Source organism: Gorilla gorilla, chromosome 12 (assembly GCF_029281585.2).
Source record: "Gorilla gorilla gorilla isolate KB3781 chromosome 12, NHGRI_mGorGor1-v2.1_pri, whole genome shotgun sequence".
In the NCBI taxonomy this organism is placed as follows: domain Eukaryota; kingdom Metazoa; phylum Chordata; class Mammalia; order Primates; family Hominidae; genus Gorilla; species Gorilla gorilla.
In genome coordinates, this window is record NC_073236.2 from 612,255 (window position 1) to 900,612 (window position 288,358).

At 43.3% G+C, this 288,358-nt stretch overlaps 3 protein-coding genes, 1 long non-coding RNA gene and 2 pseudogenes across 4 annotated transcripts; 3 read left to right on the top strand and 3 right to left on the bottom strand.

The window, feature by feature from the left end:
* Positions 1-24,314: 24,314 nt before the first annotated feature.
* LOC134756699 (uncharacterized) lies at positions 24,315-38,467 on the bottom strand. Its single transcript, XR_010129787.1, has 3 exons — positions 38,361-38,467; positions 35,628-35,684; positions 24,315-24,370 (listed from the first exon to the last, which is right to left on the bottom strand). It is a non-coding gene; the product is annotated as an uncharacterized lncRNA (long non-coding RNA).
* A 2,915-nt stretch (positions 38,468-41,382) lies between these two features.
* LOC129530544 (histone-lysine N-methyltransferase 2C-like) lies at positions 41,383-85,017 on the bottom strand. The gene is made up of 13 exons (XM_063696137.1): positions 84,971-85,017; positions 82,880-82,925; positions 81,985-82,104; positions 79,099-79,215; positions 73,245-73,346; positions 72,948-73,052; positions 67,588-67,682; positions 65,647-65,756; positions 65,077-65,142; positions 63,590-63,802; positions 50,223-50,351; positions 48,027-48,151; positions 41,383-41,943 (listed from the first exon to the last, which is right to left on the bottom strand). The coding sequence occupies exons 1-13, from the start codon at positions 85,015-85,017 to the stop codon at positions 41,383-41,385; spliced, it is 1,836 nt and encodes a 611-aa protein (XP_063552207.1).
* An 18,938-nt stretch (positions 85,018-103,955) lies between these two features.
* Positions 103,956-143,275, top strand: LOC129530543 (immunoglobulin superfamily member 3-like). The gene is given in 11 exon segments (XM_063696138.1): positions 103,956-104,361; positions 106,252-106,662; positions 112,084-112,473; positions 116,867-116,926; positions 119,390-119,791; positions 123,065-123,469; positions 134,190-134,600; positions 139,973-140,042; positions 141,982-142,053; positions 142,378-142,551; positions 143,187-143,275. Coding segments are annotated over 10 exon segments (2,700 nt in total). The 3' UTR covers positions 142,451-142,551; positions 143,187-143,275.
* Positions 114,994-116,253, bottom strand: LOC134756700 (N-lysine methyltransferase KMT5A-like). Its single transcript, XM_063695445.1, has one exon. It carries the CDS (start codon positions 116,236-116,238, stop codon positions 115,198-115,200), a length of 1,041 nt encoding a protein of 346 aa, XP_063551515.1. The 5' UTR covers positions 116,239-116,253; the 3' UTR covers positions 114,994-115,197.
* LOC134756749 (glutathione hydrolase 1 proenzyme-like) lies at positions 142,748-160,645 on the top strand (annotated as a pseudogene).
* A 36,072-nt stretch (positions 160,646-196,717) lies between these two features.
* On the top strand, positions 196,718-201,640 carry LOC134756830 (eukaryotic translation initiation factor 3 subunit F-like; annotated as a pseudogene).
* Positions 201,641-288,358: the final 86,718 nt, after the last annotated feature.

Consider the following 288,358-nt stretch of genomic DNA (forward strand, 5'->3'; position numbering starts at 1 on the left):
AGGATATTTTCACTGGATACACTGTTCTAGGGTAAATGTTTTTTTCCTTCAGCACTTTCAATATGTCATGCCACTCTCTCCTGGCCTGAAACATTTCTACTAAAGAGTCTGCTGCCAGATATATTGTAGCGCCATTGTATATTATTGGTTTCTTTTCTCTTGCTGCTTTTAAGATCCTCTTTTTATCCTTGATCTTTGGGACTGTGATTATTAAATGCCTTGAGGTAGTCTTCTTTGAGTTACATCTGCTTCGTGTTTTATAACTTTCTTGTACTTGGATATTGATATCTTTCTGTAGGTTTGGGACGTTCTGTTACCATCCCTTTGAATAAACTTTCTACACTCCCCACCTCCTCTTTAAGGCCAATACCACTTATATTTGTCCTTTTGAGGCTATTTTCTAGATCCTGTAGGCAGGCGTCATTGTTTTTTATTCTTTCCTTTGTCTCCTCTATGTATTTTGAAATAGCCTGTCTTCAAGCTCATTAATTCTTTCTTCTGGTTTATCAATTCTGCTATTAAAAGACTAATGCATTCTTCGGCATGCCAATTACATTTTTTGGCTCCAGAATTTCTGCTTGATTCTTTTAAATTATTTCAATCTCTTTGTTAAACTTATCTAATAGAATTATGAATTCCTTCTCTGTGTTATCTTGAATTTCTTTGAGTTTCCTTCCTCAACACAGCTATTTTGATTTCTTTGTCTGAAAGGTCACATATCTCTGTTTCTACAGGATTGGCCCCTGGTGTCTTATTTAGTTCATTTGGTGAGGTCATGTTTTCCTGGATAGTGTTGATGCTAGCAGATATTCTTTGGTGTCTGGGCATTGAAGAGTTAGGTATTGATTGTAGTTTTCACTGTATTTATTGTAGTTTTCACTGTCAGGGCTTGTTTGTACCCATCTTTCTTGGGAAGGCTTTCCAGATATTTGAAAGAACTTGGATACTGTGATCTAATCTCTATCTGCTTTAGGGGGCACCCCAAGCCTCCTAAACTCTGGTTCTTGCAGACTCATAGTGGTACTGCCTTAATGGTCTTGGACAAGATCCAGGATAATTCTCTGCATTACCAAAAAGAGACTCTTGTTTTCTTCCCTTACTTTCTCCCAAACAAACAGAGTCTCTCTCTCTGTTCTGAGGCACCTAAAGCTTGGGGTTGAGTGACATAAGCACATCTGTGGCCACCACTACTGTGACTGCATTGGGTCAGACCTGAGGCCAGCACAGCACGGAGTCTTGCCCAAGACCTGCTGTAACCACTCCTTAGCTATTGCAGGAGTTTACTGAAGGCCCTGGCGCTCTACAGTCATCACATGGTAAAAACAGCCAGGCCTGTGTCCTTGCCTTCAGGATGGCAAGTTCTCCTAGCCTCCAGGTGGATCCACAGGTGCTGTCTGGGAATCAGGGCCTAGATCAAAAACTGTAAAAGTCTACCTAGTGTTTTATTGTGCTATGGCTGAGCTGTCACTCAAACCACAAGATGCAGTCCCTCCCACTCTTTCCACCCCTGTCCAAAGGCAGAGGAACATCAATCCATGGCCACCTCAAACACAGGACATGGGGGGGTACTGCCAGACTACCACCAATGTTCTCATAAGGCCCAAAGGCTCTTAAGTCAGTTTGTAGTGAATGCTCCTGTTAATTATTTTAAAATGCTTTTTTTTTTTTTTGAGATGGAGTCTCACCCTGTCACCTAGGCTAGAGTGCAATGGCATGATCTCAACTCAGTGCAACTTCTGCCTCCCAGGTTCAAACGATTCTCCTGCCTCAGCCTCCCAAGCAGCTGGGATTACAGGCAACCACCACCACATCCAGCTAACTTTTGTACTTTTAGTAGAGACGGGGTTTCACCATGTTGGCCAGGATTGTCTCGAACTCCTGACCTTGGGATCCTCCCACCTCAGCCTCCGAAAGTGCTTCTTATAAAACTACAAAGTAGCTTAATGCATTATAAAAATAATCAAACTTACCCTTCTACAAATACTCGAAGAAGAACATCCATGAGAAAAAATAAGGCAATAGCTAGAGAAATAGAACGATACTCCAAAGGAATATAAAGTTTGCTGTCAGTGAAAATTAGGTCAGCAAGGACAAGAGTGACATCCAGTAAGACCAGGAAAACTCCAAATAGTCTAAAATAAACAAATAAATAAATAAATAAATGCAAAGATAAAGGGGCATTTGTCCCTGTAGCTATACTATATTTAAGCCACTGATCAGGTACCAAAATGTTATTATTTAGTATTAAGCTGCCCAGTGGCAGGAAAAACTGTAATGCCTTAGAATCTCAGAAAAATCACTGTTTTCACCCAATAGAAGCAGTTCTTAATAAACAAAATTCTCACCAAACCACTTCACAAGATATTATTGTGGCCTTTTACAGTAAACACACCAGGCCAACACCTCAAGAGAGAAAAGTAAAACTGAATTAAAATCACCTGTCTGTTTACAAACTCTTCTTAAAATTTGCGAATTTCATAAGAAGTTTATACCAATTTCTCATAAAAAATAAACCCTCATTAATCTGGATAATTCTAAAGAATTTATTAATAAAAACCAAATGAAAGCATGAGTAACATAAGCTCTTAAAAGACCAAGATTTTTCATCAGTGACATTTTCAACAAGCACATGATTTCATATTTATGGGTGCTTCTAGCAGAGTGATGGGCACATGAGTCTTGAACTCTAAAGTACCTCCTGCCACTTGCTGTTACATATTCTAAATACATTCTCCATAAATTGATTAGACTATTTGCCTAGTCTATGAAGGTGAATTCGTCTTTGAAGTACTTTTTTAAAAACTTGCAGCTCAAATTCAAATATTATTAATTCAAAAGGAAACAATTATATTGCATAAATCTATATCATAGTATGAAATCTTACTCTTATGTAGAGAAGAGTCTAAGTAAATTGTTTCCAAAATTAAAGAGTAATTCCTGATGTATACGGTACTAATAAAACACTTTATTAATAATTATAGAATTTTAACATTTGATTTTCATTAATGTTACTTTTGCAGATGGAAGAAAAACAATATTAATATATTACTATTAATATTAGGCAAAAGCCATTTATTTGCAATTCTTAATGTCCAGCTTAAACCAAAATTCCATGATAAATTAGATTACATTAGATGGGGCACATGGCTACTTAGCAACTGATGAACAGTGGAAATGCTTTTTTGTTATTTCAGTGTTTCTCATTGAAGTATTAAGTCTCATATATATATATATGTATGTATAGATATATATGAGACTCATATATTTTCTCTTCTTTTCTTTTTTTTTTTTTTACATGGAGTCTTGCTGTGTCGCCAAGGCTGCGGTGCAATGGTGCAATTTCAGCTCATTGCAACCTATGCCTCCTTGGTTCAAGCGATTCTTCTGCCTCAGCCTCCTGAGTAGCTGGGATTATAGGCACCCACCATTATGCTTAGCTAACTTTTGTATTTTTAGTAGAGATGGGGTTTCACCATGTTAGCCAGGCTGGTCTTGAACTCCTGACTTCATGTGATCCGCCCGCCTCGGCCTCCCAGAGTGCTGGGATTACAGGCGTGAGCCACCGTGCCCAGCCAAGTCTCAGATATATTTAATACATGGTATTTTCTATGTCTCACATACCCAAATGCAAAGGATGATACAATTGAATGCACAATTTTCTTAATCTTGTTGCTGCAAAAAGAAGTAAAAATAAAATTAATCAGATTTCTTCTAACATATATTGTAAATTTAACCAAAAAACAAAGGGCCTTATAGATATAATTTCAAAAGAAAATTATTCAGAAGTTGTATAACAAAATGCTTTTTACTAACAGCTAAAATTTTATTCTTCCTGCTCCATGAGTATTTTACTTGTTTACTATGCTATCCAGAATATATGCAAATAAGACAGTAAACTTTGGATGTTTAGTAACATTTCCATTGCATGCAAAGCTCCAACCCCAACTTTATGGCAATACTAAACTTAAACTTGTGGTCATCATCTCAAGGAGTATAGCATGAAGACAGAAAAGGGTGGTAGAAGAGAACTGTATTTTAATGCCAGCCTGGGCAAATCATCAAACTTTGGCCAGATCTCAGTTTCCACTGCAATAAAATAAGGTGTTTCAGGAATGAGCATAGGGAGTAAATGGTGCTCTTGTCATCTCCTCAAACTAGACACCTAGTGAACAGATACACATTAGCAAGAGTCGCATATGAGGTTGCAAACGAACTTCAGAGGTAAGACATTTTAGTAAGATATACTTCAAAGGAGAAACACCCGAAAGACTGGGCTCCTTCCATTAATCAAAGGAAGGAGAACCTGTTTGATGGAGCCTCCAATAATGCCTCATTTTACCTTATGGCTGGAGACAAGGTAGCTCATGAGGAACAATTTTTTTTGTCCTACTGAAGCCTCCTGTGTTGGAGGCTCTTCAGGAGGAGAAGCCTCCAACACAGGAAGCTTCAGTAGGAGAAGACTTCAGGAAGTTTCTGTCATACTGAAGCCTCCAACACAGGACTCAAATTCCACCCCAAGAGCCATGAATCCTAAGACAATGCTCACAGCCTGTGCCTAAGACGGGAGAACAAAGAGGGCAGATACTGAGCAGAACTGGGGCACTGACAATTGGCCTTTGACATGAACAGACATTTCTCAAAAGAAGACATGCATGTGGCCAACAAACATATGAAGAAAAGCTCAATATCACAGATTAGAGAAATGCAAATCAAAACCACAATGAGATACCATTTCACACCAGTCAGAATGGCTATTACTAAAAAGTCAAAAAATAACAGATGCGGGCAAGGTTGCAGAGAAAAAGGAACACATATACATTGTTGGTGGGAGTGTAAATTAGTTCAATCACTGTAAAAAGCACTATGGCAATACCTTGAAGAGCTAAAAGCAGAACTATTTGACTGAGCAATCCCAATACTGAGTAGATACCCAGAGGAATATAAATCATTCTACTATAAAGATACATGCATATGAATGTTCACTGCAGCACTATTTACAATAGCAAAGACATGGAATCAACCTAGGTACCCATCAATGACAGATTGGATAAAGAAAATGTGGTACATATATACCATGGAATACTATGCAGCCATAAAAAAGAATGAGATCACGCATTTTGTGGGAACATCAATGGAGCTGGAGGCTCTTATCCTTAGCAAACTAGTGCAGAAACAGAAAACCAAATACTGAATGTTCTCACCTATCAGTGGTAGCTAAATCATAAGGACTTATGAACACAAAGAAGGAAATAGACACTGGGGTCTACTTAAGTGGGGAGGGCAGGAGGAGAGAGAGGAGCAGAAAAGATAACTATTTGGGTACTGAGCTTAATACCTGGATGATGAAATAATATGTAAAAAATAAAAAAAAACCTCCCTGACACAAGTTTACCTATGTAGCAAACCTCACGTGTACCTCCAAACCTAAAATAAAAGTTAAAAAAAAAAAAACATTGACCTTTGATGAATGATGTTAGGTTAACCTGAGAAAAAGGAAATCCCCAATCCTTCTAATCTTCCCCTCTCCACCTGGACCCACCACCTCCACCCAGGCTTGGAGAGTTAAGGCTGATGTAGATGGAGGATCAATTGGCCAAAAGAGGTGAATTATCTCCTCAAGTTGCCATTCCCTTACTACAAGAACCTCTGATCCCACACAGTCTACTAGATCTCTGGGTATCAAGGAAATGTCATAAATCTGAACTCACTTGACAATGTCACCATACAGAACCAAGTCTGACAGATTACAAAGGCATGAAGAAGTGGCTTGGGTGGCTTTAGCCCCTTAATCTGTTTCAGTGTACCCTGAAACTATACCAAGTAAATACACAATTGAGACTTTTTTGCTTAAAAAAAGAGTACTATGTAAATGAAGCTTCAAGCAGTTATGTGCAGAGTTTGCAGGGAAATAACTATGACTCAGTAAATCCATATCCAGGAAAAGTACTGTTCACACTCGGGAGCAACAGACAGACACTCCAACATGAAGCAACACGAAGCATAGCCTCCATGTACCTTTCCTAAAAGCAATCACTCAAAGTGCTTGAGTCAGCTGAGCAATGAATCAAAATGAAGAACAAAAATGTAGCAGGTGACCAAAAGCAATGGCAACAAAAGCCAAAATTGACAAACAGGATCTAATTAAACTAAAGAGCTTCTGCACAGCAAAAGAAACTACCATCAGAGTGAACAGGCAACCTACGGAATGGGAGAAAATTTTTGGAATCTACTCATCTGACAAAGGGCTAATATCCAGAATCTACAAAGAACTCAAACAAATTTACAAGAAAAAAATCAAACAACCCCATCAAAAAGTGGGCAAAGGATATGAACAGACACTTCTCAAAAGAAGACATTTATGCAGCCAACAGACACATGAAAAAATGCTCATCATCACTGGCCATCAGAGAAATGCAAATCAAAACCACAATGACATACCATCTCACACCAGTTAGAATGGTGATTATTAAAAAGTCAAGAAACAACAGGTGCTGGAGAGGATGTGGAGAAACTGAACACTTTTACACTGTTGGTGGGACTGTAAACTAGTTCAACCATTGTGGAAGACAGTGTGGCGATTCCTCAAGAATCTAAAACTAGAAATACCATTTGACCCAGCCATCCCATTACTGGGTATATACCCAAAGGATTATAAATCATGCTGCTATAAAGACACATGCACACGTATGTTTATTGCGACACTATTCACAATAGCAAAGACTTGGAACCAACCCAAATGTCCAACAATGATAGACTGGATTAAGAAAATGTGGCACATATACACCATGGAATACTAAGCAGCCATAAAAAAGGATGAGTTCATGTCCTTTGTAGGGACATGGATGAAGCTGGAAACCATCATTCTCAGCAAACTATCGCAAGGTCAGAAAACCAAACACTGCATGTTCTCACTCATAGGTGGGAATTGAACAATGAGAACCCTTGGACACAGGAAGGGGAACATCACACACCAGGGCCTGTCATGGGGTGGGGGGATGGGGGAGGGATAGCATTAGGAGATACACCTAATGTAAATGATGAATTAATGGGTACAGCACACCAACATGGCACATGCATGAATATGTAACAAACCTGCACATCGTGCACATGTACCCTAGAACTTACAGTATAATAATAAAAAAAAAGTAGCAGGTGAAAATGTAAATAAATGATTCTAAAAGTAAAGATAAATGATATAAAATCATGAATAATAGTATTGATTTGAATTTTTAGGCATTCTTACACTAGGATTCAAGGTGTGGAAGAAGATAGAAGTAAAGGCAGGTTGCATTTCTTATCTTTCACAGGTACAAGTCCAGTTTTATTCTCGATATTGATGGAAAAAATGGTATAATTATGTTTTCTAAACATTTAAATATAAACATTGATAGACTAGAAATGGGCTTCTGACTTGCATATCAACAAAAAATGCAAGGGATAAAAACAAATCAATTAATAGCAAAACATAGACAAATTTACAAAGAAAATATCAAAGTATTTTTAATAAAGAAAAAGATGATAAGTAAAACCAAACGTACCAGAAATCATAAATACAAACATATTACTCTCATATTGCATATTGAGAAATACTCTCAGATAACTTTGAAATTAAAGGCATTACATGCTATACACGAGAGACAAAAACTAAATTTAAATGACAATTCAAAAATAAAGAGATAGAGGCCAGGCGCGGTGGCTCACGCCTGTAATCCCAGCACTTTGGGTGGCCAAGGTGGGTGGATCATGAGGTCAAGAGATCGAGACCATCCTGGCCAACATGGTGAAACTCCATCTCTACTAAAAATACAAAAAATTAGCTGGGCGTGGTGGTGCTTGCCTGTAGTCCCAGCTACTCGGGAGGCTGAGGCAGGAGAATCGCTTGAACCTGGGAAGCGGAGGTTGCAGTGAGCTGAGTGGAGCCACTGCACTCCAGCCTGGTGACAGAGCAAGACTCTGGCTCAAAAAAAAAAAAAGAGAGAAAAAAAGATATGAGATACTAAACCTTAATACACTGAAAGTTCCAATAATATCAAAGTTGAATTAAAAGCACAAATATTAACTATGAACATGACTCATTTTTTATCAATAGAAGGTGGAAGCTACATGACACTAACAAGACCGTGTTTAATGAAATGGGATTTGTATTGAAGGCAGGTGCTATCTCCCCCACTGGACACATTTTTCTCTTGTGCAGACTCTGGGTGTAGGGAGGTGGCCATGATGCAAAGCACGAAAAACACTGTAGTGACTCTGGTCTTCCTGCTCACTCTAGATCACTAAAACAGGGTAGGGACAATACAGAGGGATGACATGTTCATGCTGAAAAAACTATGAGTCACTTAGGAGAAAAGTAAATTTCTACACTTTATACCTTAAGACAAAGTAAATTCAGGGCAGATATTTTATTTAAATGAAGAAAATAAATTCAAAACAGAAATTTTGGTGGATATATTTAAAATCTTGGGGTGAGAAGGACTTTCTGAGAATAACATTAAAGGCAAAATCACAAAGAAAAGTACAGATACATTTGATTACATGAGGATTAAATGCTTTTATGTAGTGAAAAGCAAGACAACCTGGGAGAAATTGCTTATATTACATAAAATAGAAAAAGGATCAATAGATTTAACTTTTCAGTCCAAAGACAGAAAAGGATAAATGAAGGTGTGTCAAATAACGTGCATTAGAACAAATATATTTACTAATATCAGAGAAATCAATGATGGCTAGTGTTAAGTGTGGGAGGGGAGAAATGTACACTTTGCATCTTGATGTTAAAGCACATATCAATATCAATAGCGTCACAATTATTCCCTTTGACACAGAATTTCCACTTCTGAGAATTTATAAAAAGCAAATAACCAACAATATATGGAGATTTAGCCTCAAATATATTCATTTTTGTAAGTTAAAAACTTGTAAAAAACTGAATTGTTCAGCAATATCTGACTATTAAATGAATTATAGCACATCTACACCATGAAATATCACACAACTGTTACAAATAATGTTGTAAGTGCACATGAATATATATTAACAAAAAAATATAGCCATGATGTCATTAATAAGGTTATTTGCAAAAGAATAAGTATGGTCTCATATCTGTAAACAAAAAAAGTGTATGCTTAAAGAACTTAGAAGTGCATGCATCAAAGTTTAAGAATGACTAAATGTGGGTAGATTTGTTGATTGTATTTTCAGATTTTCCTTAATGAACTCTTACGTTATTTTTATCTTTTAGAATAAAACCTATTTACAGAACTACAGAGTTTTCAAAGTATTTTTGCATGTTATTTTCATTTTATTACTAATTTTTTAAATACAATATCCAGTACATGGATTGCATAATAGCCAGTTTACATTTGAATAATCTGAAAGTTAAAGAGGGTTAGTGACTTGCTGAGTATCAGGTGAATGAATATATGATGCCAAAGCCAAGCACTGATTCCAGCTTTTACTATAAATCCAATATCATTCCCCTGTTATGAAACACCAGCATTTCTCACACGGACTACTGCAAATTCCTCCTATATCTATGTAATGAGACTTTGTAATTTAAAAATAAAATAAAATGAAAACCCGCTTTATTTTGTTTGGAGTGGGGAAAGAAGGAAATGCTTGCCTTGCTTAATCGGTCTAATTTTGTTTCAGCCCTGGGCAGCTCCATTACAGAAAACGTATAGCTAATCTGCAGACACACAGTTTAATTCAGTGGCAAATTCAGGGTAATTTGAAGAACTATTTTTATTTGCCCTCTTTGTTTCCAATCTTTGTTTAGCCACCAACAGCTTACAACCATGGTGAGTTAACTTCCTCTATGGCAGTACTTCCTCTCCAGCATTGACACAAGCTGGTGAATGGTTATACAACTGGGCAAGAAAGAAGCAGAAGAAAAATCTCCTGAATATGTCTGCAGTTCAGACACAAGCCAGTCTAAGAATGTATTGTTTCATTACAGTGAGTACATGATAAAATGCCTTCAGGTCAGTGCAACAGGAAGTACTCTAGTGAGATTAGAAACAAATAAGAATAAAATCCCAACGAGCATAAAGAGGTCTTTAGTCAGCAAAATATGTTTGCTTTTGCTATCAATACTATTTGCTCATAGGCAAAATGTACAAAATTGGGAATCACACCATATCCAGTAAAAATGAGAAACGTTCACTATTGATGAGTTAAGTAGCATTCTGCATTCCTGTTTTTTTTAAAAAAAACTTTTAATGGAATTAATTTCCTCTAAGAATACTTTTTACATTTTCAAGCTAGAAGAACATTTATTTCTGAATGGATGGATTTTTTTTTTCAAAATAATACTTGTCTAAGAATTCAACTGGAGTAAATACGGTGTACCCTCCCACCCATACATTTTGATATCTTTCCATAGTTTCCCTTTTTCCTTCTTGCCTCAGCGGAAGCCCTGTTTAACTAAAGGTAAGAGATCCATCAATGGCTCCCTCCTTTCAAACTTCAAACTGACTTACTCATATGAAGCAACATTTTCAGCATCTTCAACTTCAAACTTGGAAAGTCGTGCTAACACACTTTAGCCACCAAAAAAAAAGCAAAAATATATCATTAGATATTTGCTACACAAAATAGTGATGAAAAATATATTTGAATAACAAGAATCCCATGAATCTAAAGGATATAGTAAACATGACTTAGCTCACTGGAAGACCTAATATTTAAGAAAGAAAATTACAATCATTAACCAGAAACTCTTTCCTCATGGATACTCCCAACACTGAATTTTGCATATTTTTATCTTCTTTTCTGTCTCTGTCTCTTTCTATATATATGTATATAAAGATATATAAAAGAATATGTATATGGATATATAATATATAAATAATATGTGTATAGACATATCTCAAAGACATTGTGGGTTTCATTCCAGACCACTGCAATAAAGCAAAAACTGCATTAAGCAACTCACACAAATGTTTTGGGTTCCCTGTGCATATAAAAGTTATGTTTACCCTACACTGTAGCCTGTTAAGTTTGCAATGGCATTATGTTCAAAAAACTTATGTGTATACCTTAATTAAAAACTACTTTATTGGTTAAAAAATGCTAATGATCACCTTTTGCTGGTGGAGGGCGTTGCCTCCATGTTCATGGCTGCTGACTGATCAGAGTGGTGGTTGCCAGTGGTCGGAGTGGCTGAGACAATTTCTTAAAATAGGACAACAATGAAGTTTGCTGTAGCAAATGGCTCTTCCTTTCACAAGTGAGGATTAAGTGGTGAAGCCATCAGGTCCTGGACTTTGTTGAAAGCCTTTTTATTACTGATTTAATCTCATTACTTGTTTTTGGTCTGTTCAGGTTTTCTATTTCTTCTTGGTTTAGTCTTGGTAGGTCGTATGGGTCAAGGATTTTGTCCACCTCCTCTAGGTTTTCAAATTTATTGTAGAGTTGCTCATAATAGTCTCTAATAATTATTTTTATTTCTGTCATTATCTGTTATGCGGTCTCTTTTTTTGTTTCTGATTTTACTTATTTGGGTCTTCCCTTTTTCTTAATTAGTCTAGCTAATGGTTTGTTGATATTTTTTAAACCTTTTTGTTGTTAACCTTTTGTAATTTTTGCCTCAAATTTGTTTATTTCTGTTTGGTCTTCATTATTTATTTCCTTTTAATAATTTGGGGTTTGCTTTGTTCTTACTATTCTAGTTTCTTGAGGTAGAATTGTTCAGTGGTTTATTTGAAAGTTTTCTAGTTTTTTTGATCCAGGCATTTATTGCTAAAAATATACTTTTTTTTTTATACTTTAAGTTCTAGGGTACATGTGCACAATGTGCAGGTTTGTTAGACATGTATACATGTGCCATGTTGGTGTGCTGCGCCCATTAACTCGTCATTTACATTAGGTATATCTCCTAATGCTATCCCTCCCCCCTCCCCCTACCCAACAACAGGCCCCAGTGTGTGATGTCCCCCTTCCTGTGTCCGAGTGTTCTCGTTCAATTCCCACCTATGAGTGAGAACATGTGATGTTTGGTGTTTTGTCCTTGCGACAGTTTGCTGAAAAAATGATGAGTTCATGTCCTTTGTAGGGACACGGATGAAGCTAAAAACATATTTCTTAATAACTGCTTTTGCTGCGTCCCCTGTTTTGGTATACTGTGTTTCTAGTTACATTTGTTTCAAGGAATTCTTAAATTTCATTCTTAATTTCTTTCTTCACTCACTGTAACTCAAGGGCATGTTGTTTAATTTCCATATGTCTGTACAGTTTTGAATGTTCCTCTTGTTATGAATGTCTAGTTTTATTCCATTGTGGTAAGATAAGATACCTGATAGAATTTCAATTTTTAAAAATTTGTTGAGACTTGTTTTGTAGCCTAACATACGGTCTATCTTGGATATTGTTTCCTGTGCTGATGAAAAGAATGTGTATTCTGGAGCTGTTAGGTGAGATGTTCTGTATATGTTTGTTATTTATGTCCATTTGGTCTATGGTGGAGTTTAAGTCTGATGTTTCTTTGTTGATTTTCTGTCTAGATGATTTGTCCAATGCTGAGAGTGGGATACGGAAGTGCCCAACTCTTATTGTAATGGGGTCTATCTCCCTCTTTAGATCTAGTAATATTCGCTTTATATATCTAGGTGCTCTGGTGTTTGAGTGCATACATATTTACAATTATACACATATTACAATTATATTTCTTGCTGAATTGAACCCTTTATTATTACATAATACTCTTGTTTGTCAATTTTTATGGTTTTTAACTTGAACTCTGTTTTGTCTGATACAAGTATAGCTATCCCTGCTCACTTTGGGCTTCCATTTGCATAGGATATCTTTTTCCATCCCTTTATTATCAGTCTATGTGTTTCTATACCGGTAAAGTGAGTTTCTTTTAGATAAAATATAGTTGGGTCTTATTTTTTAATCCACTCAGTAAGTCTATATCCTTCATGGGGTATTTAATCTATTAACATTCAAAGTTATTATTGGTAGGTGAGGAGTTACTTCCAATGTTTTATTGTTTTCTGGTTGTTTTGTATATGTTTTATTCCTTTCTTCCTGTTTGCTTTTGAAATTGGGTAGTTTTCTGTAGTGATAAGGTTTCATTCCTTTCTCTTTCTCCTTTATGTATTGACTCTAACAGTGACTTTTAAAGTTTTGCATGTTTTCATGATGGTGGTTATCATCTTTTTACTTCCAGATGTAAGACTCCCTTGGGCATTTCTTGTAATGTTGGTCTAGTGGTGATGAATTATCTTGGTTTTTGTTTATCTATGACAGAGTTTATGTCTTCTTCATTTGTAAAGGATAGCTGTGCTGGCTATAATATTATTGGCTGAAAGATTTTTTTCTTTCAGAACTTTGAGTGTATCATCCCATTCTCTTCTAGCCTAAGGTTTTCCACTGGGAAATCAGCTGTTAGTCTAATGGGGATTCCATTATAAGTGTGTTACTTTTCTTTTGCTATTTTAAAAAATCTTTGTCTTTTGATTTTTCACAATTTGCCTATAATGTCTGGGTTGAATGTATTTGGGGTTCTTTGATCTTCCTGGAAATAGATGTCTAGCTCTCTCTCAAGAGTTAGGAAGTTTTATGCTATTTTATTAAATATGTTTTCCTCATATTTTCTCTACACTTTTCCTTCTGGAATGCCCATAATATGAATATTTGATCAAATTAATGGTGTCCCATAAATCCTGTAGGCTTTTTTCATTCTTTTTTATCCTTTTTTGCCTGCCTGTGTTATTTCAAAAGACTTGTCTTCAAGTTCAGAAATTATTTCTTCTGCTTGTTCTTGTCTGTAAAGCCATTGATTGTATTTTTTCATTTCATCCATTGAACTGTTTAGCTTTTAGGGCTTCTGTTTGGTTATTTTTATGATATCTGTATCTTTACTGAATTTCTCTTTCACCTGATTTCATTGACTTGTCTATCTGTATTACCTTACATCTCACTGAGTTTCCTTAAGATTATTCTTTTTTCTGTCACATCATATGTTTATGATTGGGTTCTATTACTGGATAATTATTATTTCCCTTTGTAGGTGACATGTTTTCTTGCATTTTCATGGTTGCTGTGTTTCTAAATTGATTTCTATGCATCTGGTGAAAAAGTCACCTTTTCCAATTTTATGGAGTAGGTTTACTTGTATGAATTAATTTGTATGAATGGGTCTTGGATGTCAGTTCATTGGGGTATACCGGCCTTGGTTCTACATGGATGCAGTAAGTGTAGTCTCCATGTAGTTTATTCAGCTGTGATCCACACTAGTAACATTTGCAAGTTACTCAGTGGCCTAGGTTAAGGAAGTTTGTAGTGATGGTGGTGCAGCCTTGCCAGGGGTGGGCTCACTGGGCTGTTTCTCAGGGTAAGGGTGTGTGCAGGCATACAGTGGGTCAGAAAACTTGGAGTATGGCTTTATGCCGCTGGCCATGGTGCCATCACTCTAGCCAGGAGCATGGGGATGCAGTTGCTCAACCAGGGCATGACTTCCAGATGTGCTTTGCAGGACAGTTTCTCAGGCCCAGGATGCAGGCACACAGCTGTTTGCCTGGCCTGGAAGCATGCACTCCAGGAGTGGCCTGAAGGGCTGTTTCCCATAACTGGTATGTGGGTACACAGCTGCTCATCTGGCCTGGGGGCAGTCTGCTGGGGGAAACTCATGGGCCAAATATATAGGTGCATAGCTGCTAAGCTGGACTGAAGGTATCTTTGCCAGGGCTGGCCAAGAGGGGTGTTTCTCAGGCCTGGGATGCAGTCAAATGACTTCTCAGCTGTCCTAGATGTGTGTCTGCTGGGGGTAGTCCATAGAGCTATTCTAGCTCAGGATGTGGGCACACTGCTGCTCAGCTGGCCTGGGTGGTGCCTGCCAGGGGAAGCCCTGGGGACTGCTTCTATGAGCCAGGATGTGGACAGGAGGCTGCTCAGCTGGCGTAAGGGCATGTCTTCTGGGAGTAGCCCATGGAGCTCTTTCTTAGGTCCAGGACATGGGCATTCATGGCTGATTGGCTGGTCTGGAGGTGCATCTGCTGGGAATGGATACAGGAGTATTTCTCAGGCTCATCCAAGGTTGCACAGCTGCTTAGTTGGCCTGGGAGTGTTTCTGTGGGGGGTGGCCTAAAGGGCTCTTCCTCAAGCTGGGACATAGGTATGTGGCTGCTTAGTTGGCCTGAGTAAGCTCCCAGGGTTGCTTCTCAGCCCTGAGACTTGGGCATACACAGTTGCTTGTCTCTCAGGTCTGAGACACAGGTGCAAGGCCCACTTGGTGGTGTGCCTGCTGGGGGCAGCCTGTGGGACTCTTTCTCAGGCCCTTATTAAAAGCAGAGGGCTACTGGGCACGCCAGGAGCATGTCTGTGGTTGATGGGGCCCGCAAGGCTGTTTCTCAGGTCCTGAGCATGGGCTCATAGTCACTCTGTTGACCTGCGGGTGTATCAGCTGCTCAGAGGCTTAGGGGCCTCTCCCACTTGGGAGAGGGCATGTAGTGGTTTGGCTGTCTTAAGAGTGAATTTACCCTGGATGGGACTGCAGATTATTCCTCTGTCTGGAAGTGTGGTGGTGGAGGTTGATTTCCCTACTCTGCATTACTTGAGTTACAGCCAGTCCTGGGACCAACCTCCACACAGCTGGGATTGTGGCTTTAACCCACCCATGTGGGCTTGGTGTACTGAAGATAAAGCTCCAGTGCTGGAGAGGCGCAGTGGCTACTGGCCCCCAGAGGAGGGCACACTCAAGAGATGACTCTGTTCTCAAGATGGTGCTGTGTTGCTGCAGCTTAAGTCTCTGGGGGTGGGAAGTCTTCACCTTGTACTCCTAGTCCAGGACATGCAGCTGTGTCAATTCTTGGCAATACTCCAAAGTGGCCTGAGGGCTTGCAAAGACTGTGAGATTCTCTTGTTGTAAAGACTTTGTGTTTGTGATGGCAGTGGGGCTGGTGGGGATCTTCTGCCTACCTTCACGCTGCAATGAGAAGTCCCTCCTGTCTCTGGGCCAATTCAATCCAGATGGGGCAGAAGCGGCTGCACAGGCTGAGTGCTTCCTTACTATGGCAACTTTCAGTCACCACAGATGTGTCTCCACTCCTTTGCTCCAGGACTATCCCTTTGATACTCTAATCAAATCTTAGATGTGTATTTCTTGCCTCGGTTCTTTCTTGTAGGGGAGATGAGCACCAGACATCTCTAGTCACCCATCTTGCTTGATTTAGCATAATTCGTAAGGGCCCCAGGATTTTCAGAATAGTCAATGATTGTTGGCTTCAACTTAAAGTCACCAGCTTCATTAGCCCCTAACAAGAGAATTGGCCTGTGCTTTGAAGATTTGAAACCATGCATTGACTTCTCCTCTCTAAATATAAAAGTCCTAGGTGGCATCTTCTTCCAATAAAAGGCTATCTTGTCTACATTGAAAACGTGTTGTTTAGTTTGGCCACATTCATCAGTTATCTCACCTAGATCTTCTGGATAACTTGCTGCTGCTTCTGCATCGGCACTGGCTGTTTACCTTGCACTTCTATGTGATGGAGATGGCTTCTTTCCTTAAACCTCATGAACAAACCTTTTAGTGTCAAGCTTTTCTTCTGCAGCTTCCTTACCTCTCCCAGGCTTCACTGAATCAAAGAGAGTGAGGGCCTTGTCCTGGATTACGCTTTGGCTTAAGGGAATGCTGTGGCTGGTTTGATCCTTTATCCAGACCACTACAACATTCTCCATATTAGCAATCAGACTGTTTTGCTTTCTCAACATTTGTATGTTCACTGGAGTAGCAGTCTTAATTTTCTTCAAGAAGTTTTTTGGCTTTTCTGTTTTGTTTTGTTTTTGTTTTTGTTTTACATTCACAACTTGGCTGAAGTGGTGCAAGAAGTCTAGCCTTCCTCACAATCATTTCTAGCTTTTGGTTTAAAGTGAGAGACATGTGACTCTTCCCTTCACTAGGACACTCAGAGACCATCATAGGCTTATTAAATGGCCTACTTTCAATATTGTTGTGTCTCAGGGAATAGGGAGGCCCAAGGAGAAGGAGAGAGATGGGGGAATGGCTAGTCAGTGGAGCAGTCACAACAAACATGTCATTGATTAGGCTTGTCATCTTAATATGGACATGGTTCGTGTTGCCCCAAAACAATTACAATAGTAACATCAAAGATCACTGATCACAGATCACCATAACAGATATGATAATAAAAAGTTTGGAATATTGCAAGAATTATTAAAATGTGACAAGAGACACAAAGTGAGAACACGCTGTTGGAAAAATAAAACCAGGAGACTTGCTCAATGTAGGGTTGCTACAAACCTTCAGCTTACAAAAATGTAATATCTGAGGGGCAATAAAATAAAGCACAATAAAACAAGATATACCTGCATATACACACACATATATGTATATATAAACTATATATGTGTATATATACATATATATGCTAAAGGATATATACATATATGTTTACATATATATACACACACATGCTCATATATATATTAATGGATATATATATGACTACTGATGTTATTAATTTGGGTCAGTGCTAAAGAATATATCTATATATAGATATGTATATATAGATATATATACACACATTTAAATATGCACATATGTAGACATGTATATAGATATGTGTATCTATATACATATGTAGACATATGTATATAGATATATGTATATCTATATACACACATACATATTTATATATCTATATATATTACATATATAACTAAAAGATATATCTGTATATATACACACACACACACATATACATGTGTGTTATGTGTGTGTGTGTGTGTGTAGATAGATCCTTTAGCACTGACCCAAATTAATAATGTCAGTAGTTTTCAATGACACCACCATTGAAAGGTGAGTTATATCAAATATATATCAAATTAGTGAAAGACTACTGATGTCATTTTATCCGGGCCAGTGCTAACGATTAAAAATGTACACTTCAGGTCAAGTGACTTCAGAGACATACTTTTCTGGTTGAAATTATGTACAATTGCTCTACATTTATAAACTGGCTGAACTCTGAAAATGTATATGTCAGTGATTTGGAATCTACTATTAATATATCATTTTTTCCTAGAAGAAAACCTTATATTATGTAAAGGTGCTCTTGGGCCTTAAAAAACAAACTAATGAATCACAATTTAAGTGCAGTTCTTTATTACTTCATTTGTGAGTGAATTTTACCAATCTTAATATATGCCTCTCTTCTTTCTCTCCGTATTTTGAAATCTCACCCATCATTGATGACTCTACCACACATTACTCTTTTTAATTCAATGAGGTAATAGCTAAAGGATTAAAAATGAACATAGCAAGACTCCACATGTTATCCTAGACTTAATTTTCTGATACAAATTAGTAATAATTATTCTCCAATTTATAATCTAGTTCCCCTGAAAAATGGACATTAATCAGTTATTTATTTGAAACATGGTATTTAATTTTTCTCTGGAAATGAGGTTTTAGATGTTTGTAATGAAATTTTTTGGCCTGTGAAAAAAACTTAATGAATCAAGTTTATATACATTTCTTTACTCCTAAACCTAATCCCCAAGTTACTGTTTCTGGCAAAATTTACATAAAATCAACTTTAGTTTGTAAACACCCACCTTGCTCGCCCTTGTAATTTTCTGCCTTCTCACGTTCAAATACCACCAGTAACTCTTCACCAATCATGGATGTCTTTCCTGCCCCTCAGATAGGGTTAAGTAACTACAGACCCAAAGCAGGTCCTCCATACAATCTGATGGCTCATGACTGTAAACCCAGCAGTTTGGGAGGCTGAGGCGGGTGGATCACGAGGGCAGGAGTTCAAGACCAGCCTGGCCAATATAGTGAAAACCTGCCCCTACCAAAAATACAAAAAATTTGTCTGGCATGGTAGCACATGACTGCAGTTCCAGCTACTCAGGAGGCTGAGGCAGGAAAATCGCTTGAACCCAGGAGATGGAGGTTACAGTGAGCCGAGATCACGCCACTGCATGCCAGCTTGGGCAACAGCAAGACTTCATCTCAAAAAATAATAATAATAATAGAAATACGTTTTAATTTGCCCATGCCTCCAACGTCCTATAAAATAAATTCTTTTAAAAATTTATTTATTGGCTTAAAAATCAATACTACATACAAAACTCACATGCTATTGCTTAATGAGCAGCTAAGAATTCTCACCTAGATGTTTCCTTAATCAGCCACTGATTAAACACAATCCTTTTATTCCTTCTGTAAAATCTCATTCATTTTGCAAGGTTTCTTGAGCATTACACTATAATTAACTTGAATCAGGTTTTCCATATTACTTACACCTTTATGATTTATTTCCAGGAGAGGTTTTCACATGATTGGGAAAACCCTCCACCACCTCCTTCCTTTCACTGATCATGCTAGTCTCTCCTGCCCATGAGACACAGTGAAGTACCCGCACACCTGAGGAAAGCGGCATCCAATGAGGTGGTGGGTTTGGGTTGGGTCTAGGCACCAACCTCACATGTGGACAGAGCTCTCGAGTGTGTGGGACAAGTCCACGTTCCATTAGCTCCGTTCTTTTTTTCCCAGGGCTTCACTACTCCTTATTGGCTGCTATCTCCTCCATGTTGCAAATAGGATTCTCTCCTTTCTTGGAACACTGTGGTAGGGTCTCAAACTCAGGAAACCTGAATCCCTTAAAAAATTGCCTACCATAAATTGAGGGTGACAAATACACTAACAGGAAGAAGCAGCTCTCCTACTAACTGACCTCCTTATACAACTGCATCAAAAAAAGGTGCAAAGTTATCTACAAATGCTACAATGAGAAGAATTGGAAACCCTGTTAAAAAACACTCTGTATGGCCATGCAGGCTCCTGAGAGTAAATTCCACAAATGTCCATCTGTCTCCGTGTTTTGTGTTTCCATTTTGTGCATGGGTTTGTTTGTGTAAATGTCTTGACAAAAGTGTGTATGGATGAAGATGGATGGATATATTTGTGTATGTGCTTGGTGTGTGTATAGCTCTATGCACTCTTATGCATACGTGTGTCTTCATGTATTTATAACTCACCTTTCACTGATAGGTGACACGAGGGCTGCTCCTTTAAATTCACTTGTGTGTGGGCTAGAGGATGATAAAATAATACAGTCAGATAGGAGACGCAATTCTAAATTTACTTTTTTGGAAAGTTAGCTTTTATTACTCTAGACAGAAACCAATGAATTCCTGTCAGAAATCTGAGTCCCATAAAAAAACTGCTTAGTAGGAACTAAGGGTGGCAAATACACTACAGGAAGAAGCAAATCTCCTATGACCTGCTCCTTTTTATAGAACTCCACCAAAGAAGGATGCAAAGTTACTAACAAATGCTACAATGAGACGAATTGGAAACTCTGTTAAAAAAAAAAAAAAAATCTCTATGGCCATGCAGGCTCCTGAAAGTAAATTCCACAAATGTCCACCAGTCTCCTTTCTCTTTGGTCTATGTTTCCATCATGTGCATGGATTAGTTTGTGTAAGTGTGTTGAAGAGACGTGTGGATGGATGGATGAATGGATGGATGGATGGATGGATGGATGGGGTATACTTGCTCATGTGCCTGTGTGTGTATAGTTCTATGCACACTTATGCTGACGGGTGACTTTAACTATTTATTACTCACCTTTCTTTCGCAGGTGCCTCCTCGGTTGCTCCTTTAAATTCACTTGTCTGTGGACTAGTGGATGATAAGAGAAAACAGTCAGAGAGGAGACATAATTCTGAATTTATATTTTGGAAAAATTACCTTTCATTACTCTAGACAGAAACCAATTAATTTCTGACTATTCATGTGTATAGCACTACTGGAACCTGGAATGTCTTTTCCTCTTTATTAGAAATGAGGATTTATATGGCGACAACCAAAATCTTAGGCGGGGGAAAATAGTAATGCTTCCCGATTTAAGTAAACCTCTTTATTATGACCTCAGTCCCAATGTGTGACAGCTTTGTGGTGGCAGTTATTTCAAACTCAACTCCAATTTGTAGGTAGTCAGCCCTCTTATTCCATTCAATGTCCTGCTTAAAAGGCCCTCCATTAGCTCCTTATGTTCACCCAGCATGGTGGTTTCTCATGTCCCACAAAAAGGGTCAGGTAACTAGAGGTCTGACACAGGGGCACAATCCAATAGGATGGTGATTTGAGGTTTGGAGCACCAGCCTCTGTGGTGGCAGGGTTCTGGAGGGTGGAGAACACCTCTAAGGCTCATACCTCTGTTGCTTTCTGCTGAAGGCTTCACAGTTCCCCAAGTACTCCTACCTCCTCCTCACTCCAAACAGGATTCTCTCTTCCCTGCGCCTACTCTGGTATGTCTGGTACACAAAAAATCTGCTTTTCCAAAGCATTTGCCTGCTACTTACTAAGGGTGACAAGACAGTAACAGATGGAAGCCTCTCTCTATAGTCAGTTTCTTTTTTTCTAAACAATGTAAAAATGTGGAAGTTATCTATACATGATACAGTGAGATGATAACCTGTGTGAAAGAAACACTGTATTATCATGAACACATCTGAGAGTTAATCCCACTAATCTCGGTCTCTTTCTCTGTCACTGTTTTGTGTGTGTGTGTACAACTTTTTTTTTTCTTTTTTTCTTTTTTTGCAACAGTTTCGCTCCTGCTGCCCAGGGTGGAATGCAGCGGCATGTTCTCAGCTCACTGCAAACTCCACTTCCCCAGGTTCAATCGATTCTCCTGCCTCAGCCTCCTGAGTAGCTGGGATTAGAGGCACCTGCCACCACACCTGGCTAGTTCTTGTAGTTTTAGTAGAGACGGGGTTTCACGATGTTTGCCAGCCTGGTCTCAAACACCCGACCTCAGGGTATCTGCCTGCTTCAGCCTCCCAAAGTGCTCAGATTACAGGTGTGAACCATTGCACTTGGTCATGTGTACATCTTTTATAACTCACCTGTCATTGGGGCCGAGCCAATGATGACTCCCGCCAGGTCAGTCGGATCGGGACTAAAGGACAAATATGGTCAGAGTCAGACACAATGTGTAATTCTAATGTTTTGCAACAAATAGCTACAGTTAGTCTATGTGTCATTCCCCAGTTACACTTTTATTATTCACATGTATGTATATCACTAAATTGACCTGGGATGGCATTTGTCTTTTTATTAGAAATGAGGTTTCATATGCCAACAGTGAGCATTTTAGGCTGTGACCATAGCGATGCATGCAGATTAAGTAAGGGTATCTACACCTCAAGGTGTAACAGCATTTTTGGAGAGCATTTAATTCTAGTTCAAATTTAGTTCCTGAGTCTCCCTTCTTATAATCCCATTTGAGTTCCTCATTCTCTATCACCTCCAATCACCTCCTCACTTTTCACCCATCCTAGTTTTCTTTGCTGCCCAAGAGTTGCGGCCAAGTAGCTGGAGGCCTCAAGCAAGGGCTCCATCCCATGTGAGAGTGGGTATGGGCAAAGGCAGTCAGCCTCACATAACGGTAGAGCTCTGGAGGGGGTGAAATAATTCCAGGGTTATTAGCTCTGTTCTTTGTTTTGGCTGGGATTTCTCTGATCTTTGTCCACTCCTATCTCCTTCTCCCTGCAAGCAGGATTCGCTTCTCCCTTGGTTCATGCTACTAGGAAAGTCTCATTCTCACAGAAAGGTAATGTGACAAACACTAACATAAAAAGTCTCCCTCTATGAGTTCCTCCCCATTTTCCTACCTCCATCCAAAAAACAAAACAATATTGCATACAAAGCTCATTCTGAGAGGACTCTAGAAATAGTTTCAAGGGAACTCCTTGTTCCCATGGATGCTTGTCACACTCAATAGCCCTACTCAGTCTCTCTTGTGTGTATGAATGCATGTATGTATGTGTTTGTATATGCATAGATACATGTATAACTGTATTCCTTGATATCACATGGTGCATTGGCCAGCCTACTAGAAGTTACTCTCAATTCACACACAGGGCCATGCCAAAGAAGTTAACATGTACATACTAAGACAACATGTAACTTCCTAGACTTAAGGTTTTCAGTTCAAAATAATTCCAACTGCTTTTGTTTTGGTTTTTTGTTTTTGTTTGTTGTTGTTGTTTTTGGTTTTTTTGAGACAGAGTCTCACTCAGTCACCCAAGCTGGAGTGCAGTGGCATGATCTCGGCTCACTGCAACATCTGCCTCCCGGGTTCAAGCAATTCTCCTGCCTCAGCCTCCCGAGTAGCAGGGACTACAGGTGCCCGCCACCACACCCGGCTAATTTTGTATTTTTAGTAGAGATGGGGTTTCACCATGTTGGCCAGGCTGGCCTTGAACTACTGATCTCGTTATCCACCCGCCCTGGCCTCCCAAAGTGCTAGGACTACAGGCCTGAGCCACCGCACCAGACCTTCCAACTACTTTTCAACCTGTAAATTGCCTTACCCTTACAGAAGTCATGTGTGTATTTGGTTCTTTGGAATCTACCATGCCATTTACCCTACACATCATACTTTATATGATTGCAGCACATCTATCTAAGACTCACTGACTCAAGAGTTCACCAAAACTCTGTACCACTGGAGCTGGCCAATGCACGACAGACAGCCTTTTGTGGGTGAATTTCTTTTAAATTCAACTCCACTGTGTAGGCATTCCTCCTCCTAATCCCATCTATGGCCCACTTCCTGGATCTCTCCATCACGTCTTTCCTTTCACCCATCATGCTAGTCTTTCCTGTCCATGGGACACAGGCAAGTAGCTGTGGGCCTAAGGAAGGGCTGCATCCAATGAGGTGGTGTGCTTGTGTTTATGTTTTAGCACCAACCTCATATGTTGACAGAGCTCTGGAGTGTGAGGGACAAGTCCATGTTCCATTAGCTCTGTTCTTTTCTGCCCAGGGCTTCACTGCTCCTTGTCAGCTGCTATCTCCTCCATGTTGCAAACAGGATTTTCTCCTCCTTTCTGTCAATCTGGTAGGCTCTCAAACTCAGAAAATCTGAGTCCTTTAAGAAGCTGCTTACTAGGAACTAACAGTGACAAATACACTAACATAGGAAGCAGCAGCTCTCCTATGACCTGCTCCTTTTTATATCACTCCGTTAGAAAAGGAAGCAATGTTACCTACAAAGGCTACGAGGAGAAGAATTGGAAATCCTGTTAAAAACCACTCTCTATGGCCACGCAGGCTTCCCAGAATAAACTCCACAAATGTCCGGCCGTCTGTCTCCTTGTTGTATGTTTCCACTGTATGCATGGATTTGTTAGTGGATGTGTTTGAGAGAAGTGTGTACGGATGGATGCATGGATGGATGGATGGATATATTTGTTTATGTGCCTGTGTGTGTGAATACTTCTATGCTCAGTTATAATTCGATAAATAAAGACACACATATGCATAAATCACCTTTCATTCATACGTGCCTCTGGGTTCACTCCTGATAATTCATTTGTGGGTGGACTAGAGGATGACAAAAGAATACAGTCAGACAGGAGACACAATTCAAAATTTACTTTTCTGGTAAAACTAGCTTTCATTACTCTGCACATAAACCAGTTAATTTCTGACTATTCATGTGTATGGCACTATTTGGTTCTAAAATGTCATTTTTTTATTAAAAAGGAGGATTTATATGATGGCAACCAACATCTTAGGCTGGGGAAAATAGTAATGCTTTCAGATTTAAATAAACCTCTTTATTATGACCTCAGTCTCAATGCGTGACAGCCTTTGTGGTGGCAGTTATTTCAAACTAAACTTTTGCGTGGAGGTAGTCAGCCCTCTTATTCCACTAAATGTGCTGCCTCGAAAGCCCTCCATTACTTCTTCACTTGATTGTCTCTCTTGGTCCACAAGTACGGTAAAGTAACTGCAGGTCTGAGTCAAGGACACAATCCAATATGATGGTATTTGGGGTTTTGAGTACCACTCTGTATTGTGGCAGAGTTCTGCAGGGTCGAAAACATTTCTAGGGTTGTTAGCTTTTTTCTCTTCTCCTGAGGTCTTCACTACTCTCCGTCCCTGCTGTGCTTTCCTGTTTCCAAAGAGGATTCTCTGCTGTCCTCAGCCATTATAGTAAGGTCTCACATACAGGCAGTCTGAAAATTATTTTTTATTTTTACTCAAGAGTATCAAACAGACTAGTAAGAAAAATCATTCTTCTTTTTATGTGGCCATCTTTTATCTAAATTCATTCAAGACATAAAGTCACCTTCATATCCTATAGTGAGATCACGCAGACACATGTGTCAAAAGTTTTTTGTTTTTCCATTAATGCCCTTGAATGGGAACTTCCCTAATCTCAACCTTTATATTTCTCTGCAGTACCTGAGGGTGCATGCCTTGATTTAATATGAATGCATATAGGTATATATAAATGGTATATAATCGTTTCCTCCCTTGTTCATACATCCTTATATCTATATTGATTTATTTCTTTTTCTTTTTCTTTTTTTTCTTTTTTTGAGGGGGAGTCTCCCTCTGTTGCCCAGGCTGGAGTGCAGTGGCAGGATCTCGGCTCACTGCAAGCTCCGCCTCCCGGGTTCATGCCATTCTCCTGCCTCAGCCTCCTGAGTAGCTGGGACTACAGGCACCCGCCACCACACCCAGCTAATTTTTTGTATTTTTAGTAGAGATGGGGTTTCACTGTGTTAGCCAGGATGGTCTCGATCTCCTGACCTCGTGATCCACCCACCTCGGCCTCCCAAAGTGCTGGGATTACAGGCGTGAGCCACCGCGCCCAGCCTCTATATTATTTCTGTGTCACAGTTCACTGACAGCTCCACTCCAGGGTACTGATTTGAATTTAGACTTGGCAGTGCTACAGAATTTAAATATATATATGTATCGTCCAACACCAATATGACATCCTGGACTTCACTTTCTGATTTGAATTACTCACAAGCGATGTTTAGTTCTTTACAATTGAATACAGCACAAACTAAGAATTTGGTGGTTTACTTTATTTCAAATTCAGCTGCAATTTCTATATACAAATCCCCTTGACCCCATCTCATTTCCTGACACTAAAATCCCTTCATGAGTGCCTTGTTTTTGCCATTATAGGTGTCTTCTCGCTCTCACACAGGGTCAAGAAACTGCCCCATACAATGTGATGATGGGTGTGGGCTTGCAGTGTTAGCCTCACATGGTGGTAGAGCTCTGGGTGTGAGGAACCCTGCCAGGGCCATTAGCTCTGTTTTTTTTCCCTAAGGGCTCCACTGCTCCCTGTCCACTGTTACTCGCTTGTTGCTCTGCATAGGATTTTCTTCCGTTGGTCCACTCTAGTATGTCTCATACACAGAAAATCTGACTTTCCTAAGTATGTGCCTGCTACTAAGGGTGACAAGACAATAACAAGAAGTTTCCCTTTTTTACCCTGTTCCTTTTTTATCCAATTTAATCAAAATGTTGGATAAGGGGCCTGCAGGGCCTATAGTGGGGAGGTTTATAAACAGTGTAAAAGACATTCTGTATGGCCATAGATGATCCTGAGTGTAAGCACATAATCTTCATCTTTCTCTCTGTCGATTCTCTCTCTCTTTTCTCTTTCTCTCCCTTTCTCTCTCTCCCTGTGTGTCTAGATAGACAGAAGTATGTATATCTACATATACATTTCTTTAAATATTTGTGTATATATATTTTATAATTCACATTTCATTGGTGGTTCTATCATAGGTCATTGATGTCAATTCTGTATGCAGGCTAAAGGAATATAAAAGTAGATAGTTGGACACACATGTAATTCTAAACTTACTTTTTGAATCAAACAGCTACAGTTACTCTACGATGTACTATCTGGTTGACATTTAAATATTCATGTGTATATCACTAATTCGAACTAGGTGTATCCTTTTTTTTAGGTGGAGTCTCACTCTCACTGAGGCTGGAGTGCAGTGGTGCCATCTTGGCTCACTGCAACCTCCACCTCCCAGGTTCAAGCAATTCTCCTTCCTCAGCCTCCTGAGTAGATGGGATTACAGGCATGCACCACAACACCTGGCTAATTTTTGTATTTTTAGTAGAGACAGGGTTTTGCCATGTTGGTCAGGCTTGTCTCAAATTCCTGGCCTCCAGTGATCTAGCTGTCTTGACCTCCCAAAGTGCTGGGATTACAGATATGAGCCACCATGCTTGGCCAGTGGCATTTATTTCTAATGTAACTGCAGTCTGTAAGGAAACATGCCTCTTACCCCATCTAAATTCTTGATTCCTAAGTCCTTCTGTCACTTCTTTACTTTCACCCATCATGGCTGTCTTTCCTGCCCAGAAGATATGACCATGTAGCTGTAGGCCTGAGTCAGGAACTCCCTACAAAATGATTGTGGGTTTGGGTTTGGAGCACCAGCCTCACATGGTGGTAGAACTCTAGAAGGTGAGGAACCCATTACGGTTTCATGAACTCTGTTCTTTTTGCTGAGTGCTTCACTCCTCCCTGCCACCTGTTACCTCCCCATTGCTCCATATAGGATTCTCTCTCCCTTTGGCCCACTCTAGTAGTAGGAGAGTCTCATAAATGGAAAACCTCAGAGGTTCCTAAGGGATTGGATACTACTAACTGAGAGTGACAAATATACTAAGAGGAAGAAGCATCCCTTTCATGACTTCATCCTCTTTTATCCAGTTTGGTCTGAAAAAAAAATAGAAGGTTATCTATAGATCCTACAGTGAGAAGATTTAGACATAGTGTCAAAGATACTCTGTATTTCCAAGGATACGCCTGACAGTGAATTTTACAAATATCAACTTCTCTTTCTCTTTCATTGTTTTATGTTTCTGTGTGTGTATGTGTATGCATGCGTGTATGTTATGTGTATATATGTATATATACACTTACTTGTATATAAATCTTTGTTTCTCATTCACATTTCATGGGTGGCTCTATCATAGGTTACTACCATCAACTCAATTGGCTGTGGGCTGGGGAATTATAAAAGCATATTACTCAGATACAAACACAATTTGGACTTACACTTTTGGTCAAATAGCTGCAGTTACCCTAGACAAGAGTCTACCTGCCAAGGAATGCCAAAGATTGCCAGCAACCAGAAAAAGCTAGCAAAGAGGTATCAAACAGATTCTTCCTTATAGCCTTCATAAAAAGCCAACCCTACTGACCACCTCAATTTCAGATTTCTAGTCCCTAGGACTATGAGATCATTAATGTTTGTTTAAGCCACTTGGTTTGTGATACTTTGTTAAAGCAGCCCTAGAAACTAATATAGCCTAACCTGGTAGAATCTCATACACAGGCAATCCAACAGTTTTCTAAAAGTTTTAGCTACTAGTCAATTCAGCTAGGAAGAAGAAGTAGACTTCTTGTGATCTACTTATCTTGTATCCAACTAGACCCAAAAAGAAAAGGATGTTACATACAGAAGCTGAAACTACCAGTGCTTTAGAAACAGTGTCCAAGAAACTCTATAGTTAACATTTGTGTGTATCTTTATGAACATACACACACATAACACCTTTCACTGATGGCTCCATTATAGGCTAGTGATATCGTTTCACTTTCACTGAGGACTCCATCATGGGTTAGTGATATCACTTCATTTGGGTCAGAGCTAAAGAATTAAACTAAATTGTACATAATCAAATACCATGTGAATTTGTAGGCTTAATTTTTATTCAAATTAGCTACAATAACCCTACAACTAATAAACTAGCTGTTCTGAAAAAACAAAACAAAACAAAACACATGCAATTTAGCCATTTGGAAACAATAGTGACCATCCCTGCCTGTCTCCATAGACAACAACAGCAACTACCCAGGAGTAGTTACAGTAAAATTAGGAGAACATTAGGCTGGCTGATGAAAACAGGGAAGGGCTGAAGAGCCATCCTTGGGCCTTCACTCCTCCACCTGCCTCCATCTCCAAAGCCCAGGTTACAAACCAGAGAGATTGTCTCCTCCAATGCTGCTTTGTTCAGGAGCTTCAAGGTGATATAGTTGTTTAATTAAACAAAATTTTCCCTGTGGTTGCCTCTGTACTTGAGTCCTTATGCAACAAACTGCAAGCTAACCTAGTGTGTAAACTAACAGCATAATTATGAATAGAATATACACTTGTAACAGATAGCTGTGTCTCAGTCAATTGCAGCAGCTGAGCTTCAGTCAATTGCGGGTGGCTGACTGATTCAAATAAGACAAAACATCCAGCTGTAACCAGTTGTAAACAACAAAGCTGTTTCTGGACCTCACTTCCATTTTCTGTCCATAATGCTGTCTGGCCACGTTGCCAGCTTGCAGTTCTCAGAACTTGTTCTCGTTCTAAAAGCTTCCCAACTCACGAATCATTCTTGCACTATTAAACTCTTAAATTTACCTTGTCTAAAGTTTTTCCTTTTCACAACCCAGAGGAGTTGCCTGGTCACTGTTTCATGGTTTCTGAGACTCTCTACCCTGGGGCACATCACTTCTCTTCATTTTAAACTTACTGACAATGACACAGCTTACGCCCTAGATTTCAGTGAGACTGACTATATAATTCCTTCCCAAACCAGGACACTTTTGAAAGGAAAAAGTGGGTGCTATTAATAATTATGTTGCAAGAACAGCAGCAGACTGAGATTGTCCTTCAGTCCTTCCCCAATACAAATGACCAGAGTAGCCAACAGCCACAAAAAATCTGAGTTCACAAACCAACATGATTAGATATCTGAGGAATACAACTACTGAAAAAGAAATACAACAAGCTGAACAACAGCATACCGACTGTAGCAAAACTACTGGAACACACTGACCAAGATTTTAAAGTAAGCATGACAAATATTCTTAAGGATAAGAGGACACAAAGGAAGATGTTGAAACATGAAATGAGAATGGGAGTCATAAGAAAAAATAAAAGAGAAAGCCTTAACTGTAAAAGTATGACTGTCAAAAAAATATAACTTGTTGAGGGATAAATAGTAGTTTGGATACATGTGAAAAGCTAATTAATTTAGAGTTAGAAGATTAGATTGAGAAACTTACCCAGAAAATAGTAGAAAAGAATAAAGAGAACATACTAAAGAAGAATGTTATGGAGGATAAAAACAGCTATCTAACATCTAGAATATGAAAATCTAAGAAGAAATGAAAACTAAAAATGCAAAATAAAATGTGAAAATTTATGATGATAAATTTCCCAAAATTCAAGAAAGAAGAAATATATCAGCTTTAAGTATCTAATGGAGACAAAGAGAAAATTCTAACACCTTCTAGAAACAGCAAAAGACCTATGAGGGCACAAGGACAGACCAACATCATAGCTCTCTGTACCATAAAGAAAGCTTCCACAGGATAAAGTCCACAGGATCAATATCATATTGCTATTCTCTGAATATATTGTAATATGATTAGCTTTTTTAAAAAAACCCACATTTGAAACTAAATTACACATTACTGAATGCCTCTTATGTTAAAAGGGAAATCATGAAATATTTTAAATACTAAGAACTGATTGATAATAACATGACAAAGTTTGTAGGATACAATGAAACAATATTTAGAAGAAAATTTACCAATATATAAGCATTAATAAGAAGTCAAGATGGTTAAAAGCAAAGAGTACACATTTAAGTAGAGATGTTGGAAAAGGAGCACAAGGCAAAGTCTATGGAGTAATAAGGAAGCAAAACATAAGGAGGTAAGCATAAGTCACTGAACTGGAGAAGAAAAAACCGTGGAGAAGATTAACAAAACAAAAGTGTGTCTCTTTGAAAAGATTACTACAATAGACGTGTGGCAAGAATAATCAAGAACAAACAGAGTGAATATCCAAATAAAATGTACAAGAAGGGAGCATAACTGGAACACAACTAAAATTTTTTAAAATAAGATTATTCAATTATATGCTAATAAATGTGAAAACTTAGATGGAATGGAAAAATTCCTAGACAAATATAAAACACTAACATTAGTGCAAGAAAATATATTTATATAGAAATAGAATACTCAAGTAACAAAGAAATCAACCTAGTATTTAAAGCCCTTCCCTCTCCCAAACACCACAGGGCCCACATAGGTATTTTTCAAAATTTTTTAGAATATTGACATACTTACTACAAAATCTATGTCAACATATAAAGGCTCCATTAATAACTAATCATGTTAATAAAAAAGGTGTAGGGATGCCATAAGTATCAATGGAGCAAAATATTGAGCTCAGAGATAAACCTATGTAGATATATGTCACTGACGATGATTACATAAACAAGGAAAAAGGATGAATTGTTTCATAGATGGTATTTGGAAAATCAGCCTACCATTGGGAGAAAAATGAAACCAAATCCCTACCTAACACCATACTGAAGGGTAGACACTAAGTAGATTAAAGCATTAAATGTGTAAATTAAAACTATGAGGATTAGAAATTACCTTTGTAGACTGAAAGTGGGAAAATTTCAAACTTCAAAAGTAAAATAATAAGGCAAAAAGTTCTGTCATGAAGAGAATGAAGAACAACAATGCCAAAGCTAACAGGCAGATGACGGATTAGAGAACATAACTTCAACGTCTCAAACTGACATGAAGGATGATTTGAATACATAAAGCGATAGTCCAAACTTTTGAATGGGATTCCATGCATCTGAGTCTGTTTAATAAGGGATACCTGAGGCTGGGTAATTTATAAAGAAAAGAGATTTATTTGGCTCACAGTTGTGTGCTGCACAAGAAGCCTGATGCCAACATCTGCTTCTGAGGCTGCTCCCATTTATGGTGGAAGATGAAGGGGAACTGACACGTGCAGAGATCAAATGGCAAGATGGGAATCAAGGTGCGGGAAGCCGCTGGTCTCTTTTTAAACCACCAGCTCTTGCAAGAACTAATAGAGTGAGTACTCACTCACCCTCACTCCAAGGGAGGGAATTAATCTATTCATCTTCCAAACACCTTCCATTAGGCCCCACCTCCGACATTGGGGATCAAATTTCAACATGCAGTTTGGGGGTACAAACCTCCAAACAATAGCATCATGTTTTTAATGTTACTAAAAAGAGTGAATCATTGTTATATTGTTTACAAACGTAACATAATCACTTTGAAAATTAAACATAATTTTAAAAGAAATTTGATTAACTTATTCTAAAATATAAAATATTCAAAAACAGCACACGTAAATTAACAAGACAAAGATAGGAACACTAGTGGAAAAACGGGCTAAGTTCATGAATGAACCATTACAGAAGAAATCCCAAATGCTATAAGAACATAAAATGATGCTCAAATTCATAAGTTATCACATAAATTCAAAGTAAAACATAATGCAATATGTTATGACCTATTAGATTGATTATATAAATTAGAAAGTTTGATAATGTCAAGTGTTGTTGTGAATGTGTATGTGTAGGAACCATCATGCACTGTTCATGAGATGCAGACTGGTATAACCATTGTGAGAGCAATAGGCAGTATTCAGTAAAATTCAAAATATGCAATCCCATGGCCCATCAAGTCCTGTTTCATATTCCTACAGAAATACTCAAACAGGTCTATAGGGGTCTGGCATAAGTATAATCATTTAGTGGCACTCTTTGTGAAGGCAAATGGTAGGAAGCAATATATTGTTCCTCACTAGGGGATGCATGCATGCTGTGCAATTTTTCATACCAGTTAAAAGCAACAACAAAAGGTATGCACAAGAAGAATAATCTTATGTTACTAAGCAAAAAACTAACAAAATGAGATACAACTTAATACCATTTAAGTAAATTTAAAAGCATATAGGCAAAACAATAATACGTAGTTTACAGAACACATATAAATGTATATACTGTGTATTAAACACATTAAAATTGTTGCATATGTGCATGTATCTGTATATGTCAATATGTATAACTGTACTCTCATCTATATATTAAAAAGGCCTACAAGTAGCAATGAGCCAATGGCAATCAGCATACCAAATGCAAAATATTGATTGGTTTCTAAAAGACATGAGGTTCTTTGGGTAAATGGCTGATTCCAGGGCTGGGGAAATGCTCAAAAAGTGATGGGAACATGTCAAGTCAAAAGGACACAGGGGCTAGCTTTTAGGGAGTCCCACTGGCCAAATATGGGACCATTTAAAGATCAAAATAAATAATGACAGAAAGGATTGTAATTCATTGAAATAATGTAAGAATTTATAAGTTCATAGTAATAGTGAACAAATAGGGGTAGGAATAGCTCTCCTTATAATAGAATGATACTTATTAAACACAGAAAAACTACTTTTTTTAAAAAAAATCACCATTTTGTAATGATCACAGTTACAACTGATTCACATAAAAGTCAATGAATGCTAAAACTAGGGCATGAAAGTTTTATGTGGAACAGGATACTGAACATTGAAGATAGTTTTAACATAGACAGAAAGTATCTCCCCCCAACGTGCATATTAATTATAAACTGAATAACATTTACTTGTCAGCGAATAAATCTGGCAATACCTCTCAACCACAATAGAGATATGAACCATAAAACAGTGTAATATTCAATAGAGGAGTTACTTAATCTGAAAGTGGTATTCAAATCCCTCATCTATCCTTTAAAAGGCCATGAAATTATTTCCTGTCATCTCATATAACAGATGTTGTAATATTCTAAGAGCTTGCATTTAGGTTGTCTCTGAAAAGAGTCTGATGAATAACTTGACAATAAGAAAGTGAATGCTGAGATTTTAGAGTGAACAGACATTTTAATCTCACAGTCTACTTTGTGTTAACTCACCCCTCTCACATTTCAAAAATATCTAAAAGTAGCTGTTAGACATTCTATTAAGTCCTCCTGGTGAAAATGGAAATGTTTGGATATTCGATCTTTGCATCATCTTCCTATATCCCACTTTTAAACATTTTTGGCATTGAAACTTATTCTTCAAATGAACTTTTAGATATCACACATGCTTAGTAAACTTCAAATCTGCAAGTGGTGAATAGATAATCTGCACAGGAAACACTTTTTTTTTTTTTTTTGAGACAGAGTTTTGCTCTGTCATCGAGGCTGCAGTTCAGCGGTGCTGTCTCAGCTCACTGCAACCTCTGCTTCCCGGATTCAAGTGATCCTTCTGCCTCAGCCTCCCGAGTAGCTGGGACTACAGGCATGCACCACCATGCCCAGCTAATTTTTGTATTTTTAGTAGAGACGCGGTTCTACCATATTGGCCAGGCTGGTCTTGAACTCCTGACCTTGTGGTCCACCTGCCTCAGCCTCCCAAAGTGCTGGGATTACAGGCTTGAGCCACCATGCCCAGCCAGAAAACACTTTTGACAAACACACCAGCATTTCCTTTTGTAGAATCCTTGGGCCATATTAAGGGTATTGTTAAGCTGCCATCTCATAAAGTGTACAGAATAAAACACTAATTTGGGGAGACGTTAAAAGGGAATAGTAACAACAGCAGCAGCGCTTGTTTTATTTAAATGTGGGAAATTAATTCAAAATATAAAAAATATTTTGGTGACTATATTGGTAATCTTACAATAAGAAATAACTTTCTGAGTATAACAAACAGCATCGGTTATAAAAGTACCAATTATATTTGAACACATGAAGCTTATTATAAAGCTCTATGTAAGGTTGCTGCATTTTACTTCAAACATCAAATGCAAAAATATATTAGAGATTTGCCACATGGAGCGGTGATATGACCAATTTATTTGAACAACAAAATTCCTTGAATCTAAAAGATATGATAAATATGACTTAGCTTACTTAAGACCCAACTTTTTAGAAAGATTTTTAGAATCAGTGTCCAGAAAACTATTTTCCCATGAATAATTCTGAGACTGAATTTCACAAACCTGAATTCCTCCCATCTCCAATATATATTATGACATCACCTTTCATTGTTGACTCCAGCACAGATTTCTGATGTCAATTCATTGGAGTCAGTGCAAAGGATTGAAAGGTAAATAGTAAGAAACAACATAAATGCATACACGACTGTTTTTTTTTTTTTGGTTCAAATTGGCTATGATTGCGCTACAAATTACAATGTGTTGTCCCTAAAAATTCTCATGTAAATCTGTTATTTGGCACCTGGTACTTGATTTTTCTCTAGAAACAAGTCTCTATGTGTTGGTAATAAAAATTGTTTAGGACTCTCAAAAAAGTTTAATGAATCAAGATTTAAATACAATTCTTTATTACTGAACCTGATCATCATGTGTGGCAGCAAATTTAACTTAAATTTCCTTCAAATTCATGTCCCATTTGTAGTCACACATTATTCTTGCCCATTTTGATTTCCTAATTATCAAGTCCCTCCACCACCTTCATGCTCTTCATGAGTCACAGATATCTTTGCTTCTCCTCAAATAGGATCAAGTGACTAAACCTGAGGCAGGGGCTCCATCCAATGTGATGATGGCTTTGAGTTTGGGGCACTAGCTCTGAAGGGTGAGGGACAGATACAGGGTCTCTTAGCTCCTTTCTTTATGCTGAGGGCTCCTCTGCTGCCTGTCCAATGCTACCACCTTCTTTCTCCAAGTAGGATTCTCTACTCTCTTGGATCACTCTTGAGAGAGTCTCATACACAGGCATTCTGATAGTTTCCTAAGGTTTTGTTTGCTAATTACTTAGAGTCACAAACAATCTTTGAGTACCAAGCATCCCTCTTCTGACCTGATCTTATTTTTTCCACTCTGGTTCAAAAACAATGTTACCAAAGATGCTTAAAGTCTCTGATAGAAAGCTGTTATTGCCATTGATGCTCCCAGTGTTTTTCACCACTTAGATCAGTCAACTCACCCATTGTGGTCATAGTTGTCAGAGCATACAGTAGAATCTGGTAGTGAATCCATAACTCTACCAAAGAGTAAAAAGCACATACAAAAAATAAAGTCAGATATTTTGGAAGGCAATGAGGATGTTAATGTCAACAGTATTTCAGGACACAAAAAATAAAATCGGAGGAATTTTGACAAGAACTAAAGAAACAATTTCAGGATACAGCACTAGTACTTCTGAGACTGTGTGTGTGTGTGTGTGTGTGTGTGTCTGTGTGTGTGTGTGTGTGAGAGAGAGAGAGAGGACACAGAAAAAAGAAAGAAAATGTAAGAATAATGAATGTTTCTATATCAATGGCTAGTTCCCGGTCATCCTTGGTAGGAAATAAACAAGTAGATAAGTCAAGCATAGCCTTAATTATATTTAAAACATTTTGTGAACTTAAAGTGGATTATGTGTTTACAATGATTTTGTTTTCTTTTGGTCTGGATTCATTTTCTTAAAGTTATATGGCTATGTTTTACAATATCAAGACTTCCTAGCACCGAAACCCCTGGCTTGGCTAATTTAATCTCTCTGCTACTTCATTTCCTCATCTGTAAGTTAAGACACAGGCAAAATACACTCCACATCTGTCAACTTCATAAAACCATGCTGAATATTCAGCATTTTGCCAATATTGGTTTTTAGACAACCTGCTCTCTACACCATATATTATGCCATAAAAATCAGTATGTGGCAATATAAACTGATACAAATTTTTAGTTTCAAATACACAAACATTCTCATCAAGGTAATACACTCCCAAGACTCAAGAATTAATGCTCTTTGCCACAATTTTCTAACTTTTCAAACATTTAAATAAGTTTAAGAAACTGATCACATACATTTTTTTGCTGCTGATAACAACTGGGATTCTCTAAGAGTGTGCTGAGGTTTCTTAACCTATTTGACCACAGAACCTCTTTCTCACAGTGGAAATGTGTGAGAAACACATTTTGGAAACAATATATTAAATGGTATCTTTTTACGTCTTTAAGAAAAGTTCCCCTACACAAACTAATTTTGGACTCTGATCAATAGCTCCAACCTTTAAGCACAGACAGACACTAATATTGTGTTAGTCTTTCAGCCTGTGAGGAAAGGAGTGCCAGAGTTCAAATTATCGCATCTCATTAGCCTGGTCTGAGATCCATGAGGGGAACCTTTCAAGTTCTAAGTGGGTGTTCTCATGTCCTTGAATGGCTCCTGGAAATTCATCCAGGTCTCAGGAAAAACAATACCTTTTACAAAAAGAAAGGCATCTATAGGCATCCGCTACTTTTCAGCAGGATGAATAATTGGATTGTCTATGCAGAATACACTAATAAATCATAACAGGGGAAAATGTTCAAAACACCAAAAAGGTAAGAATTTGAGTTTCTGACATAAGCAGCCTTATTAAATGATTACTGGATTTTTCAGACATCCTCTACTGAGGAAGAGAACTGGAAGACACTCAAATTACTCCAGATTCAGGTGACAAGCCAGGATTGCTAAGCAAGTTCCTTGGGAAACTAATCTCCAAAAAGGGCACGAGACATCCATAGATGTTACCTGAACTCCTTTCAGGGAGAGTACTGCATGAAGTCTGAAATAATACTTTGATAAGCTGCTTTGGAGCACAGAATGACTTTCCTCATGGGACATGAATAAGTAACTAGCTAAATTGCCCTCTAAGGAAGGTGAGAATTGCAAACTGTCCTAAACTGAAGTGGTCATGCAGAATTCTTAAATGCTTTTTGGTAGATAGGAGCAACCACAGAAGTTTGAGTTAGCTGAAGGTTAGCTACACCTTTATAATCATGCTACCAGGTTATAATGAAAAGTAGGTCTCCGACCAAATCTGCCACACATACAGATATTCATTTAACAAAACAATCAGTAGCAAGCAGACACAGTACACAAGCTTCTGTAAGCTTTCCGCACTTTAGGTGCTCCAAGCATGAAAACTTCATTCTCAACAGATTCCTAATGTTTCAGAGGCCAAAATCTTCCTAAACCTTCCTGGAGATAGGACCATATGAGGATCAAGCCTTGGGTGTTGTCTCTAAATATACACTACAGGCCACCCTCATACACCTTTATCCTGTTTATGCAAGGGTGGGCTGTCTCCAAAACACGTTAGTTGATTAACAGATCTTAAAATGTCATATAATTGTAACATCCATCATGCTGCTTTGTAAGCCATCAATTTCACTAATAAAAACCCATTTGTGACCTTTACTGTAATTATTAACAGTGTTTCAGGTGTCATTTGAGATGGGACCACTGAAGCCCTTTTGGTGGCCATCTCTGTGGAGTGGCTTCCTGAGCTGAACACTAGCTCACCATCCTTGAACAGAGCATCCAACATTAGGGCAACCAGCTGCCCCTGTAGGAAAGATTAAAGTGACCAGTATATGCATATTATCACACTGCCTAAAATGTCATAGAATGAGGCTTGGCTTGTTTTTTAAATTTTTTCTATTTCTATTATTTTTCTATCGAATTATTTTTCTATTTTTATTTGCTGGGTCACAGACAACAGCAAATTCCATACCTTTGGAGTTATACCAGCTCATCTGCCGTAGGAGTAGAAATATCAAAGCTCTCAGTCTACCACCTTGTGCTCCAGAGATGTGGCCCAAGCACATCTTTGGACGTGAACCAGGGCAACCCAAGGCAGAGCTGGATTTCTGGGAGTTTCTCCCTGTAAGCCCCGGACATGCTTACCTATAGACCAGACTGCTTCCAGAGCCACTGCCGGTCGGAAGAGCCTGAGGTGTGTTCAGCTGCTAGAATAACACAAGTCTGAGGTCTTGTGTCGTCGGTCCAACATTCTGTAAGAGGGAGAAATTTAATCAAGATCCTGTTAGCAGTTTTCTCTCTTGTTGCCTTTCAAGATTATGGCTTTTCCTTTTTTCATTTTTTAGTTCCCAAAACCAAGCTTGTTAAATCAAATCTTGACCCAATTCCTGGCAAGTAACAAGGTTATTGCTATTTGGCCTTACACCCACGGGTTGTCCCCCAGTACCGTGAGGGTAAGGGGACTCTGTAAGGTCCCTGGGAGGGGAAAGGAATGTCAATTAGTGGTCCCCCCAGCTGGGTATAAGCAAACTTTCCTGTCTATGGGCCGCAGAGACCACCATCTAGTTCCCCCGCCAAAACTTTACATGATTTTAATTCTCCTGATGAAGATGAGAGGACAACAGCCAACAGAGAGGGCAGAGGATGGGATGGGACTCCCTTGCTCAGAGACCTCACCTCTAGGTCTTTACCTCCTATTAAGAATAAGTCAGTTCTGTAATAAGAACTCTGTGTCCACAGCAACCCCAAACAGAATCCTAGCGCTCTTGTGATTCTTGTAGAGTGGGGAATAGAACGAGCTTGGCCCAAGACTGCAGACACTTAAAAACATACTGTTCTTTGAGAATGGCAATCATTAAAAAGTCAGGAAACAACAGGTGCTGGAGAGGATGTGGAGAAATAGGAACACTTTTACACTGTTGGTGGGACTGTAAACTAGTTCAACCACGGTGGAAGTCAGTGTGGCGATTCCTCAGAGATCTAGAACTAGAAATACCATTTGACCCAGCCATCCCATTACTGGGTATATACCCAAAGGACTATAATTCATGCTGCTATACAGACACATGCACACATATGTTTACTGCGGCACTATTCACAATAGCAAAGACTTGGAACCAACCCAAATGTCCAACAATGATAGACTGGATTAAGAAAATGTGGCACATATACACCATGGAATACTATGCAGCCATAAAAAATGATGAGTTCATGTCCTTTGTACGGACATGGATGAAATTGGAAATCATTCTTAGTAAACTATCGCAAGAACAAAAAACCAAACACTGCATATTCTCACTCATAGGTGGGAACTGAACAATGAGAACACATGGACCCAGGAAGGGGAACATCACACTCTGGGGACTGTTGTGGGGTGGGGGGAGGGGGGAGGGATAGCATTGGGAGATATACCTAATGCTAGATGACGAGTTAGTGGGTGCAGCGCACCAGCATGTCACATGTATACATATGTAACTAACCTGCACATTGTGCACATGTACCCTAAAACTTAAAGTATAATAAAAAAAAATACTGTTCTGCCATACATACAGATACTCATTAAAGATGAGGGAGAAGGGCATGGGGTGGGGGAGAATGTACCAAAACCAAAGACCACAGGATAATAACCTCAGAGCAGAGACTATCTCTCCAGTTATTTTTTCTTTTGTATGTAATGGAGAGGATTCTTATTATTTACTCTGATGAAGAAGTTTACATCAAGTGTTCAGCTTCCTTTGTGGGTTACAGAGAATAACCAGAGGGCTCAGTTATGCTCTCTGAATAACTATGTTTGCTTAGTGTTTTCTAGACAATATTAAATTTCACTAAAATAGACAAGGTTGATAGGACTTGGGGGGATAACTCATTGACTCAAGCTATCATTTTATAGGATTGTGCGAAAACAAATAGATGTACATTTAAAATACACTCATATTCTCGCTAGAAGAGAGGATTTTGAATATTCTTACATCAAAGACATGGTAAATGTTTAAGGCAATGGATATGCTAATTACCATGATTTGATCATTATGCAATGTAAAATGTACTGAAACATCACATTGTACCTCATAAATATGTACAATTTATTATGTGTGAATTAAAATTTTGAGTATAAGAAAAAATAAACTTCAATTATAAGAAAACAACCCAACTTTTAAAAAATGGGCAAAATATGTGAACAGATACTTCACTAATAGAGATTTGCAACTGGCAAATAAGCAAATGAAAAACTGGTCATCATCACTAGCTATTAGAGAAATGCAGATTAAAACTACAATAAGAAGCAATGCTGCCCGTCCAGACGCATTGTTTTGACCATTTCCAACTTGCCCCGGCCCTTCCCGGGGTATCGCTGGGGACCCTACGCCGACGGCCCCCCTCCGCCCGCGCCCCAAGGGCCGACTGGGCAAATTGGGAGACCCGCCCCGCGGGGCGACCCAACTTTTCGGAACAGACCCCCACCGCCCACCCCCGCAGACCCCCGGACCCCCGCTCCCGGCGGAGATTCAGGGAACCCCGCACCCCAAGCCCTTCTAAATCGTGCAGTGTGAGTGTGACGGCCAAGAGCGGATGCAGCCCGGGATCGCCCGCACCTTCCCGTGGGTGGAAGCGCAGGAGCCGGCTGGGGAGGCGGCGCCCTAGAGGAGCGGCTAGAAAGCTGACACGGGGAAATGAGGTCAGCCTGGGGAGGGGACAAGACAACGAGAGCCGGGCGCCTCGGGGGCGGCGCGGGAGCCCCCGCAGGACCGGGCGGGTGCCCCGGCTGGCGCGGGCGGGGGACGCGCCCCCTTTACCTGCGGCTCCGGCTCCTCGGCCATTTCCTCATGCGGCGGCGGCCAGGACTGAGCTGACACCACTCAGGCGGGCCGGGTTTGAATGAGGAGGAGCGGGCGCGGAGAGGAGGGGGCGGGGAGGGCGGGGAGGGCCGAGGGAGGGAGGGAGGCGTCGCGGAGTTTTTCTCGGCCTTTTGTGCGGACACCTCCCGGATTCCGCGCCCGCACCCGGCCCCCCAAAAGACACGGGGAGCCGAGGGCGAGGGGTGCAGCCATCCGCCGAGGCGCCTAGTGCCTTCGCGCCTCCAAGACCCCCGCCCCAACAAAAAAGGAGCGTCCCTCACCCCTACCCCTGCCCGGAGGATTTAGGGCCTGGGCTCACCTCGGGCGCGGAGCTAAGTGTAGGCGCCAGGGGTCCCTAGAGCCGCCGGGGCACAGCGAGTCCGGCGCTGGGTGACCGTTGGGTCAGAAAGTGTTGAGGTAGCAGCTGTTGCGCCCTCCCTTGGCCCCGCCGCTCGGAGACGCCCCGCCCCCTGCCTTGAACGGCCGCGCCGGCCCCGCCCCCTGCCTTGAACGGCCGCACCGGCCCCGCCCCGGCCCCGCCCCAGCGCCCACGTGACTAGCATACGCGCGCCCCTGCTCCTCCCGCTGCCGCAGACTCCGCCTCCGGGACGCGAGCGAGCGGCGAGCGCGCGCACTACCAGTTCTTGCTCGGCGACTCCTGCGCACGCGCGCGCCGTGCCACCCTCCCCGCACCCCGTGTCCCGCACCCCTCCTCCCGCCATCTGGCTTAACCTGGCGGGCGCGCGCCGCGGCAGTAGCCGTGACAGGTACCCGGCGGGGGGGTGGGGTTGGCCCGCGAGGGTGTGCGCAGGCACAGACCCGGGTCCTGTCCCCGCCGCCCCCTCCTCTGCAAGGTGTGCCTGGGCGAGGGGAGGGGCCCGCGGCCCGAACCCCTGGGTCACCCCCGAATTACAAACAAAAACCTTAAAGCCATTGCTCGCGGGTTAGAAGGCAGCTGTGCATGCTCAGGAAAAGAAGCCACGCACAAGAGACCGCACGCATCGTGGATACAGTGACACGAAACACCCAAAATCTCTTTTGAAAGGGAAACCAGGCACAGTGGCTCATGCTTATTATCCCGGCACTTTCGGGGGCCAAGGCGCTCACCTAAACCCGAGAGTTCAAGACCAGCCTGGGCAATATGGCGAAACCCTGTCTCTAAGAAAAATATAAAAATTAGCTAGGCATAGGGCTGGGCACGGTGGCTCACGCCTGTAATCCCAGCACTTTGGAGGCCGAGGCGGGCGGATCACGAGGTCAGGAGTTCCAGACCATCCTGGCTAACACAGTGAAACCTTGTCTCTACTAAAAATACAAAAAAAAATTAGCCGGGCGTGGTGGCAGGTGCCTGTAGTCCTAGCTACTTGGGAGGTTGAGGCAGGAGAATGGCATGAATCAGGGAGCGGAGGCTGCAGTGAGCCGAGATTGCGCCACTGCATTCCAGCCTGGGGGACAGAGTGAGACTCCGTCTCAAAAAAAAAAAAAAAATAAATTAGCTGGGCATGGTGGCTGGCACCCATGGTCCCAGCTACTCAGGAGGCTGAGGTGGAAGGATCTCTTGATCCCGAGGAGGTCAAGGCTGCAGTGAGCCCAGATGGCATCACCGCACTCCAGCCTGGGCCACAGACCTTGTCTCAAAAAAAAAAGAGAAAGTGGGGAAGAAAATGTAATACAAATTAATATACCAACAGCAATTAGTGAGTACTTTTTCCATGGAGCTGGGAGAGAGAATAAATGTTTGTAAAATTAAAATGTTCTATGCTAGAAATCAACTTTCCTTCTATGCTTTCTTTACTTCACCCCTTATAGCTACTTAGTAAATCTCACAAATCCTATCCTTCTAATGTCTCTGAAATGTATGTACCCTTTCCTTTCTATTCTCACCACCCATGTTTCTTTGTTTCCTTCTGGCCTGTGTAATAATCTCATAATCGCACCTCCTGTACCTGCCTTCTTTCTAGTCCAGAATACGTTTTCCTAAATTCCACCAATAACCATCCTGCTACTGCTTTGTGTGAAATTCTCCAAAAAAATATTTTACTTTTCCAAAATAAGTCAGGCTCCCTCTCTTAGGATACAAAACCACACCATGGTCCCAGCCAATCTTTCAGCCTGATTCACTCAGTATATATTTATTGACCTCTCCTTTCTCCCAAGCACTTGGCTAGATAGTAATTAAAGAGTGCGGTGCAAAACAAATTGGATTCCTCCCCTCATGGAGCTTGTATTTTAACAGGAAGCACAGACATTAAATAAATTAAAACACACAAAAAAAGACAAACATATAATTACAGTATGTATCCTAGAGAAATATCACTCATGCAGAAAGCATACACAAGGATGCAGCACCGTTTCCAATAGCGAAAAGCTAGAAACAACCTACATGTTCTCCAAAAGAAAATTGCCACATAAACTATACCATATCCAAATTATCCAAATTTTAGAATATAGACAACAGGTTGGGCGCGGTGGCTCACACCTGTAATCCCAGCACTTTGGGAAGCCGAGGCAGGTGGATCACGAGGTCAGGAGTTCAAGACCAGCCTGGCCAACATGGTGAAACCCCGTCTCCTCTAAAAATACAACAAAATCAGCTGGGCGCTGTGGCAGGCGCCTGTAATCCCAGCTACTGAGGAGACTGAGGCAGGAGAATCGCTTGAACCCTGGAGGCAGAGGTTGCAGTGAGCCAAGATGGTGCCACTGCACTCTAGCCTGGGTGACAGAGCAAGATTCCATCTCAGAAAAAAAAAAAAATAGAATATAGACAACAGGCCAGGTGCAGTGGCTCATGCCTGTAATCTCAGTACTTTGGGAGGCAGAGGTGGTCTGATCACCTGAGGTCAGGCGTTTGAGACCAGCCTGGCCAACATGGCAAAACCCCGTCTCTACTAAAAATACAAAAATTAGCTGTGCGTAGTGGCGTGCACCTGTAATCCCAGGTACTTGGGAGGCTGAGGCAGGAGAATCACTTGAACCCAGCAGGCAGAGGTTGCAGTGAGCCGAGATCATGCCACTGGGCAACAGAGCGAGACTCCCTCTCAAAAAAAATACACACTGTGAATAAAATGTTTACTAGTTCCATATCCTGCTTTTGGATAAACATTTGATACACCATTCTATACTTACTCCTCTCTTTGCTCTATTCTGAATGTCTGCACCCCTCCCCGCCACCCAATCCCCCAACGTATATGCCATATATATAAGCATCAACCTGTAACCACCCTAATCGGCCCCAAGGTCACTCAAAATGCCACCTCCTTCAGTTACTCTCTCCTTTGTTCAATGCCTCCTTTATAACACTGTCTGCATTATGCCTAGCCCTGGGTACGTTATTTCTTTTACCACCTGAATAGTGGGGAGGTTCTTCCAAGGGAAGACCAGTTTCCTCCATGCTGTGGAACGGTCAACACACAGTAGGTGCTCCAATATTTAGCTGTTCCAATATGTAGCTGTTCTGTGCTCCTTGGGTTTTTGTTTGTTTGTTTGTTTGTTTATTTGAGACAATGTCTCACTCTGTCGCCCAGGCTGGAGTGCAGTGGCGTGATCTCAGCTCACTGCAACCTCTGGGGTTCAAGTGATTCTCCTGCCTGAGCCTCCTGAGTAGCTGGGATTACAGGCGTGCACCAGCACACCTGGCTGATATTTGAATTTTTAGTAGAGATGGGGTTTCACCATTTTGGTCTCCAACTCCTGACCTCAAGTGATCTGCCCGCCTCCCAAAGTGCTGAGATTGATTACAGGTGTGAGCCACTGCTCCTGGCCTCCCTGGATTCTTTTTTTTTTTTTTTTTTGAGACAGTGTTTCACTCTTGTTGCCCAGGCTGGAGTGCAATGGCGCAATCTTGGCTCACTGCGATGTCTGCCTCCCCGGTTCAAGCGATTCTCTTGCCTCAGCCTCCCTAGTAGCTAGGATTACAGGCACCTGCCACCACACCCAGCTGAATTTTTGTATTTTTAGTAGAGATGGGGTTTCACTATGTTGGCCAGGCTGGGCTCGAACTCAGGTGATGCACCCGCCTCAGCCTCCCAAAGTGCTAGGATTACTGGCATGACACACCTCACCCGGCTCCTGGATTCTTTAATACACTCGTTTTTTTTCCTCTTTCATGTGACATGTACCTAATAAGCACCCACTATGTACACCAGGCATTGTTCTATGTGCTGGAGATGCCGCAGGGAACCAAATAGATCAAAATGCCTATCCTCATGGAGTTAACATTTGATATTATAGTGTGTTAGATATTATAATAAGTACTATGGAGAGAAATACAAGGGGCAAAGGGGCTACAGAGTGGAGGGGTGGTGAGGGAAATGTTAAATAGATTGGCCCTGAAAGGCTTCATCATAGACACATCTAAATAAAGATCTGAAGGGGGTGACAGTGGCAGCCACAAGGAGTTCTAGGGGAAGAGCATTCCAGGTTCAGGGACAGGAAAGTGAAGTCCTTGAAGCAAAGTGCACCCAGTGTTTCAAAGAACAGCAAGGAGGCCAGCATGGCATTGTGGCTGGCGTGGAGACAAGCCAGGAAATTAGGATAGGGATGGTGCATCTCGATTGCACGGATCTTTCTGGCCATGGTAAAGATTTTGAATTTCATTCTGAATGGTCCTGAGAGCTCTGAATAATCTGAGCAAAATGGCCGGGCTCGGTTAGTAAGTGGTGTATTCAATGGGTTCACACAATCAAGAGCACTCCTAAAATAGTAACACAGGGTCTCTCTCCTTTGCTGAAATCACTCAGATATTTAAATGTATCTCTATTTCAGGTTACTTCTACAACCATAACAGTAATAATAATAATAGTAAGAAGAGGGCTGAGCACAGTGGCTGGCTCATGCTTGTAATCCAAGCACCTTGGGAGGCCAAGGCCAGCAGATTGCTTGAGTCCAAGAGTTCGAGACCAGCCTGGACAACATGGCGAAACCCTGTCTCTACAAAATACAAAAATTATTACAAAATTAGCCAGGAGTGGTGGCAGGCACCTGTAATCCCAGCTACTCAAGAGTCTGAGGCAGGAGATCACTTGAACCCAGGAGGCGGAGGTTACAGTGAGCCAAGATCATGCCATTGCACTCCAGCCTGGGCAAAATGAGTGAAACTGTCTTAAATAAAATAAAATAAAATGAAATGAAATGAAATGAAATGAAATGAAATGAAATAAAATAAAATAAAAATTTGGCGGGCTTGGTGGCACGCGCCTTTAATCCCAGCTACTCAGGAGGCTGAGATGGGAAGATAATTTGAGCCCAAGGGGTCGAGGCTGCAGTGAGCAGTGTTCGTGCCACTGCACTCCAGCCTGGCTGACAGTCTCAAAAAATAAAATAAATAAAATAAGAAGAACAGGGAGGAGAAGAGGAGGGATAAGAAGGGGAAAAACAGGCCAGGCTCGGTGGGAAGCCAGCACTTTGGGAGGCAGAGGCAGGAGGATCACATGAGGTCAGGAATTCCAGACTAGCCTGGCCAACATGGTGAAACCCTGTCTCTACTAAAAGTACAAAAATTAGCCGGGCATGGTGGTACGTGTCTGTAATCCCAGCTACTTGGGAGACTGAGGCAGGAGAATCGCTTGAACCCCGGAGGCAGAAGTTGCAGTAAGCAGAGATGGAGCCACTGCACTCCAGCCTGGGCAACAGAGACTCTGCCTCAAAATAATAATAATAATAAAAGGGGAAAAACAAAATGATTTACTGCACCCCCACTATGTACCACTCTCAGCTCCAAAGCTGATTTATATTATGGTGTTACTTAGTTCTCCTGATAACCTTCATGCTTAAATCCATTTGCAGATGAGGAAACTGGGGCCTGATGTTAACTTTCTGACTTAATTCTCTTACTTGAAGATCTACAACTAGAAGAAAGTGGGATTCTAGCCCAGATCCAATGCCAAAAGCCATGCTGACTCATACCATTCTTTTCTGTCTTAAGTGGTTGACCTTGGCCTTAGGAAAACAGAATAATAACAATCACTGATTGGGCATTGACTCTGGGGCAAGCACGCCATCCTCCATTTTGAGATCCCCCCGCAGAGTTGGAATCCAAGTCTCCCAGAATACAAAGTGACACCTAGGAGCGGTGACCCCCACAGCAGGTCAGGGCTGAGCTCTTGAAAATGGCTCTCTGGGTTCAAATCAAAACTCGATTCCCCAGCTGTGCCACCTTGGGGCTTCCTTTGAACTCTCTTTGACTCCATTTTCCCCTTTTTACAGATGGGGATAACAGAACTCCCTAACGGCCGGGCGCAGTGGCTCCCATTTGTAATCCCAGCACTTTGGGAGGCTGAGGCAGGAGGATCGCTTGAGCACGGGAGTTCTAGGCCAGCCTGGGCAACAAAGTGAGACCCTGTCTTTGCAAAAAGCCTAAAAATTAGCTAGGCATGGTGGTTGTGTGCCTGTGGTCTCCAGCTATGTCAGAGGCTGAGGACAGAATTGCCTGAGCTCAGGAGTGCAAGGCTGCAGTGCAGGCCAACCTGGGTGACATAGTGAGACCCTAAGATAGACAGATAGATAGATAGATACATACATACATACATACATACATAGATAAAAATTGAGATGCACTGTCACTTGAGAATTTCATATTATGTGATAAGTATCTAAGGCAGTCAAAGAAAGGCTTTGGAGATGACCAGAAAGTACCTTATGTAACTAAGTTATTAAGTCCCTAAACCATTTATATTTAAATATAGAAAATATATTTAATAACGATACAGGAAAAAAGAGCTTGTCAAAAAATCTCAAAAGAATAAAGTCTATTGGATTTAAACCATTTCCTTATAGAACCTGATTGCTGTATTACAGATATGAACTCTATATGCACTCAAATCCTTTCATCAATAAAAGGCAATAAGACTCTTATTGAGTAACAATAAGAGGCAATAAGGTTCTTATTGACTGTAACATTATTTAGGATAGTTCTTTCCAATAGAAATATCAGGATCAAGGGGTTACATAAAAAAAAAAATTTTTTTTAAGTCAGTACTATACCATCATCTCTGCAAGGTAACTGCTCAGAAACAGAGCCTGAGGAATCTTTTCTGATCACAGATCTTTTGGTTTTCCCTTGCCCAGTTCGACTTCTTTGCCGCACCATAAATCCACCAATACCTATCCAAAAAAGAAATTGGGTAAACTGATAAATAATTTCTCCCTACGTTTCCACAGTACACAGGATAAAAATGCTTTATCTTGAATAGTAAGTCATTTTCCAAAATTAAATCTGTGCTAGTCTAAATAAATAACCTGAGTTTTAGGTAAAATAGAAGTTAAAAGCAACTAAAAAAAAAAAAAAGGCAAAGCCACTGTTATCACTTATCAAACAGAATACAAAAAGACCTGTGTGCACTTCCTCTTCTAAACAGTATCAGTGTAAATATCAAACACTAAATTACGCTGGCTTATCTATTTGACAAATATTAGTGTCTCATACATCACATAACAGTCATGCACTGCATAATGATGTTGGTAAACAAAGGGCTGCATGTTGAGGCAGTGGTCCCATAAGATTATAATGGAGCTGAAAAATTCCCACCACATACAGACATCACCATAGTTATAACACCGTAGCACAATTACTTTATTTTTTAAAATGAATTTAGCGTACCATACAGCCTAAGTGTGTAGTAAGCTATACCACCTAGGTTAGTGGAAGTGCACTCTATGATGTTCACACAAGGATGAAAATGCCTAATGATGTATTTCTCTGAACTTAAGTGATGGATGACTGTGTCTGTATATTAACTGGCTAACTGGTACATTAGCTGGAGGACAGAAGACATGAACTACCTAGATGACACAAATATTCTTTGACTGATATGATTTCAGGGGGATGGTGTCTGGTACTCCAACGTATGAGGGCATTTATACATGGGACACATAGAGCCCTGTGGTTAAGAGCATGGAATCTGGAGTCAGATTATGTAATTCTGCTTACTCACTAAATACTTCTCAATGCCTCAATTCTTTCACTGGTTAAAAATGGGGGTAAGGCAAAGCAGCTTCTCATACATATGTTAAAAGGACAAATAACATAAGTGAAGTGCTTAGAATAGAGGTCTGGTACACAGTCAACACTATAAGCTTTTGTGAAATGATATCGCTGTCTAGCAATATACTCTGTGACCTAATGGGTCCCTCAATTAGAGGGTTGACTTCCATGTGAGGCAGAGGAAAAGAAAACAGTAAATACAAGTTCCTGGAAGAAATCTGCAATGTCTAAAAAAGTACACTTATAAGCCTCATGATTACGAAGAAATGAAATCATTTTCATAAAACGATTTAGAAGCAACTCATCTTAGGTCCTTATTATAGATATGACCTATTTAAAAGACAGGTTATCTTTTAAGGTCTCATGGAATACGAACGAAGTAAGAAAGTTCTTCCTTACATATCTAAAGGGATTTAGATCACTCTTACCAATAAAATATAAGCAATAAGAAGCATAAAGATTGTATGAATCTAATTTAAAACCTCATTGGTAAACAAGATATTAATAAACTGGCTAAGGAAAGCCTACTCAACACGTGTGAAAAGCGGAAAATAATTTTTCTTAAATAAATACATAAAAGCCTACAACTTCTGTATTGTGACAATTTTAATAATTTTTTCCAATAAGGCAAATAAAACTGACAAGCAAGACCGCTTTTCTCTCCACTCCTGAGGCAGATAAGAAATGAGTGTTTAATCAGTCATGGTTTTTAACTAGACTATAAATTCTAGGAGCCATAATAACTCTGTCTTATTCCCCTTCACACTGTATACTTACTGGCACTCCTGCATAAACACTGAAGTAAGTTTTTTCAAAAAAAGATATTAGAAAGTGAATACTGAAAATTAAAAGCGTTACAGAAGTACACATCCAGAGGAACTATATAAATGGCCTTCAAAGTCCAAGTATGAACAAAAGCCAATCTAGTAAAGCATTTAATAAAATGGTTAACATTTGGGATAAGGCATTCAATAATGGTTCATTGTGAAGTATTCACATATTCAAAATAAAGAACTCTGGAGCTAAAAAGTTGTATTCAAATAGTTTAGTTCTTTAATTTATGTGCACATATTTTTGTTTAGACAGTTCTTAATCCTGAATATTTAATTTTAATTGAAGTCTTCAGTATTGCATTTTTCTTTAATTAACCAAGTGTTGATGATATTGAAATGTCTACCTCAGGCACTATACCTGGTCTGTATGGTTTCCTTTTTCTCTTTTTGACACCATCTGTTCCTTCCACTCCCTTAGTTTCATCATCCACAGCTTCCCGCTCAGGACTAGATTCTGATTTTCCATCACAATCCATAAGTTCTCCTTCTGGAAAAAAGTAAATATATACACAAAACTGGAAAAACCTATCAAATATCTAATCCCTACATAATGGGGAATAAAAAGTAGGGTTGTTGCTGAGCCATTTTAATTGTACATCCCTGTTGGTAGGGAAAGTATGAAAGGAGATAGAAGCAGCCCCAAATGGTTGTAGAAATTGTGCTGCTTAGTGCAGTGTTCCCATGAAATAAAACATAATCAGAGAAGGGGAACACAGAACTCAGAGTTCTGTTAAGTGCAATCCATTTGCACTTAACAAATTCACTTGCTTTTAATTATGTCTTCAGGTCCAGGTCTCTAGACTAGAACTCTCTTCTGAGCTTCAACCACAGCTATAATTGAATATTACCTAGTTACTGAAAACTGTATATCCAAAATGAACTATTAATTTAAAATAAACTTTCTCCTTTTTCCCATGTTACCTATCATCATTAAAAGGCATGGAAATGTAACCTGGAGAAGACAGAGGCCTGGAAGACCACCTTAATCATTCCTAATCTCTTTCCTCCTACAACCAAGACTCCTCAATACCTCTGAAATGCATTTTATCACTCTCTACTACCATCTTAGTCCAACCTCAGATGACTCACTATTAATACAATATGCTCCTATCTAGTTCCCCACCTCAAAGCTTACCTCTCTCCAATCAATTCTTTAAATTACTGCATAAATGATCTTTCTATAAATATGTATAAATTTTCTGCTTAAAATCCTTTCATGTCTTCCCAAATGCCCTCAAAATAAACTTCAAATTGCAAGGCCCATTACAACAGTCTCTTGTAAACTTTCCAGCTTCATCTCACTCCCTCCAGTGAACTATACTCAGTTCTTTGAATGTATCAACCTCTTTCTTCCACTATCTTCCCCAATTTCTGCCTTCTACCTAACTTATCTTTCAGGATTTATTCTAAACTTCACTGTATTAAAGAATTCCTGATATTTAGATAAGATTATGTCAAACAGTTTCATGCTTGCATGTATGAACGTCATGCTTCATTTTTATTGGTTCTTTAAAATCTGTGTCCCTGCTAGATTATATTCTCCATGAGAACAGGTACACAGATTTTCTTAGTAACAGATGTATTGTTAGTAGGATACCTAATACATGTTCAATAAATACTTCACTGAATGAGGTAAATGGAATGCTTAGAGAATGCTATTTTAGAGAATGCTATTTTAACACTGTGGTAATCAAACTTTTCCAAGTTATATATGCTTTACATTGTATTACAGGAAAAAGACATGTTTATCAAATACATTTTAAAATCAAGTTGTTAACTCCTTCAATATTCTCAGTATTAGAGATAACGTATTTCTGTAATGGCATGAACAGGGTATTTGTCTTTTCTTTTTTATTATATTTGGTCTATATTTGAGGCCAATTCCATAACAATCTGATAATGGCTATGGACTTATGACTAAACCATGAAAAGAAAAGTTTATAGACCAGGCACGGTGGCTCATGCCCATAATCCCAGCACTTTGGGAGGTCAAAGCAGGTGGATCACTTGAGGTCAGAAGTTCCGTACCAGCTTGACCAACATAGTGAGTCTCTACTAAAAATACAAAATTATCTGGGCGTGGTGGTACACGCCTAAAATCCCAGCTATTCAGGAGGCTGAGGCAGGAGAATTGCTTGAACCCGGGAGGCGGAGGTTTCAGTGAACCGAGATCGTGCCATTGCACTCCAGCCTGAGCAACAAGAGTGAAATTTCATCTCTCAAAAAAAAAAAAAAAAAAAAGCCGGGCGCGGTGGCTCAAGCCTGTAATCCCAGCACTTTGGGAGGCCAAGGTGGGCGGATCACGAGGTCAGATCGAGACCATCCTGGCTAACGCGGTGAAACCCCGTCTCTACTAAAAATACAAAAAATTAGCCAGGTGAGGTGGCTGGTGCCTGTAGTCCCAGCCACGTGGGAGGCTGAGGCAGGAGCATGGCGTGAACCCGGGAGGCAGAGCTTACAGTGAGCCGAGTTGGCACCATTGCACTCCAGCCTGGGTGACAGCGAGACTCTGTCTCAAAAAAAAAAAAAAAAAAAAAAAAGAAAGAAAGAAAAGAAAAGAAAAGAAAAAAGAAAATTACTGAAAAAAACAAACACCAAAGATGAGAATACCAATTGTTTACCTTCAAATAAACCCACCTAAAAGTTAATGACAGGGAATTTTGGGTTAAGGTGGCAGACTAAATTCATACATTAAAATTACATTCTCCTGAAACCCTACTAAAAACACACTGAAATAATCTATTTTTAAAAGATAAAATCAAGCTGTGGCATGGTGGCATGCATGTAATCCCAGCTATTTGGGAGGCTGAGGTGGGAGAAGAGAATTGCTTGAGCCCAGAAGGTTGAGGCTACAGTGAGTTATGATCACACTACTGCATTCCAGCCTGGACAACAGAGAAAGACCCAATCTCCTTAAAAAAAAAAAAAAAAGACAATAGGAAAGGAGAAAAACAACTTAACAAAGGCAAATTCTCAGTTGAGAGCAGAAAGAACTGAAAAAAAGAATCCAGTTTATAACAATCCTCAGAAGGCTGAGAAACTAGGAAAACTGGCCACCTTTGGAAATAAGTGGGAGAAAACTGAAGCAACAAGAGATTTAATTATCTGCAGAAGTTATACTCCCTACACCTGCTTCCTAGGTTTACACACTGAGAAGCTGCTACTCTCATTTGTGGGATGCAGGATTCCTGGGTGACCTTAAACGGAACAACGGGATGAAGATCGAAAATAGGACCAAGAAAATATGGGCATACTAAGTGTGGACAACCCCATTCTGCTCCCGCTGCTGGACCCCACATTTCCCCACTGAATTCTCAGAAAGCTAGCAGCCAGATCTCTAGCCTCCAAGTATGAGGTTTGAAAAGACTGTTGTGGGGAACCTGATCAGTTCAAGAAGAACATCTAAAGATACTGAAACCAGAGGGTTCACCAAATGGTCAGCACAAATCACCCCACTAAACTTACAAATCGACAAGCACCACCACATACTCAAAGCTTTCTAATCAACTACTTAATTCCTTTTTTAAAAATAAAAACACTATCTATCCAGTCTCCATCTTTAGTTCTTCACTTTTAATCATGCATGTACCATAAAGATTATCTGACAATGGTCTATAACAAGCTTGTCCAACCTGCAGCCAAGATGCTTTAAATGCAGCCCAACACAAATTCATAAACTTTCATAAAACATTATGAGACTTTTTATGAGGTTTTTTTTTTTTAAAAAAAGCTCATCAGCTATCATTAGTGTATTTTACGTGTGGCCCAAGACAACGCTTCTTCCAATGTGGGCCATGGAAGCCAGAAGATCTGCAACACCCTTGATCTGTAACATAAAAGACAGAGACCTGAGAACATAAAAGACAATTTGGAATTAACAGACTAAGTAGGAAGTAAAGAAAATCTTCAAAAAGATTAAAATCCTCTGAGGGATAATATAAGATACCCTTGAGGCAAGAATAGGATGCTACAAAAGAAACATTCAAAGGGAGGAAAGAAAGCTCTTGAAATAACTGAAATAAAAACAAAACTCAGTAGAGGAAGATAAAATAAGGACATGATTGGAAAGAAGCAGAGAAAAACTGAGTATGTTTCACATCTGAAAAGCAGAATTCTGGAAAAAGAGAGGGAATTGTTATCAATAATATAGTTCAAGAACATCTCCTACCACTGAAGGATATAAGACAGCAGACTGAAAGAGACCACTCAGTGCCTAACAAAACAGATTTTAAATGTCAAAAATAGACAAAAACAGACGTTATCCTCATGAAATTTTAGAACACTGAGGACAAAGAATTTCCTAAAATCTTAAGAGCTTCCAAGAAAACACAGGTCACATAGAAAAAACCGAGTTCTTCATATACTAGAAACTAAAAGACGGTGGATCAATTGACTAAAAATGATAAATGAAAATGTATTTCCAACCTGGAAAAGATGAGTCAGGTAGGAAGGTAAAATAAAGACATTTTCAGAAGTATATAATGCTCAAAACTTACCTTCCACACATTCTCTGTCAGGGAGCTACGGAAGATATGTTCCACCCAAATTGAGGGAAGAAATAAAGGGAAATTCATGAAATTGCAGAAAACACATGTAACACAGGAGAAAACAGAAGATGATCTCCAGGATGATAAAGAGGAAATCCCCAAATTAATAATATGCAATGGTTTGTGGCCAAGGATAGCACTGGATCTAGTACAAAGACCACCTTTCACCTGAAACAATGCACACAAGGACAGTAAAAACCAAGAGAGCACTTTTATTGATGAGGTTCATAGTGACACCAGTAAGCATACATGTTGAGACAAATGGCATAAAGTAGCACATACAGTGCCCTAACACAAGTGGTATCACTGTAGCTAAAGTCTCTTCTAACCAACATCTTCACAAGGGCCTTCTGATTCCCACAGGCTGAAATAAAGAAAAAGACCGTTATCGGCCAGGCACGGAGGCTCATGCCTGTAATCCCAGCACTTTGGGAGGCTGAGGTGGGTGGATCACGAGGTCAGGAGATAGAGACCATCCTGGCTAACACGGTGAAAACCTGTCTCTACTAAAAATACAAAAAATTAGCCAGGCGTGGTGGCGGGTGCCTATAGTCCCAGCTACTCCAGAGGCTGAGGCAAGAGAATGGCATGAACTTGGGAGGCAGAGCTTGCAGTGAGCCGAGATTGCACCACTGCACTCCAGCCTGGGCGACAAAGCAAGACTCCGTCAAAAGAAACGAAGAAAAGAGAAGAGAAGAGACGAGAAGAGGACAGAAAGAAAGACAGAAAGAAAAGAAAAGAAAAGAGAAAAAGACCGTTATCACCCAAATATGAGAAATTCTCCCATATATACATACTTGTATCTAGATGACTAATCTCTGGAAAGTTATAAGAAAACACTGGTTCTTTCCAAGGAAGGGATGGCCAAAAGGTAGGCTAACTTAACATTGTTCACTCTTTTTAAGACTTTTGTATTTCTTGTATCATGCACAGGTATTGCCTATTCAAAAACAAACCTACCACAGGGAAAGACTGAAAGCTTTTCTTCAATATCTGCTACAAGGCAAGGATGCCTACTCTTAACACTTATATTCAACATAGTCCTAGCCAGAGCAATCACATAAGAAAAGGAAATAAAAGGCATCAGCAGAAAAAAGGGGGTAAAATTATCCCTGTGTGCAGATGACATGATCTTGTATGTAGAAACCCCTAAAAATTCCACAGTTACTAGAATAAATGAATTCAGTCAAGTAGCAGGATACAAAATCAATATACAAAAATCAGATGTATTTCTTTATACAAATAATGATCTGAAAAAAAGTCAAGAAAACATTTCCACTTAAAATAACATCAAAAAAATAAAACACTGAGGAACAAATTTAATGAAGGAAGTGAAAGCTTTATATACTAAACACTATAAAATACAGACAAAGTAAACTGAAGACACACAGGCGGGCATGGTGGCTCACGCCTGTAATCCCAGCACTTTGGGAGACCAAGGCGGGTAGATCACCTGAAGTCAGGAGTCCAAGACCAGCCTGGCCAACATGGCGAAACCCTGTCTCTACTAAAAATACAAAAATTGGCCAGGCGGACTTGGTGGCAGGCACCTGTAATCCCAGCTACTTGGGGGGCTGAGGCAGCAGAATTGCTTGAACCCAGGAGGAGGCAGAGGTTGCAGTGAGCTGAGATCACACCACTGCACTTCTGCCTGGGCAACAGAGTGTGACTCTGTCTCAAAAAAACAGAAAAAAACTAAAGACACAAATAAATATAACGATATCCCCAAGTTTGTGGATTGGAAGAATATTGTTAAAATGTCCATACTATCCAAAGTGATCTACAGATTCAATGCAATCCCTATCAAATTTCCAAAGGCATTTTTCATAAAAATAGAAAACACAATTCTAAAATTTGTATTAAATCATAAAAGACGCTGAATAGCCAAAAGAATCTTGAGAAAGAAAAACAAAGTAGGAGGTATCACACTACCTGATTTCAACTTATATTACAAAGTGATAGTTATCAAAACAGTATGGTACTGGCATAAAAACAGACACATGGATCAATGGAACTGAATACAGAGCCCAAAAATAAATCCAAGCATATATTATGAGCTAATTTTTGACAAGTCCAACAAGATACAATAGGGAAAAGATGGTGTCTTCAATAAGTAGTGGTAAGACAACTAGATATCTATATGCAAAAGAATGAAACTGGACCTGATGCCTATCTTACACATCATACATAAAAAGCAACTCAAAATAGATTAAATACCTAACACCTGAAACCATAAACCTCCTTGAAGGAAATTTAGGAGAAAAATTTCTTCATATCCTCCTTGACAATGATTTTTTGGATATCCCATCAAAAGCTCAGGTAGCAAAAGCAAAAATAAGCAAGTGGGACTACATCAAGCAAATAAGCTTCTGCATAGCAGTAAAAAAAAAAAAACAAAACAGGGGTATAAAGGTAGCACAGGGATTAGGGGAAAATATTGGCAAACCACACATCTGATAAGGGGTTAAAATCCAAAACATATAAAGAACTCACACAACTCAGTAGCAAAAAAAAAAAAAAAAAAAAAAAAACCCAAATAACTGGATTTTAAAATAGGCAAGGACCTGAATAGCCATTTTTCCAAAGTCACACTAATGGTCAAATGGTATATGAAAAGATGCTCAACATCATAATCATGAGGAAAATGAAAATTAAAACCACAATAGATATCATCTCATGTCTCTTAGAATGACTATTATCAAAAAGGCAAAGACATAAGTGTTGGTGAGGATGTGTAGAAAACGAAACCTTTGTACATGGTTGATAGGAATGTAAATTAGTATAGCCATTATTGAAAACAGTATAGAGTTTCCTTAAAAAAAATACAACTACCATAAGATCCAACAATGCCTCTGTTGGGCATATATTCAAAGGTAATAAAATCAGCATCTGAGAGAGACATCTGCACTCCCACGTTCATGGCGGCATTACTTCCAATAGCCAAGATATGGAAACAAACTAAGTGTCCTGATGGACAATTTACTTACCCATTCAAGGACAGATGAATGGATAAAGAAATTGTGACGTTTGTATATACATATATTAAGTCCTCCCTTAATGTCATCAATAGGTTCTTGGGAACTGAGACGTTAAGCTAAATGAACATACAGCAGGTCCTCAAGTAACACTGTTTCCTTCAATCTAATTTTGGAATAATGCAAAATGAAAAAAAAATCAGTTTTGTCATACTTTTTTTCCCCTCTTAACCACAGTTTCTAAGAACTTACTGATGACAATGAGGACTTTATACAATGGAATAGTTAGCTTTAAGAAAGGAGATACTGCCATTTGTGACAACATGGATGAACCGGGAGGAAAGTATACTAAATAAAGTAAGCCAGACACAGAAAAATACTGTATGGTCTCACTTAATAAGCAGAATGGGAGGCAGCGGGGTGAGAAGCTGAACGTATAGAGAGTAGAATGGTGGTTTTTAAGGGTCTGGAGGTAGGGGATGGGTGGGATGGGCAGAAGTAGGTCGGAGGGTACAAATCTGCAGTTAGGTAAGATGAATAATTCTAGAGATCAAATTAATACACAGCATGAGAACCATAGTTAATAATATTGTGTACAGAAAATTTGCTGAAAGAGATTTTAGGTGTACACACACAGAAACTATGGAAGGTGAAGGATACAGACATTTGTTTGACCATAGTAATCATTTCACTATGTATACAAAGCATGTTATATGCCTCAGATATGTATAATAAAAAAATGAAAAAAAAAACAAAAAACTGTATCCTACCTTCCAAAAACAGTTTCAAATGCATTATGTCTTTGGATTTAGCAAGGAATTCACCTTTGCAGGCCCACTTACATACAACATTATAAATATACCAGGTGATACATTGTACTATTCACAGCAAAAGACTGAAAGAAAGCCGGGCACGGTGGCTCACGCCTGTAATCCCAGCACTTTGGGAGGCCGAAGCAGGCAGATCACGAGGTCAGGAGATCGAGACCATCCTGACTAACACGGTGAAACCCCGTCTCTACTAAAAATACAAAAAAATTAGGCGGGCATGGTGGCGGGCGCCTGTAGTCCCAGCTACTCAGGAGGCTGAGGCAGGAGAATGGCGTGAACCCAGGAGGCGGAGCTTGCAGTGAGCGAAGATCGTGCCACTGCACTCCAGCCTGGGTGACAGAGCAAGACTCTGTCTCAAAAAAAAAAAAAAAAAAAAAAGATTGAAAGACACCCAAAGGTCTATCAACAGGGAAAAGAACAGGTAAATTAAATTGCTTATATTTCCATACAAAGGAACATTTGCAGCCATAAAAAAATGAAGGACAGTAAAAAGTAGTAAGACAAAAGGAATAAAATATATATATACACACACACACAAATATATATATATATATATATACACACACATTTCCTTGTACATGCATAAAACACATCTGGAAGGTTACACGAGAAACCTCTGAGGTTTCTGGAGATGTAAACTGGGGGCATGAAGGCATGGGAAAGGGAGAGACTTCACTGTTTACCTTTTTATTATTTTCCAATTTTAAATCATTTGAATGTATAACTTGTCTAAAAATCAAATTTTAAAAGTTGAGGGAATTAACATTACAGAAAGTAACAAACCTCAAGGAAGCAGCCACCTTCACCAGATGGACAGTATACCTCACTCTTCCCACGCTCCAGTAGTTACTGAATGCCACTCCCCTCCCTCCATTCAGTCTGCCCCACCTGCTGGCCTTCTAGAGCCTCAGTGCAGTCCTATTCCCACACCTCCAAACACATCCATACACTGTGATGGTCGATCTGGGACCACCAGTTGAGAGGAAATGTGTTGTGTTTCCACTCTTGAGACAAACAGAGTGTTATTTTATTGAGGTTTGGGATTTTTTTCTTGCATTAACAGGGTTTCTAGATCCCAGTAGGTGAATGAGAAAGAAGTATGCTTTTATTGCATAAGGAATTTGTTTCTGATACACCAAAGTGATGATGTATGACTTTTCTTAAAGAAGTGGTTATTAGAAGAGTTAAAAATCAATAGAGACAAAAAGTCATAGGTATTGTTCCAATACTCCAGGAACATCACAATTTGGATTCTGTAGATGTGTGTAATATAATGTGTAATATTACATTCTGACAACCTCAAGTTGAAAACTGCACAGCTGAAGATCACTTATAGTCAGTAACACTTTTCAAACTTTAATTTTAAATTCATCAAGTCTCTCCCTAATATATCATACTTTTTAATAAAGGAAACTGTCAGATACGCTATAATACAGAGGAAAACGTTTATAATACAGAGGAAAATGAAGAGTATACTCTTTCATTATAATTTTTCCACAACTTCCAAAATGAAGAAAAAGACATGGAAACATTAAGTTCAGAGAATAATTGTGGCAGACAATTCCCTCCTCCTGAAAGTTCAATTACCCCAACACAGGCATAATTTCTTACTAACTCAAAAGGAACTGAATTCACATATAAAGACAAACGTGGGATTCTGTTGAGTTCTGTTGGACAGAGAACACAATTGCTCAAGCACTGGTTGGGCACTTGTATTCTAATAGCTCATGGTTACTGAGCACTCCATGTCTGGGAAGAGCCAGTGCTGGGTGCCTGGCATGCATCCTTGCACCTCATCAGCACAACTATCCTATTGGCTCATCCTGGTTAACCTATTTTATAAATGAGAACACTAGCATCAGAGAAGTTAAAAAATTTGCCTAAAAACATCCAGAGTAGGTTTCATCGTTGCCCACTACTTTATAATGCTTTCCCAAGGGTACTGAGACGTTATCAAAACATGTTAGTGAAACAGTCTAAAACATCACAAATTTTAGGTTAATAAAAAATACCCAGAAAAGGGCAGCGTTATTAGAAATCTCAGCATAACGTAATAATAAGAACTTATGATGATTGTATTCTTTTCGTATTTTTTCTCCCATACAGGCATATGAAATACCATAAAACTTACTTTAGGGGTGTGTGTGTACATGTAGTTTCAGGATAATATAGTAATCTAAAACATTTTTAATATGGCAAAGCGTGGCAATACTAAATTTTTAAAAAGGATTTTTATTTAGCAAACAGAAAGCAAAAATGTTGTCCAAGTAACATGCATTTATTTTATCCCTAGGAATGTACCTTTCCTTCTGCAAAGGATGTGAGATCCTGGCATGTAAATGAACATGAGGGACTAGTCATGAAAATACTGTATATTCAATTCCTTAAATTCTAAAATTGTCGTAGCATTTAACATCCAACACACTAACAATCTTTTTTCATATTCAATAAAAATAAGGACAAATTCAGTAAACTCAGATGGGCTATTTTATCACGTAAATTTTAAAAAAGCAAGGGCAATTTTTCAACTGATTTTCTTTTACCCTGATACGAGTCAATGAGAAAATATGAAATTGAAACATATCACCATTTCTCAGTGTTTACAAGTGGTAAGTCACAAGGAAAACCTTCCAAGGTCTTCTGTGTTGTTTTAAAAAGGTATTATAATCACATAATTTGGGAAACAATGTGTACTATTATCAAGAAACCTTTCATATTTTGTGAAATGGAGCACTTCCCAAATTTAAGAGACTATGGAAACCTTTTTCAGACATTTTTTAACATCCTCAGAAATGGAAATTCTTGTTAATGCTGATCTGATCAATTCCTCCAAGTATATGGACTACTTCTTTGCAAACTCCAAGCCCCCAAATCAAATTACCTGTTCAACTGTATCTGAAAATCAGTTACATACAAGCATCAGAAAGTGTTTCTCCCAGCAACATAGACCCAAAACACACTAAAAAACAAAAATTATCAAGAACATACAAAAGACATATCTTTTCATGTATTTATTTATTTTTTGAGATGGAGTCTCACTCTGTCACCAGGCTGGAGTGCAGTGGCTCGATCTTGGCTCACTGCAACCTCTGCCTCCTGGGTTCAAGCAATCCTCTGCCTCTGCCTCCCAAATAGCTGGGATTACAGGTGCCTGCCACCACGCCCAGCTAATTTTTGTATTTTTAGTAAAGACAAGGTTTCACCATGTTGGCCAGGATGGTCTTGATCTCCTGACCTCAGGTGATCCACCCACCTTGGCCTCCCAAAGTGCTGGGATTACAGGCATGAGCCACTGAGCCCGGCCACAAAAGACATACCTTTTCAAAGCCACAATTACCTCTCACCTGGACCATTGTTTCTCACTGATCTACCTGTCATAACTCTTGCACCTAATCATCTACTTATATCATAGGAGAGTGTTCCTCTTAAAATATAAATAAGATCATGGTGTTCTTCTTTTCAGGAACATTCAATGGCCTCCTATTCCATTGCTATTAAGCACAAACTACTGACACATCACCTTATGGTTGTGTGAGATATACTGAGCCGTCCTTCTTGTCCTTACATCTCTAATCTTCTCACCTTCTGACTGTCCCCTCTGCTCACTCTGTTGGTCTCCACAACACTCTTCAAACATGCTCAGCACACTCTCACCCAGAGCCTTTACACTGGCTTCCTCACTGTCTGGGATGCTCTTCTCTCAGGTAATCAAGTGGCTCACTCACTCACCTCTTTAAAATCTGTGCTCAAATACTGCTTTCTGTTCATATGGACCCTAAATACCTGTCTGTACTTCCAATTCCTTTTTTTTTTTTTTTTTTTTTTTTTTTTTTTTGGAGACGGAGTCTTGCTCTGTTACCCACGCTGGAGTGCAGTGGTGCAATCTCGGCTCACTGTAACCTCCGCCTCCCAGGTTCAAGCAATTCTCCTGCCTTGGCCTCCCAAGTAGCTGTGATTACAGGTGCATGCCACTGAGCCTGGCTAATTTTTGTATTTTTAGCAGAGAACGGGTTTCACCATGTTGGCCAGTCTGGTCTCGAACTCCTGACCTCAAGTGATCTACCTACCTTGGCCTCCCAAAGTGCTGAGATTACAGGCATAAGCCACTGTGCCTGGCCAGGCAATTCCTCTTTATCAAACTTAATTTTTACCATGGGACTTGCCAAACACATTACAATTAACTGATTTTTTTTAAGAGTTGAGTTACCTAACATTAAAATATAAACTCTATGCAGAGAATTCTACCTGTTTTGTACACTGATATGATTTCCAACATCTGACATACAGTAGGTATTCAATAAATTCTATTGTCTCAAAGCCGGCTGCAGTGGCACATGCCTATAGTACCTGCTACTTGAGAGGCTGAGGCAGGAGGATCACTTGAGCCCAGGAGTTGGAAACCAGCCTGGGCAATGTAACAAGACACTGCCCCTTAAAAAAAAAAAAAAAAAACTATGAAATAAAATGTAATGGAACAGAAATAATTATCGCTTCAATTCTGAATCAGTTGAAAATAAATAACCACCCCAAAAATGAGGAAACCTACAGTAATCCTCTTTAATTCATATTGGATTTTAGATTACTATTAAAATATTTTGCTATCTCAAGAATTCAGCAGGCTGAGCAGAGCAGATGGCTTGAGCCCAGGAGTTCAAGACCAGTCTTGGCAAAATGGCAAAACCCCATCTCTACAAAAAAATACAAAAATTAGCCAGGCGTGGTGGCCCGCATCCATGCTCCCAGCTACTCAGGAGGCTGAGGTAGGAGGGTCGCATGCACCCAGTAGGCAGAGGTTGTAGTAAGCCAAGATCATGCCACTGCACTCTAACCTGGGCAACAGAGCAAGACCCTGTCTCCCAACCAAAAAAAAAAAAAAAAGAATTCAGCTAGAAAAACCTTATATTTACTTTGATTAAGAAAATGTTTATAAACCAATACTTTATGATGCACACTGGTGAATATTAAGTTATACCTGAAGTAATATTAAATGACAGCTTTTCCATTTCTAGAATGTATGCATCAACTACCTTCACTTAAACATGGTATTATCCAAGCTCACAGTATCTGAGAAGGTTTGTGTCATTATCTAGCAAACTAAAGTCAAGCCCTCTGTATTTCCCCACCTGTGATCTTCAAAGATATGGTGCTCCTTGAGATTTCTGTAAGGTAGGTCTGTTCTAAAACGTGTGAAAGGAAGAGAACCTGAAAAGGCAAGGTCTAAGAAGATCACTCATTTGGAGATGGCAAGGGTCACATCCGGGTTATCTAAGTCAGTGTGATTTACCCTTTGGTAAATCATACACATATTTCAAAAGTTACTTTATATGCTGTAATTCTTGCACACATATTTCATGGAAAATAAATTAGTATTACCTCGACTATCATCCGTATCACCATCCCTTGAATGTTCTGATTGGATGTCTGGAGGGGTCTGAAGGATGGCCACGCTATTCTGATTTATAATCTTTAATTTCAGTTTTGGTTTTGACAGTTTTCTTCTTGGAACTGCAACTGTGAGGCTCTGTAACTGAGTCATCCCTGATTCAGTCAAACACACACCATCCTGGGTATAAGTCTTGGGTGGGTCTAAAATTACAAAATCCCAAGAATACAAATTTAAACTTTCATTTTAAATTTGACTGATTACTGATTACCGATTACTGATACCCATGTCAAGGGAATGTGACTGTAGTTCTAGAAAGCAATTACGTATCTATGAAATGCATGAATAATTAACTTCATGAAACCCAATAAAAACTAGGAAAAATAGGTCAAACTTCCTTGGATTATAGGCAGAAATGTTACATGTTTTTAAAAAAATGGTCTTCCTGGGCTGGGTGCGGGGGCTCATGCCTGTAATCCCAGCACTCTGGGAGGCCGAGGCGGCAGGCAGATCACGAGGTCAGGAGATCGAGACCATCCTGGCTAACACAGTGAAACCCTGTCTCTTCTAAAAATACAAAAAATTAGCCGGGCGTGGTGGTGGGCACCTGTAATCCCAGCTATGCGGGAGGCTGAGGCAGGAGAATCGCTTGAACCCGGGAGGCGGAGGTTGCAGTGAGCCGAGATCGTGCCACTGCACTCCAGCCTGCGTGACAGGGTGAGACTCCATCTCAAAAAAGTCTTCCTGGCATTTCTATTTTCATGTCCCAATAAAAAGAGTTAGAAGCACTGCAAAGAAATGCAATGCTCAGCTAATCCACTATGAGCTTTTTCCTGGAAAAGATCAAAAGGCAGGGATCTATTTACACAAGAAAAGAGAGAATACTCCAGAAGCTCATCTGGAAAAATCAGAGTATCAACATAATTACTAATAGGGAGAAGTAATAAATAAGTACAAATCCTGCAGATTTAATTTTAAATGTACAAAACTGTTGTTCCTTAGAACAATTCCTGTACTATCCAAATGTTTTTGTATCAGGTGCTATTAAATACAAGTATTCAAAAGAATGACTGTTTAGTAAGAATATCATATTAATCACCATACTAGGCTTATTAATTATTTTAAAAAATTAAGAGATTGAATTAATTCTAAAAGAAATCTGCTTGCTAACTAGGCCGTATTTTCTGCTAACTGATAATTAAGCACAGTAATATATCAATGAAACCAAAGTAAGTATGGCACTAATGGTTATTCTAAGAGCTGTTATTTTTGTTGCCAACTTGCTGAAATTTATAGGAATACTGCCCCAGTAAAGCTGGATGACATTTTGTATATCATTGTGGAAATGATTACCAACATTATGGAATTTGGATAGAACACCCATATGATTGAAGCAGATTTTACAAGTGGTAAGCCAATTATGTAAAAATTAAGCAAAGTAAATTAATTAAATTAAGTAAAGCATTTCAAATTTTACCTAGCTCTTTTACTTTTGTGACAATTTGTGCTACAAGTGAAGATCCACAGCAGTCTGAGGAAGGCACTGAAATGAAAAAAAAAAATCCAGGTAATTCTTTTCAGAAAAGGTAAAGTGTATTTACATACTTATATATGATTAAATTTTCTGTTTCTATACTCATTTTATTAAAATAAATGTTTGAGCACTAAAGTTAAAAGCACTTTTTAAAGCAACAACAAAACAAGAAGTGATGAAGGAAATACTCAAGTCATGGAGGAAAACCTGGCTAAGAAAGAATCAACACATTGGATTTTGACATATTGTCAATAACTACAAGATCATGTTCCTTGGAAGCAAAATTATAGTTTACATCTAAAGTATGTGCTTTTTATTTTTTCATGTAAATTGTTTTATAACAAGTTGTGATAAGTCATGTATAACCAACAATAATATTTTTCATAAAATACTTGTCAAAGTAAGTTTCACAAAGATAAAATAGAGTAGAGCTAAGCTAATTCATTGGTTATGGACAGTAAGGTGCAAATGAGTGGTACAAGAGTGCAGACTCAGTTTAAATTATTCTCTTACCATTAGACGCAGGCATATAGGGTCTGCACATGTTACAATCAAAACCAATGTCTGCTACATTTTCCACTTCTTCCTCAGTATTTAAGTTCTGACGAACTGCATGCATCCATCTGAAAAGACCATATTTGTACATTTTTTTTAAAAAATGGAATATACTGAGAACTGCTACCTTTTAAACCTGTAACACTGAGTCTTCAAACTTAAAAGCCCTAAGCCTCACATGCTCCTCCTACCTTGCCCTTTTCTCCTAACTATCCCTATTAACAGAAAAACTTTCATAGAGCTAAGGAGGAAATAAAAAGGAATGAGAACAACTATTAGAGAGGAAGCAAAGCACATTACACAAGGAAGCTAATTATTTTATAATCATATATTAAATATTTCAAAGACAGCAAGGAAGCTAGTTAGGGCAAACACAAAGGTATTCAGAAAACTGCAAATGGCAGTGCTAGCATATATGGGCTCCAGGCAATGCATCTAACTTGAAGTAGACATATCTCATGGAAAGCGATGTTGAATGGTAATTGGGAAATAAAGTAAAAAGTTGTCTTGCAATGGAACAGATAATTAGTAGCCAGAGTCCCAAGAATACTGTACTACTGATAAAATAATACTATCAATATATGTTCACTGCTTAACTTCTGAAGAGTACAACAATATACCAATGAAAGCAAGGAAACATTCTTGATTTTGAAATTCCACATAATTATGTAGGGAGGGCAGAAGGTGCTATCTAATACCTAGATATCTAGTATCTAGAGCTTTAAGAGAAAGTGGTTTAAGGAGAACAGAAAGTGTTAGATATTTTTTATAATCTATTAAAAGATTCAGAAACCCTTCATAAGAAACGGCATAGATGAAGGCAATAATTCTCCATCTAATTTCAAGGGATTCCTAAACCCTCAAAAAGGCCTAAATTAAAAATCTTTAGTCTTGGGTGGACACAGTGGCTCACGCCTATAATCATAAAACTTTGGGAGGCTGAGGTGAGCAGATCACAACGTCAAAAGATGGAGACCATCCTGGCCAACATGGTGAAACCGTCTCTACTAAAAATACAAAAATTAGCTGGGCGTGGTGGCATGCACCTGTAGTCCCAGCTACTCCGGAGGCTGAGGCAGGAGAATCGCTTGAACCCAGGAGGCAGAGGTGGAGTTTGCAGTGAGCCAAGATAGCGCCCCTGCACTCCAGCCTGGCGACAGAGCAAGACTCTGTCTCTAAATTTAAAAACAAAACAAAACAAAACAAAACTTTAGTCTGGAGTTGAGAATTCAAAACAGGAAATCAATTCTGTAAGTTTCTAGGTGACTAAAAATCTACAAGGCAAAAAGTTCTGTACCTAAAACTTGTGATTAAGGAAAAGCTATTTTCCATTTTTTTTTTGCTACATTTCAAAGAGAAAAGCTTTAAAAAGATGAAAAAATAGCACAATACCTATCACGTTGTCTACATTGCAGAATAAGATCTTCTTCTCTATAGTTTCAATAGCAGACTGGACAGGAAGATAAGCTTGCACAAGGAGCGCACTGTGTGTAATTGTTCTGCCATTCACATCTTAGACCTGCAGATGTTGCTCCACAGTGTCTGCACCAAACACACCTGAAATCCAAATCCCCCCGAAAAGTCTCAATTTTATTTTCTTAGTTATTCAGTTACTGTAATTCAGGAAGCTACATACGAACATAATGGGGCTAATGATTTAATGTGTATGTGAAAATTTTTCTGATTAGTGCTATCTATCATAGAATATGTGTATTATTCAATTAAATAGGTATGGCTAATTTTTAAAAACTAAAGTGGTACGAAAAAGCTCTGAACTTGAAAGACTAACAAGGCAAACAAACCCTAGAGAACCATCTGCACTTCCAGCCTCCTTTGGGAACTGTCTGCAATGGAGGGTCTAGGCACTAGGTGTGATAACTTATGTCACAATCATCACACAGCAAGAGTCTTCCTGGGTCAGTTGCCTTCCCACAGGCCTCACACACAGTGCACTCAAGACACCTCCAACCTTTGCTAAGAACCACTTTAGTGATCTGTAAAAGAAACAACCAATCCATGTGATTTATGCATTAACCTAACATAATCAAATATACTACATAAATTAATATGGTGCTTATGTACCTAGAAGCAGAAAGGGGCAATCAACTAACATTTATTGAGCACCTACGGAGGCCCAATACTGGGTTGGGCATGTTCATACACACTTTTAGGAGCCTACTGAGCAGAATAATAGAAAATGGCACATATTTTAATGCCTTTTTAAAGTCCACATAATTACCTTATGCTGTACATTTAATGTCCACTATATTTATAGATATAGTGACCAGATTTTGAAGAAGTCAAGTAAGCTTCACTATTATTGATACATAATTTGAAAATACATCAACAAAATCTCCATCTAGATTTCCATGCTTAGAATCAATAGAAAAAATACCAAAAAAATTAATGTAAAGCAAGAGTTCTTAGGGACATTTTATGATCTTAGAGGATTTCTATTTAGACTATGAAGCTAGGAATTCTGAAGTTCACATTCACTCCTCTGTTTATTCTCCCCTCTCTCAAGGGTATAAGTTAGCAGAATATTTGGGAATCTCCAGATCCCTAACAAACTCCTGAAGGAAACCACACCATGTAATATTAAGATTGTGGAACTTCTTTAACATCTCAAAAGACTAGGATCGTCAGAGAGAACCAATCAAGTGCCCACATTATAATGAAACAGCAAGTAATGAGGGTACAGAATAAAAATTCAGATCATGAGGTACATGAAAGCCTAAAAGCTACCAGAGAAGAAAATAAAAGAGTTAAATTCAAAGGAACACCCATCAGAATGGCACAAAACTTCCCAACTCCAGATGCTAGAAGAGTATAAGTTTCCAATTCTACAGGAAAATACTTTTCAAAGTACAATTCTCAACCTAGCTACACATGCAACTATGTGTGAAGACAGAATACGTTGTAGACACAGGAAGACTCAAAATTCAGCTCCTTCATTCTCCTTCTAATAAAGTTACTTAGAGATATGCGGAACAGAATGAGGATGTATTACAAAGAAAAGGAAGACTTGGGATCTATAAATCAACAGATCCAACAAAGAACATCAGGCCAGGGAAGTTTAAGGATGAGAACAACCCACCCAGAAGCCACTGGCACATATCAGAGCAGGAGAAGGGAATGTCTAGAAGGAGGGTAGGACTTCTCCCAGAAAAAAACAGTACTTTAAAAAATAATCTTATATGATAGTTCTATAGTAGGCAAAAACAAAGAACGAATGGAGAGTCACTATTACTTTCTTGTTATTAAAAACTCCATGAAAGACAAAAGAAACTCATAGTATACTGTTTAGATCTGCAGTGAAAATTTACTGAGTCATAACCAACACCTTATTAATTGAACTAAACATAGTAATACAACTATATTGGGAGAAGGAAGGAGGTGTATTTTAAGACCTAAATCAGAATTTATTTATTCATAGCAGAAAGTCAACAAAATCTAGCATTGATAAAACAGTAAACCAGTTGATTATTTAGAGCTGTAACATTAACCACAAGAAAAAAGACCTGAAAAGATTAAAAGTGATTGCCTCAGATGTGGAGGTAGAGTAAGACAAGAGTTGGTTGTTCATTACAAGGCCCTTTTTTTTTTTTTGAGATGGAGTCTTGCTCTGTTGCCTGGGCTGGAGTGCAGTGGTGTGATCTCAGCTCACTGCAACCTCCAGCTCCCATGTTCAAATAATTCTCCTGGCTCAGCCTCCTGAGTAGCTAGGACTAGAGGAATGAGCCACCACACTCGGCTAATTTTTGTATTTTTAGTAGAGATGGGGTTTTACTGTGTTGGCCAGGCTGGCTTGAACTCCTGCCCTCAAGTGATCCACCCACCTCGGCCTCCCAAAGTGCTGGGATGACAGGTGTGAGGCACCACACCTGGCCCATTACAAGGCTTTTAATGTCATTTGATTTTTAAACATGTATATTTATTATTTTGATTAGCTTATTGATTTTTAAGAATTTGTCTTAGATTACCAAGTTAGTATATTATTTGCCCAAATGAAGGAAATGGCCTGGGGTAAGATCAGGGTGGCTTAGAGCAGTAGCCAGCAAACATTTCCAATAAAGGGCCAGAGAGTAAACACAAAGTTTTGAGGGCCATATGATCTGTTGCAACTTTATAAAAACTCTGCCAGTGTAATGCAAAAACCGCTACAAATACATGTAAACAAAAGAACATGGCCATATTTCAATAAAAGTTTATTTGCAAACACAGGAAATGGGCCAGATTTAGTCTATGGGCCAGTCTGCCTGACCCTGGCTTAAACAATGACCTGAAGACAAAGTGGCAGACAGATCTGAGGTGTTTAGTGGCAGAATTTTTAAAATATTTATCTTCATTCCTATTAAGTTTTCTTCACAGATACCTGTGGTCCCTTTTACAACCAAACTCTCAAGTTTCTCCGCTTATATTCACTCTTCAAAACACTACAGTCTGGTCTCTACACCCACATCCACTCATAACTGCTTAAGCCAGGCTTGTCAAGACCTTCTTATTCTCAAATCTAATGGAAACATTAGTGTTTGTGTTTCTTGACTTCTAGTACTTCAACACTTCAACAATTTCTCCCTCTTTGAAATTTCCTTTTAACTTAGGTACTGGGGTTGTACTATCATTTTTTTCTTCTGTTGAACAAGTTTAGCCTTAGTTTTAAAAGTTTTTTCAAATAAGATGTCATCCAGGATTCCATCCATGGTACCATGTCCAAAGTTGTTACAGATATGTTTTATAATCTAATACGGATACATGCTTCAACGATAATGGAGTAGATGGGACCAGACTGTTCTCCCATAAGATAGTAGAAAATTGGACAAAGTGTATGAAACAACTGTTTTCAGATATTGGACAACACATAGTAAAGGAGACAGTGGTCTCTGAGAGGAAGGAAACACTCAGGGAGTCCTATGATATTCTGCCTAGAAACATTTTCCAGAACGCTGCCCAGGGAGGGAGAACCTCAGCAGAGTACAATCAATGGCCTCGCTGAGGTTAGGGAAGGTGAGGCAGTGGAATTTGCAGGACACAGTACTCAAAATGAAGAAGCAATAAGGACTCAGAGCTCCAGAAATCTACAAAGGATCCCCTGAAGTCTTTGGTGGAACACCAAGCCGTACTTCTAGAAGCCCAAAGACCCACCACCAGGGGAAAGTACATCTACTGGGAATTTGTAAGCTGCACAATTACCAGAGCTTGCAAAAGGCTCAAAGACAAGTGAAGCACAACCAGTCAGAGTACAAAGACACTGGTGAACAGGGGGTAGAATTCAGTAGTGATCCCAGAAAGGCCAAGTCTTAAGTATAGGGTTAAACTAATGCTAGGACTGCAGCTACCAAAATGTGGACTAGGGAACCCCAGTGGGTCTGTAAAGTTAAAACAAGTTTAAATAATACTAAGATTTAATTTGCCTTTTTTCACTTTAATTTATTCACGATTATACAGTGGTGTTTATAGAAGCTACATGTTGTATCATAATATTACACTGACATTGTACAGGTTGTGCTTCTGTAGTCTTGTGTTACAAAATGTTCCTAGTTTTAATTTCTAAAATGCTGATTAGTCCATAGTTAAAATCCTCATGAACAAAAACTATGGCATCCCCAGTAATTTTAAAGAGTGTTAAGGTTCTAAAACCATAAAGTTTGAAAATATCCACCTTACAGTGAAGGCTTTCTAGACTTGCCCCAGCAAGCTTAAAAAGAAGCTTCAAAGGTATCAAGCTTATCCACAAACAATTGCCTCCTGCAATAAAAATGCAAGCTGAGCCAATTCACATATCCCTAGTATATTTCTAGATACTGCTGTATTTCTCAATGAGACTGCAGTATTCTATACTGTCCAAAACAGTGTCGTGTAAAGGAACCACACATAATTTTTAAAAACAGGAATAACTAGGTGTCTGATAGTGCACTAATTGTCCAATCTTAACTTATGTAAGTAGTACTCATCTGTAAAATGGGAATTCGGTAATTGTTGGATGGGTTAAAAGAAATATATTACTATCTTGAAAGGGATCTTATTCAATTTCCTTAGGTCCAAAACATTAAGTATTCTAAAAAACAAAATATAATGATAGCAGCTACTTTTATACAGAATATAAAGCACAAAGAAGAAAAGAAACATGTTTTATGCATATGTAACTCCATCTTTAATTGGCTTTATATACTCTGTGTTTTTCAGTCACATACCATGAGCAACTAATTTTAAAAATCTACATAAATTAACCGTACTAGTCTTCTATTTTGGATAGTATTAATTACAATCTTTCATTTTGATTCCTAAATTCACAAAAACCTGTATTACCCTATAAAATAAATACTAGTGTAGTTATCAACAAAGAATTCTGAAGGAGATAATGTTGATTTGCTTACTATACTGACATTTTACTGACAATCATATAACACAGTGATGTCTGAAGGGCAGGGAGAATGGTATAAAAATCACTCATGATTCACAACCTATTATTGAAACTGAGGTTAGTATTTATATTACAAGGTATGGCAATACTAGAAAAGATTTCCTTGTGGAGTATACAGTTTAAGACCTCTGCTGTACAGCTATACCTCCATGCTTGCGTCCAGTGGCCATGACACTTTATTCAAATATGTAAGTTTTATTAAGACTGAGTTCTTAAAAAGATAAAACCAAGAACCTTAGATACAACTAGTGAAGTATTGAGACCTGTCCATATTTAAAACCAAGCACACGATACCACTTAAAAGGTTCCCCAGAAAGCCTCTATCCTGAAATGCTTGAAAGTGAGCAGTGCTGACTCTCGATTATTACTAATTGCATTAAATATGACACTTGTTTTGTTTCTTTTGGCTGTAAGGAGAAAATGTCATTTTGTGTATGAGTGAGCACAGAGGAGAGAGAATGTGGGAAAGAACAGAATGGGCTAATAATTTTTTACTAAATACTCCAGTTCTCAGCTTTATAAATCAACAGACAAAATGAATCAGCTAAACCTAAAATCTTTGTGAATAGTATAAATTGTCTTTTAAATTAAATGCATATATTTTTATGTTTTACTTTTTCAAGACAAAAGCAGGATATTAGTACAATATAAGATTTATAGAGAAGCAAATTTCTTGAGATAGGAAACCCTTAAAAGCAGTATTTAAAGTACTTAAATACTGTCACATATGTTTAATAATCATAATACTTAATTGTGAGAACTGGGAGCTCATGTTACTACTAAAACCAAATAAAAATTCAATACATATTTGTTAACTCAATTTAAGGATGTTTACCTTAATACTGACACAGTATGGATGGTAACACTGACCACACTGAGAACAGGCAAGTAATCTTCCTTCTGCTCCTTGGCCAAAACTGCCACAAACTACACACATATCCTGAAGTTAAGAAAACAGAACATATTTTAAATGGAGACTAAGCTACAAACCTACAAATTTTACTTTAAAAATACCTTCTTAACTAATACAGCTCTATAGCTAAATATTGGATCACTTCTGTGTATATGAGATAAAGCAGAAATGTACAAGGAGGAATTCAATGAGGAAGACAGTAAATTGTCAAGTTCAAACCTGATTCAAAGTGAATTTGTCACTGCTGGAAAACAACACAACCGTAGTGTGCATAGAGTTTTCTTCATCATCCTTATTTGATGAAATATCTGCAGTAGACACCTATAAAAAGCAAAATACACAAAATACAAAGTTATATTTTTCACTTGTTTTACACTTAACTGGAAAGCTTCAGAAAATTCATAATCAAAACATATATTTTTGCTAAGGTCTAGAATAACAATTCCAAATATTAATGCTAAGATACTACAGTAAAATGGAGTCATGACATTTTATTATTCAACTCATTCTCTCTTTAGAGGTAGAATTCCTTTAGACCAAGAAGTAATGAGAAAATATAATAAACCTGTCTTAGTAGGACTTGATTATGCAGAATTCTAATCAAGAAACTATAAATGATAATATTATAAGTATGTACACACAAATCTATCACTATTTTAATGACACACACTTGGGATCTGCAATGTAGTTAGTCTGAACTGAGATGTCCTGCAAACATAAAATACAGCACGTAATTACATATTACATGTTGAAATGGTAATATTTTAGATACATCGGTCAAAATGGAAGGCATTAAAATTAATTTCGCCTGTTCACTATAACCTTTATTTTGTTTCGAGATGAGTTTCACTCTTGTTGCCCAGGCTGGAGTGTAATGGCGCGATCTCGGCTCGTTGCAACCTCTGCCTCCTGGTTCAAGCTGTTCTCCCTGCCTCAGCCTCCCAAGTAGCTGGGATTACAGTTGTCCACCACCATGCCCAGCTAATTTCTGTATTTTTAGTAGAGACGGGGTTTCACCATATTGGTCAGGCTGGTCTCTTAACTCCTGACCTCAAATGATCCACTGCACCCAGCTCACTGTAACTTTTCAATGTGGCTACTAGGAAGTTTTAAATTGCACATGTGGTTCTCATTATATTTCTATTAGCACCGTTTTAGAATATTATTTTTAATAACATCCAAATTTCAGTATCAGCTAAATGATTATCAACCAATATTGTTCAGTCTGGACTTAGTTCTATTTGACTAAATCAACTAAGTACCCACTGGTTTGTTAATAATTTCTAGAGTGATTATGAAACAAAATAAAGCTCTGAACTAGAAGTTGTAGAAAGAAGACAAGAAGGGCACTGCCAAAATCATAAAATACAATCCTGTTTCTTTAAAAAGCTTATAACCTAAGCCTGGAAAGACAGAGTTGAAACACAACAGGTTATGTTCAAGGTCAAAACATAAAACAACTGAATTACTTTTCTTGAGGAACAACTGAAAGAAGATTAACCAGCTGGGTGTGGTGGCTCATGCCTATAATCTTAGCACTGTGGGAGGCTGAAGTGGGTGGATTGCTTGAGCTCAGGAGTTGGAGACCAGCCTGGGCAACATGGTGAAATACTGTCTCTACCAAAAATACAAAAAACAGCCGAGCGCCGGGCGCGGTGGCTCACACCTGTAATCCCAGCACTTTGGGAGGCCGAGGCGGGCGGATCACGAGGTCAGGAGATCGAGACCATCCTGGCTAACACGGTGAAACCCCGTCTCTACTAAAAATACAAAAAATTAGCCGGGCGTGGTAGTGGGCGCCTGTAGTCCCAGCTACTCGGGAGGCTAAGGCAGGAGAATGGCGTAAACCCGGGAGGTGGAGCTTGCAGTGAGCCGAGATCGCGCCACTGCACTCCAGCCTGGGCGACAAAGCAAGACTCTGTCTCGAAAAAAAAAAAAAAAAGACAGCCGAGGGTGGTGGCACATGCCTGTAGTCTCAGCTACTCAGGAGGCTGAGGCAGGAGAATCACTTGAACCCAGGAGGCAGAGGTTACAGTGAGCCAAGATTATGCCACTGCACTCCAGCCTGGGTGACAGAGTGAGACCGTGTCTCCAAAAAAAAAAAAAAAAAAAAAAAAGAGGAAGGAAGGAAGGTTGGTTGGTTAACTAAATAGAAGGACTACATCTCAGTATTTTTCAATACAAATACATTTAAAAGCAGTTTTTTTTTGTTTTTTTGTTTGTTTGTTTTTGAGATGGAGTCTTGCTATGTCACCCAGGATGGAGTGCAGTGGCACAATCTCAGCTCACTGCAAGCTCTGTCTCCCAGGTTCACGGCATTCTCCTGCCTCAGCCTCCCGAGTAGCTGGGACTACAGGTGCCTGCCACCATGACCGGCTAATTTTTTGTATTTTTAGTAGAGATGGGGTTTCACCATGTTAGCCAGGATGGTCTCGATCTCCAGACCTCATGATCCACCCACCTCAGCCTCCCAAAGTGCTGGGATTACAGGCATGAGCCACCGTGTCCAGCCTAAAAGCAGTTTTAATGGATAGTACTAATGCTTTATAAGAGCAATTTATAGTCATATGAACCCTAATGACTACAAGTGTTAATAATGCCAATATTCATCATTAGGGAGTAAGTAAAGCCATGACAAATCCAAACATTAGAAAATTATGCAACATTTTAAAAGTAGGGAGGTAGAAACTTGTATAGACTGCCATGAAAGAAATTACAAAAGACGTTGTTGAGTGAAAAAATAAATTGCAGAACAGTATTTGAGGTATAGCACTATAATATAAAAACCTGCAAAGTCATTACATGTAGTCTATGGGCACATATAATAGGTTGAATCATAAGAAATTGCTGCTTTTCATCAGTTCAGAAATAATATTGGCAATTTCATATGGATCAACCTAATATATAAATATACCAAACTGGTAACAGGGAAATAAGGAGGACTGAGGAGTTAGTAATGGTAAATTCTGATCTACCTATAGCGCTTTAATTTTTTTAATAGAGAAAATGTATTGATGTGTTATATGCATAGCATTAACAAAATTAGCTTTCTAAGATTTTAGAGAATCATCCAAGATGATTCACAGAAGTAGAATCATCATCATCAGTAAGAAATTAAGTGACTACTAAAAGTAATCATTAATTCAGTCATAGGACTAATGATGCATTGACAAGACTATTGAGATATATAATTAGGGAAATGGCTAAAATAGAGATAAAGTATTTCTACCTCCCAACTACTAACAGAAAATTCAACACATTATACACACTGAGCAGCTCAAAGAAATTGTAAAGATCCATTATTATTTTTAAAAGGAAATTTAACCAGTGGATGCTTTCACTGAAAATGATAAACAATATATTCCCAGTATAAACCAGAAACAAAGTCTGCAGTAGAAAACTGCAATGTCCCTAGATTCAAGTGGGGGTGGGGAGTCATATTTAAATAATAAGCGCAGAAAAACCAAAATATTTTAAAATAATTGTCCACGCAAGAAAGAAAACAGTATCATCTAGCTTGAAGACCCACTGTTTTTATTTTATAATTTATTTCATGACCTTTAGACTGCTAGAAAAATAAAACCTAACTTGAGGGCAAAGGTAATCTTTGAGAAAATATGTGCTATTGTTGCCTGCATAGATAATAGTGTGATTTATCCAGAAGGTGATAGAAATTTCATTTTCCTAGACCACAGATATAAGCCAAGGAGAATAGAAAGCTCTGACCTAAACTTCACAAGTGTCCCTTCCAAGCAGGGACATGTAAGAGTAAACAAAAAAAGAAGATCAAATTAAACTCAAAGTGAGAAGATAGGAAAAAATAAAGATGAGAATATAAATCAATAAAACAGAAAGAGGAAAGAAAACAGAGAAAAGTCCATGAAAACAAAGGCTGACTCAAGAAGATCAATAAGATTGATAAATCTCTAGCCAGACTGATCAGGAAAAAAATAAGACAAGATACAAATTATTAGTATCAAGAATGAGGAAGGTGAAATCACTACAGATTCTACAGGTATTAAAATAATAAGAAACATTATGATCAACTCCATTCCTTTAATTTGTCAAGATAGACAAAATGAACAAATTTCTTGAAAGGTGCAAATTTATGCAAGGAGAGACAGATAACCTAAATAGGTACCTATTAAAGAAATACAATTTGTTGTTAAAAACTGTCCCACAGGCTGGGCACCGGTGGCTCATCCAGTAATCCCAGCACTTTGGGAGATGGATCACCTGAGGTCAGGAGTTCGAGACCAGCCTGGCCAACATGGCGAAACCCCATCTCTACCCAAAACACAAAAATTAGCTAGGCATGTTGGTGCATGCCAGTAATCCCAGCTACTCAGAAGGCTGAGGCAGGAGAATTGCTTGAACCTGGGAGGTGGAGTCTGTAGTGAGCAGAGATCACGCCACTGCACTCCAGCCTGGGCATGGTGGGTCACGCCTGTAATCCCAACACTTTGGGAGGTCAAGGCAGGTGGATCACCTGAGGTCAGGAGTTCGAGACCAGCCTGGCCAACATGGTGAACCAGGGGGCTGAGGCAGGGAAATCACTTGAACCTGGGAGGCAGTGGTTGCATGAGCTGAGATTGTGCCATTGCACTCCAGCCTGGGCAACAAGAGTGAAACTCCATCTCAAAAGAAAGAAAAAAAAAAGAGAAAACACAACAAAAACCCCCCACAAAGAAAATTTCAGGCCAAGATGCTTTCACTAATAAATTCATGTATAATATAAGAAGATACATTTCCACTACTACACAACTTTTCCAGAAAACTGAAGATGAGAATATACTTTCTGATTCATTCTATGAAGCTGGAGTTATGCTGATACCAAAACCAGATGAAGACATTACAAGAATGTAAGACTACAGGCTGGGGCATGGTGACTCACGCCTGTAATCCCAGCATTTTGGGAAGCCAAGGTGGGAAAATTGCTTGAGCTCAGAAGTTCGAGACCAGCCTGGACAACATAGTGAGGTGCTGTCTCTATTAAAAATTTTTAAAAAGTAGTTGGGTGTGTTGGCACACAGCTATGGTCCCAGCTGCTTGGGAGACAGAGGTGGGAGGTCAAAGCTGGAGTTAGCTATGATCGCACCACTGCACTCCAGCCAGGAATTAGAAAGAGAACCTGTCTCAGAAAAAAAAAAAAAAAAAGAAGAAGAAAAAAAGTGCACAGGTCTACAACTGTGGTGCATCCACAGTTTTATTAATACTCAGCAAGAAAAGGGAGTACACTGTTAACAAGTACAACAGCATAGATGAATCTCCAAATAATTGTGCTGAAATAAATCAGTCCAAAAAGCATACAGTTCTGTATGATTCCACTTATATACAACTCTAGAAAATGCAAACTAATCTTGGGGACAAGGACGGATGGCATGGGGAATGCAGAAAATTACAGAGGGACATGAAGAAACGTTGGGAGATGAATATATTCAGTATCATGATTGTGGTGTCGTTTTCAAGGGTGTATATGTATATATCAAAGCTTATGGAATTGTACATGTCAAATATAGCTTATATCAACTATACCTCAATAAGCCTGGTTTGAAAATTTTTCTTTTTGAAAAAAGGACGAGAATCTAAGCTTCCTTATTCCTGGTTTAGTAGTAAACTTGAACAATTTCACCTGTCTCCTATACTTAAAATGACATTTCAGAATTTTAAAAACAGGATTTTAATAAATAGCAAAGTTATTACATAAAATATTTGCTAGTAGTTAGCAAATATATTTGTAATACACATATAAATAAAGCCTCATAACATGATAGTAAGCAAATATCAATCTTAAAATTTTTAAATTAAAGAGCAACTATATTACATACTGACTTTTTAGAGAGGGTTGGCATAGAAAGATAAGGAGTCAAAGAGGAAGGTAAGAAAAGAGAAAGGATGAGAAAGTAAATATACAAGAAAACGTAACCAGAGGCTCAAAAAAAAGCAAAGTAGGACAGTAAAATAAACATTTTGACCTATTTATATGACTCTTAAGTTCAAAATAACTTGCTATGAGATTTTCATCATTAACTGACATTTAGATTAGAGAAAATATACATGAAGCAAGCCTCACCCCAGGCAATACAACAGCTCCGATTCCACTTTTCAGCTTTGACCTGCCTCGGCCACCTCGCCCCGACAGTCCTGCACCTCGAGGTCTCCGCTTTCCTGGAAATCCAGACCCACGGCCCTATGTAATAGATTAGGAAAAGTCAACATTCTGTGACAGCCCAAAATAATTTTTAAATCCAAATGCCACTGAGATAAAACATTTTATTAAATGTTATACAAACACTTCTTTAGATAAGTATTAAGAGACCTGGTTTATTATTTTTATCTTTAAAAGTATACTCCACAACTTAAAAATCTAAATATAAAATGCTTACAACCTTAGAATCATACTTTCGGGCTGTCACTGTGAATGCTATCAGCAAGCCTTTGCATGATTTTTCTCTTTCCCACTCCTACATTCTCGGTGACGACAACAACTATAGCCTTATCCAGATATTTCGAAGTGCAACAAATTGTATTCAATATAGAGTAAGGATAAGGAAGAACTCTCTCATTAACTGGTCTCGCGGTGATTACAGTAATAGCTAACATCTGTTGAGTACTTACTATGTACTAATCTAAGTATTTTATACTCTCAACAATCCCATATAGTAGGTTTTATTATCCTCATTTGAGATGAGTGTGCTGAGGAATAAAAGGGTTAAGTAACTTGTCCAAGGTCGCTTAGCTAGCAAGTCTGGCTCCAGCGTCCCTGGGTTGGAAGCATATTCTGTACTGCTACATCAGCATGAAAGTTCATTTTTGCTAGTGTGTAACAGTATTCTTCCTGTCACTAAAATTAAGTCAGTTTCCTTCACTATTCAACAGTTCTCTTATGAACTCAACATTTCTACCTCATTCACCATTGTATTTAGAGGAAAATTTATTATTATTGTTATTACTTTTATTTTTGAGACAAGAACTTTCTTCGTTACTCAGGTTGGAGTGCAGTGGTGTGATCACAGCTCACTGCAGCCTAGAACTCTTGGGCTTAAGTGATCCTCCTGCTTCTGCCTCCCAAAGTGCCAGGGTTACAGGAGTAAGCCAAAGCGTCCAGCCAGGAAAAATTATTTGAGGATTACAGGAAAGCTGACAAAAGGCTTTGTGAAAGCTTTGCTTTAAATAATCTGAATAATAAATACTTGAAATGGAAATAATTTATCTGACTTCTTACACAAGAAATAAACCTATTGGAAAATGTGTTAAATTCCCTGATAATTTCAGACATTAAGTACCAGAGTATGGTGTTCCCTGCCCCCTCACCCTTGTTTGTACTAATTAATTACTCCTTGAAAAAACCTGGCACCTACCTAAGTAGATGAATTATGTATATTTAAAATTATCCAGATGCTCAGGAAAATACTTAGGTGTTTCCCTCACCATAAGTTAAATAATATGTCATATCTTCAACTGATGTCCCTATCATAGTTTGAAATGAACTTATTCCCTATTTAGCAGAATGGTTTCCAAGTCAAAAATTGATGGTGATACTGTAAGCATAAAATAGAAACACATGAACAAAAGGAATGGGAGGAATGGCTTTTTTCCCTTTGGATGTAATAAATACAGCCAGCTCCCAGCTTCAAACTGCCACTCCTGTCTTCTCTTACCCTGCTCTCCTTGAGATCCCTTTTGAGAAGTGCATCAGCTTCTTTGCACAAGAGATGGATGGGGTCAGGTTAGTTTTTTGGGTTTTTTGTTTGTTTGTTTGTTTGTTTTTGAGATGGAGTCTCGCTTCTTTGCCCAGGCTGGAGTGCAATGGTGTGATCTTGGCTCATTGCAACCTCCGTCTCCTGGGTTCAAGCTATTCTCCTGCCTCAGCCTCCCTAGCAGCTGAGATTACAGGCTCATGCCACCACGCATGGCTAAATCTCTTTCTATTTTTAGTAGAGACGGGGTTTCACCACGTTGGCCAGGTTGGCCTCGAACTCCTGACCTCCAGTGATCTGCCCCCTCAGCCTCTCAAAGTGCTGGGATTACAGGCGTGAGCCACTGCACCCGGCCGAGTTTGTTTTGTTATTAAATTGGTATAAAAGATTTTTGAAAAATTAAGTCAGCGATTAAAAATCAAGACTACAGTAGTCTCTCAATTTATTTTCTCAAACATGAAATGTTGACCCAGAAAAAAAGTAAGTACAAATTGGTGGTCTATATTATCAAACTGTCAAATGAGGTATATTTATACCTCAATATCTTGGATGATATCAGGGTGAGGTAGGGAGGTTAAAAAAAATAGTTCTTCCAGTCATGAAAGAAAATAAAGTATAATCTAGAATTCCTTAAAATCCTTGATTAGTCTGAATTAAACAGCCATATTCCAGAATATTAAATATAGAATATGAAGAAAAACTGTCATCTCCAGTCAATGAAGTATTTTAACTTTTGAGTTAATACTTTTTCAAATTAATTTTTTTCTCTTCAAAATGCATCACACTACTTAACTCACTTCAAGGACTGGCAGAGCCATCAACCAATGTCATGGGGGAAAAAGCCTTGTCATTTTAAGGTATTAAACAGACAATGAAATCTGCCACAATTTTGGTATTTCTTCTCCATGAGAACATAATAAATTAATGGAGTTTTTTCTTCTGCTTTTTCTAAGCAACAAAGTTTTATGATATCATGAATGAAAAGGTCCTTAATTACCTTTTGGTCTACATGTCAAGGACTTCTCCCTCATAAAACCAGTAGTAATCACAACAAAAGGAATTAACCATAAAAAGAGGTATTAAAAATGTATACTTGATTTTTAAATGCAAGCATATTATTTCTTTACATTAAAATTTTTAGATTTAAATAGTGTTTCTGGAAGCTCAATCTAGAAAAGAAAGATTTCATTCTTAACACCCAGTAGGGCAAAACAAATCAGACAGAAATGATATATGAATGTAAATGCAATTTTATTTACCACTTTGATGCTCCAAATGGCACTGCCAGGAAGTTGCCTGGGTTTAAAAATTTCCCGACCTTCTGAAATGTCTGGGGACCAGGAAGGTGGGCTCACTGTATTATGGGTACTCCAAGCCTCCTAGGATATGGCAGTTGAGAAAATAGATGTGTAAAACTCAGCAACATAAAAGGTCAAAGCCAGCAACTAAGGAATTTTAGAACAGCAAAAACAAATGCAAATGTATGGAAATTTAGGACAAATTGCTTCAAGGAAGGCAAAATAAGCTAATCACTAACAGTGATTTAAACATTTAAGTATAACTTAAATAACTTAAATGTTTGCTGCTACAGAGACATCACTACAATGAAACTTTAAAAATTAAGGTTTATATGATATCAACATTGACTCATGAACTGCAATTACAGCACCAAAAAGTAAATAAAAGTCAATCACACTTTAAGAATTAACACTAGAAGAAAGTATTGGGGGGTTATTTTTCTTCTAACAACTATCACTCTACTTAAAAGGAGAAATGGATAACCATAAGGAATTCTATATTCTATAGCTATAAACAACCAAAACCAGTAGGCCAAAGAATGCAATGAGAAACATAAGCAATCGATAAATGCATAAACTTTACACTGTAGAGAGCTGGTAACATTCAAATGCAAATACCATTATAACCTTAGCATTTAATCACTCTTTCTTCAGTGACCATTAGTTGTCGGTTTGGTTTCGGTTTTTACTTAGAGAAATGAATACTTTATGGAAATTACATCCAATGGACAAAAGTGAAGAAACGTTAAAGCAAATTGTCCTAAATTTGCAAATTAAAATGCCTAAAGTACCTGATAAATTATATAGAAAGTATTATCTTATTAAAATCTATATAACTAAAACTAAAGCATTTTACTTCCAAACAGCCACATTCAGCAATACCCTGAACTAATCTGAAGATGCTAAACAGCATAAAGAAAAATGTTTACTCCACAAAGATAACATTTTAAAGAAAAACAAGACAAATGTCAAACAATAAAAGAATATATTTTGAATTAGGTAATTCAATGGTGCATGCATAATTTTACCAATCAAGTAACCAAAACTTAAGACAAGGTACATAGTACTTACCAGGTTTCTAGAATATCATCAAATTAACAAGTACTATCTCATTAATCACATACAAATACCAGGAATTAAAATAACCAGAAATAAGAATGTGACTACTCTTGGGGTAAGAGATAGGTAATGGAATAACAGTATTTTGGAAAAGCCACACAAGCAATAGACTGGTTTCATTTTTAAGTCACAAACTCAACCCACACACATTGAAGTCCAGCAATCCAACTCATTCTCTCCAGCAAACACTTTATTTTTTTCCCCTCCAGGATTACCCTCAGGTGTTCTTTCTTACCCATCAAATCTCTAACCTAGCTCAGGTAATCACTATGCTGATTTCACTGAGCAGCAACCACTGCAGGTCAATTACCTCACTTTCATAATTTGAAATCAACTTGAATCTGTACCTATGTCTTCTTCCCTACTATTAGTAGGGAAGTGTTGTCAAAAGCCATTTCTCTTTTCTCATTTTACTCATGCTCCTAACATCTGGCATACTGTTCTGCTGGATTTGGCAGCAGCCCACCTGTGGATATTTCACTGACTTCCTCGCTAATCTTTCTTCATCTCCTGTACGTGTTCTTCCTCTATTTGACTTCCGAAGCCCTGGAGTTTCCCAGGGCTTAAGCCTAGATCCTAAATGGTGTTATCTACAATGAGGGCATCTTGGAAGTTGATGCTTCCCACATTCTTATTTCTAGTTTTAATCAAAGATCTCCAAATTAGCAGGATTTTCAACTTCCTTCTCAGCATTTCCATTTTCTCACATAAAACCCCTCTTAATTTTGCCATGTTTAAAATTTCTCCCTTAACCGGTTTCATCCCAGTCTTCCCCATCCTTATAAATGGCATCCAGTCCCTTGTCACTCTCCTCTGCTCCTTCAGTCCTCTCCCCCAACACTTCATCAATACAAATCATCAGCAAATTCAAGACTTTTTATCTTCAAGTTTTGTCTCCGATCCTTCTACTTCTTGTCACTTCCACTACTAGCAGCCCAGTCGTGGCCACCACCATCTCTCACCTAACCTGCCACAAGAGTCTACTGCTGGTTATGCTTCTCCCACCCTGCATCTACTCAAGCCTTTCCCCACAGCAGCCAGAGGAACTTTTCAAAAGTACAAATGTGATCAAGCAAATCACTATTCTATTTCAAATCTTCAATTGCTTCTCAGAGCACTTAAAAGACAAACCTTTCCCCAACTCAGCTTGTGGCACTTGTCTCCCTGCTGCTATGCTCCAGCTATTCTGGCTTCCTTGCTGTCCTTCAAACATGCCAAGCTCTTTATCAATCAGAGCCCAACTGACTCAGAACACTTCACTATACCATTCCAGCCCTTCAATAAATGTCTGGCATTTTCTTTCTTTCTTTTTTTTTTTTTTGAGATGGAGTCTCGCTCTGTCACCCAGGCTAGAGTGCGGTGGTGCGATCTCGGCTCACTGCAACCTCTACCTCCCAGGTTCAAGCAATTCTCCTGCCTCAAGCCTCCTGAGTAGCTGGGATTACAGGCATGCACCACCACACCCGGCTAATTTTTGTATTTTTAGTAGAGAAAGGTTGTCTCCAAGTTGCTCAGGCTGGTCTCCAACTCCCTACCTCAAGTGATCTGCCCACCTTAGCCTCCCAAAGTGCTGGGATTACAGGTGTGAACCACTGCGCCGGGCCAATATTATTTTTTTAAGAAAATACTAATAAAAAGAAACAATTGATATTAAATAAAATTTAACTATTGACTATAAATATATGTTTCAAGAGATTTGAGTGAAAATACCATTCTATGTTAAAATAAAAAATATGACATTCGATAAATATAGTAATAACATGTTCTCAAAGGTTCAAGGGGCTAAAGCTAATGAGAAAAAGTTAAATATAAACACCTTACAATTTACCTAATTACTTGAAATAGAAACTTATGTTCATTCCTGTATTTCTCCATTTTTCCAATTTCTAATGTCTACTTCTTTCCATTTTGTATTTTCTTGTATTGAGGCAATTTAAAGAGGATATGCCAGGTCTTCAGAAAGCCAAGAAATGAACATAAGCACTCTGGAACCTATCTGAACTTAATTTTTCCAAGATTTTTTTAATGGTTAAAAATTGGCTCAACTGGGGATACTAAGAGGAAACATCAGGGGCAAAGGGGATTTGGGTTAAACAGATGGAACAGGATTCTTACTGAAGGCAGGCCAGGCTGATCAGAAATCATCTGGAGGGTGGTGGGAGATAACAAATTTGATCAGATATCAAAGGTGATCAGTACTGAGAGTGGGGGATTCTTTGCAAGTTTCTTCCTAAACCTGAGAGATGTGGGCCAGACTAGGATGAACACTGAAGGCTGAGGCTGAGAGGAGGCTTAGAGGATCCTGACTAGAGTTTGGGCAAGGGGAGAGGCTTTGTCAATGCAAACATGCATTCAGCAATATTACCAAGTACAGATGCATGCACATAAAAATACTGAAAGGAAATATAAGAAAATGTTTAAAAATTTTTAGTGGCTTATTTATTTTATGTAATTTAAATATATGTATATATAAAATTAAGGTGTACTTTGAACACATACTAACACATTCAAAGAATTAAGTATACGTTTGATAATACATAATAGTTACAAAATAAGCAAGGTCTTCATGCAAACGAGTTTAGAATTTCCAGGGTTTATTACTTAGCATTTGATTAGCAGGCCTGTAAATTCTTCTGCTGCCCATTCATTGCCCACTTTATTAAAAATTCCTCAAGTGGATGCATGGGAATGGAAGAAACACTGACTCTTTCCTTCAAAGAAGGAAACAACAAACCTTGTTTGACAACCCTGTCAAACAAGACAAGGACCAAGTGGCCAGTGGTAAGGAAAGTTGGTCAAACTAATGAATGACATTTTAGATTAAAAGTGAATTTTATTTAACCCAATTATTCTTATCCTATGCACACAAATTTGAATTTAAGTTAGCTTGATGCAGATGGTCACCCCATTCCAAAGCATGGGTCCAAATACCCTAAGGTTCCAGGAGGAGCCAGCTTTCTTCAGAAGGTGGCAAGTGCATTGCAAAGTACTGAGGAAAACTTTCTTTAAAGTATCTTTTTTCATCATTCCATATTTTGCTCCTTATAATTGCAACTGCTCTCCTTATACATGTCTTTTTTGAAACTTCTCACTTGTCTAAGACGCTATTGTTCCTGCTCATCTTTTTTTTTTTTTAATAGCATGGTCTCTCTCCCTCGTTGCCATGCTGAAAAGGCTTCTGACTTGCTGTTCTTGCCAGGAAACATTTCTGCAGGGCGTATTGGAGTGGAACTACTTACAGAGTGTCAGGGCAAGTCCTTACATTTGCTTATGCTTAGGACACAACACAGAAGATAATTTTCTAAGTTAAAGATTGTATGATTTTATCTTGACTTCAGAAACTGGTCATACCTTTTTACTTTAGTTTCTAAGAACCTCAGAGCTGAACTTGAAACAACTTTAATAATTCCAATGAGACATTTGTTATTTATCCTTTTTAAAAAAGACTTTTCTAATTTAAATCATTTTATTATTGCTCTAAATTTGCCAGGTTCATTTTAGAATTTTATAAACTGTTTTAAAACTAATTTACATTAAGTTGGAATAAAGTTAACCAAATTAATACAAACATATTTTATTGCACTTCTCTTTATTGTGCTTCACAGATAGGAACATTTTTTCTTTTATTTACAAATGAGATGTTTGTGACAACCCTGGTGAAGCAAGTCTATTGGTGCCATTTAACAAACAGCCTGTGCTCACTTTGTGTCTTGGTTTCACACTTTGGTAATCTTCACAATTTTTAAAATATTTCCTTATTATTATATTCATTACAGTGATCTGTGATCAGTGATCATTAGTGTTATGGGAGGCGGAGTTTGCAGTGAGCAGAGATCATGCCAGTGCACTCCAACCTGGGCAACAGAGTGAGACTCCATCTCAAAAAAAAAAAAAAAAAAAGGAGTTTTTATATGTAGGGTACAAAATACTATCTGACCTTAAGGTGTGTGCAAATTTTTCTGAATTAATTAAGACTTAAATATCAGCAGGAGTGATTGTTTTTGTTACAATCACCAGGTGGGTGATCTGATACTTTCCCCTGAAAAATGCATATACAAAATTTTCACATAATTTAAAAACATCCACAGATACATAGCTATGGATTCAGTTTACGGATCAATAATTCAACTCCTCAGAAGTAAAAGATTACATGAGAAAGTATCTGATATTGAGGTGACAAGGAATAATGTTGAAATGTATCTCATTAAAAAGTGCAGACAGTTGTGGCTAAGACATTGGGTATTACAGAGGTGCATCCATGTGTCCAGTGAGAAGACTTTAAGAATCTGTTTGGGAATAATGAGAACATGAGAATTCCCCTCCCTACCTCTAGCACTCCCCTCCTGCTATTTGGATATTGTGAATTTACCAAACACAGTGATTTAGGTCACTTTTATTATTTCAGAAATTCCAGATACCTTACTACTTATATAAAATAGCCCTTGAAAGGATGCTTACCATTAAATAATGTCTAATACAAAGAAAAGACAAATGTATGTGATCTGTAGTGCTTAGTTATAATACAATCTGAATACTACATTTAAATTTTTTACTCCACTTTCCAAGAAATAAAACATTGATTCTAAATATATTCTCTATTTGTCAAAACAAATAGAAACTATCTAGTGTTTCATTTATAAAAGAAATTAATTAATGGTGTCTCTAAGTTAATTTTTTACTTCTTTTCCCCATATCATTTTTATATTATATAAGAGAGCATATTTTGCTACTCTACCCTGGGATTAATAAACAAAAATTAAGGTATGATATTTAACCCAGGGCTACCACATTTTTTTCAGTGTATTTAGTAGGTTCTCCTAAATCTGGAAAAGCAAACTTCAAATATAAACATAACCAAATTAAAATAACACCTTTTTTCTTCTATTTACTTTATTTCTTGAACTCGGTGATGTAATATGTCTTCATCTGCCTCTGAGAATAAACTTAAAACTACAGAACCAAATTAACATTTTCCCAATTCACATGTAGTGCAATATTTAAGATTTCATCTAATTGAACACGTGTTGGATCAAATTTATAATACTAAAAGCACTCTTCTACATACTGCAATGTCTAGATGGAAGACAAGCTAGTCAGGTGGCAGAGTGAACATCATTCTGGTAGGATTTTTCAAGCTGTCACTTGCAAGATGTTTGGACTGCTGAGAATGTTAGCCATAATTAATTGCAGAGATAGGAGGCTGCAAATGGGTGAGGTAATGTTCAAATGCATGGAATGATGACTAGTCATAGTAAAAGATAATAGATGTGGCCACATTGCTTTGAGAAAATTTAGAGAATATTTTGGGTCACAATGATACATTTCTGCGTTATTTGTGGAATGTTTTCAATGTAATTACATCACACAGGTAGACTTCCAGATCCTGTGTCTAACTTACTTTCCTTGGCTCTGTGGGAGAAAACATATTCTAATGAAGTTCATTTTAAGGCAAATATTTCTTGAAAATACAAAACTGATAGATATATGTATGCAGGTTTCCTTCTTATACATCTTTTATAAACAATGAAGTTGTATTTCTCCTTTAGTGTTTAATGTGTTTCATCAGATAATGCCCTAGAAGTTTTATCAAATTTTTCTTCCACCATTTGAAGGTGTATGAGAGGGAAAAAATGCAGTCTGCCTGCTTCACTAACAAAAGTAGGACAAAGGCCATCACAACTGAAATATGTGAAACACTTGGTTTTATGAATTTCAAGCATTTTATATCTCTACATTTGGACTCGAGTAAAGACATTTCATAGAAAAACAGAAATATTTTTATTTGTTTATTTTTTAATCTTGATAACCTGCAATAGTTTACAGCCAGAATGGCAGCTTTTATATATGTACACTCATTTAAATACAGTTTCATACCGTAAATAGCCATGGGGCAAAATATCTGCCTCTAGGCACAAAAAAAAATCTTTGCCGCTAAATAAACACCTTTAAGTGATACTGCAAAGAATAGATGTGAGGTAATTTTTTACCTAAATGACTCTGGCCTGTATTAAGACATATTCACTGTAACAATTCAAGTTTTAAAATCCTTGTTTTGTAACTCAAAAATATATCTTTTTTACAAAACACATCTTTACATTTATTGCTATTGTACATTTATTTGGCGGGAAACAGGGATGTTTGATGTCTTGCAATGATAAAGCAATCGTATTCAATAGAAAATTGTCTCACATTCTGCATGACTTTTGAACATTCTATAAGACAATTACATAAGTGAAAAACAAATTTGTAGATATTTGAGTACAACCATTTAATATATGAATAAAAGCAGTTCAGAACATTTTAATGTACACTGCATTTTCTGATAGTAAGATTTTAGGTTAAAATAAGATTACACTTCAAAAAGCATACCATTTTGAAAAAAATCATATCACTGCTGCCAATGCCGTTTTCATACTAGTCCAATATATTGCTTATCCATCTGTGTTTATTTGATTTTACTGTTATTACATTCATGGTAATGCTAAAGTACATACATACACACACACACACACACACACACACACACACACACACACACACCCCTAAGGTGTGCAGGGTTTCATCCAAGCTTACTGGTATTAATTAAAAATCAACCAGAGGTAGGGAAAAATAAAACTTATTCAAAAATACTATTGCAATAGGGAGAATATTCCAAACTCGATCTACAGGTGTCTCAGGATCAAACAGGAAAAGGCTTTCCTTTTCTAGGGAAGGACAAGCAGGGCTGGCAGAAGCCTCCTTGGAGAGAAGGACAGGCAGCGGGGTGAGCAGGTGGCAAAACCAGGATGCTCCAATAAAAATAGTTTCTCTGGGAGTCCCGCTCATTTTTGGAGTGAGCTGTTAGCGGGCTGGTCTGTCCTTTAGTGCTTGTTCAGTCTTAGATGGTGAGCCAAGGTCCAGGGGCCTGAGGAGAGGAGACAAGACTGTCTGAAGTTTGATAAAATCAAGTCAATGGGTAGTTATGAGTAATTGTGAGCAATCGGTCAGCTTTGGGCTCAGCACACACCCCACCTTATGTTGTTTACCACAAACAAAACTTGTCCCTAAAAATTTTTAGGAATGGCATCAGACATAGCGAAGGTTTGCAAACTGATTTTCAGGGTTGGGCTGGTCTTCATGTGTTTGTTAACCTTAAGGACTAGGTATATCATTTGTTAAGTGTGTTATTGGACTGACAGCTGCTCTCTATGAAAAGTAGATAATCATTGAATATAATAAAAAGAATAATTATTGAAGGTTGGATAAAGAGGTCCGCGATGGGCGAGTAGGCGGGTGCCACACGCTCCTCGCCTTCTGCTGCCTGCAACTGGTGGCAGCGCTGGAGCAGCAGATCTTTGACTTCCAGGGCCGCCTACCAGTGAGCTCCCACCCTAGCCAATTTCCTGCGCCTCGTGGCGCTCACCCTGGGCATCGTGGGCACCGCAGTGTGGCTGACGCTCCGGGCTGGCCTGACTGCATTTATCACCTGCTTCTACCCGAAAGCTGGACCCAATATCCCCAGACCGCGACTTCCCCAGAGCGTCCAAATGCCCCTGTACCGATACAGGGATGGAGAATCGCCGGGCAGCGGGCGACTACAGTTCTGAACTTCCCCTGGCCATGGGGGGCTGCCGTGCAGTCTTGTCCCTCACTGCCTGCTGCACTGTCCCTGCAAAGAAGCCCTCAGCAGCGCCCGTAGATCCTCCTGGCGCTGCTCCGCTTCCTGTTCGCCAGCTATGGGAGCAAAGTCTTCCTGAAGGAGGAGGCAGCTTTGACTTCATCAGCGGCTTCCACTCCTAGGGATGCCAGGCGCCCCAGAAGACGTCCCGTTGACACCAGCAGCCTCTATGCGCTTCGGGTAGCCCTGCCCTGCCTGCCCTGCCTGCCCTGGCCCTGTGCCCTTGGCGCTGGACTGACCTCGGCAGCCGCGATCTTGGTCAGGACCAGTGGGCACAGCCCTGGGGGCTCGGGACCCACTGCAGCCTGTGAAGGCCCCGTGGCTCTGCACACAGAGAGGCGGAGCAGCAGACTTTGGGACTTGGCCCTTCACAACCAGGACTTCAGAGAGGAATGGGGCGGGTAAGGGAGGGGCCACGGAGTCCGCATTTTAAAAAATTTCAGACTTAGTGTGAGCTGGAGCTTTTCTCCCTTCTCCAGCCTCTTCCTTTCATCCTTCACCCAGCATCCCGCCCCTGTCCAGAGAGAAACAGCAGGAGGGCTTGCCCTTTCTATTCACCGCACTCACTCCCCAGCCTGAGGAAAGCCGGGGGAACTAGGGGCAGGAGTTCTGGTTTCTCATCGCAGGTCCATCAGACTCTGGGTGACAGCTAGCAGAGCCCTAGCCCTCTCGGTGCCTCAGTTTCCCCACCTTGCCATTAAAAGAGTCCCTTGGTAGGTGAGCTCTTCTAGCCTTCTCATATAACTCTGAATTCTGTGGGCTGGGGTAGGATTATAAATCCCATTTTGCAGATGTAGAAACTGAGGCCAAGAGAAGTGAAATGGTTTGCTTGAGGCCACACTGCTAGATTTTGGTGGAAGCAGGCCTCGAACGCAGCGGACTTTCTGTAGTTTGAGCCTCTAAAACCCAGTGTCCTCTCTGAGTTCCGTTTTCAGGCCCCTCACTACATTCACACATCACCGCTTGCCAAGACCTCTCCTCAACCACCATCTTATCAAAGGTGACAAGAGTCACCTTTGCTCCAGTTCCCAGCAAGTTCCTCATCTCCATCAGAGACTGCCTCAGCATGGATTTCATTGTCCATATCATTATCAGCATTTTGGTCAAAGCCATTCAACAAGTCTCTTGGAATTTCAAACTTTCCCACATTTTCCTGTCTTCTGAGACCTGCAAATTGTTCAACCTCTGCCAGTTACCCAGCTCCAAAGTAGCTGGGATTACAGGCACACACCACCACACCCGGCTGATTTTTGTATTTTTAGTTTCATCATATTGGCCAGGCTGGTCTTGAACTCTCGACCTCAGGTGATCCTCCCCCCTTGGCCTCTCAAAGTGCTGGGATTACAGGTGTGAGCCACTGGGCCTGGCTGCTGCTCCTTTTTTTGTAATGGACCTGGGAGATCTTTAGGAATGAGGGAAATGATCATTTCTTTGAATAAGGCAGAATACTAAAGACTAGCCAGCCCTCAGGCTCATGGTGGTTGCTGCTATTCTGTTGAACGTGAACCATAGCCTTTAGAAAGGAGCAAGTCTTTGTGGAATACACAGGATTTGAAGTGCAACAAAGGGGTGGAAACCCAGCTGACCATGATACCTTCAAGTGAGTTTTTCCACCAAATTTGATTATTTTCTCATTTGGCACTTCTTTCTGGGTTTTTTAAGCAGCCCAAAAACTCTAGGTGATTTTACTTTTGTAATTGTATTCTCTTGGGAATGCTCATTCCTGATTCCTCGTTTCACCAAATAGGTGTGTAACCTTCTTGTTTCTGCCTATAATAATTCTGGAGTCTTTAAACAAAACGACTGTGACTTTTCATGATGAGTAGAAGATAGGTTTTACTCATGCTACAATCAATATTAATTCCTTGCAGTTCAAAGACACTGAGGCCCTGTCTAATAATATAGAAGTGGAACTTGGACTTGGGAGATGACTCCTGCCTCTCATCCTCTCTGTGGCTCTGCTTTCTATTATTTTACTCATAAGCTTGTTTTGTCTCCTTGCTGAGAATTGTCAAACATGAAATGTAATTTCAGGCTATAGTGAAGAAAGATGATGTAGGCAGAAGAAATTGGCAATCATTTGGCCTGTACATGTTGCTTTTTGTTTTTTTTCTGGACTTAGGATATAGACCACACCTTGACATTTCTGGCCTTTGAGTCTTTCACAACTGTGATTATAATACATTAGCTCTTCTAGAAGTTAGAAGTGACTTTGGATTAAGTCTTTCATAAGGTGGCTAAATGAATTTATATGGCTCATCACAATTCACTAGATTGGTTAAGCAGGAAGTTTACAGAGATTTTTTTCTTTGCTGTAAATGTTTTTCTAAATTGAAAAACTTCTATTACTGTCTTCTGGAGTACTAGAAATAAGTGCAAGTGATTGTTTTTGGCAGGAGGCCACATAAACATTTCTGCTTCTCTGTGCCTTAGGGGTAGCATTGATATAAATTGTTAAAAATAAAGATTGTAGATAGATAATGTATCAGAGTTTGGGCTCAGCCGTGGTAGCTGCTGTTGACCCAGAGGGACCACTGGGATCCTCACATCTCAGGGCAGCACATCGTTTGCAGCAATGGTTGGTTCTACACAACCTTTTATGAAATTAGGTGAGGCCCTTGCTTAGAATTTTTTAAAAGCTTAATATGAGTTTATATCTCTTTAAATATCAGTTTCTAATATTTTTTTAAAGGCCTATGCTTACAACAAATTTGGGAGATACCCATATGCACTACTAACTAGTGTTCTTTTATGGTGCTTTAGAAATTCTGGCTTACTTGTATTTTTGCTGGCCTTCTACTGATTTCACTCATCAATCAGAAGATATTTGTGTCCACCTCCCTGCTTCCTCTCCGGTGATCTTGTCTATTCTTGGCCATTTTAGAGTTGACTTAGCAGCCTTCACAAAACTGATTGGAATTTCCACTGGGATTAAATTGATAGGTCATTTTTGGGAGACTTTTGCAATACTGAACTTTCCAATCCATGAACTTTACTTATCTGCCCATTTATTATGTTTGTTTTTGGTAGATTACAAAATTATATGATCACTCCAAAAATTACCTTGTCTTTTATAGTAAAACCTTCCATTGTAAACTTCTGGCAATCACTGATCTGTGTTCCTCTAGCATTGCTTTTTTTTCAGAATTTTATACAAATGGAATCATTCAGGATGTAGCCTTTTGAGTCTGGCTACTTTCATGTACTGTATCAACAGTTATTCCTTTTTATTGCCAAATAGTAATCCATTGTGTAAATACTACATGGTTTGCTTATTGGTTTGTCATTGGAGGAATATGGACTATTTTCACTTTTTTGTAAATTATAAGTGGATTGGAATTCACAAAGTGCTTTTTGTCTGAGCATAGGTTTTCATTTCACTTGTGCAAATGCCTAAGGGTAGGATTGCCGAGTCACATGGTCCATGTACGTTTGACTTTATCAGAACCTGCCAAATTGTCTTCCAAAGTGCTGTGCCACTTCTGTTTCTTTAATAAATACAGGGGTATTCAAGCTATCTGTTTCTTCTTGAGTTTTGGTAGTCTGTCTTTCAAGGAATTGATCTATTTCACCTAATTTGTAGAATTTAGAAGCAGATAGTTGTTTGTTTTGTTTTTGTAGTATCCATTATAGCCTTCTAGTGTCTACAGGATTTGGAATAATATTCCTTTCATTTCTGGTATTGGCAATTTGTGTTTTCTCTTCTTCCTTTGTCAGTCTGCTAGATGCTTCCTCATTTGATTGATTTCCACCTCCCACCACCCCTGCAAAGAACCAACTTTGGATTTCGTTGAATTTTTTTCCTTTACTGTCTTTGTTTAAATATTACTGATTTACTCTGTTTTTCTTATGCCTGATTTGAGTTTATTTGGTTCTTTTTTTACTTAAAGTAAATGCTTACATTATTGATTTGATGCTTCATTTCTCATAATTTAGTGCTATAAATTGCCCTGTAAGCACATATTTTGATAAGATGATGTCATATTTATTAAGTTCAAACTGTTTTCCAGTTTGTCTTAAGATATTCTCTTTGACCTATGGGCCATTTAGAAGTACGCCATTTAACTTCTCATATTTGGGGATGTTCTAGAAATGTTCTAGATTCCTAGTTTAATTCTGTCATCAGAGAAAATAATTCACTGAATTTTAATTGTTTAACTTTAGGGTTTGTTTTATGACCCAGAATATGATCTCTCACCACCGCCATCCAGACATTTCTTCAGGTTTTGACGTTTCCCAACCTGTCTGCTGGTTACTTTTCAGAGTACTTGGGTCATTGCTATTTATATTTTGTCCAGAGTTTCAAATTGTGATCAGTGGAAATGACAGGCCGTAGCATGCATACGCCATCCTGGCCAGCATCACAGGCGGTCAGCATATCTTTCTGTTGTTGTTTTGAGACAGGGTCTCACTCTGTTGCCCAGGCTGGAGCACAGTGGCATGATCAGGGATCACTGCATTCTCAACCTGCTAGGCTCAAGTGATCCTCCCACCTCAGCCTCCCAAACAGATGGGTCTATAGGTGTGCTGCCATGCCCAGCTAATTTATATATATATATATATATATATATATATATATATATATATATATATATATATATATTTTTTTTTTTTTTTGAGACGGAGTCTCGCTTTGTCACCCAGGCGGGAGTGCAGTGGTGCAGTCTCCGCTCACTGCAAGCTCCGCCTCCCAGGTTCACGCCATTCTCCTGCCTCAGCCTCCCGAGTAGCTGGGACTATAGGCGCCCGCCACCACGCCCGGCTAATTTTTTGTATTTTTAGTAGAGACGGAGTTTCACCATGTTAGCCAGGATGGTCTTGATCTCTTGACCTCGTGATCCGCACGCCTCGGCCTCCCAAAGTGCTGGGATTACAGGCGTGAGCCACCGCGCCCGGCCCAATTTTTGTATTTTTTATAAAGACGGGATTTTGCCTTGTTGCCCAGGCTGGTCTCAAACTCCTGAGCTCTGGCCATCCTCTCACTCGGGCCTCCCAAAATACTAGGATTATAGGCATGACCACCACACCTGGCCAGTACATCTTAAAAATAATTGCTGATCCATGTTGAATAATGATGGCCTGTAAATATTTTTTCTTGCACTTGCCTTGCTGGGTTTTGAATCAAGGTTATTTTTATTTTAACCTTGTAAAATGAACTGGGGAGTCTTCTTTTTTTATTTGTTTGTGTTGGTGGCAGTTTTTTTTTTTGTTTGTTTGGTTGGTTGGTTTGTTTCTCTTGTATGTTTCATGGAACTTTTTGGTGAAGGCACTTGGGCCTGGAAATTTCTTTATGGGAAGTTTTTTCATTACTGATTCAATATAGTTAATCTATGTAAGTTTCTTTTCTACTTTTTGAGTCAATTTTGATTTTTTTTCCCTAGAAATTCATATCTCACCAAGTATGGTGGATTATGCTTGTAATCCCAGCACTTTGGGAGGCTCAGGTGGGAGGACCACTTGACTACAGTAGTTCAAGACCAGCCTGGGCAATATAGTGAGACTCCATCTCTACAAAAAAATTAAAATTAGCTTGGCGTTGTGGTGGGTGCCTGTAGTGTGAGCTACTTGGAATGCTGAGGTGGGAGGATCATTTGAGCCTGGAAGGTCGAGACTGCAGTGAGCTGTGATTGTGCCACTGCACTCCAGCCTGAGTGACAGAATGAGACCTTGTCTCAAAAATAAAGAAAAAAAAGATTTTTCATCTATGCTTTAAAGTCTGTTGGCATAAAGGTATTCATAATTTTACATTATGAATTTGTTTATTTGAGACAGGGTCTCACTCTGTTGCCCAGGCTGGAGTACAGTGGTGCAATCATGGCTCACTGCAGCCTCCACCTCCCAGGCTCAAGCCACCATCTTGATTCAGCCTACCAAGTAGCTGGGACCACAGGCACGTGCCACCATGCCCAGCTAATTTTTGTATTTTTGGTAGAGACGGGGTTTTGCCATATTGCCCAGGCTGGTCTCAAACTCCTGAATTTGAGCATTCCTTCCACTTCGGTCTCCCAAAGTGCTGGGATTACAGGTGCGAGCCATCGTTCTTGGCCTGCAAGTTATGACTTCCTTTCAGAGTCTTTCTATCTGTAGTACAGTCCTCCTGTGCAAGATTGTTTTTTGAATGTTTTTTCTTGACAAATCTTGCTAAAGGTCTGTGAATTTTATAATGTATTTTTAAAGAACCAGGTTTTAGTAGGGCATGGTGGCTCATACCTGTAATCCCAGCACTTTGAGAGGCAAAGGTGGGAGGATCGCTTGAGCCTGTAAGGGGGAGGCTGTACTAAGCTGTGATTGAGCCACTGCACTCCAGCCTGGGCAACAGAATGAGACCCTATCTGAAAACCAAAAAAACCACAAGTTTTAGCTTGGCTGATTCTATTGTGTGTTTCTTTTGTATTTCATTTGTTTCTTATGTTTTTCCTTTTTCTTTCTTTGAATTTAACTTGTTCTTTGTCTGATTTATTGACTGATGCTTAGTTTTTTTTTTTTGGTTTTTGTTTTTTTTTGAGACGTAGTCTCACTCTTTCACCAGGCTGGAGTGCAGTGGCACAATCTCGGCTCACTGCAAGCTCCAGCTCCCGGGTTCAAGCGATTCTCCTGCCTCAGCCTCCTGAGTAGCTGGGACTACAGGTGTGTGCCACCACACCCAGCTAATTTTTGTATTTTTAGTAGAGCTGGGGATTCATCATGTTGGCCAGCACAAAGTGCTGGGATTACAGGCATGAGCCACTGTGCCTGGCCAGTGCAAGTGTCTTCAGCCAGCTTCATTTACTCCCTAACTCCTTGCCTCAGGTTCTGCATCCGTAAAGTGAGGTCACTAGGAGTATTTACCTCAGAGGGCTGTTGCCACGGAATAAGAAAACTCTTAGTCACATTCTGTGTCATGAGAAGGTTACTTAACCTTGAAAACCATTTCCTTGTCTGGTAAATGTGGCTGTAATGAAATCGACCCCATTCACTGTTGTGAGGATTAAATGAGATGATGTATGCAGAGCAACTAGGACAGTGCCTGGGAAAGTGCTACTCATGATCATTTATCTTCAGTTTAGAACAATATATACTTGCTTGTTTAAAAAAGGAGGTAATAGAGAAAAGGTATTGAGAAAAATAGGAGAGGAGAAAATCACTCACATTCTCACCATTCAGTGATTCAGCCCAGTATCATCAATGTTTTGTTTGGTTGTTTTTGTAGGTGTAGGATTTTTTTTTTTTAAACGTAATTTTCCTGCATATGCAGTTTTGCATTTTTAACCCAAACTTAATGTTCTTTTTAATGTTCTTGTACTTACAAAGATTTATCCTGTTTTTAGATTGATATCTCACCTTGACAGAAATGAGATAAAATTTTAAAATATTCATTTGGTGGCTTTCACAGTATTATTTGATCTCTAGGGTCTCCTGTGAGTTTGCTATCTTATAGATGAAGAAAGATACTAGTGTGGCTGAGTCACATGCAGAATTTGGAGGAGCATGGTGCTGAATGGGCTTTGATGATTGTAGGGGCCACAACTGGAAAAGTAGATGTAAAATGGTGAGGTTGATCCCTCTGACACTTTCACATGCTCAGTCACGCATCTAGAACATGTAAGTTGGATCCTGTGCCTAGAGAGGTAGGTTTCTGAGCCAAGGCATATTCCAAAAATTGAATGAGAAGCTGGCTTTCCCAGGCACAGTGAGCCCTCCCAGCTCACTAACTCCTGAATCATACCTCCTGCCCCTAGCCAGGTTTATCTAGGACTTGAGCACAAAGAAAAAGTGGGAGCATCTGTGAACAAAAAATATCTTGAAAAACTAGTTAAGTGGTATCATATATTTGTGGGATGGGTGATTTCAAAACCAAGTCTAAAAGGACAGGACCTTGCTCATTGACAATTTATTGTCTGATGCAATGTTTCTTAATCTTTTTGGGTCTTGGCCTTTGAGAATCTTTTGAAGTATATGGGCTCTTTTCCCAGAAGAACACTCTCATGTGTATATAACACAATTTTGCATCCAATCTTAGGGACATTAGTTATATATTGGTGTAAAAAAAAAACCCCAAACTTAAGGCTTAAAGGAACAATAGATGTTTATTATCTCACAGTTTCTGTGGTTCAGAAAGTCAGTAACATCTTAACTGGATACTTCTGACTCAGAGTCTCCCAGGAGGTTGCAATCAAGATGTTGTTGGGGGGAAAGGGGCAGGTTCAGTAGCTCATGCCTGTAATCTCTACACTCTGCGAAGCAAAGCCAGGAGGATTACTTGAGCCCAGGAGTTTGAGACCAGCCTGGGCAACACAGTGAGACCCTATGTATTAGTCAGTTCTCACACTGCTATAAATACATGAGACTGGAGAATTTATAAAGAAAAGAGGTTTAATTGTCTCACAGTTCCACAGGCTGTTCAGGGAGCATAATGCTGGCATCTGCTCGGCTTCTGGGGCAACCACAGGAAACTTTCAATCATGGTGGAAGGTGAAGGGGAAGCAGGCACGCCTTACATGGCCAAAGCAGGAGCAAGAGAGAGAGGGGGGAGGTGCCACACACTTTTAAACAATTAGATACGGTGAGAACTCTAATGAGCACAGCACCAAAAGGGTGATGCTAAATCATTCATGAAAGATCCATTCCTGTGATCCAGTCACCTCCCACCAGGCCCCACCTCTAACATTGGGGATTATAATTGAACCTGAGATTTAGGTGGGTACACAGACCCCAACCATATCATCCCGTCTCTATAAGAAATAAAAAAGTTAGCCAGGCATGGTGGTGTGTGCTGGTGGTCCCAGATACTCAGGAGGCTGATGTGGGAGGATCACTTGAGCCTCGGAGGTCAAGGCTGCAGTGAGCTATGATTGCAGCACTGCACTCCAGCCTGGGTGACAGAGTGAGACCCTGTCTCAACAACAACAAAAAGATGCCTGGGGTTGACATTATCTGAAGGCTTGACTGAGTTGACTGAGGCTGGAGAATCTACTTCCAGTCACATGCTAGCAAGTTAGTGCTAGCTGTTGGCAGGAGGCCTCATGCGGTCCTCCCCATATGGCTGCTTTGATGTCCTCATAACATCGTGCTTGTCTTTTTATGACCTAGCCCTGGAAGTCACATTCCACCATTTGTGCATTTCCTATTGGTCACATAGGTCAGTCCTATTTAGTGCATAGGGCAAGGTCTGAGAGGGGAGTAGTGCTGACTGCCCATGCCCTCTCCTGGTGCACGCCGCTTCCAGCACCCAGAAGCTCTCCTAACTCCATTATTTAGGGTTTTCATATGGGATTTCATTACATGGGTATGACTGATCAAATCACTGACCAATGCTGATTGGATCAATCTGCGGTCCCCCTCTTGTCCTTGGAGGTCTAAGGGTGGGGCTGAAAACTCCACAACTCTAAGCGTGGCCAGCTCCTTCCTTGAAACTGCCTCCGTGCTCACCTTCAGTCACCTCATTAGCATAAACTCTGGGATGGCCAAAAGGGGCTTCTTATAAATAACAAAAGGTATTCCCATTGCTTAGGAAGTTCCAAGGGGTTTAGGAGCTCAGTGCCAGGAACTGGGGACAAAGACCAAATATGTATATATATATATAAATACTACAGTAGTGAATTTTATATAGCAAACATGCATTATTTTTCTTTTTGGCTAAAATTTTTTTCTAGTTATAAAACTGGTACACACTCATTGCAGAGGACTGGGGGAAAGAGTAAAATATTAAGAAAAAAATAAAAATCACTTGCCATCCTGTCACCTAGTATTTTCTTTCTAGTTCTTTTCATGCAGTTATATATAACATTTTGATCTTTCTTTTTATGTTACAGAAGTCATATTCGCTTATTGCAGAGTAATCCAAAGAGTACAGAATGTCTAAAGTTAAAAAAGTTATTTAAAAAAAAGATCCTTGCCTGGGAGGAACTTTCTATTGTAGGTTGAGAGGGGAGATAGAGGGGCTGTGGGTCAGAGGATGCCCTGGTCAGGGTTGGGTGCCTGTGTCTCTTTGGAGGCAGCAGAGGTCTGCACAGCAGTGTATTACCATTATAGGGAAATGGGGGGTGGGGTGAGATGTGTGGAAGGGGAATTAAACTGCCAAGGAGAAAACAATTATTTTTATGTTGAGAAGCATTATTTTCAGGGGTCAGAAGCCCTTTGTGGGGCAGAGGGAAATTAAGGAGGTATTTAATAAACAGGTGCAGCTGAATGTGTGTGGTTAAAGTGCAATGCAGTAGTTATTTATTTGTCCGGATTGTTTATAACCTGCTTCCAGCCTAGACAAGTAGATTTGACCCTGCTGTCCTGGCTCATTCAGGCCACTTAACACTGTTTACCTTTGGGTGGGGAGGACATGCATGATCCGCTGGCTGAGTGCCTTTGTAAGGTCTGTAAATAGGATGCATTCTGGTTAAACTCATTATTGCATCACAAAAGCCAGTATCTGATGGGTCTCAGCTCTTTTCTTTTGCACTGGGGAAGACTGGAGGAGAATGAAACTTCCTTGAACCAGTGATTGGGTCTCTACCAAAGAGAGAAACTTAAAGCTAGTGAGAGCCTTAAGATATTTCATTTGAGCACTTGGCTGGCACCATGTAGGTAGAGACACTTTAAAGTAACAGTGCTTTGCTACACCTGATTTGAATCATCTGTGGAACTTCAAAAAAAATCCTAATTAATCCTAAGACCAGTTATGTCAGGTGGGGTCCAGGCACTGTTATTTTTTTAAAGCTCCCCAGGTGATTCCAGTGTAGGTCCAGGACTGAGAAGCAGTCTTTGAAGATGCTGGTGTACCCTGACCTGCCTCCAGCCTTCTTTGCAGGAGATGGATGGGGGTTGGTTGTAGTTGCTCTGTCATAGAACACTGCAATTCAAAGGATACCTAATGTTATGAATGTAGGTAAATTGTTTGCAAAATGTTCTGTGTTTCAGGAATACTGCAATCATTTGATTCAAATGTCACCATATGTGTGTGTGTATACAGTCATGGGTCACTTAATGATGGGGACATGTTTTAAGAAATGTGTGGTTAGGCAATTTCATTCTTGTGTGAACATCATAGGGTGTATTTCAACAAACCTAGATGGGATATATATTTTCATTTATATATTTTATTATGGAAAATCAAATGTCCCAGCACTGTTACTAAATAGCAGTCATTTCCCCTACTTGATCTGCCACGCCAACATTAAGTGCCATATATTAGATCTCTATATATGCTCCATTATAATCTTACAGGATCACTGTTGCACATGTGTTTCCTCACTGACTGAAATGTTATTCAGTGCATGACTGTACATATAGTAAAAATGTTATGCAGCATATTTTAACATACTGATATTACTAATGAGTTGTCCTCATGGTGACTTTAAGTATCATAATTAATGCCATCAACCAGAATATATCAAATAAATTCAGATACCACTTGTTCTGTTTATTTCCTTCCCCTGCCAATTTTTTATTTTTCCTGATTCTGCTGAAGCCAAGATGGGGTTCTGTGTAAGATTTTGTTTGTGAGGAAAGGTTCTGCATGAATTAAAGTTTTGCAAGCCATGGGCATTTCATTGTATGGGCCGTTTTGAGGTCTGTCATCTTGCAGATTAGATTAGCTTACACTGAGGCACAGTCACCTGCTGGGCTGGGCAGAGAGCTGCGCTCCACTAGTATTTGAGCTGTCCCGGCTGTTCACCAGCTGGATCCACTTCAGATAGGCATAGCCAGGGCAGCCGCCATTCCCATTTGTGGGGGAAAAGGGAAGCTATCACAAGAATGGGCTGCAGCTGTGGGATGAGGTGGGCAGCCCAGCGATGGTGTCATTGTCAAGGGGCCATTGAAATGTCCTTAAGCAGTCATTGGCCAAATCCTGTCCTCTATGGATCCAGAGCCACAGAATGTTCCAGCAGAAATATGTCTTAGCCAGCAGCTCTTTATTGAGGACTGATTGTGGGCTAGCCTCTGTGCTAGGGTCTTTACAGATGTTACTAAATCTTCTCAATAACCCTATGAGACAGGCATTATTATCCCCATCTTACTGATGAGAAAACTGAGGCTTAGAGAGGTTAAGCAGCTTATCCAAGACCACAGTTAATAAGTGACAAAGCCAGCATCGGAACCCATGCTAGTCCTCTCTAAAGCCTTCTTAGAAATCGTGTGATAGATGAGAAGATCAAGGTCTGGAGAAGAAAAGCAAGTTGTCTGAGATGACACAACCAGCTCTAATTGGTGGCAAAGCTGCGCCTATAACTCACCTGCGCTTTTCACAACCTGCAGTACTTGACCACTGCCGAAATGAAGAGGCAGCGGTGTGCCCCTCCCACCTTCTGAGTGGCTCAGGCACAATCAGTGTTGAGTTGGCATGAAATGAGAACTTAAACTCACCATGCCACTTTAAGAAGAACATGGAGAAGGCAGGCAGAAGTGACCTTGGAGAACAGTATCTGAGCCAGAAGGCAGGAGGTCAGCGGGGGAGTCTTGAGTGGGAAACTCAAGGGTAGCCTGACTGTCCTTGTCACAGGTTTAGCTGGGCACTGTTAGTTCCCCCCTTTGTCAGTTTGTGGGAATCTGGGTATCAGGGATCTGTGTCAGCCCTTCATATTTGTATTTGGGTGTGCTCAGCTTAAAACGATAGCAGCCTGCAGGAGCTCAGCTCTGCCTCCATTTATGGAGGGAAGAGAAACTAAGGAATGCTCCTTGGGGTGGTGTTGGGGAGCAGCTACATGGGAAAATGAAGGGTGCAGCACCAGTAAAAAGGTGCTCCCAGGACTCCCTCCCAACAGCACTCGGACCAAGGAAGAAGCATTTAATTTCAGCTAGATTTCTAGATGGTTGCTTTTATTTGTTTTCATCTGAATTTGTGCCAAGGATTCAACTTTTCCTGCTTATTTTATTAAAAACTTTATACACAGCATTAATAAATAGATATAAACTGCCATATACATGACAAACAGAGGGGCTAAATGAAATTCCCAAGGGTCAGCTGTTGAGTAAGTAACAAAAGCACATCTTGGCATGATCAAATTCCCATATATGCAAATTAGGGACAGTGCTTTACCACAGAGTGTTTTAATTAATATTTATGAATCACAGAGTGCCTTTGAAAGGGCCAGTAAGCTGTTTATATTATTATCATGTCACACAAATAACAAACCCTTTGGAGATTGCTGCCTACTTTGCATTTTGGTCTGAGAAGTAAGTGAGCATGTTGCGTGTGTTTGTCTCCCTCGTAGGTGTGGTGTCAGCACAGCGGCAGGTCACCGTTCAGGAAGGACCCTTGTACCGCATGGAGGGCTCCCACATCACTATCTGGTGCAAGGTGAGTGGCTACCAGGGACCTTCTGAGCAGAATTTCCAGTGGTCCATTTACCTGCCTTCGTCGCCAGAGCGAGAGGTGCAGATCGTCAGCACCATGGACTCTTCCTTCCCCTATGCCATCTACACCCAGCGCATCCGCGAAGGGAAGATCTTCATAGAAAGAGTCCAGGGGAACCCAACCCTATTGCACATCACAGATCTTCAGGCCCGGGATGCCGGAGAATATGAATGCCACACACCCAGCACCGATAAGCAATACTTTGGGATTTACAGTGCAAAGATGAACCTAGTGGGTAAGGAGAAGCTGTCTTCACGTTGCCAGCGTCTGGCCTGACTCAGTTCTTTAGTAGTGTAATTTTGCTTTATGCCATGCATTTGACTTAAAAAAAAATCCCCAAACTCCCAACATATTTTAGGGGTCAACAGATAGCACAAGGAAACTAAATTTCTGTGTTCACTTCTAAATAATAGGTGGTTGAGGGTGAAACTTTAAAAAGATCTAATGCAGATGTTAAGAATTTCATAAGTTAACTAACCCTGTAACTGGTGAAAAGGGATATGAAAATATAAGGCAAGGACGTTTGTGGTTGATGATCTCAATGACAAGGAAGGTGAGACTTATGACATCAGTTGGAAGAGAGGAGAAACCTCTCGGAAGGATAGGCCTTTGGGTAGCTCTGAGACCCACGGGGCACTGCTGAAGCAGGAAGCACATGCGGCTGCGGGTCCTTGCTCAGACCTTGTACATTGAAGGTCCTTTGGCTCCATGCGTAAGGAACTATGAACTGGCTGTCTCCCTTGTTGCTCCTTAATGCTGAAGGAAACATGAGGAAGAGGGATGCAGGAGCTTCCAGTGTGGGCAGCACTGGTCACAGTGTTTGCCAGTGTCAAAGGGTTAACCGTATCAAGGCTGTTCTGTTTTTCTGCCTATCTTAATGTCCAGTTTTTATTATCACAGCTAAGCAGTGGGTCTTGCTAGTTCTTTTATTAATACACATACTATCATTTGTTTATTTTTCCTTTCTCTAACTAGTCTGTGTCCCAGCAGGAGACCTTTTATTTTTTGTGTGTGTATGTGTTTGTGTGTGTGTGTGTGTGACAGAGTTTCGCTCTTGTTGCCCAGGCTGGAGTGCAATGGGGCTCACTGCAACCTCCACCTCCCTGGTTCAAGCAGTTCTCCTGCCTCAGCTTCCCGAGTAGCTGGGATTAGAGGCATGCACTACCATGCCTGGCTAATTTTGTATTTTTAGTAGAGACGGGGTTTCTCCATGTTGGTCAGGCTGGTCTCGAACTCCCGACCTCAGGTGATCCACCTCCCTCAGCCTCCCAAAGTATTAGGATTATAGGTGTGAGCCACTGCACTTGGCCGTTCCCAGCAGGAGACCTGTAAGACCCAATCCTTGGGTGAGAACAGGGAGAAAACACATACTAGTTGTGACTAGGGTACTCTCATCATACAGAGAGGTGGTGCTATTTAATCTCCAGAAAGGTGCAAGCAAGGATCAGGGTATGATTCTGACCAAGGGATCACGGAGAAAATCTCTTCTCTTGCCTGAATCTCTCCAGACTGTGGCTTCCTTCCAGTGAGGACCCCTTTGATCGATGAATTACGTGAAAATTAAACCCACTAAAAATAGGGTATGATGATTATTGTTTCTACCAAAAATGGTTTTTTAAAAAATCATCTTCCTAGGGCTGCATTGCTGAAGTAAGTTACAGGATGGGGATGTGGGAAGGAAAGAAAGGATGTTGTATAGAAATGTAAAACTAAAAGTTCCAGGAGGTATTTCCATTAGAGGATCAGTCAGAAGTGAAGTTAAAGTATCTCAAAGCAGTGCCAGAATCAACAACAAATGTTATTTGACCTATAAGACAATTGTTTAAAGACAGTATTTTCAGGGAGTTCATTTATTATGTAATATGAAATACACCCCATGTTTTATCCAAGTGTTATTAAAATTCGAGACAGGTAAGTGTAAGCACCAAATAATGCATTTCCAAATCTGAACAGAAAACTTTCTGTTTATGTGCATTTGGGGCTGTCTGTGGCCTTTAATCGATGGTTCAAGGATGACTGTTAGGGATGCAGTGCAGTGACACCTGCGTGGAATGGGAGCTTAGCTCCGGGAGTCTCCGATTCTGTGGCTTTCTGACTGCAGTCTCAGGACATTTCTGTGTTGCAGTGATCCCAGACTCCCTGCAGACCACTGCCATGCCCCAGACTCTGCACAGAGTGGAGCAGGACCCACTGGAGCTCACTTGTGAGGTGGCCTCGGAGACCGTTCAGCACAGCCACCTGTCTGTGGCCTGGCTCTGGCAGAAAGTTGGCGAGAAGCCCGTGGAGGTCATCTCCCTGAGCCGAGATTTCATGCTTCACTCCGGCAGCGAATATGACCAGAGGCAGAGCCTGAGGGAGGTGCTGCTGGACAAGCTGGGGAGGACCACCTTCCGCCTCACCATCTTCCACCTGCAGCCTTCTGACCAGGGCGAGTTCTACTGCGAGGCCGCCGAGTGGATCCAGGATCCGGATGGGTCATGGTATGCTATGACCCGAAAGCGTTCCGAGGGAGCCGTGGTCAATGTCCAGCCAACTGGTCAGTCCCTCTGAGCCTCTTGTCCTGTCCTTTACTTGGTGGTGAAAGCTGTCAGATACTGGGAGAATGTGGAGACTCCTTCTTTGGGCACCTCTACCAGGACAGCAGGTTTTCATGTGAAGTTAAAGCCTGTCTTGTTGCGGCCGGAGGGAGCTGAGGGATGTGCGGGACATAGGTATCCTAAGACCTGAGTCACAGGCAGGTGCCACACAGACTGAATCCTGCTTAGAGACATGCTTTCTTCCACCTACGTGGTGTTTACACTTTTTTGAATTAGAAACTCATTTTAAAAATTGGGAGATTTCTGAGAAACCATTTGTATCTTAAAACTCTGGGCTTTCATTCCCATTAGCAACAGTTGCTGCCCCGTTTAATGATGTTGCCTTCCTTGGGTACCCATCCGGTTTCATTTGCAGAAGCCATTTGAGATAATGAGACTTCCATCCAAGGTCTAACATTATGAACTAGAGAAATTTTGGCTTAAATTATTATTTTTTTATCTAATAATAGTCTTTGGTGATATTTTGTAATTTCCAAAATGCTTTATCACATATTACTTCACCATCCCCCAGACGTTCTGTGAGGTGAGTAGGTGGTAGTACTCCTATTTTGCAGGTGAGGATGCTGAATGCAGATTACTTTATGTTGGGGCTCAAGAGGAGTCATAGGGCATGTGGATGAGGCCAGTCTGAGAGTACCAAGTTCCACTGTAGATGTTTTCTTAAGTGAAGGCCTGGAAGGGGTCCTGAGGAGGTTGCATGATGTCTTTAGACACCATCATTTGTCTTGAGGCAAAATGATGGTGGCACAGCCAGCTGAAACCCTCCCTGACTTCTCTTGGTATCTCCTGTGGCCCCAGACTCTACTCCCCAGTCTCATGAGCCCACCAGGCTCCAGGCCAGAGCTGACAGCTGTTGCTGGCTGCCTCTGCTGGGCTGAGGGCAGGTTCTCACATGGGCCTTCAGTTCCCCCAGCTTTGGTTGGAGCGTGGTTGTTGTGCCATCACTAAGTTGGTGATGAGTGGCCTGAAAGCCTTTCCTTGTGCGGATGCTCACTTCCAGTGAGGACTGTGGTGGTTCTGGTGAGTGAGTGTGGCTTTGTGGGAAATGAGCTGGTGAGTTGCAGTACAGGTGGGGTCCTTCTTCAGGACCTGTCTCTTGGGCTCCCTGTCCCATTTGCTGCAGTTAGTTGTCTGGGTCTTTGCATACTTTCTCTGCCATTCTAGAGTAATGCCTCAGACTCAGCTAACAGTACACATTTTGGGGCTTCTTCCCAGAAGTCTTCAATTGGAGGCTCCTGGGATGGGACCTGGGAAGCTGGATTTCTGGCATGCTTCCCAGGTGATTCTTCTGCTATCTACATTTTTTTCAAGCAAAGCTTCTAGGGCAGAAGCAATTCTCTGGACATCACTTTAATAAGTCATCTAATGGATGTGAAATCTTTTACCATAGGGGTTGGTAGGGATAGGGAGCACTTTATCTGCTCTGTAGGACATTTAGCAGCTTCTGGATTTTTCAGTATTAAAAAATCTATGCAAGGGGCTTTATTTTATATTTATCCTTTCCCTTCCTGGATAGTTTTAAGATCAACTTCAAAAATTTGGGCCAAATTTTGAGTCTTAATGCTTTTAAATTAGGTTGCATCAGTTAATCTTCTTTATTTTAATCTTACCAATTTGGAATTAGAACTTTTTGAATTTACCCTGAAAATGTATCTAGACTAAACCATCAAAAGGAAAACTAAGTGAAAAAAAAGTTGATGACTTCACTCTGCATTCCTGTGCTGTTTAGGTTCAGCGGTTGCATCTCCAACTCTACCCTTCTCAGTTTATTTCAGTAAACATGTAGCCAGTCTCCACAGCATTGAAGGTGTGATGGTGATAGGCATTAAGGGCTTCAAAAATGACTAGCACTGGTCCCTGCACTTAGGCAGACCTGAGAACCAATGGACAAGTAAAATGTGCTAAGTGCATTGATAGCATTTGTATAGAGTGCTCTGGGAATACCGGAAATAGGAAGTGTTCTTGCAACCATAGTTTTCTCTGAATGGGATGGTTGATAAGACAAATCCAGGAACACCAATAAGTTTCTTGACTTGAACTGAGTCTGGAAGCTTGAGGAGTCAGCAGTAGAAGAAGCATAAAAGTGCAAAAGTGTTTGATATGTTTGGCAAGCAGAAAGGAGTCAAGTATGACTAGTTCCAGATGTTGAGTTCCAGATGTGTGTGATAAGAGAAAAGGGAGCCCAAAGCCCCAAATGCAGTGATATAGAGCCGGGGCTTGACTCTGTGGGCCAAGAGTTTTCAAGCTGTTCTTGGAACCCTGGAAGCCCCTCAAAGGTGCCTAGGAGGTTAGACATGGGTGTGTGTTGGTGTTCATGTGCACGTGTGCATACCCAGGAGTGCAGGGAGAAGGCATGCGAGGGCCTGGGTGGTCCCCCCTTGCTTCAACTATGTTTGGCAGCAGAAGATTGTATATAAATAAAAAGTCCCCTTCCTTTGTCCTCTTCTTCATAAAGTTTGAAGACCTCTGCTGCAGACAGCTGGAGAGGAGGTAGAGATTTTTAAGCAGGGAGTAAGACAATCAGATCAGGGTTTCAGAAAGAAAAACCTATGGAGGCCACCTGGAGGTTGATTAAATCCGTTGCATCTGAAGCCAAGAGACCAGGTAGAAAAGAGCTAATAAGAGCCAAGGCTAGGTCAGTGGGTGCCAGAGGTGAAAGAATAAAGAGCACAATGGAAGGAGGGGTCCAACTGTCTAGAAGCCCAGGGGCTGGGGCTGTGGCTCTGGGGGTTCCTTGAACTGTGGGAGGGAAGGAACAATAATGAGGACATGCGGGACCTTTGCATTTGTGGCAGCATTGGCTGCCTTTTCTTTTTGTAAATTCTAATGAAAGAGCCCATCCATCAGATAGACTCTGATAGAGATGCTCAGTATGCGAAACACCCAGTGGGTCCTCAGACATAGGGGTCTGGGGCTCAGAGACCGAGCCTGAGAGTGATCAGGGCCCTGGAAGAGCCCATGGGGTTAAAATAGGAAAGGGCCTGGGAGAACAGCAGCAGTAAGAGGTGACCAGAGAAACAGGTGAGAGAGTGGAACAGAGTGGGCAGGCCAGCAAGAAGAAGAGCAGGAGAGAAGGGATCATAGAGCAGGCTCAGAGGCCTCAACCTGCTTAAGGAAAGCCTTTGGTTAGGATGGGGGTAGGGGTAGGGGTAGGGTGGATCATTCGTGACATTTGCTAAGTCAGTGAAGCCTAATTTCAGTGAGATGAAGTGGAAGGGGTATTGGAAAAAGCACAGGTCAGTTTCTAGAGAGGTAATTGACTGGGCATAACCAAGGGCAGAAACGGGGGTGATGTGGGTAAATCTTGTGTCTTCAACCTGGGAACATGAAGGTGTCACCAAGGCATGGGGGGATTCCCCTGAGATAAGCAGAGTCTTTGGCCGCTGAAAGAAGAAAGCCAGAGTTACAGCCAGGCTAACCTGGAGCAATGGAAAGGTCTGAGGTCTAGGGTACCCCTTGCACAGCTCCAGTGGTGTTTATGTGGAAGGAGTGCTTCTCTGTCATTGATGTCGGGTTATAAATGACTAATTGGGTTGACGTGAGAGATAATATCCAGCAGATAACACGGGGACTGTCCCATATGGGTGTGTTCATCCAGGCAGATGGTGGCAGAGTGAAATGTGCTTCCTTCAATCCATGCCTCTTAAGACTGGTCTCTTGGGAGCTGGAAGCTGTGACGGCAGCTACTTCATTGGAGGGGAGGCCCTGGAGTTGATGACGTGGTTTTCCCTGTCAGGAAGTTTGGCTGCTAGAGGAAGTAGTTAGGTCACTGGAAAGAAGGGGTGTTTGCAGCAGGACACTGGCCTATATCGGGGGGAGGGGCTGGAGAACCTGAGGAGCGGGAGGGTAAAGCTGAGCTGGGGCTGGAAAAGAGGAATGTGGATGCTGCTCATGCGTGACTCTTATGTTTTCTCGGGGAAACAGAAACCTCGTCCGCTTGAAGAGTGCCTAGGACGGGATGAATGGGCAAGATCTTGAAGATAGTGGGAAAGACTAGACATGCCAGTCTAGGGAAGGCAGACAAGGTCAGAGCTAATGAATCTACATGGAATTCAAACATCTCTGCCATGAGATTTTTTCCACCTCAGTTTTCTTTTTAGAGGAACAGAGCTAGAACTGGGCAGTGGTCACAGCTCCAGTCTCTAACCCTTAACTCCGTTTTCTTCCCCCTGACTTCTGCCCTGGGTGCCTATGAGATACGATAGCTGTCTAATGGGATTAATAGCCACTGTACACTGGTACACAGGTTGTGATGATGCTGTTAGTGGTGATGAGCCCCTCTTTGGTCACCCCCTCACGCCTGGTTAAACACCAAACTCAACAAAAATTAGCCAGATATGGTGGCTACTCCGGAGGCTGAGGTGGGAGGATGGCTGGAGCCTGGGAAGTCGAGGCTGCAGTGAGCCATGATCATGCCACTACACTCCAGCCTGGGCAACAGAGCGAGACCCTGTCACAATAAATAAGTAAATAAATAAAAATTTAAAAAACACCTAGCTCTTTGGAGGCTGCTTGGGTTTAGTAATCATTTCAGAGGCTGTCTGGCTTTCAGCAGAAGTAGGTACTTTCCTACTAAAGTACCTACTAAGTACTTCCTAAGTGGAAAAGTACCTACTAAGGTTTAATCAGGCTTGAGTACTTTGTAGGTACTTTCCCACTAAAGTAGTACTTAGTAGGTACTTCAGTGGGAAAGTACCTACTTCCATTGAAATCTGCCTAAAGATTTGATCCGACAGGTGGTAAACTAGTGAACAGACATTAGTTTTTATTTTTTCTATGTAATTCTGTTAGGGTTTTGTCATAGCTACATCTTATTTCTAGTATTCACATGGCGGGGGGTAGAGAGGGAATTTTAATCTTTGAGCATTTGTTAGGATTGGGCCAGCACCTAGGCCACTCTGTAATTTTTTCCCACAGACCTCAGTGGGGTAAGTCTTACAATATCTGCTGAAAATGTTTATAATGCTGTTGCTTAAATAGAGTTCTGGGTGCATATATCAAGGCTAGATATTTGTAATCCACCATTTGAGTGATATTAGTAGCTTCTCACTGAACTGGGGGTCTCATGCAAGACATCTAAAGCTTCAGACTGAGCCCCATTGGTTTAACTGGGGTAACAGTTTGCTTAGACCGTCTGGGCTGAAGTAGTTTTGAATTCTGTCTGTGATATTCAGGCGTTTCTCTGGACCTCAGATAACCTGGGTCTGAGTTGGATTTTACTCTCAAGCCAAGTGCTGTGGTCCTCCCCGCAATTAGTATTGTAAAGAAGAGGAAGGATAGTGGGAATGTGCTAATGTGGTTTAGTTGGCTGGGGCCCTCATTCACCCAGAATGTGTCTCTTTTCTTAATTGTTCTCTCAGACAAAGAATTCACTGTTCGGCTGGAAACAGAGAAGCGGCTGCACACGGTGGGCGAGCCGGTGGAGTTCAGATGCATCCTGGAGGCTCAGAATGTTCCCGACCGTGACTTTGCTGTCTCCTGGGCCTTCAACAGCTCGCTCATCGCCACCATAAGCCCTAACGCTGTGCCTGTCCTCAACAGCGAATTTGCTCACCGGGAAGCCAGGAGACAGCTTAACGTGGCCAAAGAGAGCGACAGTGTCTTTGTGCTGAAGATCTACCACCTCCGCCAGGAAGATAGAGGGAAATACAACTGCTGGGTGACTGAGCGAGAGAAAACCGTGACGGGGGAATTCATTGATAAGGAGAGCAAGCGTCCCAAGAACATCCCCATCATAGTCCTCCCCCTCGGTAAGTAGAGAGATGTGCTGCTTTCTTCTCCTTTGGCTCAGCATCATTTAGGAGAGGTAGGGGGAGAGAGAATAGTGTGGTGAGGGTGAGGGGAGACAGATGGAACCCTCGAGGTTAATGCAGAGCTGGGGGAAAAACCGTTGAGCCTCTCTTCCCTGTTGTAGCCCACCTGCCTACATTTAGCAGTCTCCCCATAGCAGAGGATCAGGATCAGGGGTGTCCAGGATCAGGGTGCCCAGATAGGGCTGGGCATAGGCCTATCTGATTGCTAGCAGCCCTGTGCTTACACAAGCAGTGCCAGCTCAGCTTGGAGGGAAACCAGGAATCCCAGAAAGCTGTTTGCTCTTGTGTGGGAATCAAGTCCCAGAAGAAGTGGGTAGATAGATGCCTGCCTTGAAATCTCACTTAAGGAGAGCTGGTCTTTTATGGGAGGATTTTAAATCATAAAGTGCATTATTAAGGATTTGCCATCTGGGTTTTTCAGGTATAAAGGCTGGCATTTCCCTAAATGGCTTTTCCCTGTTGAAATTGTGTTTCTAAAAGTCAGTGGATGGGACCTCTCACATCTTCCTGGAGCATAGCCTTTTAAGCTTAGCTGATTTCTGAGGCTGCCTCAGTGGGCTCCCAGCCTTCATGTAGACTGGCCTTGTGTGGGTGGGTAGTGGCCATTGCTAGGGATTCCAGAAACTACCGGTGTTTGCTTGTGCTGTGTTTAAACATTCATAGTATCAAGATATTCTTATTAATCTCATTCTCCCATAGTTCTGTTTTTAGTACAGAGAATAAAAACCTATGATACTCTGATTTTAAACAAGTGGTAAAGTTTTAAGACTAACCTTTAACCTTTTCTCAGCTGCTAAAACTATTCTTTCTCTGAGCCTTGTAATAATTTCCTTTACTTTTTATTTATATGTTTTAATATTTAAAATATTTCTCTTCAAGTGTGAAGTAAAAAGTAGCCATAGGGGTCCTCTTGCCAGTCTTTTCTTCTTTTCTCATCAACTGGATTATTTTCTTTTATGCTTATTATTATTTTGTTAAAAACCATGCACACACATACCTAATTATCTTTTTTTCCTGGCAATACATATTTTAATTTGTTTCATTTTTATGATGACAAATAATTTTCAAGTTTATTTCCTTGTTTAAATACAAAGCTAAACCACAAACAGGTATAATCAAGACATTGTGTCTCACATTTATACTCCCGTCGGATCCTCTACCAATTTGCTGACCACTGACCAGGCTAGCATGGGGGAGGGGGTGGGAGGGAAGACTTTCTTAGGTAACACCGTCGTAAGGCCCGAGGTGGGGTTGGGGGGAAAATCAAAGATGAGGACAGGCTCTCATACCTGTCTCCATTCACATTTACCTGGGACCAGGGTGGGCAGGAGACACCAGGTCATGGCTCCTGAGCCCCGGCCCCCTGGACTGAAGGGACAGTGTGTGAGAATCAGTTCTGTGAAGGGCGGGAGGAAGCAGCCACCTATTCCTCCTGCCTTCACTGTTAAGGTGAAAACCTTAGCCCTATCCTTGATTCCTGGGGGCTGCCGGGCCCTGTGTGCTCCCCTGCACACCTGGGTGCCTTTCTGAGGCTGGCAGCAGCGGCTGGGGTCAGGGGTCCTGGGCTCCTAGGCTCACACCTCAGCTCAGTTGCATCCTTGCAGGAGGACACTGGGTATCTGACAAACACAAGGCCTCAACAGCAGGTCTGGAACTTTCAACCCCAGCAGGATGAGGGGGAATGGGGGTGGATGTCAGGTAAGTAATCTCTGGTTCCACTACAAAACTTTATTTTTGATTAGAGTACCATTCTCAATCTCTTCTACAAAAAGCCAAAAAAAGCAAAAAAAAAAAAAAAAAAAAAGCAGCCACTTCACTCACTTCAAGACCTGTATACATGTAAGTTGTTTTCTGTGGTTTTTTTTTAAATTATTTTTAATTTTTATTATTATTTTTAAAATAAATTCAGTGTTCACATTTCTATAAAGAATTAACCTAGTTTCAGGAAACCCTGCCCCAGTGGGGCAGGTAAGCAACACTCTCCCTGCCCACATCTAGTTTGATTTCACGCCCTGATGCTTCAAGGTGCCCAGAAAAGCGGCAGCTTGTGGAAGAGGAAATCTATGCCCGGCCCGTGCTTGGGGCCAAGGGCTCAGTAAGCTTTCGAGAAAACAGAGGGGAAGACTAGCTTACTGCAAAAACCTTTTTAAAAAATATTCATACACTTCAGTGAGCGCCTGTCGAGACGTTAGGAGAACAAGAGCTTGGAAACATCCCGTCCAGGCCATTGGGAGGCAGCGTCTTCCTCACACCCCGTCCCTGGATGTCAGGGGTGCAGGGGGAAGGTCCTGGCTCTTCCACTGGAGAAAGGAGACTCACCTAGCTTCCTAGTTCATGTTTGACTATTTCCTCTAAAACCTGTGCTGAGTCTTTGACTGCATGCACGGGAAGCACAAACGTTCGGCTTGTATGCAAAAGAAAGTACAAAAACAACTAGAATATAAAAGTTGTGGTAATATAAGGCCATCTGTTCAAGTCCACCTTGGAAACCTGTAACAGATATTTAAATACTACAGTGAAAAGGCATCTTAATATACTTTTTAAAAACATCTGAAGTAATCCGCTAAGATTAAGTGTGTAAAAAAAAATTCAATTCCCTTTGAGGGCACTTTGTCCTTTGAAGAAGGGAAAGTGGGGCGGGGAGGGCGCGGGGCCCACCGGTTAATGCTTCAGCCACGGGTGGGCTTCAATGGAAGCCTTGCTGCGGTCCCCATAGTCATACAGGAGCTCCTCCCCAGCCGCCATGTCTTGGGAGGCGATGAGGGTGAGGTGAGGTACGCCGTCGATGTCGTGCAGTTTGGTTTGGCAGTTCCCACATTTGCTGTGATTGATCGGTCTTCCTAGGCAATTTGTCTCTCTAGTTGCATCCACGCAGTAGGTTTTGCTCAGATACTGAAAATAGTACATGTAGCAGCCCGTGGAAGGGTCCTGTGCGTACAGAGCCTCCCGTTTCTTGGCGTCGGTGATCTCGATGAGGTCCCCGTGGTATTCCACCACAAAGTCACCCCGGGAGAACTGCTTGGTGGCAATCACACCCCTGCCTTTGCCATCGATGAGGTCAATCTTCATTCCTTCTTCCTTCCCACTTTCAATCAATTCATCTATTCTTTTCCTTTCTTCAGACTGCAGCTCAGCTTTGCTCTTCCTGGAGCTCCTTCGGACAGGGTAGAAATCCGTAAGTTTGCGATTCTGTTGCGTTTTTCCTTGAGCTTTTTTTCGGGGGGCCTGTTTGCCCTTGATGGGCTTTCTCAGGGCTTGCTTGGCGATGGCTGCATTGGTGGAATCACAAGATGAGGGTGGAGTTTTTGGAGGTTCTGCTGCTTCAGATTTTTGGTTTGGAAAAGGTACCAGGGGACCTATCCTGGCGTCTTTGATCTTCTGTTCCTCAGACTTCATGGCGCTCCGTACTGCGTTCCCAGCATTTCTTTTCTCTTCTCGTTTCCTGTAGATTCTGGCTAATGGTTTCCCCTGGCATTTGACTTGGTGATGTGTAACTGAGTTCTCTTCCTGAAGGGGGAAACGCATTCCAGAGCATTTGTTCGGGCTCATGTAGGAATAGATCTTTGACTGCCTGGTAAATACGTTCTCCCCGTCGGTGCGGGACCTCCCCGGGCCCCTCCGCTCCACCATCTCTGGGCCCGGGGCCATCGCTGCCACCGCCGCCGCTGCCGCCGCCGCCTCCACCGCGCGGGGCTTGGACATCTTCCTGCCTGCAGCCAGGCCAGGCCCATGGCAGCGCGCCCCGCGCCCTAGCCGCCGCCGCCGCTACCGGGCCACCACCGCTGCCGCTGCTGCTGCTGCTGCCGCTGCCACCAGCGCTGCCGCGGTGCCCCGGGGAAGGGCCGGCGGCGCCCCACAGAGCCCCCTTCCCCCATGGCCGGCAAGGCAGGGCCCGGCACCCGCGCACCGCGGCAGCCCCAGGCCGCCCGGGGTGAGGCACGCAGGGAGGGAGGCACAGGCGGCGCGTCCTCAGCAGCCCGCCCGTCCGCCCGCTCCACCTAATTATCTTGAAATTCTTTTGTTTCTTAGCCTTTTCCACCCTACAATGCCTAGCATGGTGCTTTGCATAGAGTAGGTGCTCGCTGAATACTGTACAACTGAAATTATTGAATTTAATGCCCACTGTCTTTACTATTTTCCTGTCAGTCTGTGCTTGCCTTAACCACGGACTCTCTACTTTTAAATCTGCAACTAATTCCTCATTGTTTTCTAAGGATCAAGTGAGGGGCAGCCACGCTGTTTACTTCCTATATTTTTTGTACTAAGATTTCCCCCAACCCCTTCTGAGAACTGGTTTGATGATCTGTGGACTGCTATATTGCTTTTCCAGCAGATAACTGGGTAGTTAAAGTCCCCCAGCACCACCAGATCCTGTCCCAAGGCCACTTGGGTAAGTCGGCTGAAGAACAACAACAATCACATCGGTAATGGTGATAATGCCTTGGATTTTAATGGCGCTTTTCCTCCTAAGAGACCAAAGTGCTTCTGCATATATCATCTTCTCCGCTCCCTCCTCTCAAATCCTCGTAGAGGCCAATATGATATCCATCTAATGAATGAAGAAATCAGAGCACCACACAGGAAGTGACAGAGCTGATGGTTCAGTTAGTGGTTGAGCTTGCATTGCATTAGGAAATATTTGCTTCTAACTCCACACCCACCGCCCTGCGCTTAGCCTGTGCTACACCATCAACTTCCTGATTTGAAATTTCATTTGCGAATGTGTACTCAGATTTTTATTAGTTCTGTCCTAGTTTTCACTTAATCCAGAGAGTTTGAAATTGTCAGCTGCCTTTTCTCAGGCCTGGAAATTCTTGTAAATAGTGTTAGTGGGCAGTGAGGCACCAGGTCTGTAGTTGCCTTTGCCTCAGCTGCTGTAATAAAATAGCATTTCTTCTTGTAGCCCCACATTCTAACTATGTGGGTTTCCAGGCTTGCTCAAGCAACAGAGCACCACCAAACAGTAGCCCTTTCGATAAATGAGCTACGACTTGCATAAGCGTCCACTGGGATGACAGTAGGGGATGAGAGTGAGGTCCTGCAAGTCATTCTCCTGCTTAAGACAAGTGAAAGGATTTTCTTCCTTGATGCAGCAGTTGCCCTTTTAATCACTTATTTTGAATTGGTAACAGTGGGGATTAGTCTTTAATCTAAAGAGGAATATTGTTGTTATTAATGATGATGAAAAATAATTACCTCATCTAATCCTGTTAATGTCATGCCCTAAGAAGTAGGCACTATTAGTATCTCCATTTTTCACATGAGAAATTGGAGCTTTGGTAGGTTAAGGAAGAACCACAGGATTACAGAGTTAGGAAGTCTCCAAATGCATCCCCTTAACCATTAGTGCTATAGATGGTGACTGTTCAGGAGCCTGATTATCTCTATGAATCATCCTGGTATGACTCCTGGGGGAGGTTGCCCTCCTGGGAAAATTGCTATTCCCTGCCCCATCCAGACCTTTTATTTTTCACATAAAACAAGCACATCCAGAATGGCTAGCAGGCATCCTCACTATAATAAGAGCTACATTTTGAGGCTCAGTGCTCGTCTTTGTTTCTGCTTGTTGGGGAAATAAAGGAGAGAAAAGATTTGATTCAAATGCATTGTTATGTGTATGTGTGTGTTTTCTCTTGGTAATTGGGTGTGCCTCTTAAAATCTGGGATTTGATTTAATTAATTGGTTTAAATTATTGCATGTATTTAATGTGGGTGGTACCCCAAAATTGGAGCCAAATTAGTTACTTTGTGTTCTTTAATACTTACAGACCTTCTGAACTCAATATAGATAATTATACAAAATACTACATGCATAATTAAAACATATTAGGCTATCTGTGATGTTTATAAAAACAAAGAGTTATGTGGAATAGTAAAATTAATCATGATCATGATGACCAGTTTTTGAAAACCTACTATGTGTTAGGTGAATCTATACGCATCATCTCATTTACTTTTTAATATTTAAATAATTCTACAATTAAAGGTGGCTCTCTACCTGTCTTACAGAAGAAGAGGCTGAGGCATGTCGAGTTTAAATAATTTGATTGAGTGAATTCAGATAGTTAAGTGAGCAGCAGAGGCTAGATGAGACAGGGAAGGGAGTGGAATCCTTATCCCAAACTTTTGATTGGCCGAATGTTTCTAGAAAGAGAGCAAAGGAGCCCCAGGGCTGACTGGACAGGCGGGAGAGTGGTGGATGACGAGCTGCTGGCTTTGTTTTCTTCCTGTGTGTTAACGAAAGAATGAAAGCCTGCTCCTCATGCACTCTGCGAAACTAGACCATCTGTGCTCCCTTATTACCCACACTTAAGCACACGTTATCATCCAAATACTTACTGTCAGTTTTTTTTTTCGTATTTCCTAAATTTTCCTGAAGGACTCAAATGGCACATTATGGATGTTCAGCTTTTATTTGACTGCTGTAGTATCGAATGGTAGGAAGAGGGAAGTGAAGTAGGATTTTGGAGTTACTCTTCTTGCTGAAAATTCAACTTGAAAAACCCTGAACTCCAGCTGAATAGATTACCCAATACATTGTTTTATGCCCTAATCATCATGCCATTATGTTGTATTTCTTAGGTTCTTATTCAGGCTCAGGTCTTAGAACCTCGTTATCACAGTTCTCTGCACACAGCAAAGAACATCCTAGATTATCAGATCTAAAACCACAGGGAGCAATGCCCAGAACCAGCCAGGGCTTACATCAGCTAGGGTCAGAGAGTTTTTGACCCTCTGAGGCTCACCGTACCTGAATATGATTCCATTTGCACCCCTCCTCCTGTTTCCTCTGTGGGGAGGGTGCTGTGGAGACCATAAAGCCTCCAGGGTGTTTCTCTCTCCCTCTTCCTAGAGAGCAGCATCTCCGTGGAGGTGGCCAGCAATGCCAGCGTCATCCTTGAGGGCGAGGACCTGCGCTTCTCCTGCAGCGTCCGCATGGCAGGCAGGCTGCAGGGTCGCTTCTCTGTCATCTGGCAGCTTGTGGACAGGCAGAACCGCCGCAGCAATATCATGTGGCTAGACCGGGATGGCACCGTGCAGCCAGGCTCGTCCTACTGGGAGCGCAGCAGCTTTGGGAGCGTCCAGATGGAGCAGGTGCAGCCCAACTCATTCAGCCTGGGCATCTTCAACAGCAGGAAGGAGGACGAGGGCCAGTATGAATGCCATGTGACTGAATGGGTGCGGGTGGTGGATGGCGAGTAGCAGATTGTTGGGGAGCGTGGGGCCAGCACTCCCATCTCCATCATAGCTCTTGGTGAGTGAGCGGTGGGACTGGCAGTGGGTCTGGCATGGAGACAGCTTCAGTGTCAAACACCTTATCCTGACTTTTGTCTGTCAGAGTTCTAGCAGGAAACTATGGCCAGTCTTTTACCTATACAGTTTGAAGTACTTTCCTTTATATCTATTTTGTTTCTTATAAGGGTTTAATTAATTAAGATAGTGCTAGCAGGGACTAAGGGACCCACAGTGGATGATGGGGCTCCTGAGGGATAGCAATAGCTGGAAGCTGTGACTACTCCTAGTCTGGCTGGGAGAGAGTGATGTTATCAGAACTCCATCCAGGTTAGTGAAGCCACCCAGCCATAGTGGTGGCCCCAGGTGGAGGAGCATGGCCACTGCCAGCCTGGCCTTAAAGAGAGCACAGTGGCTGAGCACTGTGTGGCATGTCTTTCCTGCCCTGCTGCTCAGGGGCCAGCCTTCCTGAAAGAGAGCAGAGAAGGGTATAAAATTATCTGTTGTCATTTATTTAGCATTTACTATGTTCCTGGCTAATCCTTAACACTTAAGCTTAGTTGTCCCATTGAATCCCCACCTAGCCAAGTGACAGACACTTTCATTTTATGGAGGAAACTGAGACTGAGACACATTAAATACTTTGCCTAAGGCTAGAAGTTTCTACTACCTGATGGGGCCCATACCTAACAAAGCTATTCCGTCATTAGCATGGAATGAAAAGATACCTTGAGATTTGCTAAAACCAAGGAAGATTAGATTTGCTTCTCACTGGGGTAAAGAGGCTTCTATCAACATTTATCTGCCTGGATATAATCAGTATATTAGATTTTAAATGACCAGTCTGTGACTTTGCTGGGAAAGAAATTTGTTATGTCAGGTCTTCCTGTTTATCAGGAGACATCGGTTGTCCTCAGCAACTTTATGTCCCACTCCCTGGGACTGTGTCACCACCTTCCTTGCAGGTCGGGATGGTGGTGCTTTTGGATACTTCCAGTAAAGACGGCAGCCCCGAGTGGTTTTTGTCCTTGACAGAGTCCTCCATTTTCTTACCCCTCTGAGATTAGAATTATATTTGTTTTCTAAAGCTTAATCCTAAAGATTGACCTGCTTTTTGCAGTAATTATATGGCTCAGATTTCTGTCTTAGAAACTTCCTCCAGTGATTGCATTTCCTGATCAGCTCAGTTCCTGTGTCCATACTCAGCAACTATGTGGACCCAGTGAGATGGAACTTGGGGGACAACTTTTGGATGTCCAGTACTGTTTTTTTTTTTTTTAACCATCCTGGAAGGTTAGGAATGTCCAATGAGTGATTAGAGTTAGTGAGGATTGTTTCTCTAGAAGTAATTTATGGTATCAGGTTATCCCCTGTGTTTTTTCTTACTCACCGTATGTCTGGTGGTTCTCACAGCCAGGGGCACTGAGGGGCTCTGCCCTGGGATCTGGAGGCCAGCACTGTTCACCTGATCTCCACCACTGAGATACCTCTGGTTACAGCCATAATCAGGTGGCCCAAAGGACTGAACAAGGAAGAATGGGAGGGCACTCTAGACTAATTGAGGTTGTCTTTTCAGTCTAAAGTTAACAATGACACACATGAATTTTCATATCAGTATAATTAGATGCGGGTCCCAAATGTACAATGGGCCATTATGGCTGTTCAGTTAGAGCAGCTTGGGTGCTCTGTGACTGTGGCATGTGTCTGTGTCAGGACTAGACAAAGTCATTTGCTTGGGGAAGCTCTCTCCCCTTCAGGTGTGAGGCCAGGAGCACCTGGTGTGGGTCCTGTCCCTGAGGTTCTGTCCTACACCACCCTCATGCAACACCTACTACACACAGATGCACAGTGACTGTCAGAGATGCTTCATGTTTAAGGATGGGCCTCCGTGTCATAAACTTTTTTAAAGGGTATATAGAGATAGCCCATGAAATCCAAATCAAAGGTCCAGAGTTTTCAGCAAATTGTACTTACCTATTTGCCAACTTAACCTCCCCATAGAAAGCCAAAAGATTCATCCTGTGTCCAGTCTTTCACATTACAGTGTTTAAAGTACTTTTTTTAAATTTCTATTTCATTTTTTAACAAAATATTTAACAAAATATAGTATATCTCATGTGCCAGGTACTATTTGTAATATTTATAAACACTGATTTATTTAATCTTCACAGAGACTCATTTTACAGATTGGAAAACAGAGGCAGAGAGAAGTTAAGTAACTTTAATGTCACTTAGCTGGGAAGTATCAAAGGCTTGGCTGCTGGCTCCAGAGTCTGGACCTTTAACCACCGTGTTATGCTTTCCATGGGTAAAGTAACCTAAAAAGACCCCTGGAATCAGTTACATGTGGTTGGAGACTAACTCTGTCATTGACTTACCAAATGCTTGATATTGGGCAATTTATCTAACCTCCCTCTGCATCAGTTTCTACATCTGCAGGAAGAGATGACAAGCCTGCCTGTTCTACAAGGTTGTTTTGGGGATTCAGTGGAGCATGATGAGAGCAAAGCAGTTGGCACCATGCTTGCACCTAGATAGTGCTCAATAAATATTGGCTACTGTTAGCTTTATGATTGTGATCAATGTATGAATATTAAACAGTATTTCCAGGCTGAAGGAACTCTGAGGTACTCATATTGAGGAGTCAGTATTAGAGCTTAGCAGTGCTGCCCATTCAATAAGGAATATTGAGAGACCCACAGCCACTGAGACTGCAGAACCCTGCATTTAGGACAATTGTCCCACCCCACTGGAGGTCCCCACCTGCTCTGTTCTTGGATTTCATGAGGGACGTGAGAAAGGGACTGGAGGCCGACTCCATCTGCTTCCCTTCTCGGCACCAGTGCACTAAGGGACCAGGAAAAGAGGTGTTGGGGCTGTGTGGTTGTGTTTTCCTCCTGTGCAATGGAGGAAATTGGCTTTGGGGTTTTCTTTTCCTGTTTTCTCATGGAATCTCAAGATTTCTAGGAGCAACCCTGCCTACATGCAATCAGTCCCTGAGAGGATTGTGATGTCTAATTCCAGGGGAGGAGCAAATGCACGAGGATCTCATTGGGAAGGGTTAGGCTAGTGCTGTTCAGGGGGAATTGTGGTGGGCCTTTCTTTGGAGTCTTGGAAACTCTTGGACTGGGCCTCAGCAGGATACTAAAAGCAACACTAGCCTGAGAACTCAAAAGGGGCCCCGAGAGCCTCTGCTCCACACTGCTTGCTTTGCCAGCTGCCCCATTGCTGATGTCATACTGCCCTGAGAAAGCCACATGCCTCCTCTGGTTGAATCTCTCTGCTCTCTCTCCAGAAATGGGCTTCGCAGTCACAGCCATCTCCCGGACACCGGGGGTGACCTACAGCGACTCCTTTGACTTGCAGTGTATCATCAAACCCCACTACCCTGCCCAGGTCCCCGTGTCAGTGACATGGCGGTTCCAGCCGGTGGGCACGGTGGAGTTCCATGACTTGGTGACCTTCACCCGGGACGGAGGGGTCCAGTGGGGGGACAGGTCCTCCAGCTTCCGAACCCGAACTGCCACCGAGAAGGCTGAGTCCAGCAACAACGTCCGCCTAAGCATCAGCCGAGCCAGTGACACGGAAGCAGGTAAGTACCAGTGTGTGGCAGAGCTGTGGCGGAAGAACTACAACAACACCTGGACACAACTGGCGGAGAGGACCTCCAGCCTGCTGGTGATCAGGCTGCTGCAGCCAGGTGAGTGCTGAGGACCTGTGGGCTATGTGCCCATGCTGCCTGAGCAGACGTGAGGGAAAAAGAAAAGTGTGCATGGAGCCCTTAGCATCACTTCCCCCTTTCCCAGCTCTTCATTTAGAGACATTGCAAATCAATAGGAAGTTTTAAGAATCATGCAGTGGACACTTGTATTTCCTTTCCTTGATAGCCAGTTGTTGTCTGACGGCATTTGTTTTCTTCCTCTGTGTGTACGTTTGTTGTTGTTTTTGAGCCATTGGAGGCAAAGCTGTGGACATTGGGACACTTCCCCCTAAGTACTTCAGCATGTAACTCCTAAGAACCTACCCACCCACTGCACCATTATCACACCCTTGGGGTTTTACGTTAGTGTAGTCCTATCACCTACATTTCCCCAGTTGTCCCAATCATGCCCTTTATTTTTCCCTTTCAGATTAGGATCCAACCAGGGATCACACATCACATTTGTTATCCTGTCTCTTTAGACTCCTTTAATCTAGAACAATTCCCTAACCTGTGTGTTTGTGTGTGTGTGTGTGTGTATGTGTGTGTGTATGTGTGTGTCTGTAGACATGGACATTTGTGAAATGCACAGGCCAATTGTTTTAAAGAAAGCCCTTTTCTTTACTTAACCTCATCTCCTGTAATCCTCATACAATTATGGGGAAGTGATATCATTGTCTCCTGTTCATAGACAAGGAAATTCTGAGTAAAGAGGGAGGGTAATAGGCACCTATTGAGCATCTTCTTTGCATGAGGTGCTGAAGGTCAGTTATTCTATTAGAATTGCACAACAACCTCAGGAAAGATTTAAGTGACTAGCTTAAGGTCATGTACCTAGTGAATGGTGGAGCCAGGATTTGAACCCCGGTTGTCTTTCTCCCACAATGTTGCCTGCACTCAGGCCCTGTCCAGTGGTATGGGCCCTGAATTTGAGCTCCTTTCTCTATGGAGGCTGAGTCTGTCTCAAAGCAGATCATCAGGATGCATTAATTTGGGGAGCATTAGTCAGTAGGGCTTTCTGCAAACACTCTCGCCTTCATCAGGCTCTTCCGCTGACATGCGGGAGGAGTTAAGTACATGCAGCTCTTATGGTTTTCCTCCATCTGTCCTTGTCTCCTGCCAGGTTAGAAGCTGGTGGAGGGTGGAGCCCAGACGGTAGGCTCCTGTGTTCCTTCCCTCACCCAGCCTATGCCTCGGCTAGAACAGATACCTGTGCAGGCAAGGGCAAGGGTCTGACTTTGCAAAGATGGTTGGGGCCACAATGTTGTTTTCATCAACATGAGGTTAAATAACGGTAACCTTTGGGTTTCTCCTTCACCTCTTCCAACCCCATAACAGAGTTCTGTTCTGTACCAGATTTGGAACAAGTGAGTTGTATAAATGATGAGACTGTTCCCTTGGCCAACGAGAGCCTAAACTTTGACTGACAAGAGGCTCAGAGAAGAGGCTGTTTTACTTAAGTGGATTTTCAGGTTAATGGAAGGTTAAGCAGAGACCCCATTTTATGTGAACCCTTTTTGTGGAAAATGTCGAGGTACCCACTTGCCTGCGTTATTGAGTGGGACATTAGGATTGTAATTGCACCTTTTTTGGTCCCCTCTGGCTCTCAAAGTCAGTTTTCTGAGCAGCATTGCCCATCACATGGTTCTGCAGCTGTAGAAGGTAGAGGAGATGCTGACCTGAAGACCTTGTCTGACATTGCGTTTTTGAATCCATCCCTAGTATTTGCCTGTTTCTGGTACTACTTGGAATCTAAGACTGGAGTGCCTAAGGGAAGAATACAGAATGAGTTCATTGAAGGTTCTAATTATTTGGATTAATTTATGGTGTTACTAAAGGCAGACAGGGAAAAATATGTATGAAGTACCTCTTGGATGCCAGGTTTGTGCTTAGTGCTTTACTCATGTTTTCTTTTCTAAATTTATCCAACAACCTAATAATGTAGGTGTTTGTATCCCTATTTTGCTAATGAGGAAACCAAGGCTCAAAGTGGTCAGGAATCTTGATGGAGGCAAGCCAGCTGGTTAAGGGGCAAAACTGAGATTTGAACTGAGATTGGAGCCCAGGTATCTCTGACTTCCATAGAGCAAACGTTTTCCTTTATACCATAATTGCCTCCTGGGTAAAGTAGCTGGAGGGTTGGGAGACCCCAGATCTGCTCTGAGGTTGTCTTTGTGTCTTGGGTGTCTCGAGTTGGTTTCTGTTGTGTTTTCGCTATAAAATGAGAATGAACAGTGGTTGGCAGAGGAGACTTATGAGTATCACTGTACTTGGGCTGTTATGAGGCCTCTACTTAAAGGTGCACAGTAATATACTTTTATGGCCCTTTGGAGGCTAGGAAGAGCAAAGGTGGGTGCTTGAGGCCGTGCAGGACTACCAGAGGGCAGCTGAGGCACCAGGAGAGTGCATCCCCTTAAGTGTTACTGTCTCTCCTTTATTAAATATTTATGCATTTAGCACTTAATATTTTCCAGAGAGCTTCATAAGAGTTTTTACTCTTTCCTGTATACTTTGGTGCTGGTGCATTGATTTTGGGGAAATCGAAGTGGAAAAATACATGAGAGCTGACTGTGTGCTGGAGACTGTTGGACACTTGGTGTATATTATCTCACTTAATCTTCACTGCAACCCTGGGAGGAACATATTGCTTTCCCATTTTATAAATGAAGTAACAGAGGCTCTGAGAGGTTCTCAGTTCCTCAAATTAAACACCTAGTGAGTGGGGGAAGTTGGGATTTGAATCCAGGTGTGCCTTGTTTAAAAGTAATTGCGGTAGGGAGACTTTGACCTTTTTAAAGGCTATGCAATCAGAGATTCTTCTTTCTGCATTCAGTTAATGCTGTCCTTTACAGAAGAATTTTCTCCTTGTAGATTGCTGATGTGGAGGAGTTATGGCACTAGCGTTACTGGTAGTAACAACAGTAGCAGCTGATATTCACTGAGCATTTCTTGTAAACCACTGGGAATGCTTTACACATAATAACTTAGTTCCTTGTTTCTTAATCCATGCAGTGCTGTGAGGGGGACCGTTTTACCCAACTTCACAGATGAGGACACTGACACAGAAGTTACATAAATTGCCCAGTGTGCCATAGTAAGTGGCAGAGCCAGGATTCAAGTCCAGACAGGCAGTTTGGCTCCAGAGTCCAAGTCCCTAATTTTATTATTATATGTTCTAGACAAGTGCTTTTCTTCTCAGGAATCTTCTTTGGTACCGTATGCTTGTATTTAAAGTTTCCTCTCTCTGGTTAACCACTCCCGATTTCCTAATCCCCTTTAGCAAATCCTTAAATTTGTTTTTTGGAAGTTGGGGTCATAAGACACTGGTAGAGGTTCCTCAAGACACAGTTTGCTGATGGTGTAGAAGTTTTATCTTGTGCCTCTTTTAACTCCTGATTCTTCCAGCTTCTGCCACAAGGTGGCTCTAAGACCTGGGGATACCAGCGCTATCCTCTCTTCTTTTGCTCTCCCTGCGTACCTTGCCCCTCAAAACATAGATTCTTAGCCCTGCTCTGGTGTCTTCCATAGAAGTGTCCCCTGCTACCCCCGTTTTAAAGAATATTGTGTTAAATATTCGTATTCCATCAGAATCAAATAGGAACCCAGGGACTGTTGACTCACTCATGCTGGTCCATTTACCATCAGCCTTCCACTGCTGTGATATCATTTATCACAGCAAGCTTCTTTGTGGTCTGTGCCCCAGACTCGTCCCTGCTGATCCTGCCCCCATATCAGTATTCATCAGAATCTCTGGTTGGATGGCACAGTTGACTTGTGGATCTGTTATTTGACCATGCCCTTTGTGTGCTTCCTGTTGCGTATGCACATCCCCAACAGAATCTTCAAGGAATGCCATCACTGTCATGTTGCCATTGATCTAGCTTCGTCTGATCCCCATTGATCACATAGTGTGACCCCTCAAGGGGTGCTTAGGCAAGACTTTCAGCCACTTCACATATTTGATTGTTAGCTCTTAATCAGTTTTCTCTTTTAATTGTAAAGCATAATTGCCTTGCTTCCTTCTGATTTTCTTTAGCTCAAAACGCCCTCCAATTACACATCCCTAAATACAGAAGCAGTAAGGGAAATGTCAGCACTCATTTTTCAAATGTTTACGACAATATCTTGGTTTGGCTATTAAAATTGACAAAGCCATAAACAAGCTCCCATGAGGACAGCCTCCAGTGGTGGAAAGCTGACTTGTCAGAGGGTGTATTCTGCTGGGATTTTACTGATGGGCACTCAGGATGAATATTTAATACCCTCTGGATGTTGCCAAATCGGTTTTCTTCTATTTCTTATTGCTGACCTGGCAGATTGGGATAGCAGAGGGCTTTTCTTTGACTTCCATGAGTCCAGAGCATGTGAACACTGGCTCTCCTTTCACATTCTGAGGGATGACTGCCCCATCCCTCAGAGGACTGGCCTCTGCCTTCTTTCAGGGGAGTCTGCGGTTCTCCTTCTTCCATCCCAGGTGGCTTCTGCCTGTTGTCTGTGCCAAGGTAGAATGGGCATGAGTGCAAGAGCCCTAAGAGGAGAGCCCAGCCCCTCCCAGATGCCTCAGGCCTGTTGTCATGGTAACACCGGGGCACTTGTTATTGGCATCAACGAGCCAGGGTCACTGCCCTGCCTGCAGACAGGTAAGGCAGGGTAGGGCGCATCTGGGTAACCTTCATTAGCTATTTCCACCTGCAGACTCTTGCTGCTTTCCCCTTGCCCCTCCCTCCCTGTCTCTCTGCATGCATTGAGCACCTACTAAGTGCCAGGTTGCCATGCTGGTGAGATGGGTGTGTCACATTCCTGCCTTGCGGGCTCTGTGGGAGGCAGGAGGCCTAGGGACAGAGGAGAGCAGAAAAGCATTACAGGTGTGGAGGCAGAGCCAGCACAGGGCATGAACACGGGGCAGGGGGCAGGGGGCGTGAGGAGGGAATGGGGTAGGGGTGAGGGTGGGAGGTTGGGAAGGAGGAGTGGAGCATTTCAGGTTCAGAGAAGAGTGTGAATAAAGATAGTCATGGAGGGTGGGAGCAGCATGCTTATCTTGAGATGACTAAAACATGGGGTCTGGGAGGGATTCACCCCCAGGCAAGCTGGCAGGGATCAAGAAGTCCCTTTTGTACATGGGAGCATGAGGTGAGGGTGGGCATATGTAATAGCTAAAAGCAAGGACAGACCAGACGGCCTCGGTTTGAATCCCAGCTCTACCACTAAGCCAGCTGTGTGACCTTGGGCAAGTGTCTTTATAAAATTGGGAATAATATTTATTTCATAGGATTAGTGAGGACCAAATAGTTAATATCTATAAAGTGCTTAGAATAGTGCTGAGCACATAGGACCAGATGAAAGTTTGCTAAATAAATAAGAACATCCTAAACTCAGAAATTAGGACTTTAGCTCATACCCAGATCATATACTCCATTTTTGTAATAATTTATAATATTCCCTTTACCCAGAAATGAAATTCATATACAATATAACATTCCTAATCATATATTTAAAATTTGCTATATTGTCCTAGTTGTGGGATAAAGAAAGTATTTTTTTTTATAAAGTAGTTCATAGTAAAATAATGTGTTTCAATGTGTAAATGCTCAGGACAGCTATGCTAGGAGGCACAGTCACAGTCAACGCTGTCCCTAAATGCACACTAACAGTCACCGTATCAGACTTGGCACCATGAGCAGGACTGCCATTCTGACAGGGTTTCTGAAGTCCTGAGTAACTCTTGCTACAATTCTGAACAAAACAAAGGAAAATCCTCTCTTGACTGACCTGGCATATATTAAAACCATGCAAAATAAAATAATTGTGATTATAGTAAAGTGAAAGTAGGTTCTAGGCTCAGAGGCATAATTTTTGCCCACATGAATGTCATTTGAAAGTCACACAGGACACGAGGCAGAGTTTTGTTGCATGGAGTTGTCCCAGATATGATTTTACATCTTTAATGGCTTTATTCCATTGAATATATACCCCTCCCCAAATCAATATGGCAACCAGAGACCTGCTTGCAATTAGCTGCCTTATTGAGAACTGCTGTCATGGGCTGTGGGGTGGGCAGCTGTGGGCAGTAGCATGCCCCATTTGCCATTTAGGGAAATCCCCTTGCTGTGGCTAGGCCGAGAGGCAGGGAGTGTCATATGCAGGCCAATTATAAGAGCCTGAGAAGGAGATCATTGAGGGCCCAAATAGGGAATGGTCATGTGGAGAGAGCAGGGAGCCAAGGGGTGTTAAGGACAGAGGGACTCAGGGGTAGTAACAGTTTGACTGGCAGGCGCCTGTGCCACTGGCTTCCCATGCAGCTCACCCTGCATTCTTTCCTTGTCTCTCATCTGACTTGCTTCTCTCCACTTGAAACATCTCTCCTGCCGCAGACACTGGCTGCCTCTATCTCTAGCATTACTGTCTGTTGTCTTTAATAAAGAGCAGTGTCTTCCTCCCTCAGTGCCCATCTCTTTGCACCTGCCACTCTGGCTGCTGCTCACACCACTGCACAGAAACCGCTTTCTCCAGACTTACCGGCAACCACCTCAGCAGCACAGCTGTTGCTTCTCAAACTTGAATGTGCATCAGAATCAATCGGAGGGCTCATGAGCCTGCAGGTTGCTGAGCCTTACTCACAGTTTTTCTGACTTAGCAGGTGCTGGCAAATTCCCAGGTGATGCTGATCTGCAGATCCATGGCATGCACCCTGAGGGCCACAGGTGGTCAGGATCAAGTACAAGCTGCAGGCCCCTTGCAGTGTGGCCGAAGCTTACCTTTCTAACCTCATCCACTACACCTGAGCACTTGCTCCTCCTTGAATAGAGTGCACAGGGTAGTTGTCATCTTTCTTCACTTGTCCCCTCTCTCTGGCGTGCCCTTTCACTCTCCTTCTCTGCTTGTTTCTCAGAGCCTAGCTCAGAGGCCACATACCTTTTGAAATGTTCTCTTTTCTATCAAAATCAGAATTGCCCCTCCTTTTAAAAAGTAACCACATTTGTTCAACTATTCATTGATTAGTTTAACAATGATTGGGTCAGAGTCCCTGCTGTGCATATGCTTAGAATTTTGTAAGAAAGAGAAGACTTTAAAAATTACCTTCATTGTAAGGCAGCAGTAACAGCTATAGTGGAACATAAGGGAATCCTTTATTGAAGAAATAAATGAGTTTTGAGTGAGAAGAGCACGCACAGAGTGGAATCTGAAGGGAGAGTAGGCTGACTGAGAAAGCTGCTGCTGGTCTCCGCTGTGGAGTTCTTCCCTCTTCCTGATGTCTCACCTTGAAACCACCCTATCCTGGCTTGTAACAAACGCAACAGCCTCTCCTACCATACAAAACACAGATCTTCCAAGTTTTAATCACAAGCCTGGGAAGGAAACTCTCCAGCTGCAGAAAGAAAGGGCCACTCCCTCAAAGCAGGGCCTGGCCCCTGGGGGCTGCTGTGAAGGCAGCTGCTGGCGTGAGCTGGAGCAGCTCTCGGACCCTCTTCCTGTCTCTTGCTGGATTCTTTCTTCCTCCTGCCAATTCACTGTTGGGAGTTAACTAAGCCTTACTCTTTTCTTTCATGTCTGCATTTATGGGCTCTCAAAGCCCATTCACTCACACGCCAAGTCCAGGGTTTCTCAGGCTTGAAGCTACTTGTGAATCACCTGGGGATCTTGTTAAAGTGCAGATTCTGACTCACTGGGTCTGGGGTGGGGCCTAAGAGTCTGCATTTCTAACAAGCTCCCAGTGCTGCTGGTCTGAGAACAGCAATTTGAGCAGGAAGATTACCACTTATGCTTGACAACTCCCAATTTAAGTGTTGAACTTTGAACTTGGGACAAGGCACAGAAACCAAAAAGGAACGAGAATAGCTAAAATTCACTGGGTGTTTGTTATATACCAGGTTCTGTGCTAAACTCTTTTTATAGACAATTGCTTTTAGTCTGCACAAAACTCCTAATGGAGATAGAGACATTGTTCTTATTTTGCAGATGAAAACACCTGTGGTCTCTAAGTGGGCAGGGCTCTCCTAGCTCTGTGGAGGAAGGTGGTGCACGCAAGCTGTACACCACCCAGGGCAGGGCTCTGGCAGGACATGGGAGGGCTCCCTAATTATATGTGGAGATTCCAGTCTCCCCTGTGCCTCAGGAAAGGTCCTACCTGCCCTGGAGATGTGGGAGGAAATCCAGAGCATAGAATAAGAGCTGACCCCTTGCCCACCTGTCAGACATGCACCAAATTTAAAAAATGCCTCTCTTTCAAGCTTCTCAACACTTCACAATATTTTGACACGGGAAGGAAAAAAAAATGGAAATGCTTTGGAACATTTCTCTTCCTTGAATTCTTGTTCTCAGACCATGTGACTGAATAGAAGTTTACTCACAGGATTCCAGTTTAACATATGCAGTTACTACAGCAATTGAGGTTTCCTTAGTAACAGTTGCAAAAATAATCCAGTCCCAATTAATAATACATTTTAAACCTCTTTCTACTCCATGCTGAACAACCCAGTTTTTTTGGCCAAGTACCAGATAATTCAGGTGGTGTCATTTGCACTTATATAGATATCATTTGCATGCAGTGAATTGGGTTGGAAAAGAATGAAAAGGGAGCCGGTTGTTTCAAGTATTATAGGAATCCAATCTGAAAAGTCGACTGGCAAGTGAATGCAAATCTAACTTCCAGAGTTTGGGAGCTTAATGGTAAACACTGTCCTGGATTCCTAGTGTGCCTTAGAGGACTTTCTGCATTTGAAGAAGGGAGAAGGCAGAAGATTGGACTTGCTAACAAAAAAGATGAACCCGGGAGGGTGGGGCCGTGGCACACAGGATTTCTCTCTAAGTGGTGCCTGGTGTGTTCTTGATGGCGTGAGAAGGTCTGTGGGTTTGTGAATTCAACAAGTCTTCCTGGAGAGAATGTCTGATTCACCGCCGGGAGATGCTCCGCAGTGTTGCTCAGTCATGGCATTGGGAATTGGACTTTGCCACACCTTGGCTTGCTAAATCCTTCCATCCATTCAGAACATTTGTCTGTGTGTTACAGGGAGACCAAGTGGCAGTCTGTGGCTTTCACAAGTTTTGGTTCTGTGATGCATGGGACTCAATCAACCCTTGATGCTGCCAAACCAAGCTTAAGCCAGCTGGCAGGCCAGGGTCATGACCAGTGGGCTGGGTCCTGGGTCTGGATGCAGTTCCTGGGGTTGAGCTGGGCTAAAGAGACAAGAGTCTGACCAGCAGAGTGCTGGAGCCTGGCCAGGCATCCCTGCCCTGCCCCTGCCCCTGCCCTCCACACAAGCTCGGTTGGAGGAGGCCTAGGTTGCTGTCCCTGGGTGGAATCTGCACCTTGCCCCTGCTTTCTTTCTCAGCTGGGAAGTGGTTTGGTCCCTGTGGCGGAAAAACTAAGTGTGAAGAGAGTGGTGGAGGTGGAACAATGCTTGTGCTATTAGTTCCCTAAGAGGAACTTAGAATTGTTTTTTTTTTTTTTTTTTTCATTTTTAGTAGCATGAGAGGCGTGGATGGGGGAATGCAGAGCCAAGGTTAATGATGATAGGGTGGGTGAGATCTCAAATCACCTTCCTAAGATGGATTTCATTAGACCTTGGCTTCTTGCCACTGGCAAGGTGAACATCGCCATTAATTAGCTGCTGGGGAGGCGCTCCACAGGCTGCCCTCTTGTCTGTTTTTGGAGCGAGACAGTGAGGAGAAGGGAGGATTGCAGTTGGCTTTGCCTTGTCCCGTGGTTTACTGTCTTCTCAGCCTTCTCTCTCACTCCCCTAGAGGAAGCCGCCTCTCCCCGCCCCCGCAGCATCCTCTAATTACCTGTTGCTGTGTTTCTCCAATGTGCTCTCATTCTCTCACCCACTCATTCACCTATTTCAGCAAACACTGATCAAATGCTTTCCTGGCCCAGGTGTTGTGCTAGGCTCTGGGGGTGCAGCGATAAGAATGTCCGCTAGGCCTTCCGCCCCATGAGGGCTGGGACTCTGGCTTACTCTTCAGGGCATCCCCAGCACTTAGCATCCTGTGGGAAACTGAGTGGGCACTCCGTAAATACTGGTTGATTGAGTGGAAAGAGCTTGATCCCTGCCCTGCGGGAGCTCACCATCTAGGATATGGGAGAGAGATGTGAGGACACACAGCCCAAAGATATATAGAGGGTGCTGAGGAAGGGTATGGAGCCCAGGGGGATGGGAATGAGGGATAAGTGGAGAGAAGGGTGAGGGTGGGAGGTGGCAGAAGGAGACTGGCAGAGAGGACAGCAAGGGCAAAGGCCAGCACTCAGGGAAATTGCACCAGGGGCGTGCGCCTGTGGAGGGTGCCTGAGGGTGAGTCGTGAGAGATGAGTCAGGACACTTGGGTGAAGGCCAGATCCTGAAGGGACTTTGTGCTGTGAAAAAGAATTGTTTCTCTCTAGCCCGTAAGTAGTTCAGAGCCATTAAACTTTTCAAGCAGAGACCTGATATAGCTAGATTTGTACTTCAGCAGGATCACCCTCAGAGGCCCTGTGATGGTGGGCTGTGCAGCCAGTGGATAGGGGAGAGATGGTGAAGGCCTAAGCCAGGCACATGGCAAGGAGGAGACAGGGAAGGGTATTTAGCGGTGGCCTGGGCTCCGTGCTGCCTTCCTCACACTGAAGCCAGTCGGTGTTAAATCTCCCAGGAACTGTGCTGGAGGAAAACTGACTCAGAGCCTCAAGGTGGATGGGCCACGTTTCTGGGAGTCTGTGGTGATTCTTGTGTTCCCCTTTCCTTTGCAGTGACAAAGCTGCAGGTGAGCAAATCGAAGAGGACCCTCACCCTGGTGGAAAACAAGCCCATTCAGCTGAACTGCTCAGTCAAGTCTCAGACCAGCCAGAACTCCCACTTTGCGGTGTTCTGGTACGTCCACAAGCCCTCAGATGCCAACGACAAGCTTATCCTGAAGACTACCCACAACTCTGCCTTCGAATACGGTACTTACGCGGAGGAGGAGGGCCTGAGAGCCAGGCTCCAGTTTGAGAGGCATGTGTCGGGGGGCCTGTTCAGCCTCACCTTCCAGAGAGCCAAGGTCAGCGACAGCGGCAGCTACTACTGCCACTTGGAGGAGTGGCTGCTGAGCCCCAACTACGCCTGGTACAAGCTGGCAGAGGAGGTTTCTGGGCGCACAGAAGTCACTGTGAAACAGCCAGGTAAGGCCGCAGGGCACGGCTGTCCTGGGCCAGTGGGTTTAGTGCAGAGACTGCCTGGGGGTGGGTGGGGCTCTGTGGGGCTGGTGTGGAGAGACTGTCTGCAAGGTGCATGCTGAGTGTGGGTGCAGGTACACAGACCATCACCCTAGCACACTGCAATCCCATCCATTTTACCTGCAGTGGGTCCTGATGCTGACGGCAGACTCATGGAAGCATCCTTGACCCTGCTTCTGTGGATAGCATCTTCACCAAGGAGCAGGGCAGCTGTGGTTAGCAAAATGTGGCAAGGCAGGGTTCATGGCAGCTCCTGAATCTTCTTCTGGGTTTGCAGTTTGCACCCTGAATCTTGGGCTGACACCAGCTCCACACCCAGAGTTCCTACCTAGAAGGCATTTTCTGGTCTTATGCATCTGCATCCCCCTTCTTCCTTAGCTCCCAGCCCAGCCCAGACAAGCCTTTCCTGTCTCCAAACTGAATCATTCCTCCTCTGGCCCTTCCTCGACCCCATGGTGTAGCCCTTATTCCTCTCCCTCACAGGTGGCACTCAACCTCTGCCAGAATGCTTCCAGGGAGGGAGAGCTACTCACTCTGCAAGCCTCAGTTCCACTTTTGGGCAGCTCTGATTGTTGAAAAGTTCACTTTCCTGTAATTTCCCTTTTGAGATCTGCCCATGGAAAAAACAAAGAGAAGTCTGCGCCATTTCCTTTCAAATACATGAAATGTATGCCCCTTCTCTGTTAAAAATCTCTAGTTCTTTCAACTTCTCACATAGTGTAGCCTTAAGTGCCTCTCCATCCCTTATTCTCACATCCCTACAATTCGTTGTTGTCTCTGCCTGTCCTTCCTGATGGGCCATGGAGGGTGCTGTGTTGCCACTCTTAGCCTTGCTAACAGTGACAATTCTGGCAGGCTGCAGACCATGTGTGGACCTTGATCTGAGGGCTTAGAGGCTTCGACCTGCCAGCCCTGTGGGGGCACCCACCCTATCTCATCTCATTGAATGGGGCAGAGCAGGTGAGGGCATGATGGACGGATGGGCCTCATCCCCCTGCTTCCGTTGCCTGGGGTCCTCGGTCAGCCTGTCTGCTCAGACCCCTGAAACTGGGGGTTGAGGAAGGACCCTCCTGGATCACGTGACTCTGTTCAGTCCAGGTGACTAGGGTCCTTGGATTAACAGTTCCTAGAGCCCAGCCTATAGCCCTGAAAGTTGGGGAGAGGGCCTGTTAGGAGAAGCATCCCCTGCCTTGGGGTTGTAGAGGTGATCTAGGCTCCTCAGACCTTGTGGGGCCTCAGATGCTTACATCTCCAGCTCCTCCTGGCATGGGCATCTGGCTGCAGCCCAGCTCTGTGGCCCCATCTCCCAGGGAACCTTTGGTCTAATCTGCCTCCCGCTGAAACCCAGCCTCATTCAGCCCCACCGAGGCTTTCAGAGTTCAGGTCTCTCATTCAGGGTTTGAGACCCCACCGGGCTCAGAGAGATCTGCAGCCTGCAGCGATCCCAGATCACACAGCCCCAGGGATGGGACCAGGAGCCAGCCCACATCCCACCTGCAGCAGTTCCTGTGCCTTTAAAGCCTCCCCTCCCAACTGCCCCGCCCCCAGTCCACTGGGGGAGGGAAGGAGGAGCTGGGTCACAGCAGGGAATCTTAGCTTGGTTTTAGTGTGCTGCTGGACGACCAGACCGGGCGTCGAGTGAGCCCAGAAGTGAGAGCAGTTGGTTGCGCCCCAGTGCTGTGTGACCCAGAGGCGCCGCTCACCCTCTCTGAGCTGGTGGACATCATAGGTGGGGAAGCTCAGGTCAGGGCACTCCCATGAGTGTCTGGAGTCCTGAGTCCCATTCTCAGCTCTGCCATATGCTTGCTGCACTCTAGAGGAGTTCCTCTTCCTCTCCGAGCCTCGGTTTGTGTACCCGTGCTGTGGGAGTGAGTTGCACTTTGGGGTGAAGGGGGCAAGACTTGTGTGGGCGCATCCTGCAGAGGGATCCCACAGAAGGGGAGAGCCCTGGGTTCTTTATCCGACTGGGTCTGGGCTGGGGGGGTCTCTGTTTCTTGGCTGATGAGTTTACGTGAGTTTGAGTGAGGTATGCGGGTGGGTGAAGGAGGGCTGGGGGGAGTCACCTGACTTGTGCGAAGAAGCTCTTGAGAGAGCCGTGGCTTCTTGGAATTAAGAGGAAAGAGTGCAGCATGAACACAGGCCCTGGAGGATCTGGCAGCCCTGAGTGGGGGTGGGGGTTCAGCTCTGGAGTAGAGCCAGAGCTGTGATGGGGTTGGGGGGACCCTGTGTCCTTGGGCCATGCTTGCCTCGCTCCTGGGTTCTGTTTGTGCCTGTGGATTGGGGTGGGGCAGGGCTGGTTGTGCGAGGGGTCATTGCCCAACTCCAGGGGGCACCTGCCACCTCTCAGCTATATATATAGGGATATATATAGTTCTTTCTACAGGTTTCCAGCAGGTAGTGGTTATTAAATCTTACTGAAGGGGTGTTTTTTCTGATTCTCAACTCTGTGCCGCAAGGGTGGAAACTGTGAGAGACAGATTCCATCTCCACATCTGGGTAGTAAGCATCCAGTCCAGGGGTGTAGACGGTCCTGGGGAAGCAGCCAGAGATCTGTACATTCTGATATCCAGGGATAGCGACTCCAGGCTGAGGGCTGGCAGGGTAAGGGGTGGGTGTGTCCTGGGCTCACCCGCAGGTCTGCAGACTTCCTGGAGCCAGCTGACCTTGGTAAATCCCTTTTGTCTAAGCTTCAGTTTCCTGCCTGTGAATGGGGTTGGGGCTGTGCTCTGGTTTCACCTTTGTGGCTCTGGGGTTGTGGTGACAAAGCCATCAAGCTGGGTTGAAGGATTAACCAGGAAACCTCAGACTGGCTGCCGTGTCTACCTCTTCCTCGTACTCCTCTCTCTGCTGCATCCTGGGAAGCTGCTCCGCTCAGCCTAGATGAGGCTCAGTTGTGTGTGTGTGCACGTGCTTGCACGTGTGTTGGAAGTGGGTGGTATTGATACCAGAGTCAGTGTCTCCGGGTGAGTGAGGCTTGCACATTTCTCGGGACAGGGAACTCACTACCTTATGTGCCCAGGACAAGAGCTGTGGGGTCTGGAGAAGACTTCTAGGCCAGCCCCTGCAGTCTTTCCTCAGGTGACATGGCTTCCCCGGACCCACTTCCCCCTAGGTGCCCTCTCTGCATTCAGGGGGTAGAGGGCTGACTGGGACAGAATGTGACACACTCAGCATGTGAGGAAAAGCCTCCTTCATTCTGTAGGCCCTACCTCTATTAACATGTCCTTTGATAAAGTGACTCCCCTCCTGTCTCCCCTCTCTGGAATCCTCAGCTGCTGCCAGGCTTCAGCTGTGCCCTATTGAAGGCAGCTCTGTCTCCCTACTTTCCCCAGCCCAGGGTTTTCCTTTTGGGGTCAGCTGCAGGGATCTGGGCCATCCTTTACCCACTCAGACTTTCTTCCTGCCCACCTGCTGCTGTGAATCCTGTATGTCATATACATGTGTGTATATATATATATAATTATTATATTTATATAATTTATATAATATATTATAATATATAAATATAGTATTATATATAAAATTATACTTTAAGTTCTAGGGTACATGTGCACAACGTACAGGTTTGTTACATATGTATACATGTGCCATGTTGGTGTGCTGCACCCATTAACTTGTCATTTACATTAGGTATATCTCCTAATGCTATCCCTCCCCCTTCCCCTCACCCCACGACAGGCCCCAGTGTGTGATGTTCCCCTTCCTGTGTCCAAGTGTTCTCATTGTTCAATTCCAACCTATGAGTGAGAACATGCATGTCTTATATGCTCTCAGGCAGAGAGGAAACTGCTGAGCTGGGCAGGGGACAGAGCCCTGTGGCTCTCCACTTCAGACCCCACCCGGCTGACTGCCATGGAATGCAGCCACTCAGCAGGGCCAAATCCCCTGATGTTCCTGTTGGCTGTCTAGCCTTCAGGGACAGGTCATGGGGCCTTGGTTCCTGCCCTGTCATCTTCCCAGTCACCCTGATCTTCAGGGGGAGGAATAGCCTGAGAAAGGGCTTGGTCATAGCACCTCCATCCTAGGGCTATTGAGGATCTCACAGTTGTGTGTCTGGTGGGTTCTGTCCAGAGCCCGTTTGAGAGCAGTGGATGACAGGACAGGCCTATGTGACCCAGGCAGGAAGCAATATTGGGTCAGCCTTCATGTCCCCTTCTGTCAGCTTGGGGCAGCCTGGAAGGATGATTGTGGGGTAGGTGTTATGGGCACGAAATAGACCTCAGGTGGAGGCTGCAGGGGCTCTCCAGCACTGTAGACACAGCAGGCCAGGATCAGGGGAGGGAGCCATGACTCAGGGAGACTCTGGCCCATATCCCTGGCAGATGAGGGCCACAGGGGAATGGGCAGCACTGTCCAAAGTCCCCTGGGCTGGGTCCGCAGCTGTTCCTGGCTCAGACTTCTTGGTGGGCTGGTCAGAAACATGCAGTAACTTGGGGCAGTTACCAGGTGGCCAAGTCTGCACTGCTGGGCTCTGTGAGCTTGGGCCAGCTCAGGCCCTCTCTGGGCCCTGCCTTTCTGAGCTGTTCAGGTGGTTCCTCGGGCCTGGGGTGCTAATGTTTCTGGATGGGCAGCAGAACCAGTGTGCACTCAGGGCCCCAGGCCATGTTCCCGGAACACACTTTTAGCATTGACAGCAGCGTGTGGTGAGGCCCCTTAGTCTGGGTTTTGGTCTAGTGCCAGGGGCATCACTACTCCACCACCTCCAGAGCCATCTCTGGGACACTGGCTGTGAGTTCAGATGTTCTGAACAGGGACAGGGAGAGCCAGAGGGACCCAGCCTGGGGCTCACTGGAGGGGCTCGTGGGCAGACAGTGCCCTTTGGAGGGAACTGAGTCTGAAAGGAAGGAAACCCTTTCCCCGGCTCATAGCACCTGCCATCCAGGGCCCTGCCAGGGCTGCGTGAACTTTAGTCATGTGGTGACAGGCCGAGTCACCGTGCCAAGTCACTGTGTGCCTCCTTGCTGCTGTGACGTCAGCTTCCCCATCCTCCCAGCCAGGCTGGATCTCTGTGAGAGGCCTGCCTGTCCTGCACCCTGTGTGGATGCCTCCCACTGTCCACCAGGGCTGCTGGGCACCCCCTGGCTGGTCTCTTGGACTAGGTAAGCTCATGGGTCCTCTGGCCGCTCCTGCTCTTTCCCTGCCTCTGCTCCTCCTCGGAGGTGGCCACCCCCAGATCCCACTCCCAATTCGGAGGCCCCCTGAGGAGTGCTGCAGGGGGCCGCAGGCGTGGCTCTGAGCCACTCTGGAGAGTGGGGGGGCCCAGCCAGTTCTGTGGCTGGGACTTTCCCAGGCAGACAAGTCTGTCTCTTCCTCCCCAGCGGGTGCAGCCCAGAACTGTCTTCTGAGGAAGAGGTGCTCTCCTGGGCCCCCACTGTCCCCAGGCCTCAGGTAAGCCCATCAGGGTCACAAGGAAGGGGTTCTGGGTTTGAGGCTAACCATAGCAGCTGACCTACTTTCTAGCCTCAGTTTCCCCTAGTGTGTGCAGCTCTCACACTGTTTGGGTGAGAGCCAGGCCTCTGGGCTTGGACATTCTTTCAGTGAGTTTTGAGGGTGGAGGGATGGGAAATGGAAGCCCAGGACCTCAGCAGGGTGTCTTCCTCTGAGCCGGGGACATCTGCCTATGGGAGGCTGGGCCCACCCTCCCTTGCTGACCTGCCCTGGGAGGAAGGGACAGGGCCCAGCACTGCCTACTCCCCTCCAAGTTCTTCCCAGCAGTCTAAGCCTGGCTGGGTGCCCCGTGCTTCTCCAGGTGCCTACTTGGGCCTTTGGGTAGACAGATTAACAGACAGGGGAGGCTGGGTCATGGTAGGACCACCCCAGGACCCTGACCGGGGGCTCAGCTCATGACCCTGAGCCTGGGAGAGATGAGGCCATGCCCTCCAGGGCACTCAGCATGACCCGGCCCAGTGGACGGGACTGGGTAGCTTCCTTGGTGCAGGGGGCTGTCATGCTAGGACAGGGTCACTCACCAGGCCAGGCCCCTGCCCCATGACTTGTGGTGGAAATGTCCTTTTGTTTTTGTTTTTTGCTTTTGTTTTTTGAGACGGAGTTTTCCTCTTGTTGCCCAGGCTGCAGTGCAGTGGTGCAATCTTGCCTCACTGCAACCTCCACCTCCCGGGTTCAAGCAATTCTCCTGCCTCAGCTCCTGAGTAGCTGGGATTACAGGCACCTGCCACCATGCCTGGCTAACTTTTTGTATTTTTAGTGGAGATGGGGGTTTCACCATGTTGTCCAGGCTGGTCTCCAACTCTTCACCTCAGGTGATCCACCTGCCTCTACCTCCCACAGTGCTGGGATTATAGGCGTGAGCCACTGCACCCGGCCATGTGATGGGAATGTTCTGTGTCCATAATAGATGCTGCATATTGCTGGCCCAGCTCCTGAGGCTCTTTGGACCTCCAGGAATCGGTATCTCTATCAGGGACCCTTAATCCTGACCCGGACTCCCGGCTGGGACCCAGGGTGTTGGAGTGGCAAGAGCGCTGTCAGGCCTGGTGAAGGGTGTGAGCTGTCCAACGGGGCAAGGAGGAGGCAGGGCCTGTTCTGTAGTTGGACAGACAGAGCCCTCTAGCAGCTTTCTGGAAGACTGAAGGGCAGGCGATGTTGGAGGGAGGGAGTGCAGGCAGCGGCTGTGAGGGAGTTCAGGTCAGAAACAGGTGGCACCTGGATTCACGCTGTGGTGGTCACGGTGGGGATGAGGGGCTGCTTTGGATTGTGCTGGGGATGTGGGGTGGTGTGCTGCTGCATGACTACTGCCAGGTCTCTCTGCTCTTGGTGTCTGCATCCAGGGCTGGGAGGGGGTCAAATGTATCACACTATCGGCCCCAGGCCCACCAAGCCTGGGGAGGTGGCCACACTTCCACGATGGCATCTGGATGTTCCCTGTGTGTGGGGAGGGCACAGGGACTCCATTCATAGACCACCTCTTGGACAGTGTGTCTGCCTCTGAGGTCAGACGCTCTGAACTGGGACAGGGTGGAGTGGAGGGAAACCCAGCTTGGGGCTCATTGGAGGGGCTTGCTGGCAGACACCTCCCTTTGTGGGAAACTGACTGTGGGAGAGGGGAACTCCAACCTCTGTCACCACATCCCTCTTCCCTGTTGTCACACCTGTCACTTGCTGCCATATCCGTGAGACTTCCCAAGGGTCACTGCTGCCACTCACTGCACAGCCTGGAAGGGAGTCCACAGGGGACATAGAGTGAGCAAGAGACCTGTGCCACTCAGGCCTCCTGGGGGTGTCCCCAGTGCAGCCATGATGATAATCACAGCTACCATTCACCAAGTCCTGCCCACAGTCTAACCTACTCTATTCACAAAACTCCCAGCAGCAAGGCAAGTGAGGTGCTGCCGTCATCCAGGCTGGACAGTTCAGTGATTTGCCTGAGGCCCCACAGCAGGTGAGTGGCAAGTCCAGCGTCAGAGCAGGGCAGGCTGGCAGTGCCCCCTGAGCCCCCTTTGCCATGCTTACCACATGCACATCCTGGGCTTCTGCAGGAATGCCCTGTCCCCTACCTGCCCTGCTCCATGCAAAACCCTCTTTGAGCTGTGCCTGGGAGACGTGCTGAGAGAATTCATGGAAACAAATGTGTTACTGACAGCCTCTTTGCCTGCAGAGTTCAACTGGAGACAGAGAAACCAGCCAGAGGCAGAGGGAGGTAACACGGAGTCCCCCAGAAAGGTCTGGGCTGCGCGTGCTTCAGGTAACCTCCCTTGACCTTCAGGAGAACGAGAAGGCTGCCTGATCAGAGAGTCTCTGAAGAAGATCCTGTGGCTGCAGGCTTCAGCAGAGTGTGAGGGAGACCCCAGTTATTTCCTCAGGTGTTTCCACCAAATCCTCCTGTCTTTTGTGGCCAACACCCCAGGCAAGGCTTGGGGTCCCCGTCTGCTGCTGGACGGTAAGTTCTGTCCCCATGGCAGTGAATCTGTGGGGTGTTCTGATTGTGGGCACTATGGAAGCTAAACCCCATGCTCCAGGTGGGGTGGAGGGTCTTCAGAGGACTCCTGGACAGTTCCAGGCTCTAAGCTGAGGTGGGGGACACAGGAGAAACCAGGCCAGGCCCATCCCTACTGGAGCTTCTACCTAAGCAGTGGAGGCTCAGCCACTGTGAGGAGGTAGGCAAGGCCCTGCAGAAAGAGGGGTGAGGAAATCTGGGGGCTCCCAGGAAGGGTCGCTGCTGGAGATGGGGTTCTTACCAGGATGGGCTCTGAAGATAAGCAGGGAGGATTTGGGAGGGCAGAGATGAGGCCCAGAGCTTCTGGCAGAGAGCATGGCCTGCGCAAAGGTCTGGGGGCCGGACAGCCTGTACGTATTCTGGGAAGCAGGAAGGAGACACAGGCCTTGTGTTTCTGAGCCCCGACTTTAGACTGTGCCCTGTTGGGGAGGGGCCAGGGAATGTCTGAGGCTGGGCCTGACCCTGCTCCTTACCCCGTGGGAGCAGCAGAGCCATGAAGAAGAAGTTAGTGGTGCTGGGCCTGCTGGCCGTGGTCCTGGTGCTGTTCATTGTCGTCCTCTGTCTCTGGCTGCCCTCAGCCTCCAAGGAACCTGACAACCATGTGTATACCAGGGCTGCCGTGGCTGCGGATGCCAAGCAGTGCTCGGAGATTGGGAGGTGAGTGGGGCAGGGCATGGGACATGGGCCCTGAAAACTGGGCAAGTGGACCAGAGCAATACCTTCACCCCTCTGAGACTCAGTTTCCCCACATGTAAGCTTTGCTTGGACTCTCTCAGTAGCCTTTGGGAAGGGGATGGTGACTCCGAGAGCAGGATGTGGGTCTCCTAGAGCCAAACAGGGCCCCTTTTCTCAGTTCTAAGAGTCTCTGTCTCTTTGGATAAACTCCACTGTTTTGTTGTTTGGTGGCTATTTTTACTTATTTCTTCCTATCTATCTATCTATCTATCTATCTATCTATCTATCTATCTATCTATCTATCGATCTATTTAGAGATGGAGTTTTGCTCTGTTGCCAGGCTGGAGTGCAGTGGTGCAATCTCAGTTAACTGCAACCTCCGCCTCCCAAGTTCAAGCGATTCTCATGCCTAAGCCTCCCAAGTAGCTGGGATTACAGGCGTGTGCCACCACGCTCAACAGATTTGTGTGTGTGTGTGTGTGTGTGTGTGTGTGTGTGTGTGTGTGTGTGTGTGTGTGTGTGTGTTTCCGAGACAGAGTATCACTCTGTTACCCAGGCTGGAGGGCAGTGGTGCAATCTTGGCTTACTGCAGCCTCCCCCTCCCAGGTTCAAGTGATTCTCCTGCCTCAGCCTCCACATTAGCTGAGACTACAGGCATGTGCCACCATGCCCAGCTAATTTTTGTATTTTTAGTAGAGACAGGGTTTTGCTATGTTGGCCAGGCTGGTCTTGAACTCCTGACCTTGTGATCCTCCCACCTCTGCCTCTCAAAGTGCTGGGATTACAGGTGTGAGCCACTGTGGCCTGGCCTAATTATGGTGTTTTTAGTAGAGATGGGGTTTCACCATGTTGGTCAGGCTGGTCTCGAACTCCTGACCTCAGGTAATCCACCCACCTGGGGGTCCCAAAGTGTTGGGATTACAGGTGTGAGCCACCATGCCCGGCTTATTCTTTTCTGTTTTTTTTTTTTTTTTTGGATAGGAGACAATTTCTTTCTTTCTTTTTTTATTTTATTTTATTATTATTATACTTTAAGTTTTAGGGTACATGTGCACTATGTGCAGGTTTGTTACATATGTACACATGTGCCATGTTGGTGTGCTGCACCCACCAACTCGTCATTTAGCATTAGGTGTATCTCCCAATGCCATCCCTCCCCCCTCCCCCCAAGGAATGCTGTTGCCCAAACAGGGACATGAAGGGCTTATTCTTTTTTTAAGGCGGAGTCTTACTCTGTCACCCAGGCTGGAGCATAGGGGAGCGATCATAGCCCACTGCAGCCTCAAACTCTTGGGTTTAAGTGATCCTCCCGCCTCAGCTTCCTAAAGTGCTGGGATTACAGGTGTGAGCCATGGTGCCTGGCTTCTACTGTTTTATTCTATTTTAGACTCTTATCTCATGTTATATATAAATATCAGTTCCCTTCTAAAGACTTAAACAGAAAAAATATTATGTTTTTCATATTTTGAGACAGGGTCTTGTTCTGTCACCCAGGCTGGAGTGCAGTGGCATGATCATAGCTCACTGCAGCCTTGAACTCTTGGGCTTAAGCGATCCTCCCACCTCAGCCCCCTGAGTAGCTAGGACTACAGGCATGCATCACACCTGACTAATTTAAAAAGACTGTTTTGTAGATATGGTCTCACTCTATTGCCCAGGCTGGTCTTGAACTCCTGGCCTCAAGTGATCCTCCACCTTGGCCTCCCAAAGTGCTGAGACTACAGGTGTAAGCCACCATCTCTAGCAGGGAAAAAAAATGTTATTAATGAAGTATAGCAATTTCTCTTTTTGTCCCAATTATAAAAATCATGTACATTTGTTTGCTTCATAAAGAGGAAACTGTCTGGGCAAGGTGGTCTACACCTGTAATCCCAGCACTTTGGGGGGTTGAGGCGGGCAGACCACCCGAGGTCAGGAGTTCGAGACCAGCCTGGCCAACATGGTGCACTCTGTCCCTACTAAAAATATAAAAAGTTAGCGGGGCTTGGTGGTGTGCGCCTATAATCCCAGCTACTCAGGAGGCTGAGGCAGGAGAATCGCTTGAACCCAGGAGGCAGAGGTTGCAGTGAGCTAAGATCATGCCACTGCACTCCAGTCTGGGCAAGTGAGTGAAACTCTGTCTCAGAAAAAAAAAAAGAAAAGAAAAAGAAGAAACTGTAATCCCAGCACTTTGGGAGGTTGAGGCGATAGGATTGCTTTAGACCGTGAGTTCGAGACCAGCCTGGGCAACATAGAAAGACCCTATCTCTACAAAAAAGACAAAAATTGCCCGGTGTGGTGGTTCTTACCTGTAGTCCCAGCTACTCAGGAGACTGAAGTGGGAGGATTGCTTGAGCCCAGGAGGTCAAAGCTGCATTGAGCCAAGACTGTGCCACTGCACTTCATCCTGGGTGACAAAGTGAGACCCTGTCTCATAAAACAAAGGCTGGGCACAGTGGCTCATGCCTGTAATACCAGCACTTTGGGAAGCCAAGGTGGGTGGATTACTTGAGAACAGGAGTTCTTGACCAGCCTGGGCAACATGATGAAACCCCATCTCTACAAAATACACAAACAAACAAAATTGGCTGGGCATGGTGGCATGTGCCCATAGTCCCAGCTACTTGGGAGGCTGAGATGGGAGTGTCAATTGAGCCCAGGAGACTGAGGCTGCAGTGATCTGAGATCACACCACTGCACTCCAGCCTGAGCAACAAAGAGAGACTTTGTCTCCAAAAAAAAAAAAAGAGGCCAAGGCAGGTGGATCATGAGGTCAAGAGATAGAGATCATCCTGGCCAACATGGTGAAACCCCGTCTCTACTAGAAATACAAAAATTAACTGGGCATGGTGGCATGCACCTGTAGTCCCAGCTACTCAGGAGGCTGAGGCAGGAGAATGGCTTGAACCCGGGAGGCAGAGGTTGCAGTGAGCTGAGATCGTGCCACTGCACTCCAGCCTGGCAATAGAGCAAGACTCCATCTCAAAACAAAAAAGAAAGAAACTAAAAACAAAAACCCCAAAACTCGAATGGACTTCTCTTCCATCCTCCTTTGGGCAGGTGGGCAGCAGGGTGTGTATGCGGGGCCAGGGTGGAAGCCTGCAGGTTCTCATGCCTTTATGTGCCTCGTGGCAGGGATGCACTGCGGGACGGTGGCTCTGCAGTGGATGCAGCCATTGCAGCCCTGTTGTGTGTGGGGCTCATGAATGCCCACAGCATGAGCATCGAGGGTGGCCTCTTCCTCACCATCTACAACAGCACCACCCATGAGTGCCTCGGAAGAGGAGAGGGAGAGGGGCAGGGGTTGTGGGTTGGGCCGAGGCACAGCTCGGTGGCCCCCAGGCTCACGTGGCATAAAGGGTTTGGGTGGGTGGGCCTGCCTACCTGCTTCTCCTTCTAGGAAAAGCTGAGGTCATCAATGCCCGCGAGGTGGCCCCCAGGCTGGCCTTTGCCAGCATGTTCAACAGCTCGGAGCAGTCCCAGAAGGGTAAGCCATGCTGCAGACTTGGGACATGGGTGCAGAGCTGGCTGAGCCACCGGGAAGGGGCCTTGCCCACAGGAGCCTGCTCCCGTCAGGGTTCAGGGGCAGTTCTAGCACCCCCCATCCCTTCCTGGCCCCATAGCACCCTCCCACAATGAGTGGTCAGGACCATCATCACCACGGTAAAGGGCCGGGAGCTTCTGTTATTTCTGCTAAGGCCTCCGGGGCCACTCTGTGCAGCACATGGAAAGAATAATTATTATGCTAGCAGACCTCATGGACCAGGGCTCACTGGGGCCCACGCTCTGCTCTGCGCTTTTCACCCACGAGCCTCTCACAACCCTCCCTGCTCCTTTGGGCTAGGGGATGCTGTGTGGATTCCCATTTTACAGGGTGGGGATGCTGAGGCTCAGACAGGTCATGCAAATCATCTGAGGTCACACAGCTGGGAGGTGGTGAAGCTAAAATTGAACCCAGGCTGTCTATATCCTGCTTTTTCAACAGGCATCCCATTCACTCATTTGTTCATTTGTGGGGATGGCGCTCTAGAATGTGACGTGGAGTCTCTCTTTTTCTAATCTGGTCTCAAGTGGAGAGGAGGCCCCCAAATTCCCCAGGTACCTGAAGGGAAGCCACTGTCCATCCAGGAAGCCACTGTCTGTCCCCAAAGGAGGCACAATAGATTGTGAGATAAAAGTTGGAGGATGGGAGGGTCTCAACAACTCAACGCCTCTAGTCCTAGCACTTTAGGAGGCCAAGTCAGGAGGAGCACATGAGCCCAGGAGACCTGCCTGGACAACATAGCAAGACTCCATCTCTACAAAAAATGGGAAAAAAATTAGCTAGGTATGGCGGTGTGTGCTTATGGTCCCAGCTACTCGGGAGGCTAAGGTGGGAGGATCACTTGAGCCCAGGAGGTTGAGGCTGCAGTGAGCCATGTTTATACCACTACACTCTAGCTTGGGCAACAAAGTGAGACCCTGTCAAAAAAAAAAAGGCTGGGCCTTTTTTTCACAGGCTCACGCCTGTAATCCCAGCACTTTGGGAGGCTGAGGCAGATGGATCACCTAGGTCAGGAGTTCAAGACCAGCCTGGCCAACGTAGTGAAACCCTTTCTCTATTAAAAGTACAATAAGTCGGGCATGGTGGCACAGGCCTGTAATATCCCAGCTACTCAGGAGGCTAAGGCAGGAGAATCGCTTGAACCCAGGAGGTGGAGATTGCAGTGAGCCGGGATCATGCCACTGCACTCCAGCCTGGGCAACAAGAACGAAGCTCCGTCTCAAAAAAAAAAAAAAAAAACAAGTTGGAGGATGGAGGGGCAGGACACACTCACCATAGCAGGCCTTAGACTTCAGGTGGGGGTCCTGGGTGGTGCCCTTTGGAGTCTTCTGCAACATACTCAATCTTTGATTTTTTTTTCTTTTTTGAGACGGAGTCTCACTCTGTCGCCCAGGTTGGAGTGCAGTGGTGCGATCTTGGCTCACTGCAAGCTCTGCCTCCTGAGTTCACGCCATTCTCCTGCCTCAGACTCCCGAGTAGCTGGGACTACAGTTGCCTGCCACCACACCCGGCTAATTTTTTGTATTTTTTAGTAGAGACGGGTTTTCACTATGTTGCCCAGGCTGGTCCCTCGATCTCCTGACCTCGTGATCCCCCTGCCTCGGCCTCCCAAAGTGCTGGAATTACAGGTGTGAGCCACTGTGCCCCACCAATCTTTCATTTGTTTTTAATACTCATTGAGAAACTCAGCATCTGTAGACATGAAGTTGCTCAGGGTAAGAGAATGTGGGAATCATAGGCTTGGCACCTTGTGGATGCTTAGAATCATTTATTTAACTAGAATGTATTGAGCATTGTCTTAAAGAATCAGCTGTTGTTCCTGAAGCTGGGGTGAAAAACAAAGATGGCAGATGAAATCTGTGACACTCCAGGTGGGAAAAGAAACTAGGCAGGTGCGGGTGTGTTACGGGTTGTAGAAAAACAGACCTAGAGGGCCTCAAAATCTGGGACTCTATGGAGGGTGACCCAGTCAGGGAAGGGGACATCTGAGCAAAGACCCAGAGGCAGAGATGGGGTCAGGGGAGTTATCTCCTGGTCTGCTATCCAGGTGTGATGGCAGGGACAGAGCCCTGTGGGGAGCTGGGGAGGCTGCAGCAAGTGACCCAAGGGAAATGGCCCAGGTTGTGTGGGATCTCTTAGGTTATGGTGAAGCCTCTGCTTCCTGTCCGAGGGAAGTGGGGGCTCGTGGAGTGTGTGAGTGGAAGGGGATGGATCTGGCCTACGGATTGCTGTGTAAGGGGCAGGGAGCATGTGGGGACCTCTCCAGAGGTCACTGCAGTAGTTCGTGGAGAGGGTGCTGGGAATTGGCTGATGCTGGACAGACACACTTGGAAGTGGAGCCTGTGGATTTGAGGATGGGTTGGGTGTGATGCTTGTGTAGGGAGTCCCCGGGGACCCCTGATCTTTTGTCTGTACCTGGAAGGATGGGGTGACCCTAATGGAGACAGGCAGGGTTCTCAGGAAGCAGGTTGAGCAGACACTCAGGAGCTCGGTTTTGGGCACGTTGAAGTTTGAGATGCTTTCTTCGAGCAGGCAGGTAGATACTCAGGTCTGGTGATCAGAGGAGCAGTCCAGGCCAGCAGGTCAATTTGGGAGTTGTCAGTGCATAAATGGAGGCTGAAGCTCAGATGTCAAGCAGACCACGAGGAGAGAGAGCAAAGACAGAGGGGAGAGTAGGAGCTAGGATGGCAGGCGGGGGAGACTTGGGTGGAGCAAGGTGCTGGGATGCAGGGGTGGCTCTCAGGGAGAGTGATGAGCCCAGTACAGCTGAGAGAGGCACTGGGTCTGGCAGTGTGGGGGTCACCAGAGAACTTGGCAAGTGTGGCGGCATGAGAGTCTGATTGGCCTGAGGTCAGGAGAAGATTTTTTTCTGATATTGATACATGATATTTTCTATATTTATGGGTACATGTGAGTGCTTGTTACATGCATAGAGTGTATAATGATCAAGGCAGGGTATTTGGATTCTCCGTCACCTTAAATATTTTTCATTTCTGGGTGTTAGCACCATAGTCCTCTCTTCGTTACTTTGAAATATACAAAATACTGTTGCTAAGCATCATCACCCTGGTCTGCTATCAAAGATTAGAACTTCTCCTGTCTTGGCTGTGCACGGTGGCTCACGCCTGTCATCCCAGCACCTTGGAAGGCTGAGGTGGGTGGATGACCTGAGGTCAGGAGTTTGAAACCAGCCTGGCCAACATGGCAAAACCCCATCTGTACTAAAAATCCAAAAATTAGCCTGGTGTGCTGGCCTGTGCCTGTAAACCCAGCGACTCGGGAGGCTGAGGCAGGAGAATCGCTTGAACCTGGGAGGCGGAGGTTGTAGTGAGCTGAGATCATGCCACTGCACTGCAGTCTGGGAGACAGAGCAAGACTCCATCTCAAAAACAAACAAACAAAAAACAAAACAAAACAGAAAAGAACTTCTGTCTAACTACAAGGTGGAAGGAATCATGTGCTGGGTGTCAGACCTTCCGGGATGTATGTGCAGCTTCTAGGAATTGAAACCACCAGCTCTTGGAAACTTGTGCCAGGCTTCAGGGTGGGAGAGGCAGTTCTAGAGCCGCAGCCGCCAAGCCAAGCCAAATGGCCCCAACATCTCTCGCAAGAGCAGGAGAGTACCTGGGGGCAGAGGCCATAGTTGTACCTTTCTGGGCAAAGGGTCAGTGTCTGTAGTGTCCGTATGGGCAGTGGGGCTCGGGGGGAAGCAGGCCCAGGGGTCTGTTTCCAATGACCTCCTCAAAAGTCAGAACTGGAAGGCAAAACCCCTTATAGACTGGGTGCACCTATAATCCCAGCATGTTGGGAGGCTGAGGTGGGAGGATTGCTTGAGGCCAGAGTTTGAGACCAGTCTTGGCAACGTAGCAAGACCCCTGTCTCTACAACAAATAAAAATAAAAAATTAGGCTGGGAGTGGTGGCTCACGCCTGTAATCCCAAAACTCTGAGAGGCTGAGGAGGATGGATCACCTGATATTAGGAGTTCAAGACCAGCCTGACCAACCTGGTAAAACCCCGTCTCTACTAAAAATGCAAAAATTAGCAAGGCATGGTTGTACATGCCTGTAATCCCAGCTACTTGGGATGCTGAGGCAGGAGAATTACTTGAACTCGGGATGTGGAGGTTGGAGTGAGCCAAGATTGTGCCATCGCACTCCAGCCTGGGCAACAAGAGTGAAACTCCATCTCAAAAAAAAAAAAAGCCACGTGTAGTGGGGTATGTCTGCAGTCTTAGGTACTTCAGAGGCTGAGGTGGGAGGATCGCTTGAGCCTGGGAAGCCAAGGCTGCAGTGAGCCATGATTGCACCACTGCACTCCAGCTGGGACAACAGAGTGAAACCCTGTCTCAAAACAGACAAACAAACAAAAACCCTTATAGTTGGATGGAGAAACTGAGGCTGCGAGAGGGGACAGGATGGAGGTTAAGGCTCAGTCTTGCCTCTCTGGGGCAGTAGAAAAGAGGAAGGGAGCCCTTTCTTGGGGCTGGCTGTGTCTTGAAGGTGGCCTGTGCTTGACCTGGGTCAGGGTGGGATCTGCTCTTGTTTTGGCACATTCTGGTGGAGCCCATGAGTCTTACAGGATAAGCCCTTGTGGTCAGCGAGATGGGAGGGGGTCTGGCCTGGCACAGGATTTTAGACATGCAGGCACCTGCACAGACAGACACCTCATCCTGGGACAGCAAAACCCAGCCGCATGCTACTGCTTCCCCTCCTGTGCCCTCCTCAGACATCCCTGGTCCATGTACACTCCTACCTGCTGAGCCCCTCTTAAAAAAACTTAAACATCCCCTCCTAAAAAAAAAAATTAAAATTAAAAAATAAATAAAAAAATTAAAAATCCCCTTCTGCTGGGCGTGGTGTTCACGCCTGTAATCTCAGCTACTCAGGAGGCTGAGGTGGGAGGATTGCTTGAATCCAGGAGTTCGAGATCAGGCTGGGCAAGATGGCAAGACCCCAACTCAAAAAAGAAAAAATAATCTTTCCTCCTAAGCCTCATTGCCCCATCTGTAAAACGAGTCAGGGACTGTGCCTGGGATGCTGCCTGCGAGAGATCCCGATGTCCCCCACTCAGGGCCACTAACTGTGGCTCTCTCTCCCCAGGAGGGCTGTCGGTGGCGGTGCCTGGGGAGATCCGAGGCTATGAGCTGGCACACCAGCGGCATGGGCGGCTGCCCTGGGCTCGCCTCTTCCAGCCCAGCATCCAGCTGGCCCGCCAGGGCTTCCCCGTGGGCAAGGGCTTGGCAGCAGCCCTGGAAAACAAGCGGACGGTCATCGAGCAGCAGCCTGCCTTGTGGTATGTCTGTGGGTGTGGCCCCCTGACCCAGGCAGGGCAGGCACAGCCCAAGGACCTTGCAGGCTGTAGCAGCAGTGGAGCGGCCCTCTGCCTTCAGGACCCTGCGTTGATAATGGGATGAGGAGATACAGACCCTTCCCACCACGTGTGGGGACACGTTCTGAGCGTGGGGTCCCAGTGGCCACTGTGGCTGGCCATGTGTCCTGAGTGGCAAGGGACACTAGGAGGTTCCCGGAAGGGACACTAGGAGGACGAGCGCTGAGTGACAGGGCCACCCACCTGTGACAGGCGCTGCCCCTGCTTTGTGCTGGTCTCCTGTGTGGGCAGGTGTGTGGGGTGGTCTATCTAAGTCCACCCCACCTGCTGCCTCACATGAGCCCCCTCTGCCCCAGTGAGGTGTTCTGCCGGGATAGAAAGGTGCTTCGGGAGGGGGAGAGACTGACCCTGCCACGGCTGGCTGACACCTATGAGACGCTGGCCATTGAGGGTGCCCAGGCCTTCTACAACGGCAGCCTCACGGCCCAGATTGTGAAGGACATCCAGGCGGCCGGTGAATGGGTAACCTCAAGGGCCTGGGTGAGGAACTCTGCAGTGGAAACCCTGAGTTGTAGCCCAGAGCCGTGGGGTCCTCCTGTCTTGCCTGAGCCTGCAGGAAGTTCCTGGTGAAGGAGGGTCAGTGACTGGCCATGTGGGTCCACAGCTCCTGCTTATATCAAAACCAAGAGAGGCCACACAGTCCAGGAGAGCAAGTCCCTGTTGGGGTAAATGCAGGTGTAGGCAAGAGCCAAGGCTAGGGAAGCACTAGAATACAGCCTGAAGATCCAGGAGGACTTCTTGGAGGAGGTGGTGGCTGGGCTGCAGATAACTTCGTTAGGCAGAGAGAGGAAGGGATTCCTAGCAGAGGAACAGCTGGGCTAAGGCCCAGCAGAGGGGGCTTTGATTCACGAAGAGGGTTACAAGGGATGAGGGTCGCCTTGAGAGAGGCATGGGGAAGGGGATTTGTAGGGCAGGGGCCTGGAGCTTGGCTGTGGCTTTCTTCAGGTAATTTTTGTCACTGTTTCATGGAGGAGGGTGATTAGCTTGTCGACCTTTACCACTGAGGCTGGAAATTGGCATGCCAATACCCTGTCTGTCTGGAGCTGACTCCAGGAGAATTAAGAGCCTCCCTCCCTCCCTCTATCCATTCATCGTGAGGAGAAGAGGCCAAGCAGCAGGGACACCGGCAGGAATTCTCCAGTTAGAAAAGGCCCTCTGAGCCAGGTGCATGGCTCACGTCTGTAATCCCAGCACTTTGGGAGGCCCAGGCGGGTGGATCACCTGAGGTCAGGAGTTCAAGACCAGCCTGGCCAACATGGTGAAACCCTGTCTCTACTAAAAATGCAAAATTAGTCAGGCATGGTGGGTTGTGCCTGTAATTCCAGCTACTAGGGAGGCTGTGGCAGGGGAATCGCTAGAACCTGGGGGGCTGAGGTTGCAGTGAGCCGAGATTGCACCACTGCACTCCACAGAGTGAGACTCCATCTCATAAAAAAAAAAAAGAAAGAAAAGGCCCTCTGAGGCCAAGCTTGGTGTCTCATGCCTGTAATCCCAACACTTTGGGAGGCTGAGGTAGAAGTTGAGGCCAGGAGGTCCAAGACAAGGCTGGGCAACATAGTGAGTCTACAAAAAAAATATTGAGAATCTACATAAATACAGTGGGGGTGGGGGTGGGGAACAAGAAAACAAAAAATTCAAAGCATAGTGAAAAGAAATATAGCAAAACCCGGCAGGGCATGGTGGCTCACGCCTGTAATCCCAGAATTTTGGGAGGCCGAGGCGTGTGGATACAGGGTCAGGAGATCGAGACCATCCTGGCTAACACAGTGAAACCTATCTCTACTAAAAATACAAAAAAATTAGCCAGGTGTGGTGGTGGGTGCCTGCATTACCAGCTACTTGGGAGGCTGAGGCAGGAGAATGGCATGAACCTGGGAAGCGGAGCTTGCAGTGAGCCGATATCACGCCACTGCACTCCAGCCTGGGCGATAGAGTGAGACTCCATCTCAAAAAAAAAAAAAAAAAAAAAAAAAGAAATATAGCAAAACACAACAAAAAAAATTAAAATTTGCTGGGTGTAGTTGTGCCTTTAGTCTCAGCTACTGGGGAGGGTCTGCTGGAGGATCACTTGAGCCCAGGAGTTCAAGGCTGTGATTAAGCCACTGCACTCCAGCCCGGGTGACAGAGCAAGATCCTTTCTCTAAAAGAAAAAAAAACAGAAAACACTCTCTGGCCACAGATGAGAGAAGGCAGACAGGAAGCCACTAAGCCAAGCAGGCAGAGGGCAGGTGGCCCCAGACTGGCTGTCAGGTGGTGAGCAGTGTCAGGGAGACAGGAGTGCCAGAGCTGGTGAGGTTCCCAAGGAGGTGAGGTTGCCTGTGGCCCCCTCCCAGGGCACAGTCCCACCCCTCCAGTAGTGCACTCTGTCCTCCCTGGTAGGTACAGCCTTTTCCCCACCACCATGGTGCAGCCATGCCTGCCCCCAACACCACTGGTGCAGCTCCATCCTCCACGCAGTGGTGCAGCCCCATCCCAGTGCCCATTCGAGCTGCTGTCCCATTGCAGGGGGCATTATGACAGCTGAGGACCTGAATAACTACTGTGCTGAGCTGATCGAGCACCCGCTGAACATCAGCCTGGGAGACGCGGTGCTGTACATGCCCAGTGCGCTGCTCAGTGGGCCCGTGCTGGCCCTCATCCTCAACATCCTCAAAGGTGAGTGGTTGCACCACAGCCGTGTGGTAGGACCCATGACACTGCCTCTCTCTCCCCACGCCCCACCCCTCCTGCATCTCTGCTCGCCCCCCATGCCACATCTTTCCATCACTGAGCCCCCGAGGTGTGTCCCTGCGTCACAGCTCATCATGTCCTGAAGGAGGCAGTGCAGAGCGACAGGGCTGAAGCGGGCAATGCTCAAGGGTTGGAGGAGGAACAGGAGTCATCAGGAGGGAGAGAGGTGCAGGAGCTCAGGGCTGCAGGGCCTGGTCCAGAGGGTACCCTGGTCCAGTGGGTGACCCTGCCACTTGGTCACTGAATGGCCAGAGCTGATGCGTGACGTGAGGCCCAGGCTCGGGAGCCCTCACCTTACTTCACTCTCACCACAGCCTTCTGAAGCAGCTGCTGCTATTGGTTATTAAATGCTCCTTGAGGTGGGCAAAGTGGCTCAGGCAGTTGTTAACCCTCTGAGCCCCTCAGAGTCTCTGGGGCTCAGCAACATGCACCTGGCTCTGATCAACCAGGGTACAACTTCTCCCGGGAGAGCGTGGAGACCCCCGAGCAGAAGGGCCTGACGTACCACCGCATCGTAGAGGCTTTCCGGTTTGCCTACGCCAAGAGGACCCTGCTTGGGGACCCCAAGTTTGTGGATGTGACTGAAGTAAGGGGCAGGGGCTGGCCCACTGTGGGTGTGCGGCCTGCTGTAGAGGCATCGGGTGGGCTCGCCAGGGTGGCTACAGCCTCACATATGCTTTATGAATCCATTCCTGCCACAAACTTTGATTGCGGGCCTACTGTGTGCTCAGATGGACTGGTGGGTGACCCCCAGTCTTGGCTTCTGCCCCACAGAACTGACAGTGTGGGGAATTAGTGGCCACCCTCCTACCTCAGGTCCTTTGCACATGCTGTGGTTCTCGAGTGCTCAGTGCTGAGATGAGGAACACATGGGGGCATTGCAGCCCTCGGGCATGGTGAGATGGATGGGTGAAAGGGAGAGGGCCAGGTGAACAGAGACCTCGGCCACCCACTCCCTGTCACTCCAAACTAACGCTTCCCAGATGCCACCCTCAGCCCTGCACCACCTGACCCACTCACTCAGTAGCTGCCCCAGCTCCACGCTGGGTCCCTATAAGACCCTGTCATATCCCTTCCTGCTGAGGATCCTCACATTCTTCCTTACCTACTTGGGTCCTTGGCATTCCTGGGTGGATCTGCAGACCCCCCCACACTGACCAGTGACCTCCCAGGAGGGGCGTCAGCTGCCCGGGTGGTGTCTTCTCTTTCCCCGTGAGCATTCTGCACCTCTGACTCCCGCTGCAGCCAGTGACCTGGTGTCTTGTCTCTCTGAGGGGACAGAGCCACTGCAGCATGTCCCTCTGCCCTCCCTTTTGGCTAAGGCCAGCTCTTTCATCTACTTGCTGGCTCGGGGTGCTGTTCCTACAATGCTCCTTTCTGCCTCTGACGATTTACTTCTTTATCACGGATTATTCCCGAAAGAAATTCAGCTGTTGTTGCTCTAGAAATTTCTATCTGCTGCCTCCTTCTGTCCTTTGCTCCTCTTAGAGCAAACATGGCTGGGCTATGTCCTCTCTCCCTTCAGGGTATCCCCTCCCCTGCTCTATCCCCATGCCACCAGATCGCCATGTCCAGCCTCAGTTTCCCCATCAGGCCCCACTCAGCAGCATCTCACACAGCTCACCACACTCTCCTCGAGTTTTCATTTTGCAAATTTTTCGCACCTACAAAAATGTAAAAAAATCCCAAAACTGCCCAAGCATCAATGTTCCCTTTTCCTGGAGTCTGCAGTGTGGACGTTTCTGCCAGATTTCCTAACTCTCTCCGTCTCCACCCACATCTATTGGGATTCGTGTTTTTCTGAAGGATTCCACAGTAGGTTACTGATGTCACACCTCAGGGTGTGTCTCAAAAGTGAGACTTGAACATAGCACAGCAGGATGTTGGGGTGACACAACCTGCTGTCCCTTCTCTTTGCCTACAGTAGGCTCCCTTGGCTGTTTTGTTTTTGTTGTGTTTTTGTTTAGACACAGAGTCTCTGTCATCCAGGTTGGAGTGCAGTGGTGTGATCTTGGCTCACTGCAGCCTCAACCTCCAGGGCTCAAGCAGTCCTCCCACTTCAGCCCCCTGAGCAGCTGGGACCAGAGGCACGTGCCACCAAACCTGTATAATTTTTGTATTTTTTTAGAGACAGGGTCTTGCCCAGACTGGTCTCAAACTCCTGGGGTCAAACTATCTTCCCACCTCAGCCTCCCAAATTGCTGGGATTACAGGTGTGTGTGTTTTTTTTTTTTTTTTTGAGACAGAGTCTTGCTCTGTCACGCAGGCTGGAGTGCAGTGGCGCTATCTCAGCTCGCTGCAAGCTCCGCCTCCTGGGTTCACGCCATTCTCCTGCCTCAGCCTCCCGAGTAGCTGGGACTACAGGCGCCTGCCACTGCGCCCAGCTAATTTTTTGTATTTTTAGTAGAGACGGGGTTTCACCATGATTGCGATCTCCTGACCTCGTGATCCTCCTGCCTCGGCCTCCCAAAGTGCTGGGATTACAGGCATGAGCCACCGTGCCTGGCCTGTTTTGTTGATTTTTAAAGCCCAGGGCAGTAGTCTTGGAAAATGTCCCACATCGTGGATTTGCCTTTCTGTTTCCTTGAGGGCAGTTTCAGACAGAACACCTTTCCCTGGGATTGGCCAACTAATCTGTGGGGTGTTGCTGAAACTTTATTTTATTTTATTATATTTTATATTTTATTTTTGAGACGGAGTCTCGCTCTGTCCCCCAGGCTGTCCCCCAGGCTGGAGTGCAGTGGCAGGATCTCGGCTCACTGCAAGCTCCGCCTCCCAGGTTCACGCCATTCTCCTGTCTCAGCCCCCCAAGTAGCTGGGACTACAGGTGCCCACCACTGCACCCAGCTAACTTTTTGTATTTTTAGTAGAGACGGGGTTTCACTGTGTTAGCCAGGATGGTCTCGATCTCCTGACGTCGTGATCCGCCCTCCCAAAGTGCTGGGATTTCAGGCCTCGGCCTCCCAAAGTGCTGGGATTATAGGCATGAGCCACCGCGCCCGGTGTTGAAACTCTCTTGAGGCATTTTCTTCGGCCTTTGGGTCCATCCTCTCTGTCTCCTCCTTGACCTCCTCATCTCCTCCTCGCCACTGCCTTGGGGACCTTGGCCAGGCTCATGGCATCCAGCAGCCACTCAATGTCAATACTTCCATGTTCATCTCTCAGCCTGCCCTTGCCTGTGAACCCATGCTTATTTATTTATTTTTTTATACTTGCACCCATGCTCTTCAGGTCTGATGAAGTGTCCAATATCAAGCTTCTGACCATCCCCAAACCTGCCCCTTCTGCAGGGTTTACTTCGCTAGTCGGCACCATCCTTGATTCTTCTCTTTCTCCCACCCAGGCCATCATCTCTTGCCTGGTTGATACCCACAGCCTCCCCTTTGGGATTTATCCTTATCCCTGTCATAGCTTCCAGAGGGACCCTGTGAAAACACTCCCCAGCCTGCTCATTCCTCTGCCCTAAGCCTGCATGGCACAGAGCAAAAGCCAGTTTTTATGGGACCTAGGAGGTCCTGTGGGTTGGGCCCCAGCCTGCATCTTCATCCTCTTCTCCCCACCCCACTCCATTCACTCTCTGCCTATCGCTCACCAGCCTATACCACCTGCCTCAGGGCCTTTGCACTGACCATTTAGGCTGCATTCCAGGCTCTTTTCACACGTTGCCTCCTCTGAGAAGCCCTCCCTGACCACTCTGCCCATACCTCATGCCTCTTGATTCCCCTTACCTGGCTTGTGGTTTCAGCACTTTCCCTGTGTGTGTTTGTTTTTTTTGGCATGAGGGCAGGACCTAAGTGTCTGTTCCCTGTTGATTCACCAGTGCCAGGCATGCAGTGCAAACTCTAGAAATATTTTTTGCATGAAGGAATGAGTGATTGAATGCGGCAAGGGTCTGGAGGCTCAGGACCAGGCAGACAGACATTCAGAGTTACTGAAACGCAACAGAGACAGGGAGTCAGACTGGTCATGCAAGGTCCTGGGCCTGCCCTTGGGTCCTGGGGAGCCACGGAAGGTTGTGGGTGCTAGAAGGTTTTGGTCAGAGTCACAGTCAGGGGCCTTCTGAGACCTGTGCCCCCTCCCCACCCTCCCTCCCCACCTCATCAGGCCAGCTCTGGGGTCTCGGCAGGTGGTCCGCAACATGACCTCTGAGTTCTTCGCTGCCCAGCTCCGGGCCCAGATCTCTGACAACACCACTCACCCGATCTCCTACTACAAGCCCGAGTTCTACACACCGGATGACAGGGGCACTGCTCACCTGTCTGTCATCACAGAGGACGGCAGTGCTGTGTCCGCCACCAGCACCATCAACCTCTAGTAGGGGCTGCTGGGCCACCTGGGTGGGAAAGTGCCAGAGACGGGTGGCCCAGGGACCGCCCACTTATCCAGTAAGGTGGCCCCGTCACCTCTTTTCCTGGTGGGAAACTGAGGCCCAATCTTGGTAGCTTATCCTGGGCCTCTCAGTGAGTATGTTACAGCCTCATTGGGTGGATAGGGACCAGGCTGGGCCAGGCAAGGTCGGGCGCTGTCTGACCCGGCTGGGTGGTAGCTTTGGCTCCAAGGTCTGCTCCCTGGTCAGCGGGATCCTGTTCAATAATGAATGGACGACTTCAGCTCTCCCAGCATCACCAATGAGTTTGGGGTACCCCCCTCACCTGCCAATTTCATCCAGCCAGGTATGGGGTGGAAGTCCGGGGGTGGGGGACTGGGGTGGAGAGGGGCGGGTGTCCTGGGCAGGCAGCTGACGGGCATCCCTGTCTTCTCCCATCAGCCGCAGGGAAGCAGCCGCTCTCATCCATGTTCCCAACGATCATGGTGGGCCAGGACGGCCAGGTCCGGATGGTGGTGGGAGCTGCTGGGGGCACGCAGATCACCACAGCCACTGCACTGGTATGCGTCACCCCTTTTCTCCCTGGCCCTTCCCACTCCGCACAGCCCCCAAGCCATGCTGATCACACTCCCATGCCCCAGGCCATCATCTACAACCTCTGGTTCGGCTATGACATGAAGCGGGCCGTGGAGGAGCCCCGGCTGCACAACCAGCTTCTGCCCAACATCACGACAGTGGAGAGAAACATTGACCAGGTGGGCCAGGGTTGGAGAAACTGAGTCATGGTGTGGGGCCCCAGGGCATCCTGGGCTGGAGGCCTGGATCATCACAGAGTGGACAATGGTTGGTGTCCTCTCTCTAGTATCTGGGCCATCTGGAGCCCCTGTGCCATGAGGGCCAAACCCCCTGCTCCAATGAGACCCAGAAGGCCCCAACCTGCTCTTCCTGATGACCTGGCCTGAAATGGCACCACCTGGGCTGAGGCCTGTGACCACACAGGCGTGGTTCAGGTGGCATCTGGAGCCCTGCTCAGGCTTCCCCTCTCCTCCCACCCCCAGGCAGTGACTGCAGCCCTGGAGACCCGGCACCATCACACCCAGATCGCGTCCACCTTCATCGCTGTGGTGCAAGCCATCGTCCGCACGGCTGGTGGCTGGGCAGCTGCCTCGGACTCCGGGAAAGGCGGGGAACCTGCTGGCTACTGGTTGCTCCAGGCAGACAAGGCTGACAAGCAATCCAGGGACAAGATACTCACGAGGATGAGGAAGAGGACTTTGGGGGACGGGCTTCCCCTGTGAGCAGCAGAGCAGCATAATAAATGAGGCCACTGTGCCAGGCTCCAGGTGGCCTCCCTGGCCTGTCTCCCCACTCTCTGGGCCTCAGTGTATTGTGTGTGAAATGGAGCCATCTGGCTGGGGAGGAACAGAGAGGTGGGATTCGGAGATCTTCACAATGCGGGCACTGGAACTAGCCTCAGCATCTTCAGCATGGGGAGAGCGGGGCACATGGCTGGGGGCCAGGGGAAGGTTCACACCAAGCCCTGCCCCTTCGCACCCTGATCCCTCGGACTTTGGGGCCAGGCCCTCCCTTACTGGGGCTGGGCAGTGACACTACCTAGGAGCAGCCACCAGGGGGTGTCACGACCCTGGCGCTTTCTTAGGCAGAGGGTGGCCAGCTGATGCTGGGAACCCGGGCGCCTTCTCAGACCCGTAGGCCTCCAGCTCACCCTGCCGATGACACTGGCGGTGAAGCTGAGGTCCGAGGAATGGGGACTGGGCAACAGGCTGGAGGAAAACATCTCGGTCAGAGCCACGCCCCTGGGGGGTTCCCAAGAGCAAGCCCAGACTGAAACCCAAGCTTGTGATCCTCTCCAGAGGGAGGCCTGGTTCTCAGGGAACAGCAAACGGGAAGATGTCCCCAGATCCCAGGGATCAGGGCTTGGTCCAGCCGGGGACGCAGCCCAGAAGGAGTGGGTCCAGAAGGAAACAGCTAGACACAGCAGCCTTCACCATTGGCAGCCCCTCCAGGCCTCCCTCGGGGCCTGCTCCCTCCTCTGTGCACAGTTCCAACACCGGGAGGAGGGTTCTGGGAAGGGCTGGTGGAGGTGGGCTGGTGGGAGGCGGTGATCACAGCTCAGCACCTGGATATCACCAGGGGCACTGGGGCCAGGGGCCAGGTGAGGCCAGGTCGGGGCTATCCTTCAGGAGCCCCGAAAACCTGGTGATTCCAAAGGGCCCATAGACAAACAGGGTTTTATGCCTGTGGAGTCAAGTCCCACTGGGTCTGAGCTCTGGAGGGCTGTGTCTCTGGGGCTTTGCAAGGGTGAGGTGGAGGTAGGCTCAACTGGTGTACAAGTCACTCTTCAATCCTTATTTTATTTATTTAATTTTTTTTTTTTAAAAATTAAACCAATAGAGATGGGGTCTCACTATGTTGACCAGGCTGGTCTTAACTCCTGACTTCAAGCAGTCCCCCCATCTCAGTCTCCCAAAGTGCTAGGATTATAGGGGTGAGCCACTGCACCCGGCCTCAATCCTTATTTTGGCCTGAGAGGAAAGGCTGTGACCCCATTTGCAGGGGAGAAGACTGAAGCTGGAGGGGCAGGCCTTGCTCTTGGTTGCACAGCAGCAAGAGAAGTGGGAGCTGGCCATTAGACTTCCTGGACCCGACACGCTGGTGGGGTACAGCCTGGTTCTCCAGGTCCCATGGGGCTCAGCCCAGGACTACCTCGGGGGGTGAGGGACTTAAATCCTCTCCTTCATTCTCATCACCCCTTCCCCCATCATTTCCTGAGGAAGGACATTCAGGGACCTGAAGGGGTGGCCTGCCCCTCCACACCTGTGGGTGTTTCTCATCAGGTGGGACAAGAGACTGAGAAAAGAAAGAGACACAGAGACAAAGTATAGAGAAAGAAAAGTGGGCCCAGGGGACCTGCACTCAGCATATGGAGGACCCACGCTGGCACCAGTCTCTGAGTTCCCTAGTATTTATTGATCATTGTCTCTACCATCTCAGAGAGGGGGATGTGGCAGGACAATAGGGTAATAGTGGGGAGAGGGTCAGCAGGAAAACACGTGAACAAATGTCTGTGTCATAAACAAGGTTAAGAAAAAGGTGCTGTGCTTTGATGTGCATATACATAAACATCTCAATGCATTAAAGAGCAATATTGCCACCAGCATGTCCCACCTCCAGCCCTAAGGCAGTTTTCTCCTATCTCAGTAGATGGAATATACAATCGGGTTTTACACCGAGACATTCCTTTGCACAGGGACAATCAGGAGAGAGATGCCTTCCTCTTATCTCAACTGCAAAGAGGCCTTCCTCTTTTACTAATCCTCCTCAGCACAGACCCTTTACGGGTGTCGGGCTGTGGGATGATCAGGTCTTTCCCTTCCCAGGAGGCCATATTTCAGACTGTCACATGGGGAGAAACCTTGGACAATACCTGGCTTTCCTAGGCAGAGGTCCCTGCAGCCTTCTGCAGTGTTTTGTGTCCCTGCTTACTTGAGATTAGGGAGTGGTGATGACTCTTAACAAGCATGCTGCCTTCAAGCATTTGTTTAACAAAGCACATCCTGCATAGCCCTAAATCCATTAAACCTTGAGTCGACACAGTACATGTTTCTGTGAGCACAGGGTTGGGGCTAGGGTTACAGATTAACAGCATCTAAAGGCAAAAGAATTTTTCTTACTACACAACAAAATGGAGCCTCTTATGTCTACTTCTTTCTACATAGACACAGTAACAGTCTGATATCTCTTTCTTTTCCCTGCAGGGACCTTCCTGGCTGTGCCTCGGGTCAGGACTAGAATGACACCCATTCATTTCCCTGGGCCTTTGCTCGGGTGGTCCCTGCACCCTGGCCTCTGCCTGACGAGGATGGTGGGGAGAGGAGGGGGGACGTCCCCCACACTGCTGTCTCCACTGTTCCTGCTGCCCAGGCCTCTGGGCTTCCAGGACTGCAGCGGGTCGATGGGTGGGCTGGCCTGAGCCCAGGAATGCACTTCAGCTCCTGGTTGAGCAATGTCACTGAGGCTTGGGAGTCGGGTGGGGGCGGGAGGAGGCGTCCACAGGCCCCCATACCATGAGAGGCAGCCGTGGGAACAGCCTACCTCTAAACAATCACTGCGGCCCAGGCTGACCAGGGGCTCTGGCCAGACATAGGGGCCTGGCAGGCTGTGTGGCCTGTAAGGACACAGTCTGTCTCTGTGCCTCAGTTTCTCTGCTGCCCAGATGGAGGCGCCCGGACTCCAGGTGTAGACATCTGGAGCAGGCAGTGTTCAGCTGGGGAGGAAGCGGGGAGGACTGTGGGGGCCATGTGGGAAGGATTCCACCCCACATCACCTGCATCCCTGCTGAGCCTGGTCAATGGAGCCCCTCAGTGGGTCTTCACTCCCCTGGCTGCCTCCCATTTAGGCACCCTGAGGCCTGGGGAGAACAGAGCCAGGCCAGTGTCCCCAGAGAGGCTGCGCTGCCAGCACAGTAGTAGCGGATTTGGATTCAGGGAAGCAGACCTGCAGCCAGGGTGGGAAAGAGCTGCAGGTGGGGTGGGGCCCCCACGTGGCACAGCCCCCCTCCCTGGAGGTCAATGCTGCATTTCCAGGACAGCAAGTCCCAGGGATGGATGGTGCCGGGTACCAAGGGCTAGAGGCATGGTCTGTCTGCATTTCCCACGTCAGTGTCTCGTAGTCACCAGCATTTGATGCTGTCAAGTCCCCCTGTCCTCTGTGCAGACTGGGAAGCCCTTGGTCACCCTGGGGGGGTTGGGGGACCCAGGCCGGGCTGCAGAAGCATAAGGACTTGAACCCGGGTCCTGAGTGACACCACCTTGGGTCCTACTCCTTCTGCCTCTGTTCAGCTCCACCTTGATGCTGACTAGGCTGGGCCATGCGGAGAGGGTTAGGGGATAGAGATGGGAGCTGGGGAGCAGGGCTCCACTCTGGGAGGGGGGCAGCCTTGCCGGATCCAGGGCAGAGTTAAGCGGCCCCAGCTCTGTTTTCCCAGAGCTGCTGAGAACCTGGGGAATGGTGTGGAGGTTCCAGGGAGCCCTGCCCCTACCTGGCAACAGCAGTGCAGCAGGCACCAAGTTCTCCTGCACATTGCGACAGTGTGACCATGGGCTCTGGCAGGCGGTAGGTGGGGCCTTTGGACCTACCAGCAGTGAGGGAGTTAACACAGCAGCTGACTTCTCTAGGCAAAGAAAACTCCCCTCAGACGCTTTGCTGCCTGGCCTCCTGCCAGGAACAAGCAGGAGCTGAAAACTAGAAGTTGAGGCGTGAGATTGGCCACTCCGTAGCGTGCACTTGGTGAGGGCAGCAGCTCACCACAGCTGCCAGCCATCTGTCCATTCACCCATCTGTCCATCTGGCAGCCCGCTGTTCAGACCTGTCTGTCTGTCCGCCCATCTGTAAGCCCATCTCTGTCCCATTGTCTATCTGACCATCTTTCTCTTACTGTCCTCTTTTTCTAGCTATCTGGCCTGTCTGTCGATCCATCTTCGTGTCTGTCTTAAGCCCCCACCTGTTTGTCCATCTGTCCAATTACCTGTGAGTCTATCTATGCATCTTCTTGTCCATTCATCTGCCCAACCATCTGTCCCTCCGTCTGCCCACCGGCCTCCCCTCTCCTTCTGGGCCGCAGAGCCATGGCCCAGGACTGCGGAGCCATGGTTGACCTGGTCCTGCTGGGGCTGGGGCTGGGGCTGGCGCTGGCTGTGATTGTGCTGGCTGTGTTCCTCTCTCGACACCAGGCCCCAAGTGGCCCCCAGGCCTTTGTCCACGCTGCTGTTGCTGCTGACTCCAAGGTCTGCTCAAATGTTGTACGGTGAGTGAGACGTGGGAGGAAGCTGGGTGGCCGTTGGCAGCCAGCCCCTCCTGGAGAAGGCGTGTGTGTGTGTGAGCATGTGTGTGTGTGTGTGTGAGATTATGTGTGTGAGTGTGTGTGGGTATATGTGTGAGTGTGTTTGTGGGGTGTGGGTGGGTGTGAATGTGTGTGATTGTGTTTGTGTATGTGTGAGTGTGTGGGTGTGTGTGGGTGTGAGTATATGTGAGTGTGAGTGTGTGGGGCTGTGGGTGGGTGTGAATATGTGTGATTGTGTTTTGCTGTGGGAGGGTGTGTGTGACTGTGAGTGTGTGAGTGTGAGTGTGTGGGTGTGTGGGTGTGTGTAAATGTGTGTGAGTGTGTGTGTGAGTGTATGTGTGGGTGTTTGTGGGTGTGTGTGTGTGAGGGTGAGTATGGGGGGTGTGGGTATGTGTGAATGTGTGTGATTGTGTGTGGGTATGTGTATGTGTGGGGGTGTGTTTGTGTGCGTGTGTGTGTGTGTGCACGTGCACTGGCCCAGGAAGCAGGAGCTGTGTGTGTGGGCTTCAGCACCTGCAGGGCTTGAGCGCAAGGAGACAGCCTCAGGGCCCTTGCACAGAACAGGTGGCAGGGTGTGCCCGTGGGGCAGATGGGGACTTTGGGACAATGGTGGTTTGTGAGTCCATACCTGGCTCCAGGATTCAGGTGGCCCATGTGCATATCCCAGGTGGGAACCTGTCTGGCCCCGCCTGACCCTGCTGGCCGGCGCAGGCCCCTTCAGTGACGCCAATTCTCCAAGGCTGGGGTCTTCTCCCAGGGTCATGGGTGAAGGGGTTTGGAGGCTCCCTGCGTGGTACTGGCCTGCTGGGGTACACACAATGCTGCCATAGCCAGTCTGCCCCAACACCCAGCCCGGGGCCACATCTCAGGTCTCTCAGTCCTGAGGAGCCCGGTGCCCCACCCCTCACATCCTCTCTTCCTGAGTCAGGGCCTGGGTCTCGTGAGCTGAGTGACTGATACTTGGTGTCCTGGATGAGGTCGTGATGGAGAGGGGCCACAGTGGGTGTTTCCTGATCCTCTTCCAGGAAGGTGCTGCTGCCACTGCAGGGAGGACACATACAGGATGCCCCTTCCTGCCCCCTGCCTCCCATTGGGCCCACAAAAGCCAGGGCAAGCCTCCCCTCCCTGCTAGCCACCTGGTCTGCTTCCCAGAAATTCTGTCTTGCAGGCTGTTGGGACGATCCCAGTACTTTGTAAACTAAAGCAAGGGAGGAGTGGCCATTCTCTCTCTTTGTTCATTTATTCACCTTTTCATTCATTCCTTCTTCCCTCCATTCTCCCGTCTGTCCATCATTCCCTGTCCTGATTGCTCACGCCACCCCCCTAGCCCCTCCTGACCTGATCCTTTGGTTTCTCTTCAGGGCTTTCTGTCTCCTCCCACAGGGCTGAGAATGGCAGCTCAGGGACAAGTGGGGGCTGGGGACTGCTTACTCTCCCCAGTGGCTCTCAGGGGATTTGAGGGTTTGACGCCAGCTGCCACCCCGGGCTGTGCCCCTCCTCTGCTCAGGAGGACATACAGGGATGCGACACCCACTTAAACTCGAAGTTGCAAAGATGCAAATGAGACTGGGGTCTCAGGCACCAGAGACCACCCATGGGCACGTGGCTTTTGGGAGTGGGGACCTGCTGCCACAGATCTCTGAAGAGTCTGGACCTGCTGGGTCTCACCGAGTGACTGTCTGGGGGTCTCCATAGCATGACCTGCTGTGTGCCTGACGGTCACTGGTTGGGTAGGGGTCTCTACTCTAAAGCTCCCTCTGCCAGCATCCCCTCGAACTCTCCCTTGGTGAAGAGCAGGATGTGGTTTGCCCCAGTGTTTTATCAAACAACTCTGTCCACTTCCAGTTTTAAGAAGCTGAGAGTGGAAGAGAGCCTGGGGCTGGCCCCAGCTGCTGCTGTGAAACAGGGGTCACTGGATGCTGGGACCCTGGCCGGGCTGGCTGGAGGCCTCAGGAAGAGGCCTGCTACAGCGTCATCCTGGCCAAGATTCCTCCCTGCAGAGGACCCTGGCCACACTGCCACAGGGTCTGCTGGGGCCACCAGAAGCCCATGCTCCTGCCTCCATCTCTCCCCTCTGTGCTCACCTCTCACCAGGAGGCCCTCCCAGAGTTCAGTGTCCTGCTTTTTTTTTTTTTTTTTGATACGGTGTCTCACTCTGTCACCAGGCTGGAGTGCAGTGGCGCGATCTCAGCTCACTGAAACCTCTGATTCCTCAGTTCAAATGATTCTCCTGCCTCAGCCTCTTGAGTAGCTGGGACTACAGGTGCCAGCCACCATGCCCAGCTAATTTTTGTATTTTTAGTAGAGATGGGGTTTCACCATGTTGGCCAGATGGCCTCTGTCTCTTGATTAGCCCGCCTTGTCCTCCCAAAGTGCTGGCATTACAGGAGTGAGTCATGGCGCCCGGCCTCATCTCCTACTCTTTCAGCACCAGGTTTTATTCTTAGGATTCTGCTACAGCCGGAGCCCCTGGGTGCGAGCTCCTAAGCTTTCTGTGAGTGTGGACCCAGCACCGCGCCTAGTAGACATACAAAAGGAGCATGGTGACAGTGAGGTCTGTCATCTCCAGCATAATGACTGCTTTGATCCTTGTGAAAAAGGTGATTTTTGGCTGGGTGTGGTGGCTCACACCTGTAATCCCAGCACTTTGGGAGGCTGAGGGGGTGGCTCACTTGAGGTCAGGAGTTGGAGACCAGCATGGGCAACATGGTGAAAACACGTCTCTACTAAAAATACAAAAATTAGCTGGGCATGGTAGCGGGTGCCTGTAATCCCAACTACTTGGGAGGCTGACACAGGAGAATCACTTGAACCCAGGGGGCAAAGGTTGTAGTAAGCCAAGATTGCACCACTGCGCTCCAGCCTGGATGACAGAGCAAGACTTGGTCTCAAAAAAAAAAAAAGAAAGAGAAGTTTATATTTTTGTTCTAATGGTTATCTTAATATCTTCATTCTATAATTATATGTTTTATATAATTATAATAGCTATATAAGATATAATACCCCAGTATGTTGTTTTTTGGATATTCTACTCGTTCCTGATGGTTAATTTATGTGTCAACTTGGCTAAGCTATGGTGCCCCGTTGTTTGGTCAAATACTTAATATCTTGCTGGGAGGTTATTTCATAGATGTGGTTAATACTGACAGTCAATTGACTTTAAGTAAAACAGATTACCCACCATAATATGGGTGGGCCACCTCCAATCAGTTGAAGGCCTTAAGAACAAAAACAGGTTTCCCAGAGAAGCAGGAATTCTGCTTCAAGACTGTAACACACAAACCCTGCCTGAGTTTCTGGCCTCCTGACTGCTCTACAGATGTGAGGTTCCAGACTTCGAGATCAACTCTTACCTGAATTTATAGCCTGCTGGCTTGCCCTACAGATTTTAAACTTGCTAGTCCCCACAATCATGTGAGCCAATTCCTAAATAAATCTCTCTCTATGTATAATCTATTGGTTTAGTTTCTCTGAAAAGCTTTCACATCCAGTTTCCTGGATGTTAAGAATTACTGAAACTAGCTAGTAACTTTTTTTTTTTTTTGAGACAGAGTTTTGCTCTTGTTGCCCAGGCTGGAATGCAATGGCACAATCTCAGCTCACCGCAACCTCCACTTCCTGGGTCCAAGCAATTCTCCTCCCTCAGCCTCCTGAGTAGCTGGGATTGCAGGCATGTGCCACCATGCTTGGCTAATTTTTGTATTTTTAGTAGAGACAGGGCTTCTCCATGTTGGTCAGGCTGGTCTTGAACTCCCAACCTCAGGTGATCCACCGCCTTGGCCTCACAAAGTGCTGGAATTACAGGCATGAGCCACTGCTCCTGGCTCCTAGTAAATTCTTCTTTTCCGTGATGTGTCTCTTACCTCTAATAATACTTTTCTTCTTAAAGTCTACTTCATTAAAAATAGTTATGCTGGGCATGGTGGCTCATGGCTGTAATCTTGGCACTTTGTTGGAGTTCGAGGTGGGTGGATCACGGAAGCCCAGGAGTTCAAGACCAACCTGGGCAACATGGCGAGACCCTGCCTCTACAAAAAATATGAAAATTAGCTGGGTGTGGCTAATATAATTCTAAGTTGGCACACTTGTAGTCCCAGCTACTTGGGATGCTGAGGTGGGAGAATCGCTTGAGCCTAGAAGGTAGAGATTGCTGTAAGCCAAGATCACATCACTGCACTCCAGCCTGGGAGACAGAGTGAGGCTCTATCTCCAAAAAAAAAAAAAAAAAAAATAGTTATACAGCTTTCTCGGTTAGTGCATGCATGACATATTTTTCATTATTTTCCACCTCTCTGTATCCTTATATAAAAGGCATTAGTTGGGTTTTACTTTATTTTCAATTATTTTAATTTTTATTGTCCTTTTAAATGTAACTAATGATTTATTTGGGTTGAAACCCACCACCAATTTGTTTTCCATGCCTATTCTATTTCTTCTTATCTCCTCTCACATCTTGTTTTGGATTTATTATTTTTATTATTTAATTTCCTCCTTCTCTATTAGTTTCATAACTGTGCAGTCTTAGAGTTATTTTAAAAGATGACTGGATTATTTTAGAGCTTACAACATGCATCCTTCACTTATCAAAGTCTAACATGAGCTAGTACTTTTTGTTGTTGTTGTTGAGATAGAGAGAGTCTTCCTCTGCTGCCCAGGCTGGAGTGCAGTGAAACAATCTTGGTTCACTGCAACCTCCACTTCTTGGGTTCAAGCAATTCTCCTGCCTTAGTCACCTGAGTAGCTGGGACCACAGGTGTGCACCACTATGCCCGGCCAATTTTTGTATTCTTTTTTAGTAGAGACAGGGTTTCACCATGTTGGCCAGGCTGGTCTTGAACTCCTGACCTTAAGAGATCTGCCTACCTCGGCGTCCTAAAGTGTTGGGATTACAGGCGTGAGCCACTGCGCCCAGCCTATGAGTTAGTACTTCTATCCTCTTCCTAGTCAGTACAAGAACCTTGGAACAGGAACTAAATTTACCCCCAGTGACTTATATGCTAATATTTTTGTGTATTTTAAATATGTGTGTGTGCATAGATGTACCTGTGTGTTTTTTGTGTTTTTATTCTTATTTATGTTGAGAGTGTAGAGCTATGTAAGAGTAAAGAGAATTGTGTAATGAAGCCCCATGTATCCATTCAATTTCAACAACAATCTTATGGCCAAGCTAATTTCATGCATACTCTTTCCTGCTTCCCTCTACCCCACATTATTTCAGTGCAAATCCCAGATATATAACTGTACCCATACATATTTCAGTATGTTTTACTTATTTTAAACCCCACAAGATATCATTTTCTATACTACTGTCATTTTATACCAATAACATTCATTTAGATTTACCCACACGTTTACCCTACCCTCCGGGTCCTGTTTCAAAATCAAACCCATGCTCACAGGCCAATTTTTTTCTTTTAGAGACAGGGTCTCACTTTGTCACCCAAGATGGAGTGCAGTGGTGTGATTATAGCTCAATGCAGCCTCCAATTCCTGGACTCAAGGGACCCTCCTGCCTCAGCCTGCCAAGTAGCTTGGACTATAACTGTGTGTTTTATTATTATTTTGTAGACATGGGGTCGGGCTATGTTGTCCAGGCTATTCTCAAAATTCCCGGTCTTGAGAAATCCTCCTGCCTCAGTCTCTCAAAGGTTGGGATTACAGGTGTGAGGCAAGGCACCCAGCTCAGCCACTAGGAGCAAGAGCTGACTGCCCCCTCATCCCCATTCCAGAGTGCTGGGGCTGTGTTCAGCTGAGGCCAGGCCACTGGCATGGCCCAGGGAGTGGGATCATTCACTGCTGCCCCAAATGTGAGATCATTCCACCTTGACAAGACTTCCTCATCCAATCCCTTTACTTGACAGCTGGGGAAACCAAAGCGCACAGAGCACCCCCAGCTCACTCGGGGTCTCAGAGCTGATCCATGAGCAGAGGCCGAGATCCTGGGATCTTGTCCCCCAGCCACCCCACAAGCTTACTCCCTTTCTGCTGGAAGAGATGGGGCTGGACCTCGACCAGCAGCCCTGGCCTGGACATGACTGTGCTCACGCAGGTATTGAGGCCAAGATGCCCCGGCATCATATTTTTTTCTCTTTTTTCTTCTTTTTTTTTTTTGACACAGTGTCTCACTCTGTCACTCAAGCTGGAGTGCAGTGGCATGATATTGGCTCACTGCAACCTCTGCCTCCCGGTTAAAGTGATTCTCCTGCCTCAGTCTTCCAAGTAGCTGGGCCTACAGGCTTGTACCACCACGCCTGACTAATTTTTGTATTTTTACTAGAGACGGGGTTTCCCCATGTTGGCCAGGCTCGTGTCGAACTCCTGACCTCAGGTGATCCACCTGCCTTGGCCTCCCAAAGTGCTAGGATTACAGGCATGAGCCATGGCGTCACTTAAATGTAGTGAGAGGCCGGGCAAGGGGCTCATGCCTGTAATTCCAGTACTTAGAGAGAACGAGGCTGTCCAATCACCTAAGGTCAGGAGTTTGAGACCAGCCTGGCCAACATGGTGAAACCGTGTCTCTACAAAAAAATAGAAAAAAAAAAAAAATCCCTGCGTGGTGGTGAGTATCTGTAGTCCTAGTTACTCAGGAGGCTGAGGCATGAGAATCGCTTAAACCTCGGAGGTGGAAGCTGCAGTGAGCTGAGATGGCGCCACTGCACTCCAGCCTTGGTGACAGAACAAGACTTTGTCTCTAAATAATTAAATAAATAAATAAATATGGCCGAGCATGGTGCCTTAGGCCTGTAATCCCAACACTTTAGGAGGCTGAGGCAGGTGGTTCATGAGGTCAGGAGCCCGAGACCAGCCTGGCCAAGATGGTGAAACACCAGGAGATCCTGTGCAAAGCACCATGGCTTCAGCTGGGGTGGGAGGAGTGGGTGGGCCTCTCTCTAATGACTTATCCTGGTGTTTGTGTTTCTAAAGATTTGATTGTGGAGAGCATATCCGATGATGGGGATTTGTAGGTAGGTAGCTACTTTCCATGTAAGATCCAATGGGAGAGAGTTCCCAGGGGCCTTCGGGGTATCCGTGCTGCTTGGGAGGTTAAGGGAGGGGGCATGAAATCAAAATGAAACAGGAAATGTGTGTCATATTGTATTTGGTCTCTTCCAGGTTTATTGGCATAATAGTTAGAACTGTCTCTCTGGGCTATGAGGGTGATGTGTTATTTGAAGGTGGTCTTTCCCAGAACAACTGGCCTTTTCTTTTCTGCCTCTGCCAAACATCACAGCCTTTGGGTTGGATTAGTCAGCACCCCTTGGGATTGTGCAGAAGAGGTTTGGGGTTGCATCGAGTGTCACCTGTGGTGAACAGAATCTGAGGGACACAACTCTCTCACAGGCACTTCCTTCAACCTGGAGACAGAGTTCTCCTGGTGTGTGCCCAGGGGCGGAGGAGAAATTGACAGTCGGCCTCTGAACTTTCAGGACTTTAAAAAGCACTCATGTTTCCATCCTCACTGTTGACTCCTGGCTTTAAGGGATCTCCCGGGGTGAGTGAGGAGGCGGGATCGGACCCTGGCAGTCTGACGGCAGCACCTGTGTTCCTCTGCATTGGGCCGTGGATGACATTACACACCTTGGTGAGAATCAGGAATTGAGGCTAACCACATCTGAAATTGAGATGGGCCTTGAGTCATATAAAGAGTTTGGAAAAGATGCATTTTACTATGCTGTTGAAAGAAACCATTTATTTCTCACGCCAGCAGGATAAATGGTTTTCAGTATCCACTTAACTGCTCATTGACTCTTACTGTAGATGAGGAGGTGGCCAGCAGCCCCTGCCCTCCCCAAGTTGTAGGCCCAAGGTAACCAGCAATTGACTGGATATAATGGAAGAGTGGTGCATTCGGAGGTATCTGTATTAATGGGACCCACATGATATGGATGAGAGCTATTAGGGTGAGAAAAAGCCTGGGAGCACAATGAAATATTTAAATATTAAACAAAACATTGTTGAAATCTCCATTGTACTTTAGTACTTGAAGTCATTCTTGTGGTCATCACTGCCTTTCCCAAGCATAACAAGCTACTTAATATCACATAGACCCGTGCCATGAGGAATGATGATGTTTGTAAAATGCCAATAAAACAATTGCCTATATAAGCCACAATGTTTCATCCATATATTTCAATTTCCATGTGTAAGTATAGTTCAAATTTCAGAAATTTATTATTATCTAATAGAATATGCATGGTATATCAATGAGCAATTATCATACTGTTTCTATTAACAATTATTTGTATGATGAAAAAAGCAGACTCCCATTCTTGGATTTTTCTGTTTGCACACGTTAGCATGACAGCCCCATTTCCACCTGACATGTGCCAGCAAGAGGCCAGGAACAGAGGCTTTTCTTATTAACTAAGATTTCTAAATGTATTACGTATTCACATTTAGAAACTCTAAATATCATAAAAGGTTAGCAAGGAAGTTTCCCTTCCACTCTGAACTTCCAAACACCAAGTCAACATTTTTGTTTGCCTATCATCCCTGCAATCTATGTGCAAATAGAAACATGCGCCTGGAATGCATGCTGATGTGTGACCGTGTTTACACAAAGTCCTCTGCACCTCTGCATATATCACTGGGCAATGCACCTTAGTTTATCTTTCCACATTTCAAATGTAAATCCATTGTATTGTTTCAGAGCTATAAATTACTGCACCCTATGACTATTCCCAAAATTACTTAAGCACCCCGCTATGGGTATCCATTCGTTCTGTTTCCAGTCTTGCTCTTATAACCAATGCTGTAGTGAACAGCACTGTGTTAAGAAGTGGTGAACGTGGGCATCTTTGTCTTGTTCCCGTCCTCAGGGAGAATGCTTTCAACTCTCCCCCATTCAGGAAAATGTTGGCTGTGGGTTTGTCATAGATAGCTTTTATTATGTCCATTCTATGCTGATTTTGATGAACGGTTTTAATCATAAAGAAATGCTGGATTTTGTCAAAGGCTTTTTCTGCATCTATTCAGATTATCATGTGGTTTTTGTTTTTAGTTTTATTTATGTGACGTATCACATTTATTGACTTGCCTATGTTAAACCATTCCTGCATCCCTAGTATGAAACCCACTTGAATCATGGTGGATTATCTTTTTGATATGCTGTTGGATTCAGTTAGCTTGGTTGTAGCATTTCTTATTATTCCATCTGTGGAATGTATTGGTTTAAATAATGAAAACATGTTCTATCCCCACTGCTTAGCACTTTGTGTTTCTTTAATAGCCTTCCCAACAGGGCAACATAAAAGCAGGAGCCCTGCTAGTCTCCCCTTAACCCGGAATCCCCCCTTCTCCACAGCTCGCTCATTGGACAGGATAGACTGGGCGCCCAGGCCTCAAGGTAAGGACGTGCTCTGTCACCTAGAGGTGCAGTGCTTGGGAAGGCCAACCTTGGAGGGTTGCCTGCCAGCTTTACAGTGACAGAGGTGTTGGGAGGGACTGATCACCAATGAATAAGGCTGTGCTTTGTTGGAGACATAATGGATTGTTTCACAGATTGTTGGGGAGGGACAATCCCAAGGCCTCCCCCGGCCCTGGTGCTGGCTGTGCATAAAGGCAATAAGAGAGGGATGCTGGTAAGGGCTGACCTGTTGCTGTGCTGGGGAGGAAGGTGCTGGGCTGAAATTCAGGAGGCTGAGCATGCAGCAGTCCCATAGGAGGTACATGACCTTCAGGATACATTTTCTTCATTGATGATCAATGGAAATGAGAAATCACTGACTATTTTTCTATCATTGGAATCTACTCTCTACTGCTCATGCTGTTCCTGTCTTTTGGGGAAGATGGAGGATCAACCAGTGTGTGCAGCACTGAGTGGAAGGAAGGAGAACTGTGACAAAAGTTAAGGAAGGATGAGAGATGGGAGGGCCCTTCACCCAGCTGCTTGCAGAGTCCTCCTGAGGAGGAAAGCCCCATGGCTCCCTGGTGAAGGAGCAGTGAGGGATGCGTGACTCGCACAGTGAAGTTTGCAGTATATCTGAGGACACCCAGGCTGGTCCATGAGGAGCCAGTTGCAGAGTGAGAAGCAGAAAGGCCAGGAGGGTGGCTGGAGGCCAGGCTCTGAGTCATTCTCCATGTGATGGAAACAGCTGGAGCCCAGTGGGCTTGGAGGTACAGGATGCGGTGGCTGATGACAGAACAATGTGGAGAGAGGCGTCATTTGCCAAATCCTTACTTTGTTCTGGGCATTGTGCTAAAAATTCTGATGGCTCATCCCATTTAGGGGCTGAAAGTTGCAGAGGTTTAGGAAGCTCGCCCACGATACTGGAGCCCCCATCTCCTACCCTAGTGCTGTCCACCTTCTCACCCAGCCACCACTTGTTTCAGGGGAACACACAGAAGTGGTAACCTCTTATGGATAGGCAAGTAAATTCTGCTGTTTTTGTTATTCACAGAAAAACACTGGCTTGTGTGAGTTGGGAAGGTGAAATACCAGAAGTATTTCATCTAGTTATTTCTACCTACGCAACTCCTATAGTATTGAAATGCATAGGTTAGCATTTTTGGCCAATTTACTCTGCATTCTGGGTTAAAGGCTTTTATTTATTTATTTATTTATTTATTTATTTATTTATTTATTTATTTATTTTTGAGATGGAGTTTCGCTCTTGTTGCCCAAGCTGGAGTGCAATGGTGCAATCCTGGTTCACTGCAACCTCCGCCTCCGAGGTTCAAACTATTCTCCTGTTTCAGCCTCCCAAGTAGCTGAGATTATAGGCATGTGCCACCACACTGGGCTAATTTTTTTGTATTTTTAGTAGAAATGAGATTTCACCATGTTGGTCAGGCTGGTTTTGAACTCCTGACCTCAGGTGATCTGCCCTCCTCGGCCTCCCAATGTGTTGGGATTACAGGTGTGAGCCACCACGCTTGCCCTAGAGTCTTTTAAAATTCACTTGTATAAGTTGACTTAGTTTTAACCTTGTAGAAAAATACAAAAATGGCAAACTCTTTTATCACACAAATAATGTCTTTTTAATGGAGTGATTTTTTTCTAATTGAGGTATTATGTACTTTTCATTTACTAATTATTGTTTACATTTGAAGTGTTTTATGAATTAATATTTAATTGCACAGATGAAGATTACTAGTTATAGGCATTTTACTAACCAGTACTCATTAAGCATAACGTGGATTCATATGACATCAAGGAGCTATTTTATTTGGCAAAATGAAAAAGCACAAGAATGAACGAATGCAAGAACTGAAACAGTGGAGACACCTAGAATGACTTGTCTAAGATCTAAATCATTTTGTTGTCTTCCCAGCGTACTTATTATCCTGATCATTGTCATCAGCATTGTTTGGGTCCTTTCAGCACAGATTTCTCAAAAGGGGTAGCTCCATAACTGTTGGAAGCTTACGAATTCATATAATTTTTAAGAGGTCAATTTGGAAGTACCTATCTATTTTAAAATTCCAGTAACCTGGGAATTTCATCCCATGTCTAGAGTCTTTTATGTAAAATATCTCCACAATTAGGAGAAATATGTGCATGGGGATTTTCTATGTAGTGGTGTTTTGATAGAATAGAAAATTGGGATAAACCAAATTTCCATCATGAAGGAAATAGTAATATGCTGAATAATAATACAGCGAATATTATGCAGGCTTTAAACATCAAAAAAGAGTTCAACTACTGACTTCCGATGATGGTGTTGAAGCAGGTCACTGCTGGTTAACATTTGATTTTCTCGTTAGCGACGCCGTGGACGGCGTCCTCGTTAGCGATGCCGTGGAGGGCGTCCTCATTAGCGATGACGTGGACGGCATCCTCGTTAGCGATGTCGTGGATGGCAACCTCATTGCCCATGCCTTTGGTGGCGTCCCCGTCAGCGATGCCCTGGGCGGCGTCCCCGTCGGCGATGACCTGGGCGGCGTCCCCGTCCGTGATGCCCTGGGCGGCGTCCCCGTCGGCAATGCCCTGGACGGCGTCCCCGTCGGCGATGCCCTGGGTGGAGTCCCCGTCGGCGATGCCGGGGGCGGCGACCCCGTCGGCGATGCCGTGGGCGGCATCCCCGTAGGCGATGCCCTGGGTGGCATCCCAGTCGGCAATGCCCTGGGCGTCTTCCCAGTCGGCGATGCGCTGGGCGGCGATCCCGTCGGCGATGCCGTGGACGGCGTCCCCGTCGGCGATGCCCTGGGCGGCGACCCCGTCGGCGATGCCCTGGGCGGCGTCCCCGTCGGCGATGCCCTGGGCGTGCGTCCCTGTCGGCGATGCCATGGAAGGTGACCCTGTCGGCAAAGCCGTGGACGGCGTCCCAGTTGGCGATGCCCTGGATGGCATCCCAGTTGGCAATGCCCTGGACGGCATCCTCGTTATCGATGCCATGGAATCCATCTTCATTAGCGATGTCCTGGACAGCATCCCAGTTGGCAATGCCCTGGGCGGCGTCCTCGTTAGCGATGCCGTGGACAGCGTCATCGAGAGCGATGCCCTGGACGGCGTCCCCGTTGGCGATGCCCTGGATGGCGTCCCCGTCGGCGAAGCCGTGGACGGCGTCCCAGGTGGCGATGCCCTGGACGGCATCCTCGTTGGTGATGCCCTGGACGGCGTCCTCGTTATCGATGCCCTGGATGGCATCCTCGTTATCGATGCCGTGGAATCCATCTTCATTAGCGATGTCCTGGACATCATCCCAGTTGGCGATGCCTTGGGTGGCGTCCTCGTTAGCGATGCCGTGGACGGCGTCACCGAGAGCGATGCCCTGGACGGCGTCCCCGTCGGCGATGCCCTGGGCGGAGTCCCTGTTGGCGATGCCGTGGAAGACGACCTCATCGGCGAAGCCGTGGATGGCGTCCCAGTTGGCGATGCCCTGGACGGCGTCCTTGTTATCGATGCTGTGGAATCCATCTTCGTTAGCGATGCCCTGGACGGCATCGTCGTTAGCGATGCCCTGGATGGCGTCCTCGTTAGCAATGCCCTGAATGGCGACATCGTTAGGGATGCCGTGGACGGCCTCCTCGTTAGCGATGCCCTGGGCGGTGTCCTCGTTAGCAATGCCCTGGGCGGCGTCCTTGTTTGCAAAGCCCTGGGCGGCATCCTCTTTAGTGATGCCATGGACGGGGTCCTCGTCAGCGATGAGCTGGACTGCATCCTCGTCAGTGATGCCCTGGACGGCATCCTCGTCAGCGATGCCCTGGACAGTGACACCGTCAGCGATGCCATGGATGACGTCCCCTTCAGCGATGCCCTGGGCAGCGTCCCCATCAGCGATGCCCTTGATGGCGTCCCAGTCAGCGAAGCCGTGGATGGCGTCCCAGTCAGTGAGGCCCTGGACGGCGTCCTAGTCAGCGAGGCCCTGGACGGCATCCCAGTCAGTGAATCCCTGGATGGCGTCCCAGTCAGTGATGACGTGGATGGCGTCCTCGTCGGTGATGCCCTGGACAGCGTCCTCGTCAGCGATGCCCTGGACAGCGACACCGTCAGCGATGCCATGGACGACTTCCCCTTCAGCGATGCCCTGGGCAGCGTCCCCATCAGCGATGCCCTTGATGGCGTCCCAGTCAGCGAGGCCCTGGACGGCGTCCCAGTCAGTGAGGCCCTGGACAGCGTCCCAGTCAGTGAATCCCTGGATGGCATCCCAGTCAGCGATACCGTGGATGGCGTCCACGTCGGCGATGCCCTGGACGGCGTCCTTGTCGGCGGTGCCGTGGACGGCATCCTCGTTGGCGGTGCCGTGGAAGGTGTCCTCGTTGGTGGTGTCGTGGACGGCGTCCTCGCTCGTGATGTCGTGGACGGTGTCCCCATGGGGAGCTTGAAGAACACAGAATAAAGGTCAGTTCCCTGGTGGTGGATACTGTGAATCACCCAGGGGCTTGCTTGGTGTGGTGCATGGAGTTGGCTTATCACAGCATGGGCCAAGCTGATGCTGGGACATACTCCCAGGTGGACCTGCACTAGTGAAGCTAAGCGATATGTCTCAGAACACTTTCTGCAGTGGGAATCAGTTTCCAGGTTCAGGTATGCATTATCCGGTGAAGTGGGGAAATATAAAAACTAGAAATTGACAAATTCATGAAAAGCCTTCCATGAGTGCAAGTGTGATTTTTTTATCCACTTTACATTCAGTATGCATTCACACATACAAAATATTTTTACAAGAAATCAGAAATGTTAATTTTTGTCAGTTATGTTAAATCTAACTTAGCTGCCAACATAAAGATTCTCATTTACTTGGTCTCGAGAAAATGTAGCACATAGTAAGTAGACCAAAATGTTTATTAAATGAAAACACAGAGAAGAGATAGGGGGGCTGCTAGGCAGACTGGGTTGCACCTGATTACCTGGATGATAATAAACTGCACAAAACCTCGGTCAAATTAATATTGAAACTGCCTTTTGCTTGGGCTCGTTTCCCTTGCGGAAGAAGGATGACCAAGAAGATGAACAGGAAAGAAATGAGAAACTGAGGCCTTTGCTTAGTAGCTAAAGGCCACCTTCCGTAACACAAAATAGTCTACAAGTGGCCTTGAACTCTGCCGTGATTCAGTGACAGAGTTCCCTCATGTCTTCTACCCAGGTTGAAGTCCAGCAAAATTGCGACTGTCCTCTTTACAACTTGCGAGACCACACTGCTTCTGCATTTGCCTGTTGTATGAGATTTACACTTGTTTTAAGGCAACATTTTGTTTCAGTTGGGCTGGTGGCCATACCCGGCACTAGCCAGTCAATAGTGAGATGGCTCCTCATGGAGGAGGCTTGGCTTGATGCTGAGGGTCTTTAACCCACATATACAAGAGAGTTGCCACTAAGGGATGGAAGCCAGGCTAATAACCAAGTGCTACACAGAGTTCCTATCTGTCCCTCCTCACCATTTTTGGCTGGCAGGATTTGAGCATTTTAGGGCTTGGGAAGATAGTATTACTAAATCTACTAAAATACATCACCCATCCTTATAGACTTTGGCCAGTTGCTGAGCAAATTAACTTCACAACTGAAGTGGGCCACACTGGCCTTTGTGGTCCCCCACTCCTCTTAGAATTTGTGTGCGTGGGGCCTACTGGAGGGTGGGAGGTGGGAGGAGGGGGAGGATCAGGAAAAATAACTGATATTAGGCCAATGTATGGGTGATGCAATAATCTGTACGACAAACTCTCATGACACACATTTCTATATGTATCAAACCTGCACATCCTGCACATGTACGCCTGAACTTAAAAGTTAAAAAAAAAAAAAAATCTGTGAGCTGAGCCAAACACCTGGGGATCTTTGTGCTTTTGACAGACTGATGACTATGCCTGTCCGTGGGGAGATGAGCCTATAACTGCCCTGGGTTGTGTGACCACGGAGGCCACTTTATGATGATGGGCAGTGTCTGGGGCCTTTTGGGCTCGTTGCTTTTGGGTTTATACATGAATGCTGGACTCCCTGTGTGGTGGTGAACACCCCATGACTAAGTGCATGTCAGTGTCAGCACTGGCCCACACTCCTGGGTTCGTGTTTTCAGTTTTTCATTCAGGAACTCAGGAGCTTGGGCCACTCCCTTGGCCCTTCAGGTTCTCCACCTGAGCAGTCGGGATAATAAGGCAGACCCGGGGATGGCTCTGGTGAGGGTGGAGGAGTCACTGTACAGACAGAGTAGAGCGGGGGGTGGATTTTATTGTTAGAAGTGGACACTGGTGATTGGGTTGTATAAGTGGGAAATCTCTCCTGAGAAAACACACAGCCTCACCTGTACAGAAACACACACATTCACACCACACGATGCAGCCTCACACAAGACACCACCAATCCTCAAGCACCCAACTCAGCACCACCCAAAAGGGAGCACAGCTGCTTCCTCAAAATTTGGCCATAATTTTTCTCTGGGGAATTCAGGTTTTAAAAAAACACTTCCCCTATACTTATTTCTATCACAATCCCAGGATCAGGGTGACTCTTCACATTGAAACCAGGCAAGGATGCCACTCGTTTCTTGGCATCCAGATTGTTTTCTTGGCAAGTGATTCCAGAATACTTACTAGATTCACGCCTCAGAGGGGCCACCTGCACCACCTGCAATACAGAAACAAAACTTTTTGAGGGGTATGTCATGTTGTGGATTATTTGCACAAGGCTCTGTTTCTCTCAATGAATACTGAAAACTTGATCAGAAAGTGTAGTCAACTTCAAGGCCTCCAAGACAAGGGTAGGATACACACTGGAAAAGACATCAGCTTCTGGATGGTGTATCTCTCAGGTCCACGTAGGTTGGCAAGTGCAAAATACTGAATCCAAGGAGTAGACATTGCTTCCAAGGACAAGGATCCCAAGGATACAGTCTACAACCTGAAGCCGTCATAGCTAAATGCCATTTTGGATTACATATCAGTTGCTAAGAGTCACTTCTTCCTCCCCCTCAGAAAACTGCATTTAATACCTGTCATGGACATTGTCATTTTTTCACATGTAAAGTCAGTTGAAAAAGAAAGACACCAAGAAAGGAACATTTCTATTTCAGAGAAAGCAAGGCAACCTTACCCTCGCATTGACTGGCCTCTCTCCATCTCCTCTGTCCTTGTGAACTAGAGACTCCTCAGAGGCTAGGAGGACACACAGCAACAGTTAGTCATAGATGCTTTTGTTCATGAGTTATTCAGGGAGCTCTGCTTAATGTGGACAACAGGACAGTGTGTGTGGATGTGTTTCATTAAAAGCACAGCTTTAGCTCCTGCTAGAAAATCTTCCCTCGTGGAAAGACAGGCAAGAACGAGGAGCTAAGGAGCAAGAAATAGAGTCCCTGGCATTTTGCTGATGGCAACTTAAGGCAATGGGAATGAGTCAGTCTACAAATGGTACTGAAGCACATGCTATAATTTGATGAGAGTCCCACTGCTCACACTGTGAGGTTTGAAACCCAGTTAAATGGTTTTCTAAACCCTGTAAAAACAATATTAGCTTGCAGGATTTATGTCCCAAGACTAATTTTACCTCTGAGGATCCACAGTGGCTGTCACTGTAGTTATTATGTGTTTTAGCATTTTGCACTTGAATAAAAGCAAAGTTTAATAGACAGATTGGATTCAATTCTAGGCAAAACAGTCTATGGTATTTATTCACTAATCCTTTGTTATAACTGCTGATGGGAGAATTAGAAGTACTGAAATTATATCCTTTAAAATTAATTAAAGCATAATTATTGATCACACAATATTTTTTCATCCAGGCCTCCTTCTCTTTGTCATGCATGCATATTAATTGAGGATGGAGAATATCTACACTTGTTCAGGCCAGCCAACATACGACAGTTTACTTCAAGAGAGGACACATGGGTTGAATGCTGGTATGTTTTAATTCTTCAGCACAAACAGTTGCAACAAGTGTGGTGAACTAATCACCAGATGGCCCTTTGCTGCCTTATTTGTCATTGTGCCTTACATGTAGCTTGCAGGATTTGATTACGCTAATGTTTTGTGGTGATCATACTTTCAACTATTCCTAAAATACTGCTTCAGTCTTATCTGTTTGGGGTCAACTGCTGAGGATTTCTTACAAATTAATGAAGTTTGTGAATCTAAAGTTCTACACAAAGGGGGAAATATTTGCAAATCATTTATCTTGTAAGAGACTAAAATTTAGAATATATTTTAAATATATTTAAGATATATTCAAACATCTACAACAACAAACTAACTAAATAAAAACCAGACAACTTTTTAAAAATGGGCAAAAGACTTCAACATATATTTCCCTAAAGAAGATATAGCCACAGATAGTAGCACAGGAAAAGCTGCTCAGGATCATTAGTCATTAGGGAAATGAAAATGAAAAACACAAGCAGACACCAATATACACCTACTAGGATGATTTAAAGGAAAATAAGTGTGAACAAGGATGTAAAGAAATTGTAACCCTGATACATTGATGGTAGAAATGGATAAAGTTGCAGCCACTGTGAGAAACAGTCTGCAGTGGCTCAGAAGGTTAAATATAGAACTCCTGTTGGACCCAGGAACTCTACTCTTAGGCACCCCAAAGAATGGAGAACAGAAATCAAACAGATGTTTGTATACTAATGTTTATAGCATCATTTTTCACAGGAGCCAAAAGGTGGAAATAATCCAACCATCAGTGAACAAATGAATGTAATAAAAGCAAGGTGGTCTACATGCAATGCTACATCATCCATCTGTAAAAAAACGAACATAATTTTGGTAGATGATACAACATGGGTGAACATTGAGAACATTATGCTTAGTGAAATAAGCCAGACACAAAAGGAATATATTGTATAATTGTACTTACATGAAGTGCCTAGAATAGTCAAATTCATACAAGAGAAAGTGGGATAGGAATCACCATGGGCTGGAAATAGGGGGAAGGCGCTATATTGCTTATTGTGGACAAGGTTTTGTAAGAAATCATCAAAATTGTGGGTTTAGATAGTGGTGTTGGTTATGCAACCCTGTGAATATATTGAATGCCACGGAGTGCACACTTTGGTTAAAAGGTTCAAATGATAAATATTGTGTTATATATATTTCCCCACGATAGAAAACACGCACAGCCAAGCCCAGATGCCAGTCTTGTTAGCTGCCTTCATTTACCTTCAAGAGTGGGCTGAAGCTTGTCCAATCTTTCAAGGTTGCTGAAGATTGTATGATGGAAGTCATCCGCATTGGGAAAGAAATTAATGGAGAGAGGAGAAAACTTGAGAATCCACACTACTCACCCTGCAGGGCCAAGAACTCTGTCTCCCATGCATTGCTGACCCGTCTCAGTATTTCCTGTGACCACCTCCTTTTTCAACTGAAGACTTTGCACCTGAAGGGGTTCCCAGGTTTTTCACCTCGGCCCTTGTCAGGACTGATCCTCTCAACTACTGACCATTTCACCTCCATTCATGTCCATGCCACATCAGGCTGTGTTGTCTAGATGGAATGAATCCACCCCAAATGTCCCTTTCTGGAGGAAGCCACCATTATGCTGTGCCTCCAACACGTCCACACACACCAAGTCACCTCGCTCATGCAAGGGGTGTGTCCTCTAACAAAGTTTCATGCTCTAAACCCAGATAACTTTTGAAACCCAAGTTCTGTTGATTCCCCTACTTTGGGTGCTCCATAGATGCTCATTTGTCTACTAAACACTGCCCCAGGCAATTAAATATTCCAAAGTGACCAGCAGAATTTTTATGTTAATTCTGACATTGCGTTGTTAGTACAAGTGTTTTTTACCCTTCAAATTTATGTCTTTGTTACTGATAAATGTAACTGATAATGCTTTTTTCAGCTATGTTGCCGAGCATATTTACATAAAAATATACTCAGATTGTTTTCAGAATTTGACAAAGATGATAGCAACAATGATAATCTCATTTGTTTTGTACTAATCTTTATGTGTTACTTTCATCATTTCTTACATATTGGGGCCTACCATACATTGTACAGTGAAATTAGTACTATACATCATGGTAGGAATATAAATTGGCAAAAGTAATTTAGAAAATAGTTCTCTTTTCTTAAAAAAATTAGGCTGGGTGTGGTGGCTCATGCCTATAATCCCAGCACTTTGGGAGGCAGAGGTGGGCGGATCACCTGAGGCTAGGAGTTTGAGACTAGCCTGACCTACACAGCAAAATCCTGTCTCTACTGAAAATACAAAAATTATCCATGCGTGGTGGGGTGTGCCAGTTGTCCCAGCTACTCGGGAGGTTGAGGCATGAGAATTGCTTAAACCTGGGAGGTGGAGGTTCCAGTGAGCCGAGATTGTGCCACTGCACTCCAGCCTGGGTCTCAGAAAAAAAAAAATTTTTTTTGACCAAAATGTCATTATGCATTACATGACTGTATATGAATGCTCAAAGCTACATTACTCATCAAAGAAAATAACAAAATAATTAAATGTCCATTAACTGATAAATGAATAAACACTATCTGTATGAATAAACACAGCAGACTATGAAGGAAAACACATGACCAGCACGTGCTAACACGTCAATTAACTTCAAACATAGTATGCTAAATGAAGGAAGTCAGGTTCCAAATATATATATATGTCCATTTCTATAAAGCAAGCAGGAAATTTATGGAGATGGAATGTCACAGCAGTATTGCTTAGGGCTGGAGATGGGAGTGGGGAGTAACTGCCAGTGCGCGAGCGAGAACTTGGGTGAGGGAAACATATTTAAATTAGATCGTGGTGTTGGGTGCACACAGTATCAATTTAATAAAGCATCAAATTGCAGATCTTTTCAGTGGGCAAACTTTATGGTGGGTTCACACCCAATATAGGTGTTAAAAATAAATTAATGTTACGGAAATTCTTGTCGGGTTTTTAACAAGCCAAGAGATATGCTGTGAAAGCAGCATTAATTCAAATGGTTGTCACAGGTCACTTAAAGTTAATCAGATAGTTGTCCTACAAATATAGGGTGAATGTTATTCACGAATTTCCTGAATCTATTGCAATAATCACATTTTTTCCATTAAACTGTTGAGGTAGCTAATTTTATTTATTGAATTTTCAATGTTAATCTACTATTTCATATTTTGAGATTAACTCACATTAGTCAGAATTTAAAGTATTTTAAAATATCACGGAATTTAATTTACCTTATCTGGTTTTGGTTTCAAGACTATACTAGCCATTTCATTTAATTGTACATGTAGGGTATTCTAATTTATGGAAAACTATTACATCTTCCTTGATTTTTTTTTTTTTTTAGAAATTACTTCTAGGGATCTATATGGTAGAGTCCATGGAGAATTGTTTTAATTCTTCATTCATGTCTTCAGTGGGTATAGGATTGGTCATATTGGTCATAGTTTTCTGCTCGGATTTCAATAAGAAACTTGTGGAAGAACCTGAAGGGTGGGATCTTTGAGGGAGACTAAGACAGAGCAAGACAAGCTAAGAAGGAGGGCAGTGCCACAGCAGAACTATTATTGATGCCTCCTCACCTAGATTGCAGAAGAGACATCCAGCTGTAGACACTGAGGTGCAGGAAAACAATGGAGCACCATCAGAGAAAGCCATGCCCAGGAACAAGGAGGCACTGATGGTGGCAAGGGGCAAAGACAGCTGCCACAAAGCTGTTCACATGAGGGTCTCAGGCTGCATAGACACCCACACCAGCTGAGGGGTCCTGGTTTTCATAAAGTGTGTGGCTCAGCCAGGCCACCAACAAGCAGTTCACAAACAGTAGTAATACTACACTTTCCAAAGACCTTACTTGAGTAACATGGTGATCCTCACAAATTTCCAATCAGGATGGTCGCACAGTTCCTCCTGCTTTAGGACTCAGAGCCTGCCCGTGGTCACAGTGGGTAGGTGCAGACTCTGAAGATGCACTTTGGTCAGAGACCCCGCTGAACTCTGTCTAATGAGGACCTCTGTCCTGTCTGCTGACCACCGGTCAGAGGTGCAGGCTGCACTGGGGAGTAACAATGCCACCTTCTCAATGTTGGGAAAACTCCCTGCCAGAACTGAGAATGGCCCTTTCTAAGCAGAAGGCAAGCTCAGACTAAAGAAGGAGGCCGACCACATCAGGTTGGCAGATTGCCAAAGATTCACTCAGGGAGAGCCCACATCCTGGGCCATCTTGGGTGGTGGCAAGATGAGGTAGACAACTGCTTTTGCAACACATACCTGACAACAAAAAATCAACAACTGTAAAAGAGCCACAAAATCCCCAAATATTTGCAAATTAGCAATGCACTTTTAAATAACTCATGGGTTAAAGAAGAAGTCTCAATAGAAAATTAAAAATACTTTTAACTACATTAAAAGAAAATGTGACTTGGCAAGATTTCTGGATGTAGCAAAAGCAGTCCTTAGAGGGAAATCTATAGCATTGGATGCAATATACTAAAAATCACAAGACCTAAAATCAGTAATATCATGTTTCAATTAGGGAACTGTAGAAAATAGAGGAATGCAATGGAAAGAAAATAAAAGAAACAACATCACAGAAATCAATAAAATTAAAACACTGAAATCATCAGAAAATCAATAAAACCAAAAGCTGGTTCTTTGATATGCTCATTACAATGAATGAATTGATATGCAGGCTAACCAAGAAAAAGAAGATAACACAAATGACCAATTTCAGAAATAAAAGAGGAGCCATCTCTACTGAACTGTTAGGCATTAAAAGGAATATTATGAACAGTTCTATGACCGCAGTTTGATAACCTCAGTGAAATGTATCAATTCCTTGAAAGGCAATCTTCCCAAGGTCACGCTAGAATCCTAATTTGAATAAACTTATGTCTATTAAATAAGTTGAATTCACATTAAGAGCATTCCGAAAAAGAAAGCACCAGGCCCAGATGGTTTCTCTCATGAAATCTACCGAATTCTTCAACAGGTGAATAAAAAGACAAAAATTCATTTAATGCAATATTATTTGGTGATTTAATGTGCCATTTTTTGCCATTAAGGCATAAAAAAGACATGAAAGCAGCTAAAGCGTACATCAATTTAGTGCAATAAATTCATCTGAAAAAACTACATAATACATGATTCCAACTATATGACATTCTGGAAAAGGCAAAGTTGAAGCGATAGTAAAAATATTAATAGTTGCCGAGGTTTCTGGAGAAAGAGGACAGAGATTAATGAGAAGAGAGGATTTTTAGGGAAGTGAACATTTTCTTTATGAGACCATAAGGGTGAACATAATGTTTTAAATATTTCAAAATTCATATATATGTATAACAGAAAGAATGAACATTATGCAAATGTAGACTTTGGATAATAATGTATCAATATTTTCTCATTATTCTAGCAAATGTACCACAGTAATGTAAGATGTTACTAATAGGTGAAATTAGGAAGTGAGGGTGAGGAGACAGAATAATATGGGAACTTCGTGTATTATATACTCAATTTTTATTTATTTATTTATTTATTTATTTATTTATTTATTTATTTATTTATTTATTTTGAGATGGAGTTTCACTCTTGTCACCCAGGCTGGAGTGCAATGGCATGATCTTGGCTCACTGCAACCTCTGCCTCCCGGGTTCAAGCGATTCTCCTGCCTCAGCCTCCTGAGTACCTGGGATTACAGGCGCCTGCCACCACACCCGCCTAATTTTTTTGTATTTTTAGTAGAGAATGGGGTTTCACCATGTTGGCCAGGCTGGTCTCCAACTCCTGACCTCAGATGATCCGCCTGCCTTGGCCTCCTAAAGTGCTGGGATTATAAGCGTGAGCCACCGTGCCTGGCCATATGCTCAGTTTTTATGTCAATTTAAAACTCTCTAAAGAAATATATTAATTGAAAAATAATAATATAGCACCACTCTTTCAGGGAGATCTATGCTTATGTTTAACAACCAGGTAAGTTCTAGACATTAGCTTGAAACATTGTCTATCATTAAACATGAACCAAAATTGACTTTTAAGTAGATATTTACTTTTGTGGTTGTAGCAATATTTACTGACCAGGCAAATTAGAATCCTGACACATTAAAAAATATGGCTTAGTCTCTTCATAGTTTCCTCTTACATTTGGGACACTGAATACTCCCCGCAATTGCAATTCTTGAAGCAACTTAATTAATGAACTTCCACAGTACCTTCTTGTGGGTACGTCTTCTTCTTTACCGGGGAGCCATGAGGTCTCCGACACTGGTTGGTGTGCACAGCATATCTTCTTGTATTCTCTATCAGAGAAGATGCTGGTTAATGCATTTACAATAGATAGGGCTGTTGACATCTTGCTGACAGAAGACCAGAGGGAAAATAGTGATAATCTGTTCTAAGTTTAAACTTATGATGCTTTTCTTTACAGGCTTCCAAGCAGAGCCCACTGAATCAAAGTTGGGTTTCAGGAAGATCACGGAGTTCAGTGAGCACTCAACACCTCTATCAGACAGACTGTGTGGGCAGTGCCTTCCTGGAGAGGAGAACACAGCAGGATGACTGTGAGTGCAGGGCTGATGCAGAGTGGGGGGCCGGATTCAAATTCCACTAAGCCATGTGGACCTAGCAAGCTCATGTCGTTCCTCTGCCCTCAGTTCTCTGCACTGTCATAATGTAATTTTAGCAATACTTTTTAAGCCTTATTTAGGCCCTACTTCTTAGTATCACAGTACAGGGCTAAAAAATCACTAAACACAGGAAAACCTTAGAGAGGACTGGTACTTCAGTAATGTTCTCTAAGTGTTTACTACATGCCAGGAGGAATAAGCTGGACACTTAGCAGTGGCGGAATATGGAGGGGGAACTTGGATGGCTCCGGGGCAGTGGAGCATGCTTTCCTGTTCAGCTTTTCCGTGGGCATGATGCCTTATGGTTTATGGAGAACATCAGCCCTGCAGGGGGTGCAGAGGAGGGGCTGTGGCTGAGATTTTACACTTGAGGGTGCTGACATTGAGAGATGGTAAGTGACGAGCAGAACCTCAACCCCGCTGAGTGAAGGACCTGAGATGGGAAATGTATTTGGTTCCCTAGAGAGAGAGATTCCTGAAAAACTGCCACCTCTTCATCACGCCCTGTGCCAGAGACCCAAGAGACCCTTCACTGTCTTTCTCCAGTCCTCCTAGCCCAAGGTGTGTGGCTGGACAAAGGTGATGCTCTGGAGGAAATGCCTGAGATAAGGAAAGGTCCTTAATGATAAAGAATTCTCCTTCCTCTTTCAGATCCTTGACTTCCCCAGTATGACAGCTTAAAGGCTGTCATCTCTGTGGCCTGCCTCCCCTTTCCCTTCACCCTGCCAGCTGCCTCTCAGTGACTGCCTCCTCCAGTGACTACACTGGGGGACCAGGGACTGCTTGCCTCCCGAGGCTGCTCAGACCTTCTGACACTGCAAAATGATTGTCAAAAGATGGGTCTGCAAAGAGTAACTTCACTTCCACTGATCAAACCTGAATATGCAAGCTACTGTGAATTAACTGGAAAAGTGGCAGTGTGGGCTGGTGCTTTGGTGATTTAATGAATTAAGTCTGCAGCCCCCACTGCCTCCTTGACTATTGATCAGAGCTGCCTGCAATAAGGTCTGGCTAAGAATGGGCAGTGGCTGCACCAGCTCTGGGTAAAATTTGACCTAAAACGACCAGTCTCATTCACTAACCTCAACATAGTCTTATGGGTTCAATGGACCTGTCCAATCCTTTGCTCTGTTCTCTCCATCACCTTCCTGTGTAATTTTCCTCCACCATGCACATAATAGAAACATGGCACAGGGGAGCTAATCACCTCTTTTATCCTCCACTTCAGGCTCACACATAAGTTTATAGTAAAAGCCTTTTCAAATGACTGCTTTAACTGCTGCTACAGCATGTGTCATCAGTTGAATGGAATCTGTCATGTGACTTTAAGCAACCCTTTGTTGAGAGACAAGATTCAATACTAGGGACAGTATTCTAGTGTACTACATCATTGATTTTATGTTATGAAGATCATCATTTATTGAAAATGTATAAATAACGAAGCCCAGCCTTACTCTTCAATGCTGTGTGTGTAAATCCACTGAGTGTGCTGACCCCCATGCTTGTACCCACCTGCTAACACAGAAAGGGTCCACTCAGAAGGGAGGCACAGCTCCAGCACTGAGGCTGTCCACACCAGCTTCACAAGAGAGTTGCCACAAGGACGACAGATACCCGGATAACAACCAAATGGTAATTTGAGTATTTAATGGTCATGATCCCTAATGTGTGTAGCTCAGAGGGCTTGTGGTGATAACTCCATCAAGACTCTAAAGCATCTCCCCAATTCTTATTGGACTTGATCCATGTCTTGAGGAGACCCAGCTATGACACACAGGCACCACATTGTCCTACTTAGTGCCTCCCTTAGTGTTTCAGAACCTGTGATTTGATCAGAAACATGGGCTTTCTATGTTGGTTTCACACTAAGGACTAAGTGACACCTGCAGGAAGATGTCTACATAGCTACCTGGATTATGAGATCATGAGGCTCTCTTATATGAGGGGTGGCGTTTGGGATCTCTACAGGTGTGGGTAATTCCAGGCATAGAGGTGCTGGAACTCCCTTGCATGGTGAATAGTGATCTCTTCACTGGCTGATAAATAGAGGTAGTAGTTCAGACCTTCAACATTAGCACCGTATGAGTAAACATTTTGACTCTTCACTATGCAGCAAGTGAACCAGGGCACATTTATTTATGTGGCTTAGTTTCTCCATCTGGCATGTGGGCTCAATAAACAAGCTCACAACATATGGGCATGATGATGATGAGGTGTGAACTAATGTAAGTAAAGTATGTGGTCTGATTTGTTAAATTAAGAAAAATGGCACTGAGAGTTGTGCTGGGTAAACACATTTTTTTCCTAGGGAAAACACACATAGACACACATTCACAAGTAAATCATGCAGACTTGCACACAGACCACCTCACCCCACCCCCGCCCTAATACACACATACCCACACACAACCTAATGTGAACACGTTCCCAGAAACTATACATAGATAAAAAGAGTATGTCACCTGGAAAACCAGTTTCTTTTACTATACCCCACATCCTCATTCCCACCAGATATCTTGGATCGTGGAGGCTCTCCAGACAAAAGCCAGCAGTTAAGCTCCAGATTTCCTGTAGAATCCTTTTCTAACAACCAGTGAGTGATTCCAGAATACGTACCATTGAATGTGCTCCCCGAAGTCACCTGTAATTAGAGAAGGAAAACACTCTGAGAATCAGGCTATGCTATGGATGGCTCACACAGGTCTTTTGTTCACTTGGAAACTCTGGCTAACCAAGATTGGAAATAAGGTTCAAGTCAAAAGCCCCAACTCTAGAATAGAGTTCCCTTAGGAAAGCACAGGAGCTTTTCTTGAAGAATGTTTCTGTCTAGGTAATTTTTGAGTAGCAATTGAAGAATTCTTATCTGAAGTGGAAAGCTTGTTCCTGAAGAAAACATCCCTTAACACGCAGTGTATTATCTGACACTGCCAATTTTGCATGTCCTCTGGAATCAGGTGTCAGTTGGTAAAATACACCTCCTACATCCCCAAGGAAATATTATCTAACATCTATAATGTAGTGGATAATTTTCCCATAGCTGATATCAACTGAAAAATAAAGGATCAAAGAAAACAACATTTACATCTTAGGCAAAGACAGGCTACCTTACCTTGGTAGTAGAGTAGGGCTCCCTTTTCACACGCTTTTTGGAAGGCTTCTTCGAGTCACCTAGGGGATGCGGAGGGACACAGCATGGCTGTCAGTTCATTGGCAGTGCTACTCATGAATGACTCAGGGACTGGAACTTAGGGGTGTGCCTGGTTAACAAGCATGGAATGAGCTTCTCCTGGACCATCTTCTTCACGGACCAAGGAAGGCAAAGAAACAGTAGCAAGGAAATGAGAGTAGAGCCCTTGGCTTTCCAGGTAATGGCAAAGGAAAGCAACGTGAAATAATCAAACTCCAAATGAACAAATGCTAAAATACATGCTAGGATTCAACCACAGCATCCTGTCACTTCTTCAGACCCTTTAAAAGCCCAGCAAGACTGCCACTACCTTCTTGACATCTACCAAGTCCCTTTCAACCTCCACAGACCCACATACACTGCTACTGCATTTATCATGGAGGGTATAGGGTTCTGCCTTGTTTATGTGTGAATTTTTTAAAAACTAGATTTAATACCATGCACCAGCATTAATTGTATTTATTTCTTTTCTTGGTTATGAAAATAATCTGTCAGGCATAGTGGATCACACCTGTAATCCCAGCAGTTTGGAAGGTGGAAGTGGGTGGATCATTTGAGGTCAGGAGTTCGAGACCAGCCTGACCAACATGGTAAAACCCCATCTCAACTAAAAAAAAAAAACAAAAAAACCCAGCTACTCAGGAGGCTGAGGCAGGAGAATCCCTTGAACCTGGAGGCAGAGATTGCAGTGAGCTGAGATTGCACCACTGCACTCCAGCCTGGGTGACAGAGACTTCATCTCAAAAAAATAAAAAATACAAAATCAGGCCAGGTGTGGTGGCTCACGCCTGTAATCCCAGCACTTTGGGAGGAAGAGGTGGGTGGATCATGAGGTCAGAAGATTGAGACCATCCTGGCTAACAGAGTGAAACCCCGTGTCTACTAAAAACACAAAAACTTTGGCAGGTGTGGTGGCACGTGCCTGTAGTCCCAGCTACTCGGGAGGCTGAGGCAGGAGAATCGCTTCAACACAGGAGGCAGAGGTTGCAGTGAGCTGAGATCATGCCATGGCACTCCAGCCTGGGCAAGACTCTGTCTCAAAAAAAAAAAAACCTCCCCTAAAAATGATCATTAAAGATTAGAAAATACTGAAATACTTATATTTCAAAGTAACCACTATAACCATACATTTTCCGTTCAGTCTTCCTTTGCCCTGTGTTTGCAGTCATCATGTGAGGGGCTGCCTATGTTCCGCCCAGGCAACCCACAGTGAGAGAGGACAGAGCAGGGAGATGGCCCCTGGTGAGCACTGAGGCTCTTCAAACCAGCTGCCGAGGGAGTTGCAAGCAGGGTGACACATGAGGCTCATTATTTAGTGATATTTTGTGTTCTTACTTGTCTTGTCCCCAGGTTGTGTAGCTCACAGACTTTTTTTTTTTAACATTTCTATAGGGGTCATTTGAAGTTCATAACACCATCAAACATCAGTACAGGATCTTCCCATTATTTACCGGCTTTGGGATATGTGCTGAGGAGTGGCCACGCACTGAAGGAATGTGATCGGTTGTCCCAAGTGCTGTCCTCCAACTCAAAATCCGCAACCAGTTCAAAAGCATTTGGGCTTTTATGAGCCTATCACAGAAAGACTATGACACCGCTCAGCTATTCATGTATTAATACCTGCCCTGAGCTGTGTGACCACAGATACCACCCTATAATGTGGCCAGTGTGTAGGAATTCTACAGGCTCAGATCATTCCAGACATACATGCAGATGTTGGAACTCCCTTGCACAGTGACTCATGATCCCAAGGCTGAGTGCTGAGGGCAGGTCAGTAGTTCAGAGCCTCAGCATTGGGGCTGTATGCTTGGGTTCCCATCTTGGCTCTTTTGATGAGGGGCTCATAAGCTTGGGCACATTCATCTCTGTCTTTTTCTGCCCAGGGAAAGGTGATAGTAAATCAATCATGCCATTTGTCTGTGGTGATGGCCGAATGATTTGATGTAGGTAAAGTGTACAGTATAAGTGCTCATGAAGCTTAATTATCAGGGAAATGTCTTGCTTTAGATTTCACAGCTTAATAAGGCTCAGAAGCTTATTCACGCCCAGGATTCTGAACTCACAAGTCATTGTTCTATGACATACACCTGCTTGGCCTAAAACCGACCACTTTATCATAATGCAGACCCAGTTTTGAAAGAAGCAGATAAAGTTGTCAAAAATACTGTGTCTGCCTCAGCGCACACTCAGTGCACTCCACACAAAGGGCATCACCATCTGCCACAATGGCCCAGTGGCCTGGCTGGCACAGACAGTGGCAGAACAAAGAGCAAGAGATCCCTAATCCCATCACCATGGTCGATAGGGCATCATAGACATTCCAGGGTGAAGGCAAAATCCACATTGTGAGGTCCAACTGCTGCCATGTAGACAGGTGTGTTTTTACATGTACAGGAAGATCATTGAAGATAAGTGTTTTTTATCCATGGTTAACAGATGAGATGACCATGAAATGAACACCAGTGTACTGGGTGGAGCAGCTTATCTATTCAGTCTTCTGCACTAAAACCTGTGAAACAATATCATCTTGCCTTATTTACTAACAAATACAAGTGCCTCTAAACTTAGACAGTTTCCAAGTCATGGAACTGATGAGCACTTAGCTCCTGCAGAGAGCTCTGGATGATGGGTCGGGAGAACAAAGTCACACAATACATCAAAACAGCATTAACAAGTAAACAGGCTTTCAAAGCTCTCTACATGCAAATTTACACAATTATCCTTTTAATTTTTATCTTCAAATTTGTGTACATAATCTACTTGCTTCTGAGTATAAATAAAACTGTATGTTCTTAGTTAATAGTCTCTACCAATTCATTCTATTTATCTTTCTGAGTTGAAATACTGCAACTCATTGGATAACAAAAAAAAATTTGACAAAGATTACACTGGAAAGGTGTGTAGGTTGGGTGATTGACTGTGATTGACAATTCCATGATTTTGGATAACTCTAAAAGCATAAAACTAAATGTGAGTTTTATTTCACACGTAGACAATACACGTTCTTATTACTTTAAAAAATTAATATGTGAATGGAAATGACTTACTACAAATTTATTAAACTAAATACACATTTCACAAAAAAAGAAGAGAGGAAGGGAAAAACATGTTAAAAACAAAGATAGGTACATTTTATGGTGTGAAAAGCCTCCAACCCATCCATACTACTGTGGCTTTGTTCCAAAGTTTTGGAAAGTGATGATTTCATGGGTTCTTAATTAGGTTAAAAACTTTGCCATATTCTCCCCTAGGGAATAATTAATCTGTGGGGTGGGGGATGGAACGTTGAAGGATGCAGGAAGTAAAAGGAAATTATATATATGTTATATGTATATTATATATTATATATGTATTATATATAATTATATATAATGTATAAATAATATATAATATATATATTATATAATCTATATTATATATGATATATAATATGTATTATATATTATATAATTATATACACAATTATATATTTATATATTATATATTATATATAATATATATTCTATATAAAATATATGTAATATATATATATATTTAATTTGGGAATAAACTGAATCCCAATTCACACTGGGACTACACAAGCTGCCACCATGCTTGGCTAATTTTTTGTATTTTTAGTAGAGACAGGGTTTCACTGTATTGGCCAGGATGGTCTTGATCTTCTCACCTTGTGATCCTCTTGCCTTGGCCTCCCAAAGTGCTGGGATTACAGGCCTTAGCCAAGATACATGTTTTTTAAATGAAGAAAAATTTCAAAGGTACTCTGCTTGGTACAATAATCAAATATATAATTTGAGGAATAAAACATAACCATGAAACATATTTATAACTGTGTATGGAAAATACAGAGGATAATTTTTTAAATGACATATTTTGAAAGCATTAACTAGTAATTTGAAGAGTTCGCATTTGACAGGCCAGTATGAACATACCTTGAATGCAGCAACACAGGTTCCCCACAAGAAAAATCAAAATCAGGGAAAATGAAACCACAAAGGTTCAATCTGCTCTGACCTTTGAAAAACTCAGCACAGACAGTGGCACGTAGCACCAAGGGCAGGAGATCCCTAATCCCATCACGATGGCGATAGGGCATAAAGATTCCAGGGTGAAGGCACAATCCACATTGTGAAGTCCAACTGCTGCCATGCAGACAGGTGTGCTTTTACATGTACAGGAAGGTCATTGAAGGCTCAGTGTTTTGTTTCAAAAACTGAATCCCAAGCGCACACATTATTTTGCTGTGCTTCTTAAAATAAGTTATGAGATGGGAAATAGGGTACCCCCAAATATAGCCAATAGTGGGAGTTTCAAATTGAAGAGTGGCACAACTGATACGTCGAGAATAAACAGAGATTCCATTCTGTTTTTTCTTTTTCAACTTTTATGTTAGATTCAGGGTGTACATGTGGAGGTTTATTACCTGGGTATATTGTGTGGTTCTGAGGTTTGGGGTATGAATGATCCCAACATCCAGGTACTGAACATGGTATTCAGCAGTTTTTCAACCTTTTCCTTCCCCCCCCCCCAGCAGTCCCTAGTGTCTATTGTCACCATCTTCATGTCCATGGGTACTCAGAATTTACCTCCTATGTATAAGAACCTGAGGCATTTGTTTTCTGTGACTACATTAGTTCACTTCCTGGATTCCAGCTCTATCCATTTTCCCTCAAAGAGCATAATTTTATTCTTTTTTGTGGCTGCATAGTATTCAATGGTCTATATGTACCACATTTTTATCCAGTCCACTGTTGATGGGCACCTAGGTTGATCCCATGTCTTTGCTAATGTGAATAGTGTTGCAATAAACATACAAGTGCGTATGTCTTTTTGCTGGAATGATTTGTTTTCTTTTGGTTACATATTCGGTAATGAGACTGCTGGGTTGAATGTTAGTTCTGTTTTATGTTCTTTGAGAAATCTCCAAATTGCTTTCCACAGTGGCTGAACTAACTTACATTCCCACCAAAGGTGTATAAGCATTCCCTTTTCTCCTTATCCTTGCCAGTATCTGCTATTTTTTTTTGACTTTTTAAAAATAGTCATTCTGACTGGTGTGAGATAATATCTCATTGTGGTTTTGATTTGCATTTCTCTCATGATTAGTGATGATGAGCATTTTTTTCATGTTTGTTGGCTGCATGTATGTCTCCTGAGAAGTGTCTATGTCTTTTGCCCCTTTTTAATGGGGTTGTGTTTTGCTTGTTGAATTATGTTCCTTATAGATTCTAAATATTAGGCCTTTGTTGGATGCATAGTTTGTGAATAATTTCCCCCCTTCTGTAGGTTGTTTACTCTGCTGATGTTTTCCTTTGCTGTGTGGCAGCTCTTTAGTTTAATTAGGTCCCATTTGTCAACTTTTGCTTTTGTTGCAATTTCTTTTGAAGACTTAGTCATGAATTATTTCCCATAGCCCATATCCAGAATGGTACTTTTGAAGTTTTTCTTCTCGGATTATTGTAGTTTGAGGTCTTAAATTTAAATCTTTAATCCAACCTGAGTTAATTTTTGTATATGGTGAAAAGGTGACCAGTTTTTTGTTTTTTTGTTTTTGTTTTTAGTTTGTTTGTTTTTTGAGAGAGAGTCTTCCTCTGTCACCAGGCTGTAGTGGAGTGGTGCCATCTCAGCTCACAGCAACCTCTACCAGCGGGTTCAAGCAATTCTCCGGCCTCAGCTTCCTGAGTCGCTGGGATTACAGGCACGTGCCACCACACCCAGATAATTTTTGTATTTTTAGTAGAGACAGGGTTTCACCATGTTGGCCGGGCTGGACTCGATCTTCTGACCTTGTGATCCTCCCACCTTGGCCTCCCAAAGTGCTGGGATCACAGTCATGTGCCACTTTGCCTGGCCAATAAGGTGCATTATTAACATCAATAAAGCTCAGGAACCAGCTTTCACCATATTTGTGTTTAATTTACAGTTTTTCTCAGAGTCTTTGGAATAGATTCCTCCCTCCATGAGCCAGAGAACTTACAATGTTCACTGCAGTGTCTTTAAATGTAGCAGTAGCAGCTGTGGGTTGAGAACACAAGTTTTCCACTTTTCCTTTTAGAGCCAGCCATTCACGGTGCTCTGTGTTCTTATTCAGCATTGGGTAGGGGCATCTGGGAGCTGGGCGTAGCACCAGTGCCCAATGGAGGAGGGAGGCAGGAAGCCCCTTTCTTCCTTCTCTAAAACCTTTTTTCTTTATGTAGATCCAAGTTTTTAGCCTATATCATTTTCTTCTCTCTGGATAACTTCTTTTAATATTTTGACAGATCTACTGACAGCAAATTTGTGTTTGTTTGAGAAAGTATTTATTTTTCTTCACTTTGGAAAGATAATTTTGCAGGATACAGAATTTTAGGTTGGTGGAATTTTCTTGCTTGCTTGCATGAGTTCTGAAGAAAAGTTTGATGCAATTTTTATTCTTATTCTGACATGTGTTAGGCCCTGCTAAAGCCCAAGGTGGTTAGACTCTTGTGAAATACTTTCCCTGGGGCAGGCTTTTGCTAAGGAGAACGGAACACCAAGGGCGTATTTCAAAGTAGTTACTTTTCCCCTTCCCTGTGGGAAGCAGGAGGGAATTTTTCTGTGATGTGCATAAGAGCGTCTGGCAGAGCTCTTGGAGGTTCATGAAAGTGTAGGGCCCCCTAAGACTGGGCTCCCTTAATTCTTAATTCTCAAGTTTATGTGCATGGAGCCTCCAGCGATTTGTTGTTTACATGTAAGTCTTCCCACCGTGGTTCTGGCTCCAGTGGCCAGCCTCTGATCCTGTTAGGCTGGGACTCACTGCCTCTCCAATTTGGGGGATAACGGTTTGCCCTGATAACCTCAAGTCTCTGATGGATCTAAGAAAAGTTGTAATTTTCAGTTTGTTCAAGGTGTTTTTTGTTGTTATTGTGAGGACAGGAGTGACAGCTTCCAAGCTGGAAAACAGAAGTCACATTTGGGTTTTGTTTCAAGATATTTTTCCAATGACAGAGAATGATGCCACACACATTTCCATAGATGTCTTTTGATGCAGATGTGCATGCATTTCTGTTATCCTAAGAGTGAAATACCTGAGCCCTAAATGTGCTCCTTTCTAGAACCTTTATTCAATGCCAAACACAGTATCCCCTCCAGCAGTGATGAGAGTTCTTGTTGCTCCAGATTCTCTCCAACACTTGGTGTTCTATCTTTTACATTTTAGCCGTTTTGGAGGATATGTTATCCTGTTGTGATGTTAATTTGCATTTACATGAATATTAAGAAAGCTGAACACATTCAAGTTTTGCTTTTATAAATTACACATTTAAGTGTTTTACCCATTGTTCTTTCTCTTAGTAATTTTTAAGAGCTCTTTACATATTGTTGATGTGAGCCCTCTGTCAGTTCTATGGGGTCATAGATCTGTTTCCACTCTGCAACTTGTCTTGTCACTTAGTGGTGTCTCTTAATAAACAGAAATTCTTAATTTGAATATAGTCTAATTTATCAATTTATTCCCTTAAAACTATGGCTCTTTGTGATCTGTTTAAGAAATCTGTCCCCATTCATGGTCATAAAAATCGGCTGGGCACGGTGGCTCACACCTGTAATCCCAGCACTTTGGGAGGTCAAGGGGGGCAGATTGCCTGAGATCAGGAGTTCGAGACCAGCTGGCCAACATGGTGAAACCCTGTCTCTACTAAAAATACAAACATTAGCCAGGTGTGGTGGCAGGTGCCTGTAAGCCCAGCTACTCAGGAGGCTGAGGCATGAGAATCACTTGAGCCCAGGAGGTCAAGACCGCAATGAGCAGTCATTGTACCACTGCATTCCAGCCTGGGTGACAGAGCAGGATGCTCTTTCAAAAATAAACATAAAAGTAAATCTAATTAGCTCTAGGATTTGTAATTTGAAGATAGAAGCAATAAACAAAATGAGAAACCAAAATACACTCGTTTTGATTAAAGCAGAGGTCAGCCATAACTCTGAACCTAAAAAGGAGGTCACCTGAAGCAGCTGTGAGTGAGCAGGGTAAGATAGGAAGCAGAGAACCGATCCTCATTGCCAGATCTTAGGAAAAAAATAATAAATTAGGATGACATACTTTTGCAAAATTAAAGGAATCCCCTGAGGTGCTAATACAAAATTTTATTTGTGATAGGACTAATAAAGAAATTCAGCTAGTAGTGGGATCTGTCATGGACTGAGTTTGATTCCAAGAACAGAAGAGGTAGGACCAGTGAGAAATAGCACAGACATATTTGCAAAAGCAGCCCTCCCACGTTAGGAAGAAGGGATACTTTTGCACAGTGAACAGCACTACAACTGTTCATCTCTTTCATGTACCAGCACACATGGAATGACTGAGATAATCCTGTGTTCCACACATAGTCCTCCCTGCCCCTACTGAATAGAGAAACCCAATTTCACCTTGGCTATCTCTAGATCAATTATCTGTTAATAGGTCTGCTGTTTTCTTTACCGTTAGTTTCAAGAAGAACTAAATATCCCCAAATGGTATTTCAGCTTCCACTTAATGAAACCTGTCATCTAAAGCCAGACCCTGGCCTCAGTGCCAGCTCCAGTGCAGACCCCAGCGCCCACTCTGCCTGGTCCTGCTCTTCCAGGGCCCTTCCCTGGTGGCCGTGTGGTCAGGCTGCACCCAGTCATTTTGGCCTCCACTGTGGACAGCTACTAGAGACGCAACAAGGGTGCTGCCCGAGTTATTGGGACCCTGTTGGGAACTGTCAACAAACACTCAGTGGAGGTCACCAATTGCTTTTCAGTGTCACACAATGAGTCAGATGAAGTGGCTGTTGACATGGAATTTGCTAAGAACATGTATGAACTGCATAAAAAAGTTTCTCCAAATGAGCTCATCTTGGGGTGGTACACTGCAGGCCATGACATCACAGAGCACTCTGTGCTGATCCATGAGTACTACAGCCGAGAGGCCCCCAACCCCATCCACCTCACTGTGGACACAAGTCTCCAGAACGGCCATATGAGCATCAAAGCCTATGTCAGCACTTTAATGGGTGTCCCTGGGAGGACCGTGGGAGTGTTCACACCTCTGACAGTGAAATACGCATACTATGACACGGAATGCATCAGAGTTGACCTGATCATGAAGACCTGCTTTAGCCCCAACAGAGTGGTTGGACTCTCAAGTGACTTGCAGCAAGTAGGAGGGGCATCAGCTCGCATCCAGGATGCCCTGAGCATAGTGTTGCAATATGCAGAGGATATACTATCTGGAAAGGTGTCATCTGACAATACCATCAGGAAGGTGGGCCACTTCCTGATGAGCCTGGTTAACCAAGTACCAAAAATAGTTCCCGATGACTTCGAGATCATGCTCCACAGCAACATCAATGATCTGTTGATGGTGACCTACCTGGCCAACCTCACACAGTCACAGATTGCCCTCAATGAAAATCTTGTAAACCAGTGAAGGGACCCCAAGCAGTATGCTTGCTGGTCTAGGTCTTAACCCCAGGACTCAGAAGTGAAGGAAAAATGGTTTTTTTGTGGTCTTGAGTCACACTGAGACAGTCAACTGTGCGTGACTCTAATAAACGTAGCCTACCTTTTGTAAATTAAAAAAAAAAAGAAGTTAGTTTCCTCCCTGGGGAATCAGTATCTCTAAATGAGGAGAACCCAAAGTTTCACAAAAGGGAAGAAAAAGTCTGCAAGTGCAAATTAGGCATAATAGTGCAGGGAGCCCCCTCCCCTTGACTTTCAGATTCATGTGTTTTTGTTGTAAGATAAATAACACTACAAGGTGGTCACTGACTCTAAGTTTATACCACACACGGTAAGACAACATCCCAACCTCACTATGTGTTGTTTACCAGCTGGGAGCACTAACTGAGTTACATGATTCCATTCCATCATGTCAGATTCTTCTAGGTGATGGGGATTATGTTGTAAATCCAATGAGTTGCACTAACATGAGCCTAATACCATATTTTTTTTGCAGTGAAATGAATTCCTTAGTCAAAAACAATGTTGTATGGGATATCATGATTGTGAATAACAAATTATTTAAGTTCACTCATGGTAGTACCAGCAGAACAATTGCAAATGTAAAGGGTGAGTTCGTACCCAGAATAAGTGTCTATTTCAGTGAGAACAAAATCCCTGAGGGATGGGTTTCAATGTCGTCAATCTGCAAGTTGACTGGGTAGCCCCTGAGGGAAGGCTGTCATATTAGCCTTAGTTGTTCTACATTGGTCCAGATACAATTTGATTATGTAAAGTCGTGAATACCTTCTAACCTTAATATTATGTGCATTTGTCCATGAGCCCATTGAACAAGTATCAGCTGACTAACATCTATTATATAACATGTCATTGTATGCATATGATTACTCCTCTTCAGTGGATTCCCTCTAATAAGAATTTACTTGGGCTACAAGTATTTTCATACTTAGTGTCTATTTTAAGAAGTCATCTTCGGCTGGGCGTGGTGGCTTACACCTATAATCCCAGCACTTTGGAAGGCCAAGGTGGGCGGATCACGAGGTCAGGCGATGAAGAACATCGTGGCTAATACGGTGAAATCCAGTCTCGACTAAAAATATAAAAAATTAGCTGGGTCTGGTGGTGGGCACCTGTAGTCCCAGCTACTCAGGAAGCGGAGGCAGGAGAATGGCATGAACCCAGAAGGTAGAGCTTGCGAGCTTGCAGTGAGCTGAGATCGTGCCACTGCACTCCAGCCTGGGCGACAGAGTGAGACTCTGTCTTGAAAAAAAAAATCCAACTATTCAAAAGTAAAGAAAAAAATATGTCAATCCCCCATGTGTCCACTGCACACCATCACAAATTTTAAACCATGCATGAGCTCACATTTTGAATAGAAGGATCTTGGTGACAGGGGACACTAAAAGCCCCAAATATGGTCCTGTGTGGCAGAATGGTTTTTTGGTAAATGCTATACTGCATACAATGGTGGTCGCTTAAGATAACAGAGCTGAAAAATTCTTACCATCTAGTAACACTGTGGCCATGATGACATCATAGCACAACGCATTACTCATGTGTTTGCAGTAAGGCTGGTATAAGCAAACCCACTACATTTGTCAGTGGCATTAAAGGTTAGCACATCTAATTATGTACCATATGTCATATTTGGTAATGATAATAAATGACCATGTGACTAGTTTATGTACAGTTGCTCCTTGAACAGCATGGATTTGAAATGCACAAGTTCACTTATATGCAAATTTCCTTCTGCTTCTCCCACCCCTGAGACAACAGGATCAAATTCTCCTCTTCTCTTCCTCAGGCTGCTCAACATGAATATGCAGACGAAGACCTTTATGATGAGCCGCTTTCACTTAATGAACAGTAAACATATTTTCTCCTCCTTATGATTTTCTTAATAGAATTTTCTTTTCTCTTTATTATAAGAATACAGTATACAATTAACAAAGTATGCATTAATTGTTTATTTGATCAGCAAAGCTTGCAGTTAATAGGCTATTAGTAGTTAAGTTTGGGGATAGCCCAGAGTTATATATGGATTTTCAACTGCACAGGAGCTGGTCCCCTAACCCTTGCACTGTTCAAGGATGAACAGTATTTACAATACTATACATTTTATTCATATTTTAGAGTGTAGTACTTCTACTCATTAAAAATAATTAACTATAAAACAGCGTCGGGAAGGTCTTTCCGGAGTTCTTCCAGAAGAAAGCCTTGTTATCATAGAAGATGACAGCTGCATGTATGTTATTGCCCTTGAAGAACCTGAAGACCTTTCACTGGGACAAGATTTGGAGATGGAAGACAGTGATATTGATTATCCTGACCCTTACAGGGCTAAGCTAGTGTGTGTGTTTGTATGTTTTTAACAAAAAAGTTTAAAACATAAAAAATAAAAATAAATAAAGCTTATCGAATAAGGATATAAAGTATTTCTGTACAGCCGTTCAATGTGTTTTTTTTAAGATGTGTTATAAGAATCAAAAAGTTAAAAAAATTAAAAGTTTATAAAGTTACGATAAGCTAAGATGAACTTGTTAAAGAAGGAAAAATTTTAAATACATTTAGTGTAGCCTAAGTGTACAGTGCATATAAAGTCTATAGTTATGTACAGTAATATCCTAGGCCTTTGCATTCACTCACCAAGTACTCACTGACTCATCAGAGCAACTGTCAGTCCTGCAACCTCTGTTCATGCTAAGTGTCCTATACTGGATAACCACTCTCTCTAACTTTTGTAATATATATATATTTTTTCTTTCTTTCTTTTTTTGAGAAGGAGTTTTATTTTGTTGCCCAGGCTGGAGTGCAATGGCACGATCTTGGCTCACTGCAACCTCTGCCTCTGGGGTTCAAGTGACTCTCCTGCCTCAGCCTAACGAGTAGCTGGGATTACAGTCCCACGCCAGCACACCCAGCTAATTTTGTATTTTTAGTACAGATGGAGTTTCTCCATGTTGGTCAGGCTGGTCTCGAACTTCTGACCTCAGGTGATCCGCCCGCCTCGGTCTCCCAATGTACTATGTTTTTACTGTATCTTTTCCATGTTTAGATATTACTATTGTGATATAACTGCCTACAGCAGTGGTCCCCAAAGTTTTGACACCAGGGACTGGTTTTGTGAAAGATAATTTTTCCACGGAGTGGGGATGGCTTTGGGCTGAAACTGTTCCACCTCACATCATCAGATCATCAGGCATTAGATTCTATTTTTTCTTTTAGATTGAGTCTCCCACTGTCGCCAGGCTGGAGTGCAGTGGCACAATCTCGGCTCACTGCAACCTCTGCTTCCCGGGTTCAAGTGATTCTCCTGCCTCAGCCCCCCGAGTAGCTGGGACTACAGGCATGCGCCACCACACCCAGCTAATTTTTGTATTCTTAGTAGAGACGGGGTTTCCATGTTGGCCAGGATTGTCTTGACCTTGTGATCCACCTGCCTTGGCCTCCCAGAGTGTTGGGATTACAGGCGTGAGCCACAGCACCCAGCCTAGTTAGATTCTTATAAGGAGCACACAACCTAGATCCCTTGTATGTGCAGTTCACAATAGGGTTTGCGCTCCTGTGAAGGTCTAATGCTGCTGCTGATCTGATAGGAGGCGGAGCTCAGGCAGTAATGCTCAGCTGGCCAGCCACTCATCTCCTGCTTTGTGCCCAGTTCCTAACAGGACACGAACCGGTGCTGGTCCATGGCTTGGGTGTTGGGGACTACTGGCCTACTGTATTCAGCACAGTGACATGCTGCACAGGTGTGTAGCCCAGGAGCAATAGGCTGTAGGATATAGCCTAGGTATGTAGTAGGCTACACTGTCTAGGTTTGTATAAACTACACTCTATGGTGTCCGCACAGCCACAAAATCACGTAATGATGCATTTCTTGGAATATGTTACCATTAAATGAGATTTACCTGTATTAGTGTCATCTCAGGTTTATTGTCTAGTAATTTTAAAAGTATTTGTATATTCTTTCCCAGACACATCATCATACTCCGGTGCATATCTCTATTTTATTCCCTAGACCCACTCTTAATTTTTCTACGTTCTGCTTTTTTCCTTAGGAGACTAACCTGAATTGGATACTGCAGAGATCTCCCTTACCCTCATGCTTTTACTAGGGTTCAGCTAATGGAGGGGGTGGCAGAAGATAGGTGAGAGAAGAGTGTGTTTATCCCCCACCTCTGCCCCTGCAGGGTCAGCACAGGCAGACTGTGTCCCTTTGCTGAAGATCACAGCTTCTGTCTGGGGCCTTCTTGGCAAGCTGGCACTGTCTCTAGTCAGGTGACTGCTTGGCCCCTTACTACTTACATTCTTCTGTCTGGTTCCTTTGTGTCTTTCCTGCTGTGCTGTAAGTAGTCCCTTTATTAGAATCCATCCACATTATCCAGTTATATAAAGACAAATAGTTGGTCACTGATCTAGTTCACTCCCTGAGAATCAGCCTTCATCAAAGATCCCTAACAGTCAGATATTCTGTTGGCCGCTCCATTCCTGCTCCCCATTATTCTAGTTGTGTCTTCCTTGTCTCGAGTGCAGTCACAAAGCATAAGTGCCTCCACTGTCACTTGTTCTTTGCAACTCTAGGATCACATCATTCCCCATGAAATCAGAGAACCCGCAATCTCCCCAAGCCCACAAAATTCAGCCGTCACAGTACTTTTCAAGCATGCCAGCAGCCCTCCCCAAAAAACGAATCCTTAATTTCTTAGAGAAATATCTTCTGGGGCTTCCTGTGGGACACAGTGGGGGTCGGCTTGGCATGTGGATCACACCTGATATTTTTACCCCCACCTCTTACTATTCCTATTCCTTTGTATGCACATCTCTTTATTATGCTAGGAAAGCTCTGGCAACACAACCTCAAAATAAGCAGGCCAGTGTGGATTCACAGTTTCTGTCAGACAAACTTGAGCACCCCTTCTAACTTCTTGGGCTAAGACTTTAACTTCAGAATCTCTATGTGTACATGTTGATAAACTTAGCCTATGTCAAGATTATATTCTGCATGCCTTAGTCAAACACCATGTAAACCTATGCCTCATATATTCTCTACGCTTTAGCTGATAGGGATTAGCAAAGTAGTGTGGTTGTTTTGGTCTTTAAACTATGTCCATTTTCTACCAGCTTTCCATTGCACTCTTTTTTTTTTTTGAGATGGAGTCTTGCTCTGTCGCCCAGGCTGGAGTGCAGTGGCGCAATCTCGGCTCACTGCAAGCTCTGCCTCCTAGGTTCACGCCATTCTCCTGCCTCAGCCTCCCGAGTAGCTGGGACTACAGGCGTGTGCCACCACGCGTGGCTAATTTTTTGTATTTTTAGTAGAGACGGGGTCTCACTGTGTTAGCCAGGATGGTCTCCATCTCCTGACCTCATGATCGGCCCGCCTTGGCCTCCCAAAGTACTGGGATTACAGGCGTGAGCCACCGTGCCGGGCCGACTCCATTGCACTCTTACAGACCATGTTGACAAAATTATAACTGCAACAGTCAACTACAATAGCAATTTTACCTCTCATATACCACTTGAAAAAACACATCATTCCCAATAACCACATTTGATGATTTAAGTAATCACAATACCACCGTACACTACAGATGATCAGGTTTCTGTCTCCTCCTGACAAGAAGGTCAGGAATTCATTCTGACTAAAACAGGTCAGCAAACCAGTTCCAGATTCTCATCTGTAAAGATCTATTTCTAGAGGTGTCCACCTGGAGCCTGGTGAACATTGGACATCAAACACCAGGTTGACACTGTTTCTTGATCTTCAACAAAAACCACACAAACAAGCTTTGGAGAAAGAACTCCCTCCTCTCAATAGATGGTGCTGGGATAAAATGGCTAGCCAGTTGCAGAAGAAAAACAGTGGGCCTCTGTGTCTCACCATGTACAGAAATTAACTCAAGATGAATGAAAGCTGTAAATGCAAGATCTCAAACTATTAAAAGCCTGCAAGGGAACCTAGGAAATACAATTCCTGACAGAGGATTTGGCACAGCATGGATATGCCTAAGTCCCCAAAAGCAAGTGCAACTAAAACAATTATTGACAAGTGGGACCTAATATACAAAAGAGCTGCTGAACAGCAGAAGAAATTACCAACAGAGTAAACAGAAAGCCTACACAATGGGAGAAAATGTCCCCACGTATGCATCTCATAAAGTCTGATATCCAGGATCTACCTCAAAAATGTTAAGCAAATAAATCAGCAAAACGAAAACTCAGTGAAGAAAGGGCAAAGGGCATGAAAACACACATCTCAAAGGAAGGTTTATAGCAACCAACGGACAGGACATTTCTCTACCACAGTAATCATCAGAGAAATGCAAAGCAAAAGGCCCATGAGATAGTATTTCACACTGGTCAGAATGACAATTATGACACAGTCCACAAGAATGAATGCCAGCGAGGCAGAGGAGGAGGGGATGCTGGTCTGCTGTTGGTAGAAATGCAAACTAGTTCAGACACCATGGAAAACGATGTGGGGATTTCTCAAATAACTTTCTCGACATCACCAATCCTCACAAAAATGTCCACAAAAACCACACTAAGAGTCCATCTCATTCAACTCAGAATGAATACTACCAAAAACAAACAAAACACAAATTTTTAAAGGTGACAGCCAATGTAGACTTACAGAAGAGAAACCTCTTAAATGCTATTGGTGGGGATGTAAATTAGTATACACACTATGAAAAACAGCTAGAGGTTCCTGAAAAAATTCACAGTACAACTACCATGTCAGCTAGAAGCCCCATCACAGGTTCCACAATTAAAGCACTTGAAATGCCTAGGTTGAAGAGAGTTACCCGCCTTCCCATGGGTACTAAAGCACTCCTAACTGTGGCCAAGGTACAAAACCAACCTACCTGTCCGTACACAGATGTAGGGATGAAGAAACTGCCATACAGACACACCACAGAATATGTTTCAGCCATAAACCTTTGGGAAATCCTGCCATCTGCAGCCACATGAAGAAACCTGGAGAACATCAGGTCCAACAAATGAGCCTGGTAGAGAAAGTCCCATGCCACATTATATATAATATATACAATATATAATATTTATTACATATAATATATAATATATTATATTTCACATAATATATAGTATATATAATAGGAAGAAATATATTACATAAAATATATTATGTAATGACATATAATATATATTATATTTTATGACATGTAGTGTATATTGTATATAATATATTACATATATTACATATTAAATATATATTATGTATATTGAATATATGATATATATTATATATAATATAATATTTATAATATATATAATATATATTAAATATTCATTCTATATACTAAATATATGATAGATATATTATATATCATATATGTTAAATAAAAGATATAATTTATTATATGATATATAAATATTACATGATATGTAAATTATATATTATATGTAATATATGCCATATACAATATATAACATGATACATGTTATATAATATATGATATATATTTAATATGTGATACATATAATATGATATGAATTCTGTAATAAATGATATATAATATAATATATGATATATAAAATAATATATGATATATATTACATAATATATGATATATAATATAATATATGATAAACAATATAATATATGATATATATTACATAATATATGATACCTATTATATAAGATATCATATATTATATATGATATAAAACATATAATTTATGATATAAGATATATATGATATATATTATACATAACATGACATATATTATATATAACATGATATATGTTATATGTAATATAGTATATATATAACATATGATATATATTGCACATAATATAGTATATATGATATATATTTAATATATCATAAACATATATGATATATTATATATGATTTATGATATATAATATATCATATATGATATATATTATATTTCATGTATGATATAAGTTATATATCATATATGATACATATTATATATGTTATATAATAGGTATAATTATATAATACTGTATTGTAAATGATTATGTGAAATATTATATATAATATATCATACTAGATTATATATGATATATCATAATATATGTCATATTATATTATTAGTACACATACTATAATATTATATATCATATTACATAGATGTCATATATAATATATATTATACTATGACATAATATATAACGTATTATTTAATATGTAATATATAATACATTACATATTATAAAAAATATCATATATATTATATATTACATAATGTATTATATATTATATAAAGTATTATATATTAGATATTATGTATTATATAATGTATTAGATTTTAGTTATTATACACTATACAATAAGTTATATATTATATATTATACCTTATATATATTATATATTATTATAATATATACATAATTATATATATCATTATATAATTATATAAGTAATTATATATTGTATAATATATCATAATTATATATTATTATATGTATTATATTAAAAATAATAATTATGTATTAATTATATATTATATTATTCATAATATATTATATGTAATATAAGGATGCAGGATGTAAAAGGAAATTATATATATTATATATATTATATATGTTATATATATTAAATTATATATAATTATATATATATACACAGACACACATATATATATGCATATATTATATATATGTGTATATATATATATTTGGGATTGCCCTATTTCCCATCTCATAACTTATTTCAGGAAGCACAGCATAGTAATATGTGGGCTTGGTATTCAGTTTTTGAAACAAAACACTGAGCCTTCCATGACCTTTCTATACATGTAAAAGCACTGCTGTCTTCCTGGCAGCAGTTGGACCTCACAATGTGGATTGTACCTTCACCCTGGAATGTTTATGCCCTATCGCCATGGTGATGGGGTTAGGGATCTCCTGCCCTTGGTCCTAAGTGCCACTGTCTGTGCTGAGTTTTTGGAAGGTCAGAGCAGATTGAACCTCTGTGGTTTCATTTTCCGTGATTTTGACTTTTCTTGTGGGGAACCTGTGTTGCTGCATTCAAGGTATGTTCATACTAGCCTGTCCAATGCGAACTCTTCAAATTACTAGTTAATGCTTTCGAAATATGTTATTTAAACAATTGTCCTCTGTATTTTCCATCTGCAGTTATAAATATGTTTCATGGTTAGGTTTCATTCCTGAATTTATATATTTGATTATTGTACCAAGCAGAGTACCTTTGAAATTTTTCTTCATTTAAAAAATATGTGTCTTGGCTCATGCCTGTTATCCCAGGACTTTGGGAGGACAAGGCAAGAGGATCACAAGGAAAGGAGATCAAGACCATCGTGGCCAATACAGTGAAGCCCTGTCTCTATTAAAAATACAAAAAATTAGCCAGGCATGTTGGCAGCTGCTGTAGTCCCAGTGCGGTGTAGTAGCAGTTACGTGGGAGGCTGAGGCAGGACAATCACTTGAACCTGTGAGGGAGAGGTTGCAGTGAGCCAAGATGGTGCCGTTGCACTCCAGCCTGTGCAACAGAACAAGACCCTGTCTAAAAATAAATTACATATATATAATACATATCATATATACATTATATATTATATAATATATTATGGATGTTGCATATAATACATATATAATATGTAATATATCATAATATAAATAATATTTAGTATATATTTCGCCACATTATATATAATATATACAATATATAATATTTATTACATATAATAGACAATATATTATATTTCACATAATATATAGTATATATAATATGAAGAAATATATTACATAAAATATATTCCGCAATGACATATAATATATATTATATTTTATGACAAGTAGTGTATATTGTATATAATATATTACATATATAACATATTAAATATATATTACGTATATTGAATATATGATATATATTATATATGATATAATATTTGTAATATATATAATATATAATAAATATTCATTCTATATACTAAATATATGATAGATATATTATATATAATATATGTTAAATAAAAGATATAATTTATTATATCATATATAAATATTACATGATAAGTAAATTGTATATTATATGTAATATATACCATATACAATATATAACATGATACATGTTATATAATATATGATATATATTTAATATGTGATACATATATGATATGTATTCTGTAATATATGATATATAATATAATACATGATATATAAAATAACATATGATATATATTACATAATATATGATATATAATATAATATATGATATGCAATATAATATATGATATATATTACATAATATGTGATACATATATAAGATATCATATATATTATATATAATATATGATATGAAACATATAATTCATGATATACAATATATATGATATATATTATACATAACACATGACATATATTATATATAACATGATATATATCATATGTAATATAGTATATATAACATATGATATACATTACACATAATATAGTATATATGATATATATTTAATATATAATATATCACATATGATATATTATATATCCTACATGATATATAATATATCATATATGATATATAGTATATTTCATCTATGATAAAAGTTATATATCATATATGATACATATTATATATGTTATATAATATGTATAATATATAATAGTGTATTGTAAATGATTATGTGAAACATTATATATAATATATCATACTAGATTATGTATAATATATCATAATATATGTTATATTGTATTATAAGTACACATACTATAATACTATATATCGTTACATATATGACATATATATTATATATTATATATGACATAATATATTACTTGTTATTTAATATGTAATATATAATATATTACATATTACATAATATATCTTATATATATTATACATTACATAATGCATTATGTATTATGTAAAGTATTATATATTAGATATTACATATTATATAATGTATTAGAATTTAGTTATTATACAATTCCATTCTTCCATTCCATTCCATTGCATTCTGTTCTACTTGGGTTGATTCAATTCCAATCTATTCCATTCCATTTCGTTCCTTTCCATTCCGTTCCGTTCTACTCTTGTTTATTGAATTCCATTCTATTCCATTCCATCCAATTCCATTCCATTCCATTTCATTCCATTCCGTTCAACTCTGGTTGATCGTTGCATTCCATTCCATTCCATTCATTCCATTCCATTCCATTCCATTCCCTTCCGTTTTACTCGGGTTGATTAAATTCCACTCTATTCCATTCCATTCCATTCCATTCCATTCCATTCCGTTCCGCTATGTTCCGCTTCGATCCACTCGGGTTGATTCAATTCCATTCTATTCCATTCCATTCCATTCCATTCCATTCCATTCCATTCCATTCCGTTCCGTTCCGTTCCGTTCCATTCCATTCCATTCCATTCCATTCCATTCCATTCTACTCGGGTTGATTCAGTTCCATTCCATTCCATTCCATTCCGTTCCATTCCATTCCATTCCGTTCCGTTCCGTTCCGTTCCGTTCCGTTCCGTTCCATTCCGTTCTACTCGTGTTGATTCCATTCCGTTCCGTTCCATTCTGTGCCGTCCCGTCCCGTCCCGTCCCGTCCCATCCCGTCCCGTTCCGTTCTACTCGGGTTGATTCCATTCCTTTCCATTCCATTGCATTCAATTCCGTTCCGTTCCTTTCCGTTCCGTTCTGTTCCGTTCCACTCTGGTTGATTCAACTCCATTCTATTCCACTCTATTACATTCCGTTCCATTCCGCTACGTTCCGCGTCGTTCTACTCGGATTGATTCAATTCCATTCTATTCCATTCCATTCCATTCCATTCCATTCCGTTCTACTCGGGTTGATTCCAATCCATTCCATTCCATTCCATTCCATTCCATTCCATTCCATTCCATTCCATTCCATTCCTTTCCATTCTACTCAGGTTGATTCAATTCCATTCTGTTCCATTCCATTTCTGTCCGTTCCATTCCGTTCCATTCCGTTCCATTCCGTTCTACTCGGGTTGATTCAATTCAAGTCGATTCCATTCCATTAGATTCCATTAAATTCCATTCCATTCCATTCCATTGCCTTCCATTCCATTCCATTCCATTCCATTCCATTCCATTCCATTCCATTGCATTCCATTCCATTCCATTCTACTCGAGTTGATTCCATTCCATTCCATTCCATTCCATTCCATTCCATTCCATTCCATTCCATTCCTTTCCATTCCAGTCCTTTCCATTGCATTCTCCTCGGGTTGATTCCATTCCACTCCATTCCATTCCATTCCATTCCATTCCATTCCATTCCATTCCATTCCATTCCATTCCATTCCATTCCATTGCAGTCCATTCCTCTCCACTCCACTCCACTACACTCCACTCCAGTCCACTTCAGTCCACTGCACTCCACTCTACTCGGGTTGATTCAGTTCCATTCTATTCCATTCCATTCAGTTCCATTCCGTTACATTCCTTTCCGTTCCATTTTACTCGGGTTTATTCAATTCCATTCTATTCCATTCCATTCCATTCCATTCCATTCCATTCCATTCCATTCCTTTCCATTCCATTCCACTCCATTCCATTCCTCTCCACTCCATTCCATTCCATTCCATTCCATTCCATTCCATTCCATTCCATTCCATTCCATTCCATTCCATTCCATTCCGTTCTACTCGGGTTGATTCCATTCCGTTCCGTTACATTCCGTTCCGTCCCGTCGCGACCCGTCCCATGCCGTCCCGTCCCTTCCTGTCCCATCCTGTTACTTTCTACTCAGATTGGTTCCATTCCGTTCTGTTCCGTTCCTTTCCGTTCCTTTCTATTCCATTCCTTTCCATTCCGTTCCTTTCCGTGCCGTTCTGTTCCGTTCCACTCGGGTTGATTCAATTCCACTCTATTCCATTCCATCCCATTGCATTCCATTCCATTCCATTCCATTCCGTTCAACTCTAGTTGATCATTCCAATCCATTCCATTCCATTCCATTCCATTCCATTCCATTCCATTCCATTCCATTCCATTCCATTCCCTTCCATTCTACTCGGGTTGATTCAATTCCATTCTACTCCATTCCATTCCATTCAGTTCTGTTCCGTTATGTTCCGCACCGATCTACTCGGGTTGATTCAATTCCATTGTATTCCATTCCATTCCATTACATTCTATTACATTCCATTCCGTTCTACTCGGGTTGAATCCATTCTGTTCCGTTCCGTTCCATTCTATTCCGTCCCATCGTGTCCCGTCCCGTCCCGTCCAATTCCGTTCTACTCGGGTTGATTCCATTCCATTCCATTCCATTCCATTCCATTCCATTCCATTCCATTCCATTCCTTTCTACTCGGTTTTATTCCATTCCGTTCCGTTCCTTTCCGTTCTGTTCCGTTCCATTCCATTCCATTCCGTTCTACTCGGGTTTATTCAATTCAATTCTATTCCATTCCATTCCATTCTGTTCTGCTATGTTCCGCGTCGATCTACTCGGGTTGATTCAATTCCATTCTAATCCATTGAATTCCATTCCATTCCTTTCCATTCCATTCAATTCCGCTCTACTCGGGTTGATTCCATTCCATTCCATTCCATTCCATTCCATTCCATTCCATTCCATTCCATTCTACTCGGGTTGATTCAATTCCATTCCATTCCATTCCATTCCACTCCATTCCATTCCACTCCATTCCATTCCATTCCATTCCATTCCATTCCATTCCATTCCATTCCATTCCATTCCATTCCATTCCAATCCATTCCATTCCATTCCACTCCATTCCATTCCATTCCATTCCATTCCATTCCATTCCTTTCTACTCGGTTTTATTCCATTCCGTTCCGTTCCTTTCCGTTCTGTTCCGTTCCATTCCATTCCATTCCGTTCTACTCGGGTTTATTCAATTCAATTCTATTCCATTCCATTCCATTCTGTTCTGCTATGTTCCGCGTCGATCTACTCGGGTTGATTCAATTCCATTCTAATCCATTGAATTCCATTCCATTCCTTTCCATTCCATTCAATTCCGCTCTACTCGGGTTGATTCCATTCCATTCCATTCCATTCCACTCCATTCCATTCCATTCCATTCCATTCCACTCCATTCCATTCCATTCCATTCCATTCCATTCCACTCCATTCCATTCCATTCCATTCCATTCCATTCCATTCCACTCCATTCCATTCCATTCCATTCCATTCCACTCCATTCCATTCCATTCCATTCCATTCCATTCCACTCCATTCCATTCCATTCCATTCCATTCCATTCCATTCCATTCCATTCCATTCCATTCCTTTCTACTCGGTTTTATTCCATTCCGTTCCGTTCCTTTCCATTCCGTTCCGTTCCTTTCCGTTCCGTTCCGTTCCGTTCCATTCCATTCCGTTCCGTTCTACTCGGGTTGATTCAATTCAATTCTATTCCATTGCATTCCGTTCCATTCTGCAATGTTCCGCGTCGATCTACTCGGGTTGATTCAATTCCATTCTAATCCATTGAATTCCATTCCATTCCTTTCCATTCCATTCCATTCCATTCCATTCCATTCCGTTCGACTCGGGTTGATTCCATTCCATTCCATTCCATTCCATTCCATTCCATTCCATTCCATTCCATTCCATTCTACTCTGGTTGATTCAATTCCATTCCATTCCATTCCAGTCCGTTCCATTCCTTTCCGTTCCGTTCCATTCCGTTCTACTCGGGTAGATTCAATTCAATTCTACTGCATTCCATTCCATTCCATTCCATTCCATTCCATTCCATTCCATTGCATTCCATTCCATTCCATTCCGGTTGATTCAATTCCATACTATTGCATTCCATTCCATCCTATTCCATTCCGTTCCGTTCTGTTACTTTCCGTTTCATTCCTTTCTGTTCTTTTCTACTCAGGTTGATTCAATTCTATTCTATTCCATTCCATTCCATTCCATTCCATTCCATTCCGTTCAACTCGAGTTCATACCATTCCATTCTTTCATTCCATTGCATTCCATTCCGTTCTACTCGGGTTGACTTAATTCCATTCTATTCCATTCCATTTCGTTCCTTTCCATTCTGTTCCGTTCCTTTCCACTCTACTCGGGTTAATTCAATTCCATTCTATTCCATTCCATCCCATTCCATTCCATTCCATTCCATTCCATTCCATTCCATTCCATTCCACTCTGGTTGATCATTCCGTTCCATTCCATTCCATTCCATTCCATTCCCTTCCATTCTACTCAGGTTGATTCAATTCCATTCTATTCCATTCCATTCCATTCCATTCCGTTCCGCTATGTTCCGCATCGATCTACTCGGGTTGATTCAATTCCATTCTATTCCATTTCATTCCATTCCATTGCATTCCATTCCATTCCATTCCATTCCGTTCTACTCGGGTTGATTCCATTCTGTTCCGTTCCGTTCCGTTCTGTCCCGTCCCGTCCCGTCCCGTCCCGTCCCATTCCGTTCTACTCAGGTTGATTCCATTCCATTCCGTTCCGTTCCGTTCCGTTCCGTTCCCTTCCGTTCTACTCGTGTTGATTTCTTTCCGTTCCATTCCATTCTGTCCCGTTCCGTCCCGTCCCGTCCCATCCCATCCCGTCCCGTTCCATTCTTCTCAGGTTGATTCCATTCCATTCTGTTCCATTGCATTCCGTTCCGTTCCGTTCCTTTCTGTTCAGTTCCGTTCCACTCTGGTTGATTCAATTCAATTCTATTCCACTCTGTTACATTCCGTTCATTTCCGCTACATTCCGCGTCGTTCTACTCAGATTGATTCAATTCCATTCTATTCCATTCCATTCCATTCCATTCCATTCCGTTCTACTCGGGTTGATTCCAATCCATTCCATTCCATTCCATTCCATTCCATTCCATTCCATTCCATTCCATTCCATTCCATTCCATTCCGTTCCATTCCATTCCATTCCATTCCTTTCCATTCTACTCAGGTTGATTCAATTCCATTCTGTTCCATTCCATTTCTGTCCGTTCCATTCCGTTCCATTCCGTTCTACTCGGGTTGATTCAATTCAAGTCGATTCCATTCCATTCCATTCCATTAAATTCCATTCCATTCCATTCCATTGCCTTCCATTCCATTCCATTCCATTCCATTCCATTCCATTCCATTCCATTCCATTCCATTCCATTGCATTCCATTCCATTCCATTCTACTCGAGTTGATTCCATTCCATTCCATTCCATTCCATTCCATTCCATTCCATTCCATTCCTTTCCTTTCCATTCCAGTCCTTTCCATTGCATTCTCCTCGGGTTGATTCCATTCCACTCCATTCCATTCCATTCCATTCCATTCCATTCCATTGCAGTCCATTCCTCTCCACTCCACTCCACTACACTCCACTCCAGTCCACTTCAGTCCACTGCACTCCACTCTACTCGGGTTTATTCAATTCCATTCTATTCCATTCCATTCCATTCCATTCCATTCCATTCCATTCCATTCCATTCCATTCCATTCCATTCCACTCCATTCCATTGCACTCCACTCCATTCCACTCCATTCCATTGCACTCCACTCCATTCCATTCCATTCCATTCCATTCCATTCCATTCCATTCCATTCCATTCCATTCCATTCCATTCCATTCCATTCCATTCCATTCCATTCCATTCCATTCCGTTCTACTCTGGTTGATTCCATTCCGTTCCGTTACATTCCGTTCCGTCCCGTCGCGACCCGTCCCATGCCGTCCCGTCCCTTCCTGTCCCATCCCGTTACTTTCTACTCAGATTGGTTCCATTCCGTTCCGTTCCGTTCCTTTCCGTTCCTTTCTATTCCATTCCTTTCCATTCCGTTCCTTTCCGTGCCGTTCTGTTCCATTCAACTCGGGTTGATTCAATTCCACTCTATTCCATTCCATCCCATTGCATTCCATTCCATTCCATTCCATTCCGTTCAACTCTAGTTGATCATTCCAATGCATTTCATTCCATTCCATTCCATTCCATTCCATTCCATTCCATTCCATTCCATTCCCTTCCATTCTACTCGGGTTGATTCAATTACATTCTATTCCATTCCATTCCATTCAGTTCCGTTCCGTTATGTTCCGCACCGATCTACTCGGGTTGATTCAATTCCATTGAATTCCATTCCATTCCATTACATTCTATTACACTCCATTCCGTTCTACTCGGGTTGAATCCATTCTGTTCCGTTCCGTTCCATTCTATTCGGTCCCATTGTGTCCCGTCCCGTCCCGTCCAATTCCGTTCTACTCGGGTTGATTCCATTCCATTCCATTCCATTCCATTCCATTCCATTCCATTCCATTCCATTCCATTCCATTCCTTTCTACTCGGTTTTATTCCATTCCGTTCCGTTCCTTTCCGTTCCGTTCCGTTCCATTCCATTCCATTCCGTTCTACTCGGGTTTATTCAATTCAATTCTATTCCATTCCATTCCATTCTGTTCTGCTATGTTCCGTGTCGATCTACTCGGGTTGATTCAATTCCATTCTAATCCATTGAATTCCATTCCATTCCTTTCCATTCCATTCCATTCCATTCCATTCCATTCCATTCCTTTCCTTTCCATTCCAGTCCTTTCCATTGCATTCTCCTCGGGTTGATTCCATTCCACTCCATTCCATTCCATTCCATTCCATTCCATTCCATTGCAGTCCATTCCTCTCCACTCCACTCCACTACACTCCACTCCAGTCCACTTCAGTCCACTGCACTCCACTCTACTCGGGTTTATTCAATTCCATTCTATTCCATTCCATTCCATTCCATTCCATTCCATTCCATTCCATTCCATTCCATTCCATTCCATTCCACTCCATTCCATTGCACTCCACTCCATTCCACTCCATTCCATTGCACTCCACTCCATTCCATTCCATTCCATTCCATTCCATTCCATTCCATTCCATTCCATTCCATTCCATTCCATTCCATTCCATTCCATTCCATTCCGTTCTACTCTGGTTGATTCCATTCCGTTCCGTTACATTCCGTTCCGTCCCGTCGCGACCCGTCCCATGCCGTCCCGTCCCTTCCTGTCCCATCCCGTTACTTTCTACTCAGATTGGTTCCATTCCGTTCCGTTCCGTTCCTTTCCGTTCCTTTCTATTCCATTCCTTTCCATTCCGTTCCTTTCCGTGCCGTTCTGTTCCATTCAACTCGGGTTGATTCAATTCCACTCTATTCCATTCCATCCCATTGCATTCCATTCCATTCCATTCCATTCCGTTCAACTCTAGTTGATCATTCCAATGCATTTCATTCCATTCCATTCCATTCCATTCCATTCCATTCCATTCCATTCCATTCCCTTCCATTCTACTCGGGTTGATTCAATTACATTCTATTCCATTCCATTCCATTCAGTTCCGTTCCGTTATGTTCCGCACCGATCTACTCGGGTTGATTCAATTCCATTGAATTCCATTCCATTCCATTACATTCTATTACACTCCATTCCGTTCTACTCGGGTTGAATCCATTCTGTTCCGTTCCGTTCCATTCTATTCGGTCCCATTGTGTCCCGTCCCGTCCCGTCCAATTCCGTTCTACTCGGGTTGATTCCATTCCATTCCATTCCATTCCATTCCATTCCATTCCATTCCATTCCATTCCATTCCATTCCTTTCTACTCGGTTTTATTCCATTCCGTTCCGTTCCTTTCCGTTCCGTTCCGTTCCATTCCATTCCATTCCGTTCTACTCGGGTTTATTCAATTCAATTCTATTCCATTCCATTCCATTCTGTTCTGCTATGTTCCGTGTCGATCTACTCGGGTTGATTCAATTCCATTCTAATCCATTGAATTCCATTCCATTCCTTTCCATTCCATTCCATTCCGCTCTACTCGGGTTGATTCCATTCCATTCCATTCCATTCCATTCCATTCCATTCCATTCCATTCCATTCCATTCCATTCCATTCCACTCCATTCCATTCCATTCCATTCCATTCCATTCCATTCCATTCCATTCCATTCCATTCCACTCCATTCCATTCCATTCCATTCCATTCCATTCCATTCCATTCCATTCCATTCCACTCCATTCCATTCCATTCCATTCCGTTCCATTCCATTCCATTCCATTCCTTTCTACTCGGTTTTATTCCATTCCGTTCCGTTCCTTTCCATTCCGTTCCGTTCCTTTCCGTTCCGTTCCGTTCCGTTCCATTCCATTCTGTTCCGTTCTACTCGGGTTGATTCAATTCAATTCTATTCCATTGCATTCCGTTCCATTCTGCTATGTTCCGCGTCGATCTACTCGGGTTGATTCAATTCCATTCTAATCCATTGAATTCCATTCCATTCCTTTCCATTCCATTCCATTCCATTCCATTCCATTCCATTCCGTTCGACTCGGGTTGATTCCATTCCATTCCATTCCATTCCATTCCATTCCATTCCATTCCATTCCATTCCATTCCATTCCCTTCCATTCCTTTCCATTCCATTCTACTCTGGTTGATTCAATTCCATTCCATTCCATTCCAGTCCGTTCCATTCCTTTCCGTTCCGTTCCATTCCGTTCTACTCGGGTAGATTCAATTCAATTCTATTGCATTCCATTCCATTCCATTCCATTCCATTCCATTCCATTCCATTCCATTCCATTCCGGTTGATTCAATTCCATACTATTGCATTCCATTCCATCCTATTCCATTCCGTTCCGTTCTGTTACTTTCCGTTTCATTCCTTTCTGTTCTTTTCTACTCGGGTTGATTCAATTCTATTCTATTCCATTCCATTCCATTCCATTCCATTCCATTCCATTCCGTTCAACTCGAGTTCATACCATTCCATTCTTTCATTCCATTGCATTCCATTACGTTCTACTCGGGTTGACTTAATTCCATTCTATTCCATTCCATTTCGTTCCTTTCCATTCTGTTCCGTTCCTTTCCACTCTACTCGGGTTGATTCAATTCCATTCTATTCCATTCCATCCCATTGCATTCCATTCCATTCCATTCCATTCCATTCCATTCCATTCCATTCCACTCTGGTTGATCATTCCGTTCCATTCCATTCCATTCCATTCCATTCCCTTCCATTCTACTCAGGTTGATTCAATTCCATTCTATTCCATTCCATTCCATTCCATTCCGTTCCGCTATGTTCCGCATCGATCTACTCGGGTTGATTCAATTCCATTCTATTCCATTTCATTCCATTCCATTGCATTCCATTCCATTCCATTCCATTCCGTTCTACTCGGGTTGATTCCATTCTGTTCCGTTCCGTTCCGTTCTGTCCCATCCCGTCCCGTCCCGTCCCATTCCGTTCTACTCAGGTTGATTCCATTCCATTCCGTTCCGTTCCGTTCCGTTCCGTTCCCTTCCGTTCTACTCGTGTTGATTTCTTTCCGTTCCATTCCATTCTGTCCCGTTCCTCCCGTCCCGTCCCATCCCATCCCGTCCCATTCCATTCTACTCAGGTTGATTCCATTCCATTCCGTTCCATTGCATTCCATTCCGTTCCGTTCCTTTCCGTTCAGTTCCGTTCCACTCTGGTTGATTCAATTCAATTCTATTCCACTCTGTTACATTCCGTTCATTTCCGCTACGTTCCGCGTCGTTCTACTCAGATTGATTCAATTCCATTCTATTCCATTCCATTCCATTCCATTCCATTCCATTCCATTCCGTTCCGTTCCGTTCCGTTCTGTTCCATTCCATTCCATTCCATTCCATTCCATTCCATTCCATTCCTTTCCATTCTACTCAGGTTGATTCAATTCCATTCTGTTCCATTCCATTCCGGTCCGTTCCATTCCATTCCATTCCGTTCCATTCCGTTCTACTCGGGTTGATTCAATTCAAGTCAATTCCATTCCATTCCATTCCATTCCATTCCATTCCATTCCATTCCATTCCATTCCATTCCATTCCACTCGAGTTGATTCCATTCCATTCCATTCCATTCCATTCCATTCCATTCCATTCCTTTCCATTCCAGTCCTTTCCATTCCATTCTCCTCAGGTTGATTCCATTCCACTCCATTCCGTTCCATTCCATTCCATTCCATTCCATTCCATTCCATTCCAGTCCATTCCTCTCCACTCCACTGCAATACACTCCACTCCAGTCCACTTCAGTCCACTGCACTCCACTCTACTCGGGTTGATTCAATTCCATTCTATTCCATTCCATTCAGTTCCATTCCGTTACATTCCTTTCCGTTCCATTCTACTCGGGTTTATCCAATTCCATTCTATTCCATTCCATTCCATTCCATTCCATTCCATTCCATTCCATTCCATTCCATTCCTTTCCATTCCATTCCACTCCATTCCATTCCATTCCATTCTATTCCATTCCATTCCATTCCATTCCATTCCTTTGTACTCGGTTTTATTCCATTCCGTTCCGTTCCTTTCCATTCCGTTCCGTTCCGCTCCGTTCCATTCCATTCCGTTCCGTTCTACTCGGGTTTATTCAATTCAATTCTATTCCATTCCATTCCATTCCGTTCTGCTATGTTCCGCGTCGATCTACTCTGGTTGATTCAATTCCATTCTAATCCATTCAATTCCATTCCATTCCTTTCCATTGCATTCCATTCCATTCCATTCCATTCCATTCCATTCCATTCCATTCCATTCCATTCCTTTCTACTCGGGTTGATTCCATTCCATTCCATTCCATTGCATTCCATTCCATTCCATTCCATTCCATTCCATTCCATTCCATTCCATTCCATTCCATTCCATTCCAGTCCATTCCATTCCATTCCATTCCATTCCATTCCATTCCATTCCATTCCATTCCACCCGGGTTGATTCCATTCCATTCCATTGCATTCCATTCCATTCCATTCCACTCCATTCCATTCCATTCCATTCCATTCCATTCCATTCCATTCCATTCCATTCCACTCCACTCCATTCCATTCCTTTCCATTCCACTCCACTCCACTCCATTCCATTCCATTCCATTCCATTCCATTCCATTCCATTCCATTCCATTCCATTCCATTCCATTCCATTCCTTTCTACTCGGTTTTATTCCATTCCTTTCCGTTCCTTTCCATTCCGTTCCGTTCCGCTCCGTTCCTTTCCATTCCGTTCCGTTCTACTCGGGTTTATTCAATTTAATTCTCTTCCATTCCATTCCGTTCCATTCTGCAATGTTCCGCGTCGATCTACTCGGGTTGATTCAATTCCATTCTAATCCATTGAATTCCATTCCATTGCTTTCCATTCCATTCCATTCCATTCCATTCCATTCCATTCCATTCCATTCCATTCCATTCCATTCCATTCCATTCCATTCCATTCTACTCGGGGTGATTCCATTCCATTCCATTCCATTCCATTCCATTCCATTCCATTCCATTCCATTCCATTCCATTCCATTCCATTCCATTCCATTCCATTCCATTCTACTCGGGTTGATTCAATTCCATTCCATTCCATTCCATTCCATTCCGTTCCATTCCATTCCGTTCCGTTCCATTCCGTTCCGTTCCGTTCCATTCCGTTCTACTCGGGTAGATTCAATTCAGTTCCATTCCATTCCATTCCATTCCATTCCATTCCATTGCATTCCATTCCGGTTGATTCAATTCCATACTATTGCATTCCATTCCATCCTATTCCATTCCGTTCCGTTCTGTTACTTTCCGTTTCATTCCTTTCCATTGTGTTCTACTCGGGTTGATTCAATTCTATTCTATTCCATTCCATTCCATTCCATTCCATTCCATTCCATTCCATTCCGTTCTACTCGAGTTCATACCATTCCATTCTTTCATTCCATTGCATTCCATTCCGTTCTACTCAGGTTGACTCAATTCCATTCTATTCCATTCCATTTCGTTCCTTTCCATTCTGTTCCGTTCCTTTCCACTCTACTCGGGTTGATTCAATTCCATTCTATTCCATTCCATCCCATTCCATTCCATTCCATTCCATTTCATTCCATTCCATTCCACTTTGGTTGATCATTCCGTTCCATTCCATTCCATTCCATTCCATTCCATTCCCTTCCATTCTACTCAGGTTGATTCAATTCCATTCTATTCCATTCCATTCCATTCCATTCCATTCCATTCCGCTATGTTCCGCATCAGTCTACTCGGGTTGATTCAATTCCATTCTATTCCATTTCATTCCATTCCACTGCACTCCATTCCATTCCATTCCATTCCGTTCTACTCGGGTTGACTCAATTCCATTCTATTCCATTCCATTTCGTTTCTTTCCATTCTGTTCCGTTCCTTTCCACTCTACTCGGTTTGATTCAATTCCATTCTGTTCCATTCCATTCCATTCCATTCCATTCCATTCCATTCCATTCCATTCCATTCCATTCCATTGCATTCCATTGCATTCCATTCCATTCCATTCTACTCGAGTTGATTCCATTCCATTCCATTCCATTCCATTCCATTCCATTCCATTCCATTCCATTCCATTCCATTCCTTTCCATTCCAGTCCTTTCCATTCCATTCTCCTCGGGTTGATTCCATTCCACTCCATTCCATTCCATTCCATTCTATTCCATTCCATTCCATTCCATTCCATTCCATTCCATTCCATTCCAGTCCATTCCTCTCCACTCCACTCCACTCCACTCCACTGCACTCCACTCCAGTCCACTTCAGTCCACTGCACTCCACTCTACTCGGGTTGATTCAATTCCATTCTATTCCATTCCATTCAGTTCCATTACGTTACATTCCTTTCCGTTCCATTCTACTCGGGTTTATTCAATTCCATTCTATTCCATTCCATTCCATTCCATTCCATTCCATTCCATTCCATTCCATTCCTTTCCATTCCATTCCACTCCATTCCATTCCATTCCATTGCATTCCATTCCATTCCATTCCATTCCATTCCGTTCTACTCGGGATGATTCCATTCCGTTCCGTTACATTCCGTTCCGTCCCGTTGCGACCCGTCCCATGCCGTCCCGTCCCTTCCCGTCCCATCCCGTTACTTTCTACTCAGATTGGTTCCTTTCCGTTCCTTTCCGTTCTTTTCCGTTCCTTTCTATTCCATTCCTTTCCATTCCGTTCTTTCCTGTTCCGTTCCATTCCGTTCCACTCGGGTTGATTCAATTCCACTCTATTCCATTCCATCCCATTGCATTCCATTCCATTCCATTCCATTCCGTTCAACTCTGGTTGATCATTCCAATCCATTCCATTCCATTCCATTCCATTCCATTCCATTCCATTCCATTCCATTCCATTCCATTCTACTCGGGTTGATTTAATTCTATTCTATTCCATTCCATACCATTCAGTTCCGTTCCGTTATGTTCCACACCGATCTACTCGGGTTGATTCAATTCCATTGTATTCCATTCCATTCCATTCCATTCTATTACATTCCATTCGGTTCTACTCGGGTTGAATCCATTCTGTTCCGTTCCGTTCCATTCTATTCCGTCCCATCGTGTCCCGTCCCGTCCCATCCCGTCCCGTTCCGTTCTACTCGGGTTGATTCCATTCCATTCCATTCCGTTCCGTTCCGTTCCGTTCCATTCCGTTCCATGCCAATCAGTTCCGTTCTACTCGGGTGGATTCAATTCCATTCTGTTCCATTCCATTCCAATCCACTCCATTCCATTCCATTCCATTCCATTCCATTACATTCTACTCGGGTTGATTCCATTCCGTTCCGTTCCATTCTGTTCCGTCACGTCCCGACCCGTCCCATCCTGCTCCGTCCCGTCCCGTCCCTTCCTGTCCCATCCCGTTCCGTTCTACGCGAGTTGATTCCATTCCCTTCCATTCCGTTCCGTTCCGTTCCATTCGGTTCCATTCCACTCGGGTTGATTCAATTACATTCTATTGCATTCCATTACATTCCATTCCGTTCCACTACGTTCCGCGTCATTCTACTCGGTTGATTCAATTCCATTCTATTCCGTTCCGTTCCGTCCGTTCCGTTCCGTTCCATTCTGTTCTACTCGTGTTGATTCCATTCTGTTCCGTTCCATTCTGTCCTGTCCCGTCCCGTCCAGTCCCGTCCCATTCCATTCTACTCGGGTTGTTTCCATTCCATTCCATTCCATTGCATTCCGTTCCGTTCCGTTCCTTTCCGTTACGTTCCGTTCCGTTCCACTCGGGTTAATTCAATTCCATCCTATTCCAATCCATTACATTCCGTTCCGTTCTGCCACGTTCCGCGTCTTTCTACTCGGATTGGTTCAATTCCATTCTATTCCATTCCATTCCATTCCATTCCATTCCATTCCATTCCATTCCATTCCATTCCATTCCGTTCCGTTCTACTTGTGTTGATTCCAATCCATTCCATTCCGTTCCTTTCCATTCCATTCCATTCAATTCCATTCCATTCCATTCCATTCCATTCCACTCGGGTTGATTCAATTCCATTGTATTCCATTCCATTCCGTTCCGTTCCATTCCGTTCCATTCCGTTCCGTTCCGTTCTTCTCGGGTTGATTCCATTCCGTTCCATTCCGTCCTGTCCTGTCCCGTCCCGTCCCGTCCCGTCCCGTACTGTCCCATTCCAATCTGCTCGGGTTGTTTCCATTCCATTCCATTCCGTTCCGTTCCGTTCCATTCCGTTCCGTTCTGTTCTACTCGGGTTGTTTCAATTCTATTCTATTCCGTTCCATTCCATTCCATTCCATTCCACTCCATTCCATTCCATTCCATTCCTTTCTACTCGGTTTTTTTCCATTCCGTTCCGTTCCTCTCTGTTCCGTTCCATTAAGTTCCGTTCCATTCCATTCCGTTCTAATCGGGTTTATTCAATTCAATTCTATTCCATTCCATTCCGTTCCGTTCTGCTATGTTCCGCGTCAATCTACTCGGGTTGATTCAATTCCATTCTAATCCATTGAATTCCATTCCATTCCTTTCCATTCCATTCCATTCCATTCCGTTCCACTCGGGTTGCTTCCATTCCATTCCATTCCATTGCATTCCATTGCATTGCATTCCATTCCATTCCATTCCATTCCATTCCATTCCATTCCATTCCATTCCATTCCATTCCATTCCATTCCATTCCATTCCATTCCATTCTACTCGGGTTGATTCCATTCCATTCCATTCCATTCCATTCCATTCCACTCCATTCCATTCCATTCCACTCCATTCCATTCCATTCCATTTCATTCCACTCCATTCCATTCCATTCCATTCCATTCCATTTCATTCCACTCCATTCCATTCCATTCCATTCCATTCCATTCCATTTCATTCCATTCCATTCCATTCCTTTCTAATAGGTTTTGTTTCATTCCGTTCTGTTCCTTTCCGTTCCGTTCCTTTCCGTTCCGTTCCATTCCGTTCCATTTCGTTCCGTTCTACTCGGGTTTATTCAATTTAATTCTATTCCATTGCATTCCGTTCCATTCTGCAATGTTCCGCGTCGATCTACTCGGGTTGATTCAATTCCATTCTAATCCATTGAATTGCATTCCATTCCTTTCCATTCCATTCCATTCCATTCCATTCCATTCCATTCCATTCCATTCCATTCCGTTCTACTCGGGTTGATTCCATTCCATTCCATTCCATAGCATTCCATTCCATTCCATTGCATTCCATTCCATTCCATTCCATTCCATTCCATTCCATTCCATTCCATTCCATTCCATTCCATTCCATTCCATTCTACTCGGGTTGATTCCATTCCATTCCATTCCATTCCATTCGGTTCCATTCCATTCCGTTCCGTTCCACTCCGTTCTACTCGGGTAGATTCAATTCAATTCTATTGCATTCCATTCCATTCCATTCCATTCCATTGCATTCCATTCCATTCCATTCCGTTCTACTCGTCTTGACTCCATTCTGTTCCATTCCGTTCACTTTGGCCCGTCCCGTCCGTCACGTCCCGTCCCGTCCCATCCAATTCCGTTCTACTCAGGTTGATTCCATTCCATTCTTTTCCGTTCCGTTCCGTTCCGTTCCATTCTGTTCTACTCGTGTTGATTCCATTCCGTTCCGTTCCATTCTGTCCTGTCCCGTCCCGTCCCGTCCCGTCGCATTCCGTTCTACTCGGGTTGTTTCCATTCCATTCCATTGCATTCCGTTCTGTTCCGTTCCTTTCCGTTAGGTTCCGTTCCGTTCCTTTCCGTTACGTTCCGTTCCGTTCCACTCGGGTTAATTCAATTCCATCCTATTCCAATCCATTACATTCCGTTCCGTTCTGCCCCGTTCCGCGTCATTCTACTCGGATTGATTCAATTCCATTCTATTCCATTCCATTCCATTCCATTCCATTCCATTCCATTCCGTTCCGTTCTACTCGTGTTGATTCCAATCCATTCCATTCCGTTCCTTTCCATTCCATTCCATTCCATTCCATTCCACTCGGGTTGATTCCATTCCATTGTATTCCATTCCATTCCATTCCATTCCATTCCATTCCATTCCATTCCATTCCATTCCATTCCATTCCGTTCCTTTCTACTCGTGTTGATTCCAATCCATTCCATTCCGTTCCTTTCCATTCCATTCCATTCCACTCGGGTTGATTCAATTCCATTGTATTCCATTCCATTCCGTTCCGTTCCATTCCGTTCCATTCCGTTCCGTTCCGTTCTACTCGGGTTGATTAAATTCAAGTCGATTCCATTCCATTCCATTCCATTCCATTCCATTCCATTCCATTCCATTCCATTCTACTTGAGTTGATTCCACTCCATTCCATTGCATTCCATTCCATTCCATTCCATTCCAGTCCATTCCATTCCACTCCACTCCAATCCACTCCACTACACTCCACTCCAGTCCACTTCAGTCCACTGCACTCCACTCTACTCGGCTTGATTCAATTCCATTCTATTCCATTCCATTTAGTTCCATTCCGTTACGTTCCTTTCCATTCCATTCTACTCAGGTTTATTCAATTCCATTCTATTCCATTCCATTCCATTCCATTCCATTCCTTTCCATTCCATTCCATTCCATTGCATTCCATTCCAGTTGATTCAATTCCATACTATTCCATTCCATTCCATTCTATTCCATTCCGTTCTGTGCCGTTACTATCCGTTCCATTCCATTCCGTTCTGTTCTACTCGGGTTGATTCAATTCTGTTCTATTCCATTCCACTCCATTCCATTCCATTCCATTCCATTCCATTCCATTCCATTCCATTCCATTCCATTCCATTGCGTTCTACTAGAGTTCATACCATTCCATTCTTCCAATCCATTCCATTCCATTAAGTTCTACTCGGGTTGATTCAATTCCATTCTATTCCATTCCATTTCGTTCCTTTCCATTCCGTTCCGTTCTACTCTTGTTTATTCAATTCCATTCTATTCCATTCCATCCCATTGCATTCCATTGCATTCCATTCTTTTCCGTTCAACTCTGGTTGGTCATTCCATTTCATTCCATTCCCTTCCGTTCTACTTGGGTTGATTCAACTCCATTCTATTCCATTCCATTCCATTCAGTTCCGTTCCGCTATGTTCTCCATCGATCTACTCGGGTTGATTGAATTCCGTTCTATTCCATTCCATTCCATTCCATTCTATTACATTCATTTCCGTTCTACTCCGGTTGAATCCATTCTGTTCCGTTCCCTCCATTCTATTCCGTCCTGTCCCTTCCCATTCCGTTCTACTCGGGTTGATTCCATTCCATTCCGTTCCGTTCCGTTCCGTTCCATTCCGTTCCATTCCAATCAGTTCCGTTCTACTCGGGTGGATTCAATTCCATTTTATTCCATTCCATTCCATTCCACTCCATTCCATTCCATTCCAATCCATTCCGTTCTACTCTGGTTGATTACATTCCGTTCCGTTCCGTTCCGTCCCGTCCCGACCCGTCCCATTCCGTCCCGTCCCGTCCCATCCCATCCCGTTCCGTTCTACTCGTGTTGATTCCATTCCGTTCCATTCCATTCCGTTCCATTCCGTTCCGTTCCATTCCACTCGGGTGGATTCTATTCCATTCTATTCCATTCCATTCCATTCCATTCCATTCCATTCCATTCCATTCCATTCTACTCGGGTTGATTCAATTCGATTCCATTTCGTTCTTTTCCATTCCATTCCGTTCTGCTCTTGTTTATTCAATTCCATTCTATTCCATTCCATCCCATTCCATTCCATTCCATTCCATCCCATTCCATTCCATTCCATTCCGTTCAACTCTGGTTGATCATTCCAATCCATTCCATTCCATTCCATTCCATTCCATTCCATTCCATTCCATTCCAATCCATTCTATTCCATTCCATTCCATTCCCTTCCATTCAACTCGGGTTGATTCAATTCAATTCTATTCCATTCCATTCCATTCCATTCCGTTCTACTTGGGTTGATTCCATTCCGTTCCATTCCGTCCCGTCCCGACCCATCCCATCCCGTCCCGTCCCGTTCCATTCTAATCGTGTTGATTCCATTCCGTTCCATTCCGTTCCGTTCCATTCCACTCGGGTGGATTCAATTCCATTCCATTCCATTCCATTCCATTCCATTCCATTCCATTCCATTCCATTCCATTCCTTTCCATTCCACTCGGGTTGATTCAATTCCATTCCATTTCGTTCCTTTCCATTCCGTTCCGTTCTACTCTTGTTTATTCAATTCCATTCTGTTCTATTCCATCCCATTCCATCCCATTCCATTCCATTCCATTCCATTCCATTCCATTCCATTCCATTCCATTCCGTTCAACTCTGGTTGATCATTCCAATCCATTCCATTCCATTCCATTCCATTCCATTCCATTTCATTCCATTCCATTCCATTCCATTCCCTTCCATTCTACTCGGGTTGATTCAATTCCATTCTATTCCTTTCCATTGCATTCAGTTCCGTTCCGCTATGTTCCGCATCGATCTACTTGGGTTGATTCAATTCCATTCTATTCCATTCCATTCCATTCTATTACATTCCATTCCGTTCTACTCGGGTTGAATCCATTCTGTTCCATTCCGTTCCGTTCTATTCCGTCCCGTCGCGTCCCGTCCCGTCCCTTCCCGTCCCGTCCCGTTCCGTTCTACTCGGTTTGATTCCCTTCCATTCCGTTCCGTTCCGTTCCGTTCCTTTCCGTTCCGTTCCATTCCATTCCAATCATTTCCATTCTACTCTGGTGGATTCAATTCCATTCTAGTCCATTCCATTCCATTCCATTCCGTTCCGTTCCGCTATGTTCCGCGTTGATCTACCCGGGTTGATTCAATTCCATTCTATTCTATTCCATTCCATTCCATTCCATTCCACTCCATTCCATTCCATTCCATTCCATTCTATTCGGGTTGATTCCATTCCGTTCCCTTCCGTTCCGTCCCGTCCCGTCCCGTCCCGTCCCGTCCTGTCCCGTCCCATCCCGTTCCGTTCTACTCGGGTTGATTCCATTCCATTCCATTCCATTCCGTTCCGTTCCATTCCGTTCCGTTTCACTCGGGTTGATTCAGTTACATTCTATTTCATTCTATTCCATTCCGTTCCGTTCCGTTACTTTCCGTTCCATTCCGTTCCGTTCTGTTCTACTCGCGTTTTTTCAATTCTATTCTATTCCATTCCATTCCATTCCATTCCATTCCATTCCATGCCATTCCATTCCGTGCTACTCGAGTTCATAACATTCCATTCTTCCATTCCATTCCATTCTATTCCATTCTACTCGGGTTGATTCCATTCCATTCCATTCCATTCCATTCCATTCCATTTTGTTCCTTTCCGTTCCGTTCCGTTCTACTCTTGTTTATTCAATTCCATTCTATTCCATTCCATCCCATTCCATTCCATTCCATTCCATTCCATTCAATTCCGTTCAACTCAGGTTGATCATTCCATTCCATTCCATTCCATTCCATTCCATTCCATTCCATTCCATTCCATTCCATTGCATTCCATTCCATTCCATTCCATTCCATTGCATTCCATTCCATTCCATTCCATTCCATTCCATTCCATTCCATTCCATTCTACTCGGTTTGATTCCATTCTCTTCCGTTCCGTTCCTTTCCGTCCCGTCCCATCCCGTTCCGTTCTACTCGGGTTGATTCCATTCCGTTCCGTTCCGTTCCATTCCATTCCATTCCATTCCGTTCCATTCCGTTCCATTCTACTCGGGTTGATTCAATTCCATTTTATTCCATTCCTTTCCATTCCGTTCCATTCCGCTATGTTCCGCGTCGATCTATTCGGTTTGATTCAATTCCATTCTGTTCCGTTGAATTCCATTCCATTCCATGCCATTCCATTCCATTCCGTTCCATTCCATTCCATTCCATTCCATTCCATTCCATTCCATTCCATTCCATTCCATTCTAATCAGGTTGATTCAATTCATTTCTATTCCATTCCATTCCACTCCGTTCCATTCCGTTCCGTTCCGTTCCATTCCATTCTACTCTGGTTGATTCAATTCCATTCTATTCCATTCCATTCCTTTCCATTCCATTCCATTCCATTCCATTCCATTCCATTCCATTCCATTCCATTCCATTCCATTCCATTCCATTGTACTCGGGTTGATTCCATTGCATTCTATTCCGTTCCATTCCATTCCATTCCATTCCATTCCATTCCAGTCCATTCCATTCCATTCTACTCGGGTTGATTCCATTCCATTCCATTCCATTCCGTTGTACTCGGGTTGATTCCATTGCATTCCATTCCGTTCCATTCCACTCCATTCCATTCCAGTCCATTCCATTGCATTCCATTCCACTCGGGTTGATTCCATTCTGTTACGTTCCGTCCCGTCCCATCCTGTCCGTTCATGTCCTGTCCCGTCCCGTTCCATTCTACTCTCGTTCATTCCATTCCATTCCATTTCATTCCATTCCACTTGGGTTGATTCCATTCTGTTCCGTTCCGTCCCGTCCCGTCCTGTCCGTTCATGTCCTGTCCCGTCCCGTTCCATTCTACTCTGGTTGATTCCATTCCATTCTGTTCCATTCCGTTCCATTCCGTTCCATTCCGTTCCATTCAGTTCCGTTCTGTTTCATTCCATTCTGTTCCACTCGGGTTGATTCAATTCCATTCTATTCCATTCCATTCCATTACGTTCTGTTCCGCTATGTTCTGCGTCGATGTACTCAGTTTGATTCAATTCTATTTTCTTCCATTCCATTCCATTCCATTCCATTCCATTCCATTCCATTCCATTCCATTCCATTCCATTCCATTCCATTGTACTCGGGTTGATTCCATTGCATTCTATTCCGTTCCATTCCATTCCATTCCATTCCATTCCATTCCAGTCCATTCCATTCCATTCTACTCGGGTTGATTCCATTCCATTCCATTCCATTCCGTTGTACTCGGGTTGATTCCATTGCATTCCATTCCGTTCCATTCCACTCCATTCCATTCCAGTCCATTCCATTGCATTCCATTCCACTCGGGTTGATTCCATTCTGTTACGTTCCGTCCCGTCCCATCCTGTCCGTTCATGTCCTGTCCCGTCCCGTTCCATTCTACTCTCGTTCATTCCATTCCATTCCATTTCATTCCATTCCACTTGGGTTGATTCCATTCTGTTCCGTTCCGTCCCGTCCCGTCCTGTCCGTTCATGTCCTGTCCCGTCCCGTTCCATTCTACTCTGGTTGATTCCATTCCATTCTGTTCCATTCCGTTCCATTCCGTTCCATTCCGTTCCATTCAGTTCCGTTCTGTTTCATTCCATTCTGTTCCACTCGGGTTGATTCAATTCCATTCTATTCCATTCCATTCCATTACGTTCTGTTCCGCTATGTTCTGCGTCGATGTACTCAGTTTGATTCAATTCTATTTTCTTCCATTCCATTCCATTCCATTCCATTCCATTCCATTCCATTCCATTCCATTCCATTCCATTCCATTCCATTCCATTCCATTCCATTCTGTTCTACTCGTGTTTATTCCTTTCCGTTCCGGTCTGTTCCGTCCGTCCCGACCCATCCCGTCCCGTCCCGTCCCGTTCCGTTCTACTCGGGTTGATTCCATTCCATTCTGTTCCTTTTCGTTCCGTTCCGTTCCGTTACATTCCGTTCTGTTCAATTCCGTTCCGTTCTACTCGGGTTGATTCAATTCCATTCTGTTCCATTCCATTCCATTCCATTCTGTTTCGCTATGATCCGCGTCATTCTACTCGGGTTGATTCAATTCCGTTCTATTCCATTCTGTTCCATTCCATTCCATTCCATTCCATTCCATTCCATTCCATTCCATTCCGCTCTACTCGGGTTGATTCCATTCCGTTCTGTTCCGTTCCGTCGCGTCCCGTCCCGACACATCCCGTCCCGTCCCGACCCGTCCCGTCCCGTCCCGTTCCGTTCTACTCTTGTTGATTCCATTCCGTTCTGTTCCGTTCCATTCCATTCTGATCTGTTCCGTTCCGTTACTTTCCGTTCCGTTCCTTTCCGTTCCGTTCCGTTCCATTCCGTTCCACTCGGGTTGATTCAATTCCATTCTACTACTTTCCATTACATTCCGTTCCGTTCCGCTACGTTCTGCGTCGTACTACTCAGGTTGATTCAATTCCATTCTATTCCATTGAATTCCATTGAATTCCATTGAATTCCATTCCATTCCATTCCGTTCCATTCCACTCCATTCCATTCCATTCTACACGGGTTTATTCCATTCCATTCCATTCCATTCCATTCCATTCCATTCCATTCCATTCCACTCCATTCCATTCCATTCCATTCCATTCCATTCCATTCCATTCTACTCGGTTTGATTCAATTCCATTCTATTCCATTCCATTCCGTTCCATTCCATTCCGTTCCGTACCATTGGTTTCCATTCCGTTCTACTCGGGTTGATTCAATTCACTTCTATTCCATCCCATTCCCTTCCATTCCATTGCTTTCCATTCCATTGTACTCGGGTTGATTCCATTCCATTCCATTCCATTCCATTCCATTCTATTCCATTCCATTCCAGTCCATTCCATTCCATTCTACTCCGGTTGATTCCCTTCCATTCCATTCCATTCCATTCCATTCCATTCCATTCCATTCCATTCCATTCCATTCCGTTACATTCCATTCCGTTCTATTCGGGTTGATTCCATTCCATTCCATTCCAATCCATTCCATTCCATTCCAATCTACTCGGGTTGATTCAATTCCATTCTATTCAATTCCATTCCGTTCCTTTACGTTCCATTCCGCTCCGTTCCATTCCGTTCCATTATACACGTGTTGATTCCATTAAATTCTTTTCCATTCCATTCCATTCCTTTCCATTCCATTCCATTCCTTTCCGTTCCATTTTACTTGGGTTGATTCCATTCCATTCCATTCCATTCCATTCCATTCCATTCCATTCCATTCCGTTCAACTCTAGTTGATCATTCCAATCCATTCCATTCCATTCCATTCCATTCCCTTCCATTCTACTCGGGTTGATTCAATTCCATTCTATTCCATTCCATTCCATTCAGTTCCGTTCCGTTATGTTCCGCACCGATCTACTCAGGTTGATTCAATTCCATTGTATTCCATTCCATTCCATTACATTCTATTACATTCCATTCCGTTCTACTCGGGTTGAATCCATTCTGTTCCGTTCCGTTCCATTCTATTCGGTCCCATCGTGTCCCGTCCCGTCCCGTCCAATTCCGTTCTAGTCGGGTTGATTCCATTCCATTCCATTCCATTCCATTCCATTCCATTCCATTCCATTCCATTCCATTCCATTCTACTCGGGTTGATTCAATTCCATTCCATTCCATTCCATTCCACTCCATTCCATTCCATTCCATTCCATTCCATTCCATTCCATTCCATTCCATTCCAATCCATTCCATTCCATTCCACTCCATTCCATTCCATTCCATTCCATTCCATTCCATTCCATTCCATTCCATTCCAATCCATTCCATTCCATTCCACTCCATTCCATTCCATTCCATTCCATTCCATTCCATTCCACTCCATTCCATTCCATTCCACTCCATTCCACTCCATTCCATTCCATTCCACTCCATTCCATTCCATTCCATTCCATTCCTTTCTACTCGGTTTTATTCCATTCCGTTCCGTTCCTTTCCATTCCGTTCCGTTCCTTTCCATTCCATTCCGTTCCGTTCCATTGCATTCCGTTCCGTTCTACTTGGGTTGATTCAATTCAATTCTATTCCATTGCATTCCATTCCATTCTGCTATGTACCGCGTCGATCTACTCGGGTTGATTCAATTCCATTCTAATCCATTGAATTCCATTCCATTCCTTTCCATTCCATTCTAATCGGGTTGATTCCAATCCATTCCATTCCATTCCATTCCATTCCATTCCATTCCATTCCATTCCATTCCATTCCATTCCATTCTACTCAGGTTGATTCAATTCCATTCTGTTCCATTCCATTCCATTCCATTCCATTCCATTCCATTCCATTGCATTCCATTCCATTCCATTTTACTCGAGTTGATTCCATTCCATTCCATTCCATTCCATTCCATTCCATTCCATTCCATTCCATTCCATTGCTTTCCATTCCAGTCCTTTCCTTTCCATTCTCCTCTGGTTGATTCCATTCCACTCCATTCCATTCCATTCCATTCCATTCCATTCCATTCCATTCCATTCCATTCCATTCCAGTCCATTCCTCTCCACTCCACTCCACTACACTCCACTCCAGTCCACTTCAGTCCACTGCACTCCACTCTACTCGGGTTGATTCAATTCCATTCTATTCCATTCCATTCAGTTCCATTCCGTTACATTCCTTTCCGTTCCATTCTACTCGGGTTTATTCAATTCCATTCTATTCCATTCCATTCCATTCCATTCCATTCCATTCCATTCCATTCCATTCCATTCCATTGCATTCCATTCCATTCCATTCCGTTCTACTCGGGATGATTCCATTCCGTTCCGTTACATTCCGTTCCGTCCCGTTGCGACCCGTCCCATGCCGTCCCGTCCCTTCCCGTCCCATCCCGTTACTTTCTACTCAGATTGGTTCCTTTCCGTTCCGTTCCGTTCTTTTCCGTTCCTTTCTATTCCATTCCTTTCCTTTCCGTTCTTTTCTGTTCCGTTCCATTCCGTTCCACTCGGGTTGATTCAATTCCACTCTATTCCATTCCATCCCATTGCATTCCATTCCATTCCATTCCATTCCGTTCAACTCTGGTTGATCATTCCAATCCATTCCATTCCATTCCATTCCATTCCATTCCATTCCATTCCATTCCATTCCGTTCTACTCGGGTTGATTCCATTCCATTCCATTCCATTCCATTCCATTCCATTCCATTCCATTCCATTCCATTCCATTCCATTCCATTCCATTCCATTCCATTCCATTCTACTCGGTGTGATTCCATTCCATTCCATTCCATTCCATTCCATTCCATTCCATTCCATTCCATTCCATTCTACTCGGGTTGATTCAATTCCAGTCCATTCCATTCCATTCCATTCCATTCCATTCCGTTCCGTTCCATTCCGTTCCGTTCCGTTCCATTCCGTTCTACTCGGGTAGATTCAATTCAATTCTATTGCATTCCATTCCATTCCATTCCATTCCATTCCATTCCATTCCATTCCATTCCATTCCATTCCTTTCCATTCCGGTCGTTTCCTTTCCATTCTCCTCGGGTTGATTCCATTCCACTCCATTCCATTCCATTCCATTCCATTCCATTCCATTCCATTCCAGTCCATTCCTCTCCACTCCACTCCACTACACTCCACTCCAGTCCACTTCAGTCCACTGCACTCCACTCTACTCGGGTTGATTCAATTCCATTCTATTCCATTTCATTCAGTTCCATTCCGTTACATTCCTTTCCGTTCCATTCTACTCGGGTTTATTCAATTCCATTCTATTCCATTCCATTCCACTCCATTCCATTCCATTCCATTCCATTCCACTCCATTCCATTCCATTCCTTTCCATTCCATTCCACTCCATTCCATTCCATTCCATTCCATTCCATTCCATTCCATTCCATTCCATTCCATTCCATTCCATTCCGTTCTACCCGGGATGATTCCATTCCGTTCCGTTACATTCCGTTCCGTCCCGTTGCGACCCGTCCCATGCCGTCCCGTCCCTTCCCGTCCCATCCCGTTACTTTCTACTCAGATTGGTTCCTTTCCGTTCCTTTCCGTTCTTTTCCGTTCCTTTCTATTCCATTCCTTTCCATTCCGTTCTTTTCTGTTCCGTTCCATTCCGTTCCACTCGGGTTGATTCAATTCCACTCTATTCCATTCCATCCCATTGCATTCCATTCCATTCCATTCCATTCCGTTCAACTCTGGTTGATCATTCCAATCCATTCCATTCCATTCCATTCCATTCCATTCCATTCCATTCCATTCCATTCCATTCCATTCCATTCCATTCCCTTCCATTCTACTCGGGTTGATTCAATTCCATTCTATTCCATTCCATACCATTCAGTTCCATTCCGTTATGTTCCGCACCGATCTACTCTGGTTGATTCAATTCCATTGTATTCCATTCCATTCCATTCCATTCTATTACATTCCATTCGGTTCTACTCGGGTTGAATCCATTCTGTTCCGTTCCGTTCCATTCTATTCCGTCCCATCGTGTCCCGTCCCGTCCCATCCCGTCCCGTTCCGTTCTACTCGGGTTGATTCCATTCCATTCCGTTCCGTTCCGTTCCGTTCCGTTCCATTCCGTTCCATGCCAATCAGTTCCGTTCTACTCGGGTGGATTCAATTCCATTCTGTTCCATTCCATTCCAATCCACTCCATTCCATTCCATTCCATTCCATTCCATTCTACTCGGGTTGATTCCATTCCGTTCCGTTCCATTCTGTTCCGTCCCGTCCCGACCCGTTCCATCCTGCTCCGTCCCGTCCCGTCCCTTCCTGTCCCATCCCGTTCCGTTCTACTCGAGTTGATTCCATTCGCTTCCATTCCGTTCCGTTCCGTTCCATTCGGTTCCATTCCACTCGGGTTGATTCAATTACATTCTATTGCATTCCATTACATTCCATTCCGTTCCACTACGTTCCGCGTCATTCTACTCGGTTGATTCAATTCCATTCTATTCCGTTCCGTTCCGTTCCCTTCCGCTCCGTTCCATTCTGTTCTACTCGTGTTGATTCCATTCCGTTCCGTTCCATTCTGTCCTGTCCCGTCCCGTCCAGTCCCGTCCCATTCCATTCTACTCGGGTTGTTTCCATTCCATTCCATTCCATTGCATTCCGTTCCGTTCCGTTCCTTTCCGTTACGTTCCGTTCCGTTCCACTCGGGTTAATTCAATTCCATCCTATTCCAATCCATTACATTCCGTTCCGTTCTGCCACGTTCCGCGTCGTTCTACTCGGATTGATTCAATTCCATTCTATTCCATTCCATTCTATTCCATTCCATTCCATTCCATTCCATTCCATTCCATTCCATTCTAATCGGGTTGATTCCAATCCATTCCATTCCATTCCATTCCATTCCATTCCATTCCATTCCATTCCATTCCATTCCATTCCATTCCATTCCATTCCATTCTAATCGGGTTGATTCCAATCCATTCCATTGCTTTCCATTCCATTCCATTCCATTCCATTCCATTCCATTCCATTCCATTCCATTCCATTCCGTTCCGTTCTACTCGTGTTGATTCCAATCCATTCCATTCCGTTCCTTTCCATTCCATTCCATTCAATTCCATTCCATTCCATTCCATTCCATTCCACTCGGGTTGATTCAATTCCATTGTATTCCATTCCATTCCGTTCCGTTCCATTCTGTTCCATTCCGTTCCGTTCCGTTCTTCTCGGGTTGATTCCATTCCGTTCCATTCCGTCCCGTCCTGTCCCGTCCCGTCCCGTCCCGTCCCGTACTGTCCCGTTCCAATCTGCTCGGGTTGATTCCATTCCATTCCATTCCGTTCCGTTCCGTTCCATTCCGTTCCGTTCTGTTCTACTCGGGTTGTTTCAATTCTATTCTATTCCTTTCCATTCCATTCCATTCCATTCCACTCCATTCCACTCCATTCCATTCCTTTCTACTCGGTTTTGTTCCATTCCATTCCGTTCCTCTCTGTTCCGTTCCATTCCGTTCCGTTCCATTCCATTCCGTTCTACTCGGGTTTATTCAATTCAATTCTATTCCATTCCATTCCGTTCCGTTCTGCTATGTTCCGCGTCGATCTACTCGGGTTGATTCAATTCCATTCTAATCCATTGAATTCCATTCCATTCCTTTCCATTCCATTCCATTCCATTCCGTTCCACTCGGTTTTCTTCCATTCCATTCCATTCCATTGCATTCCATTGCATTGAATTCCATTCCATTCCATTCCATTCCATTCCATTCCATTCCATTCCATTCCATTCTACTCGGGTTGATTCAATTCCATTCCATACCATTCCATTCCACTCCATTCCATTCCATTCCACTCCATTCCATTCCATTCCATTCCATTTCATTCCACTCCATTCCATTCCATTCCATTCCATTCCATTCCATTCCATTCCATTCCATTCCATTCCATTCCATTCCATTCCATTCCATTCCATTCCTTTCTAATAGGTTTTGTTTCATTCCGTTCCGTTCCTTTCCGTTCCGTTCCGTTCCGTTCCATTTCGTTCCGTTCTACTCGGGTTTATTCAATTTAATTCTATTCCATTGCATTCCGTTCCATTCTGCAATGTTCCGCGTCGATCTACTCGGGTTGATTCAATTCCATTCTAATCCATTGAATTGCATTCCATTCCTTTCCATTTCATTCCATTCCATTCCATTCCATTCCATTGCATTCCATTCCAGTTGATTCAATTCCATACTATTCCATTCCATTCCATTCTATTCCATTCCGTTCTGTGCCGTTACTATCCGTTCCATTCCGTTCCATTCTGTTCGACTCGGGTTGATTCAATTCTGTTCTATTCCATTCCACTCCATTCCATTCCATTCCATTCCATTCCATTCCATTCCATTCCATTCCATTCCATTCCATTCCGTTCTACTAGAGTTCATACCATTCCATTCTTCCAATCCATTCCATTCCATTAAGTTCTACTCGGGTTGATTCAATTCCATTCTATTCCACTCCATGTCGTTCCTTTCCATTCCGTTCCGTTCTACTCTTGTTTATTCAATTCCATTCTATTCCATTCCATCCCATTGCATTCCATTGCATTCCATTCTTTTCCGTTCAACTCTGGTTGGTCATTCCATTTCATTCCATTCCCTTCCGTTCTACTTGGATTGATTCAACTCCATTCTATTCCATTCCATTCCATTCAGTTCCGTTCCGCTATGTTCTCCATCGATCTACTCGGGTTGATTGAATTCCGTTCTATTCCATTCCATTCCATTCCATTCTATTACATTCATTTCCGTTCTACTCGGGTTGAATCCATTCTGTTCCGTTCCCTCCGTTCTATTCCGTCCCGTCCCTTCCCATTCCATTCTACTCGGGTTGATTCCATTCCATTCCGTTCCGTTCCGTTCCGTTCCATTCCGTTCCATTCCAATCAGTTCCGTTCTACTCGGGTGGATTCAATTCCATTCTATTCCATTCCATTCCATTCCACTCCATTCCATTCCATTCCATTCCATTCCGTTCTACTCTGGTTGATTACATTCCGTTCCGTTCCGTTCCATCCCGTCCCGACCCATCCCATTCCGTCCCGTCCCGTCCCGTCCCATCCCGTTCCGTTCTACTCGTGTTGATTCCATTCCGTTCCATTCCATTCCGTTCCATTCCATTCCGTTCCATTCCACTCGGGTGGATTCTATTCCATTCTATTCCATTCCATTCCATTCCATTCCATTCCATTCCATTCCATTCCATTCCATTCTACTCGGGTTGATTCAATTCGATTCCATTTCGTTCCTTTCCATTCCATTCCGTTCTGCTCTTGTTTATTCAATTCCATTCTATTCCATTCCATCCCATTCCATTCCATTCCATTCCATCCCATTCCATTCCATTCCATTCCATTCCATTCCATTCCATTCCATTCCGTTCAACTCTGGTTGATCATTCCTATCCATTCCATTCCATTCCATTCCATTCCATTCCATTCCATTCCTTTCCATTCCATTCCTTTCCATTCCACTCGGGTTGATTCAATTCCATTCCATTTCGTTCCTTTCCATTCCGTTCCATTCTACTCTTGTTTATTCAATTCCATTCTGTTCTATTCCATCCCATTCCATCCCATTCCATTCCATTCCATTCCATTCCATTCCATTCCATTCCATTCCGTTCAACTCTGGTTGATCATTCCAATCCATTCCATTCCATTCCATTCCATTCCATTCCATTCCATTCCATTCCATTCCATTCCATTCCATTCCCTTCCATTCTACTCGGGTTGATTCAATTCCATTCTATTCCATTCCATTCCATTCAATTCCGTTCCACTATGTTCCGCATCGATCTACTCGGGTTGATTCAATTCCATTCTATTCCATTCCATTCCATTCTATTACATTCCATTCCGTTCTACTCGGGTTGAATCCATTCTGTTCCGTTCCGTTCCATTCTATTCCGTCCCATCGTGTCCCGTCCCGTCCCATCCCGTCCCGTTCCGTTCTACTCGGGTTGATTCCATTCCATTCCGTTCCGTTCCGTTCCGTTCCGTTCCATTCCGTTCCATGCCAATCAGTTCCGTTCTACTCGGGTGGATTCAATTCCATTCTGTTCCATTCCATTCCAATCCACTCCATTCCATTCCATTCCATTCCATTCCATTCTACTCGGGTTGATTCCATTCCGTTCCGTTCCATTCTGTTCCGTCCCGTCCCGACCCGTTCCATCCTGCTCCGTCCCGTCCCGTCCCTTCCTGTCCCATCCCGTTCCGTTCTACTCGAGTTGATTCCATTCGCTTCCATTCCGTTCCGTTCCGTTCCATTCGGTTCCATTCCACTCGGGTTGATTCAATTACATTCTATTGCATTCCATTACATTCCATTCCGTTCCACTACGTTCCGCGTCATTCTACTCGGTTGATTCAATTCCATTCTATTCCGTTCCGTTCCGTTCCCTTCCGCTCCGTTCCATTCTGTTCTACTCGTGTTGATTCCATTCCGTTCCGTTCCATTCTGTCCTGTCCCGTCCCGTCCAGTCCCGTCCCATTCCATTCTACTCGGGTTGTTTCCATTCCATTCCATTCCATTGCATTCCGTTCCGTTCCGTTCCTTTCCGTTACGTTCCGTTCCGTTCCACTCGGGTTAATTCAATTCCATCCTATTCCAATCCATTACATTCCGTTCCGTTCTGCCACGTTCCGCGTCGTTCTACTCGGATTGATTCAATTCCATTCTATTCCATTCCATTCTATTCCATTCCATTCCATTCCATTCCATTCCATTCCATTCCATTCTAATCGGGTTGATTCCAATCCATTCCATTCCATTCCATTCCATTCCATTCCATTCCATTCCATTCCATTCCATTCCATTCCATTCCATTCCATTCCATTCTAATCGGGTTGATTCCAATCCATTCCATTGCTTTCCATTCCATTCCATTCCATTCCATTCCATTCCATTCCATTCCATTCCATTCCATTCCGTTCCGTTCTACTCGTGTTGATTCCAATCCATTCCATTCCGTTCCTTTCCATTCCATTCCATTCAATTCCATTCCATTCCATTCCATTCCATTCCACTCGGGTTGATTCAATTCCATTGTATTCCATTCCATTCCGTTCCGTTCCATTCTGTTCCATTCCGTTCCGTTCCGTTCTTCTCGGGTTGATTCCATTCCGTTCCATTCCGTCCCGTCCTGTCCCGTCCCGTCCCGTCCCGTCCCGTACTGTCCCGTTCCAATCTGCTCGGGTTGATTCCATTCCATTCCATTCCGTTCCGTTCCGTTCCATTCCGTTCCGTTCTGTTCTACTCGGGTTGTTTCAATTCTATTCTATTCCTTTCCATTCCATTCCATTCCATTCCACTCCATTCCACTCCATTCCATTCCTTTCTACTCGGTTTTGTTCCATTCCATTCCGTTCCTCTCTGTTCCGTTCCATTCCGTTCCGTTCCATTCCATTCCGTTCTACTCGGGTTTATTCAATTCAATTCTATTCCATTCCATTCCGTTCCGTTCTGCTATGTTCCGCGTCGATCTACTCGGGTTGATTCAATTCCATTCTAATCCATTGAATTCCATTCCATTCCTTTCCATTCCATTCCATTCCATTCCGTTCCACTCGGTTTTCTTCCATTCCATTCCATTCCATTGCATTCCATTGCATTGAATTCCATTCCATTCCATTCCATTCCATTCCATTCCATTCCATTCCATTCCATTCTACTCGGGTTGATTCAATTCCATTCCATACCATTCCATTCCACTCCATTCCATTCCATTCCACTCCATTCCATTCCATTCCATTCCATTTCATTCCACTCCATTCCATTCCATTCCATTCCATTCCATTCCATTCCATTCCATTCCATTCCATTCCATTCCATTCCATTCCATTCCATTCCATTCCTTTCTAATAGGTTTTGTTTCATTCCGTTCCGTTCCTTTCCGTTCCGTTCCGTTCCGTTCCATTTCGTTCCGTTCTACTCGGGTTTATTCAATTTAATTCTATTCCATTGCATTCCGTTCCATTCTGCAATGTTCCGCGTCGATCTACTCGGGTTGATTCAATTCCATTCTAATCCATTGAATTGCATTCCATTCCTTTCCATTTCATTCCATTCCATTCCATTCCATTCCATTGCATTCCATTCCAGTTGATTCAATTCCATACTATTCCATTCCATTCCATTCTATTCCATTCCGTTCTGTGCCGTTACTATCCGTTCCATTCCGTTCCATTCTGTTCGACTCGGGTTGATTCAATTCTGTTCTATTCCATTCCACTCCATTCCATTCCATTCCATTCCATTCCATTCCATTCCATTCCATTCCATTCCATTCCATTCCGTTCTACTAGAGTTCATACCATTCCATTCTTCCAATCCATTCCATTCCATTAAGTTCTACTCGGGTTGATTCAATTCCATTCTATTCCACTCCATGTCGTTCCTTTCCATTCCGTTCCGTTCTACTCTTGTTTATTCAATTCCATTCTATTCCATTCCATCCCATTGCATTCCATTGCATTCCATTCTTTTCCGTTCAACTCTGGTTGGTCATTCCATTTCATTCCATTCCCTTCCGTTCTACTTGGATTGATTCAACTCCATTCTATTCCATTCCATTCCATTCAGTTCCGTTCCGCTATGTTCTCCATCGATCTACTCGGGTTGATTGAATTCCGTTCTATTCCATTCCATTCCATTCCATTCTATTACATTCATTTCCGTTCTACTCGGGTTGAATCCATTCTGTTCCGTTCCCTCCGTTCTATTCCGTCCCGTCCCTTCCCATTCCATTCTACTCGGGTTGATTCCATTCCATTCCGTTCCGTTCCGTTCCGTTCCATTCCGTTCCATTCCAATCAGTTCCGTTCTACTCGGGTGGATTCAATTCCATTCTATTCCATTCCATTCCATTCCACTCCATTCCATTCCATTCCATTCCATTCCGTTCTACTCTGGTTGATTACATTCCGTTCCGTTCCGTTCCATCCCGTCCCGACCCATCCCATTCCGTCCCGTCCCGTCCCGTCCCATCCCGTTCCGTTCTACTCGTGTTGATTCCATTCCGTTCCATTCCATTCCGTTCCATTCCATTCCGTTCCATTCCACTCGGGTGGATTCTATTCCATTCTATTCCATTCCATTCCATTCCATTCCATTCCATTCCATTCCATTCCATTCCATTCTACTCGGGTTGATTCAATTCGATTCCATTTCGTTCCTTTCCATTCCATTCCGTTCTGCTCTTGTTTATTCAATTCCATTCTATTCCATTCCATCCCATTCCATTCCATTCCATTCCATCCCATTCCATTCCATTCCATTCCATTCCATTCCATTCCATTCCATTCCGTTCAACTCTGGTTGATCATTCCTATCCATTCCATTCCATTCCATTCCATTCCATTCCATTCCATTCCTTTCCATTCCATTCCTTTCCATTCCACTCGGGTTGATTCAATTCCATTCCATTTCGTTCCTTTCCATTCCGTTCCATTCTACTCTTGTTTATTCAATTCCATTCTGTTCTATTCCATCCCATTCCATCCCATTCCATTCCATTCCATTCCATTCCATTCCATTCCATTCCATTCCGTTCAACTCTGGTTGATCATTCCAATCCATTCCATTCCATTCCATTCCATTCCATTCCATTCCATTCCATTCCATTCCATTCCATTCCATTCCCTTCCATTCTACTCGGGTTGATTCAATTCCATTCTATTCCATTCCATTCCATTCAATTCCGTTCCACTATGTTCCGCATCGATCTACTCGGGTTGATTCAATTCCATTCTATTCCATTCCATTCCATTCTATTACATTCCATTCCGTTCTACTCGGGTTGAATCCATTCTGTTCCATTCCGTTCCGTTCTATTCCGCCCGTCGCGTCCCGTCCCGTCCCTTCCCGTCCCGTCCCGTTCCGTTCTACTCGGTTTGATTCCCTTCCATTCCGTTCTGTTCCGTTCCGTTCCTTTCCGTTCCGTTCCATTCCATTCCAATCATTTCCGTTCTACTCTGGTGGATTCAATTCCCTTCTAGTCCATTCCATTCCATTCCATTCCGTTCCGTTCCGCTATGTTCCGCGTTGATCTACCCGGGTTGATTCAATTCCATTCTATTCTATTCCATTCCATTCCATTCCATTCCACTCCATTCCATTCCATTCCATTCCGTTCTATTCGGGTTGATTCCATTCCGTTCCCTTCCGTTCCGACCAATCCCGTCCCGTCCCGTCCCGTCCTGTCCCGTCCCGTCCCATTCCGTTCTACTCGGGTTGAATCCATTCCATTCCATTCCGTTCCGTTCCGTTCCATTCCGTTCCGTTTCACTCGGGTTGATTCAATTACATTCTATTTCATTCTATTCCATTCCGTTCCGTTCCGTTACTTTCCGTTCCATTCCGTTCTGTTCTGTTCTACTCTCGTTTTTTCAATTCTATTCTATTCCATTCCATTCCATTCCATTCCATTCCATGCCATTCCATTCCGTGCTACTCGAGTTCATAACATTCCATTCTTCCATTCCATTCCATTCTATTCCATTCTACTCGGGTTGATTCCATTCCATTCCATTCCATTCCATTTTGTTCCTTTCCATTCCGTTCCGTTCTACTCTTGTTTATTCAATTCCATTCTATTCCATTCCATCCCATTCCATTCCATTCCATTCCATTCAATTCCGTTCAACTCAGGTTGATCATTCCATTCCATTCCATTCCATTCCATTCCATTCCATTCCATTCCATTCCATTCCATTCCATTCCATTCCATTCCATTGCATTCCATTCCATTCCATTCCATTCTACTCGGTTTGATTCCATTCTCTTCCGTTCCGTTCCTTTCCGTCCCGTCCCATCCCGTTCCGTTCTACTCGGGTTGATTCCATTCCGTTCCGTTCCGTTCCATTCCGTTCCATTCCATTCCGTTCCATTCCGTTCCATTCTACTCGGGTTGATTCTATTCCATTCCATTCCGTTTCATTCCATTCCATTCCATTCCATTCCATTCCATTCCATTCCATTCCGTTCTACTTGGGTTGATTCCATGCCGTTCCGTTCCATTCAGTTCCATCAAGTCCCGTCCCGTCCCGTCCCGATGTAACCGGTCACGTCCTGTTCCGTTCCGTTCTACTCGGGTTGGTTCCATACCATTCCGTTCTGTTCCGTTCCGTTCCGTTCCATTCCTTTCCGTTCCGTGCCTTTTCGTTCCGTTCTGTTCCGTTCCACTCGGGTTGATTCAATACCATTCTATTACTTTCCATTACATTCCGTTCCGTTCCGCTACGTTCTGCGTCATACTACTCGGATTTATTCAATTCCGTTCTATTCCAATGAATTCCATTCCATTCCATTCCATTGCATTCCATTCCATTCCATTCTACTCGGTTTCATTCAATTGCATTCTGTTGCATTCCATTCCATTCCATTCCATTCCGTTCCCTTCCGTTCCGTTCCGTTCCATTCTAATCGGGTTGATTCAATTCAATTCTACTCCATTCTATTCCATTCCATTCCATTCCAGTCCATTCCATCACAGTCCATTCCATTCTATTGCATTCCATTCCACTACAATCCATTCCAATCCATTCCATTCTAATCGGGTTGATTCCATTCCATTGCATTCCATTCCATTCCATTCCATTCCATTCCATTCCATTCCATTCCATTCCATTCCATTCCATTCCATTCCATTCTACTCGGGTTGACTCCATTCTGTTCCGTACCGTCCCATTCTTTCCCGTCCCGTCCGGTCCCATCCCGTCCCGTTCCGTTCTACTCGGGTTGATTCCATTCCATTCCATTCCGTTCCCTTCCTTTCCGTTCGGTTCCGATCCGTTCCATTCCATTCCATTCTGTTCCATTCTGTTCTGTTCTACTCAGGTTGATTCCATTCCATTCCATTCTATTCCATTCCATTCCATTCCATTCCATTCCATTCCATTCCATTCCATTCAACTAGGGTTGATTCCATTCCATTCCATTCCATTCCATTCCATTCCATTCCAATCCATTCCATTCTACTTGGGTTGATTCCTTTCCATTCCATTCCATTGCATTCCATTCCATTTCATTCCGTTCAATTCCAATCCATTCCATTCTACACGAGTTCATTCCATTCCATTCCATTATTGCATTCCACTCCATTCCATTCTACTCGGGTTGATTCTATTCTTTTCCGTTCCATCCCGTCCCGCCCCGTCCCGTCCCGTTCTGTTCTACTCGGGTTGATTCCATTCCATTCCGTTCCTTTCCATTGCATTCCGTTCCGTTCCGTTCTGTTCCATTCCGTTCCATTCTACTCGGGTTGATTCAATTCCATTCTGTTCCATTCCATTCCATTCCGTTCCGTTTCACTATGTTCCGTGTCGATCTACTCGGGTTGATTCCATTCCATTCCATTCCATTCCATTCCATTCCATTCCATTCCATTCCATTCCATTCCATTCCAATCCACTCCATTCCATTCCATTCTACTCGGGTTGATTCCATTTTGTTCCATTCTGTCCCATCCCGTCCCATCCCGTCCCATCCCTTTCCATTCTACTCGGGTTGATTCCATTCCGTTCCATTCCGATCTGTTCCGTTTCGTTCCTTTCCGTTCCGTTCTGTTCCATTCTGTTCTGTTCTACTCGGGTTGATTCAATTCCACTCTATTCCACTCCATTCCATTCCTTTCCGTTCCGCTTTGTTCTGCGTCGATCTACTCGGGTTGATTCAATTCCGTTCTATTCCAACGAATTCCATTCCATTCCATTCCATTCCATTCCATTCCATTCGGTTCTACACGGGTTGATTCCATTCCATTCCATTCTGTTCCGTTCCGTTCCGTTCCGTTCCATTCCTTTCCGTTCCGTGCCTTTCCGTTCCGTTCCGTTCCGTTCCACTCGGGTTGATTCAATTCCATTATATTACATTCCATTACATTCCGTTCCGTTCCGCTACGTTCTGCGTCGTACTACTCGGGTTGATTCAATTCCGTTCTATTCCAACGAATTCCATTCCATTCCATTCCATTCCATTCCATTCCATTCCATTCCATTCTACTCGGTTTGATTCAATTGCATTCTATTGCATTCCATTCCATTCCGTTCCGTTCCGTTCCGTTCCGTTCCGTTCCGTTCCATTCTACTCGTGTTGATTCAATTCAATTCTATTCCATTCCATTCCATTCCATTCCATTACAGTCCATTCCATTCCATTCCATTCTATTCCATTCCATTCCATTACAATCCATTCCAATCCATTCTTCTAATCGGGTTGATTCCATTCCATTGCTTTCCATTCCATTCCATTCCATTCCATTCCATTCCATTCCATTCCATTCCATTCCATTCCATTCCATTCCATTCCATTCCGTTCCATTCCATTCTGCTCGGGTTGATTCCATTCCATTCCATTCCATTCCATTCCATTCCATTCCATTCCATTCCATTGTACTCTGGTTGATTCCATTCCATTCCATTCCATTCCATTCAATTCCATTCCATTCCATTCCATTCCACTCCATTCCATTCCATTCTACTTGGGTTGATTCCACTCCATTCTATTCCATTCCGTTCCATTCCACTCCCATCCATTCCATTCTATTCGAGTTGATTCCATTCCATTCCTTTGCATTCCGTTCCTTTCCGTTCCGTTCCGTTCCATTCCCTTCTGTTGCATTCTACTCGGGTTGATTCAATTCCATTCAATTCCATTCAATTCCATTCCGTTCTACTCGTTTTGATTCAATTCCATTCTATTCCATTCCATTCCATTCCATTCCATTCCATTCCATTCTACTCGGGTTGACTCCATTCTGTTCCGTACCGTCCCATTCTTTCCCGTCCCGTCCGGTCCCATCCCGTCCCGTTCCGTTCTACTCGGGTTGATTCCATTCCATTCCATTCCGTTCCCTTCCTTTCCGTTCGGTTCCGATCCGTTCCATTCCATTCCATTCTGTTCCATTCTGTTCTGTTCTACTCAGGTTGATTCCATTCCATTCCATTCTATTCCATTCCATTCCATTCCATTCCATTCCATTCCATTCCATTCCATTCCATTCCATTCAACTAGGGTTGATTCCATTCCATTCCATTCCATTCCATTCCATTCCAATCCATTCCATTCTACTTGGGTTGATTCCTTTCCATTCCATTCCATTGCATTCCATTCCATTTCATTCCGTTCAATTCCAATCCATTCCATTCTACACGAGTTCATTCCATTCCATTCCATTATTGCATTCCACTCCATTCCATTCTACTCGGGTTGATTCTATTCTTTTCCGTTCCATCCCGTCCCGCCCCGTCCCGTCCCGTTCTGTTCTACTCGGGTTGATTCCATTCCATTCCGTTCCTTTCCATTGCATTCCGTTCCGTTCCGTTCTGTTCCATTCCGTTCCATTCTACTCGGGTTGATTCAATTCCATTCTGTTCCATTCCATTCCATTCCGTTCCGTTTCACTATGTTCCGTGTCGATCTACTCGGGTTGATTCCATTCCATTCCATTCCATTCCATTCCATTCCATTCCATTCCATTCCATTCCATTCCAATCCACTCCATTCCATTCCATTCTACTCGGGTTGATTCCATTTTGTTCCATTCTGTCCCATCCCGTCCCATCCCGTCCCATCCCTTTCCATTCTACTCGGGTTGATTCCATTCCGTTCCATTGCGATCTGTTCCGTTTCGTTCCTTTCCGTTCCGTTCTGTTCCATTCTGTTCTGTTCTACTCGGGTTGATTCAATTCCACTCTATTCCACTCCATTCCATTCCGTTCCGTTCCGCTTTGTTCTGCGTCGATCTACTCGGGTTGATTCAATTCCGTTCTATTCCAACGAATTCCATTCCATTCCATTCCATTCCATTCCATTCCATTCCATTCGGTTCTACACGGGTTGATTCCATTCCATTCCATTCTGTTCCGTTCCGTTCCGTTCCGTTCCATTCCTTTCCGTTCCGTGCCTTTCCGTTCCGTTCCGTTCCGTTCCACTCGGGTTGATTCAATTCCATTATATTACATTCCATTACATTCCGTTCCATTCCGCTACGTTCTGCGTCGTACTACTCGGGTTGATTCAATTCCGTTCTATTCCAACGAATTCCATTCCATTCCATTCCATTCCATTCCATTCCATTCCATTCTACTCGGTTTGATTCAATTGCATTCTATTGCATTCCATTCCATTCCGTTCCGTTCCGTTCCGTTCCGTTCCGTTCCATTCTACTCGGTTTGATTCAATTCAATTCTATTCCATTCCATTCCATTCCATTCCATTACAGTCCATTCCATTCCATTCCATTCTATTCCATTCCATTCCATTACAATCCATTCCAATCCATTCTTCTAATCGGGTTGATTCCATTCCATTGCTTTCCATTCCATTCCATTCCATTCCATTCCATTCCATTCCATTCCATTCCATTCCATTCCATTCCATTCCATTCCATTCCATTCCGTTCCATTCCATTCTGCTCGGGTTGATTCCATTCCATTCCATTCCATTCCATTCCATTCCATTCCATTCCATTCCATTGTACTCTGGTTGATTCCATTCCATTCCATTCCATTCCATTCAATTCCATTCCATTCCATTCCATTCCACTCCATTCCATTCCATTCTACTTGGGTTGATTCCACTCCATTCTATTCCATTCCGTTCCATTCCACTCCCATCCATTCCATTCTATTCGAGTTGATTCCATTCCATTCCTTTGCATTCCGTTCCTTTCCGTTCCGTTCCGTTCCATTCCCTTCTGTTGCATTCTACTCGGGTTGATTCAATTCCATTCAATTCCATTCAATTCCATTCCGTTCTACTCGTTTTGATTCAATTCCATTCTATTCCATTCCATTCCATTCCATTCCATTCCATTCCATTCTACTCGGGTTGACTCCATTCTGTTCCGTACCGTCCCATTCTTTCCCGTCCCGTCCGGTCCCATCCCGTCCCGTTCCGTTCTACTCGGGTTGATTCCATTCCATTCCATTCCGTTCCCTTCCTTTCCGTTCGGTTCCGATCCGTTCCATTCCATTCCATTCTGTTCCATTCTGTTCTGTTCTACTCAGGTTGATTCCATTCCATTCCATTCTATTCCATTCCATTCCATTCCATTCCATTCCATTCCATTCCATTCCATTCCATTCCATTCCATTCCATTCAACTAGGGTTGATTCCATTCCATTCCATTCCATTCCATTCCATTCCAATCCATTCCATTCTACTTGGGTTGATTCCTTTCCATTCCATTCCATTGCATTCCATTCCATTTCATTCCGTTCAATTCCAATCCATTCCATTCTACACGAGTTCATTCCATTCCATTCCATTATTGCATTCCACTCCATTCCATTCTACTCGGGTTGATTCTATTCTTTTCCGTTCCATCCCGTCCCGCCCCGTCCCGTCCCGTTCTGTTCTACTCGGGTTGATTCCATTCCATTCCGTTCCTTTCCATTGCATTCCGTTCCGTTCCGTTCTGTTCCATTCCGTTCCATTCTACTCGGGTTGATTCAATTCCATTCTGTTCCATTCCATTCCATTCCGTTCCGTTTCACTATGTTCCGTGTCGATCTACTCGGGTTGATTCCATTCCATTCCATTCCATTCCATTCCATTCCATTCCATTCCAATCCACTCCATTCCATTCCATTCTACTCGGGTTGATTCCATTTTGTTCCATTCTGTCCCATCCCGTCCCATCCCGTCCCATCCCTTTCCATTCTACTCGGGTTGATTCCATTCCGTTCCATTCCGATCTGTTCCGTTTCGTTCCTTTCCGTTCCGTTCTGTTCCATTCTGTTCTGTTCTACTCGGGTTGATTCAATTCCACTCTATTCCACTCCATTCCATTCCGTTCCGTTCCGCTTTGTTCTGCGTCGATCTACTCGGGTTGATTCAATTCCGTTCTATTCCAACGAATTCCATTCCATTCCATTCCATTCCATTCCATTCCATTCCATTCGGTTCTACACGGGTTGATTCCATTCCATTCCATTCTGTTCCGTTCCGTTCCGTTCCGTTCCATTCCTTTCCGTTCCGTGCCTTTCCGTTCCGTTCCGTTCCGTTCCACTCGGGTTGATTCAATTCCATTATATTACATTCCATTACATTCCGTTCCATTCCGCTACGTTCTGCGTCGTACTACTCGGGTTGATTCAATTCCGTTCTATTCCAACGAATTCCATTCCATTCCATTCCATTCCATTCCATTCCATTCCATTCTACTCGGTTTGATTCAATTGCATTCTATTGCATTCCATTCCATTCCGTTCCGTTCCGTTCCGTTCCGTTCCGTTCCATTCTACTCGGTTTGATTCAATTCAATTCTATTCCATTCCATTCCATTCCATTCCATTACAGTCCATTCCATTCCATTCCATTCTATTCCATTCCATTACATTACAATCCATTCCAATCCATTCTTCTAATCGGGTTGATTCCATTCCATTGCTTTCCATTCCATTCCATTCCATTCCATTCCATTCCATTCCATTCCATTCCATTCCATTCCGTTCCATTCCATTCTGCTCGGGTTGATTCCATTCCATTCCATTCCATTCCATTCCATTCCATTCCATTCCATTCCATTCCATTCCATTCCATTGTACTCTGGTTGATTACATTCCATTCCATTCCATTCCATTCAATTCCATTCCATTCCATTCCATTCCACTCCATTCCATTCCTTTCTACTTGGGTTGATTCCACTCCATTCTATTCCATTCCGTTCCATTCCACTCCCATCCATTCCATTCTATTCGAGTTGATTCCATTCCATTCCTTTGCATTCCGTTCCTTTCCGTTCCGTTCCGTTCCATTCCCTTCTGTTCCATTCTACTCGGGTTGATTCAATTCCATTCAATTCCATTCAATTCCATTCCGTTCTACTCGTTTTGATTCAATTCCATTCTATTCCATTCCATTCCATTCCATTCTGTTCCTCTATGTTCCGAGTCGATCTACCTGGGCTGATTCAATTCCATTCCATTCCATTCCATTGTATTCCATTCCATTCCATTCCATTCCATTCCATTCCATTCCATTCCATTCCATTCCATTCCATTGCATTCCATTCCATTCCATTCTATTCCATTCCATTCCAATCCATTCCATTCTATTCCATTCCATTCCATTCCACTCCCATCCGTTCCGTTCTATTCGGGTTGATTCCATTCCATTCCTTTCCATTCCGTTCCATTCTGTTCCATTTCGTTCCGTTCCTTTCTGTTCCATTCTGTTCCATTCTACTCGGGTTGATTCAATTCCATTCTATTCCATTCAATTCCATTCCGTTCTACTCGGGTTGATTCAATTCCATTCTATTCTGTTCCATTCCATTCCATTCTGTTCCGCTATGTTCCGCGTCGATCTACCTGGGCTGATTCAATTCCATTCCATTCCATTCCATTGCATTCCATTCCATTGCATTCCATTCCATTCCATTCCATTCCATTGCATTCCATTCCATTCCATTCCTTTCCATTCCATTCCATTCCGTTCCATTCCATTCTGCTCGGGTTGATTCCATTCCATTTCATTCCATTCCATTCCATTCCATTCCATTCCATTCCATTCCATTGTACTCTGGTTGATTCCATTCCATTCCATTCCATTCCATTCCATTCCATTCCATTCCATTCAATTCCATTCCATTCCATTCCATTCCTCTCCACTCCATTCCATTCTACTTGGGTTGATTCCACTCCATTCTATTTCATTCCGTTCCATTCCACTCCCATCCATTCCATTCTGTTCGGGTTGATTCCACTCCATTCCTTTCCATTCCGTTCCTTTCCGTTCCGTTCCGTTCCGTTCCCTTCTGTTCCATTCTGTGCCATTCTACTCGGGTTGATTCAATTCCATTCAATTCCATTCAATTCCATTCCGTTCTACTCGGGTTGATTCAATTCCATTCTATTCCATTCCATTCCATTCCATTCTGTTCCTCTATGTTCCGCGTCGATCTACCTGGGCTGATTCAATTCCATTCCATTCCATTCCATTGCATTCCATTCCATTCCATTCCATTCCATTCCATTCCATTCCATTCCATTCCATTCCATTCCATTCCATTCCATTCCATTCAATTGCATTCCATTCCATTCCATTCTATTCCATTCCATTCCAATCCATTCCATTCTATTCCAATCCATTCCATTCCACTCCCATCCGTTCCGTTCTATTCGGGTTGATTCCATTCCATTCCTTTCCATTCCGTTCCTTTCTGTTCCGTTCCGTTCCGTTCCTTTCTGTTCCATTCTGTTCCATTCTACTCGGGTTGATTCAATTCCATTCTATTCCATTCAATTCCATTCCGTTCTACTCGGGTTGATTCAATTCCATTCTATTCTGTTCCATTCCATTCCATTCTGTTCCGCTATGTTCCGCGTCGATCTACCAGGGCTGATTCAATTCCATTCCATTCCATTCCATTGCATTCCATTCCATTCCATTCCATTCCATTCCATTGCATTCCATTCCATTCCATTGCATTCCATTCCATTCCATTCCATTTCATTCCATTCCATTGCATTCCATTCCATTCCATTCAATTTCATTCCATTCCATTGCATTCCATTCCATTCCATTGCATTCCATTCCATTCCATTGCATTCCATTCCATTCCATTCCATTCCATTCCATTCCATTCCATTCAATTCCTTTCCATTCTATTCAATTCCATTCTATTCCATTCCACTCTGTTCCATTCCATTCCATTCTGTTCCGTTCCGTTCCGTTCTACTCGGGTTGATTCAATTCCATTCTCTTCCATTCCATTCCATTCCATTCCATTCCATTCCATTCCATTCCATTCCATTCCATTCCATTCCATTGTACTCAGGTTGATTCCATTCCATTCCATTCCATTCCATTCCATTCCATTCCATTCCATACCATTACATCCCATCCCATTCCATTCCATTCCATTCCATTCCATTCCTTTCCGTTGTACTCGGGTTAATTCCACTCCGTTCCGTTCCGTTCCGTTCCGTCCCGTCCCAAACCGTCCTGTCTCGTACCATCCTGTCCTGTCCCCTTCCGTTCTACTCGGGTTAATTCCATTCCATTCTGATCCATTCCGTTCCGTTCCATTCCTTTCCATTCCTTTCCCTTCTGTTCCGTTCCGTTCTGTTCCACTCGGGTTGATTCAATTCCATTCTGCTATTTTCCTTTGCATTCCATTCCGTTCCACTACTTTCTGCGTCGTTCTACTCGGGTTGATTCAATTCCATTCTATTCCATTGAATTCCATTCCATTCCATTCCATTCCATTCCATTCCATTCCATTCCATTCCATTCCTTTCCACTCGGGTTGATTCAATTCCATTCTCTTACATTCCATTACATTCCGTTCCGTTCCAGTACGTTCTGCGTTGTTCTACTCGGGTTGATTCAATTCCATTCTATTCCTTTGAATTCCATTCCATTCCACTCCATTCCTTTCCCTTCCATTCCATTCCATTCCATTCCATTCCATTCCGTTCTACATGGGTTTATTCCATTCCATTCTATTCCATTCCATTCCATTCCATTCCATTCCATTCCATTCCATTCCATTCCATTCCATTCCATTCCATTCCATTCCATTCCTTTCCACTCGGGTTGATTCAATTCCATTGTATTCCATTCCATTCTGTTCCGTTCCCTTCCGTTCCGTTCCGTTCCATTCCGTTCTACTCGGGTTGATTCAATTCAATTCTATTCCATTCTTTTCCATTCCATTCCATTCCATTCCATTCCATGAAATTGTACTCCGGCTGATTCCATTCCACTCCATTCCATTCCATTCCATTCCATTCCATTCCATTCCATTCCATTCCAATCCGTTCTACTCGGGTTGATTCCATTCCATTCCATGCCATTCCATTCCATTCCATTCCATTCCATTCCACTCCATTCTACTCGGGTTGATTCAATTCCATTCTATTCCATTCCATTCCGTTCCGTTCCATTTAGTTCCGTTCCGTTCTGTTCCGTTCTACTCGGGTTGATTCAATTCAATTGTATTCCATTCCATTGCATTCCATTCCATTCCATTCCTTTCCGTTCCATTTTACTTGGGTTGATTCCATTCCATTCCATTCCATTGCATTCCATTCCATTCCAGTCCATTCCAGTCCATTCTCCTCGGGTTCATTCCATTCCACTCCATTCCATTCCAATCCATTCCAATCCATTCCATTCTTCTCGGGTTGATTCCATTCCATTCCATTCCATTCCATTCCATTGCATTCCATTGCATTCCATTCCATTCCATTCCATTCCACTCGGGTTGATTCAATTCCATTCAATTGCATTCCATTCCGTTCCGTTCCATTCCGTTCAGTTAAATTCCATTCCATTCTACTTGGGTTGACTCAACTCAATTCTATTCCATTCCATTCCATTCCATTCCATTCCATTCCATTCCATTCCATTCCATTCCATTATATTCCATCACATTCCATTCCACTCCATTCCATTCCATTGTACTCGGGTTGATTCCATTCCATTCCATTCCATTCCATTCAATTATTCCATTCCAGTCCATTCCACTCCATTATACTCGGGTTGATTCCTTTCCATTCCATTCCATTCCATTCTATTCCATTCCATTACATTACATTCCATTGCATTCCAATCCATACCATTGTACTCGGGTTGATTCCATTCCATTCCATTCCATTCCATTCCATTCCATTCCATTCCATTCCATTCCATTCCATTGCATTCCATTCCATTCCATTCCATTCCATTCCATTCCATTCCAATCCATTCCATTCTACTCGGGTTCATTCCATTCTGTTCCGTTCTGTCCCGTCCTGCCCCGTCCCGTCCCATCCCGTCCCGTTCCGTTCTACTCGGGTTGATTCCATTCCATTCCATTCCGTTCCCCTCCTTTCCGTTCCGTTCCGATCCGTTCCGTTCCTTTCCACTCTGTTCCATTCTGTTCTGTTCTACTCGGGTTGATTCCATTCCATTCCATTCCATTCCATTCCATTCCATTCCATTCCATTCCATTCCATTCCATTCCATTCCATTCCATTCCATTCCATTCCATTCAGTTCTACTCGGGTTGATTCCATTCCGTTAGATTCGGTTCCTTTCCGTCCCATCCCGGCCCATCCCGTTCCGTTCTACTCGCGTGGATTCCTTTGCGTTCCTTTCTGTTCCGTTCTGCTCCGTTCCGTTCCTTTCCATTCCGTTCCGTTCCGTTCCACTCGGGTTGATTCAATTCGATTCTATTACATTCCATTACATTCCATTCCTTTCTGCTACGTTCCGCGTCATTCTACTCAGGTTGATTCAATTCAATTCTATTGCATGGAATTCCATTCCATTCCATTCCATTGAATTCCATTCCATTCCATTCCATTCCATTGCATTCCATTCCATTCCATTCCATTCCATTCCTTTCTACTCTGGTTGATTCCATTCCATTCCATTTTATTCCATTCTACTTGGGTAGATTCCATGCCATTCCATTCCATTCCATTCCATTCCATTCTACTCCATTCCATTCCATTCCATTCCGTTCTACTCGAGTAGATTCCATTCCATTCCATTAAATTCCATTGCATTCCATTCCATTCCATTCCACTCCATTCCACTCCATTCTACTCGGGTAGATTTCATCCTATTCCATTCCATTCCATTCCATTTCATTCCATTCCATTCCATTCTACTCGGGTTGATCCCATTCCATTCCATTCCATTCCATTCCATTCCAATCCATTCCATTATTCCATTCCATTCCATTCCATTCTACTCGGGTTGATTCCATTCTGTTCCGTTCCGTCCCGTCCCGTCCAATCCCGTCCCATCCCGTCTCGTCCTGTCCAGTCTCGTCCCGTTCCGTTCTACTGGGGTTGATTGCATTCCATTCTGTTCCTTTCCGTTCTTTTCTGTTCTGTTCTGTTCCATTCCCTTCTGTTCCATTCCGCTCCGTTCTACTCGAGTTGATTTAATTCCATTCTGTTCCGTTCCATTCCATTCCGTTCCATTTCGCTATGTTCCGCATCGATCTACTCAGGTTGATTCAATTCCATTCTCTTCCATTCCATTCCATTCCCTTCCATTCCATTCCATTCCATTCGGTTCTACACGGGTTGATTCCATTCCATTCCGTTCCGTTCTGTCTCATCCCGTCCCGACCCGTCCCGTCCCGTACCGTCCCGATACGTCCCGTCCTGTCCCGTTCCGTTCTACTCGTTTTGATTCCATTCCTTTCTGTTCCGTTCTGTTCCATTCTGTTGTGTTCCGTTCCTTTCGCTTCCGTTCCTTTCCATTCCATTTCATTCCTTTCCACTCGGGTTGATTCAATTCCATTCTATTACTTTCCATTACATTCCGTTCCGTTCCGCTACGTTTTGCGTCGTACTATTCTGGTTGACTCAGTTCCATTCTATTGAATTGAATTCCATTCCACTCAATTCCATTCCATTCCATTCCATTCCATTCCATTCCATTCCATTCCATTCCTTTCCATTCCGTTCCACACGGGTTGATTCCATTCCTTTCCATGACATTCCATTCCATTCCATTCCATTCCATTCCGTTCTACTCGGGTTGACTGCATTGCACTGCATTCCATTCCATTCCATTCCATTCCATTCCATTCCATTCCATTACATTCCATTCCATTACATTCCACTCGGGTTGATTACATTCTGTTCCGTTCAATCCTGTCCCGTCCCATCCTGTCCCGTGCCGTCCCGTCCCGTCCCGTTCCATTCTACTCGGGTTCATTCCATTCCATTCCATTCCGTTCCGTTCCATTTCGTTCATTTCTGTTCCGTTTCGTTCTGTTCCATTCCGTTCCGTTCTACTCGGGTTGATTCAATTCCACTCTATTCCACTCCATTCCATTCCGTTCTGTTCCGCATTGTTCTGCGTCGATCTACTCGGATTGATTCAATTCCATTCTATTCCACTCCATTCCATTCCATTCCATTCCATTCCATTCCATTCCATTCCATTCCATTCCTTTCCATTCCATTCTTCTCAGGTTGATTCCATTCCATTCCATTCCATTCCATTCCATTCCGTTCCATTCCATTCCATTCCATTCCATTCCATTCCATTCCATTCCATTCCATTCCATTCTGTTCTACACGGGTTGATTCCATTCCGTTCCATTCCGTTCCGTCCCGTCCCGTCCCGTCCTGTCCCGACCCGTCCCGTCCCGTCCCGTCCTGACCCGTCCCGTCCCGTCCCATTACGTTCTACACGTTTTGATTCCATTCCGTTCCGTTCCGTTCTGTTCCATTCTGCTCTGTTCCGTTCCTTTCGGTTCCATTCCTTTCCATTCCATTTCATTCCATTCCACTCGGGTTGATTCAATTCCATTCTATTACTTTCCATTACATTCCGTTCCGTTCCGCTTCATTCTGCGTCGTACTATTCTGGTTGACTCAGTTCCATTCTATTGAATTGAATTCCATTCCACTCCATTCCATTCCATTCCATTCCATTCCATTCCATTCCATTCCATTCCTTTCCATTCCGTTCCATTCCATTCCATTTCAATCCATTCCATTCCATTCAATTCCATTCCGTTCCACACGGGTTGATTCCATTCCATTCCATTCCATTCCTATCCATTCCATTCCGTTCTACTCGGGTTGATTGCATTCCACTCCATTCCATTCCATTCCATTCCATTCCATTCCATTCCATTCCATTCCATTCCATTCCATTCCATTCCATTCCATTCCATTCCACTCGGGTTGATTACATTCTGTTCTGTTCCATCCTGTCCCATCCCGTCCTGTCCCGTGCCGTCCCGTCCCGTCCCGTTCCGTTCTACTCGGGTTGATTCCATTCCATTCCATTCCGTTCCGTTCCGTTCTTTTCCATTCCGTTCCGTTCTACTCGGGTTGATTCAATTCCACTCTATTCCACTCCATTCCATTCCGTTCCGTTCCGCGTTGTTCCGCGTCGATCTACCCGGGTTGATTCAATTCCATTCTATTCCATTCAATTCCATTCGATTCCATTCCATTATTGCATTCCATTCCATTCCATTCTACTCGGGTTGATTGTATTCTGTTCCGTTCCGTCCCGTCCCGTCCCATCCCGTCCCGTCCCGCCCCGTCCCGTCCCATTCCATTCTACTCGGGTTGATTCCATTCCATTCCGTTCCTTTCCATTGCGTTCCGTTCCGTTCCGTTCCGTTCTCTTCCATTCCGTTCCATTCTACTCGGGTTGATTCAATTCCATTCTGTTCCATTCCATTCCATTCCGTTCCGTTTCACTACGTTCCGCTTCTATCTACTCGGGTTGATTCTATTCCATTCCATTCCGTTTCATTCCATTCCATTCCATTCCATTCCATTCCATTCCATTCCATTCCATTCCATTCCGTTCTACTCGGGTTGATTCCATGCCGTTCCGTTCCATTCAGTTCCATCAAGTCCCGTCCCGTCCCATCCCGATGTAACCGGTCACGTCCTGTTCCGTTCCGTTCTACTCGGGTTGGTTCCATACCATTCCGTTCCGTTCCGTTCCGTTCCATTCCTTTCCGTTCCGTGCCTTTCCGTTCCGTTCTGTTCCGTTCCACTCGGGTTGATTCAATACCATTCTATTACTTTCCATTACATTCCGTTCCGTTCCGCTACGTTCTGCATCATACTACTCGGATTTATTCAATTCCGTTCTATTCCAATGAATTCCATTCCATTCCATTCCGTTCCATTCCATTGCATTCCATTCCATTCCATTCTACTCGGTTTCATTCAATTGCATTCTGTTGCATTCCATTCCATTCCATTCCATTCCGTTCCCTTCCGTTCCGTTCCGTTCCATTCTAATCGGGTTGATTCAATTCAATTCTACTCCATTCTATTCCATTCCATTCTATTCCAGTCCATTCCATCACAGTCCATTCCATTCTATTGCATTCCATTCCACTACAATCCATTCCAATCCATTCCATTCTAATCGGGTTGATTCCATTCCATTGCATTCCATTCCATTCCATTCCATTCCATTCCATTCCATTCCATTCCATTCCATTCCATTCCATTCCATTCCATTCCATTCTACTCGGGTTGACTCCATTCTGTTCCGTACCGTCCCATTCTTTCCCGTCCCGTCCGGTCCCATCCCGTCCCGTTCCGTTCTACTCGGGTTGATTCCATTCCATTCCATTCCGTTCCCTTCCTTTCCGTTCGGTTCCGATCCGTTCCATTCCATTCTGTTCCATTCTGTTCCGTTCTACTCAGGTTGATTCCATTCCATTCCATTCCATTCCATTCCATTCCATTCCATTCCATTCCATTCCATTCCATTCCATTCCATTCCATTCAACTAGGGTTGATTCCATTCCATTCCATTCCATTCCATTCCATTCCATTCCATTCCAATCCATTCCATTCTACTTGGGTTGATTCCTTTCCATTCCATTCCATTGCATTCCATTCCATTTCATTCCGTTCAATTCCAATCCATTCCATTCTACACGAGTTCATTCCATTCCATTCCATTATTGCATTCCACTCCATTCCATTCTACTCGGGTTGATTCTATTCTTTTCCGTTCCATCCCGTCCCGCCCCGTCCCGTCCCGTTCTGTTCTACTCGGGTTGATTCCATTCCATTCCGTTCCTTTCCATTGCATTCCGTTCCGTTCCGTTCTGTTCCATTCCGTTCCATTCTACTCGGGTTGATTCAATTCCATTCTGTTCCATTCCATTCCATTCCGTTCCGTTTCACTATGTTCCGTGTCGATCTACTCGGGTTGATTCTATTCCATTCCATTCCATTCCATTCCATTCCATTCCATTCCATTCCATTCCATTCCATTCCAATCCACTCCATTCCATTCCATTCTACTCGGGTTGATTCCATTTTGTTCCATTCTGTCCCATCCCGTCCCATCCCGTCCCATCCCTTTCCATTCTACTCGGGTTGATTCCATTCCGTTCCATTCCGATCTGTTCCGTTTCGTTCCTTTCCGTTCCGTTCTGTTCCATTCTGTTCTGTTCTACTCGGGTTGATTGAATTCCACTCTATTCCACTCCATTCCATTCCGTTCCGTTCCGCTTTGTTCTGCGTCGATCTACTCGGGTTGATTCAATTCCATTCTATTCCATTCCATTCCATTCCATTCCATTCCATTCCATTCCATTCCATTCCCTTCCATTCCATTCCATTCCACTCGGGTTCATTCAATTCTATTCTTTTCCATTCCATTCCATTCCGTTCCATTTCTTTCCGTTCCGTTCCTTTCCGTTCCTTTCCATTCCGTTCTACGTGGGTTGATTCAATTCAATTCTATTCCATTCCATTCCATTCCATTCCATAGTACTCGGGTTGATTCCACTCCATTCCATTCCATTCCGTTCCATTCCATTCCATTCCATTCCAGTCCATTCCATTCCATTCTACTTGGGTTGATTCCATTCCATTCCATTCCATTCCATTCCATTTCATTCCATTCCATTCCATTCCACTCCATTCCATTCCATTCCATTCCATTCTCCTCGTGTTGATTCCATTCCATTTCATTCCATTCCATTCCAGTCCATTCCATTCTACTCTACTCGGGTTGATTCCATTCCATTCCATTCCATTCCATTCCATTCCATTCCATTCCATTCCATTCCATTCCATTCCATTCCATGCCATTCCACTCGGGTTGATTCCATTCCATTCCATTCCATTCCATTCCATTCCATTCCATTCCATTCCATTCCATTCCATTCCATTCCGTTCCATTCCATTCCATTCCACTCGGATTGATTGCTTTCCGTTCCGTTCCGTCCCGTCCCTTCCCATCCCTTTCCGTCATATCCCGTCCCGTCCCGTCGCGTTCTGTTCTACATGGGTTGATTCCATTCCATTCCGTTCCGTTCTGTTCCATTCCGTTCTGTTCCGTTCCATTCTGTTCTGTTCCATTCTATTCCATTCCGTTCCGTTCTACTCGGGTTGATTCCATTCCATTCTATTCCATTCCATTCCATTCCATTCCGTTCCATTCCATTCCATTCCACTCGGATTGATTGCTTTCCGTTCCGTTCCGTCCCGTCCCTTCCCATCCCTTTCCGTCATATCCCGTCCCGTCCCGTCGCGTTCTGTTCTACATGGGTTGATTCCATTCCATTCCGTTCCGTTCTGTTCCATTCCGTTCTGTTCCGTTCCATTCTGTTCTGTTCCATTCTATTCCATTCCGTTCCGTTCTACTCGGGTTGATTCCATTCCATTCTATTCCATTCCATTCCATTCCATTCCGTTCCATTCCTCTATGTTCCACGTCAATCTACTCGGGTTGATTCAATTCCATTCTTTTCCCTTCCATTTCATTCCATTCCATTCCATTACATTCCATTCCATTGTACTCGGGTTGATTCCATTTGATTCCATTCCATTCCATTCCAATCCATTCCATTCCATTCCATTCCATTCCAGTCCATTCCATTCCATTCTACTCAGGTTGATTCCATTCCATGCCATTCCATTCAATTCCATTCCATGCCATTCCACTCCATTCCATTCCATTCCATTCCATTCCATTCCATTCCATTCCATTCCATTCCAGTCCATTCCATTCCATTCCAGTCCATTCCATTCCATTCTTCTCTGGTTGATTCCATTCCATTTATCCATTCCATTCCATTCCATTATATTCCATTCCATTCCTTTCCATTCTACTCGGGTTGATTCCATTCCATTCCATTCCATTCCATTGCATTCCATTCCATTCCATTCCATTCCGGTTGATTCAATTCCATTCTATTCCATTCCATTCCGTTCCGTTCCATTCTGATCCGTTCCATTCCGTTCCGTTCCATTCTACTTGGGTTGATTCAATTCAATTCTATTCCATTTCATTCCATTCCATTCCATTACATTCCATTCCATTGTACTCGGGTTGATTCCATTCGATTCCATTCCATTCCATTCCATTCCATTCCATTCCATTCCATTCCATTCCATTCCATTCCATTCCATTCCATTCCATTCCACTCGGGTTGATTCCATTCCATTCCATTCCATTCCACTCGGGTTGATTCCATTCCATTCCATTCCATTCCATTCCATTCCATTCCATTCCATTCCATTCCATTCCATTCCATTCCATTCCATTCTATTTCAGTCCATTCCATTTCATTCCATTCCATTCCATTCCATTCCATTCCATTCCATTCCATTCCATTCCATTCCCTTCCAGTCCATTCCATTCCATTCCAGTCCATTCCATTCCATTCTACTCGGGTTGATTCCATTCCATTCTATTCCATTCCATTCCGTTCCATTCCATTAAATTCCATTCCATTCCATTCCATTCTACTCGGGTTGATTCCATTCCATTCCATTCCATTCCATTCCATTCCATTCCATTCCATTCCATTCCATTCCATTCCATTCGGGTTGATTCAATTCCATTCTATTCCATTCCATTCCATTGTACTCGGGTTGATTCCATTCCATTCCGTTCCATTCCATTCCATTCCATTCCATTCCATTCTACTCGGGTTGATTCCATTCAGTTCCATTCCATTCCATTCCATTCCATTCCATTCCATTCCATTCCATTCCATTCCATTCCATTCCATTCCATTCAGTTCTACTCAGGTTGATTCCATTCCGTTCCATTCGGTTCCTTTCCGTCCCATCCCATCCCATCCCGTTCCGTTCTACTCGCGTGGATTCCTTTGTGTTCCTTTCCGTTCCGTTCCGTTCCGTTCCACTCGGGTTGATTCAATTCGATTCTATTACATTCCATTACATTCCATTCCGTTCCGCTACGTTCCGCGTCGTTCTACTCGGGTTGATTCAATTCAATTCTATTGCATTGAATTCCATTCCATTCCATTCCATTGAATTCAATTCCATTCCGTTCCATTACATTCCATTCCTTTCTACTCTGGTTGATTCCATTCCATTCCATTTTATTCCATTCTACTTGGGTAGATTCCATTCCATTCCATTCCATTCCATTCCATTCCATTCCATTCCATTCCATTCCATTCCATTCCATTCCATTCCATTCCGTTCTACTCGAGTAGATTCCATTCCTTTCCATTCCATTCCATTCCATTCCATTCCATTCCATTCCATTCCATTCCATTCCATTACACTCCATTCTACTCGTGTAGATTTCATTCTATTCCATTCCATTCCATTCCATTCCATTCCATTCCATTCCATTCCATTCTACTCGTGTTGATTCCTTTCCATTCCATTCCATTATTCCATTCCATTCCATTCCATTCTACTCGGGTTGACTCCATTCTGTTCCGTACCGTCCCATTCTTTCCCGTCCTGTCCCATACCATCCTGTCCCGTTCCGTTCTACTCAGGTTGATTCCATTCCATTCCATTTCGTTCCCTTCCTTTCCGTTCGGTTCTAATCCGTTCCGTTCCATTCCATTCTGTTCCATTCTGTTCTGTTCTACTAGGGTTGATTCCATTTGGTTCCGTTCCGTTTCTTTCCATTCCGTTCCGTTCCACTTGGGATGATTCAATTACATTGTGTTCCATTCCATTACATTCCGTTCCGTTCCGCTGTGTTCCGTGTCGGTCTACTCGGGTTGATTCAATTCCATTCTATTCCATTCCATTCCATTGCATTCCATTCCATTCCGTTCTACTCGGGTTGATTCCATTCCATTCCATTCCATTCCATTCAATTCCTTTCCATTCTATTCAATTCCATTCTATTCCATTCCACTCTGTTCCATTCCAATCCGTTCTGTTCCGTTCCGTTCCCTTTTACTCGGGTTGATTCAATTCCATTCTCTTCCATTCCATTCCATTCCATTCCATTCCATTCCATTCCATTCCATTCCATTCCATTCCATTGTACTCAGGTTGATTCCATTCCATTCCATTCCATTCCATTCCATTCCATTCCATTCCATTCCATTCCATTCCATTCCATTCCATACCATTACATCCCATCCCATTCCATTCCATTCCATTCCATTCCATTCCATTCCTTTCCGTTGTACTCGGGTTAATTCCACTCCGTTCCGTTCCGTTCCGTTCCATTCCGTCCCGTCCCAAACCGTCCCGTCCCGTACCATCCTGTCCTGTCCCCTTCCGTTCTACTCGGGTTAATTCCATTCCGTTCCGATCCATTCCGTTCCGTTCCGTTCCTTTCCATTCCTTTCCCTTCTGTTCCATTCCGTTCTGTTCCACTCGGGTTGATTCAATTCCATTCTGCTATTTTCCTTTGCATTCCATTCCGTTCCACTACTTTCTGCGTCGTTCTACTCGGGTTGATTCAATTCCATTCTATTCCATTGAATTCCATTCCATTCCATTCCATTCCATTCCATTCCATTCCATTCCATTCCATTCCATTCCATTCCACTCGGGTTGATTCAATTCCATTCTCTTACATTCCATTACATTCCGTTCCGTTCCAGTACATTCTGCGTTGTTCTACTCGGGTTGATTCAATTCCTTTCTATTCCTTTGAATTCCATTCCATTCCAATCCATTCCTTTCCCTTCCATTCCATTCCATTCCATTCCATTCCATTCCGTTCTACATGGGTTGATTCCATTCCATTCTATTCCATTCCATCCCATTCCATTCCATTCCATTTCATTCCATTCCATTCCATTCCATTCCATTCCTTCCCACTCGGGTTGATTCAATTCCATTCTATTCCATTCCATTCTGTTCCGTTCCATTCCGTTCCATTCCGTTCCATTCCGTTCTACTCGGGTTGATTCAAGGCAATTCTATTCCATTCTTTTCCATTCCATTCCATTCCATTGCATGAAATTGTACTCCGGCTGATTCCATTCCACTCCATTCCATTCCATTCCATTCCATTCCATTCCATTCCATTCCATTGTACTCGGGTTGATTCCATTCCATTCCGTTCCATTCCATTCCATTCCATTACATTCCATTACATTCCATTCCATTCTACTCGGGTTGATTGCATTCAATTCCATTCCATTCCATTCCTTTACATTCCATTCCATTCCACTCCCCTCCATTCCATTCCTAACCATTCCATTCTATTCGGGTTAAATCCATTCCATTCCATTCCATTCCATTCCATTCCATTCCATTCCATTCCATTCCATTCCATTCCTTTCCATTCCATTCCATTCCATTCAGTTCTACTCGGGTTGATTCCATTCCGTTCCATTCCGTTCCTTTCCGTCCCATCCCATCCCATCCCGTTCCATTCTACTCGCGTGGATTCCTTTCCGTTCCTTTCTGTTCCGTTCCGTTCCGTTCCGTTCCTTTCCGTTCCGTTCCGTTCCGTTCCGTTCCACTCAGGTTGATTCAATGCGATTCTATTACATTCCATTACATTCCGTTCCGTTCCGCTACGTTCCGCGTCGTTCTACTCGGGTTGATTCAATTCAATTCTATTGCATTGAATTCTATTCCATTCCATTCCATTGAATTCCATTCCATTCCATTGCCTTCCATTCCATTCCTTTCTACTCTGGTTGATTCCATTCCATTCCATTTTATTCCATTCTACTTAGGTAGATTCCATTCCATTCCTTTCAATTCCATTCCATTCCATTCCTTTCCATTCCATTCCGTTCTACTCGAGTAGATTCCATTCCATTCCATTCCTTTCCATTCCATTCCATTCCACTCCATTCTACTCGGGTAGATTTCATTCTATTCCATTCCATTCCATTCCATTCCATTTCATTCCATTCCATTCCATTCCATTCCATTCCATTCCATTCCATTCTACTCGGGTTGATTCCGTTCCATTCCATTCCATTCCATTCCATTCCATTCCATTCCATTCCATTCCATTATTCCATTCCATTCCATTCCATTCTACTCGGGTTGATTCCATTCTGTTCCGTTCCGTCCCGTCCCGTCCCGTCCCGTCCCGTCTCGTCCTGTCCAGTCCCGTCCCGTTCCGTTCTACTGGGGTTGATTCCGTTCCAATCTGTTCCTTTCCGTTCCGTTCTTTTCTGTTCCATTCCCTTCTGTTCCATTCCGTTCCGTTCTAATCGAGTTGATTCAATTCCATTCTGTTCTGTTCCATTCCATTCCGTTCCGTTTAGCTATGTTCCGCATCGATCTACTCGGGTTGATTCAATTCCATTCTCTTCCATTCCATTCCATTCCATTCCATTCCATTCGGTTCTACATGGGTTGATTCCATTCCATTCCATTCCGTTCCGTTCCGTTCCGTTCCGTTCCATTCCTTTCCGTTCCGTGCCTTTCCGTTCCGTTCCGTTCCGTTCCACTCGGGTTGATTCAATTCCATTATATTACATTCCATTACATTCCGTTCCGTTCCGCTACGTTCTGCGTCGTACTACTCGGGTTGATTCAACTCCGTTCTATTCCAACGAATTCCATTCCATTCCATTCCATTCCATTCCATTCCATTCCATTCTACTCGGTTTGATTCAATTGCATTCTATTGCATTCCATTCCTTTCCGTTCCGTTCCGTTCCACTCTACTCGGGTTGATTCAATTCAATTCTATTCCATTCCATTCCAATCCATTCCATTCCAGTCCATTCCATTCCATTCCATTCTATTCCATTCCATTCCATTACAATCCATTCCAATCCATTCTTCTAATCGGGTTGATTCCATTCCATTGCTTTCCATTCCATTCCATTCCATTCCATTCAATTCCATTCCATTCCATTCCATTCCATTCCATTCCATTCCATTCCATTCCATTCCGTTCCATTCCATTCTGCTCGGGTTGATTCCATTCCATTCCATTCCATTCCATTCCATTCCATTCCATTCCATTCCATTCCATTCCATTCCATTCCATTGTACTCTGGTTGATTCCATTCCATTCCATTCCATTCCATTCCATTCCATTCAATTCCATTCCATTCCATTCCATTCCACTCCATTCCATTCCATTCTACTTGGGTTGATTCCACTCGATTCTATTCCATTCCGTTCCATTCCACTCCCATCCGTTCCCTTCTATTCGAGTTGATTCCATTCCATTCCTTTGCATTCCGTTCCTTTCCGTTCCGTTCCGTTCCGTTCCCTTCTGTTCCATTCTACTCGGGTTGATTCAATTCCATTCAATTCCATTCAATTCCATTCCGTTCTACTCGTTTTGATTCAATTCCATTCTATTCCATTCCATTCCATTCCACTCCCATCCGTTCCGTTCTATTCGGGTTGATTCCATTCCATTCCTTTCCATTCCGTTCCATTCTGTTCCATTTCGTTCCGTTCCTTTCTGTTCCATTCTGTTCCATTCTACTCGGGTTGATTCAATTCCATTCTATTCCATTCAATTCCATTCCGTTCTACTAGGGTTGATTCAATTCCATTCTATTCTGTTCCATTCCATTCCATTCTGTTCCGCTATGTTCCGCGTCGATCTACCTGGGCTGATTCAATTCCATTCCATTCCATTCCATTGCATTCCATTCCATTGCATTCCATTCCATTCCATTCCATTCCATTGCATTCCATTCCATTCCATTCCTTTCCATTCCATTCCATTTCGTTCCATTCCATTCTGCTCGGGTTGATTCCATTCCATTTCATTCCATTCCATTCCATTCCATTCCATTCCATTCCATTCCATTGTACTCTGGTTGATTCCATTCCATTCCATTCCATTCCATTCCATTCCATTCCATTCCATTCCATTCCATTCAATTCCATTCCATTCCATTCCATTCCTCTCCACTCCATTCCATTCTACTTGGGTTGATTCCACTCCATTCTATTCCATTCCGTTCCATTCCACTCCCATCCGTTCCATTCTGTTCGGGTTGATTCCACTCCATTCCTTTCCATTCCGTTCCTTTCCGTTCCGTTCCGTTCCGTTCCCTTCTGTTCCATTCTGTGCCATTCTACTCGGGTTGATTCAATTCCATTCAATTCCATTCAATTCCATTCCGTTCTACTCGGGTTGATTCAATTCCATTCTATTCCATTCCATTCCATTCCATTCTGTTCCTCTATGTTCCGCGTCGATCTACCTGGGCTGATTCAATTCCATTCCATTCCATTCCATTGCATTCCATTCCATTCCATTCCATTCCATTCCATTCCATTCCATTCCATTCCATTCCATTCAATTGCATTCCATTCCATTCCATTCTATTCCATTCCATTCCAATCCATTCCATTCTATTCCAATCCATTCCATTCCACTCCCATCCGTTCCGTTCTATTCGGGTTGATTCAATTCCATTCTATTCCATTCAATTCCATTCCGTTCTACTCGGGTTGATTCAATTCCATTCTATTCTGTTCCATTCCATTCCATTCTGTTCCGCTATGTTCCGCGTCGATCTACCTGGGCTGATTCAATTCCATTCCATTCCATTCCATTGCATTCCATTCCATTCCATTGCATTCCATTCCATTCCATTCCATTCCATTCCATTCCATTGCATTCCATTCCATTCCATTGCATTCCATTCCATTCCATTGCATTCCATTCCATTCCATTCCATTCCATTCCATTCCATTCCATTCCATTCCATTCCATTCAATTCCTTTCCATTCTATTCAATTCCATTCTATTCCATTCCACTCTGTTCCATTCCATTCCATTCTGTTCCGTTCCGTTCCGTTCTACTCGGGTTGATTCAATTCCATTCTCTTCCATTCCATTCCATTCCATTCCATTCCATTCCATTCCATTCCATTCCATTCCATTCCATTCCATTGTACTCAGGTTGATTCCATTCCATTCCATTCCATTCCATTCCATTCCATTCCATTCCATTCCATTCCATACCATTACATCCCATCCCATTCCATTCCATTCCATTCCATTCCATTCCTTTCCGTTGTACTCGGGTTAATTCCACTCCGTTCCGTTCCGTTCCGTTCCGTCCCGTCCCAAACCGTCCCGTCTCGTACCATCCTGTCCTGTCCCCTTCCGTTCTACTCGGGTTAATTCCATTCCGTTCTGATCCATTCCGTTCCGTTCCATTCCTTTCCATTCCTTTCCCTTCTGTTCCGTTCCGTTCTGTTTCACTCGGGTTGATTCAATTCCATTCTGCTATTTTCCTTTGCATTCCATTCCGTTCCACTACTTTCTGCGTCGTTCTACTCGGGTTGATTCAATTCCATTCTATTCCATTGAATTCCATTCCATTCCATTCCATTCCATTCCATTCCATTCCATTCCATTCCTTTCCACTCGGGTTGATTCAATTCCATTCTCTTACATTCCATTACATTCCGTTCCGTTCCAGTACGTTCTGCGTTGTTCTACTCGGGTTGATTCAATTCCATTCTATTCCTTTGAATTCCATTCCATTCCACTCCATTCCTTTCCCTTCCATTCCATTCCATTCCATTCCATTCCATTCCGTTCTACATGGGTTTATTCCATTCCATTCTATTCCATTCCATTCCATTCCATTCCATTCCATTCCATTCCATTCCATTCCATTCCATTCCATTCCTTTCCACTCGGGTTGATTCAATTCCATTGTATTCCATTCCATTCTGTTCCGTTCCCTTCCGTTCCGTTCCGTTCCATTCCGTTCTACTCGGGTTGATTCAATTCAATTCTATTCCATTCTTTTCCATTCCATTCCATGAAATTGTACTCCGGCTGATTCCATTCCACTCCATTCCATTCCTTTCCATTCCATTCCATTCCATTCCATTCCATTCCATTCCAATCCGTTCTACTCGGGTTGATTCCATTCCATTCCATGCCATTCCATTCCATTCCATTCCATTCCATTCCACTCCATTCTACTCGGGTTGATTCAATTCCATTCTATTCCATTCCATTCTGTTCCGTTCCATTTAGTTCCGTTCCGTTCCGTTCCGTTCTGCTCGGGTTGATTCAATTCAATTCTATTCCATTCCATTGCATTCCATTCCATTCCATTCCTTTCCGTTCCATTTTACTTGGGTTGATTCCATTCCATTCCATTCCATTCCATTCCATTCCATTCCATTCCAGTCCATTCCAGTCCATTCTCCTCGGGTTCATTCCATTCCACTCCATTCCATTCCAATCCATTCCAATCCATTCCATTCTTCTCGGGTTGATTCCATTCCATTCCATTCCATTCCATTCCATTGCATTCCATTCCATTCCATTCCATTCCATTCCATTCCACTCGGGTTGATTCAATTCCATTCAATTGCATTCCATTCCGTTCCGTTCCATTCCGTTCAGTTAAATTCCATTCCATTCTACTTGGGTTGACTCAACTCAATTCTATTCCATTCCATTCCATTCCATTCCATTCCATTCCATTCCATTATATTCCATCACATTCCATTCCACTCCATTCCATTCCATTGTACTCGGGTTGATTCCATTCCATTCCATTCCATTCCATTCAATTATTCCATTCCAGTCCATTCCACTCCATTATACTCGGGTTGATTCCTTTCCTTTCCATTCCATTCCATTCTATTCCATTCCATTACATTACATTCCATTGCATTCCAATCCATACCATTGTACTCGGGTTGATTCCATTCCATTCCATTCCATTCCATTCCATTCCATTCCATTCCATTCCATTCCATTCCATTCCATTCCATTCCATTCCATTCCATTGCATTCCATTCCATTCCATTCCATTCCATTCCATTCCATTCCATTCCATTCCAATCCATTCCATTCTACTCGGGTTCATTCTATTCTGTTCCGTTCTGTCCCGTCCTGCCCCGTCCCGTCCCATCCCGTCCCGTTCCGTTCTACTCGGGTTGATTCCATTCCATTCCATTCCGTTCCCCTCCTTTCCGTTCCGTTCCGATCCGTTCCGTTCCTTTCCACTCTGTTCCATTCTGTTCTGTTCTACTCGGGTTGATTCCATTCCATTCCATTCCATTCCATTCCATTCCATTCCATTCCATTCCATTCCATTCCATTCCATTCCATTCCATTCCATTCCATTCCATTCAGTTCTACTCGGGTTGATTCCATTCCGTTAGATTCGGTTCCTTTCCGTCCCATCCCGGCCCATCCCGTTCCGTTCTACTCGCGTGGATTCCTTTGCGTTCCTTTCTGTTCCGTTCTGCTCCGTTCCGTTCCTTTCCATTCCGTTCCGTTCCGTTCCACTCGGGTTGATTCAATTCGATTCTATTACATTCCATTCCTTTCTGCTACGGTCCGCGTCGTTCTACTCAGGTTGATTCAATTCCATTCCATTGCATTGAATTCCATTCCATTCCACTCCATTGAATTCCATTCCATTCCATTCCATTCCATTGCATTCCATTCCATTCCATTCCATTCCATTCCATTCCTTTCTACTCTGGTTGATTCCTTTCCATTCCATTTTATTCCATTCTACTTGGGTAGATTCCATGCCATTCCATTCCATTCCATTCCATTCCATTCCATTCTACTCCATTCCATTCCATTCCATTCCGTTCTACTCGAGTAGATTCCATTCCATTCCATTAAATTCCATTGCATTCCATTCCATTCCATTCCACTCCATTCCACTCCATTCTACTCGGGTAGATTTCATCCTATTCCATTCCATTCCATTCCATTTCATTCCATTCCATTCCATTCTACTCGGGTTGATCCCATTCCATTCCATTCCATTCCATTCCATTCCATTCCATTCCATTCCATTATTCCATTCCATTCCATTCCATTCTACTCGGGTTGATTCCATTCTGTTCCGTTCCGTCCCGTCCCGTCCAATCCCGTCCCATCCCGTCTCGTCCTGTCCAGTCTCGTCCCGTTCCGTTCTACTGGGGTTGATTGCATTCCATTCTGTTCCTTTCCGTTCTGTTCTGTTCTGTTCTGTTCCATTCTCTTCTGTTCCATTCCGCTCCGTTCTACTCGAGTTGATTTAATTCCATTCTGTTCCGTTCCATTCCATTCCGTTCCATTTCGCTATGTTCCGCATCGATCTACTCGGGTTGATTCAATTCCATTCTCTTCCATTCCATTCCATTCCCTTCCATTCCATTCCATTCCATTCGGTTCTACACGGGTTGATTCCATTCCATTCCGTTCCGTTCTGTCTCATCCCGTCCCGACCCGTCCCGTCCCGTACCGTCCCGATACGTCCCGTCCTGTCCCGTTCCGTTCTACTCGTTTTGATTCCATTCCTTTCTGTTCCGTTCTGTTCCATTCTGTTGTGTTCCGTTCCTTTTGCTTCCGTTCCTTTCCATTCCATTTCATTCCTTTCCACTCGGGTTGATTCAATTCCATTCTATTACTTTCCATTACATTCCGTTCCGTTCCGCTACGTTTTGCGTCGTACTATTCTGGTTGACTCAGTTCCATTCTATTGAATTGAATTCCATTCCACTCAATTCCATTCCATTCCATTCCATTCCATTCCATTCCATTCCATTCCATTCCATTCCATTCCATTCCTTTCCATTCCGTTCCACACGGGTTGATTCCATTCCTTTCCATGACATTCCATTCCATTCCATTCCATTCCATTCCATTCCATTCCGTTCTACTCGGGTTGACTGCATTGCACTGCATTCCATTCCATTCCATTCCATTCCATTCCATTCCATTCCATTCCATTCCATTCCATTCCATTACATTCCACTCGGGTTGATTACATTCTGTTCCGTTCAATTCTGTCCCGTCCCATCCTGTCCCGTGCCGTCCCGTCCCGTCCCGTTCCATTCTACTCGGGTTCATTCCATTCCATTCCATTCCGTTCCGTTCCATTTCGTTCATTTCTGTTCCGTTCCGTTCTGTTCCATTCCGTTCCGTTCTACTCGGGTTGATTCAATTCCACTCTATTCCACTCCATTCCATTCCGTTCTGTTCCGCATTGTTCTGCGTCGATCTACTCGGATTGATTCAATTCCATTCTATTCCACTCCACTCCATTCCATTCCATTCCATTCCATTCCATTCCATTCCATTCCATTCCATTCCATTCCATTCCATTCCATTCCATTCCATTCCTTTCCATTCCATTCTTCTCGGGTTGATTCCATTCCATTCCATTCCATTCCATTCCATTCCATTCCATTCCATTCCATTCCATTCCATTCCATTCCATTCCATTCCATTCCATTCCATTCTGTTCTACACGGGTTGATTCCATTCTGTTCCATTCCGTTCCGTCCCGTCCCGTCCCGTCCTGTCCCGACCCGTCCCGTCCCGTCCCGTCCTGACCCGTCCCGTCCCGTCCCATTACGTTCTACACGTTTTGATTCCATTCCGTTCCATTCCGTTCTGTTCCATTCTGCTCTGTTCCGTTCCTTTCGGTTCCATTCCTTTCCATTCCATTTCATTCCATTCCACTCGGGTTGATTCAATTCCATTCTATTACTTTCCATTACATTCCGTTCCGTTCCGCTTCATTCTGCGTCGTACTATTCTGGTTGGCTCAGTTCCATTCTATTGAATTGAATTCCCTTCCACTCCATTCCATTCCATTCCATTCCATTCCATTCCATTCCATTCCATTCCATTCCATTCCTTTCCATTCCGTTCCATTCCATTCCATTTCAATCCATTCCATTCCATTCAATTCCATTCCGTTCCACACGGGTTGATTCCATTCCATTCCATTCCATTCCTATCCATTCCATTCCGTTCTACTCGGGTTGATTGCATTCCACTCCATTCCATTCCATTCCATTCCATTCCATTCCATTCCATTCCATTCCATTCCATTCCGTTCCATTCCATTCCATTCCATTCCATTCCATTCCATTCCATTCCATTCCATTCCATTCCATTCCATTCCGTTCCGTTCCATTCCATTCCATTCCATTCCATTCCATTCCATTCCATTCCGTTCCATTCCATTCTGCTCGGGTTGATTCCATTCCATTCCATTCCATTCCATTCCATTCCATTCCATTCCATTCCATTCCATTCCATTCCATTCCATTCCATTCCATTGTACTCTGGTTGATTCCATTCCATTCCATTCCATTCCATTCCATTCCATTCAATTCCATTCCATTCCATTCCATTCCACTCCATTCCATTCCATTCTACTTGGGTTGATTCCACTCCATTCTATTCCATTCCGTTCCATTCCACTCCCATCCGTTCCCTTCTATTCGAGTTGATTCCATTCCATTCCTTTGCATTCCGTTCCTTTCCGTTCCGTTCCGTTCCGTTCCCTTCTGTTCCATTCTACTCGGGTTGATTCAATTCCATTCAATTCCATTCAATTCCATTCCGTTCTACTCGTTTTGATTCAATTCCATTCTATTCCATTCCATTCCATTCCATTCTGTTCCTCTATGTTCCGAGTCGATCTACCTGGGCTGATTCAATTCCATTCCATTCCATTCCATTGTATTCCATTCCATTCCATTCCATTCCATTCCATTCCATTCCATTCCATTCCATTCTATTCCATTCCATTCCAATCCATTCCATTCTATTCCATTCCATTCCATTCCACTCCCATCCGTTCCGTTCTATTCGGGTTGATTCCATTCCATTCGTTTCCATTCCGTTCCATTCTGTTCCATTTCGTTCCGTTCCTTTCTGTTCCATTCTTTTCCATTCTACTCGGGTTGATTCAATTCCATTCTATTCCATTCAATTCCATTCCGTTCTAATAGGGTTGATTCAATTCCATTCTATTCTGTTCCATTCCATTCCATTCTGTTCCGCTATGTTCCGCGTCGATCTACCTGGGCTGATTCAATTCCATTCCATTCCATTCCATTGCATTCCATTCCATTGCATTCCATTCCATTCCATTCCATTCCATTGCATTCCATTCCATTCCATTCCTTTCCATTCCATTCCATTCCGTTCCATTCCATTCTGCTCGGGTTGATTCCATTCCATTTCATTCAATTCCATTCCATTCCATTCCATTCCATTCCATTGTACTCTGGTTGATTCCATTCCATTCCATTCCATTCCATTCCATTCCATTCCATTCCATTCCATTCAATTCCATTCCATTCCATTCCATTCCTCTCCACTCCATTCCATTCTACTTGGGTTGATTCCACTCCATTCTATTCCATTCCGTTCCATTCCACTCCCATCCGTTCCATTCTGTTCGGGTTGATTCCACTCCATTCCTTTCCATTCCGTTCCTTTCCGTTCCGTTCCGTTCCGTTCCCTTCTGTTCCATTCTGTGCCATTCTACACGGGTTGATTCAATTCCATTCAATTCCATTCAATTCCATTCCGTTCTACTCGGGTTGATTCAATTCCATTCTATTCCATTCCATTCCATTCCATTCTGTTCCTCTATGTTCCGCGTCGATCTACCTGGGCTGATTCAATTCCATTCCATTCCATTCCATTGCATTCCATTCCATTCCATTCCATTCCATTCCATTCCATTCCATTCCATTCCATTCCATTCCATTCAATTGCATTCCATTCCATTCCATTCTATTCCATTCCATTCCAATCCATTCCATTCTATTCCAATCCATTCCATTCCACTCCCATCCGTTCCGTTCTATTCGGGTTGATTCCATTCCATTCCTTTCCATTCCGTTCCTTTCTGTTCCGTTCCGTTCCGTTCCTTTCTGTTCCATTCTGTTCCATTCTACTCGGGTTGATTCAATTCCATTCTATTCCATTCAATTCCATTCCGTTCTACTCGGGTTGATTCAATTCCATTCTATTCTGTTCCATTCCATTCCATTCTGTTCCGCTATGTTCCGCGTCGATCTACCTGGGCTGATTCAATTCCATTCCATTCCATTCCATTGCATTCCATTCCATTCTATTCCATTGCATTCCATTCCATTCCATTGCATTCCATTCCATTCCATTCCATTCCATTCCATTCCATTCCATTGCATTCCATTCCATTCCATTGCATTCCATTCCATTCCATTGCATTCCATTCCATTCCATTCCATTCCATTCCATTCCATTCCATTCCATTCCATTCCATTCCATTCAATTCCTTTCCATTCTATTCAATTCCATTCTATTCCATTCCACTCTGTTCCATTCCATTCCATTCTGTTCCGTTCCGTTCCGTTCTACTCGGGTTGATTCAATTCCATTCTCTTCCATTCCATTCCATTCCATTCCATTCCATTGTACTCAGGTTGATTCCATTCCATTCCATTCCATTCCATTCCATTCCATTCCATTCCATTCCATTCCATTCCATACCATTACATCCCATCCCATTCCATTCCATTCCATTCCATTCCATTCCTTTCCGTTGTACTCGGGTTAATTCCACTCCGTTCCGTTCCGTTCCGTTCCGTCCCGTCCCAAACCGTCCCGTCTCGTACCATCCTGTCCTGTCCCCTTCCGTTCTACTCGGGTTAATTCCATTCCGTTCTGATCCATTCCGTTCCGTTCCATTCCTTTCCATTCCTTTCCCTTCTGTTCCGTTCCGTTCTGTTTCACTCGGGTTGATTCAATTCCATTCTGCTATTTTCCTTTGCATTCCATTCCGTTCCACTACTTTCTGCGTCGTTCTACTCGGGTTGATTCAATTCCATTCTATTCCATTGAATTCCATTCCATTCCATTCCATTCCTTTCCATTCCATTCCATTCCATTCCTTTCCACTCGGGTTGATTCAATTCCATTCTCTTACATTCCATTACATTCCGTTCCGTTCCAGTACGTTCTGCGTTGTTCTACTCGGGTTGATTCAATTCCATTCTATTCCTTTGAATTCCATTCCATTCCACTCCATTCCTTTCCCTTCCATTCCATTCCATTCCATTCCATTCCATTCCGTTCTACATGGGTTTATTCCATTCCATTCTATTCCATTCCATTCCATTCCATTCCATTCCATTCCATTCCATTCCATTCCATTCCATTCCTTTCCACTCGGGTTGATTCAATTCCATTGTATTCCATTCCATTCTGTTCCGTTCCCTTCCGTTCCGTTCCGTTCCATTCCGTTCTACTCGGGTTGATTCAATTCAATTCTATTCCATTCTTTTCCATTCCATTCCATGAAATTGTACTCCGGCTGATTCCATTCCACTCCATTCCATTCCTTTCCATTCCATTCCATTCCATTCCATTCCATTCCATTCCAATCCGTTCTACTCGGGTTGATTCCATTCCATTCCATGCCATTCCATTCCATTCCATTCCATTCCATTCCACTCCATTCTACTCGGGTTGATTCAATTCCATTCTATTCCATTCCATTCCGTTCCGTTCCATTTAGTTCCGTTCCGTTCCGTTCCGTTCTGCTCGGGTTGATTCAATTCAATTCTATTCCATTCCATTGCATTCCATTCCATTCCATTCCTTTCCGTTCCATTTTACTTGGGTTGATTCCATTCCATTCCATTCCATTCCATTCCATTCCATTCCATTCCATTCCATTCCATTCCAGTCCATTCCAGTCCATTCTCCTCGGGTTCATTCCATTCCACTCCATTCCATTCCAATCCATTCCAATCCATTCCATTCTTCTCGGGTTGATTCCATTCCATTCCATTCCATTCCATTCCATTGCATTCCATTCCATTCCATTCCATTCCATTCCATTCCACTCGGGTTGATTCAATTCCATTCAATTGCATTCCATTCCGTTCCGTTCCATTCCGTTCAGTTAAATTCCATTCCATTCTACTTGGGTTGACTCAACTCAATTCTATTCCATTCCATTCCATTCCATTCCATTCCATTCCATTCCATTATATTCCATCACATTCCATTCCACTCCATTCCATTCCATTGTACTCGGGTTGATTCCATTCCATTCCATTCCATTCCATTCAATTATTCCATTCCAGTCCATTCCACTCCATTATACTCGGGTTGATTCCTTTCCTTTCCATTCCATTCCATTCTATTCCATTCCATTACATTACATTCCATTGCATTCCAATCCATACCATTGTACTCGGGTTGATTCCATTCCATTCCATTCCATTCCATTCCATTCCATTCCATTCCATTCCATTCCATTCCATTCCATTCCATTCCATTCCATTCCATTGCATTCCATTCCATTCCATTCCATTCCATTCCATTCCATTCCATTCCATTCCAATCCATTCCATTCTACTCGGGTTCATTCTATTCTGTTCCGTTCTGTCCCGTCCTGCCCCGTCCCGTCCCATCCCGTCCCGTTCCGTTCTACTCGGGTTGATTCCATTCCATTCCATTCCGTTCCCCTCCTTTCCGTTCCGTTCCGATCCGTTCCGTTCCTTTCCACTCTGTTCCATTCTGTTCTGTTCTACTCGGGTTGATTCCATTCCATTCCATTCCATTCCATTCCATTCCATTCCATTCCATTCCATTCCATTCCATTCCATTCCATTCCATTCAGTTCTACTCGGGTTGATTCGATTCCGTTAGATTCGGTTCCTTTCCGTCCCATCCCGGCCCATCCCGTTCCGTTCTACTCGCGTGGATTCCTTTGCGTTCCTTTCTGTTCCGTTCTGCTCCGTTCCGTTCCTTTCCATTCCGTTCCGTTCCGTTCCACTCGGGTTGATTCAATTCGATTCTATTACATTCCATTCCTTTCTGCTACGGTCCGCGTCGTTCTACTCAGGTTGATTCAATTCCATTCCATTGCATTGAATTCCATTCCATTCCACTCCATTGAATTCCATTCCATTCCATTCCATTCCATTGCATTCCATTCCATTCCATTCCATTCCATTCCATTCCTTTCTACTCTGGTTGATTCCTTTCCATTCCATTTTATTCCATTCTACTTGGGTAGATTCCATGCCATTCCATTCCATTCCATTCCATTCCATTCCATTCTACTCCATTCCATTCCATTCCATTCCGTTCTACTCGAGTAGATTCCATTCCATTCCATTAAATTCCATTGCATTCCATTCCATTCCATTCCACTCCATTCCACTCCATTCTACTCGGGTAGATTTCATCCTATTCCATTCCATTCCATTCCATTTCATTCCATTCCATTCCATTCTACTCGGGTTGATCCCATTCCATTCCATTCCATTCCATTCCATTCCATTCCATTCCATTCCATTATTCCATTCCATTCCATTCCATTCTACTCGGGTTGATTCCATTCTGTTCCGTTCCGTCCCGTCCCGTCCAATCCCGTCCCATCCCGTCTCGTCCTGTCCAGTCTCGTCCCGTTCCGTTCTACTGGGGTTGATTGCATTCCATTCTGTTCCTTTCCGTTCTGTTCTGTTCTGTTCTGTTCCATTCTCTTCTGTTCCATTCCGCTCCGTTCTACTCGAGTTGATTTAATTCCATTCTGTTCCGTTCCATTCCATTCCGTTCCATTTCGCTATGTTCCGCATCGATCTACTCGGGTTGATTCAATTCCATTCTCTTCCATTCCATTCCATTCCCTTCCATTCCATTCCATTCCATTCGGTTCTACACGGGTTGATTCCATTCCATTCCGTTCCGTTCTGTCTCATCCCGTCCCGACCCGTCCCGTCCCGTACCGTCCCGATACGTCCCGTCCTGTCCCGTTCCGTTCTACTCGTTTTGATTCCATTCCTTTCTGTTCCGTTCTGTTCCATTCTGTTGTGTTCCGTTCCTTTTGCTTCCGTTCCTTTCCATTCCATTTCATTCCTTTCCACTCGGGTTGATTCAATTCCATTCTATTACTTTCCATTACATTCCGTTCCGTTCCGCTACGTTTTGCGTCGTACTATTCTGGTTGACTCAGTTCCATTCTATTGAATTGAATTCCATTCCACTCAATTCCATTCCATTCCATTCCATTCCATTCCATTCCATTCCATTCCATTCCATTCCATTCCTTTCCATTCCGTTCCACACGGGTTGATTCCATTCCTTTCCATGACATTCCATTCCATTCCATTCCATTCCATTCCATTCCATTCCGTTCTACTCGGGTTGACTGCATTGCACTGCATTCCATTCCATTCCATTCCATTCCATTCCATTCCATTCCATTCCATTCCATTCCATTACATTCCACTCGGGTTGATTACATTCTGTTCCGTTCAATTCTGTCCCGTCCCATCCTGTCCCGTGCCGTCCCGTCCCGTCCCGTTCCATTCTACTCGGGTTCATTCCATTCCATTCCATTCCGTTCCGTTCCATTTCGTTCATTTCTGTTCCGTTCCGTTCTGTTCCATTCCGTTCCGTTCTACTCGGGTTGATTCAATTCCACTCTATTCCACTCCATTCCATTCCGTTCTGTTCCGCATTGTTCTGCGTCGATCTACTCGGATTGATTCAATTCCATTCTATTCCACTCCACTCCATTCCATTCCATTCCATTCCATTCCATTCCATTCCATTCCATTCCATTCCATTCCATTCCATTCCATTCCTTTCCATTCCATTCTTCTCGGGTTGATTCCATTCCATTCCATTCCATTCCATTCCATTCCATTCCATTCCATTCCATTCCATTCCATTCCATTCCATTCCATTCCATTCCATTCCATTCTGTTCTACACGGGTTGATTCCATTCTGTTCCATTCCGTTCCGTCCCGTCCCGTCCCGTCCTGTCCCGACCCGTCCCGTCCCGTCCCGTCCTGACCCGTCCCGTCCCGTCCCATTACGTTCTACACGTTTTGATTCCATTCCGTTCCATTCCGTTCTGTTCCATTCTGCTCTGTTCCGTTCCTTTCGGTTCCATTCCTTTCCATTCCATTTCATTCCATTCCACTCGGGTTGATTCAATTCCATTCTATTACTTTCCATTACATTCCGTTCCGTTCCGCTTCATTCTGCGTCGTACTATTCTGGTTGACTCAGTTCCATTCTATTGAATTGAATTCCATTCCACTCCATTCCATTCCATTCCATTCCATTCCATTCCATTCCATTCCATTCCATTCCATTCCATTCCATTCCTTTCCATTCCGTTCCATTCCATTCCATTTCAATCCATTCCATTCCATTCAATTCCATTCCGTTCCACACGGGTTGATTCCATTCCATTCCATTCCATTCCTATCCATTCCATTCCGTTCTACTCGGGTTGATTGCATTCCACTCCATTCCATTCCATTCCATTCCATTCCATTCCATTCCATTCCATTCCATTCCGTTCCATTCCATTCCATTCCATTCCATTCCATTCCATTCCATTCCATTCCGTTCCATTCCATTCTGCTCGGGTTGATTCCATTCCATTCCATTTCATTCCATTCCATTCCATTCCATTCCATTCCATTCCATTCCATTCCATTCCATTCCATTCCATTCCATTCCATTCCATTCCATTGTACTCTGGTTGATTCCATTCCATTCCATTCCATTCCATTCCATTCAATTCCATTCCATTCCATTCCATTCCACTCCATTCCATTCCATTCTACTTGGGTTGATTCCACTCGATTCTATTCCATTCCGTTCCATTCCACTCCCATCCGTTCCCTTCTATTCGAGTTGATTCCATTCCATTCCTTTGCATTCCGTTCCTTTCCGTTCCGTTCCGTTCCGTTCCCTTCTGTTCCATTCTACTCGGGTTGATTCAATTCCATTCAATTCCATTCAATTCCATTCCGTTCTACTCGTTTTGATTCAATTCCATTCTATTCCATTCCATTCCATTCCATTCCATTCTGTTCCTCTATGTTCCGAGTCGATCTACCTGGGCTGATTCAATTCCATTCCATTCCATTCCATTGTATTCCATTCCATTCCATTCCATTCCATTCCATTCCATTCCATTCCATTCCATTCCATTCTATTCCATTCCATTCCAATCCATTCCATTCTATTCCATTCCATTCCATTCCACTCCCATCCGTTCCGTTCTATTCGGGTTGATTCCATTCCATTCGTTTCCATTCCGTTCCATTCTGTTCCATTTCGTTCCGTTCCTTTCTGTTCCATTCTTTTCCATTCTACTCGGGTTGATTCAATTCCATTCTATTCCATTCAATTCCATTCCGTTCTACTAGGGTTGATTCAATTCCATTCTATTCTGTTCCATTCCATTCCATTCTGTTCCGCTATGTTCCGCGTCGATCTACCTGGGCTGATTCAATTCCATTCCATTCCATTCCATTGCATTCCATTCCATTGCATTCCATTCCATTCCATTCCATTCCATTGCATTCCATTCCATTCCATTCCTTTCCATTCCATTCCATTCCGTTCCATTCCATTCTGCTCGGGTTGATTCCATTCCATTTCATTCAATTCCATTCCATTTCATTCCATTCCATTCCATTGTACTCTGGTTGATTCCATTCCATTCCATTCCATTCCATTCCATTCCATTCCATTCCATTCCATTCCATTCCATTCCATTCCATTCAATTCCATTCCATTCCATTCCATTCCTCTCCATTCCATTCCATTCTACTTGGGTTGATTCCACTCCATTCTATTCCATTCCGTTCCATTCCACTCCCATCCGTTCCATTCTGTTCGGGTTGATTCCACTCCATTCCTTTCCATTCCGTTCCTTTCCGTTCCGTTCCGTTCCGTTCCCTTCTGTTCCATTCTGTGCCATTCTACTCGGGTTGATTCAATTCCATTCAATTCCATTCAATTCCATTCCGTTCTACTCGGGTTGATTCAATTCCATTCTATTCCATTCCATTCCATTCCATTCTGTTCCTCTATGTTCCGCGTCGATCTACCTGGGCTGATTCAATTCCATTCCATTCCATTCCATTGCATTCCATTCCATTCCATTCCATTCCATTCCATTCCATTCCATTCCATTCCATTCCATTCAATTGCATTCCATTCCATTCCATTCTATTCCATTCCATTCCAATCCATTCCATTCTATTCCAATCCATTCCATTCCACTCCCATCCGTTCCGTTCTATTCGGGTTGATTCCATTCCATTCCTTTCCATTCCGTTCCTTTCTGTTCCGTTCCGTTCCGTTCCTTTCTGTTCCATTCTGTTCCATTCTACTCGGGTTGATTCAATTCCATTCTATTCCATTCAATTCCATTCCGTTCTACTCGGGTTGATTCAATTCCATTCTATTCTGTTCCATTCCATTCCATTCTGTTCCGCTATGTTCCGCGTCGATCTACCTGGGCTGATTCAATTCCATTCCATTCCATTCAATTGCATTCCATTCCATTCCATTCCATTGCATTCCATTCCATTCCATTGCATTCCATTCCATTCCATTCCATTCCATTCCATTCCATTGCATTCCATTCCATTCCATTGCATTCCATTCCATTCCATTCCATTCCATTCCATTCCATTCCATTCCATTCCATTCCATTCCATTCCATTCAATTCCTTTCCATTCTATTCAATTCCATTCTATTCCATTCCACTCTGTTCCATTCCATTCCATTCTGTTCCGTTCCGTTCCGTTCTACTCGGGTTGATTCAATTCCATTCTCTTCCATTCCATTCCATTCCATTCCATTGTACTCAGGTTGATTCCATTCCATTCCATTCCATTCCATTCCATTCCATTCCATTCCATTCCATACCATTACATCCCATCCCATTCCATTCCATTCCATTCCATTCCATTCCTTTCCGTTGTACTCGGGTTAACTCCACTCCGTTCCGTTCCGTTCCGTTCCGTCCCGTCCCAAACCGTCCCGTCTCGTACCATCCTGTCCTGTCCCCTTCCGTTCTACTCGGGTTAATTCCATTCCATTCTGATCCATTCCGTTCCGTTCCATTCCTTTCCATTCCTTTCCCTTCTGTTCCGTTCCTTTCTGTTTCACTCGGGTTGATTCAATTCCATTCTGCTATTTTCCTTTGCATTCCATTCCGTTCCACTACTTTCTGCGTCGTTCTACTCGGGTTGATTCAATTCCATTCTATTCCATTGAATTCCATTCCATTCCATTCCATTCCATTCCCTTCCATTCCATTCCATTCCATTCCATTCCTTTCCACTCGGGTTGATTCAATTCCATTCTCTTACATTCCATTACATTCCGTTCCGTTCCAGTACGTTCTGCGTTGTTCTACTCGGGTTGATTCAATTCCATTCTATTCCTTTGAATTCCATTCCATTCCACTCCATTCCTTTCCCTTCCATTCCATTCCATTCCATTCCATTCCATTCCGTTCTACATGGGTTTATTCCATTCCATTCTATTCCATTCCATTCCATTCCATTCCATTCCATTCCATTCCATTCCATTCCATTCCATTCCATTCCATTCCTTTCCACTCGGGTTGATTCAATTCCATTGTATTCCATTCCATTCTGTTCCGTTCCCTTCCGTTCCGTTCCGTTCCATTCCGTTCTACTCGGGTTGATTCAATTCAATTCTATTCCATTCTTTTCCATTCCATTCCATGAAATTGTACTCCGGCTGATTCCATTCCACTCCATTCCATTCCTTTCCATTCCATTCCATTCCATTCCATTCCATTCCATTCCATTCCAATCCGTTCTACTCGGGTTGATTCCATTCCATTCCATGCCATTCCATTCCATTCCATTCCATTCCATTCCACTCCATTCTACTCGGGTTGATTCAATTCCATTCTATTCCATTCCATTCCGTTCCGTTCCATTTAGTTCCGTTCCGTTCCGTTCCGTTCTACTCGGGTTGATTCAATTCAATTCTATTCCATTCCATTGCATTCCATTCCATTCCATTCCTTTCCGT

Bases quoted from the DNA above. Each gene is read 5' to 3' on its own strand.
- LOC129530544 (XM_063696137.1), bottom strand. From the start codon at position 85,017: ATGGAGAAATACAGGAATGAACATAAGTTTCTATTTCAAGTAATTAG. The intron at 67,683-72,947 runs GTAAACATCCTT...TTTCTTTTACAG, and splicing joins CATACTGTGTCAGTATTAAG to ATCACTAAAGTGGTTCTTAG. The intron at 41,944-48,026 runs GTACTGACTTAA...GGGGTGACCCAG, and splicing joins CTTGCAGAGATGATGGTATA to GGGTTCGGGCCGCGGGCCCC.
- LOC134756700 (XM_063695445.1), bottom strand. From the start codon at position 116,238: ATGTCCAAGCCCCGCGCGGTGGAGGCGGCGGCGGCAGCGGCGGCGGTG.